The sequence below is a fragment of the Pipra filicauda genome, unplaced genomic scaffold (genome assembly GCF_003945595.2).
Source record: "Pipra filicauda isolate LSUMZ 115617 unplaced genomic scaffold, ASM394559v2 scaffold37_size4185640_pilon, whole genome shotgun sequence".
In the NCBI taxonomy this organism is placed as follows: Eukaryota; Metazoa; Chordata; class Aves; order Passeriformes; family Pipridae; genus Pipra; species Pipra filicauda.
Window position 1 is genome coordinate 38948 of NW_024104509.1, and position 255465 is coordinate 294412.

The 255465-nt window shown below is 36.7% G+C and overlaps 2 protein-coding genes and 1 long non-coding RNA gene across 13 annotated transcripts; 2 read left to right on the forward strand and 1 right to left on the reverse strand.

The window, feature by feature from the left end:
• Window positions 1-10646: 10646 nt before the first annotated feature.
• KIAA0825 (KIAA0825 ortholog) lies at window positions 10647-206988 on the reverse strand. Of its 8 annotated transcripts, XM_027728961.2 has the most exons (21): window positions 190791-190920; window positions 189679-189742; window positions 171943-172082; window positions 155457-155625; window positions 150029-150698; window positions 131989-132159; window positions 121391-121485; window positions 118700-118927; window positions 116850-117115; window positions 115462-115612; window positions 111533-111723; window positions 110389-110571; window positions 105027-105137; window positions 99768-99907; window positions 91468-91656; window positions 89742-89975; window positions 87705-88113; window positions 83770-83926; window positions 79595-79750; window positions 73705-73799; window positions 61955-66901 (listed from the first exon to the last, which is right to left on the reverse strand). In XM_027728961.2, the coding sequence occupies exons 2-21, from the start codon at window positions 189685-189687 to the stop codon at window positions 66808-66810; spliced, it is 3858 nt and encodes a 1285-aa protein (XP_027584762.1). In that variant the 5' UTR covers window positions 189688-189742; window positions 190791-190920; the 3' UTR covers window positions 61955-66807. The 8 variants fall into 8 exon arrangements, with proteins under 8 accessions (XP_039240784.1, XP_027584763.2, XP_039240785.1 ...); XM_039384848.1 differs by lacking the exons at window positions 189679-189742; window positions 190791-190920 and adding an exon at window positions 206915-206988; XM_039384849.1 differs by lacking the exons at window positions 189679-189742; window positions 190791-190920 and adding an exon at window positions 191471-191514.
• LOC113992056 lies at window positions 188519-191666 on the forward strand. The gene is made up of 2 exons (XR_003542134.2): window positions 188519-188632; window positions 191511-191666. It is a non-coding gene; the product is annotated as an uncharacterized LOC113992056 (long non-coding RNA).
• SLF1 (SMC5-SMC6 complex localization factor 1) lies at window positions 206770-241975 on the forward strand. 4 transcript variants are annotated; one of them, XM_027728970.2, is made up of 18 exons: window positions 206770-206874; window positions 207632-207745; window positions 207906-207981; window positions 210256-210499; window positions 212623-212785; window positions 215772-215903; window positions 217209-217262; window positions 221638-221796; window positions 222348-222514; window positions 223874-224011; window positions 224697-224862; window positions 230910-231057; window positions 233130-233275; window positions 235267-235433; window positions 235931-236037; window positions 237902-237994; window positions 238416-238598; window positions 241010-241506. In XM_027728970.2, exons 2-18 carry the CDS (start codon window positions 207632-207634, stop codon window positions 241504-241506), a joined length of 2754 nt encoding a protein of 917 aa, XP_027584771.2. In that variant the 5' UTR covers window positions 206770-206874. The 4 variants fall into 4 exon arrangements, with proteins under 4 accessions (XP_027584771.2, XP_027584769.2, XP_027584770.2 ...); XM_027728968.2 differs by lacking the exon at window positions 206770-206874 and adding an exon at window positions 207042-207129 and having other exon boundaries at window positions 241010-241975; XM_027728969.2 differs by lacking the exon at window positions 206770-206874 and adding an exon at window positions 207260-207510.
• The last annotated feature ends 13490 nt before the right edge of the window (window positions 241976-255465 follow it).

A 255465-nucleotide genomic window follows, 5' to 3' on the forward strand; every position in this document is an offset into this window, starting at 1 on the left:
TTTATTGAATGCCTCCTATCTCTCATTATTTCTTATGGGGCAGATTTTAATGCTGAATGTGAATCTTTGCATTAGTGAGCAGGAGATTGAAATGCAATACAGCTAAAATGAACCAAATGAAACATTTCCATTTAATTCAAAATAGAACAGGAGCCATGCAAAGGTCAGCTCAGAGATGTTCCATACTAAATTGTGCTTGAAAATACTTCAAAATCTTCTGGTTTGGAAAAACGAGTTTTATTTCTCATTGTTGAAAAAATTGTCTAAATATAGACTATCGCAGATCAGAAAGATTAAGCAGGCACTTAAAAAAATATATAAAAACTCAAATTTTTTTGCCCTATGTGAACTGAACTTTTTTCTCAATAGCTCATAGGCTGATAAAAAGCAGTCACATTGAATTTAGTAATATTATTACATTTATGACTATTTATATATTGAAATTTTGAAGTCTAATAGAGCTTTTTATTTGTTCTATTTACTTAGCATTTAACAACTGTTTTTTCTTATCTTAAGTTTGTTCTTATGAAGGAGAGACTATCAGGCAACAGCTAAAACCTATTAGTTAGATAAACTAGGGTAGGGTTATTCTGAATTGAAGCAGTATCATGATAGATTAGTCATAGGTGAACTAGATTTCAAACAGTAAGTATCAATAAAAACACAGTTATATCATTCTGGGCCCTAGCAAGAAAGAAAAAAACAACTAGGAGAACATCAACAAGGACAACAACCCTGGTCACAGTCTGCTGCTAGTTTAAAATGGCTTAGAGTATGGATGGTATGCAAAATATTTTGGGAGTAAAAAGTAAAATTAACAAAATTATATGTATGAAATATATATGATCATTTGCATAAAAAACAAATGCTTTTCAGTTTTGGAGAGGAGAAGAAAACCGATAGCAAGAGGTATGGAGAGAGCACTGGACTAATCAGCCACAGGCAACAGGCATGATACAAAGTTCTGCTTGGCAGGAACATATTTTAGAAGTTACAAGAAAGAGGAGTTTTTTTGCAAAAAGTTTTTTGAAAACATTTTAAGAAGGAAAATTTAGAAAGTGGGCACACAAAACCAAATAAAGGATGTTGGCATCCCTTTCCACAAAATACTTTTCCCAGTCATTCCTACGTAGAGAATGGTGCAAGGCTACTTTTTATCTGTCCAGTTTGTCTCTTCCTTAACAGTACCTATTAAAATGCATAGTTCTGAAGAAGAAACTTTCTCTCCTTACAAGACTTAACTTGCTTACTAGAAGCATTCTGTGGCAATTACCTTCAGGCTACTTTTATGTTGTATGATAATATATTTTATACCTTTTAAGAATTTGCTATCTTTCCATTTACCTTGTGTTCTTTTCTAATAGGAAAAGAGAAGCTCTGTGCATGACCTACACATTAGCTGCACACACATTTCACTGTTTTCAGGTGTAATATAAACTTTCTAACTTTGCACTACTCCTTCTGAGCTCTTCCCAGCCTGCCACATCCATCATGAGAGGGGTATCCAGCCATGGAAAATATCATTCAAAATGAGACAGAGCTTCTGTAATGATACTTCTGTATTATTCTCTGGTCTATTGTTTTCACATACCCTAATTTCTTTTCAACAGTAATCTCACTTTAAACAGAAAATTCCATTCTTCTTCTAAATTAATATCACTAATACACTAAGAATTAAGGAAAGTATATAAATGCTTCAAATTTTTCTCCTCCTTTACTCTGCACTCTGGTACTCTTCCTACCATTCATTTAACTTGGTCATGATTCTTCTCTAGACTTGATTAACTCGGAAAAAACCCCCAAAAAATCTCCCAAAAGACTAGTTCCTCACAAATAAAGCAAGACAAAAGCAAGATCATCAATATCAGGTTTAAAACTTATCATCCAAGATCTGAATAACAGGTTTATTTGAAAGTGTCAGCTAAACTATTTTGTGATTACACGTTCTTCTACAGTTGGAGATGCATGACATAGGAAACAGCTGTTAATATCTAGTTTAGGAGTAAGCTGCAATACTGTACCACTTCAGTAGTACATAACTCATACATAGGCACAACAGGACTAATCCTGCTCTTGTGATATCATCACTGGAACTGGGCCGGGCCCACCATCAGTGCAAATCATTAGAACAGCTGCCCAAACTTCAAGGTACGATTTAGGCAACAATCCCTTTGGCTTATCTCTTTCTCAGGTCCCCTGCTCAACAAGTAGCACTCTCTATTTAACATGACATAAAAGCCTGAAATCTCATTCTTAATTTAAAAACAAGACCTTCTTTATTCCCAAAGGCAGTACACACACACATAGATATATGTATATTTAAAAAGCAATAGGATCTAGTGCCAAGACCACTTCATCTGCTGCGAATTGGCACTAGGTATCTTTAAATACCTAGTTTTAAAATAATGAAAAATCATACAGGTGGATATTTCCTGCCATTATTTCATGTAGTATAATTCAAGTTATAATCTTCCTCAACACGCTAGAATTAACACTGATGTAGAATCTGATTCATCACAGTTGTTGCTCTATATGAATTATGAAGTGTAACTGATAAAAGAAAAATTGCAAGTTTTATTTGAGAACACTCAGTTCTTTTCATATTGTAATAATCTGCTTAATCTGAGATACGATGTGCATCAGCTTTGACTAATTAAATAACGCAAAATTAAAATAATCATAGAATGGCAGAAAAGGTAAGAGATCTGCTCCCCACTGCCACTACAAAGATGATTGTGTTTAATTGTGAATTAACTTATGGATCATTTCAATACATAAAATCCTTTTCGATTTAAAAAATTGTTGAAGAAAATGAACATCTTCCCTTCAGTTCTTTCAAACTCTCATATTCTGACTGTTTCAATAGTTTATTTATACCAACTCTAAGCCAATGAGTTCCCAGGTCCATTTAATAACTGGAATTAACAAGATAAACATAAACACCAACTGCACGAAGAAAGTCAAGATACCAAATATGATATTCTATGTGAACTAAACAGGAATGTATTTGCAATTTAAAATATAACTCATCATAATGAAAATGTAAAGCAGTAGTTCTGCTTTATTTGGTATGGCAGGCTAGGGATCCCTGTGAAGCTACATTGAAGCAAAGAGTGGATTAATAATTTAATTTGGTTCAGAACTGTGCAAGTGGGGCACTGCAAGCCATTATTCTGTAACCAGCTGCTGACCCTAATATGGATCAACCAATTAGACATCTCTATTTAATTGTTGAGTGACCCATCTGAAACTGACTAGAAATTTTCATTACAAACAAAACTCAGTGGCTTAAAAGATTCTCACCTATCCCCCTGGTGGAGAGAGTGGGTTTGATAGAGGCACACAAAGGAGCTAGCAAATGAAAAAAATTGCTAGATCATTTTAGGCTGTGTTCTGTGAAATAACATCTTAATATAATGAACCTTGGTGAAGCAATCTATCCCTTGGCGAAGCAACAGCCCTCTCAGATAACACCACACAAAGCAAATACCACTCATCTAAAGTTACATTTGTTCCTTGTTATCACAACTTATGCCACTTAATTCATTATTCAATGAATTCACTTTCTTGTTTATTAGATGCAAGGTAGTCACTCATCCCTAAAGGCCATGTATGCAAAAGACTGCTTGTAATGCTGTCACTTCAAACCTCTCCAGGCTTTCACATTGCTTCAAGAATTAGGAATAAAGAAGCAAACAATTTAGATTTATTCATGATGATATTAAATCTGTATATGGTAAAGGAAATGAAAGAAATGTTACACAGCTAACTTAAAATCTATTGATACACATGAACAGAATATGTTATTCCCTGTATTTGTGAAAGCTGGCACATTGACACCTGCAGTATAAAACCCCCTAGACTGTATCTTATGTCTTTAAAAGATCAGATTAAAAAATAAAAAAGTAATTGTTTGTCACATTCCTCCCTCCCATTGAAAGGCATCTCAGTCTCGTTCTTCAAGTGCATTTGATATATTCAGTCCACCATCACTACCAGAATTATCTACTCAAGTGCATAATCCCTGTAGTGAACACACTAAAATCAGCAATCAAATGCCACAGGTATCAAAATCCAAAACACTTAAAATATCCTTTTGTTATATAATGGACTTCTGTTATATAATGGACTTTAAGATATACAGCAGCTGATTTTTGTAACTCACAAATGTGTGTTCTCTGATGTTTTTAAATGTGAATTTTGCTAATTACATATTTAATAGATTTTACAAGCACAAAATAAGAGCTTCGACTCTTTTCACACTGCAGTAGCACTCAACGAGATGTTTCAATTTTACTCTGTAACCTTATGCTGTTAGAATCATTAAAATGCAAATGAATTACTGAATTAAACAGACTTTCAGTACACTCTTAGCACAATTAATATTGTATAAAATTATCTGCGTAATTATACATACCAACATTTATATAAGGCATTGTAAAAAGTCACAAATTAGAAACTGAATGTAAAACTGGTAAGTACTGGAGAACAGGCTTCTACATGAAAATGTAATTGGTATTTTACAGTTATTACTCTATGTGACTGCAATTAGACAGTACATTTCACATTTCAGTCATTGAATCATTTTAAAAATAATTATTTTTTTAGGACATTGATCTAATGATGCACAATAACACAGTACTCACCAAAGTTCAGAGCAATTACTTTCCTGATATTAATTTTACTTTTAAAATTGTAATTAGTGACCTGTTAAGCAGTTAAAACCAGAAGAAAAAAAAACACCACCAAAAAATAATTGCAGGTATACACCTCAAGAAGTGATTGAATGACTCAGAATAAAATAACATTTTAATTATAGTAATTTATAGCTAAAGTTGCTACATAAAAATTGCTTTTTAAGACACTATTTTATACTTTCTAAAATCTGATTTATATGGATTTTGCCTTTAAAAAAATATGTATGATTCTTAGTAATCTTGCTCTTATAACAGCAGTTACACTTTGACCATCACAATTCAGGAACTTACTCATCTGAATAATTAACCTTTCACTCCTGCAATATGCAAGTACAAGATGTATGCCTTTCATTGAACTAAAGGCAAGTTGAATAAGGCAAGTATAGAAATTGTCTTCATAAAATATAATGCAAAACCCAGTTGTTTTCTCTATATCATGTAACAGTAGCTGGGTTGTGTGGAGATCTGCATTCACATTTATCTGATGTTCTGAAATAATTCTGAAAAATTAGGAGGGAATAATAAAATGAATGAAAACTTTTCTGTTAATGTACAGAGAGTCCTAACTTTATCCTTTATTGTGCAATGTTTGCATTTTTGCACGTGGGAGATTTTAAAAGTCACACAGTGATTTTTGTAGTGCAACCATATGCTAGATAAAGACATTTAAACTGTCAGTATAAACTGCTTCTGTTTTCATTTTGCATTTAATTTCAATGCCAGACTCAAGGCATAAATTTTTCATTACCTGCAATGCTATGAATAAAAGATTAAAAAAAGAACTGAGAAGAAATTCTAACACATGCAGTGCATGCAGCACATTGTGCAGACACAGTGCGCATAACTAGATGTTTAATTTCCACCACTTTTTCCTGTGTCAGAAACACTATTATTTAGTTCATACATCATGCAGCTAATTTCCAGCATTTCAGCTCTGTGGAATTCAAATTTATCTAGCTCTGGACAATAATCCATTCAACACACTCAAAATCTGAAGATGATACACATATTGGTAAATTCACATGGTAATTTCTTAACATTAGATAGAGTATGTCTCTTGCCATCTAGTGTTGGTAAGTTAAGCACTATTAAAGTATTTTCAGCAGCATATATTTTTGCCTTACTTCTTGAACTAGCAAATGAGTAACTTTTTTCCTAGGTTCAAAGAAGTAAGAATTACTAAAAATTTCCAAGCTAATTTCAATTTCTCATTAAGCCTCACTTCATAATTTAAGCCGAAGGATGTTATCAATCCCAAGAGGTGAAGTCATGGGCTTACTCTGACAGAATTTTTTATTTAGCACTTGAGTGTTTCCAGTAGCACTATACATCTTTGGTTTTACTGTATAAACACTCAGAGGGCCTTGGATGAAATTCTGTTTATCTCTCTTCAACAGCCTTTGCTGGACAAAGACAAGCGCTGTGGAATACATCTTGTTTAGCATTAATAGTAGCCTTTTATATATTAGAAAATATCTCAGATTCCTAGTTTGACTTCTGCCTAGCAGCAAGCTCTCAGGTACACTATATATTCAGTCCAGTCTAAAGTAAAAATATCTTTTACTTTCACAGTATGTCTAACAACATACATCTGTACAGTAATTTCCATACACTGAAAGTAATTTAAGGGGGGAAAAATGACACTGCACAATACTTAATTTTAATATAGTAATGTGTCAATTTTTTTCCCAAAACTTTGGAAAATAACTTCGAACTGTGGTTTTTAGTGCTTTAGCACTAAGAAGGACTGAAATATCTGTGCAAAGGCAATATGGTACTACTCTAGTTCCTGGTCTTTTCAGTCTGGGATGAGCATTTTTAATTGGAAAGATTTACTCAATGGAAGGCAGCTGGATTAATGTGATTTATAGCTGCCAGAACAGGTAGGGGTATAGCATTTTACTAGTTGCTTCTGTGACTTGTAGCAAAGCTGGTTCAAGTCACCACCACTGATGAACTTCTGGAAGGATTGTGTATAAGTTGTCATAAACTATTTGTAATGCTTCTACTAAGAGTTCAAGCAGATAAAAAGAGGTAGAATGTGAAAAATTGACTATTTTCACATTCACCGAAAAACTGTCAATTCGTAATGGACTGTAGTACACTGCTGGAGCTGCATGACACCTGCACCTGCACTCACTGCACTCATTTGCACTCACTCTAAACAAACAAAATTACTTTCAGCATTTCAAATTGTCAAGGTACAAAAGCAAAATTATGTATTTGTTTTTAATGGAGCAACACCAATGGCAGCAACGTACTTATTGCCAAATTGCTTGTCAGTCCCTGGCATCAGCTCTGCAAGGTGATAAGTACTTTAGCCTTGATCCAGCCCAGACCTTTACTTTACATTACACTGGATGAGAAGCCATTTCCTTTCAGGATCTGAGCTCTCTTTTAATCAAATTTAACAAATTACAGTCTGCAGTGACCTTACCACACAAGTAAGCAAGTAAAGACCAAATGTGAAAATTTGGTCACTGGCAATAGCTGTTTGAGTTTGGAGAGTTCCATACATTTTACTTGTTTTGATTTAATATGTGATGATAACAAGATACACAGTTACGTGAAAATCTCATTTTATAACTCTGTCGAAGTGTATGTGTAACCTGGGCATCTGGGCATGGTGGTTGTGAGCTTATATACATACATACATACAAATACATATATACACAGATATAAAAAAAAATGCAAACACAGAAGTGTTGAACTTTAAACATCCTTAGGAGTGTAGGTTTCAAGGAATTAAAGTGAGAGTGGAAAGAAGAATAGCAAAATATCCAGTAAAGAATATCTAAACATTATGAAATGTTTAGGAAGAGGGATGTGAGCAGTCAAACAAAAGAGCCCATTAGACTCAAGGTACTTTCTGTTTCTTGTAATTTTTTCCACCAACATGACATTATTTTTCCCAAACTAAGAAAATGTGGTGTAATTTTTATAGCTGTATCTATGGATGAAGTCACTGCAGGTAGTGCTGCACAAGATAGAGTGATATAGAAGTTTGTCTTATTCTCTGTTTTGGATGGGGAGATTATCTTAATCTTGCTTAAACTATATTCAGTTCTAAATTTTCTAAAATAGGAAATTGGGGAAGTTCGAAATTTTAACCATCTTCTGAGTCATACTGTGTAAGGATCCATTTTAGCTTTAGATATTACAGATTTATCTGACTATAACTTTGGAATGATACTGAATTTTAGTGTGCATATAATTATCATTTAATTACAACATAAGCTCTTAATTCCAGAACTGCAAAACAGAGAAAGTGCTTTGCTGAATTTGTATTACATCAGCTGGGTACTCATTTTAAAATAACTGGTGAATATCTGTCTTAAAGTTTCTAGGGTAATTGGTATGAATTTAGGAGCTAATTGGTAATCTCATTACAAAGTACAGCCACAGAACTTCACGGCTTCTGTCATTTTGAAATTATTGTTTATGGAGTTTCCTTTAGTTTACATTTCTTTTTGTTATTTTATTTATTCTTGACATAAGTTCAGGAGACTTCCAAGCTTTGTCTAGTAGTAATTTCAGAAGAACAATTCCATTTCTAAAACTCCACTCTATCTCATTGTTAAGTTTTACTTAAAACCACTACATAGTGACAGTTTATCATACACTTTAATATATAATACTAATTTAATTTGATGACATGAAAGTGCAACACGAAGTGCTAAGAAGTTGATAAAAATCATTTTACAGTATTCTAAATCTGCTTACCTACCTACAACCCAAGGATTTTCTTCTTTTCATAATACACCATAATATGGTTACAAGTGCATTGAAATTCATCTTGTTAGAATGGTAGTAATATATCCCACCAGGACTACTGTTCCTAGTAGCAATTTAAAATAATTATTGTGAGACTTGATGCTAGACATCAGGTTTGCAATAGAATTACAATGAGGGAAGTGTATTAGAGACAAAACATTGCTGGAAGAAAACTTCATAATGGTGCAATTTGGAACTAAGCCTCAATTTTACAGTAATAGATTCTCTTTATGATGGCACAAAGGAGTAAATGCACTTAGCAAATTTAAATCTATTATTAATCACACTTTGTGGATTGCAGTGCAGAAAGGAGAAAAGAAATTAGCTTTTTAGGTATATTTCTTATATAAAACAAGTTCTGAAATGAAGAACACTTTACAAAAATCTCCTTGTTATAACTCAGAAATACAGCAAGTCTTCATAACTGCAGATAATTAGAGAGGTTCAAAATCTTTCTGAAATAGTTTTGCATGTCTTCATTTCAGGTTAGAAGTTACTAGACGGTGTTCTCTATGTCATCAAAACACTTTCACTTCTAGAAACAAAATATCCAACAAGAAAGCTGAGTTAAATCTCATATTCACACTTGTTTTCTCTAACCACTCTTCTTAAATTGGGGGAGGTTTGCACTATTATTGCTTTAATTATGTCACAGTTATAGCAAAATGAAGTATACTCATTTAAGTATATATACACTGGTTTGCCCTTTAACAGACCACTGTATACTTTTAAAAAGATATTTCAAAGAAATATGGATTTTAGGAAGTTGTCACACAGCAGTGCAAAACAACATTTCTCATGCCATCATTGTGAAAAACTCCAATTTTTATGGCCTACATTGTAATTTTACATCTAAAATTAAAATAACACATAGATTTGGTGCCTCTTTTATTTAAGGAATCGTAATTTTTAATAAAAATTGATATATTAATATATTAGGCTGGGAGATGCAGAGTTGTCTGTGCTTTGGGTTTTCTTTTTTTTTTCTATCACTGATCCTTTCAATAAACAGAAGTCTGGCATAGACAGTTCAGATGAAAATAAAACTTCTAAGTCCAGCACAAACCACCAGCATAAAAAAGCAAATAGTTACTGTAAATGCATGTTTTAAACAATATATTTCAAATTAATTGGACATTTATGTCATGGTTACTAAATAAACATGTAAATATCTCATCTTTGAGAGGGGGATTACATTCATCTACATTTTATCTTGGTCATTCAAACTGTGTCTAAAATTACTGACAGGCAGAGGATCTTCTGATCTTTAACTGTTTCAGTTCCACGCATGCCCCAGCCATCATCAGATAATAAATGTATGCCCACACTGCAGTTTGCAAAGAACAGAGAATTTCCAAACCTATTCTTAGATGAACAAACTTGGATACCAGAAGCACTCTAAGCAGCACAAGCTCATGTGGGCTAATTTACTCTGCTTCAGCAAAGAAAATTAGCCTGTGAGGAGCTCCAGACTGCTTAAGTTTTTTGTACCTGAAGTACCTCGTGTATAATATCCCTATACTATTTTTGCTGTCTTGCAGTCTGTAGCATAGGCAAGGCTGGAGGAATACACTCAGTGGGTCTGATACAAAAATCAAGAAATGGTTCCATGTCAATGGCTTAATGTGAATGAACATGCGTTACCCCATACTTCTCACATCGTTTTCTTGGTGATGCTGCACATTCATAGAACCAGATGATCACAGTAAGGTCGGCAGAAAATCTCATGCTATAACATTACAACCCAAAAGTTCAATTACTCAAAACAGTGTTCTAGAAGAGAAGAGCTGAAGACAAGCAAGCCTATTCTTTTTCTACTTCCTTCTGAAGAAGACATCACTTAAAGGAAAAGGGACAGATGGAACTACCCAATCTTTATGCAACACCTAGAAGAGATGGTATAGCATTACTTTCTTCCATAACTACTTGTCAAGTGTCCAGATAGTTCATTCTAACAAAGCGAGGAAGAGCAACTTTCATTTTTCTTAAAAATAAAATTTTAAACTAACAGGAAAATGTGACTCATGCACATTCACACAGTTAAAACTAATCATACAAACAAAAGGACGAAAAAACCTCCATACATTAACATTTTCCTTAGATAAATACAGGACTTTGTAGAGTCTGACTCAAACTGTGAATGCTTTTTTATTGTCCTTACAACTTTCCAGAGCACAGCTTAGTTTAAAACAAACTATACAGCCAAAATTTTGGAGGAGTGTTAGAAATTCCAAGTTGTATCTTCACTGTCTTTTCCCTTTTTAGGTGTCATGGTTTCAGCTGCCCTTCCCCCCTATCTCAGGTTCATAGGGGCCCTGAGTTAAAGTTGATTGGTCCCGGGACAGTCTTCCCTCAGGAACCAGTCAGAGCTGGTTTTGTTCGCTCCTGTGAAAATTAGATATACACAACAACCGTAAATTGTTGGCAGAGTTGGAAGAGTTGGGAGTCAGTCTGCTGTTCTGTCTGAGTATGTGTGTGTGAGGGCCCAGGGGTGGTAGGGTTCCCTTCCACCCTGGGAAGAGGGGCCCTGGGCCCCATAGCTCTGGCTAAGCCAGGGCTGGAGGCAGCATTGGAGTGTGTATGTGTTGTGAGGGAAGAGACTCACAACCACTGAGGTAAGAGGAAGAGAGGCAGGCTTTCAGCCAAGCCCTCTTCCCCCTCCTTTGCAGCGAGGCTGTGGGCAGCTCGGGACAGTTATAACCGGACCAAACACCTGTAGCGAAAGCTGAGTGGGGGCTTTTCCCCCTCACTGTAGCTGGGAGTGGATGTAAGGCTTAGTATTTTGAAGCTGAGCCAGAGAGGACGGGCTGAGAAGGCAGCTTGGTGCCAGGAGAAAAAACTCCAGGCGAAATTGGAGACGGGCCAGAGAGAGGCTCGGAGGGTGCCCTGCAGAAGTTTGGCTGGGGGTAGCCGAAAACTGATGGAGGAGGAATGATTCCCAGGATACATGCATGTGACAAGCCGAGCTGAACTTCAGCAGCTACGGAACAGAGGGAGAGAGTCACACAGCAGAGATTGGCACAGAACCAAGGAGGATGGACTCAGAGCTATCTTCTTGGACTTCCTGAGGAAGAAAAGACCTCAGCAAAGAGCTGGAGGTTGGTGGGGGGTGATCAGTGAAACTCTTTTCCCTGACACCCCAACGAAAGAAAGACTGTTTACCTATCAGCCTGAGGGTTTCTCCTGAACTGATTGAGGGAGGGGCTCGAAGGGATGATAGAACTGTGTTAATATTGTACATATATAGTTGCTTTTAGTTTGTACAGTATTTATTTTGTATAGGAATAAATGTATATATTTCCCTTCCCCCATACAGAGGTGTGCCTGCCTGAAAATTTCTCTTTGGTGTTGAGGTAAATTGTGGGAAGGTGGGGAAAGCTTGGAGACTGGATTTTTGTGGGGGTTCAAACCACCACATTAGGCAAGCATGTCAATGTCAAACGACCATTTTCTTAATAGAAACAAACACTTCTTATAAGTAACTGTTTAGCATTCCTAAAAAAAAGAAACAAAAGAAAAAAAACCCAAACAAACAAAAAACCCAACAAAAAACCAACCAAACAAAAACAACCAACCAAACAAAAACCCTGAAAATTTCCTAAAACCTTACAATACAAAACTATACACAGCAAATCTTCATGATAGTGAGATATCATGCAACTGATACAACTTGCTCAAAAAGACTCATAGTTCTGTAAAAGTAAATAAAAAACAGTTCCAGGTTTCTATTTTCAGGGATTCCATAAGAATACTGCTACAATCCTATAATAATAATTCATTTTCTTTGACTGGTCCATATACAGTCATCAGTACAGTTTTACAGCACAGGTGATGATTATAAAGCCACGCTTATGGACACTAACTAGAATTTAAGAAGGTCCACATCTTGCAATAGTCTTTACATCATTAAAAAGTCCAGCCCCAAAGCACCCTTAAAAATGAAGGGTTGACCACAGCTGAGATATGATATTTTAAAGTCAGCTTGTAGTCAAGGATTAAACCCATACTGTGTTTCATACTAACTTCATGAAGCATCCCTTCATCACAGACATGGCATTTTTTACAGACTTTCATTCTTATCTCCTCTGAAATATTCTGTCCAGTGATCAGAGGTCACCAAACTAAAATACTTATTAAAGAGAAAACAAAAGCATGTCAGTTTTTCAGGATAGTTTATAAATTACAGAATGCTATGTTAAAGAAAAGAAAAATAAAAATAGAAACAGAAAATATAATATACTGCAGTAGCAGTTCTCAAGAGTGATGAAAAAAATTCTGATAGCATGCAATGCTTTTAAAGCCCGACAGCACAGTCTTGCATAACACAACAGAAGAATGCTCCAATAGTGTTCACCTGACAAAATCTATTAAAACTTGGGTATATCCTTAGAAGACCATCTTACACAAGATTAAGGGTACTGGTGCAATCATATACTTTTAGTAGGTGGTTCGGAAATTATATTTTCTGTCTTCTGACCCTGTATTATTTTCAAAACAAGCAAATAAAAATTATTTCTATTTATAGAATAGCTACTCCAGGACAGGAGCAGTTGCTCTAACTATATGTTCTAGACTAGACATGTGGTCATCCACAATGTCTAAAAGGGAAAATTTACGTTAAGTCTGATTTAATAATTTATGTAAACTTAGCAATTGTTGGTTTCACTTGAAACCTCTGGTGTTAGTTCAATGACAACACAAATTTCTTTTCCATAATTAAATAATCTCGGGGCAAGTCTAAACTATGTGAAGCAGAGAACCCCATAGAGCAATTTCTGCAGCAAATGTCAGAGGTATTAGACCCTATATCACCTAGATAAAGGGATAAAATACATACAGATTATTAATTTCTAATTGGGCTAAGAGCAAGACATTTTTTGTCTCACGTTATCATAGTTTTCTATTTTTAATGTGAAAGTGCATATACATATAAATACACACACACACACACACACATATATATATATATGAAAGTTGCAAGCATCAAAAACAGGCACTAAAATTAGTTTTACTTTCAGGTGAACCAGAGTATAAAGCTTGTTTAAACAAACTTTATATCTGCAAGATTGCAATGAAGAAAGATGAGAGTTTTGCCCCTAAATGAACAAGACTGAAGAATGGATCCACGAAGAATTATTGGCTACCTATTCAATATTAGCAGACAACTTCATTTCTTATAATTCAAAAATATGTACATCAAAAATAAGTTATCCCAAACTTTGCAAGTCTGTAATAGAGTAACGATTGTAAATGCAGATTATTTTATCATCCTGAATAGATGAATGAAAAGGCACACAATGACTCCAACTGGCAATCACTTTAAAACTTTAAAAGGAAAATCACTGAGTAGTTACCTTAAAGCTCAAGATCATAAGATAACTGACAGTAATAGATCAGTAAAATTTAAAAACAATAGATATTGCATGAATAAAACACCTGTAATTTAAAATCGAAAATATTCTACACAGGGCTATTGTGCTGTGGGTCTAAATGAACCACTCTCTTTATACACAGAAAGATGCTTCCTATAAAATCAGATTGTCTTTCAATGTCTCTCTTCGATGAGGTAAAAACCCACATCGCATTTGCTTTTGCTAAACACAGGCTCTTTGCCATGGCAGATCACTAGCCTCTTCCCTTTGCATTGTTAAAAAAATTCTAAAATATTCCCATTATGTGTTCCTGCATCTCTTAGGCTATATAACATAACAACATCCCTAAATATATCCACTGTATTCCTCCTACTCTCATCTTCAGTACTGTGATCTGCTTATTCTTCTTCAGCATCTTTCTCACCTCCGCTGCCGTGACTATCTCACATGTCCCTTCTACTATTGAATGATCTTCTCTGGTATCTATATCTGTAACCTCTTGCCTCTTCATGTCTTCTACTTATTTCTTTCACAGTTGCACCTCTAATTTAGAATTTTATTACTCTCAGCATCATTCCCCTGTTCCTCCTCTCAGTCCTAGCACTGAATTTTGCTCACTGTCTCAAAAAAACCCAACCCATCCCTATTTTGTTTTGTGTCTCTTCTCCATTTGTCCCTTTACTACATTCTCCGGAATGTCACCTTATTATCTTAATATTTAGGTTAAAAATCTTTCTAATCCCTGAAAAAAATCTCTTTCTACTTTCAAACCCACCATTCTGTCAGCTGAGGGACTGCCCAACACACTCTAAATGACACTTAGCATTTTGCTATTTTTCATCCACAGTTACCTGTTTCTGACATATACCATTTGTATAATCACAATGTAAACATATTTAGATGTCAGATTACCATGTCCATAAGAAGGCCACATTTAAACCTTTTCAATGCATTTTTAAATGCATTTTAAAACACAGTTATTTGTAAGGCATTTACTGAATTTTACTGAAAGTCTATTCTTGTCTTGTAAAGTGCCATGTACTCTGTAAACAAGCAGTGAGATAGAAATAGGAACAGCAAAAGAAGTCAAGCTTCAGAACAACTTCATATTGTAATGATGTTGCTGACTGCCTGACCAGAACTGGTGACACTCCTGTGATATGCCAAGGGAGAGCAGACGCTGTGAGACACAGTGGTAATAAGAGACATGGGTCATTATCTCACCTGTGGATTGGAAAAATATCATTTTGTGACCTGATACGGCTACATTTATAGACTTCGTCAGTAACTGACTGATGGAGCACAGACTGTTTTGCAGTCTGTGAGAGACCTTTGCTTTGGTTTTGAGTAGAACAACAGATTTAATTTGAAATGTCAAAAATCTACTTTGTAACAGCAGCTACAGTGCACTGGATTTTAATGTTGGGCAAACTCCCTAAATACCACACAACTGTGCCTTTACTCAAAAAACTGCACTCAACTTCAGCAAAACTGTAGCTCTCTACATATGAAGATGGAAAGCTTTACACACTGAAGAGAGGTAGCATTTAATCCTTAGAGGCAGTGTAAAGACAATGGGCATCTTGCAGGAGGCAGAGAGCAAATCGTCATTTCAGGGAACAGATATGCCAAGAAGAACTCAAAGTAACAACAGGAGGGGAAATGAAGTTATTAAAAGCAAGAAGGTATCATTCTGAAAGTTGAAAGCAGTATCATAAACTGTGGCAAGTTGGTTAAAAAACCACAGCAAGGCAGTCCAGAAGAGAGTTTGAGTAAAAATCCATGTTGACATTAAAAGTTTACAATAGAATAATGTGTTTTCAAACATATCAGGAGCAGGGAATCTGCTTGAATGTTCACCTGGCTAGAAGACCATCACTGTGCCAGTGTTACAAGCTTTTTGCTGGTTTTTTTGGTGGTTTTTCTTTCTTCTGCTGAGTAAACTGTGGGAAACATGAGAAAGTTCCTATTCTTGAAGCTTTCTTAATAAAGCTCTATTAAGAAGGTCTCAGCAGAAAATCTATGTCAAAATGAATGTCAGTAGAAAACGTTATGTGAGAAACAGAGAGGGGAAAAAAGACGAGTAGCAAATTGCCAGGACCAAACAGTATCTATGTTTCAAAGGAATGTAATAGCTGAACCACTAATTGTAGTGTCATCATGGCTGGGCTTTGCAAACGAAGATTTGGGAAGGTCTCTACCCACATTTGTTACAAGCGCATTGGTGGCTAAAAAGGCCAATACGAGATAGACATGTCCGATTGTAAAAGGCACAGCAGAAAGACTCCTTAGATGGTATACTCTGCAAGGCACGATTCTTTCTGTGTTGTCTTTTCTCCTCAAGAGTGATCCTGCGTGCTTTCTCAAAGGCATCAGCAGCGTTATAGATGGTGTGTCTCCAGACCTCCTGATTTGAGGCCAGAGTAGACCAGTTATGTTGATCACTATGGCCAATGCTGAGGTGTTGTTTCAGGGAGTCCTTGTATCTTCTCTTTGGGGCTCCTCTTATGCAGCAGCCGGTGGCAAGTTCACCATAAAGCAAGATCTTAGGGAGGTGGTGGTCCTTCATCCTGGAGACGTGTCCTGCCCAGCGCAGCTGTGTTCTCATCAACGTGGCCTCAATACTTGTGACTGCTGCTTGTCCTAGAGCAGATGTACTGGTCACATAGTTACAAAAAGGGGGACTTCCTGAGGTGTGGGTTGATAGAGAACTTCTGTCTTCTTTAAGCTGACTTCCAGCTCAAAGAGCTCAGCAGCATCTGCAAAGCAGGATGTTAAACGCTGCAGAGCTGCTTCTGTGTGGGCGACAAGGGCGGCGTCATCAGCATAAAGCAGCTCCCAGACAAGATAATCACTAGCCTTCTGGCAATCATCCTAGGAGAAGGACAACTCTAATTTCAAACCTGAGCAGATGGAGCTCGCTTAGCCCTGTAAGGCCATCCATCTAAGAGAAGGACACTCTAATTAAACCTGCGTCCTGAGGACCTCACTGCCATCGTCCAATTGCAGTGTGCAACCTACTACTTAAACCCACTTAGTTAAGGACTGGAGAGTGGTAAATGTACCATCCACCTTTGAAACGTGTTCCAGAGGGTACCTGCAAACTGGTAAGCCTCAAGAGTGTACCAGGCCAGTTAGTGGATACTATAACAAAGAACAGAACTTGTAAACAGATTGATAAATTGCTTATACCAGGTAAGAGTCAGCCCATCCCTACTAAAGGGAAGTAGTTTGTGAAAAACTTATCAACAATTCAGTTTGTAAAGGAGATCTGCTCAGTATAGTCTGCTCAGATTTTCAAAGCTTCTAACAAAGTCTTTCACCAAAGCCTTGCAAAGAAACTAAGTAATCATGGTGGAAAACAAGGGGTCATGACATGGATAAATCTAGACAAAGCACGGAGTCAGCTAGCATGGTGCATGCCAGAGAAATTCCACAAGGACCCGCACTGTTTAACTTACTCATAAATGATGAAAAAAGGGTGAGTCAAATGCGAAATGACAAATTTTGCTGATCATACAACAAGTGGTAAAGCCAAGAACGGATGATGCAAACTTCATGAAAGGCCGCATGAGTGATCTCCTGGGTGTTAGGATGGTAAGTGAAACTGAAAATACAAAAGTGAAGTTATGTACACAGGAATTTCAGTCCTAACTGTATTGGTAAAATGATGGGCTCTGAGCTCATTATTGCCAATCATGTATGAAATCTTGAGGACTTAAAAAGTTCTGGGAAAATGTAAGTTCAATGAGGAGTAGAAATGTGGAAAAAAGAAAAACAAAACCAAAGCAAAAAAAACCCCAAACCTTGGCATTTAAGGATTTGTATTTAGCAGGAAAATAAGAGTAACATACTAAGCAATGGATATAAATTCATGACTCATTCACATGAGTGCATTTCTTGTTTCACCATTCCTCCAGCTTAAGAGAAAAAAAGGTATAATAAAATTGAACAAGGTACAAAAAAAGGTGGGATTAGCAAAGGCTGGGAGACGGCAGAGCAGGATAAAAAGAAGTCCACAAAACCTGAAGCAGCACAGGATTAGAGACAAGGAACCCACTCTACACCACCTTTTCCAACTTAAGAGTTGGTGGGCCTCAAGCACACAAAACAGCATCACATTAGTTAGGCATTGCAGGAGATGCTTAGAGTTTATGGGGATTCAGGTGGAGAATGGACAAGTTCATGGAAGAAAAATCCTTCATTATCTATTAAATGTAAGGACCCTTCCTCTGTTTAAAGGAAGCATGTGCCAAAAGTTGTTGGAAACTGAGTGAATACCCAGGAATATTTTGATATTTCAATTGGCTTTTGTAAAGCATGCTATATCTGAACATTTTTCATTGTAGTAATCAAGGACAAAGTTGAATAAACAGACTCAGTTTTTAAAAAGTCTGTTCATTCGGTAAACTACATAAGAGATACTTTATGTAATCAGATTTCACAATAGAAATGTATCACTGAAGTTTATTATGCAATATTCAGGACGGCATCTATGAATGTCTTCATTATTTTAATACCTGGAGAGGTATTAGTACCATCTACTTTGTCTGCTTGAGGCATCTAATTGAGATTGAGTCAGAATACCTAAAATTAGTGCTACGTACATAAAAAGGAGCAGAAGTGTTTCCAGATGGACCTAAATTAAACACATGAAGACAAAATCCATAAATATTCCTTCAAGTGTTACTTCTACTTTACCTAGTATTTGCCAGATACAATTGTGGTCACAGAGAATAAAAAAGATTTGACTGCTTCCCACATACACACCTACTCAATTACTAATAAAAAAATCTTAGGATCAAGCACTGGCATTTTTTAATGCTTTCTGTTGACATTTCTATTACAGATCTATCTCAAGGCTAAATGGATTCTGACAATGGCATTTTATGAGAGAAACAAATTGCACTTCTGTAATGCTTTGACTTCCAATATATTTTCTCATAAGTGAACTAAATTATCAGAGTACTTAAAACATCAGTTTAAACAAAATCTTTACTTCAAAAATACACTCCCCCACACGTTTTACATAGTCTTTTCTTTTTCAATAATTTCACAAATAGAATAATCTACACCCTTCAAATTGTTCTGAAGCATATCAATGGCATTGTTTACATGGGAGGTATTACATGAAATTACAGGAATGATGCTCTTGGCATCTCCCATAATTTCAGTTTAAAACACAGTGCAGCTTCTTCCACATAGCATCCTGATTAAACAAATTAACTATGGCGCTGACTGCAAATGTACACACCAGAGTGTAAAAAATTAACAGATACAATGGCCAAGTCTGTATTTAATTTTAATTAAATTTCATTCTGTAGCTCAATTAATCCACAACTCCAAATGTCAGCAGGACTTAGGCAAATGGAATGACATCTGCTGCACTGCACACTGACTATAAAACCTTCACTGTGTGCTAGAGCTCTGGAAATGTACCAGGACAAAAAAATAAATTAATTTTTAAAATTCTTATTAAATATATATCAATTTATAGTAGTCTAATTTCAAAGAACATAGGAGAGGTATTTGATAGAAAACTTGAAAACTTGGGAAAATTTCTTTATTTCACAACTCTGCCTAATAATACTGCCTATCTGAAACAGTGGTGTGCATTAGTAACAACATATTTACAATGGGATTGTGTTATTTTTAAGTAATTTGTTAAGAGATAACTTGTGACGTATTGTGTAACTTAAAAAAAGATCATATTGTAAACACTCTACATTATTATTAATACAACTATGTATCTGCATAGAAGTATTATCCAGAAGTTTCTGCTCATGCTTGAAAGCTGTAGGAAGACATTATTCTGTCACAGAGAAACTTATCCACACTTTTAACAGCATTAAGGTATTTCAGCGGTAATCTGACATCTAAATATGTTTACATTGCCAGCCACATGACAGGTGGATCAGAAGAGGAGCTGAGGAATTTGAGGAAGGGGAATAAAAAGACACTAACAGTGAAAGGAAGTTCACAGATTTTCTGAGTCACATTGCCATACCGATATTTGTGTTACTCCTTAATTTCTTTAATCTTTTTTATTCTAAAAGAATGGCCCCATCTTAGCCATTATTTTTATTGAATTTTTTGACAAATGACAGACAAAGCAGGTATAGCTAAGGGAGCTGGGAATGAGGCCTGTGCATCTGAGATTAGGGAGAGGTTTCCATAGTAAGGGTTGTGAGGTAAACTACTGAATTTTTAATAAAATATTAATACCCATTTCAAATGGTTATTACCTTATTTAAAATACACAACCAAGGCAAAAACCAAAAATGAAAGGAAAAGCCTGTATGTATTTCACAGTCCTTTACACATAAAAATGTACTAAGATGTCTCAATTTTCCAAATACTGTCTGTAGCTTTGATCAAAAAGTATAAAATAATGCTGAACTGAAGGATAATGGACGCTCTGTCATAAGATCTTGATTTTCCAAATACTTGAGTCAGTCAGATACTGTGTTTACAGGACAGAGGCTGTCATTTATCTTTCAATTTAATGATCTTTATAATTGTTTCTTTCCCATATTGGTAACCAAGTCACTGAACATGAAAAAAGTGAAATAGAAGCTTCCACGTTTTTCCAAATTATCACTACAAGTCCTTCCAGCACTACTAACTGTATTTTGTGCAGCTCTTGCGTATTTTGGATGGTTGTAAAATTATCAGTTGAAGCAAGGAATACTTAAAATCATGTATTGAAAACTGAACTCCATTCTTCAAACACCTATTTTTTATTCAGGTGGATAGATTATATTTAATAAAAGTATTTAATAAAAGTGCTTACCTATAATAAGAATAAAAATTAAAGCAGAAGATACAGACAGTTTCCAGGACTACATTTCTATCAAAGAATACAACTATTTCTATTCCTCCCCTCACCCCCCTTAATTTGGAGCTTATTTTATGCCACATGCATTCAACATTTATATTTAAATTATATTTAAATTTCAATCATTAAACTAAGTAAATCTAAATATGATTATACTTAATTATTATTATCACAATTATATAATTAACTAAAGGATTGTCTAAAGTTCCTTAATTTATTTTTTCTTTCCTTTATCATTGCTTTCTCAAAGGCTGCTCTCATGTTTAGAGAAAGCATTTCACTGCACTACACTATGCATAAATAAACATGTTCAGTCATTCAGTCTCCTCTATGACAGTCAGCACAGATTGCTGATTAGTACTACACACCAAGTACAACCTTCAGATGTGTGCCTAGTTGTTCTCTTAGGTACAAAAATTGCAAGCTATCCGAATGACGGAAAAACCTGGATACCACCCACATTGATCCAGCCATCCGCAGTCAAGAAGCCTATTAAAGGCTACAAGAACTGCAGTGTCTATTCAAGTGAATACTCCCAGAGCTTCTACTTTTGATATCCAAAAAGCTGCTCCACCACATCCCCTGCTGTTGGTGTCACTGTAAAATTTCAGGTAATGAGGTAAGGGGCACACTTGGGTTCTTTATATGCAAAGATGAGGAAAATTAATTTTAATGCTAAAAGGATGGGAGTACTGATACAGACAGTCACTAAATATTTCCAGCTGCTCTGCTGTACTGGAATCTGGATTAGGAATCCTGTTATAAACACCACAAGTACAGAGGAGTTTCTTATATTCCATTGGTGCAAAAGGGGCATGGGGTACAGCATAAAGATGGATAGAGGAACAATAAAATATAAATGAAAACAAGATACTTCTCTGTAATAGCTGCAACAAATAAAATGGCTTAGGGGGAAAAAAGTGAAATAAAAATGTTTCTGAAAGAAGTGTGGTAGGTTCAATATCATCATCATTATGATATACTGTGCTATCAAGGTCAAACCCTCAGAGTTTTCTAGTTTTACAGTATAATTCTACTTTCTAGTTCATAGTTGATTGAGAAGATGTAATTTGTGAAAAAATACTAATGCTTAATTGTTCTTTTTGTTTACCCGTTGACTAGTACGTGGGGACAGTGGACCTCACTTAAAACTAGACAATAAAAACTATTTCAAAATTATTGAATCCATTAAAAAAACTTCAGAAAGGCTGGGACATATATGTTCATGAATTCAAGCTTTAAAAATTGTAATAACGAAAATGCAAAGATCTTTTCAGAATCACGCTGCTATTAAGTTTTATAATTTTGGAAGGTAATTATTAAAAGAAAGGTCTTACACCACACTTCTCTAGATTTGTTCTTCTAGAGAACACTTCTCTAGATGTAAAAAACAACTGATCTGTAAAACAAAAGCATATATTTTTCAATTACTAATACTAACATATCCAGACTGGTTAAAAGTCACCATATCTACAATCTAAAAACTACACACTAAAAAGCTCTTATTTGCCTTTTCTCCAGTTCCATTCTTATTAGTAGTAAAATTATTAATACAATTGTAGCATCTAAAATTTAGCAGGAATGATACAAATCTTGACACAATGTAAAAAAAAAAAAAAAGGTATAAATCTAAGAAAATTTGGATTTTTGTTTTTTAGATACAATTTTCTCCAAAGTTCAAGGGAGAGAGGAGTGGTTTGGATTTTACTCTATGAGTCACGCTCTAACTCAACGAGCTGTGCATATTTCTAGACAGACAACAGCACTTTACTGATCTGCCTGCCATTGACTGTCAAGCTTCTGCCACTCTCACTGTACAACTCACAAAGAATATCACAGACTGATGCGCAGACAGATAAAATAAACACCCAATTTCAGTTTCAAACTCACCATGTAGCTGCCATTATGCATTTTCTCAAACAAATTTTTACACTAAATGTACATATTTAAAAAAAAAAGGAAAAACTATTTCAATGCACTTTGTGAAAACTGAACCTATTCATAATAGGACAAAAACATACAACTCTCGTTTTGACTCCTCAAATCATCAGCTCTTAACTCAGGATACTATTTTATTACAGTAAGACCTCTAAAAGATACTGGGAAAGGCAAAAAAAAAAAAAAGAAAGAAAAGGGAAAGTTTGAAAGTATCTGTGCTCTGGAGACAAAAACGTTTATTGCTGTTTTAAGGCCAAATATTACCCTTCACTGGTCCAATCTCCATATCTTGCAGATTCTGCTAATTTTACTCTTTTCTCCCTAACCAGAATTAATGTTTCTTCTTGATTTTTGAAAAGAATATCAGATTCAAGTGAATTTTCACACTGGAATCATGTAAAGAGATGAAGTTCTAAAGCAGCACCTTTGGTCTTTGAATAACATAACTTTTACAACAGCTGTCCTTCTTCAAATATATATGTGTGTATATATGTGTGTATTCATATACATATATACATACATATATATGTGTGTATTCACACATATATATAGTTCGAAGTCAGTAGAAAGGTATTAAGTCTGAAGATACTAGTAAAATGAGACTGTAAAGCACAGTGCTGCAAGAAGATTGTCAGTCTGAAGGAAACTGAAACACTGACAGAACTCAGGGCAGAGTGAACTGATACCAAAAAAGGCTTCAAATTCTGTTTCCCTCTATGACTTCTATGACTTTCTTAGTTTTTATTACTACTATCCACTTTCATCTTTCTGCTCTGATTTTAAGCAAGCTCCTTATCATTAAAAAATCTGATTAATTTTATAGCCTGGATGTGTACTGGAACAGTTACCTATTTCTACTCATGGTAGATCATTATGCAGTTTATCCCAATAACTGAATGTGAAGATGTTAAATGTTGTCGTGTCATAATTGTTCTACTCACAAGAAATTCTTATTCTCACCTAAGTGAGTGTAACAACATTAATGGAAATGGTATCTACAGACTGTTAGGAGAAGTTAGTTATACAGAGTTCAAACTGAGGTGAAATTAGTAAAACAATGCAAAAGCAAGGAATGGTCACACTAGCATTTTGGTCTGATATTACAGACTTCTAAGTAAAATATTTCCCCAGCATGTTAGAGCTGTGACCTATACAAAAAAACCTGCCATAATAAGACCACCAGTTCAACTCTAGCAAAGCTTTTTTTTTCTATGAAGAAGGCAATATAAGGGAATTTATGAAACAATCCATTTTTATGCACATGTTCTGACAATGAAGAACTTACCAAAACCCCTGTGACCCAAAATTTGCTATCAAAACTATGCAATCAGACCTGTCCTGTCCACATATGGAATTTTTTTGGTTATGAGGATACTCTACATGCAGGAAATGGTCAGTGTGAATCTAGCTAACAGATAAAGAGTTCTTTCCAGTATTAAGACTCATATACTGGACTACTATGCCTTTTTTTTACCTGTTTCTTCTTAATAGCTGTAAATAACACTTAAATTTTAAACTTGAAACTGTTGTATAACTATATAGAGGAAGCACAAGAGATTGCACTCCTGTGCAACTTCTGTGCAATATCATTGCACTTTTGTGTAACTGGAGTGACCTCAGAAGAAAATATTTTATACGGAACAGATATCTTGCTTTACAGATGCTATCACTTGTCCTTATCCCTAGTTGTGATAATAAAAAATTGTTCTGTTTCCAGAGGTGAATTGTCTAAAGAACCTTTCCAACAAAACCAGATCCAAACAAAAGGTTGGACACAATTAAATGCAAATGTGTGTCTTGTAATATAGTCCTTGAGTTGGGCATGCTATGTGGCATTCACATGCTCTTCTACATCAGAAAGCAAGACCCGCTTAAAGACTTACTAAGGTCATCTTAGAACTACCTCAAGTTCTTCCTATTGAGGATCAAATATGTATCATACACCATCAATACTTCTTGCTGGACAATAAATGAAAAGTAAAATACTAATGTTTCTTGAAATATATTTTTTAATTATACCAAAAGCAAAATATACAGAAATACAGACTTCTTGAGGGCTCTTCTAGAGATTTAGTTCTTTGTGGCATTGCAGATAAGGACATCATCAAAAAAAATTCCCCTCAAATTAATAAATAGCCTATGAAGGTGAACCTTGAATTCAAGAACAAAAATATACTACATTAATAAAAATTATGCAAGGAAAAATTAGTTCTAATTGCATTCTCAATGTGACAAAGAATGTCGTAACTGTAAAATTTTTATTAAAAAAATGAAGTAAAATTAAATAAATTTTAAAGTACTTTCAAACCTTGTTTATATTATTTGATAGCACCATGAAAATAATACCATTAAACATTGCATTTTCTAAAACACATTTAAATGTCTGAGGTATAAAAGTTATTCCACATTTATACCTTATTAGATGCTTCCTTTTTTCCATAACAGTGTTCATCTGGCTTACGCTTCATGCTCAAGTCATGCAGATTGGAGCTGACTCTCAATTACACAAAGTCCTTCTCCAAAAATGACAGACCAAATACAGTAGAGATAAAATACATCAAGGTTTAAAATAGGTCCGTTCAGCCCCACTGCCACTTCATCATGAAGTGATATAATTCACTGATGCCTCTGCCCAGCCTAACATATGTTCTAGTCACAGCCTGCGTCACTCTTCATTTGTAATTATTTCCCTTTTTTCCCCCTTATCTTGTAATACTTTGCTTGGTTGAAGACAAATACTGAAAGAAAAAAAGAGTATTATCATATGATGACCTGTTCCAGGGTGTTAAGTCCCTGTCAAGGTTTGATTTTAACATGGGGTATTGATGACAGTACATCAAATCAGGCATCATGTTCGGAATTAGACTATATTAATTATCACTTGAGTGCAGTATGCATGAAAGTGCTGTTTCACTGACTAAAAGGATTTGACGGAATAAAAATCCATTTCTCATCTGGTTGCTTATGGATAAAGACGTTTTTCTCTTTGCTGTGGATTTTTCTTTATTAAATATGATATTTATAAGATTGAACAGACTGTCTCATTCAACAACAGATATGAATATTTTTAAACAAAAATATTGATGACATGATCTCATGTTTAACAATGTTTCAAAGTTTACTGCTTAGTCATTACATAGAAATATATAAAATGTATATACAAGATGTACATATATGTAATATTATTTTAAAACACAAAGTTATGAAAAATTATTATATTATGTAAAAAAAAATTTCTTATAATGACATGGAGGTAAAAAATATAATTTCATTTTCTCTTAGTAAGAAAGTGTATTTTTATGCTGAGAATTGCTTCTTGTTTTTCATTTAATAAAAAACTGAAATTCAAATCACTGAAAAAACTGTCATTTACACAGAAAAATTCTACTTTATAGCCTGTACAATGACTTAGCTGCAGAGCAACTGAGAGGAGATTTGAACTTTCAACTGAAAATATCCACAGAGACAATTAAACCAGCATAGGGTAATGTAATTACTGTAAAAAATCTACCAACGTAATTTTTTAAAATTTATCATTTTCAATTACTATCCAGAAATATGAGTTTCTCACTTTATGTTAGGTGTTAGCTGTCTCATACATTTGTGTTGATATAGTGAAGTGCCAGAAAACATCACCACATTAGGGCCATTGCACAGATGTTGCTCATGGTATATGAATTTTATGTAGCATACCAGAGATTCTTCCAAGCTCTTTTTACCATCCAGCTGTGCTAGGAGATGATGCTGGGACAAACAGAAGCTAAAAGAGTTGGACTTACTGGTGAGCATTGTACTTAACTGCTAACACCAGCTATGGATATGTAACATAATTAGAATTATGAATATTTTTATTAGTTATATTCAATTAGTCATGCACCTTGTATCTATCTACTGATCTTTCTATACCTGTACTTAAGAGTTTTCCTTAGAAACTCTTAACTGAAGAGAATCATATCATCTGTTAATTTGTAAATCCCATGGTATAAGATTAGAGATCTGAGGAAATGGAAGAAACTAATTCTTAGATTAGTAGGTACCAATGCTGTATGGGTAGACCCACCAATTGACAGCATAATAAATATCTTGAAAATAAACAACATACATTCCCAACATTTTAAATCCTGCTTAATCACAGTACTCAACTACAATCAGAGATCAGCTTTAGCTAGTTCTAAAGAATCATAAGGATTAAAAATTACAGACCATTGAAAGAAGTACACTAAATTATACCTTATCAGATGTTTCTATGAGCAATAAGTTGATGACTTTCACTAAAGGGATAAGTTAGAAGATGATGCTGATCATTAAGGTGGCATCAGAAAAGGCATTAATGAATCACAATGATTTTCCCACCAGATAAGAGATAATAACTTGTACTGCCATAGCAGAAGATGCAGAGATTTTTGCTTGTAAAATAGGTAAATTTTATGGACCATATTAAAACTTCAAACAAAGACCCTGTGGGATCAACACTTAGTGTTCTTCTGTGTTTGGCAGGAAGGAGGAATCAGCCCATTTCACACTCTTCTCCTTTCTAGTACTTAATTCCCCTTCCCTTTCCAGGCCACAAACACCAGCATGCAGAAATTCTTTGCTTAATCTTCACTAGTGCTTGTGATTAGTCCCTCTGGTCCCACAATCCTTTCCTAGAAGACCTGGTCCTCTATGACTCTTACTTCCTTTACCTGAGGAAGTAAGGTAATGCCTTGCCCTAAAGGAATTCTAGACTGTGACTGTACCTGAGCTATGCTGAGCATGGCATACAGCAGCTGATAACAGCTGATAACACCTGATAACAGCTGTAGCAAGGATAACAGTGTCCAAGAATTAAAAAAAATTACTAGAGGTAAAAACTTAAATCTTAGTCTCCTTCAGAAGAATGCAAAAAAAAATGAAACATGTAAATGTGTAGGGCAATGTTTTCATAACTTCTGAATACCTGAAAGACAAAACAGTCAAGACTGTTCTCCTTGCTAGAGAAGCATGACAAGTAGCAGATCAGTACGATTACACTTACTTTGATTTCTCCACTGCATGCTCCTGACTAAAAATTTTATTGTCTCCTCCCTTCTTCACCTCCACGTACTTGGTTTGCATGCATACTAAATTGGTTGTCTTACAGTTCTTGCGCATGAGAAGCCAACTCCTTGATCCTTGCTTTAGAACAGTATCCACATAAAAGTATGATGTGAATGAATGGCACTATTCACTCAAGTAAAAGGAAAGCTGGAGAGTGTGCTGTACAAAATGGAGGTTGATTGACAACAGAATGCTGCACAGGTTATGCAAAATCAAGGAGGCTACAAAGTGGGAACAAATGAATGGGAGCTGCACGCTGAATGAGTGATTCAACAAAACTACACCCTGAAGTGAGGTGCTTGCAAATATCTTAAGAACAGCCTCAGTTAAACATCATTATGCCAATGCTTAAGCTCCATCAAACTCCAGGAAACTACAGAGATTATTTTAATACTTTAAAGTGTTATTATGGGCATTATTTTTAAATACTTTTCTTTAAATACCAGCTGCAATCTGCTACCTCAGAAAAACCGCCAATAGAACTCCATGCTTATTTGGATGACTCAGTGATCAAATTAAATCACATTATCTTTGATCTTTTTTTTACAGTGACGTAATTAAAAAACTTATGACTTGGGAACAACATCTTCTAGCTTGCAGCTGTCTTCTATGAATATTTGCTATATATCCATCTTTGTATGGATAATATAGTTATTGCTTCCTGACCAGAAGTAACACATTTTCATATCTTGCACGGCTTAAAAGACATATGGTATTCCAACAGTTCTACAGAGGCTTGGTTTGGGGTAAGAAACAAAAGTAAACATCCACCAAGGCTAAGAGGAAACATACTCTGACTGCTTCAAAATCCCTGAACCCTGCACCATTACAGTTGTAGAAACATTGGAGAAAAAAGAAACATCAAACCAGGAATAAACAAGACAGCTCACAATTCCTCCTCACAGGACCTACCCTGACCTAGAAATAAATCTGGATTTGGTATGTAAACACATCAGAACTTTAGGGCTCACACAAGATCATGCACTTGAGATGTCAATAACCTAGACTGTATTAAATATACTAATGTTGTTATTAATATTGCTATTAAATAAACAATATAAAACCAAAGGACTGCTTACCAGACATATAATGAAAGGGAAAACATGCCACCACTGTCCCACCTGCAGCACAGACCATAGGACACTTCTATTACCAAGGAAAAGTGTAGCACAGCCCACATAATTAAATTTTCTTCTGATTTGTTCTCCTTGATTCAAAAGATATTGCCGCTTATGTTCCAACATTTTACACTATAGGTGAACATTTGAAATTAATGAACCCATAACTGTGTAGAAAGGTTTGTGGGAGCGTCACCACAGAACAATTTAAGACATTGACTACCACACTCAAACAAAAACTGCTGTGTATACAGGTCTTTTGTCCACAGTATATCACACATTTCATGTGTAGTATGCAAGATAGAGAAGTGTTATGTTTTTATGAAATTCAGGTTCCTGGCATGTTTCCTCTCTCATGCTAAAATTACGCTTATTTAAAGCTGCTAACTTCTGTAGAGGCTGTTTGAACTTTTTATTATGAGTCAAGACAGTCTCATCCACTTGAAAATACTTCTGCACCGTGCAGGCAGGTGCATAATGGCAGTTTGCAGACAACTGTTCCTCTGATACTTCTGACTTGATTAGTATAGTCTAACAACATAAAACTTGACGAACAATTAAGTTATCTGAAACCTACTCCATAAGGCATTAGGACAGTATTAATTACTTTACTGGTTAATGACAGGAATGTGGGGATTATTCTTAAAACAAGATTGACTGGTAACATTGTGGGTAGAAAAAGATTATTATTTCTGGACCTGACATACTTACATCTGTAGTGAAGAGGTAACATCACAAGTCTTAACAGAAACCTGGATACGTATGGAGCCTACATTAGGAACGTTTCAAATTCCAAAACATAATCTGAGATTCTATGAAACGTGTGTGTTAACCATTTCACAATCCCAACCAAAATATTTGTCCTAATTGAAATTTCTATGACAAAATTATTTGCAAGTTGATACAATTACTCTAACTTTTCCTTAGGTAGTTCTAACAAAAATACACTATTTTACTGCTTCGCTACTAAGACCTTCAAAGTTTCTTCAGTTAAAGTGAAAAAAATGGTTGAAACCACAACAATTCTTCAGTAAGTGTGAAGACAGAGCAATCGTATAGGAAAAGCAAGCACAAAAATTGGTCTGGTTATTCAAGTACTTATTGCATGCCTTTGCACAGTTAGGACTTGCAAACCTGGGAAATAACTAATCTCACACTGAGATAACCAAGGTAAAATTGCTACATCAAGATCAGGTTGATGCATCAGATACTTTTACCTAAACTATTCCTATGAAGATTTTAAAAAACAAATAAACAAACAAATATACAAAGAAAAACAAAGAGGGATTTCTAACATGCTCTATACAGTTCAAATACTTCCACACTTTGTTATTTACATGACAGCATGCATCCTATATATTCAAATTCTTAATATTAAATTATTGATCAAATCACATATACCTTTAGCTCATGCTAATGAGCTACCTGATTTTGCAAACAAACAGTACTTCTCAAGAAGTTTATGCAGTTGCCTTCTTAGTTCCATGCTTGGCACCCTACAATTTAAACTAACTTCTGACTCAAACCAAGCAGACAGGTGAATCTAGATAAAATGCTAATTCTAGAGATCAAGATTCAGAAAAGTCCAGTTCAGCCTATCTTTTAAAGAGATTATTTTCATATTAAAATAATTGGCCAAAGATTACTCTCCATTATAAGAAAATCAATTAGTGATTCAGGCTTGACCAGAAATCTTATTCCAATATATTCATTTGCTTGCTAGAGATAAACAGTATTAAGCACATAAACTAAGGAGCAAGAACCTACTGAGCTCTTGTACACTGGCCTCAACAACCACTCTAATAGTAATTTTGTAAACACTCTGTATATTGTGGCATTTCATAAGCAGATTTTTTTTTATTTATTGCTATTCTACATTGAAGAGAAATTGTGACAAATTTGTGCATAAACAGGAGAATGTTAAAGCAAGGATTTTCTCAAAGGCTACACTAAAACTTTATTATAGGGCAAGATTACTTTTTATCAGCCTACATTGCATCTAGGAAGGTCTACATCAAGGAGCCATTAATAATTTTTTTTTTTTTAATTAATCCTGAATACTTTCAGCTTACACCATAGCCAAACATTTACCATTATGTGAAACTGTCATTCTGTTCTAGGTAAAACAGTAAAAGAGTATTAAGGAAATTGAAATTGAGTATTTTCACTAACATTTTCACAGTTCCTTACATTCCCTCTTCAGGCAGTATTGTGCTATTGTGCAACAAAACTGTTTCAGTCCAATATTTGTCTCTCTCACTAGTGTCTTTCTGCTTTACATATGGGTAGTAAGTAATATTTGTAAGTACTGAATGGAATAGTGAACATATCACTTCAGGGAAAAAGGCTTTCCTTTCTCTTTCAAAAATGAAGGAATGACAAAATGAAAGTTCGGCAAAAATGCACTGAGAATATGTTAATTCAAGCGAACTGTGACTCACCATTTACCTTCCCCTTTCCAAACAAACTCCCGAAAAGCTTATTGAAAAGCCAAAAGAAAGGGATGTAATGAATAACATTACAGGCTCAGTGCAAATGGGACAGGTCAGTGGCACTGCCATGTAATTTTCTCTACCTGTGGAAAGGGGTTGACATTCATATTAATCGTTGTATGTTTCCACAGAATTGGTGCTATTGTCATAATCCATAATTGACTATACTATTGACTGTAAGTAATAGCTATCCTTCTTAAGAGAGATGCATGAATTTCCAGTTAACTTACTAAAACAGAGTAAGCAATTTCTCAATGTGCCTCCTCTATTACCAGACAATACAGTAAGTTCCAGAACTTTCTGTACCTTCTCATTTCTGCATGTACCCACTGAATGATTTGGAAAAAATATCACAGAAGGAAGGATCAGCAGTATATTGATGATGCTGCAGTGCTACGTATCCTTCACCACCTATATCTATGTCAATATCACCTACCAGTCAATGGATGAAATCAGATCAGAAATACAGAGAAAGAAATCTGCATGAAGGGAAATGAAGAGCCTGACAGATGTGCAGAGAAAAAACATTTCAAAGGATTCACACTGAATGTACAGTTTCCTTTGCTTTAAGAGAGACATACACAGTATTGGTCAAATCAATTCACAGATTAGAACTCCTGAATTTTTTCCTGACACTAAGTTTCATCCATTACCGATGCCTTCAGTTGCTTGTTGCTAAGAAACTTCTTCCAATTCTGGTGGACGATCATAAGATCACAGGAAAATTCAGGTTGGAAGGGACTTTAGGAGGTCTTTAGCTCAACCTCCTGCTTAAAGCAGGGTCAGCCATGAGGTCAGACCACGGTTATCCAAAAATGGCTGAATGAGTGATGTCCTAGCCTCATTACATCCACTTCTTGGCTAGGCTATATGCAGTAATTGGACACATTTTCATTCTAAAAACTGGCTAGTATAGTGCATTTTTCCTTAACAAGATGTGCATTCTTATCATTAGGGTTCTTAGCTGGTGTATTTTTAAATCTGAGCATCTCCATGGGCCACAGTGGTTCCCCCTAGAGTTTAAGTGATGTTCAAAGTCTGTTAAAATATTAAAACTGTGTAATCCGCTTACCTAAAAGACTGACTAAAGCAAGACAGTAGTCCTCTGACCAAAAGAAATCCTCAAAAAAGGGGAAAAAAGTCTTTCTTGCGGTTAGTCTGAGACTGCAAAATGTCTTCCCACAGGAGCTACAGATCATCAGAAATCCCATCCCTCCAAGTATAAAGTTCTATTCTGTGATACCATATTAATTTAATTAATATGTATACTTATATTTATTTCTATATGTAACCAACAGTATCTATATTTATTGGTACATACATCTTGCTCCATAAATCTGCAGAATTTATAATCTTTTTAAACAAAAAATCCCAAGAACATTAATTTAGGTATTCCATTCAATACACATTTACATTTGTAAAAGAGTGAGTGAAGAAGCACACTTACTAGCTTCATAGAATAATACAGTACTAAAATGTTTTGTTTTGGGTTTCAAAGCCATGACTTTCATCATATAACTTGACTTGAACTTCCAGATGAAAGCCCATATTTCATCTGGAAATATGAAATATTTCATAACAAAGATTTCATAACAAACTTAGAAATACCTTGGCAGAAATGAGGCAAATTTCCAAAGATAAGCATCAGATAATAAGGATATTTAGAAATAGCATAACTGAAACAGAAATGCTGACTTAAATACTAGCTTTGTCCAACACTAGAATCACTCAGAGAAAGAAAAAACTGTTACTATGAAGAACCAAACTGTAGTGGCTTAACTTTTCTTTACGTATTTCATTTCTGCAGTCATGTGTTCCAGATAAGGAACAAAATAATGTGAAAAATTAATTTAATCCTCAACTACTGAGAATACACGTACTATGAAACTGAGAGTCAAATTAACCTAAATGTTATCTGTACAACTGGTTTATTCACATATTGATTTAAACTATCAGTAAAACATCTTTGATGCAACTAGCTGTCAAACCCAATACACAATGATGGTGAATTTTTCTTCATATTTAATTTCTTTGTATTTTCATGTGTCTAATAACACCACAGAGACTGGGTAATAAGTAAATTCACTTCCACCACTATTAAACATTTCTGTTATCTCCTCCTTGTGACCTTCTTCATTCAGGAAAACTTTATTTCAACATCTGCAATTTATTACTGAAGTTTCTCACATGTTAAATTCATTGTCTAGTGCCATTCTATTGTAAGAGAATTATTGTCTACTCACATAATTTTTACTTCCAATTATGACAATTAATCACCAAGGAAAATTTAATTTAATTTGTGGAATATAAAGACTGAAAATAACACAAATATTTGCAAAGGGCTTTTCATGTTAGCATGCAGAGAGAACTCAGAACAAGTTAAAATGGATTTGATGTCATCCATGGCTTTTTAATGTGCTATGTATCATAAAAGGACAAGTAACATAAAAAACACACAACACATCCCTTAAATTTTTATTTCTCTTCATTATCATAAAGCCCCAAAACTGATATTGATCTAATTACAAGATTCTGATTATTTTCCAGGGATGCAATGATTCTTATTTATAAAGATATGATGAGCATCTCAGAAGCTTTTTCAGGATGAGAGATGATATGGTCACAGACTATAAATATTCTGTATGCTTTTTCTGGAAATCTACAATTTAACTCTGAATTGTTTTCAAATACTATGGTTACACTAGTGGTTCCTCCACTTGTCTAATTTTTATCAATTGTTTATATCTGTTGTCTCTTCTGAGTGAGAACACATATGAACTGTATGTCAGTTTATTTAACTTCTTACAGATTTCACTCTGATTTTAGATACGACATCACATTTCGTGTTGTCAATAACTATGCTGTTTTAAAGAAATTATGGATTAAAAATTTTACTACTAGATTACTTAAATTCATACATTTCTACAGAGCTCATGAATTCTCACTTTCAGGAAGCATTCTGTTATGGGACTTTATGTTTGTTTAAGTCAAGAAAAAAAAACCTCGACAGCCTAGGACTCTTGTGAAGAAACAGTTTGAACTGTGAATACCTATGCTGGGTCACTACTTGGTTTTGCAAAGGAAATGGACTGGACTGCTTTAATTGGTAGTTAGAAAGCATGATGCTAGAATATTAAAAAAAGTCCTTGTTTGAGGTACTGTGGGGAAAACTGCATTCTTGTTCCTCAGTTAATACAAATTCTCCTTCTATCTTCCACCTCTTCATTATCAGTTTAGGTAAAACTACTGGAAAGGCATCTTCTACTAATTGATGATGCTAATATTACACAACATTTACAGGCCTCTTTCAGAATTGTGACGTTATTGTTCCATCCCAAGAGAATAAACTCCTAGTAAAATTTTACCTTGTTAGCGCAGCCACATTTACAGCAGCACATCAGCTAATAATCGGGATCAATTTTATCCTGGACTAAAAAATCATATTTTACTGAAGACTAACCAAATTGCAGTGACTTAGCAGAATGGGAAAAAAAAGACAACATTTTCCTTATACTGCTTGCATACTGACAGTTACAGGTTATGGATTACAAGTTTTAAATAAAGTCATTTTGTTGTACTCTTGAGGTCTCTGCTACAACTCCAGGTTTCTTCTACTTTCTAGCTCCTGGCTAAGTGTGTTGACGGGGGCTGGGCACATTATTTTCCTGAGTTACTTCAGACTATTCTGTCCTTGTCGTTCTGTCCAGCAGTGATGTTTTTTCCTCCTGGATACTGGTGGCTCCAGGATTCCGGGTATGTATTTGAGACTTGAAGCTCACTTCTCAGGAAGGATTCAGATTTGCTACTCAGGAAAGTGGTTCAGTGACCATTCCTAGTGATACCTAGAAGATGTGTAGGGACATGGTTTAGTGATGGACTTGGCAATGCTGGTTTAAGGGTTGAACCTAATAATCTTAAAGGTCTTTTCCAACCTGAACAATTCTCTGATTCCATGACTCTTAATACATAAGCTAGATCTTTAGAGTTTAGCACTGCTATCCATAAGCAACAAGATTAAATAAGTAGTAAAACACTACCTTAATTTGTCAGAGAAAAGTGCTGTGATGAGAAAACACAATTCAAACTTTCAAATAATTGTTTCAGAAACTGTAAGATGCAGGACCATACAGCAGAAATTGCATTTTGGCAAGTCACGTAAGAAATACAGTTTGAAATACACAGTAGAGGGTAACGGGATCGGGAAGGCCTTTACTGCTATAATAATTACCCAATATATGGGGAAATTCGTGTTCTGCACTCCTATGTAGATTTTTAGGCAGCATGGTTTAAAGTAACGGCTTCAACTTTTGCAAATAAAGAGCAAATCAATATTTTGGGTGGACTTTGATCCCTTGGCATGCTTTTCTCTATGTGGCCTTCCAAGTGACGATCCCATCTAGGATTCACCCAGTAGTAAGAGCACAAAAGTGGGATAGTCATCTCCTAGAGACGTCCCTTCACACAGACTTTTATGGGTTTGGATGTGACAAACGAACAGTGAATATTTTGTTTCTGGTTAACCCTTCCAGAAACCCAGGAAAAGTCGGTAGAGACTATAGTCTGTTCTCTCTGAGATTTAAAAACCCTGGAGAGAAATGGTGCTACACAGCACTCAGAGGAGCCATCACACTATAGGCATTGGGGGAGCTACTAAATTGCTAGGGTAGGAAAGAGCATTTAATTCTTTAAATGCATCCAATCAAATCTGATATTTTGGGGGAATGCAAGGCAACTTAGTGTCTCCTAACAATGAAACCAAAACTTAGATGATTATATTTAAAAATCACAAGATTTTCCAGTAAAGTGTATTTCCCAGTATTAACTATCAATACATTTGCAAAATATCTTTTATTATGACAATAATTTTTCCCTGAAAAATTAATTCTAGGTATCAAAAAGAACTTGGAGAGCCACAGATGGCTTCCTGAACATGAACAGGTCAGTAAACTTCAAAACTTGCATCGTAATCTTGAACATCACAATGGTTAAATCACAATTAGCTTATTAGAAAATCTATCACAGCTTCCTCTGAAGTCACTGGAATGAGCTTTTGTCAGAGACAAGATACTGGTACCAGGTAGACAAATTCTGATTCAGTAAATCAGCTGCTATGTTGTATGGCCAGGCAAGTTTCCCATCTTGTACTATATATTTACTTTCAGCTAACAGGTTGCAAAGTCAGATTGTGGAGGAATCTGACTACATCTTAGCCTGAATTTGGGCGCCTCTCTTTCTAAAGTGCCACATAATACTGAATAATTTCACAGAGTTTTACAGGATTATGTGAGTTAATACTTGTTAAGTGTTGTATCTCCTCTAATGGAACATACTACTCAATGTTTTAGTAGGAAATATTTGTATTAGATTTGCTAGAAATGAGTAAGATGGACTTCCAATGATTTTAGATTTTTCTGTGAGAAACCTCTCATATGACTGAAAAAAGAGAATATTTTGCCTTTTTTTTTTTCTTTTTGGTTCAACTCCAGTAGAATGTAGATTCTTAGCTTAAGACATTGCCTTTCTGCAGCCTGAAGAACATGCCAATTGCATCCTGATCTATCAGAAGGATTTCTGACATGGAAAAGACTGAAAATATAAGGACACTGACTTAATTTTAAACTTCTCCTTTGAGATTCCTACGTCTTGTCCTAGTTAGAACAGCTGGGACCAGCTCATCACTGTGTGGGTGTAACCCAAACTGTGTATTCTATACCCTTTCCATGCCATTTCCCAGAAACTGTTATCAATAGGCCATTTGCAGCAGCTGCCCAGAGCACACCTGACCCCTCAGGCTATAAGCTGGGTGTTAAGAGGCCTGTGAGATAGGAGGATGCTCCTGTCCTCACACCCATTGTGGAACTCCCCGCCCTGAGGCAGGTACTGGGCATTCCTGCCTGAACCTGAGGATATATAATCTTGGAGTCTTGGGACTTCCGGTACCTCTCGTGGGATCCAGAGAAGGACCAGAACTTGGACTGGACTGCGACCACCACTATCAACCAGGCTGAGACCACCACTCTCGACCGGACTGCGACTACCACTCACAACCAGACAGCAATCACCACTCTCGATCAGACTGCACCAGCACTCCCAACAGGACCGTGATCACCACCCTCGACAGGACTACAGCCAGCACTCTCATCAACAGGTTTTCCCTCTCCTTTTACATTTTGGACTCGGGGGACCACGTGGGGCGCAGCACAGGGAGGGGGGCCCAATGAACACCACTCTGTTCATGCCCCAGGGTGCTGGGTTATACATCTGGTTTTTGTGGGTTAAAAACAATTGTTTGTCTGTGTAATTGTATTTATTGTATTATTTTTATTAAATTGTTATTCTGATTTATAATCTCTTTGAGTTGGGTTCATTTCCCCTGCCGGTTTACCTTTAAACCAGCACACGGCTACAGTGGACAGATTTTCACAAGACCTTCTGGCTCTGTTCTTATGCTAATCAACAGTAAAACTTACATGGTTGCTCATCAGCTGAAAAGAACATTTAATTGTACTTATCTAAGGGCATAACAGTTATTTTGATGGTAATATAATACTTCTATACAGCTGTGGATCGGTCCTCAAGGTAATCTAGCAAGGTAATCGCAATTTAGGTAGCTGTGCTAGAACCAGCTTCTAAACAAACCCTGAACTAACTTTCCTGGAGAGCGATAAAAAAAGATGCTTGCAGCAGAGGTTGCAATGCAGACTATAGAATCCTCGCAAGAATTTAGACAAAGACACACCCCAAAAAGTTTTTGCAAAGATCTATACATATACTACCTACTGCTTAAACAATTAAAGAGCTAACACAATAATGAACATGTACTTGTTTTATTGCTTTTATTGCTGGAAGCATTTTGAAAAGCTTAGCATGCATATTAAAAGATACACATGCTGCTTGCTTTTTTTTGTTGTTTTAGTTAGAAAAATATTAAAAAATTTGGAGTATCAAGGGTGACCTCCAGTGTGCAAAAATTAAGTTTCTGTCATTACATCTTAGGTGTAACAAAATATTTTCTTGGTCTACTATAAATTTCAATCATCCTACACCAATTTTCTTCTTGTGCACAACACAGAAATTCAAAACACTGCCTTCTGCTTTGAACTGTGATTTTCTGAAAACATTCTGAGCTTCTCCATATTATAGGGAACAGTATAAAAAATAAGTGGCTAAACAGAAACACTAGAAAATTTGTTTCTTGCTCCTGTCTAAATGCAGATTATCACAGTCTAAATTTTTCTTCTAGAATAAGAGTAATAATTAATAATTAATGTATTACAGAAGCTTTTGCATTTTAAGAATACAAGAGCATTACAGAATAATAGTGCTACAACTGAGTGTACTAAATACCTCAGCTCATAGTTCAACTTACATGTTTGTGGGGGTTTCACCCCAAAAATCCAATTTCTAAGCTCCCCCACAATTTGCCTCAATATAGAAGAGAAGTTTTCAGACAGGTACAACTTTACATGGGGAAATTATATCAAAATTTATTACTAACACAATAAATACTACAGAAACTAAAAAGCAAATAAATACACAGTATTAATACAATCTCTATCACTCCTGGGGTCCTTCCATATCAATCCAGAAGAAAATCCTTCAGGACGATAACTAAAGTCTCTCTCTCATTGGGGTATCAAGGAAGGGGTCTTTGCACCCCCACCAGCTCCTCAGCCTCTGCTGAGATCTCTTCCTGGACTGCAAAGGAACATTTGCTTTACCAGGTCTCCATCATAATTTTACAGGGAGTCAGCTTTTGAGTTCTTTCTCTCTGTTTCGTGAAGGTTCCTCCCAGAGAGTAAGATGTTCACTCTTCCTCTCCAGGTTGCAGGGTTTCTGGGTTTTGCTCAGTTTTTATACCCCAATAATTTTCACCAAAAGTCCTTACCCAGAAAAAGCCTGCTTGGTTTGGCTTCTCTCTGTGCCAGCTGCTGCATCACCTCAGCTTCCACGTGTTACAGGGAAGGCATTCCTCCCCCTGCATTCCTCATCCATCAGTTTTCGGCTGCCCTTGTCCAAACCCACGTAGGGCCCCTCTGAGCCTCTCGGCCCGTCTCCCGTTTTGCTTCAGTCTCAGCTCAGAGTCGCTCCCTCCCCCGCCATTGTGGTCTCTCTCCTCTGCCTGGAATTCTTCCAGCTCTGCACAATCTCCACTGCTTCTGCAGCTCCCGGGCCACCCCTCGGCCCGTCTCTGGCTCGGCTCCAATGCTGTGCCTGCCTGCCAGGGGGGAGCTAGCTCCAACTCCCTGGCTGGCCTCTCAAGTCCACGCCACCACCTCTCCTGAGCAGTGGGGGGGAATAACCCCCCTAGCTTTTGGCCACGCACCCAGTCCAGTTATAATACTGTTCTGGGCTCCCCGCAGCCCGGCCAGGGAGGGGAAGAGGGCCTGACCCCCCACTAGGGGTCCACAGGCCTCTCTCCTCTCACCTCATGGCTTCCATTCTCTCTCTGTCACTGCCAACAACTTCCTTCCGGCTGTTGTAATATCCTGATTTCACAGGGGCGAAACACAGCTCTGACTGGCCCCTCATCGGAAACTCACCTGGGACCAACCACTTCCAGCCCCCCCCGGGGGGGTGGGCAGCTCAAACCACAACAATGCCCTTCATTGCAAACCTGAGCAAATCTGAAAATATTCAGAAATTTCTGGTTTCTTTACTTTAACAGTGTCCATACACATACATACGTTCACAACATGAAAAAGAAAAGAACTTCATTCAGTATGTCACATAATACTAAAATAATACATAATACAGAAAATAATACTGAAATAATACACAATACAGATAAAATCAAGGATTGGTTCAAGTCACGAATTGGAGTAGAGTAATAGTTATAAGACTAGGGAGTTTTACTTTAATTACATTGTAATTACAATTACATTGGAAAATGCAGATTTCTTACTGCATTATAATTAACACATGCAAAAATTAATGAAAATCATAAGGTTGCTCAAAAAATTTAGTTAGAGTGGTAGAAAAAAAAGTCCTATCAACTTTAAACTATCACATTAAATTTAGCTATATTAAGTACTCATGTTATCAGCATATAAATACGCACAGCAATTTTTGTGCATCCATTTTTCAGACACATAATATTTTTTTTTCTGAAGTAAGTTTATGTCTACTCATTGACTTTAACACAAGGTTTTAGCAATCTGCAGGTTTTTGTAAGTCAAGACCTTCTCCCATCCTCTATCTGTGTATTAGGAGACCATTTTAATTCACTTACCAAGAAATTCCCAAAGGGGCTGATACATATGGTACCATAGGAGCCAATACTGCAGCTATCAGTTTTCATACAGACTGGCTAGACCTTTACATTACTGCTGCCCCACATTTATTGTTCTTTCATTGCAGCTGTCAGCATTGCATGACAGCATATTATGGAGCACATGGCTACAAAGTCAGGATCAATCAGGCCATGATCATGCAGATAAAAGTAGCAGACTATTTATAATAGACCTTAAATCAAATCTTCCTGGCGTAAGTATGAGATTCTTAAAAGCAGTAGCCTTGTGGGACTTCCCGCTTACTTCAATCTGCTATAAAACTAACTTATGTAACACCTAAAAACTTCACAGGAATGTGTAAATAGCAACACTAAAAATACGTAACAAAGCTCTATTACTTTCTGCAAGTCAAGATGAGAATTAGCAGAGGTTTTCTTTAACTGTCTTTTAAATTATGTATGGCAGAAATAGTACACAATACCTGCCATTACACTAACGCTCTTTTACTCTCTGTTGGAAATAGCAGTTTTGTTGTGCTTTGAAACTCACTCACTACAAAAGCACTTCAACTTGATATGGCCATTTAACAAGGAGAATTGGAGAATGTGTATAGTTTAGTGGCACTCTTCACCAAACTGAAAGCACCCTGTTAAAAACAAAAGCATCTAATTTGTCCTAGACATAAATAATAAAACAAAACATGAGTTGCATGCAAATTCAGTAACAAAATTCTAGGTGATAAACAGAATGAAGCCTGGTTTCTTGTTTAGTATTCCTTAGTTATCACCATAATTGCTGCATGTCTGTCATCACTAGGAAAAGAAAAAAGTGTCTCTCTCAGCTGCTCCCCTGCTTGTTTTGTTCACTACATTCTTGTAAAGTGGGAGAAAATAAGTGTCATTTAATGAATAGTGCTATTCTTTGTCTGACAGCTTCATATCTGTTAGGTGTAGGAGGCCTAGTACTTTCCTTTCTGGTAATGTTTTTGACAGTGTGCTAAATTCCTCCCCCAAAAGGCCAGTGTATATATTCTGCTAAAAGAGGCTTCATCTATGCTGAATGACTGCCCTCTTTTAACCCCCTTCAGCTTCTGTTCTTACATTAATTGAGCTGATCAGATTGAGCATATGAATTTGTCTTTGATGTATTCGTATGTTTAGTTGACGCTGCTCGCACTCCCATTGGCAATCGGGCAGAGCTCTCAGACAAATAGGGCCGTTTCCATAGTAACAAACGATAGCTAGGGATCTCTTGAAAAATATTTTTATTTTAAAATTCAAACTGGAAAATTCTCACTGGATATGGTTCTCAGTTCTAAACGTGTCATATCTAATGATGGATGCAATTAGGAATCCCACCAGTGTTTTAAATAATAAATTAGACTAATTTTCTAGGCCTAGCATTATGACATACAAATACTAAAAAGGAATCTCTTTTTTTTTATCCATGACAAAAGATTTACTAATGATTTTTGTTTTTAGGATTTCAAAACTAATTGAATGGTGAAATAGTGATAAAGCTGTCTATGTGCTAGAGATGAGAAGCCTAGAGGTGAACTTTTTTTGAAAAATACTTCAAGCTGCTTCGGTATTTGGTTATTCCACGAAAAGCAGGTGAAGAAATCATTCTACAAATGCTATAGCAGTTGGTAAACCTCAAAGGGTGAAAAATGCCCACAGCCATTTTTAATTACTGAGCACAAAAAAAGGAGAGATGTTGAACATAAGTTTTGTAGGCCCTTACAATCTGAGAATGCCATGATTTTAGCTCTAACTATAAAACCTCATTTGAAATACAAGGAAACAAAAAAAAAAATACCAGTTCGGGGAAAAAAAAAAGGGAAAGGGAAAGAAAAAGGAGGTTGACGGTTAGACTATGATGGCTTGTAATTAAAATACATATTTCGTACTAATCTGCCTACTATTATTTTCCCTGGAAATTAGGTTCCTGACTTTGGCTTTTACGATTCTGCCTGTCAATGTGCAGTAATAGAGTTCCGGGGTTCTGCTTCAACATATAATTATACTACATTGAAATCCATTGATATTATCATCTTTTATGCTACTTCCAATTAGACATGTTCCATCTTGAGAGGTCAGTCCTTTATATCTCAGCGTTCAGGAAAATTCAGTTAAAGAAGCAAAAAACCCACTTCCAATATTTTCTAAATTGTCACTCTTCTCTCCTCTGCTAATTTACAAGTAAGGAATTTTGTACATTTTAAACGTGTACTACATTTTCAAATACAATTTTTATACTACTTCAAATGTTAAAAAGAAAAAAAACACCTCAGTCACAACTAGTCACCCAAGAGCAAATCAGAGCCTTACTGAAATTTGACCATCGTCTTCATTAGACTCACACTTTCAGTCTGGGAATGTCTCAAATTAAATCAAGGGAAAACAAAGTCCGAGGCCATTGTGAAAGTCCATTTAAGAGCAAAGCATACTGCTTCAACAGTTTGTTGCCTTCTAATGGTGAGATTACAAAATTGGGCTCTGGATTTACTTCAGATAATGCATTTTCAGTTCTTAAGACAGATTTCTAATGTAGCTATTTTTTATTTTATTCCCTTAAAAAGAGACACAAATGACATGATAAATCACTTTGTTCAATTTAATAAAGTGGTGCCTGCATTAGAAATTCCAAGCATTATACTTTTGAGCATGGTCAATTTAATCTTTTTAACTTTTATACATAGAAATACCTAGTCTGTTGATAGTTTTCATCTATAGAGTCTACATTTTTTATAAAGTAGGGCTTGCTTTATCTCAGAAAAAAATGTTTTGCACAAGATAGTGCACTGTGAGGCAACAGCTCATGAGCTTGTGATCTTTCCAAGCATCACTTATCAGAGAGAATCCAGTAAGACAACTAATTTTTGGTTAATGTATACATTAATAATAGTTAACAAAATAGAAGAGAAAATGTAATTTATTTCATCATTAATAGCATTCATCAAACTGCAGGTATAGTCACCTGACTGGATAATGATCAGAGCCATTACTAGGCTGGAGGCAGCCTTGATTTTGACTATAGAGATGTGCAGACCTGTGTGTCATCGGACTGGGGCACACATCCCACCAGGTAAACCCAAGGGGTCCACATTACCCCCCAAGCCTCGTTATAAACATGTCGTGGTTAAGGAACGGTAGTCCCCAATTCAGTGTCCCCACCCAGACTCTCCAAACCACACTGGTCTCTTGTTTTCCCCTTCACATCACTGCTGTGGCAGGATGGAGAGGAGAATTGGAGGCATATTAGGTAAAGATGATGGGTTTAGATAAGAACAATTTACTGGAAACAGCAATGAGATAAGAAAACAAACAGTAACAGCAACAGTACTAATGATGGAGGGTTCAAGAAAAGAAAGGATTCACACTGAAAAAAACTCCTCGATAATAAACAATAGCCATGTTTTCTCCACCAGAAGGAACCCCTGCAATGATGCGAGGTGGTACAGAATAACCTCCGTGTCCTAGCCATGCTGCCTCCCAGCTACTGCAAAAATTAATCTGGTCCTGGCCAGAACCAGGACATCATAGCATCACTGTCCTTAACAATCTTAGTTTGAAATCAGGTAAATTTATCTTGTCATGTTACAAAACAGTAACATTGCTATCACATGAGATTGGATCTGAAAAGGCACAGAAAGCCATAAGTTATTTCATGAATATAGGACTGCATATGTATTTTGTAAGTCTGAGTCAGATACTCCTCAGTTAGAAGAAAATGCATCTCTCAGTAGGGGAAGAGATACCTTACAGCAGTCAAAAAGAACTGTTCAAAAATATAGCTATGTTAACTATTAACAGCAATAGTTCATTATAATTGAAAGATACTTTAAATAGGATGGAAGATTAGGGATTGATTCTGTATCAATGAAATCAATGTGTATCCAACCAAAAATATGTGGATGCTAAATTAAATAAGGCTATTCAGAAACCAAAAACATTCGGTTTAATTTAGTGGATATAGATATTTAAATCATAGTAAAAGTCAAAATAAAGTCAATATGTACAGAACACTGGATCAGCTGTTTTGAAAAAAATATTAGGCACCGGACAGATAGAGAAATTTAGATTTATAGATAGCAAAAGATTATGAGACGTGTGGTGATGATTCTGTTTTCTGGATTTAATTTCTCTAGTTTTGTATTGGTTTTGTTTTAAATCAGTTCCTTCTTGAACTTTCCAACTGAAAATATCCATAACGATTAAAAATAGTAGAACATATTGATGTAACTATTCATCTTGAAATCCAACTACATAATTAAGATAAAAGCACTGCAATTTACTTATTTCCAAAATGATTTTGTGAAGACTAGAATGTATTTTAAAAGCTGCCGTAACTTTTGCCTTAAACATGACCTTGTACTAACACTACATAGACCATCCTATTTTCAGAAAAATCATCTAATCCAAAGATAAATGGCTTTAGTGAGAGGGACTTTGGACTAGAGAAGGGGTGATAATCTTGTTACAATGGAATAAAAGATCCATTCACTATTAAAATGAATCTAAATCAATATTCAGTACTATAATCAAAACGAATTGAAAGAATTACCCTTCACAACGAGTGATCAGCGGAGAACTTAAATCCATAACTTAATTTCACTTAAACAACCTTCCAGAATTCACACAATTAGGAAAGAAATAAAATGACATTGAGTGCAGATTGCTGACAACACAGTCTGTTTAAGGCCCTTTTAAACAGCATAGGTTTTAAAAAGTAAAAATTAAAGTTCATGGGTAAAACAGTATAGTACCAGGCTGAAGGTACCCCAGTAAGCCACGGATTTCTGATGACGCATAGTGAAAATAATCAATTAATTAATTCTTTGATGTCATATTAAAGAGATTCTAAATTGCAATATTTATTGGAAGACCACAGAAGTACAGGAGATACCATATTGAGATGGCAACTCTGTAAACTGCTAATCTGGGGAGAATAACAGTGAGGTTTTTTCAGGACACAATTACACTCAATTACTACGTTTCAAAATAGGAAAAAGTACTCAGAAGTGCATTCCAACTCTTCTTAACCTACACTGAAACTTGGACACTGCTGCTTATTCCAAGCATAGTTAAAATTTGTTGGAATGAAGAAACAAAAGGGATGGACATCACAGAAGATTCTTGGAAAATATAAAAATATACTTTGTTGCATGGTATTTTCAGTTCACTGTAATTACACTTTCCCACAACTTACTTCACCTTTTTATGATAACCTTAATTTTCTTGGGGTAAAAAGTTTGTGTAAGCCAGTCAGTTAGCTCTAGATATCTCTCTTAAACAATGACATAGGGTTAAACGCAGTGAAGTTACATGCCTGAACTCTAATCCAGAAAATATATCAACATAATTAAATACATATTTTAGGCTAACTATCCGCTTATAGCTTTTTGGAATTGTCTTGCTCAAGCCCTCAGCACAGGGGTCACTAAGTTTTTCCTTACTTTTCTTGAACTTTCATCCATTTTATAACATAAATTCATATAAATTACAATGTAGCATTTTAAAATCTTAGCCTATAAATTAGTCAAGATGTGTTCAATATTTTAAAAATACACCATGTAGCAAATGTATGTTTTTATCTTTACATCAAATATTTACTTCCTTGGAAATATTTAAAGACAATGGTAATTTTCATTCTAGTACACTATGCAATAACCTCTATAGTGTATAGGCATACTTTGCACTACAGCTGTAGCAGTAAAATTACTGAAACTATTATTGTCTTAATATTTAAGTAATACATTAAAATTTAATTTTCAGCACCTGGAAGAATCTGCTTGTGTGCCAGCAATTGAGGTAGTCGGGCCTGAAGCTGCTATACATATGGAACTCAAAAAAAAACCTATCACAAGTAATTACTAAGGGCAGCTGTACTCACTACACTAGCCATTAAAAATCAGGTCAAAGTTGCCTCAATTCTATTTCCATTTTCAGGGATTTCTGCAAAAGAGTTCTATGATCTTTATATTTTTTCCTTTTTGTTTTTTACATGTTAAAATTATTTTAATCGTTGATTAATCCAAGGGAAATATCAGATTTCTTGATATTCCAGACATTAAACAGTTGTAGGTTTTATGACAGATATTAAAAAATGCAATGTTCATTTTCCAATAAATCTTTCAAAATTTTAATAGGACTAAAATCGAATACTGTAATGTGAAAATGCATTTGCTGCTTTATAACATACATACATTACATGCATATGCACTTGGTACTACAGTACGATTCAACACACAGGGTGAAAATACATATATATATATTTTTTAAGAACAAGATATGTCATGTGGCTTGTACAGGCTTTCCTTATTTTTAAGTTGGCAGTTTTCAGGTGGAAAGTATTTCTTTTAAAAGCATTTTCCAAATTATCTGCTTTCAGACACACTTTCAACAGATTTCCAGAAGTTGCTTTCTAGCAACCACTATCAACTTTATTATCATTTGTGAAGAAAAGGTCTATGTACCATCTTTTTTATCTCATACCTTTTCAAAATTTATTTAGAATAACATAATATGGGATCACATTTTTCACCTCTTATATAGAATTTATAATGTTTGCACTGAATCTCAAAATCTTAAAAAGTTCAAAAAGATTCAGCTAGAAGTCTTTCTTTTATGATTTTAAAATATTGCAACCTGCATTCCTATACATAGAAATAAAAAGACTCACAATGAAAACCATGTATTTTATAATGACATACATAGAAATAAAACTCCATTAAACTCCAGAGGGAGAGAACCAAGCATTTATACACTACTACCTTCAATCACTTGAATGCAAGTCATTCATACCACCACTATTGCTAACAAGGCATCCAATTTACAAAACAATGAATATTGAAATTACGTTAAAAGGTACAAATGACTGTCCAAAGAAAAATATTAAGTAACAGCTCTACCTCAAGATAAGCCTCACAATTAAAGAGTTTTAATGAAGAGAGCCTTCAAAGGCTAAATCAGGAGGCATTGATTAGATTGCCTCTAACTTTTGTGTTTTGACACCTTCGTCTTTCATGGCATTATATTGTCTCTGTGCATCTTACAAAGGAAGCATTTTACTAAGCCCACACATGAACAGGAGACAGCAGTGCTTATAATAGAGACTGTCAAGGGTGTGAGCCAAAATGGGTCTCATTTGGATTTCAAGTGAAGAAAACTCCTAATGCATTTCATTACAATGTATGTGAACCTCTGAAAAGAAGGATGGATTGGTATTCTCATCCCTATTAATTTATTGAAATGGATTCAGTTTTTTCTTGTATATCAAGAGGGACCATGTGTTTCAAGTAAGGTAACAATATTATAGTGCCAAATAACCAAATATGCCATGATGCAGTATACTCTTCTGCAAGATAAAACGGATGCAATTTTCTTGATAATTAGGATCTAAGCCCAGGAATAAAACCTACAATAGCTTGGCAACAAATAAACATTCTTTGTTACTATCAGGTTTAAAGATATGATCAGGAAGCTATGCAACATAGGGATGGATTCCATCTTTGTTACGACTGCAGGTTTTTACCATTTGAAATTCCATGCACCGAGTTTTCCCCGCCAAACTGTCATTCAAGTATTGACTTTTTATTTCATTGAGGAATGGCGTGTGTGATTTAATTAGGATAACACCTACATAAGTCATATTTTACTAAAAGATAGCATAACAGGATGCAAAAAAGTAAAAACTTTCCAAAAAATTCTAATACATTCCAGATCAACTTAGCTTTAGAAAGATGGCACAGCTACCACATAACCGATTATCTTACTCATAGTAAAAAAAATTTATATAATTACTTATTTGTCTTTTTCCCCCTTCAAATTTGCTAACAAAACCTATAAACTGCTATTTGAAAACTGTAAATACTGATTTAATACAGAGAACAGGGTACAAATTCCTTATCTATGCTAAATAATTTTATTAATATAACTATTAAAAATAAGACATATGTCTTGGTTTTAACCCCATAAATCTTAGAAGTGATCAATTGAGCTACAGCAATAACATTCAGTGAGTTCAAAGCTCATCTACCTTTTATGGAAATCTTACAACTTGCTAGTTAAATTAAAGGTTAAATATACATAAAGTCTTAAAAAAGACACAAAGTATTCCATATGTATGTAGCTCATAAGCAGAATACACAAACACACACATACATAAATCTGTTCATGTTTAAAAGCCCAGGACCTTAAGAAACCCTCCACTGTCATATAAAGACTTCAAAGGTAAAGTTAAAGAGTTTGATATCTATGGAATATTAAGCAACTATGCCTATTAAGTTAGGAATTGCCTATTAAGTTCAGAACTCCACTGGCATCAGAATTACAAAAGAAAAATATCAGAAAAATCATAATCAGAGATAAAGATCTGCTTGTTTTCATACATCAGTTCTCAACAAGTATTTTATTCGAAGGAATAGTTCATGGAAATTGGACTTTAATTCAAGTTTATTTGAGAAAAGTTCAGGGCCTAAATTTAACTTAATAAAAATTAGGGAAATGCATATATGCATAACTATATTACTAATTCATCTTTTTATGTATAACATGTAAAAGCAAAAATGTATGTTAAATATACATATATGCACTCAGTATAAATTAAATTGACATTTTGAACATCTTCAACATTTGAATCAACACAATTTTTATACTTTTATGTTATGTTTATTTGGTGTAGCACATATGCCCAACCAACAGAGAAATCAGCAAAAATCATACAAAAAAAAATCAAATTCAATCTTATTAATAAAGATAGCACATTCCTACATACAACACAACACCTCATGGACACAATTTCATTTTATTTTTTAAGAATAATCATAATTAAATTAGAATGATGCATGTTCTATATTTTCTCTTGACAGTTTCTGTACACTCAGGCAGAGCCCATTAAACACAAGCATACAGCAGCTTACTTGTTGAATAATGTATTTCAAGTACTTAAAATTACTAGGGATTTGACTAAGATCTGCACATGAATACATATCTTGGACCTAATTTTCTGCACTGGCATTTCTTCTGCTGAAAATAATTTAAATTCTACAATGAACTCACTTAACATTAGGCTTTTCCAGGACATAACAAAGGTAATAACACTATCCTTTAAATATAAACTTTATGACATTATGAATAAAACTGACAAGTGTAAAATTTGATCCACAAACTAAGTGATATACTTATGTTAATTTACCTTTTAAAAGACATTATGTGTTACTCATTTTTTTTGACAGGGCTTCCATTCATACTGAAGACATGTTGAAAAACGCTATATTTTCTCTCAATAAGGAGAATAGCTTTATCCATTACCATTCTCATTCTGTCTCAATAAAAAATCAATCATCAAATACTTGTTTCCAAGTTCAACTTGTTTTACTCCCAATTATGCATGCTGTTCAACCCAGTTCAAATTCTTTCAATTCTACTTGTTATTCTTGGTAATATTTTTAATGTATTTGACATTTTAGAAGAATAAGCAGAAAATAAAACTATATCTATTATAATAATTTTACACTTATAAGTTTGTGATCTGGTGACATTCAGAACTTTAATTTTTTATAAGAAAAAAACCCACCAAAATTAATTCTGTCATGGGTTTGAAAGTAATAAAGATCTGATTGAGCCCACCGACTAAGGCAATTGCATCGGTTATCTAAATGGTAGCAATGTCAACGTCAGATATGTGTCTATCTTTTCATCTCGGCCTATTCTTAAATGTAAAAATCAAATGATTGAAGGACATTTCACTGACCTGTTATGGCCTCTGCAACTCTCCAACACAATACTTCTGTTCCTCATATAAGTGCCACATTTTGGATAAAAAACCACTCCATCAATGATGCCTTTGCGACATCTGGCGGTCCTTATTATACATAAACTTTAGGTTTGTTTCTTTGTTTGGTGTTTTCAGTCACTCTTCAGTACTTTTAGTATATTAATTTTATTCTATTTATTTATTTGCAAACCTACCAGTAAAATTTTAGTCCAAAAGGCTTTGATACCCCCTAGTAGAGGGACAAAAGCAATCTAGTTTGCAAAAATACAACAAGGTCTACCATGAATCCATATGGAGCAAAAGGTCACAGATGTTGAAATGTAGTGACATCATGACAATAAGACACTTTTGAGACAGAAGCTAATTTTGAATATAAAAAGGACACTGATCAAATTCTCCCATGTATTTAAAACTATGGAGAAGAATAAGCATGTGAAACCCTGATGTAGATGTGTAATTGAGGAGAGTTAAAAGTACGCCCCTCAGTTTTCACAATTATAAGATGCCACTGAGAACCTGACATGTCTGTTTTGGAAGATTTAAAAGTATTATTTTTATGTCATTATCAGATGCTGAGAAAGTGTCATTAAAGAAAAAACCACTCAGTTCACAAGGTGTGCACTCCTTGTAATAACCCAGCTCTTTTAAAATTAATTCAGTTATACCAAAGCTTGTTTTACATCTTTCAGTGTGATTATTTATCATTTCAATAAACTATGAAAAAAGTATTATAAGAAACAGAAAAATTATCTTTCTTTCTTCATCCTTTTTCCTAAGCTATTTCATCGCAGTAGGAAAAACTCATTCTAATTTTTTTATTACATTAACTGCAGGAATATTTGACATCAACTTCGTGAAACCATGACTTTGCCATTTGTTAGCCCAGCAGGAGGAACTAGTATGTTGTTCATACTATTTTTCACTTGTTCTAACAATTACCATTACAAACCAATAAATGATAAAATAACCAAAGATCAACTGCATATTACTTGAGATATAAGGCTTCTCTTCTTTAAATTCTACTTTGCTGCATCATGGTAAATATTCATTTAAACATTTTATTGTTTTGAAATGCATAATACAGTATATTGTTTGGACATTGGTTTGTCCTCATATGGACAGATACTTAGCACATGTTACTGACCTTCAAGGAATATTCCTAATAAATCATAACTGAAACAAGTTGAAAAAAAATCTCTCAAAACAGCTCTTGGCACAGAATAGATTTAATGGACAATATAATGGTATAGTTCACTACTGTCTTATTTTACAGAACAAAAGATTTCTGCATCCTCAGAATACCCAGAAGGCCCCCATAACAGCTACCATTCGAATTTTAATTAAAATTTCAATGGTGTGTTATTTTCAACGTACTTACATGGAAAAGATACAAACACTGTACTGTGGGGCAAGCACATCATTGTTTGCAGACCACAGATACATAACCAAACATATGACAAATAGATGGCCAAAGAAACACTGCTATTTCTAAGTAGGCTTCTCCTTACACCCCAGAATTGCAAATATTCAATCTAGTCTAACATGTTGAGCTCATGTTATTGTACTGAATTCACAGAGACAAGTCATTAGAATAAGGACATGAATAAGCAGATTCAGGATTATGTTTTAGGATGGGATAAAAATATTAATTACCATGTAGGAAAATTCAGCATGTGATAGCACAGATAGATTAAAACAAGAAAACAAAATTTAACAAAGTTAAGAAAACACATTAGGAAATGTCATAAATTGGTAGAAGAATTAAAATATCATGGTATAAGATGCATAGTTGCTGCAAAGGAAACTCAAGCCTCACTGATCTAAATGCCAGTAAGTAAACAACAAACTGACAGCACATACTTCTAAAAGTATTAGAGTAACTCCATTATGTTGCTGTAAAGGAAACTAAAACATGGTCTTTACCTTCAGACTGTTAACTTTCTACCAAAAATGTTTACCAATAGTGAAGACACTATGAAAGCCTCATCACACAAACCTTGCTCTAGGCTCACTACCTCTCCTGGTGGAAAAGTAACAGAGCAAAGGAGCACTCTTTGCCAGATGAGCGTCTCCAAACCTTTCTTGCTCAGAAAGTTATAGACTGAACTGTAACTCAGAGCAGTTAGCATCAAAACATTCTGGTTTGGGCATGATGGTGGAGAATGATCTGTGAACCTAACCTCATAATATCAGAATGCATAGGTCCCCTTAATCAATGACAATTTGGTGGTGAAGTTTAGATGGACAGAGATCAATGATCGCTTTCAAACACACAGAGAAGTGTTCAGAGAATTGCTGCTCTATCTGCAACCTACGTCTCACTCCTCATTTGTTAGGTTGTTTGGCAAAAGCGAATAGAATTGTTTTCTATAAGACTAACACATTCAATTTTTAGAGTATGTTTAATATTTCATTGTCTGATAGCAATTGTAATTACTTCTTTCCTGGAAAGGTCTCATGTTTGGAATCCCATAAAATGCCATTCTGTCATTGCTACTTTTCAAGGCACACATGGAATTTTTTAGGAGGTTATTGGAAAGAGGAGAAAGATGTTTGCTGTTGGCACTGGCTGTTTATATTTGAAACACATATGATCACATGTCTCTTGCTTGTCTTTGCTTAATATAGGTTGATGCTTCAACTAATCTTGAGTAGAGTTGGGGCTGGATCTAAAAAAATGAGTCTGGCCCTAGCCTGAGTTATCTGTATGATTTATTCTGAACAGAGAGCTTCTGCTTGTTTCTCTGAGACCACATTCAGGAGTTGTGGAAAGAGCTGGCAAACACATTTCAGCTTGTGGAACTTGTGTCTATAATATAAAACAACAAAAAATGACACTTGCAGCAAGCTTCAATTGACTTAATGAAAAGAGAATACGCTTATCAAATGTTCTCCGATCATCATCAAAGCCCATTGGTATCTGGATGAGTTTAAGGTGCTTATTACGACCTAATAAACGTAACAAATAACCTGTGCCTGGCCTACTGGAGAACTACATTTCTCTCTATGGATTGCAATTGCATCAGTGCAGCACAGACATGCCAGAGAAGAATCACTTTCCCCACAAAAAAAGGAAAAAAGAATAAAAAAAAAATCAAGGACCATCTCCCAGATTAGACTAATTTCTGTACATAAGGCAAACACAGCATCTGATTGGCAGCATGCAAAGAGTCAACAAAGTACCATAAAAGCATATTAATGGAAAGTCAGCTCACATTTGAAATTGTGGCTTACTTCTTTTGATACCGAATGTCTATAAGGTCACTGTTATATATTTCTTCTCCAAATTCATGTATTTACAATTCAAACACCATTAATTTTTATTTCTAAAATTCTGAAACTATGGTATCAAAATTTCTTATTCAACAACCATTTTTCCACTGAACTATATAAGAGAACACCCAATTGTCTATGTATTCATTTTGAGACTAGTAAGTCCACTAGCTATTTCTATAGCATGATCTGACAGTGACTCCTGTTTCACCTATGAAACAATAAATAATGCAATACTGAAAATAAGAGAAAAATGAAACATAAAGTTAAGAGTTACTGCTTCACATTTTTAATAAGAAAACCTTTTATTTTCTACATATCATTTACAGAGGTTTAACTGTATACCACATAAATGCTCTCAGATTCTATCCAAATGTGCTGTTAAATTACCCATGTAATTATCCCAAGTGAAATCATTATACTTACTTTATTGATAATTTCATTAACACTTTCGTGGGAAGAGTTTGGTGGTATTTAAATTCAGCTATCACAGTCTTTACTAGTACAATCAAAGGGATCATTTATATATTATTCTAGAGGGTGGGTCTTCTTGCAGAGGTGTTTAATTACCGAGTTAAAGTAACAACAGAAACAGAACAAGAAAAAATATAGGCATTAATCTATGTTCAAACTTGAAACAAAAATAAAATTCTCCCTCATCCCAATAGTGAAATCTATTTAAAATACAAATAACTGTTGTTAAAGTGAAAATACAACAGTTCTTTCTAAGATCGGTGACACAACATGACAGCTGTATACGCCTCAGAAAACCCTCCAATAACAAGCAGTAGCACTACACTGAGTAAACAGATAAAATCTGTTACAAATATATCTTAAAGACAGGTATATTCAAATATCTGCTTACAGAGCCTTGCAAAGACAAAGCAGATATCACTTTTCATATATGACTATTATAAGACCTTATTACTGCAATAAATGCAGCACCATTGCTTCCTTCTCTTTTGCGTGCATTACAGTGCAGCTGAGCCAGCAGGCATTGTAATTACATACAGTTTGATTGACTTAAATTGAATAAGAGCAAAATAACTTTGCAACTGGCAATCCAGGCAGAAAACAGTGAAAATATGGATTGCAAATTAAAATTAATTTCTAGATATGCAGATCAAACCTGATACAGATGTTCTAAAGAGAGAAACATAAGATCAGACTATGGCTATTAAGAAATTCCTCACCCCAGATGAAGGTGGGAGATAATTCTCATCCGCTTAAGATTTTAAAAAATTTTTATTTTATTGACCATCCATATTTGGAAAAATATGATAATTAGGGAGACCAAGGAATTAGCAAATACAAAATTTCTAGCAAATTCATACTCATTGCTCTTTGACAGAGCAAAATTAATTTTGATCTACAGGGAGTACATCAATTTAAGGATAATCTGGGGGAAAAAAATTAGTGAGAGGTATAAGACTCTCCTTCATTTCAGGGGATCCACAGAGTTTAAGGAAGAATTATGTGGAAAAATTGTATGGAGATTTCATTTGGCTTCTTAGATGGGTTTTTCCCATCAGTGCAGGTGAAAAATTCAGTGCAGGTTGATTAAATAATAAAATCTTCTAAGTCATTTCACTTTAAACATTTTATGACTGTCTACATTGTAGCATGACAACATAATTGAATCTTTGATCCAGGTAATTTTTGTACTAAGGGAAAGTACTGGAAAATCATGAAGAAAATAGCCAGCTATTTACATGCAGAAAAACCTTGTAATAATTTTTTTCTGTCAAAGCTTCTGTGCACATTTTCTGCACACAAAAATTTATAATATTAAAACTATTTACTTTGATAACTGCAATTGAAACTGTGTGTCCATTCAAGTGAATCTGTTAACATATTAAAATGAACAAAAGTTGAAAACAGTATCTGCTTTTTCTTTTGTTTCCTAAACTGAATAGTATTCCTTGGAAAACAAACAAATACTTTTCTTTTAGAAGAAGGAAGTCAAAAATGAAAACATGCAAGAGTTGTGTTTTTCAACTAAAATAGAAACACAAAAGTTTGAAAATGTTTATAGATGTGCCTTTTTTAACAGTTTGGCATGTTGGATATGACTTTCACAGTCTGTTGGCAGCTTGCAGGAAGCCATCACACCTGTGACTTGGCTGTTGATTAATGAGTCTTTCAATTCACAGCTACCATCTGAAGAAGGGCTGTGGCCTCTCTAAGCTTCACTGGTTTATTCGCCTTCAGCTGTAGTCCTACCAAAGTATCTTCCATAAAGAAAATCACACCTGGTTAAGGCTTGTGAAAACCTCAATATGTCATTTTCTAGACAAGTCAAAAAGCATATAAAACCAGACAAAAGATGTATTCAAGCAACATGAATGCAGTTTTGTCATAACCTGTCAATCTAAAGACTAACATAAAAAAGCTTTCTTCAATGACATTTTACAGTGTCAACTGTTAGAATGACAATTCTGAATTTCCTTTTTGCTACATGAGGCAGGATGCATAATGGTTCCCTGCTCTTCACAAAGACTAAGTTTTGTTGTCAGACTCTAGAGAGAAGTTTACAGAGAAAAAAACCAACAATCAAACAGTTTTCCTAGGTCAAATTACCAGTCAGCATCAGAAACCTCCAAATCACAGTGTCCAGGCAAGTTTTAAACTTACTACTCACTTCATACCTTTAAAGAACTAATGCAAAACCGCCCAAATCTGCTGTATCTGCATCATGATTTTAGGACTTTGAAGATCAGTTTCACCCTAACAACTGGACTTGGGGAAGAAGCAAAAAGGTCTTTGGGACTTATCCTTTCTGAAGCAATCAGCAGTTGAATCAAGGTGAGCCTGGCAGGACAGAGGAAGTTCATCCAGGAAAGCCATGTGAGAATCCAAAAACTTTGGGAAAGATATAGTTCTGAAAAATATCAGTTACAGCTATGAAGGTCTGGGAGGTCTGGAAGGTCTGTAGCAACCACTCGTCCTTAATACTCGTTTCGTTGTGGCAACAGTAAATGTTTCAAAGTCAGTTCTTCCTCATCTAATTCAGAAGAAAACTAATAGGACTACCAACTCCTAAGAAGAATGCAAGGTAATTCAAATTAACTACTCAATTAAGTGTCACTAACCCTTTGTTGCCACTTCGGACAGTGCACATCATCAGTTACCACAGATCAGCTACTACATGGTAGCTTTGTATCTTAAACTTAGTCAAAAGAACTAGGTTCTGCTCTTTGCTTTGCTACAGACTAATTTTACAGTGCAGAAGAAACCTCAAATGTGACTCGCATGACCAGATTTTCCATCTGTTTAACTTTAATATTAATACTTCCCCTCTACCTTACCGGGGCTTAGCATATCTCACCTCGTTAGTGCTTGCAAAGAAATTCAGATCCCTGTATGGAAATTGAATTACTGTATGTTACTTCAGCACGTTGCTGAAAAATCCCTTATCTAAAAGAAGCAGAAGGAAGAAACAACATGTAGATGGACATGTTGTTTCTACAGACCTACCTTTTTGCCTTGTGTCCTGTAGCACCTTCCTTTGCAGATGTAGCAAAGAAGACTATAGATGAGATGAGTAGCTAAGCCAATATGTACAGTTAGGGTAGTCAGTACTTTGAATGCATCAATATACATTTACACATTTAACAATTACACATTTGTATACACTTACAATCACTATATATATATATATATATATATATATATATATATATACACACACCTATTAAAAATGAAAATTTGGATCATAAAGGCTCTGAAAGAGGAAAAAGAAAAGAACAGATAAGAAAACAAATACAACTATCTCCACTTTAAAATCCTTAGTGAGAACAGGATGTAAGACAGAGGTGAAAAGAGGGCAGACGAAAGGAAATATCTGTTTTTAAGGAAAGTCAGTCAAGTAACAGAATGCCAATCACAAGGTTAATTAGTAGCATAAAATGTCAAAGTGCCATATTTCCAAATAATGATTTGTGGTTGCAGTATACAAAAATATCTAGTTATGAAGAAAAGATACAAACTTCTAAATAAACCAATAAAATTTGAATGCTAACAATAAATACACGCATGTATTACTAACACAACACATGGCATATACTTAGCAGTATTCTCATCACAGCTGTCCTGGTTCTGGCCAGGACAGAGTTAATTTTTGGATACCCAGGAGAGGGTATGGCTGAAACATGGAGGTTATCCTATACCACCCCACAGTCATTTTCCATGGACAGGGGGAAGGGCTCTATTCTGGCATGACATAGTGGAGGGAGCAGTTAGGATTTTCTGTTGTCAGGGGGTTTCCGCAGGAATTGTTTGCCTCTTTCTTGTACCCTCTCTCATCAGCATTGCTGCTCTTACTGTTTGTTCTCTTATCTCACTACTGTTTCCAGTAAATTGTTCTTATCTTTACCTGAGATCTTTACCTTTCATGCCTCCAAATCTCTCCATCCCACCCCAGAGAGAAAGGGAGGGGAGGAGAGAGCAACCCAGAGGCCTTGCTTTGGAGAGTCTAAGAGGGAGTCTTACATTGGGGAGTACCATTCCTAAACCATGACTGCCTTATTTGGCATGCAGCGGGAGGCACAAACGCTTGCAACACAAAAGATCTGACCAGAGAGGGTTAGAAACAATTTTTATCTAAGCACTTTTTGTATCAGGTATGGAGCCAGCGGTCACAATGTTGCTTGGTCAGTTCATGTGGGTATGGTACCTAACACTGTATATCTTCATGTATATGCAATACATGCTTGTCATGATGCTATTTTTAAGAGCTGGCAGAGGGATCAGAATCCTTTTATTGCTGTACTATGTGAAAGCAGTTTCCTTATGATATGACAACATCAAGGGCAAGGGGGGCCTTTTGTGATGTGTGTTCAGTGTTGTTTCTCCTGTCCTGGCTCTGGGTGCTACCTCTGGAAGTCTATTAATAATCATACCCAGTCTTAGGTGGAGGATGATTTTCCCCAGCTTTTCATCCTCTCTTCCTCTACTAGGCCTCAACAGCTTTTGAGAATTTTGAACTTCCTTTGCATGCTAAGAAAAGCAAACTCTTGCTGTTAACTCTCCCAGGTCTCCTCAGTGTAATCTACATACATTTAGAGTAAAGAAAGAGATTTCTAAGAAGGTCACTCAGATTTACACTGAGAGTGGATAGTCACGAGTGGAATGGAATATAGGACAAAATGGGCCAGGTTTTGGGGAAATTCTCTGCTCCAATGGTTTGGAAGTTCACTCCTGAACAAGTCCTACAGGACTCTGATGAAGTGACAGAGTATTTGCAAGGAGAATGCTCCAGAGAGGAGCAACTTACTGCAGTGTGCTGGGCTCTGGCTGCTATTTACCAGGCACTGCTTGTTACTAAACAGCACCCTCAGTGAGAGGAGGAGGAAAGCAAACCAACAGGTATGGCGTCCACTCAAACTGCACCTGAACCAGAGGAACACCCTGCGCTCAGTAGCAGTCACCCCTTGTATAGAATAAGAAATCCAAGACCAAATCAGTTCACTTAGTGAGGGATGAAGAGGAAGTAGGGCCCTCATAACAGGAGGAAGAGGAAGTGCCAGAGATAATCACCCAATCTCTATCCCTAGGGGAGCTGGGAGATATGGAAAAAGATTTCAGCTGCCAGTCAGGAAAGCCCCTGGTGACCCGGGCTGCTCCAATGCTGGGACAGCGTGGCCTTCGATATGAAACTAGACAGTAGTGAAGCCAAACAACTGGGATCTCTGTCCCAGGATGTGGGCACTGACAAGGGGATTGGGAAGAGGACAGAAACTCTCAGCCTCTGGAGGTGACTCCTGTCAAGCGCGAGGGAAAGGTTCTCTCAAGGATGACGTAGTAGTGTGCCCAAGCAGGTGGAACAGCATGGAGAAAGGTATCCAGTACCTGAGAGAATTAGCTGTGCTGGAGGTAATCTATAGGGATTCAAATAATGAACAGTCTCTGTAGATCCAGATGAAGTCCAGTGTACACAATCCATGTGGCAGAAATTTGTATGGAGTATGCCATCACTGGATGCAACTCATTGGCACTGATGTCAATCAATGAAAGGAGAACAAATAGTGCTTCAGAAAACTATGTGACTGACAATATGAAGATCATCTTTTTTACTCCCTACCAACCTGCACTCCAGCTGAAGAAAGTCCAACCAAGACGACGGAAAGACTCAAAAGACTCCAGCGAGTTAGAGAGGAAATGTCCCATGCCCTGCCAGTATGGACGAGTCTCTGCTACTGGGAGCAAGTGCCACTCTGAGACAGAGGGTAACGTATTTTTTCCTGTGTGACCAGGGAGAGGACACAAGGAAGTGGGATGGAAAACCGACCTCTGCCCTAGCAAAATGGGTATATAATTAAGAGGAAGAACACCTACCCACAGGAAATTCTTCAATGATAAATGCTGCTGCAGTTTCAAGTGGCCAAGTCCTCACACAGAATAGGAGGGCTGATGTTACTTCTGATCCTTTTGAATGGACCTCCAGTTCATATTTATAGGAAGTGAGCAACGAGTACCATGACCAGAACTAGACAAGCCCTGCCTCCAGCAGCAAAGGGGCAAATTGGATCTACTGGACTATGTGGATACAATAGCCTGGCACATCAGACCCACAAGAGTATAAGGCTTTAGTTGACACCACGTCCCCTGATGTCATCAAGACATGTAGGGGGCTAAATCCATCTCTATTTCTGGGATGAGAGGGGTATCCCAACAGCTGATTGCAGTGGAAGCTGAAGTGAGCCTGACCATGAACAAATCGCAAAATCACCCCATTGTGACAGGCCCAGAAGCTCTGTGTATCCTTGGCACAGATTACCTGAGAGAAGGATATTGCAAGGACCCAAAAGGCCATCTTTGGGCTTTTGGGATAGCTGCTGTGGAGACAGAAGAAATTAGACAGCTAAATACCTTGCCTGGTCTCTCAGAGGACCCTTCTGCTGTGGCACTGCTGAGGGCCAAAGAACGACAGGATTGAGTGGGTATATCATATTCCTTACCATGCACCAGCCTCCAGGAAAATCAAAAGGTACAATGGACTGTTAAAAACCACTTTGAAAGCGAAGGGTGGTGGGACCTTCAAACATTGGAATCTACATTTAGTGAAGGCCACCTGCTTAGGTAGTACTGGAGGCTCTACCAGTCGAGCTGGCCCTGCCCATTTAAAACTTCCACATACTGTGGAAGGGAATAAAGTCCCCGTGGTGCATATGAGGAACCTGTTAGAGAAGACAGTTTGGATTAATCCTGCCTCAAGCAAAGGCAAACCCATCCATTGGATTGTTTTTGCTCAAGGACCTGAGTGTACTTGGTGGGTAATGCAGAACGACAGGGAAACACGATGTCTACCTCAATGGGAGTTTGATTTTTGGGTCAGAAGAGTTTGTAATGTTGAACTGTATAATACTGGTTGCTGAATGACACTGCCACTGTATGCCATAACTGCCATGGACAGTGAGGATGAATTGCTCTAGATTCAACAGTTGTAAACTCCTGATGCAGCTTGTAACCAGCTGACAGCACACCTACCCTCCTGCCCTGGAAGATATCTAGGACACACAGAACTCACAGTCATGGACTAAATGAACTCAACAGACATCTTGGAGGGATGGCCCATATATACATATGTATATACTTGGAAGATATAGGATTTGGGCGTGTTGTAGGTAGTACAGAATAAGGAGTGGATTATGTCCTGGTTCCAGACAGGACAGGGTAATTTTTGAATAGCCAGGAGGGAGCATGGCTAAAGCACAGAGATTATTCGATACAATATAACATCATTTTTCATGGATGAGGAAAGGCTCTTTTCAAGATTGGCATAGCATGGTGGAGGGAGTGGTTAGCTGTAGGAGGTGTGTCCAAGGGTGCAGGGGAAGTATCCAGGGCAGGGAAGCCCAGGGGACATGCGTGGAAAGATGTACTCTCATTGGTCACAAGGTCACATGATTTTAAGGGATAAAAACAGTGCCAGGTTTGAATAAAAGCCTCTTTGATCACCATCTCATCGGGGAGCTGACTCCATTTCTTTATTATATAAAGACCCCACGCGACATGTGGCGCCCAACGTGGGGCTTAAAACCTACATTAGGCCAGAATAGAAATCCCTGAATCAGGGCAATATCGGTAAATTCCGGTTATCGTATTAATTTTTAGAATATGGGAATCTTTCACTGAAAAAAACTCAGACATCTTTAAGCCATTGTCTCAGCCGATCCTGAGAAATGCAGTTAGTATAGAGAGCTCAAAAAATATTAGGGAAAGTGCATAGGAACAGAGAAGAAGAAAAAAGAAGAAAAGAAGAAGAAGCCAAGAAACCGTGACAGCAGCGGAGAGAGGAGAGCGGGGTCGACCAACCATCTCAGCTATGAGTGAGCTGAAAAGCAGTGCCAGCAACCAACACCATGGTCAGGTCTGCTCCCTGAGTGGCTGTGAGCCCGCAGCTCGGAAACACGAGTGGCGGAGCACGCCGAACCCTGCCGGAACCCCTGCCGCCCGCTGCTGCCATGTGCTAAGCACCGAGAGCGGAAAGAGGTGCCACTGCTGCTCGAACACCCCCAACCCAACTGCGAGACCCTGCGAACCCCGCACCGGCGCACCTTTCCGTCAAGTGGAGAAGAGCCACAGCTCCATGCAGCCGCTGCCCGCCCGCATTCGCTTGCCGCCTCTGCAAGCCCCATGCCCATGCTAGAAGGAGTGCGGGACCCGTAGAAGCCGCACCATGAAACCCCGCCACAGCACCTGAGTCCCCACCCTGCCCAGCAGACCGTGAGAGCTCGCAGCCGCCTTCTGCCAGTCTGAGCGTGCCTGTAGCCACCATGTACAGCCTCCACACCGCTGAATCAGCTGCCAGGAGCACTGCAGACCGTAAGGGAACCTCACGCGCTGCCACGACCACTGCCGCTGCTGCCGCGACTGCCGCTGCCGTGGGACCTACCGCTCTGGGAGATCCCTCTGCCATCTGCCACCGCCCCCAAGCCACCAGAGCAGCAGCCGACAGCACTGGATGCTGACGGGGACACCGTGAGAGAACAGCCGATCCAGAAACCAAAAGTAAAACTCAGCAGCCGCAAAACAAAGGACCCCTCCGCACACGTGTGTCCACAGCGGCAAGAGTAAGGTAAAAAACATGGGAAGCTTTTTCTCCACCGAGATATCACAAGACACTGAAACATTAACTCTACCGCTAAGATCTTTCCACATCCAAACTACAAAGGCAGAATTATCAGAATTAGTAATGTTTATTAGGTCTGTATATCCCACACTGCCACTAATGGAAGTGCTACATATAGACATATGGGAAAGACTGGGACACATCCAGAACCAAAGGACCAAGGCAGGAGATCGCTGAGCCGATAATATAATTCCAGCTTACACAGTGATAATGTCTGCCCTCCATAAAGCACTACAGACCGAGATAGCAACCTGCCATCCACAAAAGTGTTACAAGGTTCTACTGAACCATATTCACAATTCCTAGATTGACTGCAATCTGCTTTAAAAAAGCAAGTTGAGTACAATGAAGCCAGAGAGACACTTTATAAGCATCTGGCTTTTGAGAAGGTGAACCCAGACTGTAAAAGAGCTTTGCAGGCCCTTCCTAAAAGAGAGAGTTGTAGCACTGCTGAGCTGGTTCGACTCTACCAAGGAGTTGGCTCTGTGGAGCACCAGTCTGCCTCTTTAGCCACAGCTTTAAGCACCCAGCTAAGAGTGCAGGAAGGGGCCAGACCCAGAGCGAGTTGCCTTAGATGTGGGGCCCCTGACCACTTTCAAAGGGATTGCCCTTGGAGACCCTTAGCAGCAACATCCCACAAGTACCTAAGCAGCAGGGAATGGGCTGAGTTGTACCAAGGGTGCCGTGGGCAGGGCCAGGGCCACGCCCTGGGCACCACACTGCTTGCTGCTGTGCTGCTCGCCATCCTCCTCTTCTTTGCCACCCACTTTCGCGAGCAGGAGAGGAAGCAGCTTGAGGCAAGTCATAATGTGCCAACAACCAATCCCCGGAATACCCCTGTATTCTGCGTCCCCAAGAGGAGTGGGAAGTGGAGAACACTGAAAGACTTACAGGCAGTAAACACAGTCATAGAACCTATGGGAGCATTGCAGCCTGCACTTCCCTCACCTGCTATGTGCTTCCAGCAAAGTGGCCACTAATGGTAATTGACTTAAAGGACTGCTTTTTTACCGTCTTCCTACACCCTGATGATGCAGCAAGGTTTGCTTTTTCCATCCCCGCCTTGAACAATGCTCAGCCCATGCAGAGGTATCGCTGGGTTGTCCTTCCTCAGGGGATGCAAAATAGCCCGATGAGATATCAAACAGCCATCATACACCATTATATAGACGACATATTAATAACCAAGGCCACAGAACATGAACTGCAATTTGTTGTTACTGCTCTAATCAAAGCTGTCCAAGATGCAGGGTTACAGGTTGCTCCAGAAAAAATGCAGCAATCGCAACACTGGACATACCTTGGATGGAAAATCACACAGCAGGAAATTTCTCCACAGCCACTGCAGCTCGAGGTAAAAAACACTTTAACTTTACACAAGCTGCAAAAACTTCTGGGAGCCATCAATTGGTTAAGGCCTATTTTAGGCATAACCACAGAGGAGCTACACCCTCTAATTGAGCTGCTTAAGAGGGACTCAGACCTAATGTCTAGCAGGTCTCTGACAGTAGAGGTAAAGCAGGCGTTAGACACTTGTGCCAAGGCAATAGAAAGCAGACAAGGCAGAAGGAGAAATCCTGAACTGCAAATCTGCCTTGCTCTCGCACCCAGCAGGTACCAGCCATTTGCAGTTTTGTTTCAGTGGGATCAGACTGAAAAAGACCCACTGCAAATTTTAGAGTGGCTATTTCTGCCCCACACACCACCTAAAACTGTATGGACTACTAATGAAATGTTCGCCAAGCTTGTCATTAAAGGCAGAGGACAACTAAAGGAGCTGGACGGGAGAGATCCTGCAACCATATACATCCCAGCTACAAAGGACAACCTTGATGGATGCTAGCTGAGGATGCAGGATTCCAGGCTGCCTTGGCAGGCTTTGACGGTGACATTTCAATTCATCTCCCTAAACACAGATTGTGGGCAGAAGTCAGTAATCTACCCTTAAAAGCCACAACCAGATGCAAACATGAACCAGTGAAAGGCCTTATGGTCTTCACAGATGCATCTGGGCAGACCCCAAAAGCTGCAGTGGCATGGGTAAGCTCTGTCACAGGACAATGGGAAGGAGAGGTACAAACCATGAACCAGGGCTCTGTGCAGGTTCTGGAACTGGCTACCATACGTATTGCCTTGGGAAAGTTTTCTGAACAACCTGTTAATATTGTTACTGATTCCTGTTATGCTGCAGGGTTAGTGTCCCATCTTGAAAGTTCATTTCTTCGAGATGTTGCTAACCCTCACCTGTTGTTTGAAATGTGTTCTGTATGGTTTCTTGTCAATCACAGAAAGTTTGATTTTTACATAATGCACACAAGGTCACACACTGAAATGCCAGGACCAACAGCTGACAGGAATTGAGAGGCTGACAAAGCAGCAATGTTTAACACCGTACCTAGAGTCTTAGAGCAAGCAAAATCATCTCATTCATTTTTCCACCAGAACGCACGTTCACTGAAGAGATAATTTCAAATAACACTCAATCAAGCTCGAGACATAATCATGTCATACCCAGAGTGTCAGCAAATCACACCCATGCCATCTCAGGAAGGCATTAACCCCAGAGGGTTAATGGCAAATGAGATTTGGCAAACGATATCACACACATAGCCGAGTTTGGCACATTAAAATACGTACATGTTACAGTAGATACCCATTCACAATACATAACCACCATTGCACACACTGGAGAAAAGGCCAAGGATGTAATAAGACACTGGCTCAGTTGTTTTGCAACCCTTGGTACCCCAAAATAGATTAAGACCGACAATGGGCCAGCTTTCATTTCAGAAAAGGTAAGAAACTTCCTGTCAGATTGGGGAATTTCTCACACCACAGGTATTCCACACTCACCCACTGGACAAGCAATTGCTGAAAGGGCACATCGCACACTGAAAGACATGTTAACTAAACAGAAAAGTGGGGAATCAGTCTGTAGTCCGCAAGAGCATCTGTGGAAAGCCACATATGTCCTAAATTTTTTAAATTGTGACAGTTGAAAAAAGCAAGCACGAAAGGCAGCACAGGCCTCAGGCTTTTGCCTGTCCCAAACCACCAGTCATGGTGAGAGATCTGATTTCAGGGCAGTGGACGGGACCAGTGGACTTCATGACTTGGGGGCAAGGCTATGCCTGTGTGGCTACAGGAAACGAGCTGAAATGGATTCCCTCCAGGTGTGTTAGACCCTACCTAGGTACACAACCACAGCAGTAAGAACCAGAGTAACGCAGAAGTTATAAAAAAGTTATGTTTCCGTTTCAGGTTTACATTTGAGGATGACCAGTGTGGCAAAATGCAGAGTCTATACAAAATCCATGAGTGTGTGTATGATGAATGGAATGACAGCCGTCAGTGAATGTGTGTGTGAATGAATAAGAGAGTTGTTTGACTGGACAAGTGCCCTAAACACCAAACATCTCACAAAATAACACTACCTCTGCCACATGGTCACTTTAAGAGAATTTAGTTTGGTAAGCTTATCCTGTTTTTGAAATAAAGTTGAATTTCCCAGTTATTTAAACCCTCAGATTAATAAAGGTTTTAAGTCTATGCACGGTTGGGCTAAGGCCCCTAGGTTAATAAAGTTATTTTTCCAAGTTGCACTACCCCTTAGAAATATAAGAAGGTTTTAAAAGGTTTACAATAGATGTATAAGGAGCCAAAGCAAGCGATGTGCTGGGTCATTGCAAAGCTATGGTAGATTATAATATACTGTTCTGTTGTTTGCACTGTTGTTTTTGCACTGTTCTCATGACCGTCTTAAATAATTGAGAAGGGGGTGATGTAGGAGGCGTGTCCAGGGGTGCAGGGGAAGCACCCAGGGCAGGGAAGCCCAGGGGACATGCGTGGAAAGATGTACCCTCATTGGTCACAAGGTCACATGGTTTTAAGGGATAAAAACAACACTGGGTTTGAATAAAAGCCTCTTTGATTACCATCTCATCAGGGAGCTGACTTAATTTCTTTATTATATAAAGACCCCACCCGACAGTTAGCTATTGTCTATTTTCAGGGGCTTTTCTTGTGAATTGTTAGCCTCTTTCTTGTACTCTTTGTCATTAGTATTGTTGCTGTTACTGTTCATTTTCTTATTTCATTGCTGTTTCCAGTAAATTGTTCTTCTCTCAACCCGTGATCTTGACCTCTTCTGCCCCCAATTCTCTTCTCCATCCCGCTGCAGGGGGAGAGAAAGGGAGAGGGGAAACAAGCGAGTGGCATATGGTTTGGAGAGCCTCAATGGGAGCACTAAACTGGGCTGTACCACTCCTAAACCACGATAAAAGCACATCAAAGCACATACAAATGTGGACAAATGTGATCTAATTTTAAATGGGAATTAAATTACTGTGATACACTATTAGAAGAAAGAGGTTTAGATCACAGACCTATGCTCTAGCCAATAAGCTGTGATGAATACACTTCTGAATGCAAAAGATGTATTACCAATACTTCCTTCCTTTTTTTGGTTTTATTTTCACTTATTCTAGGGGCCAGGTTTGAGCAATGAAAAAAGGAACAAATTAGCATGAAACGTTATTTAAGGAATTTTATATTTTTAATTAAAAGAGAGCTGGTAAATGTATACTTCGATATCCTAAGCTGGCAAAGGCCTCATAATAAAGGACTGCCAATTATTAAAGTTAATATGAGTTTATTAACTAATATTAATATTAATATTAACTAAGTTTACTGGGATATGGCAATCCTTTCGTTTTTAGCTCTTTTTGTTGGAGATAGTCATTGGAAAATATTGTTTTATTCATAGGATTCGTCAACATGTCTGCAGGAAAGAGAGACTGCTAACAATCAGAAAAGCCTCAAGTGTACTGCATATGGGAAGCCTCACCTTTAGCCTCACTTACTTGTGAAATTCATGCTATAACTGTATACATAATAGTGGCTTGAGTGGCAGTTAAACTATGTAATACTGTTCCCGTTTGCTTACCGACCTACATTCTGCCACCAGTGCTTTAAAAGTGCCAGGCAGGGAACTAAGCCTACTTCTGACAGATTCTTTCAGGTTAGAGTACAGTTTCATTAGCTACATCAGAAGAGGATAAGCAGACAAATGATAATCCTTATGGTGACAGATGTGACAAATACCTTGTTATTGACCAACTCGTTTATGGAAAAGGATTGCTGCTTATCCAGAAAGGTCAGTCAGATTTTCCTCAAAATCTCAGCGGCTTTTTTTTTCGTACTAGGGTCTATACCTGACTTTGTGATCAACCAAGAGACATGAAATAATGGATTAATACCTTTCACCTGCTTCTTTTGATACAGAAACAATGAGATACTGCCTTTCATAGTCTCCCATGCATTTTAGAAAGCCTGTTCTCATATGCATTATAAGGGATCAATTATAATCTCACCAAGCAGGTGGTGATTACTGTAGTATTAATGGCATCCTAGTTCTTCATCAACCCATCGTTAATAGTCGACTTGTAGTCGCAACAACAATATGAATTTCCAATATCCAGCAATTTAGATACAAAAGGTCTAGGAGCACCTGCAGTTTAGAAGAACAACTAACACATCCAAAAGTACACTAGACTTAATACTGACATCCTCTGCCATGCAGATAAGCTCTCTTCTTGGCATTGTGTCAAGAACTGCTCTTCCACTATTTCTTTCTTCTACCAAAAAAATTTTTAGAGAACTTCCTACCATTTTCACTCATTTTTTTTTTTTCACTCATTTCTCAGATTGAGGCTTTTGTAAAGTTGTATAGAAAGTCTTTCACAGACAACAAACACACGCAGTTTGCTGGTACTCTTTTCAATTTCAAAACCACATAATAAATTTTTCCATGTGTTGATATACTGGATTTTAAAAGAGCATTTTCTGGATATCTAGATAATCAACAATACAATGAATATAAACATTTTCTATAAATAGTTCACCATATGGCTACCACTCTCAACAGATGGTGTCTGTGTATTCACTGGAATATACAAGAGCCATGCAAATTTTGCCCTGCAATCATTCAGAATTCGAAACAAGAGCTTTTGACTTAATTTCAGTTCTACTAAACTTAATCAACGGTAAAACATATAATTTTATCACCTAGCTCTAATGTGGGGACAAATACCACAACTATATTAACAAATGTATTTGCAAAATGCAATACAGTGAAAAGGATTTCAAAACAGAGACACTAGATACAAGATTGTCTTAACCTTAGAGCAAAATCTTGCTGCCAACAATAGTTATTTCCTCCCTAAAAAGCCGTTTCACTTTCAAACAGCCCACCAGTTCATCAGAGAATGTAGTCTGGACTACGTTAAGAAATAATCTGGAGTCCAAGGGATGTGAGAGTTTTTGTATACTTTGCAGCAAATTTTACTAGAAAGCATAGTTACATATTTTACCCAGTTTTAGTAGAAAATAAACATTAATTTTTTTTAATTTCCTTAAAGTCAATATATAAACAACTCCAGGTTTCCTACTTGCTTTCAGAAGCTGCTTTCAGAATATCTATCAAAGGAACGCATGACTGAAACTTGATTAGACACTATCTCAACCTAAAACTCTGTAAGGTCAATTCACTGTGTAAACACTTTCTGGAAAACTCTTCTTGAGCTACACTGGTACATCTATTGGAAATCATATTCTGCTTTTCAATCTAGACATTTTTCATGGCATTTCTTATCCACTTGAACAAATATTAGTTTTAATTTCTATAGTTTTTCTAACTTGGTATTCTCACCTGATGCACTTATGGTAAAATGTGTTATCATTCCCTTCTCAGTTATTAAGTTGTTACATTTTCTGTTCTGAAGAACTTGTACCTGACTGTCATTGGCTTTGCCAGTCATGAGTTCTTCTCTGTCTATTCCTATTTTCCTCAGAGTTCTCCTGTAGCAGGATCCACACCATTCCAACCAAATCACTACTTATTTTCCTGCACTGGCACCAGTGCTCTGTGAAACTTGCCTAAGTGCAGAGGAAGAAAACCCAGCCATTGCTCTTCAGAACAGCAAATTATTGCAATTGGATAATGGTTTCACATGTTACAAAAATGCCTAATTTTTTTCTCATCATTATAGCTGAGCAGAATGTAATTATTCTTCATAGTAAAGTATTCAGTGCATCTGAAAGTTCTGTAGAACTGCAGAAGGAAGGTGAAGGTCACATCTCAAAGCCCAGCAAAATAATAATATCTTATAACCATGTACAAGTTGCTGAGATACTTTAAAAATAAATGATCACAAGTTTAACTTATATATCGGTATAAAGGAGAGTACATAAACAAGAAGGGTAATGTATGGTACTGTGCTCTGGATTTGTAGCTCAGTGTTGACGACTCACCAGCATTTTGCCTGTTGCTAAGTACTGCTTGCACAGCACCAAGGCCATTTCTTTGTCCCACTTTGCCCTACCACGTTATGGGCTGGAGGTGTGCAGAAAGCTGGGAGAGGGCACAGCTGACCCAAAATGACTAAGGGGATATTCCATGCCATATAAATGTGCTCAGCAATAAAAACTAGGGAATGGAGGAGGAATGGGGGATGTTTGGGGCTATGGCGTTTCCCTAGCCCTGTAACCATTACGTGTGTGGTGCCTGGCTTTCCAGGAAGCGGCTGGACACCTGCCTGTGCATGGGAAGCACTGAATGAATTCCTTGTTTTGCTTTGCTTACTTGTGCTGCTTCATTTATTAAAATGTCTTTAGCTGAACCCAGGAGTTTTCTCACTTTGCTCTTCCAGTTCCCTCCCCAACTCCACTGAAGGCAGAGCAAGCCACCAGCTATGCAGACATTGGCCAGGAACAACTCACCACAGTCACTAACATAATAATACGCAGAGAGACAGTGGCCAGACAGTTAAAAAGAAGAGATCTGCTAACTAAGATTGCTACACTAAACTGCAGAAACATTTTCAACATGCAGATTTAGCCAGACAATAACAACTTTTGCTTTATGAGCAGATCAGTAACTAAAAGTTGAGATACAGGTGAATTAAATAATAATTGCTCTTCTCACTTTAATACATGTATCAGACGTAAAGAACTCTCATTTGGTATTTAAATGTCTCAGGATGTACAGGTGAGTTCTGAGATCCAACAAAGCAGCATGCATCTGTGTAAGCATGCAGGATATTTTCTAAAACTTGGGTAAGACAAGTTCATAAGTTAGTTGAATGTTAACAGACAATATTAAAAGGTATTATTGAAAGGTATGTTTTAACTTTTACTCTTGTAGTTCAAACTACCTATATATATGTTTGTAAAAAAAGACCAAACCAGAAGTAAAACTAGAAAGGAAAGAAATCCCTTATATTTCCCTTTTCTTCCTGCAGGAAAAGTTTCTTACATAATCTAAAGGTATTAATTGTGAACACAGATGAACATTAAGTTTTCCATGTTACTCTTTACTGCTTCTGATAGCATTCTATATTTTATAACCTTGAAATAAAATAATATCATTAACCATCTACATCTTTAATTTGAAAAATCTACCTGAATGCTTTTACTTTGAGGATTATAAGAATGTGTGGATTAGATCCACACAGTAGTGTGGAGCCAGCAATGAGTAGCAGACAACAATTCATTCCCTTTTTAACCAGTCCTAAAATGCTTTTACTTTCCCCTAACCACCAACCAATTAATTTGCTTAACACTTGCTGGCTCTGGGACAATGCTCTCATAACCCCCTCTCACCTAACTCAGTCATTAACTAGGTTAGGGGAGCATTTCCACTGTAAATGAGTCCCCTAAGCATTTTCACTTTTTTTTCTGCCAGAGTAGACAGTATTTATTTTATTTCAGATGCAACTGACAGTATTTTCTCTTTAACATGAAAAAAGGAAATATATCTCTCCAGTATCCCTGTGAATTGATAAAAAATATTTTTGCCTGAAGATAAGGAACTGATCAGGGAAAGCTTTAGCATGTGTCAAAGAAGGAATAATTAAAATATTATGGCACTCCAATTTATAAACTTATGGTTCTGACACAGTTCAAGTACTGCCCTTGGTTTTGTTTAACTCATCTCAGGAGGCAAATAGTAGAAATGAAATGGGTCCACCGTAAATGGGAGGTCAAAATAATCACACACTCATTCAGCTTGAACCTTAACTCCTGAGCACAAGATGGCTGAAATTTATGCAATTCTAGGAAGGATCATGGAGCATCACCAAAAGATAGTGCTCACCTGAGTCTCACTGCAAAAGGTTGCTTGAGTAGTCACAAGATCAGCTAGAACTGTCCTAGTCAGCAGGAAAATATGTGCAGACATACATTAACTATGCTAAAAATTGGGTCACGTAAAGACAAGTTGTGTTGGAGATACTGGTCACTATGGCAGATACTGGATCGGCAATTCTAGTTAATCATCACAATGGATTTAAACAATCTGCCGTTCTGTAAAGTAGCGTGGTTAAAATAATAAATCCATGAGCTAATCATTAATGGTTTGCATAATGTCACTTCTAGATGAGAATTTCCATATCATGCAGAAAGGCAATGAATGGAGACATTTTTGAATTAGGAAGGATGACAACAATTAGGGCACTTATTAAATTAAAAAAAAAAAAGCAACAGTAGATGATATGACAAAGGCATGAAATAGAGAGAAGGACAGAGAAGGCATATACATGACTTCTTTCTAAACTCTATAAAGAGACCAAAAGAAAAATAAAATGTGTTTCAAGAGAACAGAGCAGATGAAATGTTCATGTAAAATGTTCCCTCTACAAATCACAGCAACCCTCTGCTCCATTTGGCTTATATTGATGACATCAACATGAAGGGAAGTTCAAGAACCAGTCTGATTCTAAGACCTTCTATGAAAATGTTAAAAAGACAAAATACTTCACTTTCAATGAAGAAACAGCAATCAGGAGGAGAACCATCAAAGAAAAAAAAATAATACTGAATTGTCTCTGTCATTTAACATAAAAATAAGACTACTGGGTACAGATCAAAAAGTCTGTGAAGTCTCACATTCTGCCTGGTAGTGGGTAACAGAGGACATTGAGAGGAGAACTGAATAGCAAATTTCTGCCAGCAGGATTTTTTTGGGCAATTGCATTAAAATTTTGGAAAGAACAATTTGTGTGGGGAAAAAATTAAACTTAACAAAATTAAGAAAGAAGATTAGAAATAGACTCTACAAATATTTTATATATGAAATGAAGGAAGAAGTAAATGTTTAAGACTAACTGCTAGTGATAAATTGAGAAAATGGTATAAAAAACTAAAACATTTTTAACATGCAAATTGACACACTTTTGAAATTATTACTCTGGTTTCCAGATAGAGAAACAATTCAGTTTAAAAGATGAATTGTAGGACCATATTAGGTATCATCAGGAGTGTTCAGAATTAAGAAGGGAATGTCTAGTTTGCAACATGAAAATTTTCCAGTTTTCGTAAGTGGGAAATATTTTAGAAAAATACCCAGTTTTTCCACCTAAAATTTTCTGAACTTAATAAGTTGCTGTTTCTGAATTTAACAAGTGTTAATTTTGCAGTAAATATATCTGCCTAAAAATTAAGTAGTTAAATTTTACAGGTAAAAAAGCAATAAAATATTAAAATAATTTTCATTAATTAAAAACTACTAAGGAAACACTTTCTAGCTACACTTGTCATGCCCCAAACAAATTTAAGATACCTTGCAACTTGAGTAAACATGCTCTAAATTTTGTGCTGAAATCTCCCTGAACAGAACAGATTTGCAAAAGTCACTAATTTCTTTTTAAAGCATTATTTTAAGTGTAATATCAACACACATTCACATCCTTCTGTCTCAGACAGGAAGAACATATTAGATTCCTCAAAATAGGAATCAAAAATCATCTGAGTATGGATTATATACACTAGAAAAAAAGTAGCTCCATTTTAATATTGCATATTTTAAAAGAATTGCAAAATATATTTTACAAATTTCACCAATAAAACCCGTGTGTACTGGTTATCATAAAGTAAAAAAACATAAGAGGAAAGCATGATTATTTGCCAAAATCCCATTACCTGTGTGTCAGCAGCACCCTGAAGGTCATCTGATTCAATCCCAAGCAACTTGGTAGCAAGTTTGACCAGTCCCAGTTCCATTCAGTACTGGTTGACTGTTGATACACAGAAAGAAGCTAGTTAGTTATTAATCAGCATTAATGTGATCAGTACATTAAAGCTCCAGCTGTGATATACTAACCAAGAAGGAGGGGGTGTCTAGAACCAGGACTTAGAAAGAGGACATCAATCATGTCCACAGAAGAGAAGTTTTATTTCAGTAAGATGGCAATTAGTTTATAAATCATTTAGGGATGTAGTCATTGTTTATAAAAAGATAAATCATTTTTTTGAACTTTTATTCTTTCAACTGTTAATGGCATTGTGCCCAATCACTTTGTCTGAGAGCTGACTCTTTGTCCAAAAAGCAAAATAGTTTTGTAACAGCAATTTGTATTTTCTGCTGTCAGTGAAGAGTTTGTCATTAAAAACTCGGTATAGCTGGAATTCAAGATGTAACCTGTATCATAATTAGCGTGAAGGTTTAGTTGCCTATTGTTTTGTAAGGCACCCCAGTCACCAGATAGTTATTATAAACAGCAGTACACCTACACAATATGAACAAATATAACTCCATATTGTTTACTTAAAAGCAATCTAGAATAATTGCGGGTAGCCAAAAGACCACGCATAACATTATTTTGTTTACAAAACAGTAAGTCCTGTTGAATAATATTACTTTTCATTGTCAGCAATAGTTTAGTAGTGACTAGAATTCAACATTCGTGGGAGGAAATAATTAAAAAATTACTGTTGTGATGTTGCAAATGATATAACTTTCCTAAACTTTAACTAATGGCAGCAAGTGGTTACGTTTCTTTTTACGGACTCTTGGTGGTTTGATCTTGAAATCAGCAAAGATTTGAGTTTCTCTGGACTAGTTCTGATAAGCTTCAATAAACAAAGCTTAAGGGAACTGAGGATTGGACATCCAGGATGTTACAATTTTTGGTCCTTCAAAGACATGTTGGAGTAACCAGAAGATACAGAGAGGATAACAAAGACATTACAGCCTGAAAGTTGGAGACTCTCTGTCTAAGGAAGAATGATAACGGGACCAAAGAATGCAGACCAAATTAGCCAATAAAGGAGAGAATATTAATTAAGTGAAGAGAATTGTGTAACTCAGAACCAAGGATTGTTAATTTCTTTGTTTGCCAAAATGTATAAATATGTGAAAAGTCTTGAAAGGGACGTAAGTAGCTGGAATGATTCACTACCTATCTCAGGCCAGAATAAAGCAACACCTGGCTCACTAACACTTAAAAAGTAGTGTTAGAGGGTTTCATCTTTTCATGATGATTTTTCAAAACAGTGAAAATAAACCTAAATATAGTAAAGTATAACTTGCAGTGCATCTTTGCCTTCTTACAGACAGCACTTAGATCTTCTGGGAAACAGAATCAGTGCAATCCTCCCTATTCCTTCCATCTTTATTTTACTACTTTCCTTCTCCTTACTTAATTTACTCCCTAACCCTCATCTCGGACATGCACTTTAAAGTAAAGTAGAAAAAAAAAGGGTGAAATACAGAGTACAAATGGAAAAAAAGGGTAGCTAAAGAAAGAACAAAAGAGTGTGAAAGTGGAAAGTGAATGAAGAAGAAATGGTGAACACCTGATAAACCAGAAATAAGGGTAAAAGAGTCCACTAAGAGAACAGTACAAGAAGAAGAACACAGGAGAAAACAGGACACTGTTCTACACACTACACTGAATTAAAAGCAGATAAATAAACATGGAGGAAATACTTGTAAAATCAAGAGGGATAAAAAGGAGAAGCTAAACACCCAGTAGCAACAATCATGGAAACAAAGACAAAAATTTATAGGTAAACCTGATAAAAATTCAGTCCATCAGACTGATCAGTTCTGTGGAAAAAATAAAGGATGACTTTTGAAAAAGTCACTTCAAGAAAGGAAAATAGTTCCTTTGTAGCATTTGTTGATACTGTTGAGGAGTTGCATATCCTAGTTTATTAGACAATAGAGGAGCAGTAGCACTGACAGAGATTAAGGTGTCAGGACAAACAGATAAAACCAAGAGCAACAAAGTGACGAGAACCAGATGGTGATTATTCAAGATTTTTACAGAAATGTAAGAATGATGTGGTTAAATTGTTAACAGAAATTACACACTTCCTAGAATCAGCTACTGAACTAGAGTGCTGGAGGTAAGAAATTTACATATCATTAACAAAAATGCTAGAGTTGATCTCAAAATAGTGGTTCGGTGATCCTTGTTTGGGATGATATTGTGGGACAACATTACAAAACTTTAGAACAAAGTTAAGGAAGCTTTCCTGTATGATCATTCAGGGCCACTCTGTCAGTTACTCCACCACCACGAGAGATTTTAACAGTTGGGACCAAGACCACTTTGCAGCAGGCAGTTTCAGAGAGTTGATGGGTTCCCCACTTGACTCCCTGCACATCCCATTCTCATGCAGTCAAACAAAGTATTCCACAGCAGTCTCAGACATCTGGGTCCTTTAAATAATTTTATTACAGTGCAACAACAAAATAACAGCTTCAGCTGGGTTCCTCCAAGGAGGGACTTTGAATAAAGGACTACCCAGGATTTTATACTTTCACAGTCTAAGCGCTGGATAGCCCAGTGTATTCCAGTTGAGTGGAACGGCTCCTGTTGTCTCTGAGTGTCTGGTCACCTGGCTGGTGCCACAGGTCCCCATGCCCTTTGTTATGCAAAGATACTCGGCCAGTTCAAGGCCTCTTGACTCCGGTTCCCACCATTTCTCTCACCCAGAGCTCAATCTGCAGCTCCCACTGCAGCTCTACACTGAGTTACCTTCACTAAATGTATTCCTCAACCAAAAAAGTCAATCACCCTGCTGTACAGTGATTTTTACATATGGTATGGTATCGGTATGGCCAGTCTTCGCGAGCGAAGATTTGGGAAAGGTCTTTACCCTTCGAGCCTGCGCAGTGGATTTTTTTTGGTGAGACACAGTGTGCGCTGAACTGAGCCCACCCTTTAATCCTAAGGTTCATCTGCTGGGGCCGAGCAAGCTTGGACAGTGGCAGTGAGGTCCTCAGGACGTAGGTTTGTTTAGAGTGACCTTCTCTTAGATGGATGGCCTTACAGGGCTGACGAGCTCCATCTGCCCAGGGGAGTTTCCCTTGACCGGGAATCGAACCCGGGCCGTGGCAGTGAGAGCGCCGCATCCTAACCACTAGACCACCAGGGGTCCCCTTTTTACATATACTAACAAACAATACATAAAATGTTTACTAACAATTATCTTTTGGAAAGCTTTTGAATTAACTTATTTTAAGAAATCATCTACTGAGGAAGCTAAGAGTATATCTACACTGCACAGTGTAGACATGCTCCTATATAGTTATGTAATATATTTGGTGTAATACATTTTACATGTTATGATAGGCCACATACATAGTGTAACATACATTCTCTGTTTAGAGCTGAAGCACTAGGCAGTATTGCCAAGTGTATTCCAACTGGCCCTTCTAAGAGAAAACTTTTAAAAAGCAATACATAATTAATTAATTGACAAAATGTGTTGTGAAACTACTAGCTTGTTTTGCTCTAGAACAAGAGGATATATCCTCTATATAAAAAGATAAAATGTAGATTGATGTATTAAAAACATATCCACTTAACGACAAAGAAAATAAAAAATGAATCATGGATTATAAACTCCTAAGCTTCATGGCAGTTGCCAATCAGTAACAAATGAATTTAAGAACAAATACATCTATTGAGAAGAATAATTGTTCCTTGCCAGTACTCTGGTATCTTCTAAAGGCACTGGTAACAGTCTTCACAGGAAACCAGACTCTCAGCTATACTGATCACTGCTATAAAAATCGACATTTCCACACTACTTAATAAATCCGCAATTTTATGGTAAAGGGAATTAAGCTAATTAATAATATCATTATTATCAATATCAATATCATTGGGAAATAGAATCATAGAATAGAATCATAGAATGGTTGGGGCTGGAAGGGATGGACCTTAAAGATCATCTTGGTACAATCCCCTGCCATGGGCAGGGATACCTTTCACTGGACCAGGTTGTTCAGAGCTCCAACCAGCCTGGCCTTGAACACTTTCATGATGGAACATCCACAACCTCTCTGAGCAATCTGTTCCAGTGCCTCATCACCCTCAGTGCAGAATTTCTTCCTAACACCTAATCTAAACCCACTCTATTTGAAGCCATTCCCCCTTCTCCTGTCACTACATGCCCTTGTAAAAAGTCCCTCTCCATCTTTCTTGTAGGCTCCCTTCAGATACTGGAAGGCTGCAATTAGTCATCTTGAAGCCTTCTCTATACCAATTCTCTCAGCTTTTCTTCATAGGAGAGGTGCTCCATCCCTCTAACAATTTTGGTGGTTCTCCTCTGGACTTGCTCCAACAGGTCAATGTCCTTACTGTGTTGAGGACCCCAGAGCTGGATGCAGCACTTCAGGTGGGGTCTCACTGAAGCAGAGTAGAGGGGCAGAATCACCACCATTGACTTGTTGGGCACACTTCATTCGATGCAGCCCAGGATACAGTTGGCTTTCTAGGTTGAATATGAGGAAGAAATTCCTTACTGTGTGAGTAATCACGCCCTGGAACAGATTTCTTAGAGAGGTTGTGGAGTCTCCTCACTGAAGATATTCAAAAGCTGTCTGGATGCAATCCTGTGCAATGTGCTCTAGGATGAGCCTGCTTGAGCAGGGAGGTGGGACCAGAAGACCCACTGTGGTCCTTTCCAACCCTACCCGTTCTGTGATTCTGTGTTTCTTTCTGGTCCCTTCCAACTCAAACCACTGTATGATTCTGTTGATTCTATGATTCTATAAAGCATGTTTCTCTGGAGTGAGAAGCCTTATAGAGTTAGTATTCATCTTTTTCAGGATATTGGAACACAATGATTAAGCATTCATTAAACAAGTAAGAGAAAACAGTATATTTTACCACAATATAACTGGTGAAATAATCCAAAATAGTCAGACTTGGGAAAGGAGATTACACCGTGTATAAGCACACCTGTGCTGAAAAAAGGATGTCTTTCTACCCCAAGTCTGTAAAGTGAATTTCACACCACTGTAATACCATCTCTTTTCAAATATTTGAATTGAGGGCCAGAATCAAAATGACAGATCATGCATTAAGAACATATGAGAAATAACGGTATAAGATTTTTTAAGTGCTATCAGAAACTATATACCATTTTGTGTAATGAATTGGTCATGAGGAACTTCAGCAGAGATTTAGGCAACCAGATCTCTTTTCTGTTACATTGTCAGAAAACTAAATTCTATAAATAAATTATAATCCTTTACATATTACAACCACGACTTAAGGAAAAATGGAGAAATGGATGCTCTCATGCTTTTGTGTTTTACCTCTGCTTAGTTTCACTGTTTTGTAAAATCTTTGTATTTCCAAAGTATCCTTTACTTAACTGACAATCCTGCGAAAGACCCATCAGGAAAATTCTAAATGTGCATTTGGAGTTTTGCCATGACTTTAAAAGGATTAAGACTAACCCTGTGTACCACTGCACACATGTAATAAATGTCATTGCTACTTACGGGCTTTCCTTCACTATACTGGACACAGAAGGTATAAGTAAATGCAAATTGCTCCTACGTGCAATAATTCTGATAAAAGAAAAGGACAATAATGGCTTTTTGAAGATCATGCTGTTGTAGAGGGTACCCTCATTAGATTCCCGAGTAATAATATTCCTTCGCACTTCATCACATGCACGCATGTAATTAATTCCATTTTCATAAATTCAGTATCTGTCATTATCACAATAAGACTGACAAGTAAAAATTATGCTATAACCAAGGTTTCAGATTTTCACAAACCTGATTGAACACTTTTGCACAAGATTGTCTGTACACCTGGAAAGGGTTGAAGACAGGCTGCTCTTCTCTGCCCTTCAGCGTCAAAGGCAGGCATTGACTGGACATAACACCATCTTCAGAAGAATTCTCACAAGACAGCTGGTCTTTCAAATATTCCTTTTGGAACAAAAAGCAACCACAGAACACTATAGGTGACCTAGCTTTCTAAGCGAAATTTACCTACCTTTCAAGCATAACTTTACAGTATGCTTGATAAAAGTTCCTTATAATACAGTAGGGAATAGGCAAACTCTTAGAAACAGAAACCTTTTTAAGAGTATCACCATTTTACAGCAAACAAGAAATAACCTCCAAGAACATCCAACTGAAGCAAATCGGAATAATCTAAGCTATTGTTTGGAAATTGTCATCAAATTCTGCATATAAGTTCTCATTTAATATATATATGTTAGTGGAAGTGAACAACAAATGTTTTTTATTACTTTCTATTAAAGTTCTTGAACAACATTCAATAGTTACTACATGACTGCGAATCAATTGTTTGATGAACATGCTCTAACCAGTTATTTAAACACAGGAAATAAATACTCTCCCACTTCACTTTTCAAAGGTATTTTTAACTATTTAAGCATTCAAAGACTAGAAGTAATTTATTATTTACATGGCAATTTTAGAAACTATAGTGTAACAGATGCATGATTATTTTGGACACAATCTTTCCTGTTTTCACTTCTTCAACTACTATGTAAATAAATCATCACTGCATGCCAATGAAGTGTTTTGATTAAATAGAACCATTTTATGAAGAGCTAGATAATGAAACATTTACACATCTATGTGCTGGAAGAACTACAGTGATTTAGCAGTTTATTGTTATTAAAATGAAGTCCATAATGATAGGATTGCCATAACACCGAGCATATACTCCAGGTGAGTCTTCATTAAGATGGGAGCAAATGCTCCTCTTATTTTCAGTGCTACTGAGGCAAAAGAACATGTAAACTACCTGCCAAGGCACCCTGTGTCCCTCAGTGGGTCTTTCTAAAAGAAGCATTTGATCATTCTTTTACACTTATCCAGCTGTGGCCTGGCCTGAAAGGTACAAGTTCCCTTTCAATCCACACAGACTGTTTCTTGTGTTGGCACTAAGACATGTTGTGAAACTAGCCAGAAAAAAAGAAAGGTTTCATGCAGATAAATAAGCCTCACAATTTCTAATATGAATACAAAGGGGGGCCTAGGAGTGGAAAAGCTCAAAGGCAAGAGCTGCCTCTCTCTGCTGATTGCAGTCAAAAGTCAGGACTGACCAAGACAATCGCAAAATCGTCCTAGTGTATTTTAAACAAACAAACAAACCCCAAAACAAAAACAAACAAACAAACAACAAAAGGGGAAAAAATGAGCTTTTTTCACTTAAAACAACATCACAAACCAGTTGTGAAAACACACGCTAAATCTCTTACCTATATTTTTTCAGCCTTCCAAAATATCTGGGTTTTCCCCATTCATTCATGACTTGATGCCATAAAAAAAGGTCTTAGAATTATTGTGAAGGATGTTATTTAAAAGCTATTTCTATAAATTTATCAAATTTTCATAAACTTACTGGCTTCCATGTACACATTTTCACAAAATCTGTAGACAGTACTAAAGCAACCCAGCCCTCTGGATGCCACAGAGCCAGCAGAAGCACATTGTGTCAGTTTTTCAGAGGCGATACTGGAAATATCTGTCCATGCTTGCTAGGGTTTGAACAATTCAAGTGGTATACAGCTCACCTCCCACTACAGGTTTTTTCTGTCTTTGGGATACTATGGATTTATGTTTTCAGGAAGAGACTTATTCAACAATGGTAAATATATTATTTTAAGATCTCCTTAGTATAGTACATATTGTATGCTCTGAAAGGGTCATGTTTCAAAAATGTGAAAATATTAAATCACATGTGTAAACATGTGAACTATATCCTCACTGCACTGACTGGGCATGAAACCAAGAAGACAGAATGTTATTGAGCTTGACACCTCCAAAGAATTTTCTCTTTGGTTGCCATTAGTAAAAAATGCTTTTAAAAATTATTATTTTTAATAAATACATGAAGGACTGTAGACTGTTTTGAGTACTACAGTACTTTATAACATCATATCTCTATTTTCAAATACAGTTTCCAAGAATCCATATCCCTTTTCACCTGCTTTTCTAAGGAATATTATTAAGAAGACAATTTTCTGTCTCGACAATTTGTTCTCATACACAATTACTAAGCAGTGGAGCATAAAGATCTCTAAACTAATTTTAAGAACACAATCCCTTTACAGTTCAAGGAGTCTCTAAACAAAAGGGTGAATCTTTGAACAGACAATCAAGGCTATTTCTTGGTAGTCAGGCATATTAAACATAATTTCAGTATTAAAATGTTTTGTAATGGTTTCAAAGGCAATTCAAACTAACACAGTTAAGTCCTTCTGCGAGTCAATCTGGTCAGGATCTCTTATTTTTTTTTTCTTAAAAATACATTTTTTTCCACTAAGAAATGTTCTATAATTAACAAAGCTCTTGCTTCAGAAATTCAAAGAGAGACACCTGGGATGTGGAAAGTCAGGCTGACGTCCCTCTTCCACCAAATTCTCTCAGCTTTTTACCTCCTATTAGAGCTGCTCCACTTTGTATAAATAACTGAATACTCACAGGAGTTGGATCTTGGATCAGGTCTCCAAAACCCAGTATGTGCATCCTATTCCTTCAACTAGAGTATGATTCTATTTTTGACCCTAAAAGTTACAGAATGCATTTTTACAGCAATTTCTACATGGTAAAACAACTCCAACAGGGGAAAAAGAAGGAGTTCCATGCTGGTAGCTAATGGTCTAGAGGTTTGGGGACTTAGTTTGGATGTGGGAGATGCAGATTCAATTCCCTGATCTAAACCAGGAAGAAAAAAGATCTGAGCCTGCATATCCTGTCCCTAGGCGACTGCCCTAACTACTGGACTACATGCTATTTTTGGAGGTCTTGCTCAATATCTTTTCCTCATTGTTATACCTAAGAGTAATCCTGAATGTGCTCCAGGTGAAAAGGTTTTGTTTATTACAGTAATAATTTTCACTTCACTTCCCAAACCAGTTAATTGTTTGACATGAAACTTGAAAAGATTCTGTACTGTATTAATGTTACGTTGCTATTTCTACATACATGCTTCTAACGCTTCCAAATGCAGATGCATAAAGATTGTTTTTAAGCCTATAGTTAGGAACTAAACAGTTGATCTCATTTTCAGCAGCACAGTGACAGTACTAAGATGTTCTGTATGGCATTCATATAGATATAACTGTCTAATTGGGTTTTTATGCTATCATTCTTTTAAAAAGAAAAATCCTAGTCTCTGCCTATATTTGCATTTTTTTGCATTTTATTACAAACACTTCTGTACACCTGCACTGGTCTTAACAGGACCTGCTTATGCATTCAAGGAATACTAATTAAGTAATTAAAGCTAATAAACAGAACTTTCTGAATTAAGCTGGGTAGATCTGTGTTATCATACAATTTAAGCAAACCTGTGCTTATTTCAGTGAATAAAATCAGAATGTTTTTGGTAACTTGGGGCAATTTAATACAGCCTTACAAATATGACATAATTCTTTTACGCTGTTAAAATTCCATGTGCAGAAAACAAAACTGAATTTCTTGACTGTAACTTCAGCTGAATAGAGTTGTCTAGATGAAGTAAGATTTCATGTGGATGCATTTGCTTCCTCAGCAGAACCACACTGTTTGTTTGTTTTTTAAATTAGAAGAGTTAATTTACCACATTTAATTTTACTTTTCATAACAGTCAATTTTTCAACAATTGCTTCCTTTTTTCAATTTTTAGTGGTTTTACTGTGCTCGAACTCCTAAAATGTGTCTGGTCTACAGTACGAAACTGAAGGAAGTTTATGAGCCATACTACTGTCTAAGTACCTAAATAAAATCCATAGTGTTTCCTATAAAGTAATCTTTTCTATAGAAACACAGAAAAGTCTAAACTGAATGGATTTTATTACAATACAATATAGGATTTCATATCGACTTTAAGAACCATTATCACCTCCTTGACTAACCCTTAACTGCCAGCAGACGCTGCCCCAGGCCAGTACACACCTAATTGCTCGGTGAAAAGGCCATTTCCCTACCTCATTGAGCTGGATGATGTGATAAATTTGCCTCAGGTACTCGCTGCCACCTGGTTTGTGGCAGATATCCAGGACCATCATGTTTATTTTCTGCTCAGTGAATCCAAATGCAATACCTCCTTCCTCTAACGTTGCACCTTCTACTGTGTCTGAGGCACTAGAATATAGAAAAGATAGGAACAGTCCTAAGTTAAATTTCTAAAAATCAAAATATTAATACAAACTCAGCTAAAACTACATGCTAAGAAAAACTTAGAAATATTTGGCTTCCAGAAATGTTCCACATATATCTCATATACATACATAATACACGCCAAATCACATTATTATTCTAATTTTAATCACTTTAATTGGAAAAATGAACACATGAAACATTTTTTACTCTAAAGATATACAAGCAGCAAATATTTTTTAGTTTTCTTTTCCACTAGAGAAGTATCTTTGCTACTAGAAATGGCATTTGCATTCGATCTTTTGTGCATTTTTCTTTGCCTGTCGCTGCACATATTAAAGCCTAATTAACATGTCAGAAAGGTAGCCATTACTCTAAGTATAGGTTAGAAGTTTTAAAGTGAAGTCTTTTTCTTCCCACTGGTATGTTGTTAACCATTTAAAAGGTACCTATTTGCCACTTGTTGAACTTTTTGCCCTGTACTGTTCCTTATTTTTCTTGTATTTGTGTGAAACTGACACCAAATAAAATCTGAAGATGACATTCCTAAGTGCCTTCAAAATTGTGCATTCAAATTTCTGATCATTCCCAGACTGCTCTCTCTGCATACAAGCATAAAATACTAGCACAGTATTGTTATTGACCAAGTCTATGAAAAGTATGAAAACTATTTTTTCCTCAAATACTAGAGCTGCAACACAGGTATTTGTTTGCACCTTGACACATATGTGTCATGAACTCGAAAGACCAACAGGAACATATTATTCTTTCTACAGTTGTTATTAGAATAATTGAAAATATAAAAAAAAAATGGAATTAAAAAAAATCAATATTTTATTGTTTTAGAAGTAAAAAAAAACCAAGAAAAACCCCACACCCCGAAACACTGTGGTTGTAGTATATCGTTGGAAGTGTGCCACAATTACAAAGTCAGTTCTGCTGAAAGTTGCTGTTTGACCTGCAGGGTCTCTGAAATGCTGCACAGCTGCTGGACATTAAAGTTGGTATTGTTTCCACATGCAGTTTCAGAATGTCCTACAGAGCAAAGAGTTTCAAAATATAAACTATAATTTTGTTCTCTGCTGAATGGAAGCAAGTGATACTCTGTTATTATGGTGTATTTTACAGAAAAGCTTAAAAGAAATTGATCTTTAAAATCAAAGCACACTTAAGGCTGATATTTGATGCTATGTACAGATACAACTTGAATTTCTTGTCCAAATTCTTAGCTGAGGACCTCTGACAAAGGAGTGCATCAGTGCTAGCACCCAAATGGTATCCTTTACTGCCCATCACTGTGCAGGTGAAGCAGATGATTGGATTCAGCCAGCACTATGATTAATGACTTCCTCTCTGGATTTGGGACTGCCTATCAATCATGTCATTAGGAAGAATGTGCCCTGAAAGAGGCAGACCTCAGCCAAGGAATAACTGCATTCATCTTAATCTGTATATTCACCCAGACAGCAAGGTCAGGGTCATCATGATGAAAAACAATAATCTTCAATTCAACAAATTACTTTGCAAAGATAGACATTTCTTTTCTTCTCAGGACATGCGTTCTTCAGAATCTAATATGACTGTTACAGCTCTGGTGCTACCATAAAATGAAGGCTATTTTAATAAATAGTAATGCTTTCAGGCAATACATAAAACAGGACATGCGTGCAACTACCACTTTCTGAATCTTTCAATTAGGACTATTATTTTTAAAATTTTCTTAAAAATTAAGTTAAATTTTTACACCACAGTGGAAGAACCCATACATAACTTAGACTTTTTATGTAAGTAGCAGTCCTGATAACAATAACGTAACACAAAATCAAGTAAGAATTTTGCTTATAAAAACTCGGTGCACTTTGTTTCCACACCTATGTAGGTCAATCTCAAATAAATTTTTGAAATTTATAGTTTTTGTTTTCTTTCACACACTGTATCTATTAGAAGTCCATAAACATTTAAAACCACAAATGTATATATGCATGTGCATACATCTACACCAAAAAATCCTTTAATTAAGAAAGGGTTATATAACACCAACTTAGATTTTCCAATATAGTCATTCTGTTCCAAAGAAATCACATGAACATTATAAGTCTCCCCTTGATTGTTTTTAGTTTAATGATTATGTGACCGTTACTTACTTTAATTGACTATTTGAATTTCAGCTTTAATATATTAGCTTTATAATAAGCATTCATAATAATATTTAGCTCTACATTGCATATCTCATCTTTTTATAAACTGGATCCTTTTTTTCCCCCAGATATTGACTAATAATATTTGAATAAAAAATGGAAAAATAATGTTTACGTTAGAATTCTATTGCAGAAATGCAACTGAAGTCAGAGGATTCAATTTCAACTACTCACTTAAAGAACAGGTAATGCATTCCTCATTATCTTAAGCTTAAAATTAGCAGCCCTAGTCACAAGCTAGTTCTCTCTTTGGTTGACACTATACACATATAGGAAACATTTTCCCTCATTCCTTTTCCACAGACTGATACCTAATATATAATAAAACATTTCTGCAGTCTGTAAGAAAATAAGAGTAGTATATTAACTTAAAATTCTCAGCTTCAGAAGAAGTGCTACATATCAAAATTTTAGTTTTTAAAGGTTATCCACAAAATTGTCTTATCCTCCATTTGTATTTTTTAAGAACTACCTATTCTCTCAGTGACATTAAAAATTGTGTTATGGAACCTTTCTGTTAACTATCAATTTACATATTATCATTATGGGTTTTTTATTGTACACTTCTTTCAGTCACTGGCATCTGGTTTCAATCTTAATCGCTGGATTAGAGCGTGTAAATTAGAATTAAATAGAAAAGTAAATATTACAAAGGTCAATGTCAATGAGTATTTGTGTGACACTGTTACTGGTTAGTGCTAGTCACATTAACTGACTACTCATAGAAATAGGATACTGCCCTTTAAAGCACTGAATGAAAGCCTGCAATCACTATATCTTTTGTTTATAAGCACAAATCCAAACGTTACTGTCAGGATAGCAATGACCACAACCTTCAAGAATATTCGCTGAGAAAAGCAGCAATCTTACTTTCAGTAGCTACAACTTAATTCAGTTAAGTCATGTAACTCAAATAAATCTCATACTGGAAAATTGATGAACGTTATTTTTACAGAATGGTACATGACTACAATATTAAAGCAGACTGGACTAGGAACACATTGACATGTACACAACTCCTTGAAAAATCCCTGTAAGGATTAAAAGCACTCAGACCTTAATGTTAAACCAGAAGGAAAGACTGGTATTTTCTCAGAAAGCCACAGCAGGGTATTCTCTGTTTTGATACAATCTATTTGCCCTGAGGGCTTGATAAGATTTTAGAATGAAGTATGCTTACTTTTTTTTTCACAAATGAACACTGACAGCTTTTCATAGTCCCTCTTAATTTATTCACCATAGCAAAACTGAATTACAAATATATTTAGCACTTGTTCACATTTTAAAAGATACAAAAATTGTCCAAATTTTTGGATCATCACGAAAATATGAAATTTTGTAGTACTAGAAGACACTGTTTTGACGAAACAACCATGGTTTACTGTTTCAGCAATACAATTAAGTCACAAACACATGGTATAAAGCCATCAATATTAAGAACTAATCTGCTTCATATAAGATCACCGCTCATCTCTTATTTTTTTAAATTAAACAATAGCCATAAATGTGCCTATAATCCAGTAAAATAAAGAGCAACCAGCATTTGGAAAGTACTATGTTCTTACCAGTCTGTGCTCAATTTTCTTGCCTTCAGCAACTGGCTTTCAATCCAGTTTGGTCTCTGCTGTTCAATGTTTTGTATAATCTTCTGGGTCACTTGCTTAGGACCACTTTTCTGTTTTCCCATAATACTTTCTAAGCACACACGAACTAAACTGAGTTTTTCTTTGCTCCATCTGTCAAGTGTTGCACCTGTTAAAAGTTCTGCAGTATTTCCATCCTCAAATATCCGACATATAATTAGAATCAAGTTCCAGACAAGCAGACCAGCTTTCTTCAATTCAGCAAAGTTTCTTGACATTTTTCTCTCAGCCAGAAAAAAGAAGTACTTAATTGGAGGAGGCAAACATGCAATCACTGTAGGTAACTTGCTGATTACAATAGATACTGCCTGAGCTGCAAGCCTTGTGAAGCCTTAAAAATAGAAAAGATATGATTAACATTAACATTATAGTTCTATCACAGCATGCTTCTGAATGTTGTATGATAATTTCTAACTTCCTTTTGTACTGAAAATGGGTAATAAGCTTAAGAACTCAACAGTGTAGCTTGACTTCTATTATAGTTTCTGCACGTAAATCCCACAAAACCTAAACAATTACACAAATTAAAAGCAGAGAACCTAGAAAATTTAGAATTCAGACTGTGACCCTCTTAACAATTAGTCTTGCTGTACACAGTCATTGCAGGATAAATGATAAAGACAACACCCAGGTATTCTGAATGGTAAAAAGTTGTCTTCAGAATCGTAATAGTTTTGCAACTTCATGACTGGAACATTGCATTTAGTGTATCAGGATATTACTTACATTTATAATCTTTTGTTTTCTATCAATACTTCCTATGTTCAGACCTAAACAATTTCAGTTTATCAGCTTTCATATAAGCATCTACACTAGATAGCACTACATTTTAAAGATTCCAGATTTTAAAAGTAGCTACAGAAGTAACTACAGAAAATATGCTGCTCAAAACCCAAGACATATCTAAAATGAAAAAATATAGTAAAAGGTGACCCACAACATGGAGTTAAGCCAAGATTTTAAAAAACACCAAGACAAAACCCAAACAATCCAAGAAAACCCCAACTCATTGCACCCGCTTTCTAAATACTTTTTTAATTAAAAAAAAGCCATATCTGTTCTACACATCACACAGAAAAATTAATTTGCTTTTAAGCCTAAGCCTTATGTCTCAGTTTGTATATCCATTCATGCTTAGCAATAACCTAAAATAGCCATACAAGTTCTAAACTAAGGTGAGAGTGCAGTGAAATGAACATGTATGGAAAGAAAGAATGCATTGATGCCCTGGCTTGGCCACAATCTACATATTCAAAAATTCATGCCAAGCTATACTACAGTGATACTACAGTATTGAAAGTAATCAGGTAATATTTTGGTGGCAATAATTTATGACTAAATGTTTCCAAAAGTTAACCTTCTGAAATGACAGATGCTTTAGGCACTCTAGATTATAAAAATATATACCAGAAATCAACTTTATATCTAATCACCTTCCAAATATCTCCTCTTGTGAATATTATTTCTTTCTTCACTAACTGTTTCAACAACCAGGTAGTAGCATATTTTATAACAGTTTCAGTGGTTTTTTTTATTCAAACATAAATTGCTATGTTGTAAAGTTGGGACGAATAACAATCGTGACTGAGGAGATGATAATGAAAAGGAAAACTGGTTATAGCCATTGAGACCAAAGCATAGACACTATTTTTACTTTGCCTTGAATCCCACCCTATTACTGCCAGTTGCTAAAAACATCTTCAGTATTATTATTAGCAGTACTACAATACTGATTATTTTCAAAACCTTGTTTGTGTATGCATGGTGTAAGCCTCAAGAAGGAATAACTGAATTTTAACAAGAAGTACTAAAAAAAACCCCAACCACCACAGGATGTTTGGAAATTGTTTTGTTCACTGTCAAACTACAACACTCACGAAATCTAACTGTCCAGTTTAGGCATTAAAGGTGTAACAAGTTCTTATGACAAACTTATAAAACAGTATAAATGTCACCTACATTTCCCAGATTCTTTTCTCTTCATTTCCCGAGGAGTGTAATTCCATTCCTTTGGAACTGTTTTCAGTAAACTTTCAGGTACTATTTGCTTGTGCTGGTAAGTTCCATAGTTTTCTGTTGCCTCCCATGAATGCATCAAAGAAATAATCTGTTTCACTACACCCTTGACTGAATTAATCAAAGTCAACTTCAAGCATCTGATAACTTCTGGCTCTGACTCACCACAACTGGAAACTTTAGAAGGAATAATTATTAAAAATTCAGTAAGTGTAGTCATTTGTGTAAATCTGTTTCAGAAAAAAGTGGTTCAGAATTCTTATGGAAAGAAAAGTAGCAACATTATGATTCATAATAAATTAGACCTTTTGGTGTGTTACAAATTAAAGAAAGAATATAAAGCAAAATAATATAGCCATCTTGTACCATCTTAACACAGTACTAACAAAAAATATTTCAATTTATTTTCTTCATCCTCATTTCTCCATTGATAGATTTATAAAAATTCAACTTAAACTGATTAATGTCTTCCTTTTTAATATGGAAAACATTTAATTATTTGTTAGGCATCAATGAGACAAACAGATATACCTTTTTTTCCTATTTCCTTGTTTTGAAGGATTAATGAAATTGCATTTATTAGATACCCAAACTGTTGCACTAGAGAACTGCGAAGAAAGAAAAGGCATCTCGGAAACAAAAATACATACAAATAATAGTCATCAACGGAAACACAGCATGTCATCAGTGATTGCATGTTGAAAACAGACCATCATAAGTACAGCTATTCACATTACAAGTATCAATCTTCTCCACATTCTTAATACCACAGCAAACTGTAGTTTCTCCATTGCTGTGGAGCTGCAGTTGTCAGGAAGAGTGTTGCAGAGCATATCAGAGATGTGTTTTGACATGTTAGATCCTTCACTCATATTTTTGTTTCTCTGTGGTTTTTGCTGATCTAATCATGGCCTTTCTGGAAGCTCCCATGCAACATTTCTGTTTTTCTTCAGCTTACACCTTAAACTTCCTGAGCACTTTTATCACCATTGCTTTCTATTTTGTGATACTCATAATCCTATTTCTCCTTTTACATTTTCCCATTTTCTTCCTTTCTTTTCCTGTGAACCTTCCTATTTTTAATGCATAATTTGCAATATCACCCTTCTAAATCTCACCCCTCTTTTCTGGTTGAATACTACTTTTCCTTGGGGACAGTTTTAGTTGCTTTAATTGTTAGGGCAGCTCTCTCTCTTCACTGAAAATCAAGAGGCTCTCTGCCTGTTGACAGCAGAGTCTATATCCCCATCAGGGTATTTCTCCCTCAATAGGAGAAGGAGTGCTTCCTTCTCTTTTTCTGCTCTCCTTCAATGCTGTCTTATTTTTAAATCATGGCAAAGGTCTGGAATCCTTAATGCATAGAGACAAAGAATCTTTACTGGTAGAGACCTACAGAAATGTTCTGCAGACAGCCTGCTGGTAAGACAGACACTTAAGGTAATCAGACTCCTCACTGACTACACTGCTCCTAAACCTCTGTGTTCTTCAAAATTTTCATCACTCCTACCATGGCCCAATTGCACAGAACACTTCAATTATACTATAATTTTGAAATAAACTACCATCATTTTACCTGATTTATCAAGGTAAAAAAAAAAATATTCACTACATGTCTGAAAACCAACAGGGTTTAATGTCAGATTTAAGTGCTTATTAATAAATTAAATACCTGTCATACTGTATAAGCAATTCCACAACTGCTCTTTTTCCATGTAGGTCTCAAAAGCAATGCCAAGAGATTTGGGCGATAAAGTGCAGTAAGACAATACTGTGAAGATTGTTTCAATCAGAGTAGGCTCTTTGTTATTTATCTGTTCTAAGAGAGAACTTTGTTCATCACGATTCAATGCTTCATGTCCTTCAAAATAAACAAAAACATGGTTCAAATAATTTCCAAGTAATTCAAGTTCTCAGTAATAGATAGCATTAATTAAAACAAACTGCAAACTAAATCTGAATAATGTTTTAAACAACAATAACATTACAGATACTAAAGTCTGGTCTTCCTCTGCATAATGACAGTTGACTGTCTTCCTGAATTATGTGTAGCCATTAAAAAAAGACTCAGGCATGTTTTCAAATTATGGAATATGCCTATTTAATTCAAAATTAACTCAGTTTATAATTAGAAATTATTTACTAAATATTAATCAGAATTAAACTGTACTACTTCTGTAGAATCACAGTCCAAAAGCTATTACTGCTTAACTCCTCTTACTGGTATTATGGTCATAGGAAACAATAGAACTCTAGTTATATAACATTTAAAAAAGCAGCAGCTGCATAGTTCCCCAAATGTGTTGGCTTTGTTTCTCAGAATAAAACAGTTCTGCAAAACAAAATCGCAGCCCTGTTAAGGTAGACATTTTAAAGACAACTAGTGATTTTCATAGAGTTGACTGTAATGGCTTATAAAACATGTATTTCCAGATGTTTCTGAGAATCACTACAAAGTAATCTCCCAGCTGAAAGATCATGATGTGTTTAAAGTTCTTGAAGTCAATGTGACTCAATGGCTTTGACTTGTGCTAATGTCAAAGACCTCAGCTTCCCACATATTTGTAGAATATCATTGTGATGTTAACAATCGTAACAAATGACAGAGCCAGAATCCATTAAGTACTTTTAATTTAAATTTCTAGTTTGCAAAACTGGAGGTTTCTGTAAAAATTATTTAAATAAAATGCTTCACAATGTCTTTGCTTTCTGCCAGTCTGGCTGTCCTTACTTGTAGCAACCTGTGCAGAAGAAAGATAGGAGAGACTAAATTTCTAGACTGTGTTTTTTCTAGCAATTCAAACAGCCTTCAAAATCTATCACAGTGGGGCACTGTTGCTTTCCACCTATCTTTGAATGAATGGCTTGAGAATGTTGTAAAATTTAAAAATCTCATTTTACTCTCCTCTGAATTCCAACAACCTAATTCACACATTATTGTAAAGCAGTCAATTTGGATAGTGTGCAACCTTAATGGAAACAGCCCAGAGTATGTAAAAATCTAAAAAACATGATCAGTGATTTCATAACCAACAAGGTGTGGGGTTTTTTTCCCAAGGCAGCAGACAGGTCAGCAATAAGATTTTTTTAATCAGGTTTTTTTTTTTCCTATGAGTTGAGTGAGCTGGCATATATTGCTTCCAATGCCCGATGCTTCTGAATGAAGAATTAAATGGATTCCTCACAATTCACTCACAACCAGGTGTTGTAGTTTTACTTAAATGGGAAGAATTTTCAGCGATGAATACGTCATACCACCAGGTAATTTGGAGCATGGGGGACAGCTCCTCATCTGACCTGTCCCTACTGTCTTGGAACCCACCGGAAAATTGGGTCCCTGCAGTGGAGCATCCTGGGAACTTAGAAGACAGGAGATAAAAGGAGGGCAGGGGCCAAAATTGCCTTTTCTTTGTACCTGGTTTTTGCCCACTGGAGCACCGCAGACTCTCAGAGTCTTTGCAGGGGGGCATCGTGCCTCAGCTGTGGCTGCTTTTTGCCTCAGCTCAGAGCTGGTTTTGCATCAGACCGGGGACACCCTGGCCCCAGCCTTGCCGTCCCAGTGTGCCCAGCCCCATACGGAGTCGCTGCCGCCTCAGCAGCCATCTCGCAACAGGCAGAGAGCTGCCATCACTGCCAGCGCAGGGATTCCCCTCCTGGGCGTCGCCACTGTCTCAGCTGCAGCCTTTCGCTCTCTTGCCTGCTGAGAGCCCACCGGGCCGCAGCACCACGCCGCATCAGCCCCGGCCCCACCACTGACACCCAACATGCTTTGCTACGCCACAACCCACACCGCCGCCTCAGCAGCATAGCGCCTTCTTTGGGCAAAATAGCCTTCCAGGTTTTGTTTTAACCTAGGGGGAAGGCAGATAGCTAGATAATATTTTCTAATCTTGTGGGTTTTTGTTTCTTTCCCTTTTTGGTAAAATTGTTATTTTCCCTTCTTCGTTCAGACTCCTCATAAGTTTTACCTTCTCTATACTGGGAGGAGGGAAATAAAAAAAAAAAAAAAAAAAAGAGGGCTCATCTCATTAGAGGTCTAACCTCCTGAATAGATTGTCATTAAACCAAGACACCAGGGATATGTCTTCTAATATGAATATGACAAAGAAATAACCAACAAAGCAGAAAAAGTTGTTCAAAAAAGAAAACCCAAAGGTATTCAAACTGTGAGATGAAATTTGAATTGAACTTCAATTATACTACCATAAGTATTTATTTTTTAAATTAATTTAACTGAATTCTAGGGAGGAGGGCTAGCTGAGATTTTAAATATTATGTAAACTGTCTTCGCAGAACATGGGAAATTGATGTGTTTAAAGGAGTTTATGACTTGAAATTAAGCCTAAATCTGTTCTATGACCATGCCATAAGGAAAGTTTGAGTCACAACTTATTACTAACTTTTCTAATCAACTCAGTGCTACCAACAGATTTAGATAAAGGAAGAGGAGTATAAAAGAATTCTGTAGAGGGTGTTATACATACATCTTGAATAACTAGTGTGTAATACAAGCCTTATGCTTTTAAGCAAAGATCTTCATTAATCCATTGGTAAACTATTCTGTGGCTAAACACAATGCGAGCATTCATCAGCTTTTTCCTGTTTTACACTGAAGTAAAGGCTGCCCTTGTTGTAAGAATAGCTGACTTTTGAAAGCTAAGGTTAAAATGAGTTTTCTGACTGATAAGCAGGTATGGACCATAGAATCACAGAATCATAGAATCCCTTGGGTTAGAAAAGATCTTAAAGGATAATGTCAGTTGACAACTTCAGCTAGCTGATCAGTATAGCTGGGTAAATATTATGAATAAGGAGTCTAGAGAAAGATATATAGAAAGATATATTCTCTTGCCTTAGATTTTTTTCTTTTACGTTTATTAGCTCACCTGTCATAACATTAAATATTCCTCTTCGTTTGAACTCCAAAGCAGCCTCCTTGTTAATTATCACATAAGAACAGAATTTATATGATAGGCATCATACTTACTGCCCACTGATGTTTTTCTCTATACATTTATCTTTTTTCACTGACTGCATTTGTATAGCAAAAGCTAGTCTGTGAAGGGAATCTAAATCTGCTAAATCTGTTCTTTGTTATTTCCATAGAGCATAATGTTCCACAGGCACAGACAGTATCAAAATATATTCAAATACTTTGTAAGAAATATATGTATCTACTGAATAATAGCTATACCATTCACAGTGAATCATTCTTCCTATGACAAAATAATGCACTAAACCTCTTGGGATACTACCATGTATTTTAAAAACCTATTTTCAGAAAGGCAGAGTTACAAGTGCTATTTCTCCATATTTCTTTCTTACTGATAGAAATACCTCCCAGTAACTTGCTAACATTATCACTCATCCAGCACTTATCTGCTACTACTTTGTCAAGAGAAGGTATGTGATTTGCAGCAGGGCTCTACTATAGTCCAAACAGTAATTCCTATTCAAATTTTCAGAAACTCCATAAAATCTGTTTACTGTTTTCTTTAGCTTATCACTGGAAAGTCATCAAACAGAGCAGGATATCTGATTAAGGTCCCTTTCTTACCTATCTTCCAGCTAGAAGTACATCAGTAAACCCTTCATTGGTTATGGAGGTACAGAATCCAGTAAGCTTACTGGTCAGATGGACATTTTGAGGAGATGCCATGTTTAAAGTAACCTTTTAATCATTTGTTAGGCTACCATGACACAGATTCCTATCATAAGAGGCTAAGAAGACTTTCAGGTGTACTCATAAGTTTCTCACTGCGTGATCCACAAATAGGTGGAGGAATGATCTATCTCTCCACAAGCATATAAATTCCTGTAAGAGATTTACTCCTGCTCTCCTAATGAGGACAGGATTGCAGATTAACATTGAAGTTTTGTGAAAAAATCTGCAAGATTGTATTTTGGGGAAATACAATAGTGTGTGGTTGAACCACAGGACTAGCACAGTTGCTAGTTTTTTCACTTGTCTGATAAACAGATTATTAAATCCAGTAAATCATTAGAAGAAAGTACAAAAATAATGACCTCCACGTACTTGAAATAAAAGTGTCAAATTGTTACATATTTAGCCAAAGCCAGAATTTTAATGGAGTTGGTCATTTATGCAAGGCATGTGCATTTTCTTTTGTAATAACTCAGTACTGTCATTAACAGTTCAGTCTAATTTCTAAGTGAGGCCAATTGGTAAAGTTACCACCTTTCACTGCTCTTTTAGGGCAACTTACAAAAAATCAATGCTATTTACCCGTAAGTGTAATTAAATTTGATTAAAATTCAGTTAGTACTTACAATTTACCTTAAGATGGCACATTGTGGCAGTTAGAGAACTGTTTCACAGAGGGCAAAGAATTAGAGGGGGGAAAAAATCTCTTTCCAGAAATTGGTTAATAAAAGCACAGTCTCAGAAAACTCTTTATTAGTGTCTAGTGAATTGGCTGATAGTGCACCACACAACTTTATTTTCTCGGTGGAAATCCTCTCTTCCCCAACCTGCTTATGTGTGCAAGGTAAATGATCTCTTTTTGAAGTAATTCACATTTCTTTGGGTTCAACTTCAGACTTGCAACTTTAAACTTACCACAGAATACTTGCAAACATTACTATCAGTTCTCATTTCAAAGTTTTAGTGGGGACCAGAATGTCATTAATATACAGACTACACAATATTACTTCTATTAGTCTCACAAGTATGTATTGTGCAAGCCAAAAAACATTAGATGCAACTGCCAGTGGTCTGGTCCTGTCGTGAAAGCAGTTTTCTTCCAGTTTATCTGCACATGGCAGTATTCACTTTAAAGTTGTGTGTAGAAAGTGAAATTAAATCTTTGTAACAACTGGAGTCTCATGTATTCGGGGTAATGAATAAGATTATTTCTAAAACTAAAAAGGAATACATTGCATTTAGTATTGTTTATCAGATCCTTGAGACTGCCATCTCTTCTTAAACAAAAGTATGTTTGAGGCCCAAGGACTGACTGAAGGCCTTGCTGATTTCTCAGTGACTTCTTTATCTTCTGTTCATATGTGGTGAGGTGTCTGTTGACTGATGAGGTCCCCTCTGGTAATAATCTTGTGTTGGGCCAATGTAATTCAACAAAGCTACTGCTTTTTGTTTCATCATGCCAAGAATACCTCCTGGTTCCTGGAAATAACAACTCTATTTCTCTCCACAAAGCCACAGCAAAGACCTTAAACCCTTCACTCACTCAACATGTCTTAGAAAGAAATTTTCTGAATGTTTGACCTATAGAAAACAACTCTAGGATTATATGACTGTAATTAACCGTACTTCAACCCATCTGGGTTATTTAGACTTGTAGCCTAAGTTATAGAGGTCAAATATGCAAATCTAATTTTTCAACTATTTTTTTCAAAGTTGCCTTTACCCAGTGGACATACTCAGTGGAGACAAGTAAGCGGTTTGGTTTGGCATAACCTGATTTATTGCCTTTAGTATTTTTGATGCAATAACTTCTTATTTTCATATTTTACTTTTTATATACATTTCAGCTTTCGCTACCTGCTGGTCACCCAACCCACAGCCCCCGGACCCCCTCCGTGCTTTCGCTGCTGGCCTCCTGACTCACAGCACCTGGGGTTGCTGTCCCCACGGCTTCATTGCTGGTACATGAGCCAAGGCACCCCAGCACCAGCAATGCTCCTCATACCAGCGCTTCCCCTGCCAGTGCATCTTCTGCCCTCGGACCACCAGTGTGGCCACTGCTCCTGCCTGCAGCCTGACCACAGCTGCCTTTTCGACCAACTGCTGCAGCTACTTTTTGACCCAGGCCAGCTCCCTGCCACTCTGACCGGCCGCCTTTTGACCTCCGCCGCCTTTTGACCTCCACCGCGTCAGTCCCACGTGTCACTGGCTGGACCCACACCGTCTCTGCTCACCACCAGCCGCCAGGGGTGAGAACAGCCACTGCAGCAGCTGCAGCAGGTTGAAAGCTCACACCTCACCACCCCCGCGCCGCAAGCTGCAGGCGATTGGAGGGGAGCCCTGTATCAGACACAGCTCACCATCGGAGCCAAATTCACACAACCAGCAGGAACAAAATAACTACCCAGGTTTTGGGGTTTTTTTAGTGGCGTGGAATCTGCGGGGGAAAAAGCTCTTTGCCATACTCCTTGTAGTCCCTTTGCTTGCCTGGGGGAGAGCCAAGCGGTCTCCAGTCTTTCCAGGGAAGGGGGTGGAGAGACAGACCATTTTCTCCCTGTACCTCTGTGGTTACTGTGTTTTGTTCTCCATTTTTAGTAAAAACTCTTATTTGTTTCTACACTTTACTCGAACATCTCATAATTTTAAATTCTCGTAATTTGGAGGGAGGGGTTTCTATTCCGTTGGAGGTCCCGCCTCCTAGCACACGTTGTCTATAAACCAAGACAAATGCATTCTCTCAAAATACTCTTTCTACTGAAAAAACGTTGTCAATCCCAACAATACTCCCTACTGTGATGGGGAACATACATTATTTTTGAACCTCACTGTAGTACAACCATGAGAACAATGGGACTGCAATTAAATTAAATGTGTTTGGAAGATTTCTGCTTTAACTATCCCAAAGTATTAGTACAATACAGAAAAAAATTATCCATTCCTTAAACCATCCACATATACACACCTCTTTATAGAGAATTTTTGCCTTCTGGACTGTTTTCTGAGTGTTAAAAATGTGAGAAGGCTTTTCCTATTAAAAAAATCCTTATGTAGTTAAATACCAGGGAGTTTTGTTATCACTACGGCAAATCGCTCAAAAACTATGGTATACTTAGCTGTATAGGAGAAGGAATAAAGAATACAAACATTTTGTCATTAGACAATTAACCCTGTTGAAATTAATTTAGATGTGGATCATCACAGATATCAACTTTATCTAAACTGAAAGTTTATTCATACCAATATTGTAGTTACATTAATAAAGCCTGTGTAAATAGCACATTTTGTAATTCAAAGGAACAGATTTCCCTAAAGCTTAAGAGGTTGCTCAGTCAATAGATTAATACATTATGTCACTTATTACCTCTAATAATTTAAACAGATAGTAAACTTCAATACTGGTTAACATTAGGGTAAGAATATGACCCTGATTAAACATTTACCAGTCTTTGTAAAAGTAGACAGGTGTTTGAGTAGGCAAATGTATGCACTGCAGCTCTCAATAAGATGCATGATAGCAGTGAAAGCTATATTGTACCTCTGACAAATACTAGATGAGTTTAAAATAACAGAACTAAATTATGTTACATCTAATATTATGTGGACATAATGGTTTTTTTTATAAGTAGGAAGAATTCTTTTGCCAAGAAATATAGAAACCAAGACCCTCATTCACTATTCCTGCAAGATTACATCAAACAGGTGATTATACCATTAGCTTTTCAACAATATCTGAAAGATATTAAAGGAAAGATGTGATAAAGTTTGTTGCTTCAAACACAACACCAATACAGAAAAAACCTGTAGAACCATTCTTTTATTTGTTCTACTTTCAAAATAGCATTAACGGATTAACAACAGGAAGCATATAAGTGCAATTCTAAAATGCCTACAGTGACAAACATATAATAAGTTTAACAATATCTAAGAAGCTTTTCACTATTGAAATATAATTTTGAAAGTATAATCCACACTTTTAAAAATCTCTGTAAAGTAGTTGAGGTATCACATAGCTCTGTTAAGCTCAAATTCATTTTGACTCCTTTGCATTTATGATAGCAGCCTATTTTATCAAACTGTAGTCTGCTTTGAAACTATTAATACACAGATTGAGCACAAAACATTGTCATTAAAAAAGCAATGACTTTTTCTATCTTTTAACCCATTTAAGAAGTGTACTACTCATAATGGAAAGGCTACCTAAACCCTTCCAGCATGGTTGACAGCCTTCCTTCAGCACTTAAGTAGTTAAAAATGAATATGTGTTTTTCACTGATATTCTTATATGGATTGACAGTATAAATACCTACCTGAGCTCCTCAGCAAAATTTTCACTAAGAGACAATCATGATGTAGCAATGTGTCCAAAAGCAAGTTCAAATTACAATACGGCTGGGATAAGAGCAGTTTCAGCTGACCCTGGGCTGCCATTTCTCTGGCTGATGGAATCCTTTCAAAATGCAAGATAAAGAATAATGTAGTTAATTTATCTATGAAATTAATAACCTTAAATTGCAGAGGTAATGCTAACTCCCTTAAATGTCAATTCCTCCCAGATTACTCTGAAAATGCTTTCATGCTTGCTTACTTTAAGGCAGCTCAGGGAAGGAATTACATTTAATCTCAACTAGCTAAAAGCAAATTAACATTTGGTAGTCTGCCAAAGTTATAACTGATACAAAGCCACTTATCTCTCTCATGGAACCATGTTTGTCTTGTTCTACTAAGTAAAAAGGAGATTTTTTTTTTCCGTGCTTGAATATATTTAAGGCTATTACTTTTTAGTTCAGTATTACATCAATTGTTCAATAAGAAACTGTCTTAATGAAGTATATGAAACTCTTAACTAAAAAACAGAGAAAATGCTCAAAAGGGTTGCAAAATTCCAGATTCGGTTGACCAATTCTTATATGTCCTAAAAAATCCACATGAAATATTAGACTGGTTAAGTTAGTGCTTTGCCAGCAGGGAGAAACGAGAAAGTGTAGTACAAACTTATTAGCTTTTGAAGAGATTGCAGATTATTTCCTGTTTGTAGTTTCCATGTTTGAGGTTTCCAAATAAAAATATTGCACGGCTTCCTCTGAACTCAGCCAGCAACACAACACCAATCACTGAATTCACATTACAGTTAAAAAAAAAAAATCTGTCCTGCAAGATATTTATTACCTACTGTATTTAGTATTTTCTTCTTCTTGAAATATTTTTTAAAAGAAGTTTTCAAAATTGGATTGTAGACTTTTTCTTGCAAGTTTATTTTTTTATTAATCTGAAGGTATTTAAATTAAATTTCAACTGATATTTAGCCACTGTATTTATTTATTTTTGCTACAAGTTTATACAATAGTTGCTAACATTGAAACTTTATGCACCTCCTATGTAAACTTCTATGCACATAAATGTTACATGCACCAGTGTAAAAACTACATATGGACTAGCGTATTAACTGTGCAGGCATAAATATTATCTGCCAGTACGCACATAACACCTTCAGCATCAGCTGAAACCTTCATCAGGATGTTTTCAGTATGACACTTTCCTGTCAGACTAGAAAAGGATTTATATGCTTCTGCTCAAAACACTTTATGTGCCATTTACACATTGGGACAGAATTAAAATGCTTTCATGCGGTTGTTCTAATAGGGGGGAATGTCTCCATTACGTTGCACACTTCTACAGCCATCTAACTCAGCCAAGTGTGTCACCACCAAACTCTGCTCGAATGCACACATGAAAAAAAACAGAGATGACTGCACAAATACTCTGCTGTTCAGTCAAGGTTACTGTATATATAATATACTCAATACAAACCTACAACACCTGGAAATGAAAATGTCAGCTGATACACTCCTCTAATTTAGTTCCCCCTCACATGTCTCTATGTTTCTGTTACCAAAAAAGCAGAAATACACATATCTTGCAGGCAATCTTGCAGTAATCTAAGGAAACCAAGCTTCCATAACACCATTTCCCACCAGGACCCTTACATCACACTATTATGTCAAAACTTCACTGTAACAGTAATTTTAGTAAAGCAAGATTTTATACATGCCAGCCTTTGCAATTTTAACAGTACAGCAAATACCTCTGAGTTGATAAGCAACGTATAGGCCAGGAAAACTTATGTACAGCTTTTTTGATTTTCAATTGGTATTTTATATATAATTACTGACAATGTAGCACTGGCTCTACTATTTACATAGTAGCACATACTGCATTCTAGTAATATTTACCAAAAATATATATACATATACATTTAAATATTGATAGAACTTGTAGTCAATATAACTTTTCCATATTTAAACATATATTGCATTCAAACTGTCAACCTTAGGGCTTTGCATTCTTAATAAAACTATCTTAATTTCTGTATGTTCAACATTAGTTATATATCTATATAATCTAATGCATGTTAAGAACTAATTAGCAGTTAGTAATCAAAGTTAAAATTACAACAATTACTGTATTCTCACTAGAGTTAGTGCTGTGGCTGACAGCAAACTCAACACTTGACCAATTCAGTTAAAATATATGGGCCAGTGTAATATTTTTTTCTCCCTTGAATGTCATGTTATCATATCTAATAGAATCACTCATTGCCTTTAAACTACAAAATAAGGGACAAATTTGGTCAATTACATTTATGAAGGATATTATTTCAAATTACAATAGAAATAAATTACATTTTTAGAGTATTTGAAATGAATAAAAACTTGTCTGTCATTGACCAGATGGGAAATTATCATGTTGTAATATACACCAGTTCTTGGCTCTTTAAGCATCTTGCAAATTGAAGTGTACAATGGTGTGATTCACTTGGAGGAAAAATAAAATATAGCAGACATTCCCTGCAGCCATGAAGCTAGCACCAACAAATGCACTGAGAAGTTCTGTAACGTGCATATGGAGAGGCATATGTTCTCCTATCTTCGTAGCTCAGTTCTAGTGAAAATAAGACTAGCCTCATAAAAAGTGACAAAAGGTGAAGTACATATAAATATCACACATATAAATGTTCAGTTTTGTACACTAATAGAAAAAAAAAACAACTTTGATTTGCAAATGGTATGATTATAAGCCCCAAAAAAGAAAAAAAGGATGAATCACAATTGCCACTAAAAGAATCACAATTACCTCTAAAGGAACTGTAATACAAATGATCAGTAATTATTTAGTTTGATAACCAGCTACATTATTCTGGTTAGTATCCAACACAGAAAGAAAGAAAACCTCAAGTGGTAAGTGCAGGATTTTATAAGGCAAATAAACATGCTAATTCATGGTAACAACCTTGACAAAATGTTGGAGTCAAATTGATAAAACAGACTGTAGTCATTTTCAGTGATCAAAAGTAATGTAGTAAATCAGGTTATATAGTAAACAAAATAATTTCAGGAACTAGTGAAACTTTCTTTTGAAATATCAAGCCTAGGAAGAGTAAATACTTAATAGTTGGATGTATGACAGGTTAGAGTATTTAGTTAAAGATTAGGTGGCTACAGTTGAGAGGTGTACAATGACCTGTGCTCTCAGTTTTGTTACGAACAGTGAATATGTATTTTTATTAGATGTAAGATGTAAAACCACAAAACAATCCATGAATAGTTAGCATGCTCTAAAATACAGTTTACTGCAGTACTTAAACATGTCTTGTTAATGCTCAAAATTGCAATTATTTCAAGAAAAAAAGTTTCCTTGACATAGAGTATAAAACCAATGAAAAAACTAGACCATCTTAGAATGTGTCGCACAAATTACTTCATTACATATAGAGCCCTTCACTGTTCCTTTTTTCTGAGCAGCTGAAAAGTGTGTTGTTAAAAGAAAACATTAAATATTTTACCAGTGTAGTTCACTCATTATCACCAGGAGAGTACAGAAGACTCTCTATATATGGACTGTCCTCACATAGGTACACCAGCTGTATCTTCTCAGATACGTGCTTTCTTTTGAGCTCCTCATTTTTCCACTTGGTGATCAAGAGGATGTATATTTTATCTCCTGTCATCTAGGGGAAAAAGTGCATACTGCATAGCTCTGGAATAGTTTGCTATTTATGCAAGACAAATTTATCCTAATTCCACCTCGGAAAAGATAATTATATCAGACTGAAATGGTAGCAGCATTTCCTTTACATACTTTTACACAGCATAGGGTACTCACTTTTCAAGTCATCTTCCAAAACTCATAATTCACAGTATAATTTAAATTTTGAGTACTGGCCTTGGATGAGGGTATCAAAAAGCTTATTGTCTTTTCTACAATGAACACTTAATGAAGCATAAATTTTCCCAGAAATGGAGTAGATCCCTTTCTAATGGATCACGCAGTCATTCTCTTTCCTATATCCACCTTCTCCTCTCCTTTCTCTCCAACCATGCATAACTTAAAAAGCCACCAACAAATTTCCTTGAAGCGTGATAGACGTAAACACATGTGATGCTTCAAGCTTTTAAAGAACTTAAATTACTGTTTCTAGCAGGTAAAAAGACACATTCTGAATTCACCAGTTACTCAACTCTGTTTGGCTCTTACTTAGCCAACCGCATGACTTTGATGCAGTCAAAACATATATTGCCTCTGGTTCAGCAGATATCAGAGGCCCCTGGGAAGGAGATAACAGTACTGATGACATGTAGTTAGGAGTGAAGGCTACGGAGAGAAATCGCTAAGTTTTGTGTAGCATGGGGCAAAATTACAGGGAAAATATTTTTATGTACATAGTACAAGATACTGTGTGTACAAGGTAAGAGATAATAAATCCACAGCACACTGGTCACAAATAAGTCATCATTAGGTCACCAATCATATGATAATGTATTTCTACAAAATGTAAAAATACCTTCTCAGAAAACACATAGTAAGAACTCCCAGAAGCAGCCCTTCATGAAAATGGAGAGTGAAAATCTCTCAAGAAATAACTTTGAAGAGGAGGAAGAGGAGGTGAAGGGGTTAGGAGAGGATCTACACTGGTGTGGGAGTGCTTCAGCTTCAAAACTAGAAATGGAATGACAGCACAGCTGGTAGCATATATCTTATATGTAATTTGTCATTACATTTCTGTGACACAGAAAAAGAAATTAAGCTTTTGCCTTTAATCATTCAATAATCTCCAAAAAAATTAACTATGATCAAGCAGCATTATTTTTCAAGGAGTCATGTATATATCAAATCATTTTTTTAACCACCAATCATACACAGAAAGGCATACATTCTTTATCTCCCCTTTAATTATAAGTCCTTCAAAACAGCAACTGTAGTGAACTACATTATTGTCAAAAGCTATATACCCTTTAATTAAAGCCAGAAAAGCTTAGAGACAATTCAAATATCGAACATAATGACTAGACTAGCAAAACACAGTGCACTGCTTTCAGTGTGACCTTTCTTATAGGCTCTCAAAGATTAGAGAAATCTGTAATGAATAAAAAATGCTTCTATGCCTTTTTAACATCAGAATATTAGTTAAACATTTATTCAGATACACTCTTTTCAAAATGTTGTCATAGTATTTGACTAATACTGACAATCCATTGATGCCTTTACAACCATCAACTTATGATACTCACTTCAGTAAGAAAAAACAGGATGATGGTATGCAAAATAACCAATGTGATGGATGATAAAAGACTTCTGAAGACTCTTGAGGAAGATGTTCACCACAACTATTCAGTAATGTCCTGAAAGAAACCAGATATTTCTGAATTACACAAGAGACTGAAAATCCCTTTGGACCACTAGTACCAAATGAATAGTACTAATATACATAATATAAAATAGTACTAATATACATATGCATACCCATAATTGCAAATCTATTTATATTAATAGATTTATTTATATTAATAGATATTAATCTATTAATACTGTTAAAAGTATCATTTTATATTTTATATACTTTCACTCTGAAACTTGTTATATTGTTAAAGAAGTTTTCTGCATATTTTTACTCTTATATAGCATGTTTTCAAACTGCATTTGAAAATGCATTCAATAAGCAAATTGCTCTTCAGTCATTCATTTCTACTGCTCTTTTCTTTCTGCATAACAAATGCATTGTATTATAAATACCTTTATAACAATGATAAATAAAATATTTTTTGAAGTGATAATAATTGACATACAAGTACCTATAGACTTTAGATTAAACTGGACAAAAATTTCAACCAGAAGCTTTAGACCTCCACTAGCTTATGAGAATTGGCATACTGGTTGCTTTCAAATACAAGAATCTGGTGAGGAACTAGATAAGCTAGTTTGATGTCACTACTGCAGTACTTCACTTACTCAAAGGATGTGAGTGGCAAAAACCAAGACGTGTCCAATCCACTGACACTAAAAATTAACTATTTTTATTCATTATAGGATAGGATTATAAGTATATGTAAGAACAGGATTCCATAATTTAGTATTTGCTTTTAATTACTGTTTAGCAATAGTATTGGTACAATTCTGTAGCAACCACTAGGATGTAATAATGTGTCATAGGAATAGATGCCCCTTGGCCTTTTCCCTTTTTATTCTCATTTACACTGAATACAATTCCAGCAGAGAGGATATAATTTGTTACATCCATCCTCCATTAACTATAAACAATTGTCACTTCCCAAGCACCTTTTCATCTTACTTGGCTGTGAATTTCTCATCATAATAACTTTCCTTCTCTGAAGTTTGTTTTTTTATGTATCATGGCTGTGATTTTCTAAGTTATATAAAGAAGGTATAAAAATGCCACTGTATATTTGCTTTATTTTCTGAAGTGAATCAATGTAATTCCCACTTTCAAGTCAGTATTCTTTCTATTGCACTGAGAGAAAACCCTCAGGAAAAGATGTGAGGACTTTCTCAGGACAAGAGAACTTTTTTATATGACCAGAGAAAGCTACTGCCATGAAATGGAAGCAGTGAGAGTGGATCTAAACACTTAAAACAGGAGATAGGCTGGAAACCCTTTGGAATACAGCCTTCAGGAATTCCTAACCTAAAAGCCAGAATCTTGTGCTTTGTCACCATGGCATTAATAGAACTTGTGTTTTGTCATTTACTTATTTAAAGTTACTTTTTAGCTTTCTTTCACTCCTCCATGTAAGTAATTTAGAACTGCAGCTACATGTCTATTAGGTCACTGTCTGCCTAAAAGACCCCAGATAAAAGAAGAGAGAGAATTACACTTGTTCAACAAGAAAGGCAGGTCTAAAAGTTTCTGAACTTCTCCAAAAGAGAGGGTGATGTATTTGGAAACTAATTTTACTAATAACAAAAAATTAGTAGAAAGAATTTACTACGGACATCTAAATGATCTTAGGTAAGCAATATTCAAACAGAAGGACTAGCACAGTGCTCTTTGTGAATACATGAAAACCTGAAGATTAAAAATAAAGCTGAGATTCTAATGTAGATAAAGGTAGAACTTAAAGTAGAAAAATAATTATTTTAAAGACATTAATGTCAATTTTATGAGAGAATTAAAACAAAAAAGAAATCGTTGTCTCTCATATCACTGAAATATTTTTCTGAATATAGCAAAGCATAGAGCAAAAAATCCTAAAAGAAAGCACAATAGATACATTTGGGGTAGCAATCTAGTAAAGAAAGACCACATGTTGTTTATTGATTGATTAGGAACTATTTGAGAGAATTCTGGGATTAGCTGTATCCTAAGAAGAAGCACACAACAGACTTTTGGATTCTGAGGCTTATAACAAAATCTCTACAGAAATTTTTAAAGTGAGATGAAGATAATCTGAGGCTTTAAAGATTGTTTAAATATTAGAATAACTTCAAATACTACTAAAAAAAATCAAGTGTCTAATGATAATATAGTAATTCTCATGCCAGCATTTCTTAATGTCCACTGTTGGCTATGTACCTCTGTGCCAGACTGTTTAATTCAGCTACTCTTCTGACAGAAGTAACAATAATAGCTAGTAGGAAATTTGTTTTTGCTTCAAGGTATCTTAATGCAGCTGCCTATAGTCTCAAAACAGCAGACAGCATCTGTGAAAGCATTTAATACCACAGCAAGAAGTTTTATTCTTCAGTAGAGTGTAACAAGGTGAGAATTGATCCTGTAAGCCTCAGTATAGGTGTGAAGAAATGAGATGCCAACAAAATGCATCTTGACGGTATTTCCTGGTACTGTTTGAAGGATTTAACTCTGTATAAGGAATACACAGGACTAAAAAGCAATTTCACGAGTTATAACTCATACATTAAGGAGAAATACTTTCAGTTTTTCAAATTGAATAGCAGGGTCAATTAACCTAATGGCAGTGTACAAATAGCCAAAGAATAATTACAAAGACAACACCGACAAACTTTTCTCAGTGGGGGCTGATGTGATACAGCAAGTCATAGCCAACAGCTTTGAAGGTTTACACTAGATATTAGGCAATACTTTGCAGTAAAGCAGTGCAGCTGTGGAACATGCTTCGTGGAGAGGCTGTAAAACTTCAGTTCCTGGAGGCTGACACAGGGCAGCTAACACAGTCATGTCTGACTGCTCTTAGTGACTATTCTGCTTTAAGCAGGAGGCAGGACTAGATATCTCCAGCTGTCCTTTCCAACCAACATATCTGTTATACTAAAGGTGCTTCAGGAAGGCCACAGAAGGCTGGAGGAAAATAAAGCACAGAAAAATGAGCACTAAAAACCCAAGATTCATAGGTGAATTTTGGACCAGGTCTAAGTAAGTTTGCCATACAGAAAAGAAACTCTTAAGTGATAGCTGAATACATACTTGATCACAAAATTAGGAATGAGAAAGCATATGCCAGAATCACCTTATTTGAAGTTAAGGATATTATTAATTTTTCAGCACCACTACTATCTTGTTCCATTTCAACAACATAATAAAGAAATTTGAATAATTTTAGTTTTGAAATATATAAAGCCAAGCTAACATAATAACAATAAATTGTGATCATACAACTATAATTGAACAGAATTGATGAAAGATAAGTATTCCTTTAAAATCAGACATAACTTCTAAATTTGTTATGTTAATCTGATGAACTATGCACACCTCAGTAAACAATGGACCTAGGTATTCCACATAAAATTTGGTGTTTGCAAATTTGATTCAGTGTTTCCAGTTGGATATAGTCATTCAAGAAGCTAATTTGCTAACCCTCTTTTTCTTTGTATTTTGGACACTGGATTAGGTTACCTGACAAATCCTGGCTGTAATGAAATATACAATATAAAGGAACTTGTTTTGATAATGTACCCCCACAGATTTTGAAAAGACAAATTGTGAATACAAGTTCACAAAAAAATCCTTTTTTACTTACGAAAACATGCATCATCTATATAGCAATGTTCTTCAGTGTTAATATTATTTTTGTAACTATATAACAAAATATGACAATTCTTTTTATTCTTTCTAAACAAAGCTGTCAGATTTTGGTTGTGATTTGCGGAGTACTTTGTAGTAAATTAAATGAGCTGCTACAGCAAATTACAATAGTGAAATTCATATGCCTAAATATGAAAGCTATATGACCAAGTCATTTATCTGTAGCATTTTACATAAAATGCAAGACAGGCTGCCTCTTCATTGGCACTTTGTTCTGAAACTCAGTGACTACTCAAGTTAGCACATATTTTCGTCATTAGATAAAGATTAGATATAGATATAGATATAGATATAGCACATATTTTCATCATTAGATATAGATAAATGTGTAAACAACGTTGCTTAGTGGAGGAGACTAGAATAGCTAAAAGAAACAAATTATACTACATATTTATTTTGTACCATCATTCTGTCTTTCATAAAAGAAAGATGAAATGTAAAAATTGACAGTAGAAGCAGTTACAGCTACCACGATGTCCATTCCTCCTCCATTACTACTGCCACAGCCACACCTAATCAGTCACCTTCTTAATTGCTATTTTTTCATAAGCCTGCATTGTGTAAGATCAAACATCCAGTTACAATCTACTTTTGCGTGTTCATTAGAGCTCACAAATATTAAAAAGAGCCCACACATGACAAAAAATTTTTAGCTGAAGAAGCCTAAATTCAGGAGGTCTCCACCCGAGTAGTACCTAAAATATTCCTACTTAGAATAATAAGAGAGTTGAATAGGATGTGTCTTTGTTACTTTGCAGTTTTGTTGTCCTTGTTTTTTTAACTTGTGATCTCACTTTGTATTGTCTCATACATGAAATTTACAGCAGAATTTTAGCAATGAAAGACTCAGACCCAATTTCAGTGCAAGTAATGTTTCCTTTTGTTTATAGCTGTGACTTGTGAAGACATGATTTCATAAATATGGCAATTCTATATTCTTTATCTTTTTAACTATATTAATATTTGTTGAAGCATACCGATTATCTAACCAGATGATCATTCCAGTAAATTATCTTTACATTTAAGTACTTATGAAAAATGTTATGGGATGAAAGCAGAACATTCTAATGTACTTGGAAGCTGAAGGCAGATGTATTTTAACTAGTAAGATGATTTTTTTTCAATTGATGAATAACTAAGTCCTTGAAAACCTTACCAAAGTCCTTGGTACATATTAGTAAATGTTTTTAGATGGACAAGACTGAATTTCAAAAAAAAAATATGCTAACTGAAAAGCAAATTACAAACCTGGCACAGTAATTATTATGAAATTCTACTGTTTGTGTTACAGAGGAAATCAATCCATTCACTATGGTCTATGTTATCAACAGCCAAAAATTGTACAACATAGGAGTTTGATCCAAGGCTAGTAAAATATCAGCAGATATAATTGGGCTTTAGGTAAGATCATAAAGGTAAGCTCAAGACAAAATTGAGAAATAGTCAAAGATTATAAAAATGCATCAACACTATGCATTTCATTTGATTTCAACACAAATATTCACCTTCTAGACCTATCCATGTAAGATCAAGAACCAATTTTATCTCAAATGGAATGTTTATTTCATACTTACTCATACAAATTCTTCAGTGGTGAAGTTAAAATAGCCAGCACAGAGATCAGATTATTGCAGTGGCTATGTATTTTATAGATCTTGAGATCTCTGTCTTCATGTGGATTCAGAAACTCCTGTACAGAACTACAACTTGACCAGAGCATATCTTCAGTGGACATCAAAATTGCTGCAATATCAATTCTTTAGGCAAAAAAAAAAGCAAAAATAAGATTACTTAGGACATCTGGATAGTAGTAAATTTCAATTAAATAGACGTTTCCTCTGACAAGTAGAAATCACAGCATGGATTTGAAATTTCCTCTTCAGTGATGTAGGAAGTCTGAATCCACTACTCTGTAAGAATTCAACACTTCCACAGAAAAGTCATTACTGAGACTACTCAAAAAAAAGAAGTTAAAAAACTTGGAAATATCCTTTTCCAAACGACATTGTGCAAGTTTTGAGCTGGCTTCCCGCCAAGTCTCCAAAACTTGACAACAAGGCCTGCTTCCCAGAGAGGGAAGAAAAAAATGAACCACAGGAAAAAAACTGAAAGAAGTTTGAACGAAACCGCATTCTATCAAAAAGACTCTCCTTTCTGGCAAAACATAAGAATCCCAATCAGAAGAACTTCAGCTTCTTATTTCCAAAAATGACAGAAGAAGGAATAGCCTCTTTATCCTCTCTCCTTCTGCACCACTGGTGTCATTCTGGCAAATCTTTTGATGTGACCTACTAACTCTTTTACTTGAAAAGCCCTATAAAAATACAAATTCTATTGGAACACATGAAGTTTTCTTGATGAATCAACAGCTGGATTTCTAATACTGATGTTGCCAATTCTGCTCACATTTTTGGTTGCATCACCATTTCTCAATGCATTTTCACTGTGAGGCTTTCAAACCAATCAAGCAGTTTATGGAACAATTTCACCAACAGTTGAAAGAGGTCTTTGATTCTGCCCAGCTCATGGTATGACTACCTATATACCTAAATATACAGAATATATTGAATTAAAATGAATATCAAAATGTACAAATTTGGTCTATCCCCTCTGCTGTGTTCATTAACATTTAAATCTGAATCAAAGCAATGCATAACAGAAAACTAACATTTATTTATTTTATCCATTACAACTGTGCATTAAATATACAACCATTACCTGATTTGAGGTGTTCTCTTGTAACTGGGATGCACCTGACAATATCTGGAGGACAGAATATCCAAAGATTGCTCTAGTATATCTGTAAGAATCTCCTGGGCTGTCTTTGGAGGTAGAATAGTCCATAGATCATGACGAATAGCACAGCAGAAGTAATGCCACATCTGGACAGAGAATGAGCATCTTTCCCCCTAGCAAAATCACAACACATTAAATAATAAAACCACACCTTTGAAAATGTCAGTTTAATTCCTGTAAGTATAATTAAATCCATCTGAAGGGAAATAGCTGAAGAGCTTCAGGAATATGATGACCAACAAATGGTCCTTGACAAGATGTGAGACATCTTTATTAGAAAGGCAACACATGCTGCATTTCAGTCACAAAATTACAGGTCTGCCACATAATCAAACCACATCATTTGACCTCTTATATCCTCAGTTAACCTATTCTCAAGACCCATAGTGTTGTAAGTTTAGTTTTAAAACATATACAGTATTCTCTACTCACTACAAAAGTCAGACAAATTTAATGTAACAGCTTGTCTGAAAAGAAAATAATTATTTAAATTACTTAAGCATATGTATTTATCCAGATTAATAAATGCTATGCATAACCATGATTATAAAACTTTGTTTATGTATAATAGATATGCAATAAGAGCAGAAAAAAAGAAAAACTGAACTATTAAACTGATAATAACAGATGTCCAGAATTTTTTAGTAAGGTATTTTTTATCCTATAATGGTAATTCATTGAAACCAAACATTTTCTGGGAAGGAATCAGCATTGGCACTAATATTTCATTGTCTATACAGAACTACCCCATTAAGATACAGAAATAAATACAGAGGAGTCAAAATCACAGCAGTTAATCCACAAAATCTCTAAGAAGTAGATAGTACAACTTACATTTAAATATTTCAACTCATACCTAGTCAGAAAATAGCATGATGAAGCCGTATGAGAACAGAGACTGCAATCTCCACTTCCCATATTCCAAAGGAACAGAGAAATATTTTAAGAATTTTTTGATATTTTAGCATTATCAGAAATATAAAATAACTCCACAATTTTCAAAACAGTTTCAGAGTTTAATAGGCATTCTTTAACAATAAAAATCTAAAATAATCTGGCTTCTTTTTAAATACAGGGCATTAGCAGATATTTGGAAACTGTCATTATTTGGTCTTTCTCTGCCATAATATTTGAAGTGCATTTTATATTAAAAGTGACAAAGAACGAAAGTACCAAATTTATGACCACCACTCTGGTCCTTAAGATTATGAGTGGTGTAGGCATCTCTGAAATTTAATTTAGGAAAAAAAACCCCAACATCTAAATCATTAGGGCATCCAATTTTCAGGTTTCACTAATGCAGAAGAGAAAAAATATCTACAGCTGAGTTTCAAAAGAAAATCATATGACTAATTTTCCTTCTACATACAACCATAAACACTATATTTCAATAGGAAAACAAACAAAAAACCCACTAGTATTTTGAATAACCAAGCACCTGACAAGTGTTTTCATACCGATAAAACAGGATTGTCTTACGCTGACCAGAAGTTTATGTAATAAAATAATGGATATATTAAAATAATTTCCTATTTTTCTTATATGAAATACAATTACAATCTTATTGCATGACACATGGAAATATAATAAGAAAGTACAAGTTTACTTCATGACACAGCTCATAACTTCGTAAGTTTGCATAACTTCAATGTTAATACATTTCTAGATGCCTGGGCTTTTAGATGCATTATCATGATTACTCTTGAGGTACACTTAAGTAGAACCTATGCAGAAATAAGTCCCTAACCTTACCTTACATTTTACTGAGATTTCCATTTCTTTGCAAAAATATTTCAACTGTTACAGAATAAACTTTACAGTTAAAACATAATTAGTTTGAATGCCAGATGAAAGCAAAATTATTTTGGTCCTATCTTTAACTTCAAAAACAAATTTAAAAATTTTCCAAACCCATGCAGACTTGAAAACTAAATATATAATTCTAAATTGACTTTTTGAAACAGGACATTTACTTTTTTAAGTAACTGAATGTTGGTGAGTTTTACTTTTTAACTGTAACAATAAACACAAATTGTTTTCACTTTCTCTGCGCTAATTTAAGTAATACCCTTTCCCCCCTTTCTTAGCATTGTACCTCCATTGCAGAAGCAACAGTGTCACTAAAGATTTAAATGAGATTCATTCCCCTTTTCTGACCTATTTTTCTACTTGCTGCCATTTCTAGACAATTCAACTGATAAATATCTGCTATTTTTGCAGGCTCCATATAATACAAACAGATGTGAGCTTTTATTTAGCTTATATATCAGGCAACAACCAGGTGTGCTTTATTGTATAAGCCACTCAATATTATCTCTGAACAGACAATTCTTTATTTTTTGACTATTAGAAAACAGAAGTTTCCACGGCTACAGCAGATGTCTGCTACACTAACTGCTAGAGGTTCAGTAGGATGTTGCCTCTGTAACAAGCAATAGTTCTTAATCCAATCTCTTTCATTTGGGATGCCTACAAGAGGCCAATGGAAGTAACAACTGCTAAGCATTGTGCCTCATGAAGGCATTCGATGCAGATCATGGTCCACCTTTGGGCCATCTCCCATGACCCAGTAAAAAGAGCAGAGTGATGATGTAAAATTACTTCCCACCTCAAGTCCTGCAAACCTTAAAGAGCTGAGACATTGGCTTTCCTCATCCCTTCCTACACACATCAGTTCTGCTCAGCAGTGATAAAACTGTTCAGCTACTCCATATTCTTTTGTCTTTGGACAACTATTTCTCACAATTAGGTTTCCTCCATGGTGAAGCTACTGGGTCACTAACAAACAGCACACAGCACCATATGGACTATGGACAATCAAGACTGTATCATGATTTATCAGTTGCCAAAAGCCACAACATTTCTTACTTCATCATCTGGGCCAATATTCAAACAAAAGTAAAATGTTTATTTACTTTACTTTGAGGGATGGACATTTTGATAGATTACTTGTATTAAGGTCTGCATGCCCTGTCCAGTACACATTTTTGTCACTGCTTAGCTGTTTTTTATACTACATCTGTAGAATACATGTATCACAGAGAATTTTCTCTCATGTAAGAATTCTAGAAAATGTGTAAAAAACCCACACTAATTGTCTTACACAAAAAGTGATAAAAGGAAGGACAGGACTTTGTCTCTAGGAGACCTCAGATATTACTGATAAAAAACATATAATACTTCATCCTGCAATCAAGTGAAAATAATTTCAAACAGTGTCAATCTGTGTTTGCATTTAACAGCAATGAAGGAAAAAACCCAATAAACAAAAGTAATTATCTTTTTTTTTTCATAGAATCATTAGGATTACAGCTATACATCAGACCTGTGACTTCAAAATGCAGGTGAAATGGCACTGTTTACTTCAGAAATCTACTGCTGAATGCTTAAGGTAACTATTTTGACCATCTTTCTTTGTTACATCTTTCACTCCCAAAAAATAAAAGAGGAACCACTTGAAAATAAAAACTAAATAATGAGATGAAAAATTTCCCAGAAGAAGATTTTCAATGTTACATTTTCTTACAACTTTACAACTGTAAAGTTCTTAGATATTAAGATGATGACATCTTCTTTACTGAGTTCTATATAAATGTCTTAACACACAATATTTTACAAAGCAAATGACACAAACACTTCATGGTAACCATCTATCTCATTTTTAAATGATTATGTTTTTCTATGTCATTTCTAGAGAGACATTTGCCTGCAATGATAGATATTTCAAAAGAGTAAATCCCAACAACTGTTATGTAAAAAGAATGCTGATCTTATGCTTCTAATTAGTCAGAGAGTTGGCAACCAGTAAACACATTTTGTAAAAGGGAGGCACAGTAAACTTAACCTCACACCTCATAAAAAGCTTTGTAGTCATCCCAGTGGTGGCTCTCAGCATCCTGTAATATGCTTGTAGCACAAACTCTGATGCAGTAGTTCGTTACTTGAAACTGGAGAACACTGATGAATTCCTGGTATTGTTGGACAAGCACTAGGAACAGGGGGCTGTTCAGAGAGAATGATGAAAGAGACAGTGATTGAAAGGCTGTGCAGTAGGAGGTAAACAATCCCCAGTACTGCAAATAGTCTTGATTAGTAGATATTAATCATTCATTTCTTCTTGATTCTGAAGTCTGAACCTAGCACTCACTTTTGAAATTCTTTGTTTCAAAAATTCTTTAAATATGTCTCCTTGTCTATAAATTCGCGTTTACCTAAGTCACTGAGAAATAAATTACTTCATCCTATTTGCTGAGACAAAAGTATATTTGTCATTCCCATATTTGAAGATTATGTGTTGCAGCATACTTGCATCAGCAATTATTACATCAGCACTGAGTGTGATAAAGAAAACATAAGCACAGAGTACAGAGATTGCTTTTGATAGGTATGTACTAAAACTCTTTGATAATACACCTAAATAGAATTACTGAGCAGTATTTTGGCTCAGACTTCCCATTCACAAAGATATACTTCATGCAGAAGAGAGTAAAACATCAGACGGAAAGTAGCTCAACAGTGCATAAAACCACTCAGAAATCATACATTCCTTGAAAATCGTGCTAATTCAGCATCCCTCCCAAAAGGTACAGCTTCTACTTTTCAAGTACATATGGCCGGAAACATATGGACCAATAAAGAAATTCCTAATATCTTAAGTCAAAATCTCTAAAAGCACAGCAAATGAAATTATACTGCCCCCCAGGTCAAACACTGTCTTTGACTTTACACTCCTACTTCATATCTCCCCTAATTTTTATTCTGCATGCAAGAAAAAAAAAATTCTAAAACTACACTGGATGTATTTCTTTACATGCCTGAATACAGGTGGTGTAAGGAAAAAGCACAGAAATGTATTTGTATGTTGTCCTCTAAGATTTGCTATGGGCTAAATTAGATTTTATGAAAATTCAGCTCTTACAGAGGTGAGAAAAGGCCTTAGCCCTTTATTTATATGAGAGCGGAGTACATTCAGTTCACTGGACAATTCTGTTTTCTCAAGCTTAATAAATAAAAAATATTGATCTGCAAATAGAATGTAGATCTTGAATATAATTAATTTGTTTTGTAAAGGCAGCTTTAGACTATCAATAATTTTGATTCAGGTCTTTACATAAACAGTACACACACTGAGCGTGCTAAAACTATAATGCAATTTGGAAAACTACCACCATACTGTATCACCAAAATGGAATGAAGTCACATGTGTTTGAATTAAGCATTATAAATAAAAAGGACCTACTTTTTGCTTGTTTCTCTCATTAAATTGCTATACATTGTAAAATGCTGAAAGACATATATCGCTGTGGAAAGGGCAGCACATAAGTCTTGCAGGGGAGCCTTGGAGGGAATGTCTTTGCTCTTCTCCTCGAGTCTTGCCAGCACAGCTGTTGCCACTTTGCTGCAGGCCTCTACAAAGTTTGCTCTAATTTCCTGAAGAGAATCATCTCTGCATGCCAGAGCCAATGGAAGCAATGTGTCCAGTTCTTCCATGATGTCAGAACAAAACTGAGAAAATAAACAGGGCATCAAATTATTTGTATTCTGACAGCACTGTTTAATTTATATACATTAGGGTCAGATTCTTGAAGAATAAAATTGGCACAAAACATAAATATATTGAATGAGCTTTACAAATATTTCAATCTATTTGATGCCTAAAATGCTGCTAAAGAAAAAAACCTCTGAAGCAGTTAATTGAGGGTGAGATAAGGAAAGGGTTTAATTTATGCCTAGGCATAGATGTTACAAGACGCGCGCGCAGGCCATGCCTGAGATGTTACATTTTATAATACTGCCCAACCAATCCAAGTTTTGTCCATCCCATTGCTTTTGCCCTGGTCCACCCCCTGGCCCACCCCTTGGGAATTGGGTCTGGGGCTTTTGGGACCACTTCTTCATCATCTTCACCATCTTCAGAGCACAAAGGGTACACGGTCACCTAGTTCTTGACTGTGTTCTGTTGTTCAGGCCAAGATATGAGTGTTCTCTAAACAGCAGAGGCCTTGCCTTGACAAAAGACTAAACATTTCTACTGAATTCGGGGGTAGAATTGATATGGGGAGCATGGAATAGGGTAAGAGGGCTGAGGAATGTGTAAACTAAAGGGTGCTAAAGGGTGAGGAGTAAGGGTTGCTGTTTCTAAAATCTACTACTTCTTATAAAACTTATAAAGCTTACAAGATTAGAAAAATAAGAAACTAAAAGAGTCTTAAGGCATCATATTAAACAGGAGAGAAACATTTATCTACAGTAAATGAATTATTCTTTTATTCCTTCTTGTTTTAAAGCTGCACAGTGTATATTGGGGGAAAGAATTAAAACCATCTTGTGCTAGTAATGCCTGATTTTGGTTTTAATTTCACTAAATGTACATTCATAGCAAAATTAATTTCTTGTAAACAAAGATAATTTTCTAAACTAATTTATTTTGAAAAATATACAAACAAATTTCTTAACACTGAATTTGGATACAAACTTGTAATCTCTTAATAAATTCATATATTGGACTCCCTAAAATTATCTCCCAAAAGCTTTTGTCTTATTTTAAGCAAACATTTATTAACAGCATTCCGAATCTGCTAGAATAGTTGTAAAGCTTACTTAAAAAAAACTTTCAAACACATATTCCCTCAGAAAACAATTTAATTAATAAGTGACCTTTCAGCCAAATCAAAGAACTCTAAATTGGCCATATTACAGGTTATGATTAATTGAATGGCATGTCTAATGATATGAATACAAGAAATCCCTTTATAGCCACATTTCAAAGCTTTCAGCATTTTCCCATTGAAACATTTGGTAACAGAGCAGAATGTTAGAATGAATGTTAGAATAAATCAGAAAGTTTTAGAACTTTTTGGCTGAAAGAAATAATGCCAGTGAAGTTTAAAAGTCAATTCTTTCAAGTAAACACTACGGGCTGTTGTATAAAGCTCTGTTCAGCTTCACATTGTAATGCCTCTCATTTCTTTTTAATTCCATTTATATCAGATATAGAATATTAATACTACTGTAAGTACTTCAAAGTGTAGATGGCAAACAGCCTTGGCATTCTGTCTCCCCTCAAACTTCAGATCTTTTGATACCTGCCTTAGCAATTCGTTTTGGTTGCTCCTCCTCTTGGACTGCTCTGCAGGACTCCCTCATTTGCTGGTTGTTTACAAGACTCATTGTACAGCCTGCAGCTGAAAACTCTTCTTTCTGCTCATGTTGAAGAATTTTAGATGAAAAATCCTCGATTGCTATTGTTATACAGTGAGCCACAGAAGAAGACAGGTCTTTAAATGCATTTCTCCAGCCAAAATTCAGTAAAATAGGCTGAAATACATATTAATACTAAATCAATCCAAAGTCATTATTGAGTGTTATTGTCTGAAAATTAAATGCATATCCATAATTAAATCAGAGGACACCAAGAACTTAAAATATAGTCTGCTGGCCCTGAAATTGTATTAAAAGCAGTATTTACACTCAAGAAAAATGAACATGCATAACAATATTAGATTTGTCATTAAATTTTAAAGAAAAAATAATCCTGTTTAAACAAGACAGCTTTTAAAATATATGCTTCATCTTTACTTGATTTATAACCTTTAACAGAATCTATTTAACAAAGTCAAAAGAATTTACAACCATTTTCAATAGTATAAAAAGTAATCTAGCAGTATATACCTTGTAACAATTTTCACCACAAGATAGCAAATGCAAGTTACTAACTATGAATCTTAATGGAAACCTCTTCGGAGAAGCTGGTTTTAACACATCCACACTGTATTTCTCTTCTCTAGAGCTGGATTTAGCAAAGAGCAAAATTATTAAATTGAGATTTGTAGTTTTTAGCCAATGCTGACTTTTACTACGGTTTACATCAGTTCCCCACCTTCTTTAAACAGACTTCTGAAGTCATCTGAAGTGTAACAGTTAACAGAAGTAGATATAGAAAGACATCATCACTTTTCAACTTATCTGACTTTGCATTGCTCTTATGACATACATCAGACTTAAACCTTACCAGAAGTGGCCAATTGGGAATTGCACCACTGTAAGAGACATATTTTAATTACACAGAAAATACTGAATCTCCACCATGAGGGCATAATGGGAGAAGAGAAAAGAAGGATTCCCAGTAAGCTGCAGCTATAATACTAAATCGAAAGAAAATGAAGGGCTACAAAGTGAAAGCCTTCCACCTTACTTCAATTGAAAAGTTGTATCCTCCTTCCTTTCCCTTTCTCCACTCCAAGCATTCAACTCCAGTGAGCACAGAGACAGCCCCCATGGACACACAGTTTTGAACTCCCCCTTTTTGGGTGGGGAAGGGCGGGGGGAGGCTGAAATTGTTGCACGCTGGTGCAGAAGCTCCATGCTTTTACAGGCTGTACACTTCAATTTTAGACTTAAAGAGATTTCGCCCACAAACCCTTGCAAAGTCTTTTATTCTTTGATACCTTGAGTTCATGTCCAGAGAAAAACTACACATTTTTGTCTAAGAGATTTTTTTAATTTGGTGAGAAAATAGGTGTTTTGGTAAAAAGGGTTTTACAGAAATAACATGCAACTTCCCAAAAGCATTACAACAGATTACTGAGACTAGCAAGCATTGCTGTAGTAAGGGAACTTGTGTTACACTCAGCAAACACAAGGTCCGTACAACTTAAATGAAATACCCACAAATTAAGTGAAACACAGAAAAAAGGTGTTTAAGTTGCCCACAAGAGGAAATGAAGAGATATTAAGAGAAGAAAGAATAAGAGAAGAGAGGGACATATTTACCACTCTGGAGGTCACATGTGGACAGGTCAGCAGGGCAGAGGCCAAGGCAAGATGGAGACCACATGTGTGTCTGTTTATAGACTCTGGCTATTGTGGCTACCCCCTCTAGGCAGGACCTTTGGCTCGCTGCCACTCCCTGTCCCCCTAACCAAAGTGAGGGGTGCCACACCGCTCCAGGGGGTGTGGTGTGATTGACAGCTCAGCCACATGGCCTTCCCTGCCCTGTGCTCTGCATGGGCACAGCCGTGTTGGCTGCAGGCCTAGGCTTAGCCCTTCCTCCACCTCCACAACAGACAACATGGTTTATTTGACCCATCAATCAAACAATCCAGTGAGATATGAATCCGGCCTCTGACAGGGATCAATCTACTCAAGATATTCTTCTTTGTAATCTGTAAGAACATTAGTCTCACAAACTGATTCAAAGCACATTTAAAAAGTTTTCCATCATTAAAATTGAACCATTAAAAAATTAAATTCCACTATCACAAAGTATCAGACTTGTTAGAGCATTTAGGTCCCATAAAATCAACAACATAAATGTGTTTAGTAGTAAATTGGAGCCAGACAAAAACTTAGTCTTGTACATACATTCTACAAAACATACTACACAATAGTTTGTTGGCATCAAAGAAACTACACATTGTGTGAGTACCTATCCCTATAGGAAGAATCATTATTATCAAATTCTAAGAATTTCAAAGATTTTTTTAAGATTCTGATGTATTTGATAATATATATAATACTAAGAAAGTTATGATATTTTAGCAATTTTTTGTTTTGAGGTATCTTATGTTAAATTCTGTTCTTAAATACCAACCACTTCTTCATGAATGCCAGAAGATTTTATTCCATCTTAACTGAGACTTTGCACCTAAAATAAATCAAAGTAGCTAAAGTAATGAAACTATGGCAATATGTGTTTATAATGAACACGATGACAGACTACACTGGAGACACACACAAAAGAAAATCCCATAAAAAGTGTAAGACTCTTTTCATACTCACCTCTTCTACCTGAAGTAACTGTTCAGGAAGCACGCTGGTTTCATTTGCTCTAGTTTCTCCTATTAAAAGCTCCCCACTAGCTCTCTTCAGAACTCCTGCACAGTATGGTAAAAGAGATCAAAGTTAGGATTAATTCTGTAGAAAAGTCAGCAGCCTACAACACCTTCTGGTATATCAATATGAAGCATAAAAAAACCCTCAACAAGATGTAGGGCAACACTAATGATATGATAAAGTCAAATTCAAGTAATACATAGTTCCTTTTGTATAACATGATGAAATCTACATCCCATTGTAATCATATTTTATACAAACACACACATAATGTGTAAAATATGGTTTCTTTTGTCATTAATTCATTTTTATACTGATTGTGCAGTCACCTATTCTTAGGGAGAACAGATAACATTAGATCAGCTGTACAGAAATTTATTTCTATTCTTTGTTCAATAAATTATATGAATTGAACACTAATGTATTTCTACAGTTTTTACTATTTGGAAATGCCAATATCATAAGAATAAAAAGATACTTAATCAGTATAGTTATTATAAGCAAAATAATGGCAACAGGAACCAATGAAGCTGCTTAAGAAGGGCTGGTACAAAGCTTGCTCATAAACCTTGGAGTAATGGAAATATTGCCCCAGTTTTGACAAGGACAAACCAGAATCTGGGGTAGGTATCACTTTCACCCGTTTTTGCAAGCAATCCAGGTTCCTGAAGTGCATTGATGATAACTTCTTCTTCCAAGTGATACAGGCACAAATGGAGAGGGGCTTGTTGGGGAGGTGAAAGGCAAAGGCAGCCTCTGCTGCAGTGACCATGAGGTAGTGGAGTTCCAGATCCTGAGGGCAAGAAGGAGAGTAAAAAGCAAGCTCACAACCCTGGCCTTCAGAAGTGCAGACTCTGGCCTCTGCTTGGAAGAGTCCCGTGGGATGAGGCCCTAGGTAATGGGACAAAATAAAGCTGGTTAATATTTAAGGAGCTCTGCCAAGCTCAAAAGAGTTAAAAAAAAAATGCCAGGAGGCCTGCATGGATGAACATAACGATCCTAGCCAAACTCAAATGAAGCATACAGAGGCTGGAAGTAAGGACGGGTAAGCTGGGAGGGACACACAAATAGTATCTGAGCATGGACAAAGTCAGGGAAGCTAAAGCTCAAATGGAACTAAATTTGGCCAAGGATGTCAAAGACGAGAAGGGCTTCTATAAGTACACAGGTGACAAACAGAAGACTAGGGAAAATGTGAGCCCATTGCTCAATGAGATGGGGGACCTGGTTACACAGACATGGAAAAGGCTGAGGTACTGAATGTCTTCTTTGACTCAGTATTTACTAGTAAGAGCAGCCTTCAGGAATCCTAGGCCCCAGAGACCAGGAGACAAGGTTGGAGAAAGGAAGATGTACCCTTGGCGAAAGAGGATCAGGTCTGAGGAAACCTGATAAGTTAAGCAAACAAGATATATGGATGTCTTGGGCCCTTACAGGATGCCCACAAGTGCCAAGGGAGCTGGCAGATGTCATTGCAAGGCCATTCTTAATTATTTTTGATCAATCATGGCAACTGGGATAATATCCCAAAGGCTGGAAAAAGCAAATATCACTCCTATCTTCAAGAAGTGGAAGGAGGAGGACTCAGAGAATCAGAGTCTTGTCAACCTCACCTCAATCCCTGAGAAGGTGATGGAGGAATTTCCAGGAACATTATGGACAAAAAAAATCATCAGGAGTACTCAGTACTCACCCTCTGGATGAAGAACCTCTTCCTAAGATCTAACCTACACCTCCCCTGACACAACTTCAGGCCATTCCCTCAGGTCCTGTCACTGGTCACCACAGAGAAGAGATCTCTCCTCTTTTTCACCTCACGAGGAAGTTGTAGACTGCAATTGAGGTCTCCCCTCAGTCTCCTCTTCTCCAGGTGAACACACCAAATGACTTCAGCCGCTCCTCAGATGGCTTCCCTTCAAGGCTCTTCACCATCTTCGTCACTCTTCATTAGACACTCTCTAACAGCTTAATATCTTTCTTATATTTTGGTGCCCAAACCTGCCATAATATTCAAGGTGAGGCCTCACCAGTGCAGAGCAGAGCGGGACAATCCCCTCCCTCGCCCCGCTGGTGATGCTTTCCCTGATGCCCCCCAGGACACAGTTGGCCTTCCTGCTGCCAGGGCACTGCTGACTCATATTCAACTGGCCACTGACCAGGAACTCCCCGGTCACTTTCCTTGGAACTGCTTTTCCGTATCTCATTCCCCAGTCTGTCTGTACATCCAGAGTTGCCCCATCCCAGGCACAGAATCAGCCACTTTCCCTTGCTGAACTTCATATGGTTGGTGATTGTCCAGTCCTCTCATTTATTGAGGTCTCTCTGCAGGGCCTCTGCGCCTTTGAGGGAGTGAACAGCTCCACCGAGTTTTGTGTCATCTGCAAACTTGCTTGGTATCCCCTCCAGTCCTGCATCCAAGTCATTTATAGAGATGTTGAAGAGCACAGGGCCTAAGATGGAGTCCTGTGGAACGCCACTAGTGACAGCTCACCAGTCTGATGTTACCCCATTCACTATAACCCTCTGTGCTTGACTCATGAGCCAATTGCTCACCTACTACATGATGTGTTTATCCAGCTGTGTGCTGGACAGTTTGTCCAGAAGGATCCTGTGAGAGATCTTTACTGAAGAAGCTTTACTGAAATTCAAAAGCTTTGCATAAAAGGACCTGAGGGTCCAGGAGGACACAATGTTGAACGTGAGCCAGTAATGTGCCCTTGCTGCAAAGAAGGCTCATGGTATCTGGGCTGCATCAGGCAAAACATTGCCAGCAGGTCAAGGGAAATGATTCTTCCTGTCTGCTCAATGCTGGTGAGGCCACACCTGGAGTGGTGTGTAAAGTTCTGGGCTACTCAGTACAAGACAGACATGAACATACTGGAGGGTGTCTAACAAAGGGCCATGAAGACGACAAAAGGCAATGAAGCATCTCTCCCATGAGGACAGGCTGAGAGTACTGGGACTATTATTCAAGACAAGATAAGGCTCAGGGTGGCATATCATTAATGTATATAAATATCTGAAAGGAGAGTGCAAAGAAGACAGAACCAGAGTGTTCTCAGTGGTGCCCAGTGACAGCGCCAGTGACCACAGGCACAGAAACAAACACAGGAGATTGCCTCTGAACATCAGGAAACAGTTTTTTTACTGTGAGGGTGACCAAGCATTGTAAGAGGTTGTCCTGAGAGACTATGGAATCTCCATCCTTTGAGATACTCAAAAGCTGTCTGGACATGATGGTGAGCAACTGGCTGTAAGGGTCCTGCTTGAACAGGAGTTGTTTGGATCTCCATATGTCCCTTACAACCTCAATTATTTTGCAATTCTTTGAGTCGGTATTTCAAAAGAAATATAAGAATACAAGCAAACTATATGGTATTTTTAAAATCTGTCTTGTAGCATAGAGCTGGTAAACAACAGTGGTCCAGATATTTCTAATGTAATGTACTTCATGTGAAATTAAAACCAAGAGGTTTTAAATAACCAGGAGCTGCCAAAGCATTGTTAAACATTATGTTCTAAGCATAAATTTATAGATCTTCAGTGATCTGAAGCTACTGATAGTACATGGCCAAATTTTAAGGAGATTTTCTATAAAATTTCCAGTATTTGTACATACATAGGATTACTCTAGAATTAAAAAAACCTAAGTGACTGGACATTTTCCATCTTTTCTGTTCTGTGCTTTCCATCTTATATTTGCCTTTCTTTTCCCATTGCAATTCCCCTTTATATATACATATACATATACACACATCATCAGATTCCAACTATAAGTACAAGTAAATATCTATATATTCACATTCCACTATTATTGTCGCTACTTAGAACAACTATTCATAACTTTTTATATAAAGAATTTAAAGAAAACCTTTAACATTTAACCTAAAGTCCTTGCGTATTCATGACACTGCTGCCTTACTTGATAAGAAGTCATAGCTGAGAAAAATAAGTATCTAGCTGATGGTAGATTTGTAACTGCAGGATCAGAGTCAAAGAGCCAAATGATGCTTCTATCGGCACTGGTCATTTAAAAGGCTCCTTCATTATTGAAATACCATGTTCTATTAGATTGTCCTACCTCCTTTTTTAACTAACAGCTTGGGCACTCCTGCTTTATATTCATACATAGCTATCTATGTGCATCTAGGCTCACGGACATACAAAAACCGTTCTGGTCTTCTCAAAGAAGCCCCAAGTCCAAGTCTATCATATTTTACTGAGTTCCTTTGGTTTCTCAAATTTTTGCTTTCCCCAAATCTCCTCTGGGTAAAGTCAGCCTTAATCTTCTTCAATTTAACCACCAGCTAGCAAGGGCTCCCTTCACGCTTTTCATTGATCATTGTACACTTAGCCAGACTCCCTATAAAGACTCCGCACTTCAGATGCTACTAACCTTCCTCTCAAACATTGTTTCCAAGAGACATATATCAAATTATACCCTTCCTGTCCTGTACCTTCACTTGTTTTCTGACTGTCCTGCCCTAATCAGCAAACTCTCCTGGGAAATAAATTGCAGCTTTATTCGAGGTACAGCTGTTACTCAGCCCAAATTAGTCTGCCACTGTAGACAGGAAGGCAGGCAATGGGACGGGGGAAGCATTCCTATCTAAGCACCCAGTTTTGTACACAAATTCTTTGACTCGTCTCTTCTCCCAGATTTCAGACATCAAACTCCATTTGCACAGATAGACAGAAATGTATGTGATCCTTCTCATATAGCTGCTTAGAGGAGAGAATTTGCAGAAAGAGAGCAGAAAAACTGAATGTTGTGAAAGAAGATGGGGGCTGAAGGAAAACTTCTCATTCTTTCAGATTTGCTCCCTTTCCAGAGCATATTCTACACCTCCACCTCTCTTGATTATTATGGAAGATTGGATTAACTACAAACTCTTGCTATATCTCTCTTGAAACTTACATTCTACAGACTTGATAGACTGCTCGCACTTTGTGTACTTCCTGGAGTTTACCAGCCAGGCAGCTTGTAAATAACAAGATTATATTGAAATCTTGAAATCAAAACCTCTTCAGCCAACTTTCCTTATGTGTATTAAAATTTGTCTGGGATTATTCTTCTTTTCAAAACAAATCCAATTGCAAAGGTCCCCTTTGCCTACAATGTATTTAATTATTTCTCCAGTTCATTATTTTGCTGTTTTAGTAATGATGATTATAAAGACAGAAGAGTTACAGTGACACCTCTTACACTGTTACTATATATTTTTTTATTTCTTATAAGAAGCTCCATTAAATTATTTTTTCTAAAGACTTGCACAGCTTTCCTATTTTTATAGCATTTAGGGTCATAAGATGAGTCATTGTGGTGCCATCTTGCATGCAGCATAGAATGATAAAATATCAAGGAAAGCTTTTGTATGATACCTCACTGCCTGTGCATAAGCTAAGTATCAGTGCCATCAAAGTGGCTTACTTTAGCCGGCTCAGACAGAACTTTTATTGAAACTGTACTGGAAATAATATGTCTTGCAGAAGTGGGAAATACCACTCCCCCAGAAATATAAACAAACGGAAGAAAAAAAATTGACTAGCTATAGATCAAAAACCCATTCTGCTTTCTATCTTCAATAATGGACTTTTTATCTGCTGTACTATACTGAGCAAACTGTCATAACACAAATACAGAAAATGTATCCTAGTGTAAATTCCATCTTCACTTTCGATTGATCCGTTGCAGCTATGTATTTCTTAAAGAAGCTACTTGAACATCTTGCTTTGAGATTAAAGCAAAAAAATCACAACTTTCTTCAATCTTTGCAACTTTTGCAATATTGCAACTTGGCAATAAAAGAGGATGCACCTATTAAGAGGATGCACCTCGTAAATTTAATTTCACACTACTTTTACTACACTTTCCAGAAATGAATATAGAATTAAGGATTTCTTCTTACGGTGTGAAGGAAAGACCTTTGCAAACCTTCCAGTCCTGTGAGGCAAAGCTTATAAATCTAAGGGCTTGACAACTTTGCCTACAGTATTTTCAAAGCGCTCCATCAGAAAAAGCCTTTCTTGATACTTGTTATCTGATCTGTCCAAAGTTCACCTTTCTCACTGGAATGGAAAAAAAAAATAGTGAGACAGATGAAAGTACATTAGTACTTTAGATTTTTTAAAACTCTCAATAAGAGGCTTCTGAAAACCCAGAGGAAAGACAAATCTACCTTAAAGATGGGAAGAGAATTCAATTTGGCAGGATTCTAAACCAAAATCTTCTTAACCCTTGACTGCAGCTGAACATGTTCCAGATTACTTCAAAGAGAATAACCCCTGTGATGCTGCAAGTACTAGGTATGTCAGAACAACTCAGAATTCAACTGAATGTAAATAGAGAAGCAGACTGTCTCATCACAGTAGGGATGACCAGATACCTGCAGAAGAAAGGGTTAAATGTCTAGTCAAGAAAAAACAGAAGGTGGTCACTCCTTTAATTTTATGAAATCTAATGCTTGTAGTGGAACAAAGTTATGCAACACTGAGAATATATGCTGGAAAAATACAGATACCTTTCCTCTGAAAGGCAGAGTAGCAGTCTTGTCCAGATGCCAAGCTAAAGTTCAGGGATGGAACAAAACCACATCATCATCCAAGAACTTTTCATTATTTCCTCCTTTTATATGATTTAAGGCATAACTTGAACAATACACTAGCAGTAGATAAAATGTGTATTTATACCACGTTTCTTTAAAATTGTGCTTAAATAACGCAAATGCAACTTGAAATCAAGCTCAAAACTTGGTAAGTACATACTGGTCATTGACGGATAGAAGCTAAGATAGCTCTGGTAAAGTCAAGTCAGAAATATAAAATCAGGAAGAACTAGATGGAGAACAGTGAAAAGAAGAGTAGAAAATGCAATTCAGAGAATTTTTTTGCAATCTATAAAAGACAATTTGTGAAAATGAGGATTCTGAATATATTCCAGAAGATGCCAGATACAGAACTCTCAAACTGAACTCAGAGACATATCCGTATCACCTAAAAAAACTCTCTACATCCATCTCCCTACAGAGTTCACTCTGGTTCACTGCTTCCTTTGGTGCTATTGTCTGCCATGGGGTTACCATCAGAGAACACTGGTAGGCAGTACTTCCCTCTAATATCTATTTTCAACCGCCTAAATTGGTCTTCATAGGATTCCATTGTGCACACTGCAAAGAAACTTGTCTTGTTGCCAGCTAGAACTCTGAACTACATGTCTTTCTTTTCTTCACTGTTCTTTTTTTGGTTCACAAGCAACCTCCTACCAAAAGCAGAATCTGCAGAAGAGACTACATCCAAGCGATAATGCAATGAAAAAGTATGAAGAGAAGCCCAGGTGGCCACCTTGCAAATTTCCAATGTGGAAGCCTTCGACCTCTCCGCCCAAGAAGCAGCTATAGTCCTAGTGTAATGAGCTTTACAAACCCTGGGAGTCTCTTTACCCTTAACTACATACGCCTCCCTAATACAATCCCTTAACCATCTAGCTAAGCAACTCTTAGAAGCCATTTGACCCCTCTTAAGACCCCCTAAGAGTACAAACAATCTGTCAGAAGATATGAAATCTTTGATTCTTCTGTGATAAACCCTAAGTGTTCTTCTTACATCCAATTTATGCAGCCATTGCTCTTTGTCATTGCTGGGTTTAGGGAAAAATGAGGGCCAAGAAACTGACTAGTTTAGATAAAACTCAGATGCCATCTTTGGGACAAAAAAAAATTTAAAAAGAGGAACCATCCAAAGAACTACTTTGTTTCTGATGGAACTTGACACATGTTCTAAATATCAAGATTGAAGTACTATGGGATATAAAGCAAAAAAAAAACAATTAAAAGTGCCCATGAAACAGCTATAGACATAAATGCAACACTTGACACAAGCACATGAAAAAACATGCTATTTTTGTTGCATCTCTGCATGAGTTATATAGATAAAAGACTCCTGTGAATACTAAAAGCAACCAAAAAAAAGAAAGCAAGTGCAAGGTTCCCATCTATGTGATGTCTAGGGAAACTTTAGTTCACTTGGACATTAGCCTACCTTTTATGAACAGGCCAGTTTCCCCTAATTTGCCAGCAGTACTACTTGCAGAGGACTGATACTTCAGATATCCCTCACTGCACTGACTGAAGCGTAGACTGGATACACCCAACCTAGCTTTAACCCACTGAGAGTACAGGTAACTGTCTAGTACCAGCAGCACATGGTTGAATCTGGGCTAATTTGCTCTGCTTCTTAGGCTGGTTCTGAAGTCTGTGCTGCACTGTAAACTTGATACTGGTACTCCAGTTAATTTAAAGCTGCTTTGGACATATCTACACTCTAGATTTTGTTAAATTAAACAAGATTTCTAGTAATAAGGCTTCTAAATAAGTACAGAAGATGGCAATTATATTTTCTAGTCATATATTATAATGTGTTCTGATGAAATAAAACAAGGATTCTAATCTATCCTTCTTATCAAAACTCAGTCTTCAGTGACAAAAATAAGATTATCAGTCTAATATAGGATATTAACAGAGAAAATCTTAAATCCCTTTTGGTACTTAACAGAGCCTGTAACTACTGGAAATATAGCTCTCATTCTCCCACATTAAATAATTTTTCATTTCATCACTACAACTGAGATTTCTGACAATATGAAGTGAAAATAACACAAATAAACCCTTCTTCTAGTCAGACATCTTATTAAAAATTTCTCTGGACATGTCTTCTTTTTACATACTACCTGTAAACATAAAACTTAGCAAAGTTTTGTGAATAGAACCACCTGATCAGAACCGCAACACTAAATACAAAGCTATGTCTGAAGACTTCACTAAAAGCACCTGTAAAATATTTACCTTCACTTGTTTTTCAGGGTAAAAGTAATTTTATGGTTTTTTTATAGAATGCAGTTTCTACCCAAAGACTCTCTCCTCCAATAAGATTTAATAATATTTCCCATTCAGATTTTATTAAGTAGAGGTACCAATTAAGAACTGACTTGTCATAGACAGAATTACCCTTAAAGAATATTCCTCAAAGAAGGAGGCTTAACATACTTTAGAGAAACAGTTCTGAATGTAATTAAGCTTGGAAAAATGCCTGTAGGATAAAGTCCTAAATACACTTCCTGGAAAGTAAATTATTTCTTATTAATGTTGAGTTCTTTAAGTTCTCTGAATTACTGGAGATCACGTCTTAGAGTGTAGTTATTTAAATGTCAAATAAATTTCCCACTCAAGAGTTTTTCAACTTCTTTACACTTTATCACAGAATATACTAATAAAAAGACTTACAATCACTCTTACCGAATGTGTACCCTGTCCTACACATGAGGAGGACTCCACAATATGAGAAGTTTACTCTAACACCTCTTTGTAGGATCAAGGCCATAAAACGTAAATCATAATGTATAACAGCTTAACATTTCTTGGGAATTAGTAAAACAGAGAGATTAAAGGAGGGAGAAATACACTGAAACCAATAGCAAAAATGGAACTTGAATGCAAATTTTATTAGAGCTTTGACGTATAGTCTAAAAATACATAGATTAACCTGTACTTCTTTATTTCAGAATGTCAGGATTACAGAGGAAGAATCCGTCAACAAAATACGTGCCTCATTTAATATTTTTATTTTCATCAATTAAGTATTCTAAGACTATATTCCCAAAACACCTCTCTCCTCAGCTTGCAGCTTGACTACACAGAGAGTAAATATTTGACTCCACCTATCCTCTCTCCCTGAGCAGCCTGGACTCATTTCTGGTCTGATCTTTTCCTGCAATAGAATCAAAGCTCTTGAAACAACTTGGTCTCTGGGGACTTGGAGTTTTTCTACTGGCAGAAGCAGTAGAGTAGAAGAACATTTATGAGCTTACTATGACCTGAAAGGTGTTATTCACCTCCATTTTCATATCAGGTTCTCCTGAATAAAATTAGATGAAAAAGAGAGTGAACTTGGAATCTATAGCAAATGCAAACGAGGCCTGATCACTTTACTGATGTAGAGCCTACTTCTATAAAACACCCACTAAAGCCAGTGGGATAAGCATATTAGTAAACATAGTACATATTTGTAAATGTTTGTGAGAACTACAGGTTAAACCAGGACTATATTCTTAAACATTTAGTTGCATGTATACTAAGATCAACTAAACTGTTGTTCAAGTCAGTGCTTTTCTCTCTTGAAAAAGGCATCTTTCAAGGATAAGTTCAGAAACAGTCAATTTCAAAGAATTCAGACTCCATATATTGTTGCGTCCTATATGAAGCATAAGATTTTACAGATAATTCAGTAGGAAATGTCAAGTTACAGTGTTTGATAGTTTTTCATTATGATTCATTATCTACAGTCAGTACATCACATCTTTACATACAGCTATGAGTTCTTTTCCTCAAGTCATTGTGCTCAAATATAAATCTGCGTATTACAAAGATTTCTTCAGTGGATATGGTAACAAAGTTATTTTCAAAATATGATGATATAATTTAGGTAATGTTGAAAATCATAAAAAATTATATTTTGCACAAAGTAAATCAATACATTATTTGATTGATTACCTTGAACGTTCTTATTCCGCTCCATAAATGAAGGCAGCAACAGAATTTCTGCACAGAGCTCTTCAATTTTTTCCTCCATTAATAAGAAGAGTTTGATAAGTTGAGAAAGACATTTGAGTTGATACAATGTTAAGCAGAAGTTCCTTCCTTTTCTGGGGTATTCTTGGGAGGCTATTAAAGTGAAATAATAAAATAACATTTATTATAGCCTAAAAAATGATCCTGCAAAATTGATTATGTAAAACAATATAATATATCACATAATTTGATTTTTCTTACAGTATAATGTATCTTTTTCTCCTTATAAAATACTGTTACATTAGTTCTTCCTAAGTCTTCAGCATTACTTAATTCTCTTGGAAGTTACAATTGAATTCCAGGTTTTGTTATTCATTAACTAGGATATTTTTCCAAGCAGTGGATCTACTCAGAAACTTTTTCACCTGTGTTTTACAGAAAACCCACTGTGTTGCAAAAGCCGAAAAGGAAAAAAAACACGTCATTACTGTATTCTAATGGTTTGGGACATCACATCAGTTGTCACTCTGCAAGTCACCTTGTCTGTTTAACAATCTGCTAGCACAATACAGTTGATGAATATGACATTTGAGTGAAAAGAAACATCAATCTAACACTCCACAACTTTAAATATGTGGGGTTTGAAAACAAGTGAGACTGTCAGTGAGCAAATATCAGCAAGTATTATAACTATAAGCATTTGGTATTTAAAAGAAGAAACTGAACATTTTATTTTGAAAGGTTAACACATGTAATCATAACATATAATCATGTCACATCAACCAGGGAACTCTGATTTGAGCAAAGTCAGACTATAAATGACTGTGAGATATTTCCAATTCAGTATTACCTAACCACATGGGTTTAAGTATTTTAATTTTATAATTTCTTTAAATGCAACAGATTTGCACTTCTATGCAAATTGTGGCAAGCTGATACCACGTTCCTATGCAGTTCTGTTGCAGATGTAACATCAGCAGAACAGTTTATCTAGAAAGTGTCACAGTGAGAGTCAGAGTAGTTTGAAAGGGAAGCTCTGAAAGACGAAAACAAATAGAAATTGATTGAGATGTATTTTCATGTGACAGATCTCTCTTACCTTTGCAAATTTGAAATACTCTGTACTGTCCTTTTTTCTTCAAGTTCCTAGATATTTTTTTAAGCATTCACAAATCACTTCTAAATAGACATAGATCTAAGAAGCAGAGCTGAGCTCTGAATACTAATTCCCTAATTTACTATTCCAGTTTTGCAGCCTTAGAGATTAAAATGCGAGTTTTGCATCCACATCTGAATTTCCTCAAAATTCCAAACAGATGTATTCATGCTAGTCCCTTGCATTTCAAAGAATGGAAAAAGAGTTATGCATAATTGCCTCTGTTAGTGCCTTTCATCTCTGAATAACAAGTAAATAATATCTTTATCACTGGATTTCTTATTTTAAGTCCTAAACTTACAAAAAAACACATTCTGCTATTCAGAGATCTTGACTGCTTACCTGAAAACTAGAGAATATAATCTGAGTTTAACTGATATGAAATGACTGCATGAGTCTGTGGTGTAAGAACACAAAACATATCATAAAAATGAATGAAAGATTAGTTCTATCTCCTATAATTTGAAAACCTTGTGATGCTCTTGCCTCCTCTCTTGAGGAACACAGAAACCTTGCAATTATTTGATTGCCACAAATGAAAGGAAAGTGGACCTAGAAGACAAAGGTATACCACAGTAATACTATTTTTAGAATATAATACTAAACTCAGAAAAAAGTAAAAACTTTTACTTTCAATGATCATTCAAAGTATATTTCAGTTTTATTGTTTCTCAGAACTGACAACTCATTTATTCAGTGCTTCATGATCAAATAGTGTGCACACACCTGGGTATCCAAAGTTTAACTGAGAGGTCTTATATACATCCAGACTGTTAGGTTTAAAATACTGATGGCAGCATTTAACTTTGAAGACCACTGACCAGGCTGCTTGAACAAGCATATCATAATCCATTTTATAGCAGAGGAGAAGGCACTTCTTTTCTGACATTGTTCTGATTGGACAACTTACAGGACAGAAACCTTTACAAACTGTGTAACAGCCAGGAGCTAAGCAGATAATGCTATGACATAGAGAAAATATCAAAACAGGTTTGTAAATCTTATAGGAAATCGTCATTAAGAGAACATGTCTCCATGTGGACAGATGTGAAATAGACATGGGGACTGACTGTGATGTATGTTCAACCAAACCTTAGTGCCATCAACCTGTTAGGAAGAAAATCATCCATATTCACAGAGTGGAATATGGTTACTCTGGAAAAAGTTGGAAATGGCTCATGACTTATGGTTAGTCAGAGAACTAACATAACCCATTTACTCAGGTAATACTGTATGGCAAGAGAAGCACCCTTCTGTGATGTAAACAGTCTGAAGTTGTTGTTAACACCCTATTCAATTCACAGAGAACTGCACACAGGGTGACTGAAAGCACATGAAGCTTATCTCAGCCAGCCATGAAGCAATGGCACTCCAGTCTACCTGCAGAATAGAAGGGAGCATGGAGAAAGTTACATGATACAAACCAACTTCCTTTCTGAACCACTTGCAGTTTGCTATCATTCATCGAAATTTGATTTTTTCTGCATGTCTGACTTCAATTCATGTAGTCCTTGTACAAGGAAATAGCTGCAGCAGGATCTTTGGGTATAGGCAAATATCAACAGGACTTCCATAGTGTCTCCTAACAACATGTTGTTAAAAAACTACTTTGCGAGAAGAATTTCTGAAAAGAGACAGAAAGGCCGGTACAGAGGCTACAGAGAGGTAAAGTGGACCATATACCCTTTGTCTATGTGCCAATGGGCCAATTTTTAAATATTGCTCCAAACAGAGGTGAGATTGGGACTTAAACAAACATAGAGGAGTAAAAAACGGTTCTGAGCTTCTGAACACAGGGTCAGGCTTCAATTTCTGCAGAACAAGAATCACAAAAATACTGCTATACAAAACCATTCCTTATACTGATGATTTGCTCTGGAGGCTGAATCTTGCAGCAGACATAGCCTAAGTCAGTACAATAAGGTATGCTGCAGTGTAGGCCTCTGAAGTGGCTGGTGAGGGCCATTAAGGCCCACTAGTGCATGCAGGGCTTTTCTTGCATAGCCCTTAAGGAATTTCAGTTTTCAGACTAAAACCATAGAACAACAGCTAATTTTTGGAAAACTGTCTTTCTGCATGAGCAAGGACAGCATAATTATTTTGCTAAGAGGAAAGAAGAGAAAGTAGTTGAGATTTCTGCTAAATACACTGTAGTCCTTTCTAGGGGGTAGGAGGGAGAAGAAGTGGTAAAGACAAAAAATTTACTTGAATTAACTTGAAAGTACATTATTTATTTGTAGCAAGTAAAAAAAATCTTTATGGGTCACTACACAAAACCAGAAGGAAGCAAAGGAATAAGCTCAAAACTTTCATGCAATTAACAACTCTACATTTAGATAATCCTGTCACATAGACACAAAGGGGACCTAAAGGGCACTTAATTTCTTCAGGTATGCTGATTTCCCACCACAACAATGAAATGACAGGCAGCAGAAGTCATCCCAAACAAGGTTACTCTTAAAAAGCTTTTCTTATAGAAGAAGGTGGCCCAGGTAAAACTAATATTGAATATCTATCAATTTGTTTGTGTGCTGGTGCCAAAGCAGCCGATGCAGTCATACAGCATCAGAGAAACTAGAGGCATTCATTTTTATGTTTGGCCTTTCATTTTAGCAGAATGGATTGAAGCTGAAGAAATTTTCCTAAGATCTAAAGCACATGCTACTTCTGTTGAAGAATACAGCAGTCCATTTTGTGAGACCATTTGGCTGGCTGTAGCTGGACCATGCATGCTGGACCATGCATGCTGGTCTTCAGGAGGTAGGAGTGAGCACTCTGACATAGCTGATCAACCATCCTGCTAAACTGAGGGTAACAGACAGACTACAGTGGATCTCAAGTGTCTGCTCAGATCTCATCCAAGCCTCATGACATCAAAAAAGTAGCAAATGCAGAGCAGAACACTAGAGAGCTAATTCTACTCAATATTATTCTAACAAAAAATCAGCATGTGATTCAAACAGCAAGGTTAAATTCGGTGTGGATACCCTGTATCTTGAACACCAAAACTCAGTTTTTCTATATTTGCAAGTAAAGTTATTTTCTGAAAACCAACACGACCACTTGAGAGATCTTAGGAATTAAAAAGATGGTATCAGAGAATTTCACATAGCCAGTGATGAAGTTCAGAGGTGTCCATATGAATTCTAAGACTAGTTAGAATTAACTAGTCTTAGAATTTAGATTAACTCACTAATCAACTAGTAAGTTAATTAAAACATTTTTCAAGCAACATAGAGTGAAAAGACACACATTCTATAAAGCACTTGATCATAGTACCTGAGCTTCTCCTAAGTACTTAAATTCAGAAGCAAGGTATCTGACTTGATCTTATCACTTTTAGAGATCTTCCATCACCTCTAAAAAGGAAGAAACACGAGAAAAAAGGCTGAGCTAGATCTAAACGACCTGTGTATACCTGCTAACTTGTGATTTTATAGCAAGTTTCAAAAGTGATATTTTCCCCAAAGCTGTAGCTCCTAAAACGATTAAAAAAATGTTCCAACTTCCTTAGTTATAGCCTGGAGGCATTTAAAATCTCAAAACATGTATGAAAATGTGTATGAATGAGTCCCATAAGTTTAATGTAACTTTTGTGATTATTTTTCTTTCTTTTCTTTTTTTTTCTTTTTAGTGAGCATGGCACCTTAAATATTTTAAACAATTTTGAATTCACAACATCTCAAAAACTGAATGGCTAATTCCGATTATTTCAAGTCATCCAAGCATGTGACACAGTAAAGAGTGATGCAGAAATCCCTGCAATAGAGGTGAGCTCGCTGTGGATGTTCAAGAATAGCTACACTATGACAGCACTGCTCTCAGATTAATTAGCCTTTACTACTCACTGTACAGAGCCACATGGCTAAACTGCTTCTGAGAGTCATGATGGAATCCTTGGAAAGCAACCTGATGACTGTTTTCTTCAGTGATTACAGTGGGGATTTCTCCCTCAGCAGGAACCAAGGGTCTTTAAAATCAATTATACTATAAATTACCTTCCCAATACATTAAATATCATTCCCCTGCCCCATTTATAAGGTTCAATTTCATATAAGATAGATCTACAATATTGTTCTACAAGGGACACAAGAAGGCAATGTCAGGGATTTCATCCAATAAAGCTACATGAGGAAAAAAAAAAATATAAAAAGTTCAATATTAAACTTAAAATCTAGCTACAACCTGCATACATAATAAATGGAACTATCACATTATTAAAATCTGAAAAGAAATAGCCTAATAAAGCAACAAAAACACAGCTGCTGATAATCATTGTGTATAGCGGTATTTCAATGGGTAAATTTTCAAAGCAGTGCACAGGGAGTTACATACATAAATTCCATTAACAAGAATGTGTTCCTCATCTCTCAATGATATTAACTTTTAAGTGACACTAAAACTATTGTAACAATCTTGCATTTATGACTGCATTAATCTGCACACTATCTCCTAAACAGAACTTCTATGTAAGCTTTATTATTCTTTTGTTTGCATTTATTAATGATATTTTCAATTTTTATGGAAATCTGCTCACAGTTTTCTCAAACTGCATGTTGGCGTACCTTATTTAATGCAACTGCTAGGTTTAAATAATTAGTATTGTTGGATACAATCACTAATTTCCTCATACTGTAAGAAGCAACTGAGTATTTCGGCAAAGCAGATGTAATACATGGTACTACACAGAACTAAATTATTACAAACAGTGCCAGCAGTTTTCTATACACAGTATTTAAGATAATTATAAAAAATCATCTTCATTACTGCATGCTAGTTTTTTTTAACAGTTTAATTTGGATAGGTTACAAGATACATTCAAGTCACACAGATACAATTACTGCAAACCCAAGAAGCTACAAAATGTTCCTAAACAAATCTTTGACCCTGTTAATGTCTGTTTCTTATTAATATAAGGCTACGTTGTTTGTAGCATGAATTTTCTATGAAATATGAAAAAAAGGAAAGAAAATCCCTTAACAGTTGTTATTGATTCCACCACTTACTGACTGAAAGATAAGCACCATTTACAATGCAGAACAGATGCAGATGCTGACAGAAATGTAAACAATTGTTGCTTGGCTTACTGCCAGATTCTAAGCTGATACATTAAATTCCAAGTGAAGCACATTTCCCCTATAGATTGCATTTACTGCCCCTTCATTTCCTATGTGCTCTGTCTCTCTGTTGCTGTGCCTGGCACTAAGCTATTTTCAGTTCTTTGGTGACCCCTGAGGCCTACTGCTACCTCACATAGCCATTAGAGAAGGGAATTGCATGTGTCTGACATGGCCTGAAACCAATTATTTGATATTTTCTTCAGAATGATGCCCAGGTCTATTGGGAATGAGCAATCATGAAATAATTTACCTCCTGATTTAATTTTTTTCTGCACAAATTAGTTGTAGCCTGAGCTAGCTATACACAGCTGCCTGCAACGTATCTCTGTCATATCAAGATTCTACTTGAAATGATGAAAAAGGAAAGGAGAGAGTAGAATTGAATAGAATAGGTTGGGGAATCCTGCTTTTAAAAGGCATTGACAAGTTTATCAGATATACTGTATACTGATCACATGTGCTCTCTGCTGATTGAAACTGACAGATTCAGAAAGAACTATTAGTGCAGCAAAGGAAACCACATGGATGCAAACTGTTACCCAAGTGCTTAAGGTTTTTTAAACACCTGTCTTGCTTTGCAGCTCACTGTTTGCAGCGAAACCTAGGAGTTCCAGCATAATCTGATAAAGCATCGAAGTAAGGGATCTCCACTTAAGTATAAACATGATAAGCATGTATAAATTTGCATATATTTAATCAAGAGAGTATTTCTGTCATAGAAAGAGGTATGTCACTGCCAGATATTAAACAACCTCAGTGAAGACTACACTAATCTTTTGAAAGAGATTCACTATATATAAAATTTTAACCAAATCTGCTCCATAAAATGAGATCAGTTTCCACCTTATAGTGAAGGTTGATTCCATATCAGGTTGCTAGATGTTTGTTACTAAATGTTAAGGTCCTCTGTTAAAGTTGAGTGTATAGGTTCGCCAAAATTAAACATTTACTTGCAAATCATGTTCACTGACCAACTGATGAAGGAAAGGATAGACCAGTGCTGGAAACACAGGCTGAAGAACAAGAACATTTAATCACACTCTGATATCAAATTCATGTTGTAATCTCAAGTGCATCATCTCACCCATCTGACTCCATGACAGCATACAACTACAGCTCTGATGAACAAATTACAGACTTCCTCAAGTGCTCTGAGGATGAAGTGCCCTGTAATCATGTTTAATAGAATTACTTTATACACCGATACCTATCTCAGCTTGCCCTGAAACCAGAGACTCAACCTGCTCAATTATCAAAAGCACACCTATCCTCTAATAAATTACAAGACATTCTGATTATGCAATCCCTGATAGACAATGACATTTTAAACAATTCAAATGTAAACAAACCAATGAGTCTCTAAATTAAAATTAATTAATGATAGGTCCACTTAAGGAATTTAGCAGTTGGTATCCAATAATTTTCTGATAGTTCTCATAATATTAAAATAGATGACATTCTTTAAACTTCCCTTTAATTAAAATTATTTTAAAACTTATAGAAAGACTATATGTGCAGTTGTTTATAGCAGTTATGGGCAGTTTTTTAGGTACTATTCTATAATTGGCAATTTGTTCTGAAGCAGCAACTATAAGCAAACAGTCCTTTGGAAAACTGCAAGAACTATCCTATGACAAAATGCTACTTTTGGTAATATTTCTCAATAGAACTGAAACCATATTCTGGCCTTACCAATGACATAAACTGGTTCCACATGCATCTTTTTATTTTTCTTGTCTACTCTGTGGGCTGAGGGAGTCATTGCATTTCCTGAAGTCTTCACACTCACACACAGAAAACACCAAAATAGTGTTTGAAGAGAGCATAAACACTGAAAGTCTGCAGCAAACTGTAAATAGACCTATATTGAAACAGTAGGCTTTGAAGAACTCTAAAAGTTGATCTTCCTCAGTCTTTGCTGAAAGAGAAATTAGGCACTGCCAGGTCTCTCAAACTTTCTCATTACTTGTAACTTTGATAGGACTTGCTTGTATTTTCCTGTAAACCATTTTAAAATACTTGGCTGATAAAAGACAATTCTACTTTGTATTTGAAAACACAATAATTTACATATTTATTTTAATCTTATTTAAATTTCTTTAATGTTTGCAAATATAAAAATATCTGCTAGCTTAATTACTATCCTTCTGCATCCACATTCACAGAGGAATTGTTGGGTCTCTCACAGATTGGTTCATTACATCAAACTCACTCTATTTAAATTAGATTGCTAGGAACTTTCAACCAATCAGGAGTTTCTATCAAGTGTTCATCATTCCTTTGTGTAGTCTATGTATGATATTATGTTTTTTCTTTAAATAATAGATTAAAGTGCCTGTGTTACTTTTGTTTCTCTTATTCCTTGGAATTTCCAAGATATAACAGAGCCAGTTTAACTCTATTCTAATAAGAGAAAAAAAAACAAACTACTTATAAAGCTGGAGTCAATAGTCATATTTCTGCTTCCTACCTCTTTATATTTCAAAACCCTTGTTAGGCTAAGTCACCACAAAGTTCTAATGAGTACTTTTACAAGGAATATAAGCATCAGAAATAAATCTAGGCATACAGAAAAAAGGGCAGACACTGCCATTTCAAAACTTCTAGAGAAATGTTTGGAAATTCATAATCTTTTAACAAATATGTTGTAGAAAGACTAATATACAAAAGAAGGATTAATCACATCTGTCAGCACAGATATAAGTTCCCACTCACTGAGCTGAGACTGCACAATTAAAACACCTCCTTATAGATGAGCTGCTAGTATGGTGTGTGACAGAACACCTAATAATGTCACAGAAAGTGCTGGACTTTTCCAGCACATGAACAGAAAATCAGTGCACTGATTCGTAGCCAGAGGATGATCAGTGCATGAATCTCTTGAGGAAAACAAAGCTCTTCTTGAAAGTCTGAGACCAGTAACTGATCTAATTTCAGAGAGTCCCAAACATTCGTGGGCACTGGGACTGGGTTATAACCACACTTATTCTTTCTACGTCAGACAGACAGAAATATCCCTATTGCCTTGCTCTATTCAGTAAATGTAGTGAAAAGTACTATAAAATGACTGAAAGCTTTGCTTTTCAAAAACTCAGTAGATACAGCAGTCCCTTGATCGAAGATGGAGGGGTTTTAAAAAATTCTAAGCCTAAGCCACAGTGAACAGAACATGCATATTCTAATTTGGCATGTAACATCCATCTTGCGGATGTGACCCCCACCAATTTAACCACTTTTTTTTTTCCAAAAAATTATTGTGACTAATTTTGACTTTTTCCCATACAATTTTGTGACAGAAGAAATTCTCTGTCTTGACAAAAATCAGTCAAGACCACCTAACAAACTTGTGATTAAATGATGGCAGATGCATGTATTGAAAGCTCTTGTAACAACTTTCTTTGAATCAATACTGCGGGAGACTCTTAGAGATATTTTTTAAGTATTCTCTTATCTACCATAGTTCTACACACTTGTCTTCACAAAAGACCATGTTCTTAAGTAAAAGAGAGACTATTATAATTCTCTCTCAGATTGTGTCACTTTTTATTATTAAACAGAAAGCTGCAGTACATAAATCTCAAAATGAACTCTGACCACTCTCCAAGTATCAGACTAGAGAGTCAATCTGTTTCATCTTTTAAATCTGGGATGATAATGCAACAATTAGAGAGCATAGTGAGTTAAAGGTTTTTTTCATGTTGTGGAAGAAAATGCAGGTATGCTGTGAAAGCACAAAGGAAGATAATTAGTTGGTGTTTGCTAATTGTGGACATTTTGAAAGAAAAAAAAAACAAACCAACAAACCAAGAGTGAAACTATGCCCCTTTCAACCTCTACAGAATTCTGAAAACAGATTCAAATTCTGGTTGGAAAAGATAAAGTGGAAGGAATTCATTAGGACACAACAGTTTAAAAAATATAACCCAAAATATAATTGAGAATTTCATGTTTAAAAATATTTAAATAATTTCAAAAGTAAAGTTAGGATTTACCTATTTTATTAAATAAACTAGATAATAAAATCCCAGAATAGGCATATTTTTAATGAGATATCAATAATGAGATATCACTGGCCATCTTCATATTACGGGCTTAATAAGTAATTTGAAGCAACTGCTCTGAAAAGATGGAAGGTGTTCAGGCACACTACCAGCTTTGAAATTCTGTCAGTTCAACTGACATTTCAGTAACTGAGATACTGTTATCTTACCCCCTACTATATACTTAAAAAGTAACAAGCTTAATGCTTTTGTAATCTTCAAGAAAATGTCATTCTCCCATTAGAAACACATTTGTGGTCCTAGGATATTGTGTTCATATGGCCTTTAAAAGAGTACCTCTTTTCTATTAAAACTTCAACTATGCATGTTCAAACAGATGGTTTTATTTTTTTCTCAGTACTAATGATATTTCTGTTTAATATAATTGTGTAGAAGAAATCAAATGCAGTATTTGCAAGAATAAGAAATAATATGTGACAAACAAGCTATAAAACACATTATTTCCTATATTATATTCAAGGATATTTTTTTTGTTTCCCCTGAGTAACAGGATCTTGCTATGGCTGTCAAAGTTTTATAGGCTTCCCAAGGAACAAAGACAACTTCAGAAATCTGCATCATATCTGTATGTCCACTGATTTTCAACTCTAACTTCCTATATAAATTCCCACTAACACTATTTGCTCCATTATTTGAAATCAGTGACAATTAAATCTATTGAATATCTCAATATTGATTGGCTCATAAAAAAAATTAGCAATCTTTGGTGATTATATCTGCGTTTTTACTCAAGCCCTATGTAATAACCATGTAATTTTCACTCTTGTCCTCATGTTTTCTGTGAAGTTTATATACGCACAACAGAAAAGTGCTATAGTTTTACTTGATACCTGTTACTTCCCCATTTTTCATGGATGGAAACTGTACAGTTTTTCACTCCACCTGTGTAAGATATGGTGAAGATTGTGCCATAGATCACCATGTATGAAGACAGGCTGAGAGACTTGGGGTTATAAGCATGGAGAAGAGAAAGCTCTGGAGACAACTTAGAGCCTGTTCCAGTACCTAAGGACATACAGGAGAGTTGAGGAGGCACTTTTGACAAGGCCATTGAGTGACAAAACAAGCAGAAATGGCTTCCAAATGAAAGAGGATAGCTTTAAATTCCATGCTGGAAGTATTTATGTCTTTATAATGTCTAAAAGTCACTACAATATTTATGTGGGTCTTGAAACACCTTAAAGTTTAAATTAATGAAAAAAACCTTTCAAATATATTCCATAGTTAAATTTTAAAATTTTATATTTCTAAACATTTGGTCTTTAACAACACATTATAGATACAAATACCTGAAAACTTGCTTGTACTAATCCAAGGACCTGGACAATAGAATTAATTTGATCTGCAAAAGCAGGAAGTGATACTGGATATTATCATCTATAATCCATCCATGGTCTACTTTATACTAGCATGCCTTACAACCACTCCAGAAAGATGCAACAGGACTTTCCAGGACAAAACAGTAGTAAGTCAAGTGACTGAAACACTTTCCCCCTTCATCCTCATACTTCTAAAAAAACAGATTTCAACAGTGGACTGTTGAAATGAGAAAACATGATGGAAAACCAATTGTAACTAAAACATAAATATTGTAAATTATCTGCTATAATTCATAATCTGTACAGAAGTATCAAAAAAGGTGCAAAGATACATATATTAATGACATGAATCCAAATTTGGAACTCTTTAATTTCCAGATAGTAATGGGAGAATAAATTATACTGAAGTTATTCATCCTAATTATTTCCAGACATGAATAATCAGGTTTTTTCATTACACAGTCACTAAACCAGAAGGTATCAATGTTATTGTAACCATATTTTTGATAGATAAGACAAAGATCATAGAAGATCATATGGCCTCATGCAGGCCATAATGATGGCTTAAGAGATCACAAAACAACTGAATTTAAATAAAATGGAAGGATAAAAGCAAGTCTGAAATTGAAGTTCTTTATTTCAAAGGAAGGAAATTATAAACTAGGGGAAATAAAGCCATATGCACATGAATGTAGTGGAGAAATCAAATATAAGTTAAATGTGTGTCCTGGTTACAGAGAAGGGGGTGGAGTTTAGCATGGTGTGGGTGTGACCAAGTTATTCTATACACCCACCTCATCGCTGGGGGGTGTGGTTTCAGCAGGAAAGACCAGGTGCCCTCACCAGAAGTTGGCCATTTTGCTGCCCTCTGGGAAGGTATCAGCATCAATCCCTTTGGACTCAGGACAACTCTGCTAGCGCTCCCTTCAATTTTCTCCGGAGCACAACTATGGACCTTTGGTGCTGAAAGGAACAGCGGCAAAAACACTGTTGACTATAGTGTTCAATCGACAGTGCCAGTGGGGAAGCTGCCAGCAGGGAACACACTAGCAGCAGGGGCGAACCCCAACTAGTTAAGCTCATCAAGCTGGGAGGAGAGGCACCCAGGCAAACCAAGCTGGAAGCAGTGTAGCTAAGTGGTAGGAAAAAAAGCAGCAGTGGCCCGCAGGATCGACCTATGGTGCAGCGAAGCAGTAGAAATGGCAGGGCAGGCACCTGCGCAGAACTGAGTCCCAGTGGAGAGGCTGAGCAACCCCTACTCGGACAACCTCGCTTCTAGGCGGTTGTTTGTCCTTCTTTTTTGTTGTTTTGTTCTTCATCTGTTGAGGGGTAGGATACATTAGCTGTGGGAGCTTCCCTGTCATATTGCCTTTGTTCCTGAATACCACGTGGCGCTGGGCGCAGGCATGGTCACCATGTTGCCCTTGTCTGGGGAAACCATATTGTTTTTTTTCCTGGTATTACCTTTCTGTGGGTAAAACACCTTCTCTTTTTTGTATACTTTTGCTATTAATATTGCTGTTGTTATTGTCTGTGTCTTATTCCATTGCTTTGTGCTTTTAATGAATTATTATCTTAACCAATAATCTCTCCTTTTTTTGTCCCTCCCTTACCAGAGAGGCGTAGGGGAAGGAGAGTGGCTTATTTGGAGTTTAATTTCCTAATGGTGTTAAAAGCAGCCCAATATGCAAAACCCAAAACTTGCATTTCAAGTTAGCTCAACAAATTGCTGGGAATATATAAGGTTAAGTGAGCTCAAAATAGATTTTTCTAACCAAGTACTTAAATTTAACATCCCAAAGTTGTCTTCATTTCAACAAGTTACTCCAGAGCCTGTTTCTCTTCTTGCTCTCAATTCCACTGCCCAAATGCAGCTAAACAATACCAAGTCCTTCTATTCAAGTTTAGATATACGCCATATTTATATTAGGTGTTCCACAACCACAGTATCTTCTGTTGGAACTCAAGAACAGTTAAAGATAAAAAATTTATAATATCACAATTTAAATCACAGTTTGCATTTGAATATATCTTTAGAATACAAAGGAAGTTGGTTATATTCTGGAGAAGGAATAGAGAAAGGAGGCCTGCTAGACACATAAGTAACAGGATGATATACTGCAGTAAAAGTGTAAAATATGAATATTAAAATACATCTCTGAAGGTGGTTTAATTACTTTGTAGCTAAAAATATACCTCCACTTTGCAATAATATTTCCTTAAAAATAATCAACTAGTGATATTTAAGAGCACACTATGTATTGCCTCAGATTTTAAAACCAAGTTTCATTTGGGATTTTAAATGTTTAAGAGTCTCTGGAAAGTTTGTGACTATTTGAAAATATTAAGCCAATGAATTTGAATATGTCAGAAAAGATGAAACTCAGAGTTCTAATGTCTGCTTAGTCTTAATCACAGGAAAGTAAAAATAAAAAGATCCAACTAGTCTACATATGTATTTACACTCTCTGTTTATGTATAAAATTATATCAATAAACCAAAGAAAACCTTCCACTAATACATAAATTGTGCATAATTTCATGGGTTTTAAGTTTCTTTGGCAGATGTCTTATCACTCGTAAGAGTAGCTGTTTTTTCATCTAACAGATGAAGAATTAAGATAGGTTAGTAATGCCTGATTAAACTAGCTTAACATTTTGGTAAACAGAGGAGCATAATAAAGGTTCAAAAGGTAAAAGTACAGTACACATTTAATACACTTACTGCAAATAATTTCTGAGAAATATCACATTGGAAATTGAAGCAAAAAACCATAAGAGATAAGCTGAAAACCAACTGTGATTCTTTCCATGCTGAGTATGTTAACAGATGTTTTTAGTACATTTTTAAATACCATAACATTACATAAACTTCTGAAAGACATATGATTAAAATGATGAACAACAAAATCCCCTAAAAGCTCCAAAATATTTTTAGGGGGGTGTTGAGAAACATTCCTTGGATATTAGTTTAGCAGATTGGAAACATCGATTATGTGCTGAAAATATACAAAGAAATTATAATTCATGTCATATAAAACCCTTCTAGAATAACTTAGCTCAAATACTTATGGCTGAATCCTGCACTGTTAAAGGTAATAAGAGTCACAGATATAATAGGAACAGGAACAAGTTATAACATAAAAACACCTGCCTCCAGTATAGTTGGCAATTGAAGATGCCAAATTCCAAAAAATCTGCCTCTTTTCACATGCCGTTTTGACAGCTTCTCTCCCAAACCATGCTCTTCCTCAATCCTGATAAATGGATACAATCTTTTTACAGTACTTGACAAATAACTGTTCTAATACAATACGAAAAGAAAAACATTATTTCCTTACTTCACAAATAGATTGTTATATATGAAATATTCTAAGGATTCATAACTCTGTTAAAGCTTTTTATAGACTACCTGTATTTTCCCAACAGAATAAGGTTGTCTATAGAAAGTTTTCTGAGATTCTGGCACTGTTTCATTATTTTCTGTTATTTTTGTCCTCTGCTACATAGTAAGACGGATTACAGCAAGTCTTAACGGAAAAAAAACCACAACAAAAAACAATCAACCAAAAACCACATTACCCTGAGGGTGGACTGAGCAAACAGAAGCCTTTTTATCACCTCTGGGATAACAGTCCCAATTGAATGCACTAGATTAAATTATTTTGCTGTTCTGAAATGTGCTGGTTTGGTGGTTTCCAGAGGGCAGAGACCTCTAATCAAAAAATAAGAAACACATTGGTATAACTGTCTATCAGCTAAGAAGGAAACCTCTTTTCTTTTTCTCCATCCCTCCATACTACAGCATGAGGTTTTTTTCATACTTGGCAAACTGGGTATCACTGTCAAGGCAATCTATTAAAGCTGTCTTTTAACTTGAACTATGTAAAAATATAGACTTCCACTCATTTCTGTGAGAGTAGAAAAGGTATCAGAACCTAATACGAGTTCCAAGCAGGAAAAGCTACTTGACATTAAGAACTTGTCTACCATTACAAAAACCTCCTAAAACAGTCTGTAGAATTTTTTTTCCCAAAGAGTTATTTCAGTGTGAACTGCCTTGTGAACACTTTAGTTCTAAAGGAAAAATACCCTTTTCTGACATGGTACAAACACAGTATATTCAAAAACATAGAGAAATCTCTTTCCAGAAAAGACTCTTCACATATGAGCTCATATAGAATAAACTATCCAATAATAACTGTTTTACCAATGATACAATGAAAATGTTTTGCTTGAGTTGGTTAATAATACCAAATAATAGGCTATGACATGTCCACAAAATGAAAAAAACAAACCATACCCAAAACTATCATAACTCCGACCCCCTATTTTGCTCTAGCCTGCTGACTTCACTAGTTTGGCTTATGGTTTGGCTGCCTGCAGTCTATAATCACAGATCATCTAGAGCAGTTCGATTCTGCAGAAAACTAGTGAGAAACTGTAGGTAAATCAATGCCTGTCTCCCATACTAACTTCTTGAAGTAAAATAATATGAAGACATGAGCACGACAGGCCCTGTGAAGAAAGTAACTTGGAGTATTAAATTATATTAATGAACAGCACTTCCAAGCACATTTTATAGGTGCTAAGAGGACAGATTTTGCATGTGCAAATCTGACATTTACTGCATTTTCAATAAAAATTAAAATCTGCTCTAATACTTATGAAATACTGAAGTTTTTTTAATTCGAATTAATTACAGAAAATGTTTTAAAGTTGTAAGCAGATTTCTAAGATTTACTTTGTTTATTTACACCTACCTCTGCTTTTCTGAATATACAAAAGAAATGTGCAATGGAAATCTGTACTGATAGATATGCTGGCACAACAATATGTTAAAGCGCATCTTTTGGCAAAAAAAATCAAGCAGACGAAGTATTGTATTAATAGATTTGAAGGACTGTTCTCTTCCTTCTTGTAATACAGAAAGAGTTAATGTGTGAGCATTTTAGAGACACCCTTAGTGTCACTTTAAACTCCATGTTTTAGATGTAAAATGAAGATACCTGAACTTACCCATCTTTGAGAGCTGTTTTGAGACTGAAATTAAAATTTAGCTACAGATTTCCCGTTCCCTACAGGTCTTTTTTTTTCTGTCAGTGAGTCCTTTCATTGACTCCCATCTCACTACATAATTCAAAGGTACATTTCTTCTTGTTTATTCCATACCTCAACAGTACTCTGACACTACACTCTATCCCACTAATATGTCAACTTTACAGTGAACTTGTCCTTTCAACTTATATGTCTGCATGGCTTTTCCCTTACCTTGTCCTTCATATGTTCCACATACTCCTCCATATTTCATCTCTTGTTGAAAAATTAACTCTGCATTTCTTCCACTATAATTTCTATTTGACTTACAGTAACATATATGATGATTTTAAAACTCACAAGAGTGCAATTTTCTTCTGCATCAACCTGACAAATCATCACCTCATTTATCCCTTTTGTATGTTGCACAACCCGAAGATCTTCTGTTTCTATATTTTTCACATGATTCTAAGCTTTTAATATTTTCTGCCTGGAAATCACTTCACCTTTATGAAAAGCTATGCTTTAAACAAACAGCTTCTGCACAGAGGAGTGATCAAAACTCTGCATTGAAAAAGCAATTACATACAATCACGTAATTATGTCATGAAAGTTTCCATTTCGTATGATTTTTTCTGAAGTGCTGATTCTTCCCTTTGGAAATTAGCACATCAGATTTACAAACTGAAGAAGAAAAGTACAAAATATACTACATCAGTAAAAGATTCCTCTCCTGCTTTACATTCCTTGGAACAAGAAGAAGTTACCAGGTGGTATTAACTCTAACTTACTGTACTTTCACACAATTAGAAAGCATAAATGTTTGTTTGTGTGTTTGTTAGTTTTACAATTAAAATCTGCATAGTAATCTTTTGTGTTAGCTCTGATGTATGAATCTGTGTCTGTTTCATGGACACATCAAAATAATCTCCTTTAAATGTCTGACATTTTGAAATAAGTAGGGGTAAAAGACTGAGGAATTTGTGTTTATTTAAACCTGGAGTAAATAGTTGTTATTTAATTATATATTTCAGCAGTAGGAATAAGTTAGGCTAAAAAAAAAATACTATGACATGACAGTGTTATCCAATGAATTATAATGGGGTTTTTGTAAGCTACATAAGTTACTTTCTCGTACTTTAAAACGTTTTTCATCACAATTCTGACACAGGCTAGAATTCAACTACAGTAGCATGGTTAAAACATAAAGCTGTAATTAATAATTTTAGGTCTCTCTCTCCATAGAAAATAATCAAGTATATTGGAAAAAAAAAAGTAACACAATTAAAATAATATCTAACTATAAAGAACATAAAATAAAACTACTAACCCACAGCGTGAACTGTTCCTCTACACTTCTTTGAAATCTTGTTTGCTTTAACTATATGTAGAGCATTTTCTTTGAACTGCAGCTCACAAAGTCTTTCAAGAAGAACTGTCATTTCTTCTGTGATGGTATCCAGATAAGTTTCATTAATAAACTTCAATGACGAAGAAGGATCAATAGTTCCACTTAGTATATACAAATCTTCTTTTATCATTGTGCACAATGTGGGTATGGAACTTTGGTAACCATGAACCACCTTATCAAAATTTGTTTCACCACAACTAGATAAAATACAGTTCTGTAGAAGATCGCTAACCAGTTTATTCTGCATATTTTGATACTTCGTTAAGACTTCTGATTCAGGATAAAGAAACAAAAGTTGCTGTATGCACTGAGTTTTAAACTCCATTTGTTGTTGCAAAGCAGTAGCGTTTGCTTCTTCTTGACTTTGCAGTCTATTTATTAAAAATTGTCGAAGATGCAATCTCACATCATCCCAAAGAGACTTCACATCCATAGCTGAATCATCCTCAATGGTATGAAGGGAAGATGTTAACTCAAAAGATGTCCCAGTTGGAGTGCAGGGAAATGAGACACCACACTGACTAGAGAGATCCAGAAGGAAGTGAAGTACCATTTCTTCTTGATTTTGCTCATTCTTCAGCAAGCTTTGCTAAAAAAGGTAAATCAGACAGTATTTTAATAATGTTTTATTAATCCTGGTTCATTAAATGAACAGCTTCATGCCAGAGCAAAAACTGTGTTTCCAATACTAATTACCTTACGAGCAAATAAAATAAACTGCTATATAAACAACAGAAGTTATAAAACCTATGGAAAACAGTATTTATGTGCCAATTAATTTCCTTGTCTACCTCTACCAATAACTCATACTCCTCTTTCCATCTTTCTTATATCCCCAACCTCTTTTCTCAATCAATTCTAGACCACAGTTCAAGGGAAACCCTTGGCAGCCTGTTTATTCTGGTCACACAAACATCTTTGAAGGAAAATTTTATGAAAAATTATTTAATATTTACACAGATAATGACAGGTCCCTTTCTATAGCTCAGTAGGCAACTGTCAAAAAGGCCATTCTAAGGATAAAATAGTCTTCCCAGGATCTCCTTAAAGAACTAAAACTGAAAACTTGTTACGAATTAAAGAGGCTTAGATCACACAGGACAGAAGAATAAGACGCTGTGTATCCCATCAAACCAAGATGCAGACTGATACATAAACAATATAGTGATATCCATGTACATCTCCACTATATGGGGTGGAGAAGGAAGTCAGTTAACAAAGCAGGTGAAATCACATGGATGCATATGCTGTTCCTACTTCATTCAAGTCTGAAGAGCTCTCTCTTGGTCCAGGACCAGAATCTCTGACCTTAGAGCTGCTTCAGACTCAAGAAGTTATGCAGCACATAGCAGGTCCTCTTGTCACAGCTCAGTGTTGCTGTCACAGTAACAAGAAAAGTGAGTGAAATTGCTGCTACTCTTAATTTTCAGTTGGCAAGCCCTGAGTAAATAAGGATCTAGAAGCCCTCTCACTTGCTCCCTCACTTTCCATTGCTTCTCTCCAACAGAGAAAAGCACTGCGGCAAACCACCACAGGGGAATTGTTTCCATTCGTATCCTTTATCTGGGTCTCCTAGCTGTACTCCATGCTATAATGCAAGGCTGGTATAGAAACTGTTGGCAATCTCCCACCTTCAGAATTATTGATTTATTTAACTTGCAGTATTTGAGGAAATGATTAGTTTTATTTCTGTTGTCCTTTTGAAAGAGAGATAGATAATTCAAATTTGAATGTTGAATAAATACAACTATTTCCAAATAAAAATCTTCAGTTTTTCCACTGTAGCAAGCTTTTCTCCATAGACAATTATGCTTTTGAGTCACAAAAATTTTCAAAATCAGAACTTGTATTCTTTGTTCTGGATGTTACAAAACTGTTACACTCTTATGCAGGAAAAGAAGAGTTTAATCTTTCTACTGCCCTCTATTCTGAAGTGTTTCATGATAAAAATTAAAAAATAAGACACTTCCACCACAGTACCTAATTCTGAACGTTAGACAGGAAGCACGATTCCTCTTATAAAGGAAAGTCTTAAAATTAATAGACTACCTATTTTCTTCCATGTTAGATCTTTATTTCAGAATTAACCTTATTAATTTTTTTACTTACAAGCAGAAAAGACATGTGGAAGACAGAATAATAAAGGAAATTAGCAGTCAAATATCATCCTATAAAAGCATGTGCACGTAATAGAAATATATGCAACTAGTTAAAATCTTAAATCATACATATCAATAGGCATATACATAACACTGATCTGATTATCTTTTATTATCTACTTAAGTATTCTATAAAGTTTTCTGGCCCTAAAGAAAACATGTCTCAGAGGGTAACCCAAAACTTTCAACACTAACCACTGTGTTGAAAAGTTGAGTCTTCACAGGTGGACTTCTGGAATTTAAATATTACTTTTTTTTAATGAATCATGCTCAAATACTATATTCTGAAATGTACAAAGCAAGAGAAGCTGTGAAAACAGTGAATGTAACTGATGTCATTGGAAGATTAATCCAAATGATCTTCTAAGCAAACCCCCACTGCTGTTTTTCAAGGCAAAGCAGAAATATTTTTATATATCTAAGGATTGTTCCAAGGCCTTTGCAATTTAAACTACGGCATTAAAAATAGGGAGCTTGCAGATGCCACTTTAGATGTAGTATTACTCAGAAAAAGAGCTCTGAATACAGTGTCATCAAGTCTCTTAAACCACTGCCTATATTGATGTAAACTTTTCTATTTAAAAATTAACCTGTAAAAATACTTCAACAGATAATGCCAAAACTGTTCCAGAGAAAAAGATCCAAATTAGTATCCTCCAATGGTTTGGAGAAAAATGAAAAGTTCCCTTTATAAGCACAGAAAGTTAGTGACAATAATATACAGAAAACCAGTTGCAGTCTACCAACTGGACTACTAGCTACTATAGACCTACCATATCAATATACAAATACAATAAGATTAAGACTTTGTTAAAAAAAGAATTTGTCATTATTTTAGCAGGAACAGAATTTAATAAAGATGTGCTTGTGCTCATATTCAGCTTTTAAATCTTTAGCACTACAAGACAGTACACAGAAGGACAAAATTTCACATAATTAACATTTTCAGCCTTCATGAAGAAACTCAGTATTTTCCTAAGAGTTCACAAATGCATGAGAATAACAATAAACCTAAATACAGCACCCCAGTCAAAACAGAGAAAGAAGTTTGCACTGTTCCAGCAGCTTAAAAGATAAATAAAATTCTTAACAAACAAAACACACACAATAAGAGATAACAATGAATAGGGATATTGTCCTGAATTGAAGGAAGGTTGATGTTATTGAAGATGTATTATATATATTTAATTAAAAGCATGCAAGAAGAAATTAACTGAGTAATTAGTTCAATGTGTGGAAAGATACCTTTAAGAAAGGTTAGATCATAATAATCTCATTAATGCTGAATATTACTGAAAATAATTTACTGCTTAAGGAACTAAAGATTATCTACTGTGAATATAACTTCTTACAGATGGACTGTCTCTGATAATACAGATACACTTTTCATCTGTATTCTCATCTATACAACAGGCTGGATTATCTAAGAAGCCATGAGCCTGGAAGTAGTGATGTCCAACTTCCCGAGCTCCAAAAATGTTTTCCTGATAAACTGTGCAGAATCGAAACTTTAAGGCTTCTCACACTTTGCTGCCTGTTTAGCAGCCTGCCACAGATCCATTCTCAAGGCTTAACTGGATTCTACAGCTCACAGCAAGACTGTCATGCAGTTAGTAAGCTCCTGGGCATATGAAGAGCTAGAAAGCATGTTTTGTGCAGGATATTTCAGAGATGGGGACATTTCAGTGTTTCCCAAACAAATGCCGCCATCTGGTGTTCAGGTATATGGCTTGAATAGACCCTGCAGAAGGAAGAAAGCAGGGAATGGACACAAGTAAGTCATCATTGCCATGCCACCTGCTGAGGGATTTAAGTAAGGATCTAACTGGACTAAGAGGAGTGACAAAAGATTTCCTAAGTCAAAAACTTCATGGGTCAGTATTTTCTGGGATTCTCTAATTTCATCTAGATCAAGTATGACATGTTGCAGTCTCTGAAACTTTCAAGTGGAGTGATTAATTAACAGCAACATTCCTTTGATCAGCTGTGTCAGAAAGCAACAAAATCACTTCTTCACCACATGAACATTAAAGACCTGGTGTTTCTAGAGATTACTTCCTCATTTGGCACAGCTCAATATCCAGTGGATTCAAAGGTGACTGAAAGAGCAACAAATAGTTCTAAGTGTTAAAAAAACAGGAGGTGATTTGATGAAGCTTGCACTCTAGCCAGAGAAAACACTCCTCTACAGCAATTTTCCTCTGCCATTACAGCTAATCTTAGCCTAAAGGTGTTCATGGTCTAAATCACATGGAAGTGACAAAGAATAATCCCCTGATTAATGTCTACTTGTTTTGACACTTCTACATATTTACATCATATCACACACTCACATACATATAGATTATATATAAACTTGCGGGCTTTCATTTACTGAGGTATCATCTTTCACTTATCTAGCCAATTCAATTTTCCAGACCTCCATGTCCACTCGTATATTCAGATGTAAATTTTTAATAAAAAATTTGGAAAAAAACATCCTCTAAAATAATGGAATTTTTCATTGAACTGAAATCTGATTTCTGGCTACATCCAATTGTACGACCTGCCAGGACAATGGATGTAGCTCCAACATTTCTAATTAAAAAGAGCTGAATCACAGAATCATTTTGATTGGAAGTGACTTTTTAGAGGTCATCTAGTACAATCCTCCTGCAACAAGCAGCAACATCTTCAAACTGATCAGGCTGCTCAGAGGCCAGTACGATCTGGCCTTCAACGTCTCCAGGGATGGGGCATCTACTCCCTATGCCTCCAGCCACATAGAAAGTTGGAAGTTTATGCTTAAATAATGCATAAAGGATAATAACGTACGCTAGATGAGTTAAATTCATACCGAAACAAGTGAAGAACAGGCAGAAACACTAACAGCCTAACAGTATAGACAGTAACTTCCAGTGTTTATTTACCAACATGTGTTTTATGAAACAATCCTAGCAGTGCTGAACATACGGCAGCATCTGTGAAAGGATTTTGTCCCAAGATTGTTTATTTAAGGCATGATCTAAAGGAAACATAACACCCTGCTGCAGACATGAAAACAACACTAAGCCTTATAATACAATTTCTGAACTATCATCACCACAGTGAAGACCAAAATGAGAAAACTAATTGAACCATCCACACTCCCACCTCCAATCATACAACCAACTTTCTAAACATAAAAGTCTTTAATAAAATTTTTTTACCAGGGTCCTAAGGAACTCCGTCAGCTCTCCATGGTCTGTAGAAGAAGATCTGAGAGAACTAAAATTGCAGTTATTTAGCCACTGAATGCAGTCAGTTGTGCTTTGTAGAATTTCATCAGTACATATTTCATTTACTTCTTTTTGCAGGTCTTTAAGACACTTTTCTATGCTAAAAAAAAAAGTGAAGAAAAAGAAAAAACACAGGATTTTTCTTCATTATTTGGAGATAAAAGCATTTTTATTTAAAATTTAAAATTTTATAATTTTATGTGTTTAAAAAATAAAAACTTCTTAAAAGCAATGTAACACTAGCCTTTCTTATTTATAATTAAATTACTCTCACAAAATAAGGCCTGAATTTGCAGGATAACATTTAGGTACAGTTGAGCTAGAGCTAAAATACATTTCCTTCAGGCAAGACTGTACCATCCTCAGCAAGTCTAAGTACAGCTTCCCTTCTCAAACAATCTTATTCTGTTTAACAAAGTAGTTAACGAATATGACACCATCCAACTTAAGATCTGGTCCTTGGTGCTTTATTAGCTAAAGCAGAGACTATAGACTGAATTCTGCTTCTTTAGCAATCAGCAGCTGTTTTATAAAACCTAACATATATTAAAAACTTCCTAAAAACCCACTGACATCACAGAAAATGTCGAAATGAATTTTAGAGTCAGTTGTGCTGAGAAAGCAGATCTTTTCTTTCCTGATTTGTCATTAGAATATTTGAAAGAGAACAGCGTTTGTTTCAAGGAGCTGATCCATTCCTTAACATTCATCTAGAATCATGTTTATGAAACCCTGTTTATGAAACCAGATGTGTTTGGTAGGTTATTACAGCAATTTCAATTGCAAAGATCACAAGAACAACTGAATATCCAGAGTTATTTTATTTCTATTTGTGTGGACACTTACGTGAAAACCAAACAAAGCAAAAAAATCCATAAACAATCTAACTCTATATATTTTCTACAAAACCAACTTTTCAGTAGTTCATAACTACATATTTTTTCAAAAGCAATGCTTAACATAGTTTCAGTTAGGAAAACAGTATTGACTAGATCTAGGCAGAACTAGGTTTAATTACCTAGCCAAGAATATCAATTCTAAACTTGACAAATGGTTAGCAAAGTATCTTTTTAACTTGTAAAATCTGTTCTCAGGACTATGAAACTAAACACCTTCTTCGTACACCTTGACTCCTGGGACACTATCAAAGGTTTTTACTGTGGTGTGCCGATGTGTCTCATTCAAACATACCCAAATAATTACAACATTGTGCAACATAAAAGTCACCATGTTGGTAAATCTGTGCCAATCTGCTACAACTACAAGCCAGTTTTTACACTCATCTTTGACATATGAATCTGTGTGCAAGATAATAAACTACAAGCTATGAATAGGCTACAGCCTTTTCAAGACCAGACATTTTGGTTATTGGCCCCATTACTGATAAGGGGATTAAATGGATAGATTTCAGTGCCTCCCCTCCACTTCACCGCCCCCTGCCCCCCAAAAAAGCATAAATCATGTTAAGTGTGTCCATTTTATTTAATCTTTTTATCCCAAAAATTTAAACATTTAATTAGGACTAAAACTGTTTTTGATTGAATATTTTCATCCTGTTTACTTACAGCAAACAGCATAGTGTATATAAACAAGATATCAAAGCCACTGCTATATCCTTTTAAGATTTTTGTCAACATTTAGTAATACAAGAACATGGTTAACTATACATACTTAGTGCTTCACATGAATTACACAAATTAAATATTTAGAAACTCGTTACTTCTCAAAAAATAAAAATAATGTGTATTATTTGGGTTTAGAAGACGAGCATTTTAAGTAAAACATTTCTGCTAAATATGATTAAAATTATTCTCACTACATAGGTTAGTATTTAAAACTTTATAATTTTATATCACTGTAGAGAGAACAAGACTTTGATTTCTTTGGTTTAGAAAAGAAATTTGCTGAAGTTTTAGTAACTTTAGTAAAAAATATGTAATTTCGATGTGAAAAAATATGCTTAATGTATTTCATTATTTTTAGTCTTAAAAGTATAATTTTAAAAAATTAATGTAAATTGCTAAATTCCTTTTTTCCCAATAACCCTTTTTCTATCCACACTTGCTACAAGCACACTGATGTCTAAGAAGGCCAGTGTGAGATAGACAAGTCCGGTTGCAAAAGGCACAGTGGAAAGTCTCCTTAGGTGGTATTGGCAAGACACGGTTCTTTCTGCGTCTTTTCTCCTCAAGAATGATTCTGCCTGTGTTCTCAAAAGAAGCAGCAGCATTTTAGATAGTGTGTCTGCATTTCTCCTGATTGGAGGCCAGAGGAGACCGATGATGATGATCAGTATGGCCAAAGCTGAGATGTTGTTTCAGGGAGTCCTTGTATCTCCTCTTCGGGGCTCCTCTCTTGCAGCAGCCAATGGCAAGTTCGCCACAGAGCACGATCTTAGGGAGGCGGTGGTCCTTCATCCTGGAGACGTTCCCTGCCCATCACAGCTGTGTTCTCAGCAACATGGCCTCAATACTCATAACTGCTGCCTGTTCAAGAACAGATGCATTAGTCACATAATCAGTCCAGTGGATATTTAGGATTGTACGGAGACAGCGTTGACGGAAGGGTTACAAGTGGTGGTGGTAAATGACCCATGATTCAGACCCATATAAAAGAGCAGATAGTACAATGGCTCTGTAAACACTGATCTTTGTACTTTTCTTCAAGTGTTTATTTCGCCAGACTCTTTTATGGAGTTTTCCGAAGGCACTATATGCCTTTGCTAACCTGTTGTCTATCTCTCTGTCAATCTTACCATCTGAGGAGATGAGGCTACCTAGGTAATTAAACTGCTGGACTGATTTGAGCTCCGATTCGCCAATGGTGATCTGGGGATAATGGAAGACTTCCTGAAGTGCAGGTTGATAGAGAACTTCTGTCTTCTTTAAGCTGACTTCCAGCCCAAAGAGCTCAGCAGCATCTGCAAAGCTGGATGTTAAACGCTGCAGGGCTGCTTCTGTGTGTGCAACAAGGGTGGCGTCATCAGCATAAAACAGCTCCTGGACAAGATGATTTAAGGTCTTGGTGTGGGCCTTCAGTTGCCTTAGGTTGAATAGGCTTCCATCAGTACGGTATCGAATGTAGGTACCGTCCTGATCAATCGAGGTCTGCCGTGGCCCTTTGGAGCACCGTGCTGAAGAAGACTGTGAATAGAGTTGGTGCAAGAACGCAACCTTGTTTCACACCATTGGTTATTAGAAAGGGCTCAGAAAGTGTGTCGCCATATGTGACTTGGCTGCGCTGATCCATGAAGCAAAATGATCATCTTGAGGAACTCGGGGGGACATCATAAACATTCCAAAATATGCCACAGACCTTTTCTGCTCAAAAGCTTAGGTGAAATCAACAAAAGTTACATAGAGACCTTTGTTCTGTTCCCTACACTTCTCTTGCAGTTGTCTGAGAACAAATACCATGTCTGTGGTACTCCTGTTGGCTCTGAAACCACATTGGCTTTCAGGTAGAAGTTCTTCTGCTATAGCAGGTATTAATCTGTTCAAAAGTATTCTTGCCAGGATTTTGCCAGCAATGGAGAGCAGAGTAATACCTCGATGATTTGAACAGTCTGATTTATCTCCTTTCTTCTTATACAAGGTGATGATGACTGCATCACGAAGGTCTGATGGTAGTTGGCCTAGTTCCCAACAACACACCACAAACTCGTGAAATTTAGCATGGAGTGCTTGGCCTCCATGCTTCCAGACTTCAGGTGGAATTCCATCAACCCCAGCTGCCTTGCCAGTTTTCACCTGCTGTATGGCCTTAAGAGTTTCTCCCATAGTAAAGGCAATATCTAATTCATTTTTCACCAGTTGTTGTAATGTACTGAATGTAATGTACTGAATTGCTGAGCCTTGAACTACACGGTTGGTACTGAAAAGAGTCTGAAAATGTTCAGACCATCGATTCAGAATGGAAATTTTATCTGTCAGAAGCATTTGACCATCTGCACTGAGTAAAGGGCTTTGAGCCTGCACAGTGGATTTTTTAGTGAGGCACAGCATGCGCAGAACTGGTCCCATCCTTTACTCCTAAGGTTCATCTGTCAGGGCCTAGAGAGCTTGGATGGTGACAGTGAAGTCCTCAGGATGTAGATTTAATTAGAGTATCCTTCTCTTGGCTCGCTTGCAGCTTCTGCCCAGGAATGGTTTGTTTTGGAATTATAGCATCTTGGAAGGGTGTCTAGGACAAAGGAATGTCCTTGGGTTTGAGTGTAGGAGGCTGGGGGGTAAAAGTAGGGATAGAAAGGCTCATCCAAATCATTTTAGTGGGGAAGAAGCTTGTGTGCCCTCATGAGGTTGCAAGCTGTGCTGGCGGTGGTATATGCCTCTAGTAGGGTCTCCCATGCCAGACAGGTCAAAACTGAAGGGTCAGATAAAATGTGTCCATGAGCAGGATGGGCTCACTAGCCTTCCGGCAGTCATCCTAGGAGAAGGACAACTCTAACTCCAAACCCGGGCAGACAGAGCTCGCTTGGCCCTGTAAGGCCATCCATCCAAGAGAAGGATACTCTAAAAAAAAATATACAAAGGGAGTGCAAATTTAACAGCCTTCGATTAATTTTTCTTCGACAGATGATTCAACCTTTTTTTTTGAACTTGCAGAACTGTTCAGACACAAACAGAAAATAAACAGTGGCCAAACTACTAAACAAGAGGTGGAATATAAAAGCTCAAAGAAAAAAAAATACCTTTCTCTGTAGCAAAGAAATCTGATTGTTACGCTTCTATGGTTCTTTTTTAGAACGAATGATTTTTTAAGAATTAAACTTTTAGTCACACACAAGGAGTACCTTGACCGCATCATTATTTGTGGCTAGTACTATTAACATACCACTATGTAAGTGGAAATGATATCACTTAAATACCTTCTTTTTGTAGGTGAGGGTCTGATGTGGTTTTTTTTTACAAACTAAAGCAAAGTTCTTTTATGTTATCTGTGTCCACAATGGAAGTGTTTTTCTGAAGTAGCATTTGGTAAGGACTCACACTGCAGAGAGACAGTCTCAATATGAGAACCCCTAGGAACTCTTTAATTATTAAGTTGTGACAACTTTTACAAATAACTTAATCATGTGGAGAGACTGCTTTTTAAGTGGCTGCATCTATGGACAAACAGCTACAACATAAGTACTATAATGTAACTGACAGTGTAAGCACTGTCATATTGATACAACTTTTTTTTGAAAAGTACAGTATCAAAATGAGGTTGCTCTTCCCATTCCCATTCCCATCTTCCATTGCCTAAGATTACTATGTGAATAAGCTGAAGTATGATCTCCTAACTCCTTTCAATTTCTAACAAGCCATTTCAATTTACTTCACATAGCATATGGAGCAGCTATAAAATGACAATGACATTGGTTAAATTAAACTGCAAAGCTATAAAGTGAAATTATCTTTAAACCTCATGTTCCTTATGCTTAAAATCCTCATCTTCATGGATATCTAGCTTTAGAATCAGTTTACATGCCTTTTATTAAGAACAGACAGTTTTAAAATAAATGAAAATTGTTTCCATTGGTTTTGAAGATATAAGTTCTAACATAATACTACTTCATACTACTCATTAAAAAGCTTGACTGCTGAAGGTACAGGATATTTGGTATAAAAAACAGTCATGTCATTTGGAAACCTGTGTCTCTGAGGACCTGCTATATACCTCGAGTAGTAAAAAATTTGGAGAAAGACATTCACCAGTATAATTCCAACAGGCATTTTCATTGTTACATTTTCTCCCATGATGAAACAAATATTTTACTTTATTTCTCAAAAACTTACCTGTCAGAAGGTAAATATTAAGGAAATTTCCCAGGAGGTCATTGCTGATGCCTCAGCACTACTGTGTGTTAATAAGAGTAACTTATGAAAAAATATAAATAACTTATTTTCTAGCAAAAACTGTTAGATACAATCTAACTGAAAAGAATATCATAAAGAGTCATGCAGAACATGTTTTGTTCACCATACCTTGAAGAAAAAAAGAGGTTGTTCAAGAAATGGCTATTTACCATCTTGTATGTTCCTGCAATGCTTATGACAATCTAAAGTAACAGTCATGGTACAATGTATATCTTAAGATTCATAACATTCTGAAAAAAACATATTATTATAGTTCCAGGTCTATAAGGTTTACGCTGTTCCATTTTACTCTATCTCACCAGCTTATTCTTTTTGGCATGTCCATTTTCTTACTCACATTAACCCAATTGCATAAATAGATGTAATTACTTTTCATGTTTTATGTTCTTTACAATAGTAACCTCAACAGCAGAGGAGGAAGCAAGAAAGTAAAGCTCCTATTGCTAATAATATAGGTTACGCTATCACCTCATATTTGTTAACTTTTTTTTCATAGTTTGACTAAACTCTTCTTTATATTTTGTCTCCGACTTCTATTCAAAATAAGACGAGTAAGAATTGTAAGCAGTAATAAAAAACTGATGACAATAATGACTACAAACAGTACTTGTTCAGAAACATTCTGCTAAGACAAGTATGTCTTGATGCTTGTTTTTAAAACCATTAATTCTTTAAAATATGAGTCTGAAAGTTACAGGCTAAAAGCCTTGAAAAAATTTGCTTTCTCAAATCTTATTTTAGTCTTGGACTTTAGGATGTAAACCAAAGACACATATGGTTAAAGGACTTTACAAACTACTCCATATCTCTAATTTAGCTGTATTGTAAAGTAAGTATTAAGAAATAGAATGGTGATAACTTTGCTGCACCTTAGAAATGTAGTCAACATCTTAACCATATAAGAACAGCCAGTTCTAACCAAACTACTGCCTTGTTTTAGAGGTTTGAGATATTTCAGTCCATAAGATATAAGGTTAGTCTTGATAAATTCTTTCAGAAGAATGGCAGTAAATTGTGTCTTTTAGCTCCATTGACCAAAACATAATAGTGACAAATAATGGTTAAGAAGCCATCATCTCATATATGCTCATATGAAATGAAATGAAATGGGATACTTTATAGTGCAAAGATTTGATTCTGCAGATATATGTGGCAGCTAACTAACCTAAGATACTGACACAGTTATAATCACTGAATATTGGAGTAAAGAAACTTAACGTCAATAAAATAGCCAATTTCTGAGAAATTCTGAGGTGTCCAGCTAGCAAGTTGGTAAGGAACAACTATCCTAAGCTCAGTTATTATGCACAAAGACAACACAGCCTGCACAGGAAAAAAATTACATTCCTTTCTCAGTTTAATTATTTCTTCCTAGCAATTAGTCCAGTGAAGTGATTAGACAGCTACTATTTTGAGAAAGATTTTAGAAACGTTACTCTAATATCTTCATAAGCACTAAATTCTCAGGTATCATAGGTTTGAAAAGAGATGTTGGAATTCTTTCCCCAGTGTTCCGTCCTCTCCCCCCATCGTTTCTTCCCGGATGGGGGGAGTCAGGAGTGGGGGGACTGAGCGAAGCCGCACGCGCTGGGCAGCGGTGGGAGGGGGAGGTGCCCTCCTAAGAGGGGGCCGGGACCACGGCTCGGGAATCCTTTGTCTGGTGGATGGGTTTTTCCACCGACGGACAGAGCAGGAGCTACTTTCGGTTGGGTTTTTTTGGGGTTTGGTTGGGGTTTTTTTCCGGCCCCCTCCTTTTTCCTGAGGGGAAGTTTCTTTCCTACCGGACACCTCATGGAGGACAACTGAGAGAGAGAGAAAGCGATTATCTCGGAGCGAGGTACTGTGCACCAGGGGCGAGGCTGCATTATCAGAGCTGCCTGACCTGAAACTGTGCCTGTGGAAAAAAGGACTCTCTCATTGCTGGCTGCGAAGCCACCGGCCGCTCACGTGGCTGCGAGCAGCTGTTGAGCTGCCGGGAACACTTCTGCTTTCAGCCCTTCCCACCCCCCCACGCCCCTAGGGAACTGGGACTTTGTTTTGTTTCTTTTTTGAAAGTTTTGATTGTACCATTTGTTGTTTATTCGGATTTTGTTAATAAAGACCTGTCTTATTCCTTTTCCACACTTTCACCTGAAGTTTCTTAATTTCAAAGTTGCAACTTTGTTAAACTGAGGCATCAGGTAAACACCAAAGTAATAGGTTTGTACAGCGAGCAGGTTACATTCACTCAAAAGCGTCAAATTCTTTTCAAGAGCTGTGATAAATAGTAGATCTGAGTACAACTGATAAAATCATGGGTTTTATTCCTCTACAATTAGTTCTAGTTAAAAATTCTCGACCACTCTTGGGATTTTGGTTGGAGGTTCCAAGACTTTGCTAAATTTCTTGAATAACAGGAATGTGTGGTAAGCTGCTTCCTGAAAACTCTAGAGGAGATCAAGCCTCGAATTTCTTCAAAATAAAAGAGAAAGGTAACTCTTGCAGCACATCTCAGTTTAAAAAGACATAAGGCCATGCACACTCCAGTTCTAATACAGGAAAATGGAATGAGATGGCTTGACTTAACATCCTCTTTGAAACTTCTCTATCCCTTATTTGTAATGTAAATGGAAAGCATTTCTTGGCAAATCAGCAAAGTTATGATCAACAGCTGGACCATGTCATACTTTCCAGATAGTCTCTAATTCTTGTTAATTCTCAAATAATTATTACAATTTATATTAAACAGTTACAGAAAAAGATGCAATGCAGTGCAGTCAAAGATCTGATTCTGCAGATGTATGTGGCAGGTAAGTAAGAACTTAGTAGTGACCTCACTGAAGCCCTTCAAAAAAGACCTTCTTCAAAACCCCAGAAGAATAAATTACTGCTAATTAGACATAGGGTCAGGTGAAAGTTTAACAGACTGAAGTTAAATTAAGTCTTTGTGAAAAGCCTCATGAAGTTATAGTCTCCAATGTTTTGCGAAGATATAATTATTAGTAAATAATTTTATTGAATTCTGAGCAATTGTTCTGCTGATGAAGACCTCACACTGTCCTACAGCCTCATAGAATCTGTTGCTGCTTTATTACCACTAAAAGGCAGCCAATCATTCACTGAAGAAAAAACTGAATACACAAAATCAACCACTGAAGAGATTTCATGCTTACAATCACTTCAATCACTTATAAGCTTAGTTTCAAGCTCTGTACTGTATTTCTTGCTTAGAAGTATTAAATATCAGCTGAAAGTTTAGTTCTGTGGATTGCTCAAAAATTCACTCTTAGTAATTCTTAAACTACCAGTTAGGAGAAATTATCCAAATACTCAGTTTTGATAAACAGTAAAAGTTAAAGCAAATATGAAGGGAAAGAATGGAGACAAAGAACCTGAACATGAGCCAGCAGTGTGCCCAGGTGGCCAAGAAGGCCAATGGCATCCTGGCCTGGATCAGGAACAGTGTGGCCAGCAGGACCAGGGAAGTGATTCTTCCCCTGTACTCAGTGCTGGTGAGGACACACCTGGAGTGCTGTGTCCACTTTTGGGCCCCTCAGTTCAGGAAGGATATTGAGGTGCTGGAGCAGGTCCAGAGGAGAGCAACTAGGCTGGTGAAGGGACTCAAGCACAAGTCCTATGAGGAGAGGCTGAGGGAGCTGGGGCTGTTCAGCCTGGAGAAGAGGAGGCTCAGGGGAGACCTCATCACTTTCTACAACTACCTGAAAAGAGGCTGTAGCCAGGTGGGGGTTGGTCTCTTTTCGCAGGCAACTATCAGCAAGACAAGAGAGCATGGTCTTAAGTTATGCCAGGGGAGGTTTAGGTTAGATATTAGAAATAATTTCTTTACAGAGAGGGTGATCAGACATTGGAATGGGCTGCCCAGGGAAGTAGTGGATTCTCTGTCCCTGGAGGTTTTTAAGATGAGACTGGATGTGGCACTTAGTGCCATGGTCTAGCAACCGCAGCAGTAGTGGATCAAGGGATGGACTTGATGATCTCAGAGGTCCCTTCCAACCCAGCTGATTCTATGATTCTATGAAAAGGCTATCTTGATGAATACAACTTCGTGCTTGAGAATAACCTGAGACTATCACTCTACATAAAACTGGCCAGCAATGACAATAGTTTTGAGAGTTCATATTTACCTGCTTCTAAAAACTGCTGTGAAAATAAAGTTAACATTCAAGTGTAGTAAGGGTTCTGTTGCCGTGGAATTTTGATGCTGAAAAAATCTCCAGAGCAGTTAATTAGGGGTGAGATAAGAAAGGGTTTATTTTGCCAAGGCTCAGATGTTACAAGACACACGCCCCGGCCGTGCCTGAGATGTTACATTTTATAATACCATCCATCCAATCCCAGATGTGTCCACCCTGTGGACTTTACTCTGGTCCGCCCTGGGGTCCACCCCCTGAGAAATGGGTCTGAGGGTTTTGGGACCCCATGTTCATCCCATCTTCACCATCATCAGAGCACAAAGGGTACATAGTTACCTAATTCTTGGCCGTATTCTGTGGTTTAGGCCCTGATATGCTGTTCTGCCAACAATCTAGGTCTTGCCTGGACAAAAGACTAAACATTTCTGCTATATTCAGGGGTAGGATTGATATAGGGAGCATAGAATGGGGTAAGAGGGTTAAGGAATGTGTAAACAAGGGTGCTAGAGAAAGGGAAAGGGACAAGGGACAAAGGAGGGGGGGGTTTGCTGCTTTTAAAATCTACTTCCACTACTTATGAAACTTACAAGCCTTACAAATATTAGAAAAATAAAAAAACATTAGTGGCTTAAGGCATCATTTCTGTTATATAATCACCATGGCTAGGCTTTGCGAATGAAGATTTGGGAAGGACTCTACCCACATTTGCTGCAAGCATGCTGGTGGCTAAAGAGGCCAATGCGGGATAGACAAAGTCCGGTAGCAAAAGGCACAGCAGAAAGACTCCTTAGGTGGTATCGATAAGACACGGTTCTTTCTGTATTGTCTTTTCTCCTTGAGAGTGAACCTGTATGCATTCTCAAAAGAAGCAGCAGCGTTATAGATGGTGTGTCTTCAGGCCTTCCGATTTGAGGCCAGAGTAGACCGATCAGGAAGATCAATGTTGCCAAGGCTGAGATGTTGTTTCAGAGAGTCCTTGTATCTTTTCTTCGGGGCTCTTCTCTTGCGGCAGCCAGTGGCAAGTTCACCATAAAGCAAGATCTTAGGGAGGCGGTGGTCCTTCATCCTGGAGACGTGTCCTGCCCAGCGCAGCTGTGTTCTCAGCAACATGGCCTCAATACTTGTGACTGCTGCCTGTTCAAGAACAGATGTATTGGTCACGTAATCAGTCCAGTGGATATTTAGGATTGTACGGAGACAGCGCTGATGGAAGGGTCACAAGTGGTGGTGGTAAATGACCCATGAAATAAGATGATCATCTTGAGGAACTCGGGGGGACATCATAAACATTCCAAAATATGCCACAGACCTTTTCTGCTCAACGTATCAAAAGCTTTGGTGAAATCAACAAAAGTTACATAGAGGCCTTTGTTCTGTTCCCTACACTTCTCTTGCAGTTGTCTGAGAACAAATACCATGTCTGTGGTACTCCTGTTGGCTCTGAAACCACATTGGCTTTCAGGTAGAAGTTCTTCTGCTATAGTCTGTTCAAAAGTATTCTTGCCAGCAGGATTTTGCCAGCAATGGAGAGCAGAGTAATACCTCGATGATTTGAACAGTCTGATTTATCTCCTTTCTTCTTATACAAGGTGATGATGACTGCATCACGAAGGTCTGATGGTAGTTGGCCTAGTTCCCAACAACGCACCACAAACTCGTGAAATTTAGCATGGAGTGCTTGGCCTCCATGCTTCCAGACTTCAGGTGGAATTTCATCAACCCCAGCTGCCTTGCCAGTTTTCACCTGCTGTATGGCCTTAAGAGTTTCTCCCATAGTAAAGGCAATATCCAATTCATTCTTCAGCGGTTGTTGTGAGATGGAGTGAATTGCTGAGCCTTGAACTACACGGCTAGTACTGAAAAGAGTCTGAAAGTGTTCAGACTATCAATTCAGAATGGAGATTTTATCTGTCAGAAGCATTTTACTATCTGCACTGAGTAGAGGGCTCTGGACCTGGTATGTAGGCCCATATGCTGTTTTCAAGGCTTCATAGAATCCTCTGTGATCACCCGTATCTGCACATAATTGAGTTTTTTCTGCTAGATTGATCCACCACTTGTTCTGTATGTCACGAAGTTTCTGTTGCAGCTTGCTGCATGCAAGATGAAAGGCTGCTTTTCTTACGTGACAAGATGGGTGAGCAAGGTGTGCTTGGTGAGCAGTTCTCTTCTTTACAACAGTTCCTGGATCTCTTGATTGTTTTCATCAAATCAGTCCTTGTTCTTCTTGAAGGAGAACCCTAAGGATTCTTCAGAGGACTGCAGGATGCTATTTTTAATATGTTGCCAAAGTGTTTCAGGAGAGGGATCTACGGAATGATCTTCGAGCCTAGTTTGAAGTTTTGCCTCTAATCTGTCTCTCACTGTAGCTGTTTGAAGACCATTGACTTGGAGTCTCCTCCTTGAATACTGCCCCTTTTAGGTTTGAACTTAAGGTGGAAGTTAAGTTTACAGCATGAACATCTCTCTGTTGCACCAAGACATAATCGATGAAGTGCCAATGCTTAGATCTAGGATGCATCCAGGTTGTCTTCAGACTATTTTTCTGCTGAAAGATAGCGTTGGTAATGGTGAGCTGCTGCTCCGCACAAAACTCTAGCAGAAGGCGACCATTATCATTGCAGTTTCCAACACCATGCTTGCCTAATACTCCTTTCCAGGCTTCAAATTTCTTTCCTACTCTGGCATTGAAATCACCAAGGATAATGATCTTATCCTCTGCAGGAACCTTTTGGGTAAGGCAGCGCAGGATCGTGTAAAATTTATCTTTTTTGGCAGGGTCAGCTTGGAGAGTTGGGGCATATATACTAAAGAGGACAACATGTTGTTTGTTGTGTAGTGGAAGGCGTAGGGAGATAATGCGGTCAGAGTGACCTGTCGGCAGAACTTCAAGTTTAGGGACAACAGAGTTTTTAATCATGAAGCCAACTCCTGAGAGATGCCTTTCGGTTCTGGGTTTACCTGACCAATGTTCTCTAAGGCTGCCTTCCTCATAGAGACAAACTTCACTGAGAACAGCAATGCTGATATTGAGACGTTACAGTTTGTGGGCAATTAGGGCAGAATGATGCTCAGGACGACCACTATCCACAGTATCAAGCATGGTTCTGATGTTCCAGCATGTGTCAGTTTGGGTACACCTTTGAAGGCAGGTGTATGCCTTTGTTTCTTAGACTTTGTTTGACCTCATCAGAAGATGCCCATTGGCCACGGTTAACCAACCGGGTGAAGGGTGGAGATGAGCTTTGGTTAGGTCATCTTTTCTAGGCCCCTCTCCGTGTGGAGCAAGCAGTGGTCTCCTTGAAAAAGGCTGCTTGGTCATTCAGGATGCTGCCGAAAGAGACTGTCATCTCTGGGGGCAGTCTCAGGTGACCAATGTCCTGAACCTCCTGCATGCAGGGTTGGGTCTGCAGCTTCCAGTGCACCTTTCACCTGCCGTTTCGTCCCTCGCCTGTCGCTACAGGGCTTTACAAATGTGGACATATCCTTCGAGCCTGCGCAATGGATTTTTTAGGTGAGACGCAGCATGAGCAGAACTGGACCTACCCTTTACTCCTAAGGTTCATCTGCCAGGGCCTAGTGAGCTTGGATGGTGACAGCAAGGTCCTCAGGACGTAGGTTTAATTAGAGTGTCCTTCTCTTGGATGGATGGCCTTACAGGGCCAAGCGAGCTCTGTCTGCCCGGGTTTGGAATTAGAGTTGTCCTTCTCCTAGGATGACTGCTGAAAGGCTAGCGAGCCCATCCTGCCCATGGACATATTTTACTACAGGTCTCTCTCGCACTGCCCACTCACAACCCTCCAAGCAGGACTGCTCTGTCCACCCTCTCGCCTGTCTGGGGATCCCATGGCCCATCGGACCCCCTCCCCCTCCCGCAAATTGGACTGGCAAACCTCTGTGCACTCTGAAGTTCCTCCTCTCCTGTCCTCCGGCCTGCAGCCCCCATGGCCGCCAGGAGAAGCCCCCTTGGCATGGTGGGGCCAGCTGGGGAGAAAGTCCCTCAGTGTGGCCAGGGCCGGCCGGGGAGAAAACTGTTATATAATAGTGAATGAATGAACCACTTACTACCTTCAAATTTACAAATAAAACAATTTCACACAGACAGCCTTTGTTTTGTTACAGCATCAAATAGAATTGGTATAATAGAAAAACAAGGAAGGAAATTCAACTGCTGAAAAGTATATCTGATTTGACATGTCACACAATTTAATAAAATCTATTCAGTAGGAAGGCAATAAATGACCATTCAAGTGATTTACAAACTTTTGCCTCACAATTTTTTACACAATGTTTCATTTTTAAAAATATATATATACTATATACAATTGTGTTCATTCTTGGTGGTCTAATAAAAGCATAAATCTATCTGATGAAAAATGGATTGTATTTCAACTATATCACCATAGCACAAAGATCTGCTCTTATCATACCACTCACAAAGATCAATGATAACTTGAAAATTATTTAATTCCATTATACCTCTAAGATATTTGCAATAAAAGGACTCTTTTTAATTTAAAAGTCACATCAGCTGCTGCCACCATCTCCTTTTAAACTCTTCTCCATTTCTGAAACTGACATATTAGAGAAGCAAAATATCAGCTGGTAACTACAGAGCTACTTTTTGGTTTTCCTTGTGAAAATTAGATTAAAAACTAGTTTAGGTGTCAATTCAGCAAAAATACAAAACTTTTCCTGGCAATCCAGTTTCATGCTCTCCTTTGATAAAATATCTTTAGGATCTTACAAAACTTACAATGAAAGGTCCTTCTAATTTGTAGGACTAGGTGCAAGTCACAATCAGCCTTCTTCAGAACAGTTCCACTGTGATGACATTAATGTAAAATGTAACACAAAACGGTGACATAAAGTACCACTAAAAGGAATGGACAGCTGGCTTGCTTTCCCACAGCTAAAAGCTTTCTCCACAAGCAGCATACATTTTACACACACTGAAACCAAAAACAGTAGTAAAGCATTAATTCTAAACGTTCATCTTGATAATAATCTTCCTAACTCTACGGCTGTCTCTGCATAATGACAACAAAATCACTTTTATTTGGTAGTTGAAGAGGTGACAACAGTTCTGCAAAAAATGCTGTTTCTGTTTTTTTCCAGATACATAAGACCAAAGACACTCAAAACTTAATTACCTGTGTAATTAACTGCATTATGACATCAACTAAACTCTATGTAAGTATCTACGTTTCACTGATGTCAACTGCTGAAAAACTGTAACATGAAATTGTACTATGCAGTGGTCCTCAACAGCATACTTCCCAGATCTTCAATATCATTATTACCCTGGGATTATTAATACTGTAAATACTTTAGTAAACACTAAGTTTTTAAATGAAAATATGAGATGAGAGTGATATAAATAACCCCCTCCCCCCGGAAAATCTCTCAGCCTGGCATAACCAATATAACAATAACTCAGAGATGATCTAAGTCAGTTTTCAGCAAGATAAGGCAATGGTTTACTTCCATTCTTCAGAAAGCTGCTTGGGAACAGCAAAGACCTCCTCTCACAAATGTGAGCAACATTAAAATTATACAACCTTAAAATAGATGTCATGAAGGGAGTTCTTTGAAATCATAAAACTTTGTAAGATGCACTGTTATCCAAGGGCAAGGATTTTCAAAATTCAGTATTAAATTATGTCATATGTTTTATCTCTGAATGTACACTTATTTTTTTTAATGGACAATAAGTCTATTTACTGAAGAGCATCTTTCACAATCAAAGTATTAAAAAGGTACTAAAGAATTTAGCCACAAATAAGGCACAGAACCTTGAGCTAATTATGTTGTAGTCATGCAAAAAATCTGCATCAACAATGAATTCTTTCAGAAGCCCACTGTTTCTATAACATTGATTATTGGAAATCAGTATGTTACAAAGAAGTGGGCAAAGAAATATATTTCAAATTCTACTTAGAAAACTTTCTATTGCAGCACAAGAATTTTAACTGAAATAGGTAATACAACAGATTACATAAGAAATTCTACATATATTAACTTACTTCCTTGTTCTACTTCCATTACAAATGCTTAAAGAACATACCGAGTTCAAATGTTGCTTTTTGTCAAATTCTGTAGCTCTTTTATAGAATAAAAATTCCATCTAATAGTTGTAGGAAACACAACTGTCATGTGAATTCACATTTTCTTCCTTCACTATCACACCTACTGCAATAAAACCTAAGATTAAGATGATTCAGCTGTTAAAAGTACCATAAAGAGAAAGACTATAGCACAATAATTATATGGCATTAAAAATCTGTTAAATGCTCAGGTGGTTTAGATAGAATTACTGTTGAAATGTTTATCAGAATTTTAATCTACAACTAGAAAAGGTAAGCCACATTTCTTTGTAATGACTTTCATTAATATTTTGGATACAAATAAAATACTCTTTACCTGGAAGAGTTGTTCTTTATTTTCTCATCAACATCACTCAGGATTTGTTGAATTTCCAATTCTCCAGGAAGGACATTTAACAAACAGTCTAAATTGGAAGAATCAAGTGAATACTCTCCTCCCCATTCCATTTTTAGAATCTGTAAACCAGATACAGTAAAATGGTTAAATAATGAAAAAAGGCAGACTAGAAGTACCAAAATGTACAACATTTTGTTCCCTGGAAGTGTTAGATTAACAAGGGAATCATTTATGTATGGAATTATAAAATTAGTGTTGAATAGTACACCTTATGCATGCTTCTGAGTAGATTGTTACAGAGGGAAACCAGTAAAATAAATGCTGAGATAAATTTCATAGTATCTTGCATTTCTTCAGTTTAAAGAAATCAGTTCTTTTACCTTAATCACAGTAGTAGCTTTCTTAATTTTTTTTGATTTAGACAAGTAATTCTCACTATTATAAATGGAAACTAAAAATACATACATTAGAGGGTAAAATTACTTTCTGTGTACTTATAATTTCCGTCCATAACTACTTTCTGGAAGTTCCACACATCATCACAAATATTTAAAACACAAAAATCCAGAGTAAAACACTACAACGTATCATAAACCCAGTGTCATCTTGCTTTGTACTCATTTTACTCAACAACTGTGTCGCTAAAACACAGGTTAAATCCACTGGCCTATTCAAACTAATACACTAAATCCCATGAGTCTTTATAACGGAAGCAAAGCATTAGTGGAGTTATTTTTACCTGTTTTAGGTCATTCTTACAACCAGTGATGACTTATTACCAAAACTAAAGAAAAAAATTACATAAAAAGTGGAAACTTATTAGTCAGTATATCTAATGTCTACTATTTAGTATTTAATAATACTACTCATACTGCAGCAACTATATGTGGAACAAACATAATATTCAGATGCACACAATGTTTGGGCAACAAAATAAATTAGTAAATCCATTATTTTTCTTGCAAGCAATATTTTTCTATAAAGCAACTACAGTGTTCATTGGTAATTTATCAAGAGGCACTACTAGAAAAACAGATTGAAGTTTTTTGATAGTTTTTGGTCATATAAGAGTGTAGACCTACAGGTAGCAGAACTGCACATTTCTGATTTTGCTCTTCCAAAACAAACATGAAGGTCCTTTAAAGCCTAATATCTTGCACTTCTCAATTAACAGCACAACACTATGAAATATTTCATGGAAATACTGTTTTCTTAAATTCTTAGAAGCTACAGAATACCACTTCGCAAATAACAATTCAAAGACTTTTGACATTTTGGGACGTAGCTGAAACTCAGTCATCTTGCTGGTGAAAAAGCTTGGATGTAAACCAAATACATCTTATAAAATATCAAGGAAAGATCAGCCCTTGAATATAAGACTTAACAGATGTTACTGCAATAAAAGACATCATAATTAAAAGTAGAAGTTAAATGGAAAACATTAAACAGTGCTTTACAGAACTGAGACAAAAGGAATACTTAAAATAAAGCTCTTTCTTCATGTACGATACTACTTATTATAGACATGGTAACACATCCCTCTTCTCTTCAGAAGGATCTCGAAGAGTTTCTACAGAATGTGATGCTAACTCCATTCAATACCTGTAGCTCACACCCGTCCTTTATTTGACTATTCTTGCAGAACAATATGACTGGTGTAAAAGGAACTGTGTAACAGATATATGTTAATGCAAAAATAGTAACAGATTGGAACAATTTAGAGTTTTCATAAAATAGCTGCACAATCAAAATTGTGTATTTATATTTATTCCTAGCTCTTCTCCTTAAAGGATAGCCAAAAGAAGTTTGTGTTCCTCAGAAAAATATCAGTATAGTTTACTATCTGAAAAATTCACCATACGAAAAAAATCATTTTGTAAACATGACAGCCTTGTTTTCATGCATGCATTCCTGCAAGACTTCTATGTCATACTTCTTTGGTTCACTTGTCAAAATAGAGCAATTATTTCTTTCAGTCTTGGTTTATGGAAAAAAAGCAACATTTGATTATTCAGTCTTTAAGTACTGTTTTAGATGGTTAATATTAATTTCTTCTTAAGAAATCTAAGAATTTATCTAATACAAGACTTTCTCTAATCATAGGAAGAAGTAAAATATAAAAATGTTTTAGAAGAAAAAAAGAACATCAAGATAAAAATTAGCACAATTGATCAGAAATTTTGCTGTTACTTAGCGGAACCAGTGTCAGGGCCTTCAGTACGCTAATAGAGTTTAACTGTCTGATGACCTGGACTCTAAGCAGAACTAGGCTACCACTCTGGTGCCTGCCCCACTTGCCTCCCTTGGAGGCAGCAGGATGGGCATCAGCAAGGTCCCTTCCCTGCCATTTGGCTTTTCCCTCTTCACTCCCAGTGCTCGAAAGAGCAGTCAGTCATTGCTGCTCTCTGACAGTTAGTATGACACAGCCCTCCTCTGACGGCAAAAAAGCCAATGTTCGTTAAGAAAGAATTCCATTTCTTAGAATTTTTATTATTAGGAATAATATGGGAAAAGAACTCTGTTCTGAAACTCCAAATTCTGTCAAAGTATTTAAGATACTAATAACCCATTTTTTTCTATAAAGAAGATTAAACACTTGTTATTAAGCTGCATAAAAAGTATCATTCTGTCATATTTCTGTTTACTATTACAGCGAAATATTGTATATTTTGAGACAAACAGTCCTAGAGAACCTGATTCCGGTGCAAATCTGTAAGTCCCTATCTTAATAGGCCCAGTTCTTTTCAAAACATATTAGGAGTACCGTTCATCAACATGAAAGTGATGTAGCTGTCAATTTCTTCGGTAGCTACTCAAGAAATTTAACCTATGTACAATTTAGCTTAAAATGAAATATTTTTCAGGTCTCTTATTTTAACCCATGGTATCACTGTAACAATTTTCCACTTCTAGTAAGTGTAATGTTAAGAAACTATTTTTACCTAAAAACATTAGGCCTATTAGAAAAAATATTATGGAACAGCCAAGTTGATACAACAGATACTTCTTGCTTTTCCAATTCATATAATGTTTACAACTGAAGAGCACTTTTGTGTGTGTGTATGTTTTCTTTTTCAATGTCAATCAAAAGGAAGAAATGTACTCACAGAAGTCCTATATAAAATTATACTTAGTTCCAATTGGATATTTCTTCTTTCTGATAAAACAATTCACCTTCCAGTACAAACATACACGGGAAACTCCATGGGATTTCTAAATTACTTTGTAATGTTTATATTTACTATAATAAGCATTTGTTCTCAGACCTACAGTTTGTAAAAGCAGTGTGTATCTAACTCTTGAATAGATTTTTTTATGAGCTCTTTTGTTGAATATGCACATCTACACTATATCTCTATGTATGTATAAATTACGATGTTTAATTATAGATTCATAGACATACTGCAGAAATGCAGCTAATAGACATATCCCACTTTCTGACACACATGCTATTGTTTTAAATACAAGCTATGAGTCCTTCCTTAGACTGGGTAAACATTAATAGGTCATATTTATAACATACAAACTCATTCCAGCATTTTTAGAATCATTGTGTTGACAGAGTCAGTTATTGGTAAATACTCATCACTGTTACTCCTTTATTTCCCTATGCACTTCAGCCAGTTAAGATTCTTGCTATGACTTCAGTGAGTTTCAGATATGACAGGACAGCATCACTCATAGAGAATGTCAGGCAAATTTTGTATTATAGTTGCACAGAACACCTTGCGGGGCAAAAAAAAAAATCCAAATACAGTTTTAAACTTCAGTCTACCTGGAGTTTTCTCTGAATCAATTGCTTAGCTCTAGAGGAAAATTAATCAGCTGGGCTGTTGGGCCCTTTGAAAAAAATCATAGTACTTATGTGTTTAAGAAAATCATAGCAGAACTAAAGCAGAAAGTGTAAAGTCAGATATGGTTTCTCATAATGATTGATAGCACTTTGGTAAGCTTAAAACTAAACGTTAGACTTTCATGTGTTTCCAAATGCCCTGTATACATTTATGCAAATGCTAAGTAAAATATGAAGTGTTAGGCAGTATAACATTTCATATGATGCAGATCTGAGAAGACCTGTCTTTTTGAGCACTATAGTACCTATTGAATAAAATACACAGTAAGTTTTCAGAAAAAAAAACAAACAAAAGAAACCATTAATGTTTCAATAAAATCCAAAGGTAGACTTTTATACCCACATTACTGTGTATGGAATAATCTGAAGAAATTATCTAATCCTAAACAGAATCTACTTCTTATGCACTGGCAGATATTTAATAGAACCCACAACCTGTGGCATGTAACATTAAGTAAACAAGACTCTTCAGTGGATAAAAAACTAGCAGACTGATATTTTTTGTTCAAATCACTGATTTTTAAATGAGGATTTGTAAAAACTAATCTCATTATTTTACAACTTCAAAATTCAGTCTTTAAAGTCATTCTAGATTTAAAGAACTCATGACCTATTATTAATTTCAGTTAATGCCAATGTACTATTTTAATTCTTGTATGAGACCCTTATTTTCAAATACTTCAAATATTACCTTTAGCATGTTTCTAGATAACTTTTCAATAACCATTTTAATTTTTAAGTTAAACAGTAACTTGCACATATAAAACATTTAGAAACTATAACCTAACACATTTCTTAATTTAACAACATTTTTTCCATATATAATATTCCACACTTCAGCACAAAATGCTTTGACTAGGTACAATCAAAGCACCATGGCTATCAAATTTTCTGGATTATTTTACAGCCAATCTAAATATTTGAGAATGTCCTCTAGCATTATACAAGTTTTACCTCTAGAGCTCCCATTCCATCCATATGCAGGACAATAAAAGAAAATTGTTGCCACTAGGCACTATTTTAAAAAAAGGATGTCAATGTATCCACAATTTGAAAACAGGGATATGTCAAACTGCAGCACCATAAGTACAGAAAATTAGCCAAATCATTGAAGCTTTTTGCTGATACTACTTCTTATCTTACAGAATATATCTCTTTATTGCCCTAGCAAAACTAAAAGGGGATAAGAGAATTGGTAAGATTTTTCATAACTCAGCTTACACTTTCAAACCATCACCTTAACAATCATTTCCTTTATCTATCTTTAGTTGCATAACTGTTTCCAGCTGCTCTACAGCACAGAAGATGTCATCTGTAATCACACAGCAGGCAGCAGCAGTGATGGCAGTGGCCTGAGATACTACTATTCAATCTGAAATTCCTACTGTTTTGAATGTATAAGTAGGCTGAATATTTATTTTTTTTTTGAAAACCATGTAGAGCTTACACAAGAAATCCATTTAAAAACTATAATTTCTTGAGCTCTACTCTGACACAGTAAAAGTTTTTCGCCCAATTTTCTGTGGTAAAAATCCTTTAAAATTGTACTACTGTTTAAAATAAAGACTTGTAAAAGAAAAGGAAGAAATTAAAAATTCTTTCTATAAAAGAACATAATCCATATTTGTTTCTTTTAATATGTATTCAAGATCTCTATTTAAATTTTCCAAGTTACCTTTCACCTACTTCCCACACTTTGCTGAAGCATACCCAGCATTTACAAAAAGAATACCATATTCTTCCAGTAAAAAAAGACATTTATTGCATACAAAAAAAACCCCAAAACCAAAACAGTCTTCATGATGGTTTTACTTACTAAATATTTTGAATGTCACAAAGAACTTTGAAACAAGTTTTAATAAAATCATCTTGCATTGTTCCCCCTGCAGACTTCCCACATTTGCTGTTGTCATGAACTTACATTTAAATGTTACTTTTATAGTCATCAATTATTATCCACCACACACTTAAGATACGTTCTTTATATTTTTCAAAGAGAGATTCTAAGTATCTCTAATTAAATTTGTAACCCTATTGAAAATAGTTTTTCTCCCAAATTCTGACATTATAACAGTCACCAATAAGAGAGTGGGAATTAAATATAACTGAAGAAACACAGTCCTCACTGGGGATGAAAGAGAAAGTTGTGCCTTCCATCTAAAGCTGTAATATGAGAATGCAGTGATCTAAGGCAGCTATAGCAGCCATTGAATCATAATATTGTCAAAAGCCTTGAAAAAGGACTGTGAAAATGCACAAATAACATATACTACTATTTTTAATATCTATGGGTTTTTCAAACTACGCAGCTTAGTCCTGTTTTCTAGGCATTTCTAGGCACAAGAATTTAAAACTAAAATCATGTGTTCTGCCTATTGTCTCTCCCTAGTTCTTTGAGCCATTTGAGAATAGAAAGCAAAGGAATCAGCACTGCTCTTTTGGATTTGCTGGTACTTGGGACTGGTAAGAGATGTTCAAAGACAAGAGGAGAATTCTCATTTATATAAACTTAATCAAACACTATTGGTCAAAGGCAGCGACTTCAAAAGAGGAACACGCCATCTGGAGTTGCAATGAAACTCCTGAGTAGTTATGGCAGAAGAAAGGAACAAAGGATAATGTGATTTCATAACCTTAAGTAAAGAAGAAATGGCCATTTTCTGAGTAGCTCTTGAGTGAAATGGTCCCGTATCATCTTTGTCTCAGTTGGTTATCCTGCAGCAGGAATTCTAAAGTGATCCCAACATCCCAGATTCAACATTTATAAACAAACCACTCTTAGACAAGAAGTCCACAAACATTCGGAATCCATCCACTAAATCTAGTGGCTCTCCTTATCTCCTTATTAGTCGTATAGTTACTAAACACATAAATCTGACAACTGTCTGTATACAAGTGCAAGTTTTTTTTTCCTTTTCTGGTTTTCCAGATTCAAGACGCCTCTTCTCAGAATTTTTTTTTTGTGCCTGCAGTTCTATTATATTTAACAATTTTTTTTAAGAAAAGGATAAACCTGGTGCAATTATGTCTTCTTTAGGTATGGTTTAAGGCCTTACAAAAAAAAATTCATTAATCAACTTTTCTGCCATTGCCATACACAAACACAGGACAGAATTAGTCTGGCATTGTCCCCAATTAAGACTACATCAATCAATATAATTGTTAAATGAATACGTTTTATGAATGATGGATGTTTTAGAAATACTTTTCAACAACAATAATTACCAACCAGTAGATTAAAGTAATCACTAAAGCACAGAAAAGAGATTCTTAGAAGCCTAATTAAAATATCTACTGTATGTTTTCTTAGAATCTTCTTAGCCAAGAAAATATAAAATATATATAAAATATAAAAGAATAATTTCAAAATAGACTATAGTATCTAATTTATTTTCAACTGCTTTAGATGAGGATCATACGTATTGAGACAAATTGGCATAGTGGTATGGGAAAATGCGTGAGAACAACAATTACTTTCCCCAGAAAGACTGCATGGCATTGTGGTTTTTTTCCGGAAGAACAGGAACATAAGGTATGTATGGTGCATCCTCTGCAGAGCTGCCTTTTTAATTGTGGCAATAAGAAATGTTATTTAGGCATAATATTTGAGCTTTCTCACTTTGTGTCACTTTAGACACTCAGAAAGAAGAGGCAAATCCTTCACAGAACTATGCTCGAAAAAGCAGCTGCTACAGAACTCCTGTCTTGCTTGACATTAATGTCTAAAACTGCACAGATTTATAAAAACTGTACTGAAAGAACTTATCTTTTAACACACTGGTAAAGAACCAAAAGTATATAATTTTCAACTAAAAACCTTACAAATCCATACTAGCTACTTCTATACTAGACCCTAAAAGCCTTTTCTTTTCTTGTTTATTGGAAAAATTCTCCATCCTGAGACAATACTCTTTAACGACTATGGTATTTAAAAAAGAGAAATATCAAGACCTTTAAGGTCTTGTAGCTCAGTATATCAGACACAAAGTCGTTAGAATTTGAACAGGAAATAGCCTTCCAATGAAACTATTATATTTAAAAAGAAATACAAAAAAGGTCTGTGACCACAGCTTTTAAAAGGTAGGCTGTATCAGTCCCTTCATTGCCACACATTCTATTTTCTTTCATTACTACTCAATTTAAAGCTAAGAGCTTTAAAGATGTCCATTATAAGAAAATTAAATACAAAAGCCCTCCACAGAGATGTCTCTTAAGTTGTTCCACGTTTATAGTCACAGTCCTAAAAGCTTATTTAGTACTGTAAATGTAATGGATTTGGGTTTTTTCCCCAAATACTATTGTTATATTATTACTAAATTCTACATAGGGTCATATGAAACATTTCATTGGTAATTGTAAATGTCCATTAAATATAATTATTTTTTTCATTGTTCATTTCTTAAATGAAATGTTTAATTATTTTTTTTTGCTGGCATAACTCACCTTGTAAAGTTTCATGCAATATTACCTATTGCCCAATACATCCCTTAGACTCTAAAGCATAATGCAGTCATATAATGTTGTTTCTTCAGTTTTTCACCTTCAAAAGCACTGTTAAGCTTCTTTTTCTCTCTCCTTGAAAAAAAACCACCCCATAAGTAAAATTATAATACTGAATGCTTTTACCATGTTGTCATGGTTTAGGAATGGTGTTCCCAATCTAGTGTTTCCACTGAAACCTCTCCAAATCAGGAAACACAAGATCACTCCCATCTCCCCCTGAAGCAGGATGGAGAGGAGAATTGGAGGTACAAAAGGTAGAGATTATGGGTTCAGATAAGAAAAATTTACTGGAAACAGTAAGGAGATAAGAAAAATGAACGGTAACAGGAACAACAGTAATAAAAGGGTGTACAAGAAAGGCGAACAATTCACACATGAGAAAGCTCACCACACGAGAACTTGCAATATGCGAACCACCGCCGCACTACACCTGACCAGAAGACTCCCTTTGCTCCACCCCTGGCATTGAGGTGAGGTGGTATAGGATAACATCTAGGCCTTAGCCAGACCCCTCCCAGCTACTGTAAAAAATTAATCCTGTCCCAGCCAGAACAAGGACACAGCTGTACAGCTTTCTGGTTTGTTTCTGTCATTTTCCTTTCTTTCCCCTTTTAGTTAACAAAATTCTTAAAGCCTAGTTAAAAATCATAGCATAAAGGCTACCTTTTGTCATCTTCAATTATATTAAATGCATTGATTATACTGGGTATGTTTCATCTAGAAGTTTGCATATCAAATTATTTTAACTATTCAAATTCTGTTTTCTACCACTTTTTTTCTTGAGTTTTCACTTTTTCCAGAAAAGTGAGGCACTGAGAGTAATTCTTCACATAGGGGATTTTCTTCTTCGCAACTCCTATATTACATAAGAAATAGTTCACTTCTATAAAAAAAAAATCACTGTAATAAAAACTTAGCAAATAAAAATTTTGTACATGTTTATTAATTTCTTTTTAAAAAATAAACATTTTAGAAATAAAATGTTGTTGCTTTCTCTCTTCATAACCAAATGCTGCCACACTGACATAATTATCAATTATACTAGTTGTTAACATTCCCTAAGGTTATAGAGTCTTTTAAATTATACCATGTTTTTCACTGGCTGTGTTCCTCACATCCAGCTGCCACTCTATTGAATACAGCAGGCTAAATGGGCAAGCAAATCCTCAAATAGTTTTCTTGCCTAGCATTTTATTCCCAACTACCACAAAACATGACTGCCTAGGCTTATGTGTTAGCCAAAGTATAGATAGTATGACAACAGACTATGATTCCTACGGTATAAAAGATGGCAAGTTTTATAGATCATGAGACCTAAGGCCAGATGTTTCTGTGCTGGACTTCCAAATACCAAAAGTTCAATCAGACATAATCTGGGTACAATACTCATTAGGAAAGAAGTAAGAATAAAGAAAAATTAGATAAATTATAACTTTAAAGAACCATTACATAGTTTTTAGGAAGGCAATATTAATAGTTTACAAATACACACTTCCTTAAACTTACACACTTACCCTTCCTTAAACTGGGTAAGTTATAGATCCAAAGAAATTAATTTTTGCAGCACTGATTTGGTTTAAATTATTTTATAAAAGCATCAGTGTCATGTCCATGTTCTTGTTCATGTTCTTGTCAGATTATTTCAAACAGATGACTAAAAGAAAACAGAGTGTAAGTTCTTAGCAAACCTGTGGATTTATTAGCTCTCAAAACATCCAGATGGTATTTCTACCTTGCAGTAGCTGCTGTATGACTGATTTTTCATAGACAATCACATACCTTTATACTCAATCAAAAACAACTGGAATAATTGTTCAAAAGGAAGACAATGCTATTCCACATGTAACTTATCTTTGATGCAGGCCAAGATGCCATTGGCCTTCTTGGTCACCTACTCATACTGCTGGCTCATGTTCACCTGGCTGTCAACCACCACACCCAGGTCCTCTTCTGCTGGGCTGCCTTCCAGCCACTCTTCCCCCAGCCTGTAGCACTGCAATGGGGTTGATGGGATCCAAGTGCAGGAACAAGCACTTTGTCTTATTGAATCTCATACAGCTGACCTTGGCCCAGTGATCTAACCTGTCCAGATGCCTCTACAGAGGCATCTGCTTCCTATATCCAGCAGATCAACACTCTGCCCAATTTAGTGCTGTCTGCAAATTTACGGAGGGTAGACTTGATCCTCTTGTCCACACCATCAATAAAGATATTAAACAGGATTGGGGCCCACAACCGAGCCTTGGGGAATCCTGCTAGCAACCAGCTGCCAACTGGATGCAACATATTTGCTACCACTCTCTGGGCCCGGCCATCCAGCCAGTTTTCAATCCAGTGGAGAGTGCACCTGTCCAAGCTGGGGGCTGCCAGCTTCTCCAGCAGAATGTCACAGGAGACAGTGTCCAAGGCTTTGCTGAAGTCCAGGTAGGCACATCCACAGCCTTTCCCTCATTTACCAGGCAGGTCATAAAAGGCGATCAGCTTGGTCTAGCAGGACCTGCCTTTTCTAAAACCCATACTGGCTGGGCCTGATTCCCTGGTTGTTCTGTATGTGTCACATGGTAACACTCAATATAATCTGTTCCATAACCTACCCTGGCACTGAGGTCATGCTGACAGGACTTTATTTCCCCAGTTTCTCCTTCCAACTCTTCTTGTAGACGTGTGTTTTATTGGCCAACCTCCAGTTGTCTGGGGCCTCCCTCCTTAACCAGGACTAATGGTAAATGACAGAGAGTGGCTTGGCAAGCTCTTCTGCCAGCTCCCTTAGGTGAATCCCATCTGGCCCCATAGACTTGTTTTCTCTAAGTGGCACCCCCTGTCACCAACTACTGTCTCCTGAACTGCAGCAGGCCTATTCTGCTCCACATCCTTATCTACCACTTCAACAGACTCACTGCCCTAAGGATAACAGTTCTTTCTGCTGAAGACAGAGGCAAAGAAGGCATTAAGTACCTCAGCCTTTTCCTCATCCTTGCTGACAATGTTTCCTCCCCTTGTCCAATAAAGGATGGAGATTTTCCTTGGACTTCCTTCTGTCGTTAATGTATTTATAAAAAGGTTTTTTATTATCTCTCACAGCAGTTGCCAGATTGTGTTCTAGCTGAGCTTTTCCCTCTCCTCTTTACATGACCTAATGACATCCTTGTACTCTTCCTGAGTTGCCTGCCCCTTCTTCCAAATATCATAAACTCTCCTTCCCCCCCACCAAGTTCCAGCAAAATCTCCTTGTTCAGCCAGGCCAATCTTCTTCCCCAGTGGCTTGGTTTTCAGCACACAGGGATGGCCTGCTCCTGCACCTTTAAGATTACTGTCTTTCCAGCCTTCCTGGATCCCTTTGTTATTAAGGGCTGTATCCCAAGGGACTCTCCAAACCAGTGTCCTGAACAGGCCAAAGTCTGCCCTCCAGAAGTTCAAGATAGAGGCTTTGTCGACCCCCTTCCTTACTTTATCAAGAGTCAAAAACTATAATTTTGTGATTGCTACGCCCAAGATGGCTTCTGACCACCACATCTCTCTTCACAAACAGCAGGTCTAGCAGAGCACTACCCCAAGAGGCTCTCTTACCACTGTGTTATCTTCCACACATTCCAGGAACCTCCTAGACTGCCTCCTCTCCGTGCTGAGTTTCCAGTAGACATCCAGCAGGCTAAAATTTCCCACAAGAACAAGGTCTGGAAGTCATGAAACATCAGCCAGCTGCTTATAGAATACTTAATATGCCTGTTCAACCTGATTGGGTGATCTGTAACAGTCCCACCAGAAAGCCTTGTTATCCTTCCCCCTGAATCTTACCCATAGGCACTCAATCTTATCATCACTATCCTTGAGCTCTATATGGTCAAAACACTTCTGTAATGTAGAGAGCCCCCTCACTGCCTCTCCTTCCTCACCTGACCCTTCTGAAGAGCTCCTGACCATCCACTGCACTCCAGTTATGCAGTCATTTCACCATGTTTCTGTGATGGTCACTATGGCATAGCTTTCCTGCTGCACAGTGGCTTCCAGCACCTTCTGTTTGTTACCCTTATTGTGTGCATTGGTATAGACGCACTTCAGCTGGGCTATTGATTTCATCCCCAATGCTGGCAGACTGCCTCCAGGCTCATGTCTAGTGAGCCCAGTCTTATCCCCTTCCCCCTTCAAACCTAGTTTAAAGCCCTCTCAATCAACCTTGTCAACTCATGGGCTAGAATCCTTTTCCCCCTTCTAGACAGGTCAACACCACCTGTCTCTAGTGAGCTGGGTGCTGTATAAACTGCTCCATGACCAAAAAAGCCAAAATTCCCCTGATGGCACTAGTCTTTAAGCCATGTGTTGATTCAGGTGGGTCCTCCTGTTCCTTTCAACATTCTTCCCTGCTACCAAAAGGATTGAGGAAAACACCACCTGAGCTCCTGTCTCTTCAACCAGTCACCAGTGTCCTAAAGACCTTTTAATTGTCCTAGGACTTCTCGATCTCTTCCTGCTGACCTGGACAACCCAAAGTGGGTAATAACCAGAGGGCTGAATAAGTCCTGGGAGTCTTCCAGTAATATTTCTTACCCAAACCCCAGGGAGGCTGCAAAATTCCCTGTGGGATGGGTCCAGTCAGCATATAGGCCCTCAGTTCCTCTCAAAAGGGAGTCACCTACAACAACTATCCTTCTTTCCTTCTTAAAAGGTGTAATTGTAATGCATCTGGTTGACTGACTTGCTCTGGGCAACCCCCAGGGTAGACCTTCTAGACCTTCACCTTCACTATCATTTGCCCAACTCTCAAGTTTCAGAGCCTCATACCTATCCCGTAAGTGCAACTTGGAAAGGCAAGTGAGGCTGGGAGAAGATTATTCTGCTGACCTCATTAGGGACCTGCTTCCATTCTCCTCCTTCTGCCTGATGGAGAGAGCATCAGGTTTCCTCTGACTCTTGCCAAGCTTCCACCTGCAGCATTTCTCTCAGGGATGGAAGCATGTGACTCCACCAGCATATTTCTCTCTCACGCTCCCCGATACTCCTCAGCCTCTCCACTTCCTCTTCAAGCTCTGCCACTAGGCTGAGCAGACCATCCACCTGGTCACAGACAAACAAACCAGGCTCAAACACTCCCTGCAGCTGGAGACCTGGACAGCTGCATGCTTCTGAGGTCACCACTCTCCTTCTAGCAACAGCTTTCAACTACGTGGAATCCATTTTTGGGCCTGCTCTAGCTAGGTAAGCAAAAACCACTAGGGGAGCTTGCCTCAGGAGCTGGGAGGATGACTGTGCCTTCTTACATGCCCTGCTTACGTGAACTGTCACATGAACTGCTGCACCTCACCTTGACTGATGGGAACATCCTCATTTGAAGTAACCGTATTTCTCAATACGACATATTCATTGTCTTTTCTCACGAATTCTACTCTTGATCTTGACTAAATTTTTTGTCATTTATTTCTCAGATATAACTTCAATCATCCATAGTTCCAGGCTGCAACTTCAGACCCCTTCTTAATATGCAAGTAAGTAATCAGGCTTGCATCATTATAACAGATACCAGAATAGGTGCCAGAAAATAACTCTAATTCTCTCTCATTTAACTTGTTAAAAAGATATAACTAGTGAATCTGGATGTTATTTGTGCTACTGAAGACGAACATAATTTAGTAACAGAATCCCTTTCTTCAAGTATTAATTTCAAGAGCTTCTCAGTGTTAAAAAATTCTCAGTTCAAAACTACTAAGAGATCTCAGTATTTTCTCAAAACCCTTGTAACAGATACAGGAGTCTCTGCTAGATAAATAAGAAGATGATCCTCTATGGTATAAAAATAATTATGATGGGAGAGTAACATTTAATAGAGAAAAATACAAAATGCTTTTGTTTTTCATGTACTTTTTATTCAACTTCATTTCACTTACTTGAGTTCTGAAATGTGGAAATTTACTTCACTTTGACATCCTACCAAGAAGTTTTAAAACTACTGAAAATGCTTATTTAGTATAATGTCCTCACTTTACAATTTTTCTTCTGCTTACATTATTTTACTATTCCAACAAGCTATTAACAGCTAGTATTAGAAAAAGGCAGGAGACTAATATTTTACCAAAATATAGCACTAGTTTCTAACTCTAGTGGTTCTAGGAACAAAAGCCACTACATACTACCAAAACAAATCATCCCTTTACACAAAACACTGGCAGAAATGTAAAGGGGAGAGCAACCCTTAGAAATCAACAAGTGTTTAATCACTGTGTAGAGTAGATTCTGCTGACCGTGGCCTCTGTAGAGGCCCACCAAAAGCCTTTGGTATCCTCATCTCCATTTCTCCGTAAAAGATTCCAAGCCCTTTCCCTTACATTTGTATGAATTAATCTTTGCAGGGAGGAAGAACTGGGAAGAGAACTTCTGCTAATTACAAATACTGGTGTACATTAAATTCTTTAAAGAAAAAATCATAAAAACACACCTTCGCCACAACTGAAAGCTCTGCTCTAAAAATTAATTACACAAGGAAAGGAATGTAAGCTGAATTACACATCTCAGTAGGAACTGAAATATTAAATTACATCTTCACAGACTACCTTATACCAAAATGTAAATGTGTATTACACTTGCAGTAAAAATACTACATTGTATGAATTGTGACATGCATTTCCATTGTTGATATTACAAATAAAACAGTACAACTATTACATGCTAACATGGACAAGCAATGAGGAATCTGACATTAACTCTGGAAGTTTACAAAATAATTCATATTCACTGTTGCCAGGAGCATCTCCTCTGATCTGGTGTGTTCTGAACCTCTAAACAATTATCTTACTTTTTATACTTGAAAACACTGCAAATACTGAAATGGTAGTTTTTGAGTTTATTATTTCCCTCTCCTTGCCCTTAAGACTCATTCCACAGACAATAGACAGTAGAAAATATAGCTTGATTCAACTAATCTCCCCTTTGATGTATACTAGACACCAGGAAACAAGAGATGGATTCCAAAAGAATAGGGATATTTTCAAAATTACAGGCATTTGGCTGAGTAACATGGTAAAATCTGCATATTCAGGAAAGGCAGCTCTCCCATAACCCTAATTAGCCTAGAGTAAGTTAATACCAACTGTAAGCTGAATTTTAAATGCTCTTCTACTCAAGAATACTATAATTTGGGATAATTGTTTATTTATGCACTTCAAAGTACTTGTGAACACAAAGCATCTAAAGAATACCACCACTGAATCATAGAATCATAAATATTCTGAGGGGACGCATCAGGACCATCGAGTCCAACTCCTGTCCTGCACAGGACACTGCAAGAATCACACCATGTGCCTGAGGGCATTGCCCAAACACTTTTGGAACTCCGTCAGGCTTGCTGCTGTGACCACTTCCCCAGAGAGTTTGTTCCAGTGCTAAACCACCTTCTAGCTTTTTCCTGATATCTAAACTAAACAACTAAACCTCCACTTCATGCCATTTCCTTGAGTCCTTTCTCTGGTCTCCAGAGAGAAGAGACCAGTGCCTGTCCCTTCATTTCCCCTTGTGAAGAAGTTGTAGAATACCATGAGGTCTCCCCTCAGTCTCTTCCAGGCTGAACAGACCAAGTGACCTCAGCTGTTCCTCAGACGGCTTCCCCTCCTGACCCTCTACCATCTTTGTAGCCCTCCTCTGGACACTCTCTAATAGCTTTATGTCTTTCTTTTATCGTGGTGCCCAAAACTGCCACAATATTCAAGGTGAGGCTGCACCAGTGCAGAGCAGTGCGGGACAATCACCTCCCTCGACTGGCTGGTGATGCTGTGCCTGATGCCCCCCAGGACACGGTTGGCCCTTCTGGCTGCCAGGGCACTGCTGACTCATATTCAACTTGCCAGGGCCCCCAGGTCCCTTTCCATGGAGCTGCTCTCCAGCCTCTCACTTCCCAGTACGTACGCATATCCAAGGTTTCCCCATCCCAGGTGCATATGGTTGGTGATTGCCCATCTCTCTAATTTGTCAAGGTCTCTCTGCAGGTCCTCTCTGTCCACAAGAGAGCTGACAGCTCCTCCCAGTTTAGTGTCATCGGCAAATTTCCTTAGTATTCCTTTGAATTTTGCGTTCAAGTCATTAATTAAGATGTTGAAGAGGACAGGGCCTAAGGGAGCCCTGTGGAACCCCACTAGCAACCGTTTGCCAGCCTGATGTCACTGTAACTCTCTGTGACCAATCTGTGAGCCAGTTGCTCACCCATTGCATAACACAGTTATCCAGTTGTATACCGGACATTTTGCCCAGAAGGATACTGTGAGAGACAGTATGAAAAGCTTTGCTGAAGTCCAAAAAGATTACACCTGCTGGGTTTCCTAGATCAAGCAGGTAGGTTAACATGCAGTGACATAGATACAGAAGTAAATGTGAAGGTATGTAGACGGATATGTACTTCTCTCTAAGATTGTCCCTTACAAACATTTTCAATCCTCTCTTATTTTAGCATAGTTGTCTGTGTTTCCCATTTCCCCATCCAGCCCATATCACAGTCCAGCACCCTCCTGTCACATCTCAAGTTCTGTGTGCTCTGCTACCAGAGCCCCTCCTTTACCACTGTCCCCACTGTGTTTTCAATACCACCATCTCTTCTCATGACAGCCTTTATTTTGCAAGTCTGCAACTCTACGTAACCTCTTTTCTCTCAGTCATTCTGCTCCCCATAATCCTTTTGTTCTGCTAGATGAATCACTATGGATGCTAATATGCTTCTCTCTAATGTGAATATAGGTGAAGATGAGATGCTGGCATGGCTTAACTGTTCAAATGTTGCATGACATTGTTTGAAAGATATGAAGTTATGGTTATGCTAAATAACAGCAAAGGCTTTCATGTGTCACCTCTTTTCCTTTGAGTTCCCTAATTTCCTATAAAATCTACACTACACTAAAAATCTACTCTACACTAAAAACTGTCCCAAAATACAATTTTTTGCAAAGTTTCCATATTGGAAAACAGAAAAGGAAACCACACAGAAATGAGAGCATTTTCAAACTTCACTAATCAGATGTCTTACTTCTGCACTAACTTGCCTATTCAGAATTGAAAGTTTACCTATACAACTAAGAGATTAAACAAAGGACTAAAATTAAATAATACATTGTATATTCATTAGACACCAAAAGATGCATACAGTTGGCAGTTAATGTATCTCCAGCAATTAAAAATTCAGCTATATGAATATTGCAATAATTTGAGATTTTAAATTATTTATCTTGAAGTGGCAGAGATCACTATTTAAAAATAGCATGCAAGATGCAAGTCATGAAAAATTGATGTGAAACAGCAATCTAAGACTTCAGCTCACTTTAAGCAAAACTATTAATGCTAAAAAATTCCTACCAAATTCAAGTCAATGCAAAAAGAAATTTTATGACCTGTTCCATCAGTTCTTAATCCTCAGTCTTATTCTCTCTGAAGTACACTAGCAAGCTGTATGAACTAAAAAAAAAAAAAAATAAAAATAAAAAGAGAGATAAATCACAAAGGAGAAAATTAAATTCTTTCTGAACCACTCCCTTTTTCCTTCTGTTTGCCCCCTCTAATATTTCATTTTCTTCTACACTTCTCCTCCCAAATTTCCCAATGAAAATAAATGCCAGATGGCTTTAAGTCAGAAAAATCATCTATAACTGCACTTTACTGTATTTGCTGCTTAACACATCCCCACAGTGAACCTAACATTTAGAACCTATCATATCAACATAGTCATCATGATCCAAGCTGCAAGTAGTAGAGAGTGTCACTGTCAATTTTGCTTTCTTACACTTCCTTCCCTTCACTTCATCTGATTTTAATAATCCCTGTCAAACCACAAACAGTCCAAATTATTTTCTTGACACAGATGCTTTCAAGGAAGAGACAGAATCTCAACTTTCATTTAGTGACTACAAAAGCAAGCTGTCCAACTGGACAAATATTAGTTCCACTCTTGACAATCTCTACTGTAAAGCATCCTTTCGAATTTTCACTGAAGCTGCCAAGGGTTTGAGATAAGCTTCTTGTTTAGTGTAGATTGACTCACAGGATTAGCTCACCAACAACTGTCATGTTTAAAGAAGCCAGCAGTTTCAAGTAAAAAAAAAAATTGCTTTTAAAAGATCACAATTGCTTCCCATCAGAAGCCTCATGGGAAACATTTGTTTAAATACCTCAAATTACTGTCTCATGCATGGGGCTAATTCAAGACTAACCAAAGCCAGTTCAAAAGATTCTTTGGTAACTAGTCAGCATATACCAAAACAACCTTTGATGAATCTATAAAATCACAACAAAATGCAGAGGTATATGCATAGATGGTGTTTAGAGTTCCACAGCAAGAGAATTATACTTGCTACTAATAAAGCAGCCTTTTAGTGCTCTTTTAACAGTTTGGGCTGACAACTGGCTCTTCATGATCACTCACTCATCTTCATGGCCAGACATCCTCCTGCTTGCCTTTTATTTCTGTTTTCCTTCCTAGTGAAGAGTAAGAGTTTTAAGAGCTTACCGTACTCTTCTCCTTTAGTATGGCTAGTCAAAGAACAATCTTGATACTCAGCAGAATATTGATTCTACCACAGGTCTGCATCAGATCAGATCTGTATGTTCTTTTATTCTAAAAAAAAGTATCTGATCAAATATCACTTAAGGAGAAAAAAAAATATAAGTAACACACAGACCAATGGTATTGTCAGTTTTAATCAAAAGGACATTGATTTAAGCCTCTTTAGGTGCAGTGCTTAGTCTTGACTATGTCTTGACTTCTAACTAACTAACAGTTTGTATTCAGAGCAGAACTCATAACTGCTACAAGCTAGCTTTATGCATTAAAAAAGCACAGGTTATATATCATTTCAGGTTTAAGCACTACCAAACAGAACAGAAATAGGAGATAGGAAAGGCATCTGTAGAACAGTATATTAAAGTACAAATATACTGATTGATATGAAAGTAGGTCTGCACCACATCTAGTTAATGGTAACCAAAATAACTGTGCAAAACTAAATCTTGTGTCTAACTGGCTTGGAATTCTGTAACTATCATGGAAGATAAAAAAAATAAATCTTAAGACAGGACCTTCTTACTAATTCACAATTCATATATAAATGATTTTTTTATCTAGTTTCTCAGAGGTAGCCTTTATATTCCCAGAGCACCTTCTCTATATTTTTACCCATTTTGTCTTACCTGATAACTTTTAAGATTTTATATCTTTATTTCTTGGCAGGATGTGCAAGTCATCTCAACTACAATGCTACAAAAGTAAAAAAAAAAAAAAAGCATAACCAAGAAGCAATTTTAAAGAATACTTATCCACAATATCTTTCCATTGCTGTTGAAGAAGAAAGAAAGGAAAATAAAGGAATAGTTACTGTGAAAGGAATTTCCTTCTTCTCAAAGACATCTTAAACTATACTTTCACACTCCAGCTTTATCATAGGGCAACTAAGAGTCCTGAGCTGTCAGCTCACAAAAGAAACATCCTGTATTCATGGCTAAGTTCGTTTACCTCTACACTATTGATCTATATATGCCATAGAAATGCCATGTGGGTACTATGCAAGAATACTCATCTTTAATACATTCAGCTATCTCTTCTGGGAAGATGCTGTATCAAGAATACTATTTCAAAACATGATAAAGGTAAGAGTGTAAAAAGGTGAGAGAATGAATCATTACTTAATGCATTCACACAGGGGAAAAGAAATCATTCTTTGGAACAAGACCAGGTCATAAATTACTGTGCAAGAAGGAAAGACAATCAGCTGATTTGTGATGCAGAAAGGGGTTCCTCCTGCCTACCTTAAACGACTGCTGTAAAATTTATATTAAATTCTCTGGTGCAGAAAGCGCTTAGCCTTTGGTTTCACGATTAAGAGAGCAAGTGTTCATAAATATCTTATAAGTGAACACCATGCACTGTATTATTTCTTACATAATTACAAGACTTAAATGAGTTGTGCAACCAGCCACAAAGTGACACTACAGTGTAAACAATGTGCACTACTTGCCTATTACTTCAGAACAAAACCTGGTTGAAAACTAAAGATCAATTTTTGGTTGTTTTGAAGGAAGACTACATTTCAAGTTTCTAGAAAGAGAGGGGAACATCACAAACTAAAGGAGTAAAATTTTTTTCCTAGGGTCATATTAATATTTTAGCAAATTTCTTTTCCCTTATATTAATTTTAAAGAATTTTACAACTGTTCTTAAAAAATAAAAAATTAATAAGCCACGTAATATTCAAGTTGGAAATTTATATTACAATCAAATTTTTAAGTTTTAATCTATATATTTTTGGTTTAACTGCCTAAAACCGAGTATAGTAATAACTCTAGCAAAATATCCTTCAGAAGCATGAATATCCTTCAGAAGCAAATTATTTTTATATAAGAGCCCAACAGTGAACCTTAGAGTTTCAACTCTATTCTATTAATCTGTAAGATAAATTGTGTTTTTTGTGACCCAGCCAACAAGATTCCTGAGCCAAGATTCCTTTCACTTGTACACCTCTGTGAAACAGTTTTGAGGATGTTACAAACACAAACAAAATATCCAATGAGAAAAGTAGTTAAAGGCACATATTCTGAATAAGGAAGAAAGTGTTCAGGGATACAAAAGGGGTGAAGCATCTATTGAAACAACATATTTTTTCTAGGTAAGCAGTAATATCACAACACTCTTATGCTAATCTTTGGAGCTAAAAATTATTCAGAAACTTTAAGTTTGTTCCAAATAAGTGAATCAAAAGTCAATAGCTTTGCAAGTGGGTATCATGTAATGGCATTGAACGAATCCTTTGATTTTTAGTAGCAAGGCAGACTGGAATGATTTTTCCACTTTCTTTCTCCATTGCAGTGTGCACCAGAGATAAGTTTATTACAGGAAAAGAACAAAGAGAACTGTATTCCTCATTACTCCCTATATCTGCATTACCTGACATAACTTACATGTTCCCAGTCAAATGGCATCTTAAGAATTAAAAACATTATGGAGACTACTATTCTTATTTCAAACAATCTGCTTCTTTATCTGTACCAGTGGATGATACAGCTTGCTAAACCAATTCTTTTTTAAATTATCACAAATTTTTATTAAAGTTAGGTTTTTGTGCTATTATGCATTCATGGCAACACAATAAAAAGAAATTAAGAGAAACTGATTGACTGTACTAAGAAAAGAGATTCAGACTACTTGAAAGAGAGGCCACATTTTCTGACCTTTTTTCCACAGGATCCTACCAACATTCTGTAGCAGCCACTTGGCCAGTGCAAGACTATTTATCTCTATTTACGAGGCAGCTGAATAAGCACTGATGGTGGCATGGGGCAGGTGACTGAAGTGAGTGACTGGTGCATGCCTGACCACTTGGCAGCAGTGCCAGTCTATGCCAGATGAAGCTGACAAAACCATGATGAAAATAATGGATTGCCTTCACTATACTTACAGACCTTGAGAAATCATCTCTACAGAGGGATTGAGAGGATTGTGTTTACACGCACATGCTAACTTACCTGAACAGAAAGTTCCATTACGTTTAACAGCAACAAAATGAGAAATCATATGTAAAAAATAACAGAAACTGTTCACCTGCTTTTATTTCACATTATTTTAAGTAATTAAAATTCCTTTAACAAGTCTTTCTACATACTCTACATCCTCTTGGTTTATTCAGTACTGGCCACTAAAAAGAAAGTGGTTATTTACACGGAAAAGAATTGGGAACTCTTAGTACTTTCTGGGGGTTTAGCTAAAGTAACCCAGGACTAAGGTTCCTGTAACTCATAAGTTCCATAGAAGTATCAGCAAAGAAAAAAGCAAAGGAAGTTTAAGAGAACATGTACATACTTATGCATGTAAGTTTGGTAACAAGATAGCCCCCGCTCTTTAACCAATACTCTCTCATCTGTGTTTAAAAACAAAGCCAATAAAGCCCGTATTGTTTCCACTGCTTTTATTATTTTTCTGAAAACACAATACAAAAAAAACCTGTATAAAAAATGACAGAAAGGTTGTAACTCCAGCCCACAAAAGGCAAGAAATTTAAAGTTAGTCTGACATTCAATCCTTAAATCATGCAATTGTGCTTATTTTTTAAGAAATGACAGTGCAAGGTAATGACAAGTTGTCAGCTCTAACTTTGAATTGCCTGAAGTTTGTCATTTGGTGTTTGTGTCACAACCTTAATGCTATTTAAATGTAGTTTTTAGTATCTATTATTTAAAAAGGTCTACTTTACGACAGCAAAAAGCTTTGATGGAATAATCCTCAAAGTACACTGCAGTGCTGGTATGCCACTTCATTAGAAGTAGTGCATAAAATATATGCTGTTGACAAATCTAATTCATTAAAGGTGAGGTAGAAGAACTTTAAAGCAAGTGGATGGCATCATTAGCTACAGTTCCTTTTATAAATTATTCTTCTTTTCCCTTTTGAATGACTTTGTCAGTGTTCCCTTTCCAGACAGTGTTTTTGCCTTAAAATTCAATACCTTCAACATGTTTGCACAAGTTAAACAAGTAGTTTATTCACTAAAACTGAAACTGTAAGCAGAAACAATTGCACTGATTATTTCACCAATACTAACTAATGAAAAATACATTTAAGCAATAATACAGATAAATAGAATCAACCAGGTTGGAAAAGACCTCTGAGAGCATCAAGTCCAACCCTTGATCCAACACCACTGTGGTTACTAGACCATGGCACTAAGTGCCACATCCAGACTCATCTTAAAAACCTCCAGGGACGGTGAATCCCTGGGCAGCCCATTCCAATGTCTGATTACTCTTCTCCATAAAAAAATTATTCCTAATATCCAACCTAAACTTCCCCTGGCACAGTTTAAGACTGTGTCCTCTTGTCCTACTGCTGGTTCCCCAGGAGAAGAGACCAACCCCCACCTGGTTACAACCTCTTTTCAGGGAGTTGTAGCGTGTGATGAGGTCTCCCCTGAGCTTCCTCTTCTCCAGGCTAAACAACCCCAGCTCCTTCAGCCTCTCCTCATAGGACTTGTGCTCGAGTCCCTTCACCAACGTTGTTGCTCTTCTCTGGACCTGCTCCAGCACCTCAATATCCTTCCTGAACTGAGGGGCCCAGAACTGGACACAGTACTCCAGGTGTGGCCTCCCCAGGGCTGAGTACAGGGGAAGAATCACTTCCCTGGTCCTGCTGGCCACACTGTTCCTGATCCAGGCCAGGATGCCCTTGGCCTTCTTGGCCACCTGGGCACACTGCTGGTTCATGTTCACCTTCCTGTCAATCCAAACTCCCAGGTCCCTCTCTGTCTGGCTGCTCTCCAGCCACTCAGTCCCCAGCCTGTAGCGCTGCAGGGGGTTGTTGTGGCCAAAGTGCAGGACCCGGCACTTGGCCTTGTTGAACCTCATCCCGTCGGAATCACACCATCTCTCCAGCTTGTCCAGGTCCCTCTGCAGAGCCCTCCTGCCTTCCAGCAGACCAACACAGCCCCCAACTTGGTGTCATCTGCAAATTTGCTAATGGTACACTACATTGATCCCTGGGGGACACCACTAGTGCCCGGTCACCAACTGGATGCAGCCCCGTTCACCACCACTCTCTGGGCCCGGCCCTCTACCCAGTTCCTAACCCAGCACAGAGTGCCCCTGTCCAAGCCGTGGGTTGCCAGTTTTTTCCGGACTATGCTGTGGGAGACAGTGTCAAAGGCTTTGCCGAAGTCCAGACAGACTACATCCACAACCTTCCCCTCATCCACCAGGTGGGTCACCTGATCATAAAAGGAGATCAGATTGATCAGACAGGACCTGCCCTTCCTAAACCCGCGCTGGCTGGGTCTGATCCGTTGTCCATCCTGTAGCTGTTGTGTGATTGCACTTAGGATGATCTGCTCCATAACCTTGCCAGGCACTGAGGTCAGGCTGACAGGCCTGACCTGTAGTTTCCCAGGTCCTCCTTGCAGCCCCTTTTGTGGATCAGCTTGACGATTTGCCAACTTCCAATCATCTGTGACCTCCCCAGTGAGCCAGGACTGTTGGTAAATGATGAGAGTGGCTTGGTGAGCTCTTCCACCAGCTCCCTCATCACACTAGGATGGATCCCATCTGGTCCCATTGTGAGACTTGTGAGGATCCAAGTGGTTCAGTAGGTCACCAACTGTTTCCTCCTGGATTACAGGGGGGCTACTCAGCTTCCTGTCTCTGTCTACAAGCTCCGGAAGCCAGCTGTCCTGAGGACAACATGTCTTACTGTTGAAAACTGAGGCAAAGAAGGTGTTAAGTACCTCAGCCTTTTCCTCATCTTTGGTGACTATTTCCCCCCCTATGTCCAACAAAGAATGGAGGTTTTCCTTCCCCTCCTTTTGCTATTGATGTATTTGTTGAAGCACTTCTTGTTATCCCTAACAGAAGTGGCTAGATTGAGTTCAAATTGTGCCTTTGTCTTTCTAATTTTCTTTCTACATGACCTAACTATATTCCTAAACTCTTCATGAGTAATCAGCCCTTTTTTCCATAGTAGGTAAGCTCTCTTTTTTCCCCTAGTTTCCTTTAAAATCTCCCCATTCAGCCAGGCTAGCCGTCTTCCCTGCTGGCTCGCGCTTCGGTACACTGGGACTTTCAGGTTTATCAAACATAAAATTGAAAGATGAAGAGAAGAGGAAATTATACAGTACAACAGAGTAACATTCTGGCAGCATTTTACATTGCTATTCAGATAACTTGGATTTGATATTGAATTGAATTCTGCAAGAGAGAAGATCAGGCACATCAGAGAGCTGAAGGCTAGCTGACATATTTATTTATAAAAGGAATTATATTACTCAGATTTTTAGGTAAAGATCAATATTTGTACAGGAACTAAAGACTACAGAATGGTCCATAAATAAAGTTAAACTGGTATTTGAAGTACAGCCCATCAGAGCAGCCTTCCAACAGCTAAAACAGATACCAAGTCAAAACCTGATCAAATTTCATCTTAGAATATCGTTGCCTGTGAGAATATTTAAATTCTTATCTTCAGATAAGATAAGATCAGAAAGAATTAAGTACTGCGGTCTTTAAAACCCAAACAATGCAGGAACTGAATCACTAAAAAATAAAGTGAAAAAGGATACTTTTGAGGACTAAACATACACAAGTTATGATTAAATTCCACTAACCACATATTCAACAAAATTCTAAACTACACTGTACACACAGAAACTGAAAACAAAAAAATCAAAGTTTCTTAATCAAGGATTCTTATAAAGGGACCTAAATCTATTCACTCGGAAAAAACAAATAAACAAACAAGCAAATAAACAAAACAAAAAAACCCAGAAATTTTTGCATAGAACACATAATCATACTTCAATATGTCACTACCCTGTGACATATTGACAAATATTTTCTAATGAACTAGCCAGATTAGCAAAGAATTTTTCCAGAAAAATCCTTGAATAGCAGATTATATCATCCTACATACTTCTAGACAGATACATGTACACGTACACATTTTTAACTAGATACTGTCTCAGATTAATGCTTTACTATCTCTTGCAAAGACAAAGTCATTCCAATACAACACTTACTATGAAAATTTAAGAGATGAATGTCTTACTATGAAAAAAACAGTTTATAAGTAATTTAAATATGGAAACATTTCCAAATATAATTCATCAAGGCCTATTTTATGCCCCCAAGGATTGCAGCAAATCAGTATTTGGAAGTAACTCTAAATGTTTAGAATAAAACCCAACAGAATAATTTACTGTAAAAGTTCCATGAGAGACAACATACTGTCAATTTCTAGTCTTCTATGTTTGAATACACAAATTTCCTTCTAAAGGTCCTAGCCAAACCTCAATGTGCCTGATTAGAGCATCCTGTCAACTATGCCAGCTTAGTAGAGTAGCAGAGAGAAAACTCTCGGTCAGGTGCAAGAAATATGACTTTGTGGATTATGTGGATGACTATGTGGATTATGTGGATGACTATGATTATGTTTATTGCTAATACACTATCTAAATATTGTCAATGCAGTATTGACAATAAAGGGTTATAATATCAGCAGGCTCACTTAGAAACATACAGGTTTACCATCTTTGGCCTCACAGAATGCACAACTACACCTCCATGTGTGACTGGATCTTCATGTTTTTATAATCACACATCAAAAAGTGAGTGTTCCCTGCTTTTGGGGCTTGATGTACCTGGTAGGCATCCCTGCTGGGAGGTGTGGGGAGCTGTCTGCAAGTCTGGGAGACTAGTTTGCCCACTCTCCAGCAGGACACCAAAGTCAATCACAGTCATCAGAGCTCCCCCATCTCTGGAATACATCAATTATGTAAGCATCCAGACAGTTCCTCCTGCAATTCCCACCTGCTGTTCTTACCTTAGGACAATTCCCACCAGTGTTCTTATCTTAAGACAAATCATATTGTCTATCAGAGACAATCACAAAGAAGGAGGCGTTTGTGTTGGAGGGGAAAAGGGAGGGGAACCGCACACAAAAACCCGACTATTTTTCATTGGGTCACATTTATATTTCAATCAGCATCTAACATTTACCTCGGAAAATTAACATGATGTATCTCCAAAATGTTGTTACACATATAATTCTCCTAATTAGTTTACCCATTAATCCTCATCCTGCTCTTTTTCCATTTTGTTCTCTCTCCTGCCATACAGTCTTTACATTTCATACATGAAACATATATGTCATTTTTGTTTAAGCCTTCCACCAGCGATACATGGGAAGAGTTACCTGCAGATGGACAAATGTACTGTGGTGTCTCCACTCCCAGAGACACATCTCAAAGGCCATCTCTGCCCAGAATCCCTTTGTGAACTGAATTCAAAATCATTCCACTTACAACACACTTATTACTGAAAAGATTCATATCCTATTTACTGCTGGTACAAGCAACTCTTCCTTCAAAGGCATTTCTTAGGCCCTGTAAAGGGGGTTTCTGTTTACATGCAAGCAACTGGGAAGTAGGACTTAAGGTACCTAAATTCAACTCTGCCAATAAATCTTTTGAAGATGCTGCTGGGAATGGGGAGGCAGGAAAAGGAGAAGAAAAGGACTGGCATCCTTAGAGAGTTTACTCTTATACAGAAGAGCCCATAATGCCTTCCCAGAGAAAGTTTTCATCCTACTAACAGTTGCTGAAGGATTCAGTGTTCCCAGTCAGGGATTTCAGTCCTGCTCTTACTTCAACCCTTTCTGATGATATTTATAAGCAATAATGTTGCTAAACACACAACTCTTCTGTCAATACTGGCATTCCAGATGGGAGAAATCATTGACAGCAAAAACCTTCTACACTAATAAATGTTATTACTTCATTTGGGATAGTGGAAGAAAAGAGGTAGAGTCCTTATCTATGTCATTGCTTCAAAGGAAGCACCCCTTCTGCAAAAGGTCTAGACACTTTTCTGCAATCCTCAGATTTTTGAGGTAGCTGGTATTTGGAGAAACTCAACAATTCTCAAAAAGCTCTTCGGACTACAGACTAGAAAAGGACATTGCTGTCTCTTTACGAGGGGGAACATTTTCCTATAGCATGGAGTGGTATGGGAGGACAACTTATATGTCATATCTGCATATGCCAAAGCCAAGTTGAATCATAGAGTAATGCTTGCAATAACCAAACTCCACTTAACTCAGTCTGCAAGTGTGATGAAAACCAGTCAGTCATTATGCAAAATTTCCTGTTCATCCAAATTAAACAAGGTCCAGTGAGAAAAATTAAAGTTATTGATGTTCAATTTATTTTGTGTGAAAAGCCTATCTGAAGAGGAACCCACTTTCTTATGGCAATAGATTACTACATTAAGAAGAACTATTTTTTATGATTACTCTAACAGTCAATTTTGGATTTATTCTTTGGTAAATGCTGTCTGCTTTTTGAGTCTAGTAGACAGTGATTTCTGGTAAGATTAAAAAAAAAAAAAAAAAAAAACCACACCAATCAAACAACCAAAAAAAACACTAATCACGTTGATTCTGAATGCTTCACTACAAACTTCATGAGACACTGATTGATTACTCAGAGTAAGTTGTCTTTGAGTGGTAGCCTGGAAATCTTAGGGACGGATGACTAAGTGATAAGAATATAATAGTTATTTGCAAGATCTGCTGATAACAGGGGTTCCATCTTAAGGGACAACTAAACAGTTACAAGGAACCTCTACAATACTCTGTTAACTGCTCAACTTAAGAAGTCAACTCTGTTAACTTCTGCTCTGCTCTGGTGAGACTCCACCTGGAGCATTGCCCAGCTCTGGGGCCCCCAACATAGGAAGGGTGTGGACCTGTTGGAACAATTCTAGAGGAGGGTGGCCAAGATGATCACACATCCGTGCTATGGATACATTGGGGCTACTCAGCGTGGAGAAGAGAAGGCTCTGGGGAAATCCTACCATAGCCTTTCAGAACTTAAAAGGGGGCTTACAGAGGGCTGAAATTAGGTGATCTTTAAGGTCTCTCCCAACCCAATCCATTCTATGAACCTCACCTTAAGTAGCAAATTTTTGTCTGACACCTATATGTCACAACTATATATAACTTTCCAGTTACATATTGATAAAATACACATAGGGTAGGGTATTTCGTACTTTCTTGCACTTATTGCACCTTCATTATCTTCCCTATAATAATTTACATCACACTTTCTCCTAAATTCTTTTAACTATTTTTTTCTCCTTCCATCCACAATCATCTATATCTTTTCCCTACCCTCTGTACTGAGCTCAAGTACAGTGAACTACAAAGAAGGTAGAAAGTGTACACGCAACACATTACCGCACTGGTTATACTGATTTGATTTTCTAATGTCTGTGAGCCAGGGTTCATGTTTATCTGCATTATGGGCATCGATCATGCTGTTGGCAGTTGCCTAGTCAGAAATAAAACTGCAGGGAGAGAGGTGTTATTGCAGAGCAAAAACCATTCTAGAATATTCACAGTATATATATTGCTATTTAACAACATACAATTATTAAGAAAAAATTACAGTATCTGCTAGCATTACCTACATTCACCATTTTAACTGCAGTTACTTAGAGAAGAAAAAATAATCAAAAGACAAAGAAAATGCATTTTAAAACACACTCAAAAAATAAGAAATCAGCAGCAAACACAATCTGAACAAGTTCACGGGCATTCTCAAAAAAAAAAAAAAAAAGAAGGTGAAAGGACTTTGATGAATGAAAAATTTCCGATCAGAATGGATCTGCTATGTAGGAAAAAATACTAGAAAGTCAATGTGGGAATTAGGTCAATTAAGTATTCCGGGCAGGTACGGAGGATTTAGAACAGGGTAGAAGAACAGTAATAAGATTAAGAAGGTCCAAGCAGCGAGGGACTAACTCATGTCAGGCAAAGAAAAGAAATTTGAACTTCATGTGAACTTTATGTGGTAGGAAAGTTAAGTATTAAATGCAAAATTAAACCATTCCATTACCTGTATTTTAAAGGAAAGAAACAAACAAAGCCTTAGTCCAAGTCATGAGCGACTGAAAGCACACTAATAAAATACAGGTCACTATGTCATTAACAAGTGAACTAATACACATAAAGTATATAGATTGGCCTCATGTACAGAAAAATTATTGAACAAGTTGCTGAACACTGTGCTCTCTTCATTTGTCCATCAACATTGATTCACTGACCTACATTAATGGAATGTGAGTTGGCAGAAGGGCAGATGAATGCAAGGAGATGAGAAGACACACTGAGCTTTAATAATGATCAGAAAAATAAACATTCTTTGGAACAAAAACAGTTACATGAAAGAAATACAAATTATACATCCTGAAAAGAACATGAAGATGTTTTTAAAAATAAGTACAAAGTTATGATAACTGAGAATTTATATAATCAATAAGGCTTGAAGAAAACCAGCAAATTTCACAATGCTTGTTCCGCCTTTCCTATATTCATGAAATAAACTACATTTATAGAAAGATGAGTATTATTATTATTATTATTATTAAGAAGCTATTCTAGCTTCTGTGGACTTATATTATTTCTAATTCTTGTAATCCCTTACCACTATAGAAGAAAATTGAAATTCCTTCAGTTTCAACAAAGGCAGAGGCAGTGCTTCATACTGAAGACGGACTTATAACGTGGACTTAAAGGGGTACAAAGTTAGACTTTTCTCCACATGAAGGCAGTGTGGAGACACTTCATACTGTTTTAGCTTTTATGACTGATTTTTCAGTATAATTTCAGGGTTGGTTTTTTTCCAAAGCTGTGATTACTAAATGTTTGACCAAAATTTGCCTATGGCATTGTGAGTTTTGTTTTGTCAAATGATACTGTTTTTAAAAGTATACACGTTATGTTTAGACAACAGAAGGAAAAAAGCTCCAATTAATAATTTTATTAACCTTTGAAATTGTAATCAGTCAACTGATAAACTTGTTTACAGGATGGAAAATATTTTAAGCACATAATGCAAAATATCTTACACTAGATAAAAAATCTGACAGATTATATTTCACAATGGAAGAGATGCTTATGCATGGACTATCACTATCACAATTGCTGCAAGTAATTACATAAAATTTTCAACACAGAAAGTCAAAAGTTTTGTGAGGGACAAAAACCAGACACACACACACATACAAAACAAAAAAACCAAACAAACCAACCAAACAAACAAACAAAAAACAACACCAAAAAAAAACCCAAATGCAAAACATTAACTTGCAAAATTAAGGAAAAAGTGGAAGAGGTTTGCAGAAAGAGGCTGTGAGACTAATAGACATGAATCAACAATGATCCCATCAACAGCAGCAGCACCAGTGAGGCCTGGAGAAAGGTAACTGCACATATTATGTGAAGTAAACTAGCTATCTCTGGGAATTGTAAGAAGTGAAATTTCAAGGCAAAAGACATAATGGTAATACAATTATATGTAGAATATATAGGAAGCAAAAACTATAAGGTAGAAAGCTAGAACAGCACAATGAAAATGGAATTTCTCCTTTGTCTCCCTAGGTAATAAAAATTAAGAAAGAAAGTCTGAAAGAGATGGGCACCTGATACACTGTAAGTAAACTCTTTTTGTGAAAGAGTAAAAGGAATATTTATTTCTCTGATCATGGCTTCTTAATGAACTGAGGACATAAGAGCTGTATGGCCATTCTTGCTAGTCCTTAAAATGCAATTAGAAGTTTTAGAAGTGACATACCTTTTGTGTAGCACTGAAAATCACTTCTCCATTTTTATAAAAGATGTCACATGCAGTGTAGAAGAGAATGTGGAGAAGTGAATACCATCTAAAACCCAGAGACAAACTGCTCAAATTCAATGTATAATACTGAGCAATTGAACCATATATTTGACAAACACATTAAAAGAACAAAGGAACATAGAGGTACTAAAAGTACATCAGTTAAAAAGCTTACTCCCTAGAACCTATGCAACATAATATTAAGAGATACTTGGCTACTATAATGAGATCACAACAAAGATGGAAAAGAAGAAAATATTTTAGGCTTTTTATGAAAAAAATAATAGAATCGGAGAGTAAGTGAAATCTAAACTTATCAGACATCCCTAAAATGAAAGTTAAAAAATGTAATTGCTTAAAGATACACTTTAGTAACAATGTATTTTAAAGTGAAATTAGATGTGGAATGCTTGAGGCCTTGGTTATTTTGATTCCACACACTTGTGCCAGAGACAAGGAAAAAATACCTAATTCTTATAGGTAACAAACGGTCATCATTATAGAATCATAGAATATCCTGAGTTTGAAGGGATCTGCAAAGATCATTGAAGTCCAACTCTTAGCCCTGCACAGGACCATCTCCAAGAATCACACCATGTGCCTGAGAGCGTTGTCCAAACACTTCTTGAACTGTGTCAGGCTTGGTGCTGTGACCACTTCCCTGGGGAGCCTGTTCCAGTGCCCAACCACCCTCTGGGAGAAGAACCTTTTCTTAGTGTCTAACCTAAACCTCTCCCGACATAGCTTCACAGTTTTATGCAACTTCTTCACCAGGAATTAGTTTACAGTATTATATGCTGAAGACTCCTCCAGTCCTTAACACTCCAGCCCCGGAGCTGCAGGCTCATGCGCTTAGCCGGGAGTTTTACTTTTGTGTGTGTATATATATATATATACATATATATATAAGGTTCTTTAATACCTCAAGATAGCATTAAGAGAATAACCCATGGACTTGTTCCCAAGAGCTATCTTTATTAATTTAGGGGAGAAAATAAGGGAACTTGGCAAAAAGTTCAAAAGTGTACCACACAAGCTAGACAAAAATGTTCCACCACAATACTGACCCAGCAAATACTATTCCGCAACATGTTAGTCAGAATCCAATCCCTCCACATGGAATCCAATCCTTCCAGCTCCAAGCCACCCAAAACAGCAAGAAAGGAAAAAGGAAGAGAAGCAGAGGAAGCAAGAAGAGACAAGGGGAAAGAGGAAGAGACAGCTACCACTGGAACCCTGTGGAAGACCAGCTCTCGCATGTCCCAATGGCAGGGCCATGACACGAGGCAAATATATGCCTTTGGTTTTATCTGCTCTGGTGTCTATGGCCAACCCCTCCAGACCCACCAGCCACTCTGGGGTTCCAGGCCAGGGTGAGGGGCAGTGTTCTCACTGTCCCTGCCAATCTGAGCTGGGTTACGAGCTCCAGGAGGTGTGGTGTGCTATAGTTTTCCCGGGCTATTGTGTCTGACGGCTACTCCAGAGTTTCCCCATGTGGGTTCCAGGGGCCTGCCATGAGGGATACAACACTACTCCACCTCTGTGAGGTTTGACCCATCCCTTCCCCCTCTACACACACACCACTCCCCCCCAAAGAGGTTCTGACCCAATAATTGCTGGTGTCTAACACAGTCCTGTGGCAAAAAACTAACAGTTTTTGGTTCAGTAATGACTGGTAGCTAGTCCCAGTTAGTAAGAATTAAACTGCTTAAAATAAAATTTAAAAGAATTAAATTAATACCTTTACAGTCTTGACAAACCAATAGTGAAGGTACAAAGATGCAAGAGATACAAAATAGAAAATGCAACTAATCTTCACTGTCAATCAAGAAGCGCAAGCATTAAATGTAGTCATTTAACTCTGAATCTTTAAGATTTTTTTCAGTGTCATTTATATAAATAAACTAATGACAAAGGTTGTTGATGGTCATTTCTTCATGTTTGCATACAGAAATATAACTGCAATGTTAAAGAAACAAAAGATAGGAAAAACTTGAGTAAGCATTCAGTGTACCAGAATACTTCATAAACAGCAACACAGGACTCATGTGAGGCCCGGAAAAACTGTTCTTCTGTTGTGATATTTGGGAAATTCAGATTTAAAATCAAGTGTCCAACCTGCTGTCAAATTTTAGATGTCTACAGTTAGGTGGTTTTGGCTTTTCTTTCCAAAGGAATACATATGGTACCTATGCTTTATAGCAATGGTGAGTTCAATGGTCATTGCACCCATTGATCTAAGCTGCAGTGACAAAAACTCAGCAGTTGTGACAGTTTTGCTTTCAGAAAAGTTTTTTCCTGATTCCATTTGAATCAGGATGTGTGCCTTCTAGTCTCAAGTTATAGAAAAAATGAATAAAAGTGTTCTAAAAAGCTACTTTTATTCACTACAAAGCATTGACAGATTTCTTGTGCACTATCCATTCAGTGCACAGGAATAGTCAAAAATCATCTCTCAAACACAGAAAGGACCAAAATAAAGCGTGGAACACCAAAACAAAATCTGACGAACAATCGCCATCTTGGTATTTCTACATTTCTAAATTCTAAATTGAGTGCTTGAGATACAAGCTGAATATTATTTTGAGCTCTTCGTATTGCTTTGTAATTTTAAAAAAACAAACCCTGACCCTCATAATGAAGAGTCTGCACCCACTTGATCAGTGGGGCAGGAATCCCTTCACTAACGGGGCAGAAATCCCGGTACGTGGTTTGATTATCTGGCTGTAGCAGTATCTGGTCACTTGCCCTGAAGACCAACCATTATGAGGCACGAGGTACTTTGAAAGTTTCTCAGAGATACTGAGAAAATCAGGGTCAGAAATCCCTGGCCCCTTTCCTGACTTTCATAGTCAGTCTGTTCCAGAAGAAACACTTCAGCTTGCATCTACATAGAATTCCACCTGGTTCATCTGTCAGTTTCCTCTACTCTGTGAGGTCTCTTCCGTCATCCAGCACATTTCTATCAGACCGCCTTCCACAATTTTAATTCTGACGAGCAACAGACATGGTGATTTTCAGACTCCGAGGCAGCGCCGACGCGTTTCCCAGTTCGTCCTCCACCACTCGCCCCCAGTCTGTCCCCGCCTCCCCCAGCCCTGGGGGGACCCGCTCCTCTCGGTCTGAGGGCAGACCGCCCCATCCCGCTCCGCGGTGAGGTGCAAAGCCGGGCCCGCAGCGCCGCGCCGCCAGGGCCGCCTCAGAGGGACACCAGCGCCGCCTTCCCGCAGCAGGGGCGGGCACCCACCGGCGCCTCGGCTGCCCGAGGAGCCTGGGAGCTGCGCAGCGCCCGGCCAGGCCGCGGAGGAGAGAAGGCGGCCGCGGGGAACCCCAGAGCTTTGCGGGCGGCCGCAGCGGATCCCAGCCCTGTCCCGCTCGGGTCGCACGGTAAGGGCAGGGGAAGGGCAGCCCCGCCGGAGCCACTTACCGAGCGGCTCCGCGCCGACAGCCCCGGCGACAGCGGAGCGTCCGTGACAACGTCCCGGAACGGCCGCTCCGCCACATCCGGGGGCGGGGCGGGGGAAGGCGGGATCGCGCTGGGGTTTGAACGAGGGGCGCAGCGTCCAGCGGGGACGGGGCCGGGCCGGATCGAGGAGCCGTAGGGCTCCAGCACAGCGCCTGTTCCCCACGCCCATGGCCTGTGTACGTGATCGCCGGGGTGCTCCCCCGCCGCAGCGATGGGGGCTCGCTCCTTAGATCTTGTCCGGGAGCGTCGCCAGCCCGCCGCACCTCGGTGGCGGTTTCGTGAGAGAGGGAGCGGCGGGTTTTCCCCCCGGCGGGCGGTAAAGAACCTCCCCGCACCTGCGGGGTCCGCGCAGCAGCGGAGCAAGGGTTTGAAAGGCGGAGCGTACGGGCATCCCGGTGCAGAGCCAAGATGCCAGACCCGGGGGGCTCGGCCCATTGCAGGCCGCAGTTTGGGCGTCTCAGGACTACCGCGTTACCGCCTTTGAGATATCTTAACAGTGTCAGGCAGTGAGAGCTTAAAATGTGGTATACCGCCTCAGGCAGCTTTCTTTTTTCTCGGTGTGTTTTCCCATTTCAATGGAATAGAAGTAGGAAATGCTAGTCAGACTTTGCAAGCAACTTTTCGTGGTGTATATTTTGTGTGTTAATGTTTCCTTTTCGTTCTTCTTTCTTTCAACAGATGGGAAGTGGCAGCCAGAAACGGATAATCCAAATAACTGGATTTAAAGAAAAAGAGAAAAAGGCCCTGCTCAAATGTCTGCTTAAACTGAACTGTTTTTTTATAGATAGTAAGGTATTGTTCACCAAAGCACAGAAAAGAGGGTTAGAGCAGAAAGTAGAAATGCAAGCCTTAAAAGAAATGACTGTGCTGTAGTTTAGTTGTGTATAAATAGCCAAGGAATTTAAACTGTTTCCAGTGATACAAGTGTGTTATTTTGTTTTTGTTTTGTTAGAAATACAGAAATTGTACACATCTTGTAGCAAAAAAGCTGTGCAAGAGTGAAAAGATCTTAGCTGCCTGTGCTGCTGGTGAGTAAAAGGTTTCCTGTTAAATTTCATAGCATCACAGCTGGGTCTGGAAAGGAGACTTAAAAGGGTTATCCGTTTTCATTTTGTGAGTGAACTGTCTTACAAACACTCATTCTTCTTCCATTAACCTCGATTTTTAATGTAGTATTATGTTCAAGTTATAATTTACTTCTTTTTGTTTAGATTTTTTTCCTAAATTGTATTCCTGCTCTCTCCCTTTGTTGGATCTGCACCTGTTACCAAACAGAAAATGTTGTTGTATATTAGATCCTGCAGTCATAAGCAAATTACATGGACACTTAAAAATGGATTGCTTAAAAGGAGGCAGAGAGAATATGGACACCCATAGTCGGAGTGGATTTTTGATACCAAATTCATATGCAACATTCACTGGTAAAGCTCAGTCTCTAATTTCCTGTTTATGCAGCAAGAAAAAATTCCAGACTTCTGCCATTCTGACACAAGCCTCTGGTCTTTCCTCTTGCTTCCTGTTTAACTGTGGCCTGATGCTGCAGTCCCATACATAAGCAACTCAAATGCTTTTGGAATGAGAATTCTGTATTTTAAGATTTCATTATAGAGTGATTACACTATCTTGTAGTTATGAGATATCACAATGTAGTTATGAGATATCACAATACCAATTTTAACATGATCTGTATTTTCCCTATTTAATACTGTAACAAAGTGGTAAAGCAATTTTTAGAATGGCTAATCTTAAATTAAGAGATAATAGACAGAAATAATTGAACATGTATTTGGATTTAAAGATATATATAAATTTCTTGATTTCATGCTTGTATGCAGGGGTGTATATATATATATATATATATATATATATATATATATATATATATGGATGATTCCTTGTACTAATGTAAAATTCTCATCTCACTCTTATCAAAAAGGAAATAACTAAAAGTTTCCATGAGGGAAACAATATTAAAATGCCTATAAATTTCTTGCATAGCACTTTGTTTTAACAATTCTAAACATTTGAGTTAATGTTTTCTTACTTTTTGGAATTTAAAACATGTGGAGATGTTTTCTTGAACAGAGTGGAAGTGGTATATGTAATGTCCACATGGCAATGCAAAACTCTATCATGCTTCTCTACTTACAAATCTTCCACAATAACATCTAGTAGTTTTTAATCTTGAAGAGGTGCCATTTTTGCATAATCATTGGTCTTACTCTTGATGGCAGAGACAGTGTATTCATTCCTACTGCAAGTAATGAAGAAAGATAATGTTTAAATGCATTTAGAACTCTGTAGGGCTGAACAGTAATACTAAAGGATGCCGGTTGTTGTGCTGACAGAAGTTTTGACATGGAAATTTCAAGTAGAAATGGTTTTAACATGCAGGTTGTGCACAACATACCTTTTCCAGTCGTAAGTCTACTGGTACCTATGCTAGGTTTTGTAAAAGTACCATCTGTGCTCCGGCACTGAGACATTTTGCCAGTCAACCCTGCTGTTCTGTGAAACCAATTAGGTTCTCGCAATTCAAGTCAATTTCTCTTACAGTGTCTTCTGTAGGTAGTGTTTCAATACAAGAGCAGGATACTAACCACTGCTCTTGACCTGAACCTGTAAGAAGAGAGAGACAGAGAAAAGGGGAAGATCGTTACATACTGTATCAAAGGCATACATGCAGAAGATGAAAGAGGAGAGGTGGAGGAGGTGGAGCCAAGGGATGAGAGAAAAGGATGTGAAAAGAAGAAAGGGAAAAGAAAAAAGTCTAAAACTGTGTCCCCCGAATATTGATATTCACTACACTAGCAGTGCAAGTAATTTTGAGAATATATGTGAGAAAGAGCTTACATGCTAAAAGTTTATTTCTTCTTTTAAATCATTGGTAGTAAAATATTTCTTCGTTTTAGTATATTTGTGTAAGTGTCAAATGGTATTAAAAATAAAGTGTTTGCCAAGGTTCTGTGGAATTCACAAGAACAAAATCTGGGAAGCCGAAAAGATGTATTTGGAGATTTTTGAGGAGACAGACAATTATTTTATCTAGGAAGGGTAAAAAGGCACTTCATCGGTAAAAGAAAACAGAATGATCATTTTCAGTGGCATTGTGAGAGTTTTGATTCTAAAGTCTGAAGTGGAGAACTCTTGTAACAGGAAGAAGTTTTTAAAATGGTACTTATAATTTCAGCTTTTATTTGCACAAGAAAGGTTTAAGTTAATTTTATATTAGTTCTTCAGCTGATTGCCATTTGTCTGCACAAAAAAAATCTCTTGTGGTTGACAGTTCATTTGCTTTTTAGGAAAGTGGGTACTAACTAAGGAGTACATAATTAATAGTGCTGAAAGTGGCAGATGGCTTGATGAAACAACGTACGAATGGGGATATGAAATTGAAAAAGACACCCATTATTCACCTCAAATGCAATCTGCACCTAAAAGATGGCGCGAAGAACTGACTTTCTCTAGTGCTCCAGGGGCCTTCCACAGATGGAAAGTTGTCCTTCCTGCTAAGGAAGGTGATAAACGAATGGCATCTATTAGAAGGTAGGAGTATATGTCTTAAAACTTAAGTAATGCACAGTAGAGCACTTATTGTATGGTTGAACATATTTTTGTTCTTCCATCCCAGTTAATTTGACCCATAATAACCTCAACCCTCCAAACTCTGAATTATTTTCATTAATATATTTCCATATTTTTATAATGACTTTAAATCTGTAACATCACTGCTTTTCTTGCTTTCTTTTAGTATAGTGTCAAAAATAATGTCCATTTGTGTATGTTTTTGTCAAGTAAGCTGCTAAGAGAAACTTCTTCATGAGGCAAGAAATATAGACTTACAGTTTTTATGAGTGTTTATTTTGTGTGGGTGTTAGATTCAAATAGTAGCTGGAATAGGACACCTTATTTCACTTGGCTGGTTGACCCGAGACCGTGTCTTAAGCATCTGGGCCACACTGTTACTGACCTGATCGATCTTTTGTGTCACATCTGTGTAACAGCTTCTTGTAGTTCTGAAGATCTAATTTGTGCTTATCAGATGTTTCTGATATGTTGTAAATACATATACTTTGGAAGGGAAGGACAAAAGTATAAATGAAAAGCAGAGGAAAGGGAAACGATTGAAGTGCAAGAATTCTAGGGCTGTGTTTTTCTTTTCCATACTCTTCTTACACATTTGGATTCATTCATTTAAATACCGCACAGAAGTACAAGTAGAGCATATTTAAGTAATATTTATATCTGGTACAGTAAAAGGAACGTCTCCTGACACTGTTTTAGAGCTTTCCATTCAATAAAAAACAGTCCTGCTCTCTCTTGACATCCCAGTTAGTTAGGAATGCTCAGGTCTAGGCATACCACAGATGCACAGGCAAAAAGGGAAGTGCAGTTTGGTGAATCATAGTACAGGGCTGTATGCTACGTCACAGGTACCTGTCTCTTTCTAGTTCATAGAGACAAAGTGAGGTGTAGCTGAAGTTACCATCTTTTGATTTTGCCAACGGAATGCATTCTAAGTGTGCTATGTTCCTGGCTGAGTGGAAGAGTTTATTATGTCCTGCCACGCTTGTGAAAAATGCTGCTTCTTTTTCCATAAAAACTGCTTATGCAGATCTTCACGATAACACTGTTGAAATGGTGTCTTGCACACCCGTCTGTTTGCAATAGAAATAACCTTTTATGGGAACTACATCAGCAAGAGAGGTGAACAAGCAGTTTTGTGGAAGAAGTCTTTTTTTTCCAGGCTGTTTCCCATACACTCAACATGGGAATCCTTTTACTCAGTCAGGAAAAACTGACAGGTGGATGTTTTTTGTCTTCAGCAGATACTCTTTTCAGTCATAAAGGCCACTATAGCTTTGGGGAAAGACCAATTTTTCTCTAATATTTAACAATACGGTGCCTTTTTTCTTCTTTCTATGCTCTTCTTGCTTTTAGTGCCTAGCTGTTGGATGGGTAAGTGTGTGAGATCAGCAGCCTTTTCTTTTTACATACCTGGATTATAAAAAATGAAACATATATCCAGAATGTCACGAAACCTTATTTTTTCCAGCATTTTTTTTTTGTCTGGCATCTTTTCTAAAACATTGGAGTACTTGCAGTAGTACAGCTCTGGAAATTGTCCCTGGGAAAATTCTATGTAATGGTGTCCCAAAGACAAACAAATCTCTATATATGATATTGGACAGCACCAATGCTGTAAATGTTATATGGAAATGTATTATTTGTATTATGAAAATATCATATTACAGTTCAGAAAAGCAGTGTTCATTTTTTGTAAACTGCTTAATTTATAGGAAGATTTAATTGAAAGACTGTATCATTTTGGGGGAGATAATGCAAAAAAGTATAGCTGCTATCATCAAATTTGATATCTGAAAAAGTGCACAGGTAAAGCCTTCTATCAGATAGGTAGGAGGTGTATATTGATTTTAATTAATAGTATTAAATTATGAGGAGAAAGATGTCTTGTTAAGTGGGTTATTTAGTTTTCTGAAGGCCATTAAGTGCCCTTTTATCTTTCTAATAAAGTTTGTGGAGTGCCATACATAAATACATGCCTTATTCAGTTGCACTTACGTGCTTGTAGTTTGTAAACTATATTGTAGCTTTAGGCAGTATTAATATAATGGAGTAAATACATCTTTCCAAATATGTTTCTTTAGAGTTCTTCAAGCTGGAAAGGCAGTCATATGTTCATCTCATGATGCAGTGCACAGTGTAACTCATATATTCATCAATAAAGACGTTTGTCCTATGCGAAACAAAAAATGTCTCTCAGAAGCTCAGTACTACCCTTTGCAATATCTAGGACATTACCTTTTTGAGGTGAGTAAATTATTTTACTGATTACTGTAAACAATGCAGTGTTAATAATAGAGAGGTGTATGATCAGCCTGAAAGTTTTGTAATTTGATTAAAGGTAAGACAACTTTCTGATGCTGAAACTGTGTATCCAAGAGGCATGAAAGCTTATGAATGTATACAAATACCTGAAGGGAGGGTGCAAAGTAGACAGAGCTGGGCTGTGGTGCCCTTTGACAGGACAAGAGGTAATGAGTATAAACAGAAGCACCGGAGGTTCTGTCTGGAATTCAGGAACCACTTGTTACTGTAAGGGTGATGGAACACTGTAATAGGATGCTATCTGGACATGGTCCTGGGCCAGTGCGGAATTCAGCAGAATTTTTTGCTACTATTTCCTTTAAGAGAGATGCCCAATGATTCATAATTGTTTGCTTACCAGGTGCACCGTTCAGAACTTCCTAGTATTTTGATCTGGAGCTACTCAAGGGCCTCAGAATATTCTTTTAGTATGGTAGTTCCTCAGACTCTGGGGTGACTTTATTCAACTGCTAATTGAAAATATTACCTTTGCAAGCAAGTAGAAGCTAAAACTATGTTTATTACTATTTGAAAACCCTTTGGATTCTTCAGATCAAAATACTTTGTGCTCCCTGTAATAAAGCTGTTACAGAAGGGCGAGAAGAAGGTTGGAAGGTCTTAATGTTTACACCCTGAATAAAACACATCAATGTGGGCTCTTACTCTGGTGCTTACTCTCTTAATGAAACTTGTTCAGAGAAACTGTTCTCATTTAAATCTTTCAACTAAGATAGACATTTACATTAACAGATGAATGAGTGTCAGGTTTTTATGGCTACTTCACCTTTTATTGATCTCTATCAAAATCAAGTGTTTCTTGCTATGCACCCTGAACTCCTCCCACATCTGATGACAGCTTTCCATCTTAACCAGTCTGTTAACTTGCACATAACTTTTTTTTCCTGAATTTCATAAAAATAACTCACCTTAGAGGCCAAGAGAACATTGGTTTTCTATTTAAGTGAATCTGAAGAACTGAGAAAACTGCTAAGCCTCCTAGTCTCTTAAAAGGAAAAGAATAAAACATAGTCAAATCACAGCAGTTGTCCAAATGTATTAGGCTTTATCAAAGAACATTATGGACACACTCTTTTCTCTTTGTCCCAGAAGTACTTGGCCTATAATTCATTTGATTTTTCCAGCTTTGTAAATTTGTATTTGTGCTTTTTGACTGCTACTTCTAGCAAATATAAATCCTCTTCCTCCCCTAAACATCCATATATGTGTCCAGATGATGAATTCAGCAAAATAGCATTATTATTTTCTTCTTTTCAGGGGAACTGCACTGTTGTTCAGATATTCTCAGTGTGAATTTTTTTTATCCAAGTCTTTGCTTCATGTTTATATTTCAGTATCTATTCTTATTATCTCAGCCTAGTAACTGCTGTTAAAATACTCTGTGGGATTGTCATTGATGATTTGATTCTGCAAGATGTCATATTTATTGGTTTAGGATATTAGAACACATGCATGATTTTAGGGAGCTAGTCTCAAACAGTGACTTTAATTGCTTTGTTGGATGCATGCTGGAGTTCATAAATTTTTGCCATGATTGTACATAAATTGTTTGAATGTAAGTATTTTTATGAGCATGTTGAAAATAATGTGCTTGAAGTGCCATAAGAAGTAAAGACTAGTTAATGCATCAGAGTTCAGTTATCCCAGGCTCATCAAAAGCTGTTTATACTCTACCAAAAATACTTCATCTTCTAAATGTGCAACCAACTCAGTGTTTGTTTAGAAATACAGTTATGCACATGCCAAATACATTTGTTTTGAACTATACATTTAAGGGAAAATCTGAAAATAGGATGAGATATGTAACTTTTGAAACTTTAGTTTTAAAACTTAGAAGTATAAACTGCTTGGATCTTGTCATTGCATACACTTCTGTGGGTTTTTGCATACTGTTATTTCCCATGTTTCCCATACTTGATTTGTCCATCGGATTTAGGTGTTTGGATCAGTGGGCAAGCTACACCAAGCCTTCCACACCTGCTCACAGTAAAAAATAGCCATCATTGTGTGACCAAGGGAACACTTCATCTATATCTTAACTCATCATGCTGCAAGAGGTGTCTGGTTTTGTAGTTGCATGTGTATTAACTTAAAATAAAAATGGTGTTGTAATCCTAATCTCTATATCTTTGAAGGAAAGCATACATTGACACTCTTACTGAAATGTATTGTTCTTAATCCATGAAGTAAATTTTAAATATTTTTGTAGCTATTTTTTACTAACAAAAATTATCTTGTGGTGTCACTAGGAGTCTTTTCAGAATGAGTTGGAAACCAATTTGAGAAATATTTTCTCATTTTCTGTACTGAAGAAATACCTGGAAATGATAGCTGGACTCAGAGAGTAAATTATTTAAACAAACAAAATTACAAAAAAAAACCAATCAAACAACAACCACCCAAAAAAAGAAAAAAAAAACCCTTTTAAATTTTAAATTACTGTTTTATTTCAGGTTTATAGGCAAGAACTGAAAAGATTTCATTATAGTGGTCTATATAAAATAAATAGACTAATTGCAGAAAAAATGTCTTTAAAAATCCTTACTACATTTTTGACTAGCTAAAAATGGACTTTAGTTTTTTGAAAAGTCCTTGAGAGAGAATCCATTATGGAAACACAGCTCTCGCTTCAGCCCCAGGGATTGTGACTGAGTTAAAAGTCAGTCAGGAAAAATAAATATGGGGAAGGTTACAATGATAGTTCTTATCTACAGCTTCCTACAGCATCAGTGGTTGGTTTCCAAACCCCCCGCTGTTTATCTGGCACATGATGTAGACCCTTAAACAATTGTATAAGCATACATAGGCACAGAAGGGTTTACAATTCAACATATAGATAGACTTAGCACATAAAAGTCGGTTAGACGATTAGCTTTGAAACAAAGAAAGTATTTCTTTTTGCTCTGCACAGAATGAAATACAAAATACTGAAGATATCCAAATGAACTATTTGCTGTCTGCACAAGAAACAGACCAAGTCATGTCTAAAATGCAACTTACTAAAATGAAAAACGCCATTATAAAACATATGTATTTTGCAGTGGTAAGTAACAGTTAATGCTTTCTTAGCATAAAATGGATATTATTGACTATATGTTTCATTATAGTACTGAGCTAATAAAGCAGGTAGTTTAAAACCTTTTGAAATAGTAATATTGCCTTTCAACCTGCAATGTTTAATAATGCTATATTTACTAATCTACCATTAGTTAAATTATAATTTAGTAATGGTAATTGGTTGACATGGCTGTGTAGAAGACAAGGTGAACTACTTGAAATCTGGGTGTAATATATGAGATAAATAGTAGCAAATGTTCAACAAAATTGAGTTACAGTGTTTCTGTGACTTTCCTGTTATTTTTTCAAACCAATCATATTGTAGAACTGGTATTTTGTTGATTTATATGAATGTTTTTTATCATAAGTCAGAAATATAGCTAATGCACTGCTTTGGTTCTATATTGTCACATATCTAATCCTGATAAGAGTGCTACATTAGTAATTAAAACCACTATTTCATATCTAGAAAAAAAACAACTAATTACTCTGAGTTAGGATATATTATCTTGGTAAGTGACAGTGATGCAGATGGTGGTGTGTAAGTACTTTTGTAGGAGCTTGTTTACATGAAGTACTGTACATTCTTAGTAGCAAAAGAATTAGAATTTTTAAGTCCTCAAGGTATGCAATTTTTAAACAGAAAATCAGCAAATAGAACACTCATGCTGCTTAAATCTGTGCAGCTTCAAATGCTACATCTTCTATAGGTGACGTTTTATCAAGGCTATACCCTCCCAGACATTTAAAAAATAAATTTATTGTTGACTTTTCATGTATATTACACATAGCAACTGCACTTGTTCAAATTCTTATATAGTACATATGTACTACACATTATGTAGCAATGTGCAGATGGAGTAATGGTAATCCCAAAGATGGTCTCTCCTAAAGACTGTTTTGTAACATCTTTTGGTAAGGTTGTAACACTAGATGATAACTAAATATAGCAATAATAGTAACATACTCTTGCATCTACTGCCATATCTTTACATTGTAGGTTACCTGCAAGAGGAATCCAAACACTCAGTGTTTAAGGTCTAATCTAGGAACAGTGTCATTTCATAGCAACCACAAAATTGCCATATTTTATTCCTTTTGGGTCACTAACCCTCTATTTTGTAATTTTACCATCCAAATATTAAAAAGACAAATATAAATAGATTGCTATGTTAAATGCTGTGCTTGAATGATGCTTAATAAAAGTTGTTGTTTAGGGAGTTTTATGTAGTATTTATTGAATATGTTGACTGATATCCAGTGTATAGATTGACTTTATCCTGTTTTACAGACTGTTATCCACAGGTTTGCTCAAACAGACCAGCTGAACAAATGCAATCCACAGGTAAGAATTCTGATAAGGAGGGCATGTTGCATATATGGAATTTTGTTATGAAGTTAGGCAAACATACTTTCATTGTAAAATTAGCTATCAAAGAAACATTTTAAAATTTTCTTTTGTTATCCAAAACTCTAATAAAAGTATTGAAGCATTAAAGAGCATCATTGGATGTTGAATGTTGTTTGTTCTTGCAATACTTTCAGTACTGTCCACGTTAATTTAGCCCTTTAATTCTGCTAGTTAAGAGAACTTTACCTATTAATGTAGAAAAAAAAGAAGCAAAGATGCCCTACTGTGATTTAGAGCATCTTAAATTATCCAAGCATGGTATTTATGCAGTGGCAATAAAGTGAAAGTGTACACAACTTTTAGCAGTGCTCACCACAGTTTTTGCTAGTAGGGACAGATTTTAGCCAAAGGTTGTTTCACTGTAGAAAGAAGCAGTAGTTGTTCTTTCAGCACATGCCTGAAGCACCATCATGTGGGTTTCAGGGATAACTGAGGCACAGATTGCAAGTAGAATACTTTGTTTTTCAATTGTTTCATAATTACTTTGATTTAATTTCTTTTTTTGTACTAATAAATTTCTCTTTTTTATTTCCAGTAAGTCAAATATATGCCATAAATCAGGTACTAATCAGCAATAGGTTTTGTTAAGTCTTTGTTATATAGATTTGAAGAAAATAAATTTTGCCTTTTCTATCTCTAATACTAAGAATAAATCTTTAAACATGTTGAAACATTGCTTCTTAGTACTCAAAAAGCATTTTACATAGTAACCATGAGCTAGTAGTAGTGTACTTTTTATGGTAACTTCTATTAGTTAAAAATGGAAACACTTGAAGCATCTATTAGCTTCCTGTATTTCTTGATAGCTGAAAATTCGATATCTTTATGAGCGTTTCTACATAAATAGTTACTGCAAATCTCTTTTTTTTCTGATTTCTTTTTATTGACACAATGAGGAGGGGAGGAGAAAAATACTTTTAAAACATGAGCACTGCAATGCTTTGTCATGGTCCAACACCACCACTGGACAGCAAAATGCTGTGTGCATTTCTGCTCCTGAACAGATTTGCATTGATATTTAACCTTAGTGTTTAGTTTGTTGAAGAATGGGATAAAAAATTTATCTTTCTTGTACACCGGAATTGGTTTTCTGTATTCTTTAGAATAATACATTTTTTTGTTTGGAAATTTTAAGACTAATTGTAGTACTTTTCTTATGCATGACCTATCGCTGTCTTTTACTGCTTTGTGGAATATTCATTGGTAGATTTTGCATCTGATATTGGACTTTTATAGGCAGTATAAAAAGCCATATTTATGGCTTTTATAAACAGCTCCAATAAACATTTCCAATAATACTAATGAAGTAAAATCAAACCTACAGACTAAATTCACATGTTAGAACGACCTACTATATTCCATCATCTCAGTTCGCAACTGCTAGGAAGGCTTAACTCAGCTAAGTGTTCTGTTATCTATCGTCATCCCAAAAATATTTATATCTCTTTTGTCAGCTTTTCTTCCATGTTATGCAAAGTAAAACACAACTTACTGTGTGTGGACCTTAATTTTTCATTTGTTTCTGCTCAAAGTGTTAATGATTGTACCAGCAGTGCTTCACAAGATACTGCTGATTCCTTATTGCATTCCTCAGAATGCAAACCAGTAGAACTTTGTACAGCTTATTGACTATTCAGTCTCTTTGATAGCAGCTGTCTCCTGATACTGAAAAAAATTGTTGCCTCAGTTGTGTACCATCCTTCTTTACCTCTTAGAAATATGCCAAAAGCCAGTTCTCCAGTTCCTCATTGTCTTGAATGCAATGCTAAAGGCCTCACACTGTTTCCAAAACATCTTTGTTTTAGTGTACTTTAAAAATAATGCATCAATGTCGTTGTTTCTTCTAGTACCAGAATTTTCAAGAGATAAAGGTTTCAGTCACAATATAAAAAGCTGCATGCTGGTGCAATCAACCAGATGCAGGCCAGTAGCAGTGTGCTTGTACTTGCACAATATATGGAGTCATCTTTCACATCCAGGCGTCAAAGAAGTTGTTCTTTGATTGTCATTAAACAGTTTATGGTTAACTAACATTACAAAAGTATCAATGCAACCATTATTTCCAAAGGAAATTTTAGTGCAGGTTTTAATGGTGCATATATGAATGAAAACATTGAAGTAAATGTGAGTTGCAAACACCAGATTTACAAAACCTTGATTAAAAGAAAATTGTATAGATAAGCATCTTTATTTATTGTTCATATAATAATGTGTGTATTAGGAATTAGAAATGAAGCATTTACAGAGAAACTAAATATCTAATGTTAAGGTGGAGTTCATTCACTGAGACTTTAGCTGTGATATAACCATAGTTATAATTTCGTTCTGAATCTTTTTCATGTTTGACCAGAGCCCCAAATGTTTTTAGCTTATTACTGGAACGTTTTTGGAAGCTATCTAATAGCAGTATAGTAGGCTTCAAATCCACAACTGGACTCAAAGTCCATGTTAATTTAAAAATGTAACCAGTTTTAAAACAATTGGCAGGGTGTTTAGATTGGATAATAGGAAAATTTCTCCCCCAAAAGCGTTGTCAAGCACTGGAACAGGATGTCCAGGGCAGTAATGGAGTAATCATCCCTGGAGGGATTTAGAAAATGTGTAGATGTGGCACTTGGGAACATGGTTTGCTGGTGGAATTGGTGGTGCTGCATTAATGATTGGGCTCAATGCGTTAGAGTTCTTTCCCAACCTAAACTATGATTCTGTGATTTTATGTCTTGAGTAACTTTATCTAATGTACTTTAAAAGACAGGATTTTTGGCAGAGATCCTAAAGTCTACAAGTTGTCAGGGACTAAAGCAACAATACATTTATGTAACTATTTAATTCCCAGCAGTCCAATCAGTCATCTTAGTCAGATTCTTCAGTTTTCACTCCTTATCCAAGTTCCTTTGAATTTACCAGAGCCTCAGGCTGTGTGGTCAAATGAAAAAGCAGGATTTCAAAAGAGAAGTTATTTGGCATAGGGAAGCTGTGCTTTGATTGGTAATATCTCTGCAACTAATTTGTGTGTCAGCTTTGGCTTGAACCTGGACTAGAGGAAAGGTATAAATAGCAATGTAGCTGAGGTCTTCAATAGCATTATTTGTGGGTTTTGGAAAGCTGAAAGTACAGATGGTAACAGGGAAATTGCAGAGCAGATACAGCATCTCATGAAAGCCATTATATCTGTGTGGGTTCTTTGAAAGCCTGCAAAGTGAAGTGCTTTGCTGTCGTGAGTGGCAGAGAACAAGCAGGAAGCCCTGTGCCATTAAGATCTTCAGAGTTTTGAAATCCACTGGGGTTACTACCTGTGCAATCTGTAGTGTTAGATGCTTCTCTGACGTTCTATATGGGAATAGAAGAACTAGGGAGATAAAACAGTTATATTGTTTATGGTTTTATAATGTGTACACTTAAATTATGTATCTCATGGTTTTACACTTTTCTCAGACTTTCTTAGCTATTCCATGGTACTCACTATCTTACTGCTTCAGCCATATGTTGTGGGATGTACTGTACACTTTTGGAAATACTAAAACTCCTTTTCATACCTTTCCAGAATAAATTATACACAATTTATCGGATGTGTGGACTGTAATTTGTTTTTTAATAGCGTAGTTGCAATCTGATCTAAGAAGAGAAGCACATTCTGAAACCTACTATATTTTCAATGAAAGCCTAGCTCAGGAAGAGGGAAGACCTTTCTAGAACAAAATGATCTAGATTGGACCAGACAATAAGTAATTTTTCTAGTTTAGTTTGTAATCATTCCTGTTTCGTTTTTGTGGTTTAGGAATTATATTCTCCAATTTAGTACACCCACTAAAATCATGTGCCACTTCCTCTCCCTCCTCACCAGCTGGAGACACAAAAGGCAAAGATCATGGGTTGAGATAAGAACAATTTACTGGAAACAGCAATGATGTAAGAAAATGAACAGTAAGAGCAACAATATTAATAACAAAAGGTATAAGAAAAAAGGATTCGTATGGAAAGCCTGCAACAATAAACTACTGGACAGCTCCCCCTGCTGCATTTTCTCAGAACAACCTTCTTCTCAGAAGCAAAAGTCCCTTTCCCCTGCCCCTGGCAGTAACATGAGAATAACTTCCGGAATAACCTCTGTGTCTTAGCCATGCCTGCTCCTGGCTACTGAAAAAATGAAAAAATTACCCTTGTCCTGACCAGAACCAGGACATATATTACCAGCATTTTACTTAAAAATTTCCTGTTGGTTGATGCATTGATGCATTTCCTGTTAGTTAGTTAAGGGGTGTTTTTTATTTAAACTGTTATTTTATTTACAAAGATGTCTCATTTCTAGGTTAAAAGTACTGATTTGTCCAGACACAGTTGGTATATACTTCAAGGATTAGTGGAAGAGCATTTATTTGCTGATGTAATCACAGAACTTGCTGCTGGTCAGAAGTACCGTATACCTCCTGTGCAACTTCTTCATTCTCTTCTAGAATATTTCCTATTGGTGAGAGCTGAAAACTAAAGTATTTTCAAAATTAAAGCAATAAATGGAAGTATTATGATCTTTGCTCCTGACATTGTGTTTAGTAGTTTTTAGTGATGTGTTCTGTCTTCTCTTTGTGTTCATCAATGTGCTTGTGTTACCAAAAAAAAAAAGAATTTAATACTTAAAGACTATTTTTTTTAGTAGTATTTATTTGCAAGCCATATGAATGTAGTGCTCTAAGTATTGTGTAAGGCTTGACCACAAATATTTTTTGTTACATTTAGAAACAGCACTATGCTAGTAGGCCACAGGTAGAGACATCAGTTGAGAAGGTTTGTTCTAACAGTGCATTCAGCTGGAATATCACTCTAAAGCAAGTTCTTTTTCCTTCGTTTTTTTTTTAAAACTATGAGTTTTTCTGCTTATAGTTATGCATTAAATTACATGTTACTGCAGTGATTAAATACAGTCTTTTGGTATTGTAAAGAATAAAGAAAATGAATAAACTCGTAGTGAATATGGATCTTTGGCTGGTATGGAGCCATTATTATTTTCTCATTTTATTACAGGGAAATACCGATGCAATATTTTTTGCCAAACTTTGTCACATTTTGTACCTTATTCTCCAACATGATCCTCCCTGGAAGTCCCTGTCTATGTTAAAGTATTATCTGGATCTTCTTCAGTGTCCTATCTGTAAGAAAGGTACATGGTCTTTCATAGAGATGCTTGTAAGGTAAGAAAGTTTAATGAGATGCTGGATGCAATAGTTGTTATGTTACTCCAAACTCAGGGACGGTGGAGGAGAATTGGCACTCTGTTGCATCAAAGTCACGTTTTCAACAGAACAAGTTAACTGCACGTGAAAGTCTAGAATTGTAACAGATTTGGACATTTCACTTGATATTTCACAAAGTGCTAGCTCACAGTCAGATAGATTTTTTTTTTTTGAAAGAAAAAGATGTACATTTTCTTAGCCTTCTTCCTTTTTAAAAAATATTTTATTTTTTATGCTCTCCACAGGTTATAATAATCTATGTATTGTTGCTAACATGGAATGTATGTGTATAGATACATATCTGCAGTTACAAAGAAAATTCAAACTTTATCTTACCAAACGTGAAGTTTCATATTGTATTTTGATTTTGATTTTAATTATAACCTCCACCATCTTATTGAGAAGTCTGATTATATCTTATACCTCTACAAATGCAAGACAGTACATAGGAGTTGTTTGGGTAGTTAGTATCTGCTTTATCTTAAGAACTCATTTTTTGAAATTTGGACCAATAGAATTTAATTATTCTGTTCATTTGGAAGAGAAACTATACCTCTTTTTATTGCTGTCATAAAATCTTAACTAAGATTTAAATACATTGATCCAACTGTGATTACACATATATGAACGTATATGATTGTAAGCATGTCTTGAAGGGCATTGAATCACTATAATTGGACATTTAATAGTTTTTATTAGGAACACGTCACATGTAATGGAAGAGAATATGTCTTTTAGATGAAGTATTTTGTCTTTTAGTACTTACTGCTGAATGCCAAGACCCAGCAGTTGTATACCTGGTGGTGCTAGTACTCAAAATTCTAGCTAAAAAATGTGTTTGCATGTTACTGAAGAATTATCTCCATCATACTTGACAGTCTGTAGTCCTGTCAAATGGTATGTGTGAACTGTTATCTGAACTAAAGTTTGTAGGATGTTGCAAATGTTACAATGGCTATAGAATATTACAAGATTATCTTGTATTTAAAGGATTTTAAAGATGTTCTGTTAAACATAGTAATTGTACAATAACTCGAGTAGAGACAGAAAAATGAAATACAGTGGAAATTATTTAGTTTACACTATAATACAAAATCTTAATCTGGAACACAGAAACTCAGTCATAAAGATGTTTTTTGTTTTGTTTTGTTTTTCTGAAAAGAGCTTTTAAACCAAAAAATTAGGCTTTATTGAATGTTGCTGGGGAGCAAGCTATTTCCTTGTCAAAACAGTCAAAATTCAAAGCTGACTTTTTTGCCACTAGATCAGACTACGATTGCTGTCATACAAATGGATTTTTTGGGTTTTATTTTTCAGGTCTTGCCTTTACTGCAAAACCATTTGTCATGTTGAACCAGTTTCAGGGAGAGAAGATGAACAGAAGATAGTTCACAAAACATTATTGAAGTTTTTCTTTGATTTAGTAAAAGCTGAAGTAGAGTTTCTGAAAAAAAGGTGAGGTTTGTAGGATAATACTTTCTTATTTTTCACAATTTCACATGCATTTCCTTACCTACAGCAGCTTATATCCTGATTTTTGTATATCCCTAATAAGATACTGTTCTACAGAGATGGCAGGTTAGCATTTCCTTTTATATTTCTCAGTTCTTAGTTCGTAATTTGTGTAGACATTTTCTAATTGTATTTTAAGGCCTCTTACTTTTCCGAGCCTGTTATTTCACTATACTATAAGTTTCCGTAAGCACTTAATTTTGCTCATGTTGTATTTTTAGCTTTGCAGTGCTTCAGTATTCATCCTTTAAGGTAGACAAGCAGCATTTTGAACATACTGATTTTTATGTTGGTTTTTTTTTTACATTCAATTAACTTATCTTCCTATTATCTTAGGGAGACAATTGTCTTTCCTTGGTTTATGAAGTATAAAAGAAGTCTTGGTTTTTCTCTGCCTTTATATAGTGAAAGTGCCCTTTACTTTATGTAAATATTGGCACAATATTCCCCCAATCTAACAGTAATAGTCATTATGGTACTTATTATTCAGAAACTGTGTCTGATCTTTCCATATTTAAAAATTGCCAAACCTGTGTGTGTTTTGACAGAAGACAAGGTTTCTGTCTGGTAACTGTAGTAAAAAAGCAGCATAAAGCTTCAGGTTTTTTCCCTTTTTTTTTTTTTACAGTTTGGTTGAAGGGATCAATTCACAGCATCAGCAAGTCATGCCACAGACAGTTCTTTTGAAGACATTTTGGCTGGGAAGCGAAGCCTCAGTGCTTTTTACCAAACACATAAATATTCTAGCAGATTGGGTCATACTTTCCCACAGAGAATTGAACAGAAAAAATGATGTGAGTATGAATTTTATACTTTAAAATAATGAAGACTGACATTTTTTTTTAAAGACATTCTTTGTTCATTCTTTTGTGAGGAATTATATGTAAGTATCACAGCTGCTTGTTATAGCTGCCTTTTGTTGTGAAGCATGCTGGTTTTTGCTCCACTAAAGGAAATGAATTGATCCGTAAGATTCTCATATAGATGTGTAGAGAAGAAACGAGTCATGAGTAGTTTGTTGGCTACATTCAGATGTTCACATGCCCTTACCAGCAGGTATTACTGTAGTTATTAGGGACACCAGCTTAACACATCCTGTCAAACAATATGGTGTAACGAAAGAGGTGATTATCTTATTTTACAGTGGTAGGATTCAGGAAATGTTTGAAAGAGAAACCTAACAAAACTAATACCTTTTTGCTATTTTCTACAGACATACATTATTTTACTCTAATAAATGCCCTTTTTCTTCCCAGTTTTTTTTCTTCCCAAGTCTTTTAGTTTCATTTTGTATCTTCCCTAGGACTTTTCATAAAAATGGAATTGAAGGCAACTTAATTGCTGTTCTGTGACCTGCTGACCAGCAGGACATTGACCTGAAAGATACTGAGTGTCCTCTATACCACCTCTTTCTTTTCAGAAGCAAGAGGCCTTGTAAAACATCTTTGACTTCTAGATTCTCACATAAAATAAAAACTTAACTGCTGTCTCTGCATTCTCTTTTAAATTATTGTGAAAGCACAGAATAAATAGATACTTCATTCACTTTTTCAATACCATAACAGAACAATAGAAAATCAAGTATTCCGGAGAAAAAAAGCACTTTCAATATAATACCTAGTAGTTCTTCATTATGTTATGAAGGCAAAAAGATTAAACATAATGAAAGCTTCACGCATCTTACCTAGACAGACCTCCTACCTTTTTTGAGGGCTATCAAAGCAAAACATTTTTAAACAGTTCTCCTTTTTATCCTTGGTCAGGATATTTTAAAAGTGCCTAAAATTAGGCTTCTATACTCATATTTATATTTAAACAACCTACCTTTTCGAAGTTACTGAGCACCAAGCAGGCTTACGTGCAATTGGTGTCAGCGGCCATTCTGTTTCTTTGGAAAATGAGACTGCTTTCATATTTTTCCTGGTGTTGAATCCACACTTTAGGTGTAGGCACCATTTGCTTTTTTTCTGCTATTCCTTCTTTTGACAAGTTCCAGCACTGTAAGTCATACCTTTTTCATAAACCTTTCTTTGCATTGTCAGAGTAATCACTTGTGTCAGAATGTATATACGAAAAATAAGCTTAAAGGAAAGAATAAAACATAACATAAAACACAGACACCTACCTCTTGTTTAGATTGTTTGCTTTATATACATATGTAAGAACTGTGGTTTCAGCACAAAACCCAGATGCCTGTTGCTTTCTCACTTTGATCTTATGCACTGTAATGTACAATATCCCTGCAGATATGAAGTCTAGCCTTAAAAAGAAGCTTGTTGCCTCATAATATCTTTAGAGGTTTTATGTTATTTCTAAGAGCCTTATTTATATATTGCACTGTAGTTTCTTTTCCATTACATTTTTTGGCAAAGATAAACTCTAAACCAAAATACCATATTTTTATAATCCAACTTGTCATTATCTCTTCCTTAACTCTCAATCTTATTATACTGATTTTTCTGTATACTCAGAGACTCCTTTTAAAATTCCATTACATAGGTTGAAAGGTCATTTGGAAAGCCAAAAGAGCAGATCCTTCCCAGCTGTGCAGGCAGAATTATGTTTTCTCCTTCCTTTTTTTATCATTTTAGAGATGCATAAATAAATCCACAGTATTTCTGTGTCATTAAATGTAGCTTACAGAGTGCAAAATTTTCCTTCAGTTTGAGAGTGTGAGTCATTGTTACCAGTTTTGGTTTTTAAAAGCTGTGTGTTTAAGAGGCAACACCTTGACTTAGGGCCATTCAGAAAGCTAATTAAAAGGAATGACTTTGAATATTGTTACTATCTGCATGGTCACCGAAATTATGTGGTTTGTAGCAAAGTTTAAAGGGGTAACCATGTTTCCCAGTATGTTAGCTTGTGAGAAGAAACAAGCATGCCAATTGTGGTATACCAGACTTAGATGCAGTTCTTCAGTGAAAATACCTGTAAATAGAAACAGATGAATAATTTAACTAAATTCTTTCTTGGGACATATCTAACATAATCTTTTCTAATTGTTAAAAGTGGGCAATTATTAATTTTTTTAGTTTTTTAGAATCTGATTCTCTCTTTTGTGATTCAAAGAGATTGCAACAAATAAGCACTTGAGTGCAGGGAAAATATTTGTTTCTTCTAGTGCTGATTTGTGGCAAAATTATGTTTTATGTATGTGTGTATGTAAACACACCTTGTGAAAAGAGCAATCAAAAAAAAAAGGAAAACAAAGAATGAGGGACTGTAAAGACTCAAGTTACATATATGAATGTGTTTACTTTCCAATGTTAGACAGAATTTGCAGTATCATAAAAGTACCAGAATAAAATTTGTGACAGGAAATTGGATGCCCTTATGATTGCTGGGTTAATCTGTTGCTACAACTTGGAGGAATTAAGCTGAAACACTATTTTTGTAGTTTAAAATGCATTGTTGAAGAACATGGAAGTTTTTCCATCACTTGAGCTTTTCAAATCAATTATTGAATATAATTTTAATATACATAATGTTTATTATTTGCTGTATTATTTAAACAGGCTTGATGCAGGAATTCCTGGTCAAAGTTCCTTGAATCAAATTTGTCAATTCAGTTTTAGAATTTAGAAGGGAATGTGTATATTGCTTATAGCACTTGGAGTAGCATTGCATGGCTTTTCACAATGTCACAGATGGTATCAGAAGTGCTTTTCATCCTTGAAAATGCTGTTTTGTTTTTTTTTAAAGAACTGTCTTATGTAGCCTGACAAAGAAGTGAAAAAGGCATTCATTCTGGTTTTTAGTTGCATATTATGAATTTGTGTGGTATAAATTTGCAGACGTAAATGTCTTTCTAGTCTGATCACTTCCGGTGGCTTTTTTGGAAGTATGGCATTTTTGGAGTACTGCATTTACATCACATGAAAAAGAACACTAAAGAACAGTTCTAAAATAACTCTGTAATTCAAAATAAAAAAGTTAGTATTAATTTTCCTCTAACTTAAAAGCTTTCCTATTAGCACTTTTATGTGTACTAAAAAGAAATGGTGAAACTTCTGCCACTGTAACACTGTACTTGACTTGGCAAACCATTAAATGGAACAGCAATGTAGTTATTGGGAAAGACAAACACTGTAACTTCGAACGTGCTCTCTTCCTCCTCCTCGTCCTTCCACCAGCTTTTATTGCTGAGCACAATGTTCAGAAGGCCTTTGGTCATTTTGGGTCAGCTGTGCCAGCTGTGGCCTCTCCTAGCTTCTTGTTGGAGGGGCAGAGTGAGAAAAAGGCCTTGTCACTGTCATACATGGTAGCAAATTTCATGTTTAATGGAAATGCTCTGGGTTTTTTCCTTTTTAATATTGCATGTGTTTTCATTGCTATTTTGGTATTGTTTTGTGGTTGAAAATATTTTTAATATGTCGATATTTAAATATTTTTAGAACATATGATCCTTTCAGTAAATTAGAGCAATTTCCCCCTCATTTGTAGCATAGGACCATTTATTTCAAAATATTAAGGAGAAGCTCTTGGTTTGTCCTACTTTTTTTTTACCAAAATCAGTTAACCAAGCCTACAGTTGGCAGTATCTGGCTTGTCTCATTAGCATGCAGACATACTTATCTAGGCACATATAGCTGCAACTAGTATATCAACTACATTTTATATGCAGCTATATATCTGACTGAGAAAAATTATTAATACTTGCAGTACTACCAGACATTATTTCAGTATTCTGCCTCAAGGTCTACTTTCACCCCCACCATTTTCTTGAAAGTATTTAATAAAGGAATTAATTAAGCCTGTGATTAAGAAACAAGAAAGAGAATGTAAATGCTTGTGCATTACATCTGTGTCTACCTCAGATTATATCTCTATGTCATTGATCCTGTCACTTAACCTCTGTTAAAATTGTGCTTATTTGCTGCATTTGTGAAATTTATTTCCTACAGAGAACTATTGATGGAATTAAATTATTCACCTAGTATTTTGCTTTGGGGTCCAGTGATAAGAGGTATGGATACTAAAGGAAAATTTAAATGCACTTCGGATGTTTTAAATTGTTCTTCAGTTTCTGTTCCTGAATCCTTAGAAGATAGGGAGTAATGTACCCTTCTAAATATTTAAATTTTAGTTGAAAAAAGCTATTTTCAGATTTTTAACGTCCATATCAGTGTTCTAAGGGATTTTTAATTGTGAGATTGCACAGTTCATCTAGAATAAATTATGACACAGTATAAATTATGACACAGTAAAGCAAGGGGCAAACCAAATCAAGTAGAGCTTAACAGAGTAAGAGGAAGTATGACTGGAAGCAATCTGGGAGATCACATTTCTAACCGATTTTGTCTGACCACTTCTTATAAACCTTCAGTGATGGAGGTTATGCTGCCACCCCACACCATGTTTATTTGTAGTTGTGTTTGTTCCTTTTCTTTTGAATAACTACTAACTATAGGGACAGTATTTATGTAGTTTTATTGACTAATTACTTTATAATCTTTTTATTATAAAACTCATTTATGTCAGAGTCTCTGTTGCTCTTATGTATGTCTGTTTGACTTGCATTCAGACTGATTTTGGTGCTTTTCAGCTCCTGAGGGAGTCCTATTAAATTATTTTAAACCAACCTTGAACATACTTTTCTTCTTAAAGGAGTATCAGAACAAACCATTGACTCAGTTGTGTGTACCTATTAAGTTCAATTTCCCTCTTAACCAAAATTGTCTAGTTTTAACTACTCATTCTGTTTCACTAGGTACCATATGTCAGCTGGTGCTCTAGTATAACAGTAGTGATTTTTTTGGTAGAGCCTTAGGTAGGTGTCTCTGGTCAAATGAATTTTGTGCATTCCTACTATGGTGCATGTATTCTTCCAAGTTGCGCTTTCATAAATAACTAAGTTTTCTGTGTTTGTACATGTGGTCAGAGGAATAACTTACTTCAGAGTCATTGCATAAAGTATTTCTGCATGGCACAGAAAAGTATTCAGTAGACAGATATGACTTCACTTTGCACAGGCTAACTCAGACACTAGAAACACTGCTTTACCTAAGCAGTACTGATTAAGTTCTCACATGGGTGAACAAATGCTTCATCTATCTCATGGCAGTGTCTGGATAGCATACTAAATTCCTGTGTATTATCTTGATGCCTCCTTAAGAAAATACACTTAGACTTTTTTATTTACACATGACCATTTTATGCCATGGGGAGAAAATGGTGAAGCTAATACCCAAGGGGAGAAAATGGTGAGGCTAATACCCAAAGGTATGTGTTTTTTTCAAAATTCGCACCTGCTAGTCTCTTTGGAAAGAAGAGTTTCCTTTTGCAAAGTGGCTACCAAATATTTTTCTGTGCAGGACACTAACACCTTGCACCGTTTTCCCTTTCGGCACAGACATACATAGTTAGGCACAAAAGGAGCTTTAATTTCATGGTGAAATCTTTAGGAAAAGAGAATCGTAATAGAGCAGAGAAAAGAAGATCCTCGTATTGTCAAATACAAGGTTAACTGGAATAAGTCCAGTACCTGAAATCTTATGGTTAAACAAAACCTAACTTAAAAAGAAATCACATAATTGTACTGGTAAGCTTTGATCCCATTTTGCATATTGTTTTAGACAGGATGTTTTCAAATAACTTGTTTCTCTCCAGTGCGAAATCTTAATTAGTGTGGCATCCGTGACGTTAATTGTGTTGACCTGGCTGCAACAGCTAGCTTTTGAGCAGAAAAAGAAAGGCCAGTGAAGGAGTGACATGGCAACAGAGTAGGCTTTTATCTAAAGATATCCTCTTTATCATAGACCATGTTATTGCTGGTACATTATCAGTGTGAATTTGTTATACAGTACAGGTCTATAGATACTCTCTGTTTTTTTCCATTTAGGCTTTCAGATGTGAAATTGCTGGTCTATTAAGTGCCATTCTTGGAACTGTAGTGGAGTATTGGATCATCTCAGGTTTTCTTATGGACAGAAACGTGTTTCATCAAATAGCTGATGATTTGGCAGAGTACCTTGCCATTTCGTGTGATGGTGAGTGTAGCAAGGTCTCTCAAAAGTCTTCTAACCGGGTACACTAAATCCTAACTAAAATCCTTGGTTTACCTTCAAGTTATTTTTTATGTCCTGTTGCAGCTGTGTACTGTGATAGTGTGGTGTGTGCATATGCAGGAAAGTGTTTTATTGTCTGTCTCTTGGTGTCAAGCGAAGACCAAAGAGAACAGGCTTTCATATTAAAATCCCTCTAAATAAATCTCATTAAGTATTAATGTGAAAGCAAAACTGCACAGTGTGAGGAAGAAAAAAAATCTTTGGAGCTCTCTTGTCAGTGTAGGAAAAGCTTTAAGCATATCATAGTAAAACTTAAATACAGAGAAGCACTTGGAGACACCTTACTTAACTCAGGCCAGTTTTGTCACTTCAGAAAACCAATAGTTTGCTAAAGACACTTCAGATGTAAGTACAAAAGCTACCCTGAACTCTGTGACTCCTACAGGCTGGAAGTGAAACATTTCAATGTCTCATTCCAAATCCTTAGAATTAATAGACTTTATCTGGGGAGTGGGGGAAAATTCCATTGAGTCCTATGAATGACTGTTGTTCCCCCTCATTAAATATACTGGTTAAAAAGAAATGTCACGACTCAAGTAACTGTTATCATCTAATATGTAATGTTGGTTGAGGTGTCTGTACTTTTAGCAACTAGGGGTTGCAGAACTCAAAAGACAAAAAAAATAATTTCAAGAAAAGTGCTTAATTATTTTAGTTTCATTTTCAAACTTAATTCCCACCCCCACTCCCTCTACTGTCCCCATTGAAGAAATATGGATATTGTGGTTTCAGTCATCATTTTCTGTAGTAACAGGTGTATGTAGGCTTCATTTAAAGTGTATCTGCCTTCTACCTGGGTACTTGAGAACTATCCTGAAAAAAAATTAAACTAAAATCTTAGTCTTGGGACAAATATTTCCACTCCACTCTTACAGAAAGCAAATTATCAGAACTGTTATAGCCTGCCTTGCATCTTAGAAGGCCAAATCAGATGGAACTTTGTAGTATTTAAATCAATGGAGCTTTTAGTTTGTACTGCTATTGCCACCTCTCCAACAGATTTTCTAGCTGTCCTAGAATAAGGAGAATCTTAGTTATATATTTCTTACTTTCCTATACACAAATGGAAAACAAGAACAGCATTCACAGTCTATTTATAAAGAATAAAGATTCTTTGACCTCTGCAACTTGGTACAATGCACAGCACTTAAAGCAAAATTGTTGCAGAGTTCTTCTAAATTCAGTTGCTCTTACAGTAGAAAATATCTGTACTCTCAAAACTTATGTTTTGATTGAGTCTACAGATCACTTAATTTATGAGCACTTCTTAGCAGAACAGAATATTTCCTCAATGCAGGAGGAAATCTCCACCTGTTTCACTTGTTATTTTGACAAAATTATTTTGCTAGAATCGAAATAGAAATTCATATCACCATAAGAAAAATCAGTCATTCTCTCTTGTTTTCCAAAAAAAGAGCGGTAGGCCAGACATATGCCATATATATATTAAGAAATATAAAGATATATAATTTCTTCCTCCACTGAGTGGTTTTATTTTTTTAAACAGTGTAAGCTATTTGATACATCTGAATGGGGTTGCAATTTGCTTACAGTCACTTCTAATGTAGAACTTGTAGGTCACCCTGCATTACTTGCAGACATTGTTATTGTGTTGCAACTCTTATCTGAATTTGTGTCACTTAAATATTTAAAAGGTGATCACTTGCATAACTTCGCAAATAAATAATTTTATTCTCAAAATAAAGGTGTAACTTTTATAAGAGTATATTGAGAGCATTTTAAAAACTGATGCATAAAAACTGATGCTTTGTCTTTTAACACATGTTAAATGTAGTAGCTGGTCATTATCTTAGATGATGGATAAAATGTTTTTTAATGTGATTATTTTTAGTAATTCTTCTGGAGAATAGCTTCTAAATCTGGAGGAAAAAAAGTCTGGAAGAGCTATATTTTAGATAACTAGATGTTTTAGATTTTTGCATTCTCATTTAAATATTCACTTTATGTTTTCTCTCCCCATTGCTTTTATCCAGATTTTTCTGTATGTGAATTAAAAATGTTTATTTGTGCCATACCATCCCTCTGGCTTCAAATGTTTGTCGCAGAAGCAATTTTAAAACACATGTGTCTACGGAGGAATATAGCTGTTCCTACAGAACCTCTTTCTCTTCAGAAAATAGTAAGTAACTCTTCTACTCCTTAATAACTTTTCAGACTTCAAAATTTGACAAGTAATTGGATTCATAAAAGTCTCAAAAAATACTTTTTCCTTGTGGTCTAAGGTCATGCTTTTTGCATGCATTGTCTTCCATGTGTTTCACTGCATATAAATTTCTCTTTGCCTAAGATCTAGGTCTGGAACAATGGTAAGATTTTTCTTGCCAGAGAATTTGTCACACCTGATTAATTTGTTTACATGCAGTTAACTTGAAGTCAAACAGTGAAACAACAATGAACACAATAAAAGCTTTTAAAAATAATCTCTGATGTAAATAGTTTATTGCAATGCTACATTTATAATTAAGGAAAATGCCAAATAGTGTGATTTTTCTGGGCTACCTTTTCCTTCTGGTTTTTTTAGGAGGTGACAGTCTATTATTCTGCTGTGTCCAGGTATTTGTTACATACAAGATTTTATGATTTTGAACCACATTGTATTCCTGTGAATTTTTCCTCTTAAAAATTTTCTTCTACTTACAAACCTTTGCCTGCCTTCAAATCACAATTTGTGATAGTTTGTAAGGACATAAATGATGAAAACTGTGAAAGAAATTCTTAAAACCATGACAGCTGGCAGGTTGCAGGCAAATCAGGGTGATCACACAATAATGACATGCCCTAACTTAGAGCGTCATTTCAGTAATCTTAGTACCAATGCCTAAACAGAATATGGAATCCATAACTGTTTCACTCTTTCTCTATGTCCTAAAATTCTACAGTTAGAGTCACAGAAAAACAAATTTACATCTTCATACATACACCATACATAAGTTTTCTTGAATTTTACAGGAGTTTATTGTCAACAGAGGTCACTGTTTATTAATATAGTATGTTTAAACAGAGCTCAAACAATAGATGCAGAATTTTAAAAATAAACCAACTGTATATCTAATATTTAAGTATATAGCCAACACATGCAGCAGGATTGCTATTTTTAGCATTGCCATGACTACTGATCACTTTCTACAACTACTGAAATGTAAATTTTTATAGTGCTTGAAACAAGTTCATGTGCTTTTTGTGGCTTTCCTTAGTATTACTATGTCTCCTTTCTTATTCCATACAATAAAAATTAAATATCATCCCGTTCTGTGAGTTCTTCTCATACAGCATCTTATCAGCTGGGCTTTTCTCTGGGTTCAATGAGTGACATCCTACTCTCTGGTGGTAAATGTGCAGTGAAGGCACAAGTGAGGTGTCCCTCACCCACAGCACATTGCCTGCAGAATCTAGAGTGATCTTAAGTAATCTAAATACTAAAAGCCTTCCATAATGCCTTTCTTCAGATATAATCATTATGTTTTCATTGAATGAATCCCCTCACTGGACTTTTTCCTATGTTTTTGTCAAACTGCAGAAACTTGGATGAATTTTTTAAATGAGCTATATAAGTAAGTTTGAAACTCTGTGTTACTGGAAAGAAGCTAACATATCTAGAACACCCAACACTATCTTAATAATGAGAGAGCACTAAGAGATCACTAGCTTATTTTCTTTAATTGCTCAGACTTAGTCCAACCCTTCATCTTAGAAGAGGTGAAGGAGCGGAAGGAGTATTTCTTTAGCAAATTGCTCCCTGGGTTGGGAGCAGGAAGTTTATAAGTTCTTTCATTAAATACATGAAAATCAATTAATTGTACTCCACTCTTATGTCCAGCTAAAGTGATCCAAATTTTCTCAGCTACCAGAAGCCCAACAGAGAGGTCTAGAATTTCCCAGTTTCTGTCTCAGACACAAGCCACTCACCTCTGAGGCCGGTGTAAAGAGTGAATTACAAGAATATCAAAAGGGATTGCAAAAGACAGCTTTAAAATATCTATATGTACAATCATTTAGTGATCAGATTTTTTAAAACTTAGATGCAGCAAGCTGTGGGTCATAGATGACTGCTTTGCATCAAGAACAACAAAAGAAAATTACTTCATTTTAAAAATACTACTTCTGCAACAGGTCTGTTCCTATTTGCCTGCTTTGAGAGAGATAGCATTGCATGAGACAAAGATACACAAAGCAAAGAAAAAGAAAATAGGGCAACAGCCATGCCCTGAGTCTCAAAGGGCATTACAGATGCTAAATGGCGATAAGCAGAACCAAGTCAAAGTGCTGCCTGATCTACCGTAAGTAATACCTATAACATCACCAGTTTTATTCTGCTTTGGGGGACAGCTTCTGACCTGACACATTTCTTGAACTTTATATGACCTGTTTTGTTGTCTACAAATTACTGCAACTGACAGAAAACTCCATTGTAAACCTGTAACACCTCTGGGCTGGGGTTTCCCCCTTTCCCTTTGATCGTCAGTTTCAGTGTATATGCAGACTGATGTAGTTGTATTTGCCCAATATTAAATTTATAGGGTACATAGAGAAGTTGAACTGTTCATACAATTACCTTTAAAGAAAGTTTAATTATGGGCAATGGAATTTTATTACTGTTTTAAATAGTTATAATTAAAGGACCTAGAAATTATGTAATTAAGACATTTTAGAAATTACACTGAAATGGATAGATCTAAGTATGCTATATATAAAAATTTAAAACATTAAGTATATGTACATTATCTTAAAACATGAAATAGCGATTTTAAACCTGTCCCTTTTGCTCTCTTTTCAGAAACCTAACCTTTAAGAAGCTTACAGCAAAAGCAGAAGCTCAGACTGCACACACCAAGGAGAATTGCTATCTTTTGGCTGAAGAGGTATACAAGAGAAATATTAAAGGTATTCTATATATCTAATATATGTTAAGAACTTTAAAATGGTTAGAATTGACAGTTTCAGGTTTAAAAACTTATCCTGATGAATGCTGAACTAAAGTGATGGTTTATGCCCAAGAATTATTTTCTTATAGTTCATGTTTGGAATTATATATATGGTGCAATAAAGTTACCTTCTTCATTACCCTCCTCCCAGATATTAAATAAAATGTACAGCTTGTGTGAGCATATTCCAGTCTTGCCTGCCTTACTTTGCTAATCCACCTCAACCTGTGCTTGGTAGGATCAACGTCTTCTGATTTGAAAGTATAATTCAGTCTTCATCTCTGAGTCTTAGACATTTTGTGAACAAAGACTGAGGAGTATGCTATGTTACATAGCTGTGTTAAGCATATGGACCGTTTTCTTCCAGGCATTCAGCCCAGACTGTGAAAGGCATTTGGCTTTTGTCTTAGCTATACTGGAACTCAAGTACCTAAGGAATAAAACAGCATTGCAGTAATTCATTTGTTTCCTCCTTATTACACAATTGCTTGAACAGAATTACTTTCTGGAACTACTTTTTGTCATCTTCATCATAAGAAATTTACCTATGACTATATTAATATGACACCCAAGAGAAGGCTCAGAAAAAAACCTGGCAAAAGCAAGCTGGGATTGTTCAAACAATAAAAACAGAATTGTAGCAAAACACTGAAGGATAAAAGGAAACCTCACGTCCTTTTGTTATATAAGAGAGTTTCAGTAACAGAGCCAGACCATACATTTTAAAAATTGGTTCCCTTTCTCTTTATTGCTTTTGCAAGTAAAAGTGGTGTGAATTATTATGTGCTGACTTCTACAAAGAGAAGTGAGCTGAAGGACTGGGAGGGGGGAACGAACCCTGCTTTTTTTCTGTTCTTCGTCTGCCAAAATTGTAAGTAGTGTCTTCTGCTGAAGGAATGAGTATGGAGCTGACAGATTTACATAGTGAAGGTATTAATATAACAAAATGTTCCATGTAAATCTTATCACAAAGGTTGAGAGATTTAGCCTGAGATATTTTGAATTTCTCAGATGTTTGGTGCATCATCTTTCACCTAGCATCAGGATTTTCTTCTTGCTCTTAGTCAAACCTAATCAATTATTGAAAGCAAAAGAGCATTTAGAACGGGTCTGAAGTTTTTATTATGCAGAAACTAATGGTGTCTTTACGTATAAGCATCAGCTCTCAGTTGCTTGTTTAATTTTTCACACTTATTTCAGCTTATTACTAGTGCTAGAGATTTTTTCCAGAGGATTTTCTTATTTTTATTATTACTACTATTTCTCTCTTTTTTCCCTCCCTCGCTGCTGTAGCCAAGTCAGACAGCCTATTGAGAAACAGCAAACCATCTGTTAACGGATTTGAAGTTCTGAATTATACTTGAGTGTGTAGAGGCACTCGTGCTTAGCCAGAAACATTCATTTTGAATTAAGCTATAAATGCTGTGTAAAAAGAACCATACATTTTAATGTAGGTTCATGAATAAATTTAAGGGAGGGCAACTGCACTCTAAAGTTTTATTGCTTCAAAACCTGGTATTTTTTGGTGTTCTGTGATCACTTGGTGCTTTTATAGTGTGATTGAAGCTTTAAACCTTGAACTGGAGGGGAGATAATTCTTGTGTTAAACCGTTTGCAATACAATTTCATTGCTAGATCTCTGGTGGAACAGAAGCTCTGTGGGTTTTTTTTCTTAAAGGATGGTTAAAAAGGATAAAGGAAAATCTTAGTTATTATTGAGTTTTCTGGTACACAGCCAGGTCTCCTAGTTCCAGGCACTTTGATTATTTTCTTTAGTTGCTATCTTGCCTCATCTAGTGTAATCTATTAATTTTTCATGGTAGGAGAGACAGCCCTGCATAAAGCTTGCATAAGTAACAACGTGGAGAGATTGATTCAGCTTCTCTCTTTCCCTGGAACAGACATTAATGTTAAAGGTAAGTTATTCATTTTCTCTAGAGAACTAAGAAATAAAGCCAGATAAAGAACTCTATTAATATTTGGTATTAATATTAATATTGGTATATTAATGTTTGGTAATAAAGTTTGTATTTATACTACTAAAACTGTCTTTATTATTTTAAACAACACAAAATGAGGACTTTTTAGCAGACATTGAGGTAAGATGAATTTGTAACTGAAGCGAGTTTTGCCATCACATTTTCTGCTGATTTTTAAAAATGCTATTTAATTTTTTTCAGTTTTTTTCAGTACAATTTCTTGTTTTGAAATCACAAACTGCCACTCTAGCCATAATGAACACTAAAAATTAAAGTATTTTGCTGTGTAACAAATTACGTTATTAACGTTTCAGTACTACTTCTGCTGTTTTAAAACTTCCCTTGATTTATAATGCAGACTATGCTGGCTGGACGCCTTTGCATGAAGCCTGTAACCATGGCAGCACAGTGTGTGTCCGTGAAATTTTGCAGCGTTGTCCAGAGGTAGACCTGCTCAGTCAAGTGGATGGGGTGACTCCTTTGCATGATGCGCTGTCAAATGGACATGTAGAAATTGGCAAGCTGCTACTTCAGCATGGGGGTGAGTGCATTTATGCTAAACTGGTTTAGGGAAATTATCTAACTGTTCTAAATCCATGTGAAGTTCACAGCGTTTTTCTTAATAGTTGTTTTAAAATACAATGTTATTATGAAAGATTTATTTTAAAACATTTTTAAGCCGAGCTGGTTTGGTTACAATAAAAATAATACTGTTTTCACAGTTATCTTGATCAGCTGAACATGAAATTAACCAGGATTTTCACATTTTTTTCCAGTATGTCGATGGTTTTATTCTGCATTTTACACCGTATGCATTGTAACTATATTCTCCATAGTCATTAATGAAGGTGCAGATTACCTAGTCGGCAAGCAAGGCTAAGGATTTTCTTTTGTTTTGATTGATTTTTACCACAATGCAAATATAATCATGTATTTCAACATAAATTTGTTCAGGATTTATGAAAATTAATGTGATGGTCTTTGAAGAACACAATTAGTTTGGTAATTAGTTTAAGAAAGGAATTTATATTGTAATCATGATAACTGCTGTTTAGGGATAATAGTGGGAGGGATGCCTTAGTTTCTAAAAAAAGATACATTGCCCCTTAGGCAGGCACATGATAAATGTTTTAAACAATATTTTTTGTTCAGTAACAGGGTATTTGTATCTTGGTTTGAAGTATGTATTGTATCAATATATTTAACTTACTATATTTTTTAAAAAAAAACAACCAAATAAAACAACCAAAACCAAACAACTACATAGAATGGTCTTGGGTATCAAGTCTTCCTTCTTTTAATTAGTTTATTAAAATGTGTGGTTTTCAGTATCTGTACCACTGACCTACTGTGTCAGCATAAACTGTGTTTTATATGCCTAGTCGATTTTTTCAATAAAAATCATTCTGTGTGTAGTCATGAGGCAGAAGAGTGCACTGTGTTGAGATGGCCTATTACTTAATTAAGGTAGAGAAACAAAATTTTATTTCATTCTTGGCATACAACCAATATTTACAGTCTTCTCCTGCCCCCTAAAGGCTATGTCTGTGTCTGTTGTACAAGTACTGGATCATAATCAGTACATTCCTCTGCAGTTCTGCCTCTGTGTTGGAGGAGCCTCAGTTCTGTGATTCCCAGGTGTTTTATATATTTACTCAGCCATGTATCTGACATGCCAAGCCAATACCTGGGCTCAGTTCCATCAGTCTAAGTGATGCAACAGCCAATATTATAGTAAGCCCAGCTCCTCAATTGGAAATGGCATTGCACTGGCAGATGTACATTTTTCCTAGGCTATTGTGAAAAATTGGTAGTGGATGATCTTGTTGTCTTAGGGGAAGAGGTCTACTTGCACTTGCATTCTTCAAGGTTTTCTGGCAACTCTAAGGCTGCAAATATATAGTATATTTGCCTTTGTCACTCTCTGAGTTATGGCCTGGTAAGTAACTAGCAAGACTGTGGTAGAAAGAATCTTACCCATTCAGTGTGAATTTACTCAGCTTAGTAATTTAGAACACATCTCTTTAAAAACTTACTCCATTTTCTGTCTTTAAAAACCTTCAGCTTGCAGAAGATTTAATGATACTAAATAATCAGTAATAATACTAAAGCTTAAATCAGGGCAAAGTTAAAATTTCTACTATGGATATGTAATGCGAGGCTTTACCTTTTGTCAATAAAATGTATTTCTGAAGAAGTATTCAAGTTAAAGTGACATTACTGCTTTACCAAGTAACCCAAATTTATGTAAGTAGATTCCTGATGTGTTCATCTTTAAAAAACACCTGTAGTGTCTTAACAGCCTTCCTTTTTTCTTACTGAGGCAGCCTTTCTTAAACTTATCAGGAGATGTGTAAGCTGTTCAAATATTAATAGGTCCACTGTACTAATAAACAGGAAATACTGTAAGAATGCAGTGCAGTCTGAAAAGTAAACATGTCCCATTTACTCACTTTAATTCTATTTATTAGAGCAATTATGTTTTGCATTTCAGAAGTCTGTTAAGACCAAATTTTGAAACTCAGTTGTTGGGGAAGACTTGGATTCCCACCTCAATAGTTTATCTTGCTGCATAGCCTAAGGCAAGATTGGCCACAGCATCCTGAAAAGGAAAATAAAGATCATCACAGTAACATGCCTTTAATTTGAAGTCAGTGTCAGCAAATAACCTGGTCTGTAAAGTACTTAACAGAATTTTGCAACAGTAATAACATTACATTTTTACATACTCTATGGAAGTTAACACAAAAGCTTAAACAAAATTTTACAAAGGATCTCTCTACATGTTCTAGATTGTATTGCAAATATGTAACTCATCAGTTACATCAACATAACTTAGTATGAAAAGGAACTTAAACAGACTCCTAGCTTCTGGCAAAAACCAATCCAAAATCTTGTTTGGCTGCCAAATCAAATCTGCTGTTGTTATTAATGTTTATATTTTCCCTACAGGACCAGTCCTTCTACAGCAAAGGAACTCCAATGGAATATTGCCACTGGATTGTGTTGAGTCAGCAGCAGTAAAGGAAGAACTTTTGAATCTTGTTCACCCAGAAGAGAGCATTGAAAGCTTTTATGAATGCATAGAACAAGAGTTTTGCAGTCAGCAGAGAGAACTCTGTTTGATTTTATTTAATAAGTTGCTGCTGAATTATTGTTCAGTTTATAATCTCTCTTCACCCTTGACTTTAACTCTCAGAGAGGTAGCTTGTTCAAATGTACTTCCAGTAATGGTTTATGGTAACTCTGAGATGAAAAACACATTTTCTGAAGATTGGTTAGTAGATACATATTTTAGAGAGCTAGAAACTTTTCAAAAGCTACCACAATTTCTTCAAGAAATATCTGGAAACATGTTTTTCTTCCCTGGAGAACAGATGAAAGTCTTGTTAGCAACTGTGGAAACTATGGTAGAAGCATATCAGCTCTTAAATCTTTACAGCAGTTAAGTTCTAAACAAGCCACATTGGCTGAATCTTGATTGTTAACCCTTGGTATTGGCCTAGCTTTTTTTCTGACAAATTTCACAGCCCTACACGTGTTGGTATCTCTCACAGTGTTACTATCTTCCTCTAGCAGATCCTGGAAGTCAGAGACACTGATTCAGCACAGTTTTTTGTCAAAATTTTCCAGTACTTGCCTGACAGATCTAGATGTCTGTGATCTTAGGAGGTGCTATATCATCTGCAATGAGTTAAGCTTTGTATTTTCTCTCTTGAAAGTCTTTGTTACCTGTCTCATGCCATAGGTCACTTTGGTTTTCAGAGGTAGTGACCCTAAATTTAAACCTAGTAATTGATTGTTTCAATCCTTGAGAAAGGCTTGTGCCTACATCTTTTAATATCCTTTAATAAAGCTAATGTTATAAATATCTGTCATGAAATAAAAACATATGGAAAAGCAAATTTCTTTCATCAATTTTTGTCTTATTTATTCTTGTCTTATAAAAATTAAAATTATGTTATGTAAATTAATTATGTCTTGTAAAATTCAAAACAGAAGGCACTATATCTATATTTACAGAATCAATATAGTATCATTTCCCATGTCTTTGTTTGATAGAAATGGTCACACAAAGAGGTGTGGAAAATCTTCTCACTCATCAGCACTGTGTCGCTTGTGGTCACGTTCATTTGTGCAGTGACTGCCTTAAGGAGACTGGCCCAGATACCCAGGTGATTTACAAAACTGTCAGCACATTATGGAGTTCTTGGAATCTGGTGTTATCCTGGTGTAAGAGTGTGGCAGTTTGAGCCACACTAGAAATCCAAAATCCAATTTTCCAGGCTCTCCCCACCCCTTCCCAACAATTTATCCTAACACTGGAGAGAAACTTTCAGGCTAGAGGCTTCTGTAGGGGAGGGGGGAAGTATATACATTTATTTACACAAATAAATATACTGTACAAACTAAAAGCAACTATATATATATATATATATTTACATTTTTGTCAGTCAGTCCTTTCAAGCCCCTCCTTTTAACTACTTTAGTCCAGGAGCAGCTTTTCAAGGCTGATATGTAACACAGTCTTTGCTGTGGGAGTGTTCTGGGCTCCTGAACATTCCCCCCTCACCAAGTTCCAGTTGTTTGTTGCAGTCTCTCCTCCTCATGAAGTCCAAGAAGATAGCTTTAGTCTTTGCTCTTCTGCTGCTGTGTGATTTCTCTCTCATACCTCGGTTCGTAAGCTGCTGCAGTGTAGTTTAGCTTATCAAGCGTCCACGTCCTGGAATGTTGATTTCTCCTCGGGTTTTCGGCTGTCCTGCATCCAGATCACGGCAAAGACATCCTCCAGGCCCCTCTCTATCGGGGGTCCATCTCCAATTCTTGCCTAGGATCCTTCTCCCTAGCAATCGAGCCCCTCTGGCCCATCCACTTGGCTCTGCTCCAGTGCTGAGCCTCACATCCACTCTCACTAAACAGCGAGAGGGAAAAACAGCCCTCCTCTGCAGCTTGGCTGCAAAGGGAGGGTGGGGGGGGAAGAAGAAGGCCTGGCTGCAGGGCCTGCCTCTCTCTCTCCCACTTACCAGTTGTTTGTGAGTCGCATCCCTCACAAACATGCACTCATTCCAATGCTGTCTCTAACTCTGGCCTAGGCAGAGTTAGGGGGGCCACAGGGCTCCCCTCCCCCCCCCCGAAGGGAGAGAGAGGGAGCCCAGCCACCCCCTGACTTTCAACACCTACACACAGCAGACACCCACAGCAAAACAACCAAGACAGAACTGCCAACAGCTTCCAGTGCTGTGATATATGATTTTGAGCAGAAGCAAACAACATGGATGGTGATTGGCTCTCCAGGGAACACTGCCCTGGCACTCAATCACCTCCGAGCCCCTCGAACTGTCAAGGGGGCCAATTTCAAACTATGACAAACTTTAGGTGATGCTAGAAAGTTTAGGTCCCCGGTTTCTGGGTGGCAGTGTGTGTGGAAGGATTTGGGCAGGTTCTTATGGCATTTGACACCTCCTGTTACCTGGGACTTCACACCTGAACAGATATTCGACCCTAGCAAACTGACACGTCACCTGATGGAAGGGTACCTTGCCTACCCCAATCAAAACCAGCAGCTTCTTGCCCTGTACTGGGATCTGGCCTATGCTTATCGACCCACAGTTCAATACTCTCAGAAGGCTGTAGTGGAAGCAGGGACACAAACTGCAATGGAGAACACTATGGCTGAGGTAGGGACTCAAACCACAACAGCTACAGTCATTGCCCCAGTAGTGAAAAAGAAGAAATGGATAAGGCAAGCTACAGGTCCATATCTGTGCCAGACATGTTAGAACTTCAATATGAGCTGGAGTCAAAGGCAGCCAAGTGGTGCCACAATTGATATTGCCAATGCGTTTTTCTCCATTCCTCTGGCAACAGAGTGCAGGCCACAGTTTGCCTCCACCTGAAGGAGCGTCCAGTATACCTGGAATCAACTGCCCCAGGGGTGGAAGCATAGCCCAATCACCTGCCATGGACTGATCCAGACTGTACTGGAACAGGGGGGAAGCTCCAGAACACCTGCAATATATTGATGATATTATTGTGTGGGGTAAAACAGCAGAAGAAGGTTTTGAGAAAGGGAGGAAAATAATCCAAAGCAAGGTAAATGGACCTGCACGAGAGATCCAGTTGTTGGGGAAAAAATGGCAGGATGGACACCGTCATGTGCCCATGGATGTAGTAAACAAAATAACATCTATAACAAGAAGGAAACACGAGCTTTCCTAGGCCTTGTGGGTTTCTGGAGGATGCACATTCCAGGTTACAGTCAGCTTGTGAGCCCCCTCTATCAAGTGACTTGGAAGAAGAACCATTTTGAGTGGGGCCTTGAGCAACAACAGGCCTTTGAGCAGATCAGACAGGAAGCAGCCCATGCAGTAGCTCTGGGGCCTGTACGAACAGGACCAGCTGTGCAATATCCTCTACATGGCAGCTGGGGAGCCTGGTCTCACCTGGTGCATCTGGAAGAAAACAACAGAAGAAACCCAAAGTCGACCATTAGGGTTTTGGAGCTGGGGTTATCAAGGATCAGAAGCCCACCACACACCAACTGAAAAGGAGATATTAGCAGCCTATGAGGGGGTTCAAGGCACCTCAGAAGTTGTTAGAACAGAAGCATGACTCCTCCTGGCACCACATTTGCTCGAGCTGCACTAGATGTTCAAAGGGAATGTCCCCTCAACACATCATGCAATCAGTGCTACATGGAGCAAGTGGGTAGCTTTGATCACACAATGAGCCCAAATGGCAAAACCTAATTTCCAGGAATCCTGGAAGAGATTATGGACTGGCCAGAAGGCAGAGATTTTGGAGCATTGCCTGAAGAGGTGACTCGTGCTCAAGAAACACCACCATATAATGAGTTACCAGAAAACTAGTCAGGCTATGCTCTATTTACTGATGGATGTTGTCGTGTAGTAGGAAACCATCAGAAGTGGAGAGCTGCTGTGTGGAGTCCCACACGGCGGGTTGTCGAAGCTGCTGAAGAGAGGGTGAGTCAAGCCAGTTTGCAGAAGTGAAAGCCATCCAACTAGCCCTAAAAATTGCTGAACGAGAAAATTGGCCTGTGCTATACCTCTATACTGTCTCCTGGGCAGTGGCTAACACCCTATGGGAGTGACTATAGCAATGGAAGAAGGCCAAGTGGCAACGCAGGGTAAACCCATCTACGCTGCTGCATTGTGGTAGGACATCACTGCACGGGTGGAAAACATGACTGAAGGTGCGTCGTGTCGATGCTCACATACCCAAAGGTTGTGCCACTGAAGAACATCAGAACAATGAGCAGGTGGATAAGGCTGCGAAGATTGGAATAGTCCAGGTAGACTTGGACTGGGAGTGGAAGGGCGAGCTATTTATAGCCCAATGGGCCCATGAAACATCAGGACACCTAGGAAGAGATGTGACATACAGATGGGCTTGTGATCGAGTGGTGGACCTGACCATGGAGGCCATCGCACAGGTTATTCATGAATGTGAAATGTGTGCGGCAATTAAGCGAGCCATGCGAGTAAAACCCTTCCAATTCCAGTTCTTCTGTAAAAGCGATTTATAATATTTTAAAAAAGAACCCTAAAAGAAAGGGTGTGGATTAATAGCTGCTTCTGAAATTGATGTTCCTTGACTAGAGGGAATAATTCCATTGATGCATCTGGCTTGCAGCACATTAAAATTTACATTTAGCCTTTCTGCAGTTATGATATATAATCTTATAGCAATCCATGGAAGATGCACAGACTGAGTTGACCTTGGAACCAGACCTTCATTACAAATGTTCTGTGTTTATTAATGACTGGTCAGTAGATTTATTTCTGTCTGTGCACTTTTAATTTTTCTCTAGTAAGAAAGCAACACCAAAAAATATATGAAATGGACTAATAAATGTCAGTATTTCCTGTTGGAGGGTGCAATGAAAGACAAGCTACATGTGTACTTTGTAAAGAATGCAAAATATACATTTAAATTGGCAATATTGACATTTTCTTTAGTCAAGAATTAAGAATTTAAAATAATTGGGACTCAGAGAACCACAAAAAAGAAATTCTGGTGGATCTGGAAAAGCAAATGCTTCAGAATATTCGTATATACTCATACTCCTACCATAATACACAAGTGACTGAAATGAAAGCGGGAAAAGCATTATTTTGTTCTGATAAAGATAGTGATTTTGTTTATATAGCCAAAATATTCCCACAATTGTTATCATATATGTCATTTCATCATGGCTGGGCTTCGCGAACGAAGATTTGGGAAGGCTCTAACCACATTTGTTACAGGCACGTTGGTGACTTATGAGGCCAATACGAGATAGACATGTCCGATTGCAAAAGGCACAATAGAAAGACTCTTTAGATGGTAAATTCTGCAGAACACGACTCTTTCTGCGTTGCCTTTTCTCCTCGAGAGTGATCCTGCGTGTGTTCTCAAAGGAGACAGCAGCGTTATAGATGGTGTGTCTCCAGGCCTCCCGATTGGAGGCCAGAGTAGACCAGTTATGGTGATCAATATGGCCAAGGCTGAGATGTTGTTTCAGGGAGTCCTTGTATCTTTTCTTCGGGGCTCCTCTCATGCGGCAGCCAGTGGCAAGTTCACCATAAAGCAAGATCTTAGGGAGGCGGTGGTCCTTCATCCTGGAGACGTGCCCTGCCCAACGCAGCTGTGTTCTCAGCAACATGGCTTCTATACTTGTGACTGCTGCTTGTTCTAGAACAGATGTATTGGTCACATAATCTGACCAGTGGATGTTTAAGATTGTTAGAAAGGGAAAAAAGAACATCAATCATTTTTAAGTTCTACTTAGCCATTTAAACTAATTTCAAGGACCTCTCTCCAAGATATTGTAAAGAAAATTAGATAACATACTCTAAATGAACATTATTAACATTGCAAAATGAAACAGTCAGAAGTTAGCAAATATATGAATTAATATTCCACATGTAGTCCCAATTTAAATATTGTCTGTGTGCATCATCAGCCTTTAATTATATAGTGACACTGTTCTCTTCTCTCTAATGTTCTCTTGGTTTAAGGATCAAATACTGAAAATTTTCCTGTTATTTCCCAGTTATCACAATTTTATATGAGTTTATACATGAGTTTGATACATACTCAGTTTTATATATACTCAAGTTTGCAAACTCCATACCCTTAAAAATCTTAAGAATATCTCAGTCATATTTAACATAAAATTATGTTTCATCCAATTTATTAGAGAGTACCTGTTCTCTTTCAGTATAGCACAACTTTCCTGTAAAATCATGATTGCAATAAAGTGAGATCTATTAATAAGTGATTAAACTGTTTGCTTTCTAAAAATTCCTCATAGCATGTAGGGCATGTCCCACTTCCTAGCTTAGTTAAAAGAACAAACAAAATCAGCCTGCCAGGCCCCCTCCCCTTTTTCTCTCTATGTCCATGTTTCACACACTGACATGCTTCACAAGCACAAAGGTATACCTTCATCCTCAATCCTTTTGCACGTGTACCGGATCATGCTGCTGCAATGGTGCTTCCCAGTCAGGTGAGTAACAGTGGTCATCAGCACAAGAATTGAGAGCAGTAAAATAGAAGGTAGAGCACACTGAGATACGCAGTCAGGAATTTTAGTAGCATACAAAGATATCAATTAAGCTTCAAAAGTTCCCAAAAAAGTTGCATTAAGCCAAATTTCAGTGCTGTATTTTCTCTGTCATATATTCTTTGTTTCCATTACAAGATACAAAGCACATCAGTTCATGTGCAAAAATCTCAGTGTTATTTTGTAGGAAGTTTTATGAAGTCTTGACTTCAAAATGGTCACATTGGCAAATAAATCACTACTGAGTCTGGGCACAGAAGTTTTGCTGTTGAATTGTATTATTTTTATTTAGGAGCAAAATTTAGCATATAACATTTAAATATCATTGTAGCTTCAATAACCATATGAGGAGCAGCTGAGGGAGTTGTGTGTGTTTAGCCTGAAGAAAAGGAGGCTTATCACTCTCTACAACTACCTGAAAGGAAGCTGTAGTCAAGTAAGGGTCGATCTCTTCTCCCAGGTGACAGAACAAGAAGAAATGGCCTCAGGTTGCACCAGGTGAGGTTTAGGTTGGATATTAGGGAAAATTTCCTCCCAGAAAGGGTTGCCAAGCCCTGGCACAAGCTGTCCAGGGCAGTGGTAGAGTCACCATTCCTGAAGGGATTTAAAACATATGTAGATGTTGCACTTATGACATGGTTTAGTGGTGAGGTTGGCAGTGCTCAGTTAAGGGCTGGACTTGATGTGCTTAAAGATTTTTTCCAACCTAAACTATTCTATGACAGACAGCCCCTTTGTCCATACATTCGAGGACCACACAGAACCTTTTTGCTTTAGCACTGCGCCATGTGGTCAAGTGTCCACAGTAAATTGAAAAGATTCATCTCCAGTTTATTTTCCCATAAGTACAGCCTTCATCGTGAGGTCCTACATTTCATGCTCAGTGATTATTCCCAAATGAATACAGTTTAAAATTTGTCAAATAACTCCTTTTCTATTCTGCAAAACGAACATACAATCATCAAACTATAATATATAAAGATCCTTAGAAATTCATAAATTTATCATCATACTTTCCAGGATATGAAATTATGCTTTTTCAGGAAAACACCTCTAAAATTAACTTCGGAAAATATTCACCTCTGTGCTCATGTTCAGATAAAGACAGAGAAATGCACATAATTTATCAATCCAACTTGTAATCTTGGAGGAAAAAAAAAAGAAAAAAGGATTCTGGTTTGCCTAAGAAGTTGGTTTAAGTCAGGATATCAGTAAATACTACTATAATAGCATACTTTAGGCATCTGAGTAAATGCAAAATGCCTTCTTTTAAAAAAGGAAGAGCTGAGCAGACTGTCCATCAGGCAAGCACTGAACCCCAAGCAGAAGAGATGAAACAGTAAAGCTGCAGATTTACAGTGACACTGTCTACACAGACATCTGTGAAACAGGTGTTTGTAGACCACAAGTAAATTGCTCCAAAAATAATTAGAACTATTAAGAAACAATATTTTTATCTCCCTATAGCTGATGACAATATACATTAAAAAAGGGAAATTAGACTATTTTGATGGTTTTCAACAACGTCAGGAAGTATTGCTACCACCCACATTCAAAGAGACTGCTGGCTGGAGAGGGAAGGAAAGAATAAAGAGCAGTACAAAAAATAATGTGCTCAAATCCAATTAAGAAACTGAGATCCAGTTACAAAGTTCTTTCAATGCAAGTTTCATTAGTCTTTCAGAAGAGCTATCTTGTTGATGCTGGAATTTTGTCATTAGCCTTGAATGTAGCAGAAGTGAAAATAAAACAGTCGAAGAGTGAGCATTCGGTTTATACCAATTGTTAATAGTGCTGACAGAGACAAGGTTACCTGTTTTGGTTTGTCACTTATACACAGCTGAAGTTTAACTAATCCAATTCTTGTCGTACCTAAACGAGCTTGTACACATTTGCTACATGTCAGAGTTTTTCCAGAGAGTCATGTAAAGAGATTCTCATTTTTGTTTAACTCCCAGTGCACATAAATAATCTTTCTTTTTCATTTAAAGCTAGTGGATGTTTTGCCAAGATATGTAACTGTCATGCTTTGGAAGATATAGGGAAGGCAAAGCTAAGTTTAAAAAAAATAAACCAAACTGGAGAAATCTATCTTAAAAATCACAGAACTGCAGTGTGAATAACTCAGCGTGTTGGTTTGCTTTTTGCCTTGCTTACCCATTTAGTCCTACAATTTCACATTTGCTACTTCTCAATAATGCTCCAACTCTGATTATCTTTAATGATGTTATGCTATCTACATACCTGCTGAAATTTTGCTCTGAGAACATATATGATCTGGCAGTTTGGGGCGGTCAACCAGCCACCACTTTTAGCTGTTCAAAGCACACCCTCCCTGTATAGGGTACATGCTATTTATAGTGGCTCTTGAACTACCAAAGATTGAACTTCATATGGATACCATGTGGACCGATGATAACAGATCTTCTCTGTTGTAACACTCCTTCTCATTTCAGGAGCGTTCACAGAATTTGTTCCCTGATGGGCCTTTGCAAACTCCACACAAAAAAGCAGTGAGGGAAATTATATCATTAAATGATGGCTAAAATAATCAAAGGCTCTAGCATAGTTGTATTTATAGAGACTTCACTACCCTTATTAAACTAATGTTCAGGTTGGAGTGTGTTGTAGTTTAGGAAAGGTATTCTCCCATTCAATGCCCTCTCCAAGACTCTCCAAGTGCCAGTCTCTCACTTCCCCACTCTTCCCCCCTCTTCCTCCTCAGTCCAGTGCAATGGAGACCAGAATTGGAGGTACAAAAGGCAAAGATTACGGGCTAAGATAAGAACAGTTTATTGGAAACAGCAAGGAGATAAGAAAAATGAACAGTAGCAGCAACAATATTAAGGACAGAGGGAACAAGAAAAATGATTCACATGGAAACTCCCTCGAAAATAGACAATACCCTCCGCCACGTTTTCTCAATCGAAAGGAACCCTTCGACCCTGGAAGAAAGTCCCTTTCCCCTGCCCCAAGCAATGATGCGAGATGTCCTAACCATGCCTCCTGGCTACTGCAAAAATTAACCCTGTCTAGGATGGAACTTTTTCTATACCATCAACATCATGCTGAGATCCTACACCTTCCAACTATATACATATACATATGTGTGTGTGTGTGCGTGTGTATGTAAGTATATATCTATACACACACACACACATACACGTATATATATACACAAAAGCACAGGTATCACTTTCATAGTCAAGGGCTGTCCCTTCAAGATGTCTGTTGCATTCATTCAGTCCATGAGTGGGGGTTCATTTATCCCAGATGTCTTTCAGGGCAGGAGGGCTGGTGTGCTGTTGGCTGGTTGCAAGCTGCATCAGGAGCTCACGACTGGAGTATCTGGAGCAGTCCATCCTCATTGCCCATGGTAGTTATGGCATACAGTGGCAGTGTCATTCAGCAACCAATAATACACAATTCAACATTACAGGCTGTTCTCACCCAGCAAAAAACAAATTCCCTTGAGGAGAACATCATGTTTCCCAGTCCCTCTGCATTACCTACCAAGTGTACCCTGGTCCTTGAGCAAAAACAATACCACAGATGGGTTTCCTTGTCTTGAGGCAGGACTAATTCAAACTGTCTTCCTTGACATATTCCTGATACACATCATGGGGACTTTATCCTCTTCCACAGTACGTGGAGGTTTTGACTGGGCAGGGCCAGCTTGACTGGCAGAGCCTCCAGTGTTACCTAAGCAGGTGGCCTTTGCTAAATGTAGATGACAATGTTTGAACGTTCCACCACCCTTTGCTTTCAGTGGTGTTTTTAACAGTTCATTGTAGAGTTCAATTTTCCCAGAGGCTGGTGCATGGTAGGTAATATGATATACCCACTCAATCCCGTGCTCTCTGTCCCAGATGTTTATGAGTCTACTTTTGAAATGAGTCCTGTTGTCCAACTCAATTCTTTCTGAGGTGTCATGTCACCACAGGACTTGCTTCCCAAGGCCCAAGAAGGTGTTCTGGGCAGTGCTGTGAAGCACAGGGTACATCTCCAGCCATCCAGTGGTTGTTTCCACCATTGCCAGCAGGTAGCACTTGCCTTGGAGGGTTTGCAGGAGTGTGATGTAATCAGTCTGCCAGGCCTCCCCATATTTATATTTCAATCATCATCCACCATTTCACAGAGGTTTTACCTGCTTGGCCTGCTTGCAGTGCATATTTCACAGTTATGGATAACTTTAGAGATAGTGTCCTCCCCTTTATCATGAGCCCAACTGTCTCTTGCATCTCTTCCCTGATGACCTGAGGTGTCCTAGGCCCACTGAGCCAGAAATAATTCACCTTTAAATTGCCAGTCCAGATCCACCTGAGACATTTTAGTTTTGGCAGCCCAATCCACCTGTCCATTGTTGTGATGTTCTTCAGTAGCTTGACTCTTCGGTATGTGGGCATCTACATGATGTACTTTTACAGGCTACTTTTTTGCATGACATACTTCTTTTTACCCAGGCAATGATGTCTTGCCACATGTCAGCAGCCCACATGGGTTTCCCTCTGTGCTGCCAACTGGTCTTTTTCCATCAGTCCAGCCACCCTCCTAGAGCATTTTCTACCATCCATGAGTCAGCGTAGAGGTAGAGCACTGGCCATTTCTCTCATTCAACCCTATCTAAAGCCAACGGGATGGCTTTCAGCTCTGCAACTTGACTTGTTCCACCTTGTCCCTCAATAGCTTATAGGACTCCATATGGAGGACCCCAGCTGCAGTGTAGAGCACATTTTTTACATCTTGTCCTGTCCTGACTGGCCCAAAGGCTACTGCAAGAACAATCTCCTGTTTGATTTGTTCAAAAGCTTGTTTTTATTCAGGACTCCATTTGAAATAATTTTTCTTTAATGTGACATGATAGAGTTTATAATCTGACTGTAATCTGGAATATGCATCCTCCAAAAACCCACAGAACCTGGGAAAGTTCAAGCATCTTTCTTGTTGATTAGTGGGGATGCAGCTGCTGTTTTGTTGACCACATCAATTGGAATCTGGTAACATCCATCTTGCCATTTTACTCCTAAAAACTGAATTTTCTGGGCAGGCCCCTCAACCTTACTTTACTTTACAGCAAAACCAGGCTTCAGGAGCATTTGTATTATCTTCTCCCCCTTCTCAAAAACTTCCTCTGCTGTGTTGCCCCACATGATGATGTCATCAATGTATTGCAAGTGTTCTGGAGCCTCATCCTTTTCCAGTGCAGTCTGGATCAATCCATGGGAAATAATGAGGCTGTGTTTGCAGAGGTACTTGATGTCCCTCCAGGTGAAGGGAAACTCTGGCCTGCACTCTACTGTTAAAGGAATGGAGAAAAATGCATCAGCAATGTTGATGGTGGCATCACTTTGCTGCCTTGGACTCCAGTTCCTACTGAAGTTCCACCATGGCAGCACTCAGTGGTGGTGTGACTTCCTTCAGGCCATGATAGTTACTGTCAGTTTCCACTCTCCACTGGACTTATGCACTGGCCATATGGGACTATTAAAGGGTGAGTGAGTCTTGCTGACTTCTCCCTGGCTCTCCAGTTCATGAATCATCTCATGGATGGGGGTCATGGAGTCGTGGTTGGTGCAGTATTGTCAACAGTGCACTGCTGTGGTAGCGATCGCCACCTGTCATTCTTTGGCCCTCAGCAGTGCCTCAGCAGAAGGGTCCTCTGAGAGACCAGGCAAGGTATTCAGCTGTCTAATTTCCTCTATCTCCACAGCAACTATCCCAAAAGCCCAATGAAATACCTTCCCCCCAGGTAATCTGTGCCAAGGATGCATGAGGCTTCTGGGCCAGTCACCATGGGGTGTTTTTGCAATTCGTACCACATCAGGCTCACTTTAGCTTCCACTACAATCAGCTGTTGGGATCGCCTTCTCACCTCACAAGTAGAAATGGATTCTGTCCCTATATATCTTGATGGCATCAGAGGGCATTGTGCCAATGTCTGATGTGCCAGGCCATTGGATCCACACAGTCCAGTAGATCCCAGTTGTTTGGCTTCACTACCATCTAATTTCATATCATGGGATGCACTGTCTCAGCATCAGAGCAGCCCAGGTCACCAGGGGCTCTCCTGAGTGGCAGCTGAAATTTTTTCTCATATCTCACAGTTCACCTGGGGATAGGGATTGGGTGATTATTTCTGGCCCTGCTCTTCTTGCTGTCATGTCATGGTTAAAGAAGGCATTTGTTTTTTATTCCCTTTTCCAACACTGTTTTGGAATCCTGTTGTTTTAAGAGTGAACACCTCACTGCAGCCACGGATGGGCAGTGGGGTTGTGGGGGGGAGAGGAAGATGCCACCAGGATGGAACCACAAATCCCTCTCTCCAACTCACTACGTTTTTGATTGGATGAGCAGAAAGAGAGACACACACACAGACTGCCGGAACCAACCACAGGAGCCACTGCTACACCGGCACCCTCCCCTCCACCCACACCAGGGACTTCTGAAAAGGGGAGCCACCCAGGGCCACCTCCTCCACAGTCAGGGGGAAAATGAAAGTTAAACCAACTCTGCAGCCACTGCAGCTGTTTATCTGCTAGCTGCACTTAGGAACAGCCCTACTGCAGTCTCTGCATCAGAACCACCATGGAGCCGAGCCCAGCCATGCTACATGGAGCCCAAACCCCAATGGAGCTGAGCCCAGATGAGCTGTGCAGAGTCCCAGTCGAGTGGAGCCAACTCAGAGTGCAGCTGAGTGGCAAGAAGCCACTTTCTCCAGCAACAACCTGTGAGTTTGAGCTGAACAGAACCTGAGCCTGACCAGGTGATGTGAACCGAGCAGTTTAATACCATAACTTTTTGTGGACAAATGGTTTTTCCAAGGCTTTGCTTTATCCCAACCTTGCCATGGTTTTTGTCTAGCTGGAGAGGTTGTTAAACTGCAGAAAGTTGTCTGCCACAGTACTTTTATTTTGTTCTCCCAGGAGGAGAGAGGGGAGAGCATGTGTTGCCACCATGTTGTCTGTGTACCAATGGGGAAGATATTAAAGATGATTTCTGTCCCTTATTGGCTTAAACTGTTTTGTTTGTATTTTTACAGTTGTTATATTTTCTTTTCAGTAAACTGTGGGGTTTTTCACTTATATCTGTTCACATTTGGTTTCTCTTTATTGGTGCAAAGGGGAGAGGTTTTAAATAAAGAAGAGAGGGCTCATTTGTTGGATTCTCTGCTCCACCATTTGTCTTAAACCCAGACATGTTGTGAGGGCCCTAATTCCTCTTCATCTCTCACTAAGTGAACTGTTCTGGTGCTGAATTTCTTCTTCTGTACAGGGGCAACTGCTACTGGCATGGATTGTTCTTGTGGGTCATCTGCAGTTTGAGTGGCCTGTTGGTCTGCTTTCCTCCTCCTCCCCCTGAGGGTGCTGTCTAGGATCAAGAAGTGTCCAACAAATAGCAGCCAGGGCCCAGAACGCTGTATAACTTTGCATCTCTCTGTAGCCACCACAGCATTTTTCTTTCACATATTTTAGCATTTTAACAGTGTCCTGTAGTTGTTCAGGGGTGAATTTCCAAACTACTGGAGGAGGGAAGTCCTCCAAATACTGGCCCATATCCTCCCCCCTTCCATGCCACTCATGACTATCCACCGTCAGGGCAAATCTCTGAAAGGCCTTCCTAAAAATGTCTTTTGTAACTCCTAAACATGGTGTGGATAGCACTGAAGAGACCTGGCAGACGTAGCAACAAGAATATGCTTTCCTTAACAACCAGAGGGAAATGCAAAATTCTTGAAAGCTGTTTTAACAATCCTGAAACAGAAAAGAAGGTGAAGAGCTAGAGAAAATCATTCTCCCCTGTTTCCCCTACAGACTTAATTTATTCTCAAAGGTAATGCTCA

Coding starts and splice junctions, on each gene's coding strand:
- KIAA0825 (XM_027728961.2), bottom strand. Junction 83,927..87,704: donor AGAAAATTGAGCACAGACTG/GTAAGAACATAG, acceptor TCTATATTCTAG/TGCCTCAGACACAGTAGAAG. Junction 79,751..83,769: donor ACATCATCCAGCTCAATGAG/GTAGGGAAATGG, acceptor TTGTTCCAAAAG/GAATATTTGAAAGACCAGCT.
- SLF1 (XM_027728968.2), top strand. Junction 212,786..215,771: donor TAGGACATTACCTTTTTGAG/GTGAGTAAATTA, acceptor TGCTCTGCACAG/AATGAAATACAAAATACTGA. Junction 224,863..230,909: donor AATTGAACAGAAAAAATGAT/GTGAGTATGAAT, acceptor TTTTCCATTTAG/GCTTTCAGATGTGAAATTGC.